This window comes from Epargyreus clarus, unplaced genomic scaffold (assembly GCF_041222505.1).
Source record: "Epargyreus clarus isolate Ecla_fem2 unplaced genomic scaffold, WU_Ecla_fem_2.2 ptg000023l, whole genome shotgun sequence".
Lineage (NCBI taxonomy): Eukaryota > Metazoa > Arthropoda > Insecta > Lepidoptera > Hesperiidae > Epargyreus > Epargyreus clarus.
The window spans coordinates 172,358-460,715 of NW_027332230.1; the positions used below are offsets into that span (position 1 = coordinate 172,358).

A 288,358-nucleotide genomic window follows, 5' to 3' on the forward strand; every position below is an offset into this window, starting at 1 on the left:
TAGCCCAAACTATAACTTCCTTATGGGAATCTTAACTTAAAACTTTTGGTGAAATAAAAAAATAAAAGTTAAAAGTATGTCGCTGACGTGAACGCATGGGTCCTTTGCTTTGTTAATTAAATTTTGAAATTCATGTAATAGTATGTATTATTATAACTGAATATAAATTCAATTTAATGTAATGAAATTTCTTTCTGACTTTCAAAAGTGGGTTATGTGGCCAATGTGGCCCTACTTTGAAAGAAATAATTTGAATTTGTGATTAATAACGTAAAAATTTGGGTTCATACAACTTATTACGTGTTATATTGTGTGAAATTCATGGTTTATTTACCATTATTTAGTCTTTAACTTTGATATAATTCATTTCAAATATAAACGATATATTATTATTTTGATACTGCTTCATCAGTTGATAAAAGACATACGTTGGAAAGGCAACTATAAAATAACATTGTAATAATTAAAAGAAGTACTAAGTAGTAATAACATAATGTTATATGTAATAGTATTTTGAGTCGCACAGATTCATTTAGTGGCCAACTATAGATCTATCTATCTATCAGTATAACAGTTATTGAACAGGTTGTTGAGCATTCCGAAATGGACTAATAAGATAAACGTCGTTATTCTGATGCGTAACTTTATCGAATCAATAGTTTTTGGAGATGTAACAATTGGACTTAGAATCCAGGCTTAAGTAAAGTGGGCAGCTAGATGTTGTCATTACTATAGGTTTAGGAAACTTTGTGGTTTGATTTTTATTTATCTGGAGTTAAGATGGATTAGTGCAGATGCCTCGAGCAGTGTGATGTTCACGGGTGTCTCTTGGTGATGCATATTGTTGGGTTGACCCAAGGCATCGAGTACCTTGAAGACATTAAGTGAATATTGCATTTTTGGAGTAAATTTGAGTTGAGCACTGGCCGAATGTTATCGTAAACAAGGTACGAAAACTGCGGTGATACATGACTAGAGTGATCCTATATGAACATCACCTAGTTATAACCGTGTTTTTTATTATTTAACAATGGTCTAATGCATTCGCTTCAATACCTGTCGCGCATATGACATTTATGTAAAGAGTCCTTATGAACTATGCCTGCAACAGAAATCCGTGGTGAACACTGTTGGGGCAGATTTATAACCTAGGTAATACACAACTAGTGTGATTCTATATGAACATCACCTAGTTTAAGCCTTTGTTCGGATCAACAGTTCGGGCCTTTTACATGCGAGTCGGTATTGCAAGAAAATGCGTATAGTTTAAGCCATGTTTTTGATAAACAGTTCGGGCCTCTTACGTGCGAGTCGGTATTACAAGAAAATGTGTAACTCTTCTGGACTTAGGCATTAAACAACTGGTTTTCTTCTGCAGCTCTTGCATCAGACCATACACGATCGAGGACGAACGTGTGAGCAGGACGGCCGAATGTTATCGTCGTTAATAAGAAGCTTGGATATTAACGATATCACATTTTTATAACGTTACATTAAAGTAATAAGTGACGCATTTGATACTACAGTTTGAAAACAGATGCGGGTATGTGAAGTGGGGACGACACCTTAGCGGCGCTCGAATTAACAGAGAGCGACATTCTGGTCGGAGACTTCAGCAAGAGCAGTCGAATAACGGAGATACTTGTGTAGTTATAATACTTCTAATCACTAGTGTGAACTTAATTACGTATAATTGTTATATCGTTACTCTGTACCGTTTATGTGACTATATTATTACATGACTTCAAAACCTTCAAGGTGACTTTGATTTCAATAATAAATTTACTTTGACACTGCCCTGTCAGTTGATAAAAGACGAAAGTTGGAAATAAAAACACGAAATTATCTTTGTAAGAAAGTATTTTTGAGTGGCACAGACATTCAGTGACCAGTTATACAACTCTCTATCGGTTTCATAGTTATTAAACAGGTTGTTGAGCATTCAGAAACGCACTAATTAGATAAACGTCGTTTATCTAATGCATAGCTTTATCGAATCAATAGCTGTTGGAGATGTAGCTGTTGGACTCAGAAACCAGGCATAAGTAAAGTGGACAGCTGGATGTTGTCATTACTGTGTGTTCAATCTTTTGTCAACTGTAGGCGGGTAGAAGCAAATATCCACCAGAGTTGTCTCACCAATGTCGCTTCGTGCGACCAGTCGTCGTCTTGCGCTCGGCGGGAGCCTACAGACGTTCTGTATGTGCCCTCTCGCTGCTCCTTTCCACGTGGATTACCCTTGTGCCGCGTGTGCATTGTGAAGTGCAGAGACTACTCCTCGGGGATATCAGGCCGTGCTTGCTTCCTCGAGCGCCGTGACAGCGCCGTGCGCGTCCCCCCTGACACGATTCGAGTCCGCAGACAGACTTGGAAGGCAAGGTTGGTGGTTTTTCTACTCATCTGCTGGGACGAGGATTGGGTCATACCTCTCACACTATACAGTCCACTTATATCATCCCGTGGGATTGCGTGGCCGTGCCCGCATACCTACACACCTCGCGGTCTGGCCTTCGAGCTGGTCCGCACAATACTTTTGGCCTTCGAGCCGGAAGTATAACCCTACAAATCCGTGCGGTCTGGCCTTCGAGCTGGATCGTACACTGTGGGTGTAGGGAACCACAGATGGTTTGATTTTTATTTATCTGGAATTAAAATGGTTTAGAGCAGGTGCCTCGGGCAGTGAGATGTTCGCGGGTGTCTCTTGGTGATTCATTTGGGAGGGTTGGCCAAAGGCATCGCGTACCTTGAAACATTAAGTGAATATCGCACTGTTGGAGTAAGCTTGATTTGAGCACTAGCCGAATGTTATCATAAACAAGGTATAATATAATGTTTAAAAACTGCGGTGATACACGACTACAGTGATCCTATATGAACATCACCTAGTTAAAGCCGAGTTTTTGTTATTTAACAATGGTCTAATGCATTCGCTTCAATACCTGTCGCGCATATAATATTTATGTAAAGAGTGCTTATGAACTATGTCTGCAACAGAAATCCGTGGTGAACACTGTTTTAAAACCAGGGTAATACACAACTAGTGTGATCCTATATGAACATCACCTAGTTTAAAAGCTTTGGTTCGCATTAACAGTTCGGGCCTCTTACGTGCGAGTCGGTATTGCAAGAAAATGCGTAAAGTTTAAATCATGTTTTTGATAAGCAGCTCGGGTCTCTTACGATCGAGTCTTTATTACAAGAAAATGTGTAACTCTTGTGGATTTAGGCATTAAACAATGCGCTTTCTTTTGCAGCTCTTGCATCAGACCATACACGATCGAGGACGAACGTGTGAGCAGGACGGCCGAATGTTATCATCGTTAATACGAAGCTTGAATATTAACGATATCGCATTTTTATATTAGTACTTTAAAATAATAAGTCACTCAATTGATTACTACAGTTCAAACATAGATGCAGTGGGGATGTCAAGTGGGGATGATATCATGGCGACGCTCGAGTTAACAGAGAGCGACATTCTGGTCGGAGACTTCAGCAAGAACAGTTTAATAACGGGAATAGTTATAATACCTCTAATCACTAATGTGTACCTACTTACGTGTAATTGTAATATCGTTACTCTGTACCGTATATGTGACAATATTTATACATGACTACCTTCAAGAAGGCTTCGATCACAGGTATCTATCGGCAGAATATTTATTTATAGTTAGTTAGTTTTAGGATATAGGTTATTAAATAAAATTCAGAGTTTTGTACATGCAGAATACATTTATTTCAACTGTACATAAGTGTAACAAAATGATATTCAAAATACAACATACAATGTGAAAAATACATAAATTGTAGTCTTATACAGACATAGGTGAACAGTTATACGTTTAAAGCATACTTGGCGCGAACTATTCGCAGAAGTACACCAACGGGGCTAACCAAGTTACAAATTTTCTATACTATTCGTTGGCTATTGTCATTTTACATACACGATAAGATAACATAATGACATAACATGTTATAACAACTATTGTAGGGGAGCCCAAGAGGCGATTTCAGAAGTGACTCGAGCGCAGTGTAGGTGTAGTGTCCTATAACTATATGAGCCATCTATAACTATATGAGCTTTTCATATCGATGGGTCTATGTATTTGGGCCAAATTAACAATTTGGCTATTTTGACTTTTATGGTAAACGCATCTTATCGATATATTGAATCATGTGAGTTATAAAAAAAAGATTTCTGTATAGAAACACATTTTGTTAATACAGTATAAGGTGATATGTAACAAGAATTTTAACGTACAAGGTCCTGAGAGTAGTTATGAGACATATAAGCGGGGAGTTCCCGCGCGGTTTTTTTTTTGTAGTTTGGACTAACTTTGACACTTATACATTGAACAGCGCAACGGCCGCACTGTGATGAAAATAGACGTAATTCTTGCATTTATGGTTTCTAATTTAGTTAGTTTAATAATTAAAATATGGCATCCAATTATCACTCTAAGTTGTGTAGAAGGCGGAATTTAATGCATTTGGCGTTGAAAAATGACTAAATGGGAAATAAATAAATAACTAAAAAAATATCAACTACTTCAATAATAATTGTTAATTGATTTTATGACTAAAATATATATATATACTTTATAGTAATTAGTATACGTATACTTAATACACGTATGATGGCCAATATGACACATTGGCCCTTTTAGGATGTTTTTAAAGTAAAATAATTTTAACAAAAACTAACGTAGAGGGGCCAATGATTCGTAAATAAAAAACTGATAAATGGATATATAAAAAAATCTATAGTATAAATGAAGAGGATAGTTGTCTTAGCAAAAAAGCAAAGATTCGTAAATATCGGTTGTATCAATCTGAAGTTATAGTAAATTTAAACTTTGGAAGCTTCTCCTGTAAAGTTGTAAGTGTGCAGTTTGGCCCATATACGATAGGACCTATCGGTATAGGGGGTTTGCTCAGGGGAGCCCGTTAGATTAGTAAGAAAAATCGATCACTGGTAATGCTCGAATGCGTCAGATTAAGGGTAAGTTAATGAATTGCTGAAAATAATAAATTTATTATAATTTCACAATTTGAGCGTGGCAATTAAGGAGAAATAGGTTAGAAAGAAAAACAGTAATTAAAAAAAAAGAAACCACGTTATGAAGGTGGTAGAACCCTTTGTGGTTCGACTCCGGCAGCACCACCGCCACACCTTTTTCTGCCTCATAACAGCAGTGTTAAAACCTGCTGTGTTCTGGTTTGTTGGGTGTGGTCAGGGAGACATACTTTTCCGAGGCGTTCCAGCTTAGTCCTCAGGGGTAGCGGCGCATCTGTCGCCGACAATAGGTAGGAATATCCAATCCTATCTGGGGTTGATTATATGTCCATGGGCGGCAGTAGCCACTTACCATCAGGGAACTGCATTCTCATCTGTTAACTCCTATATTATTAAAAAAAAAGAACGAAACGTATTATTTAGTTAAGTGATAGTGTCATTTATAAGCATGAATCCCTAGGAAGTAATGATGTATGACAAAGTACAGGAAAAGGCATTACTTTTTACGAAAATACGTTATTCTTCATACATTCCTATACATTTTCTTTTCAAATCGTCAGAATAAGAAAACTCCTCCATTAAATCGTCAGATTAAGGATATGAATAAAACATCAAGCTCTAATTGCCTGAATAATAATCTGACGCGCTCGAGTATGTCAAGATACCTTTTTTTGCATTTTTGAAGAGTTACTGTGAGCTTTCCTCTCATCGGTATCGTCAATCTTTCCGATGGGAGCTTCGTCCGAGGTCACTTAATATCAATGCCCCTCTCAATGTTTAATGTGCTGGAGTGTTTTTTTTCTTCTATTTATAAATCTGCCAGCTTGCGTGTCGTAACGCAAACTGGTAGATTAACATATTTCAGGCATCAGAAACATGTCACTAATCTGCCGAGCTCGAGTATATTCATCCGACTCATTTTTTTATCTGACACCCTCTAGAAGCTCCGCTCGAGTTACTACACATTTAGCACCATGGGCTCACCAACTACTATGTAAAAACTTCCATAGAAACTTATTTAGTCTATGGTTAGCGATCACTTTTAATATCAATTAGTCATCAAATACAATATCGTCTGGTTTCTACACCAGCCAAAATACCTACACGGTAAAGACAAATTTAATAATAATAAAGCAAAAGCAATGACATGGGCATTGTAGAATCGATAGCGTTCTATTCTAACGTTTATACTTGGCTACGACTCTTGTATTTCGTTATTTTGACCACGTGATGATTTTTAATTTCATACATTTTAGCGTTTCTATAGCGCAAGCGATTGTAGAATTTGGACTTGGCTAGCCCCCCAGTTAATTCAGAATGGTGAACATACAGAATATATTTATTTTAACTTAATTGTTTCACTTAATGGTGCATCCATTAACTGAATAATTAATATTTTAAACATCCAATGTGGCATTAAACCTAGAATAAGTTTTTAAAAGACAACAATTGTTTATATATTATTATAAATAGGTAAACAGTTATACATTTAAAGAAGAAGTCATCAGTTACGTAATTGATATTGTTAAAGCTTTATTAACAGATAGTTCGTTATGTAGGAAATAATCGACTCGAAAATGGCTAGTTGTGCACATTGTTTGTTTGCATCCTATTTATTTTAAATAAAAGTAAGTAAAATATTTTTTGTTATTACTACATTTCATAATTTAGATGTTAACGTATTACGTCAGAACATGTTACACAAGTTCGCCATGTTCGATTCAATTTTTAATCAGACAACAGCAACTTATTCTGTACAAAATATCTATAATTCTATAATATGCACTGGATTTATATTTGTCACTTAATCAGATTAATATTTGCGCCAAAAATGGTTCTTACATTTCCAGTGGTTTACAGAAAAACATTTAGTGCGGAGTCCAGAATATTATCTATTTATACGTGTGACACACGTAAGTGTTAAAATTATGATCTTAGACTAATATTATTTCGATATTGATACATTTGCTTTTATTTCGATAGGTAAAATTATTTACAATGAAGCTAGTTTAATATTATTTTGTTTTTTTTTTTTGAGATAGGTTATATTATATACGATGAAGCTAGTTATTTTTTTTTTGTATTTATTGCGATAGGTTAAATTATTTACAATGAAGCTAGTTTAATTTAAGTTTTTTTTGAGATAGGTTACATTATATACGATGAAGCTAGTTTAATTTTTTTTGTTGTTTTTTGAGATAGGTTACATTATATACGATGAAGCTAGTTTAATATTTTTTTGTTTTTTTTTGAGATAAGTAACATTATATACGATGAAGCTAATTTAATATTTTTTTGTTGTTTTTTGAGATAGGTTAAATTATTTACAATGAAGCTAGTTTAATATTTTTTGTTTTTTTTTGAGATAGGTTACATTATATACGATGAAGCTAGTTTAATATTTTTTTGTTTTTTTTTGAGATAAGTAACATTATATACGATGAAGCTAATTTAATATTTTTTTGTTGTTTTTTGAGATAGGTTAAATTATTTACAATGAAGCTAGTTTAATTTATTTTGTGTTTTTTTGAGATAGGTTACATGATATACAATGAAGCTAGTTTAATATTTTTTTGTTTTTTTTTTGAGATAAGTAACATTATATACGATGAAGCTAGTTTAATATTTTTTGTTTTTTTTTTGTTGATAGGTTACATTATATACGATGAAGCTAGTTTAATATTTTTTTGTTTTTTTTTTGAGATAAGTAACATTATATACAATGAAGCTAGTTTAATATTTTTTGTTTTTTTTTTTTTGATAGGTTATATTATATACGATGAAGCTAGTTTAATATTTTTTTGTTTTTTTTTGAGATAAGTAACATTATATACGATGAAGCTAATTTAATATTTTTTTGTTGTTTTTTGAGATAGGTTAAATTATTTACAATGAAGCTAGTTTAATATTTTTTGTTTTTTTTTGAGATAGGTTACATTATATACGATGAAGCTAGTTTAATATTTTTTTGTTTTTTTTTGAGATAAGTAACATTATATACGATGAAGCTAATTTAATATTTTTTGTTGTTTTTTGAGATAGGTTAAATTATTTACAATGAAGCTAGTTTAATTTATTTTGTGTTTTTTTGAGATAGTTTACATGCTATACAATGAAGCTAGTTTAATATTTTTTTGTTTTTTTTTTGAGATAAGTAATATACAATGAAGCTAGTTTAATATTTTTTTGTTTTTTTTGAGATAAGTAACATTATATACGATGAAGCTAATTTAATATTTTTTTGTTGTTTTTTGAGATAGGTTAAATTATATACGATGAAGCTAGTTTAATATTTTTTGTTTTTTTTTGAGATAGGTTACATTATATACGATGAAGCTAGTTTAATATTTTTTTGTTGTTTTTTGAGATAGGTTAAATTATTTACAATGAAGCTAGTTTAATATTTTTTGTTTTTTTTTGAGATAGGTTACATTATATACGATGAAGCTAATTTAATATTTTTTTGTTTTTTTTTTGAGATAAGTAACATTATATACGATGAAGCTAATTTAATATTTTTTTGTTGTTTTTTGAGATAGGTTAAATTATTTACAATGAAGCTAGTTTAATATTTTTTGTTTTTTTTTGAGATAGGTTACATTATATACGATGAAGCTAGTTTAATATTTTTTGTTTTTTTTGATAGGTTACATTATATACGATGAAGCTAGTTAAATATTTTTTGTTTTTTTTTTTTGAGATAGGTTACATTATATACGATGAAGCTAGTTTAATATTTTTTGTTTTTTTTGATAGGTTACATTATATACGATGAAGCTAGTTTAATATTTTTTGTTTTTTTTTGAGATAGGTTACATGATATACAATGAAGCTAGTTTAATATTTTTTGTTTTTTTTTGAGATAGGTTACATTATATACGATGAAGCTAAATTAATATTTTTTGTTTTTTTTTTTTGAGATAGGTTACATTATATACGATGAAGCTAGTTTAATATTTTTTGTTTTTATTGCGATAGGTTAAATTATTTACAATGAAGGTAGTCTTGGAAAAATGAAGAGGGTATTCCGAACGTGACGTCACATCATCCCACCTTTACGGCTTTATAAGCCGAAGAAGAGCAAGTGCCGGGTCTTTCGTTCGTCAGACGTTGAGCTGAACACCGAAACTCTGCCCGATTTTATACCGATTTATTGTTTTCGTTAAATTGTTAATATTTGAAGTAATTATTTTTATTAACGTTTAGAATGAAATATGTGGAAGTTTTTAATAAGCATTTTGTTTAGTTTTGTGATTATTTGTGATGAATTAAATCTTTTTTTATGCTTCTAATCTTTCATTTCTAAGACTAGTTCCATTTATTTTGTGTTTTTTTTTTGAGATAGGTTACATTATACACGATGAAGCTAGTGTATTTTATTTTGTTTTTATTGCGATAGGATAAATTATTTACAATGAAGCTAGTTTAATTTATTTTGTGTTTTTCTGAGATGTAACCTATTATATATAACCTATCATTTTTGTTTCTTGAACATACAAATTACATAACCTTAAAGTCTCCGTGAACACTAACTAATAAAACTAAGATTGTATCTAACTAACAGTAGCGAAAGATTAAATATAATCCATATCCCATTGTTATTTAGCAGTAAGATTAGCCATTTGTTTTCCCAATTGCCACTTAATTTATATTATTTTATTATTAAATAAGTTTGATATTTTTAAGAAATTATATAATTATAAGACGCTCGGCAGACTACCACACCGATCAAGTCAAGAACTGCCAAGGAGTGGAATGCGCTGACGGTGTCTGTGTTTCCCGATAAGTATAATCTAGGAGTTTAAAAAAAATCCTTCGTCGTTTCACGCCATATACGGGAACAGGATACGATGCTATTGGAGGCCAACACCACAGAGCAATCTTAACAATTTGGCAGCTGTTGCTAAGTGGCGGTATTTATGGTGACCGAATGGAACCTGAAATCAAAAAATATGTTAATTATTGTTATCGTCGTTAATAAGAAGCTTGGATATTAACGATATCACATTTTTATAACGTTACATTAAAGTAATAAGTGACGCATTTGATACTACAGTTTAAAAACAGATGCGGGTAGGTGAAGTGGGGACGACACCTTAGCGGCGCTCGAATTAACAGAGAGCGACATTCTGGTCGGAGACTTCAGCAAGAACAGTCGAATAACGGAGATACTTGTGTAGTTATAATACTTTTAATCACTAGTGTGAATTTAATTACGTATAATTGTTATATCGTTACTCTGTACCGTTTATGTGACTATATTATTACATGACTTCAAGACCTTCAAGATGACTTTGATTTCATCAGAAGTGTACAAGAACCAGCTCACAATCATGGACGGCGATTCGTAAGTACGAACATACTTGACACAGGAATAAAAACCGTGAGTTAAAACATTATTTTGTCATATGTGAATTCATCTTGGTAGAATAAGTAAAAATGGGGGTAGATAAATGTCGTTGATGTAAGGGCAAACTCATTTGAATTAAGAAAATGGATAGATTGAGACTAGTAATTCAATGAAATGTTAATACCCTCTGAAAATGATATACTTAAATTTTGTGAACAAACTTTACTCTTATCAAATTACTTGTTAACATTGTAAACTGAGGTGTTTACTTCAAAATAAGTGCATTTTCTGAGAAGAAGTGTCTAAAAGTAATTTTGCAAGGCAGTTCTTGTAGTAAATCTGTCCATTTGGTTAAAGTCTGTGGTGTAAAAAGTAAATCCCAATTGTTCTAAAGTTACACCTACTTTGAAATATATAGAAATACACGTACTTATGAAAATATTTTAAGGATCTTTAATCTTAAATGTCAGGCTTTATAGATATGGGAACCTAATGGTTGTTAATATAGGCTAATGTACGCCAGAAATTGCATACATGTTAGATTTGAATTTATTTTTGATAACTTTTAATGTTTCAAACTGGGTTTACGTATATGCGTTTGTTATTATTGTATGGAAGGGACTATGCGGTAGCAACAAACGCAGTTACAGAGTACAGTATACCTACTTGATATAAGTGACACGTTTATTAAGTTGCAAAATTTTGATTATTCATAATTGTACAGAAATGTATAATATCTACGTGGTACATATTTAACTGACTGCAAATAAGTATCACGACCAGCGTATTGAGTGGCTGAGTGTACCTACGAGGGAAATGGTAAATGAGTTTAAGGTTTATTGTTTTTTTTTGGATATCAATGACTATATTTAAAAATAAACTTGCATTCACATCTACATTGTTTACATTTTCATTTTATAAATCAATGAAAGTTTCCTTTTGATTTCATATACTTGATACGTAATTGTTATGAAAGAAGCATACGTACGTTGCTAAATTTAGCTTTCCATCAATTCTAGGCGAACTCACGCAGTACTGTGTACTACTGTGTTTTGACTCCCATAAAGTATAAATGCACATTAGTTAATGATCTATAAGAAAACTGAGAAACTTATGCGCAGCGGTCTTTGGAATATTATATATAAAAAAAATCTCACATTTTACTTCTGACTGACTCACTTATACAGAATATTAAATGTCTGTTTTAAATTTAGTATGCAACGTTTCGTTTTGTATTAATATTTATTTACATCTCGGAATTTTAAACCTTTAAATTTGAATTTGAATTTGACACATTACACGTCCTTTTGGTTTGAAAATTGGGCACTATCAAATACTGGTAAATGAAGTTTGTACCTTAAACGTTGAGACGCTTAGACTATCGATATTATCAATTATGTGAGCCATTTACGAAATGATAAACGGGATCCACTTTGTATGGGATTCAGAATAAATAATTTTAAGTAAAATAATAATAATAATAATAAATTGATGCTTTTATAACTTGAGCTTAGTTCTATTTACAAGTTACAGCAATTAAGTTATTATACGTATTAAGTGAGAAACGGTCACTGAAGCCTACATAAATTTAGATCTTCTGCCTTAGAGTCTTGCCTGCGACTTTGTTCATGTGGATTCAGAATATAATTTGAATTGCATTTTTAAAACGAGTCTTGCCTGCTACTTTGTTCATGTAGATTCAAAATATAATTTGAATTATACAATGCCCTCTGTCAAAATCACGGAGTACGTTGGTAATTTGGAATTCTGCATTACCTGGTCATGTAATGTTTAAAAAAAATGTATACTTTTGACATCAACTTCGTAGTTTTGGTTTTAATGCATTTTCAAACATACAAACCGACAGATAAAAATTTTTCTTTTTCAAATATATTCGATGTAAACACGTGAAGATTTCATTCTTATTATATGTATATCATAGCCAAATGAATAATAATGTTGTTTAATAATATAATCAAATAAAAGCATAGGTACATTTCGATGGGATTTTCTTATACAATAATTTACTTTTCATATAAATTCCATACGGTTCACAATTGCGTCATGTCTAGGTTTTCTCTATAGAAACATCGAGCGTCTCCTTGAGAGTGTTGGTTGTAAATGATACATATTATATTAATATAATATATACAGATATTACGCACTAATATAATTTTTATTACAAACTATATAAAAGTCAGGTGAAGCCGAGGCGTTTGAAATATATATAATAAATATGAATTGTTCGGTAATAAGGTGTATCATAAGATAGTTTGACTAACTGTTTGTTTGGCTGGCTGGTATAAAATCATGATAAACTTTAAAAGACCTTTTACAGGTCATAGAAATTCTAAGTTGTGATTGATAAGGACCCACATGTTATGTAAAACAGTTATAGTTTTAAATCTGACGATCCTGATGAGACAAAATTAGAATTGGACAAGATTATTAAAATCATGTCATGTCATAAGTATTTCAAAATTTTTAAATAAATCTGACCGTTCAAAGTAGGTAAAAATCGAATTCAAATATTCTGTTACATACATACAGGTCAAGTTAATAAAAGCGTGGCAAAAATAAAAGCGTGTTTAAAAAAAAGTCTTTTATCAGTTGTAGACACAAATAAGTATAGTTAAATAATGGCCGGTTTCTGAAGTCATTTTTCTTGGTAGGTAGTTTACGAGTATGTATTCAATAACACTATCCGTTTGATAACTACGGAAAAAAAATCCGCTTCCGAGGAACTCAATGTAAGACAAGGTCTGTTTAAACTCCGTTTAGATTAACGGACCATTTTAATGTGTTTATTCTTTCCATAACATTAAATAATTTTTTTTTAAACGACGTTTTACGTAAAGTCTAGCAAATCTTCCTTAGTATGCATAACTTTTACAATAAAATAGCCCAAACTATAACTTCCTTATGGGAATCTTAATTTAAAACTTTTGGTGAAATAAAAAAAAAAAGTTAAGTAGTTAAGCTTATTAAACAATTGACAAGTATGTCGCTGACGTGAACGCATGGGTCCTTTGCTTTGTTAATTAAATTTTGAAATTCATGTAATAGTATGTATTATTATAACTGAATATAAATTAAATTTAATGTAATGAAATTTCTTTCTGACTTTCAAAAGTGGGTTATGTGGCCCTACTTTGAAAGAAATAATTTGAATTAATGAACTATTACCATCGAGTGGGTGTAATGATTTTAATGAATGAACATTTTATTGAAGAATCATTCAGATTAATAATGTACATGATACAGGATATAGAGATGACAATTTATATCCTTTTGTAATACTCTAGAAGAACCTAAATTTGTATTAACCATTCATAAGAATTTGGTATCTAGGTAGATCAGCATATTAAAGAGTAATTTACTAAAGGAACTATCTATCTATCTAGATGGTGATAGATAGACTAAAGGAAAAAATAGTTTAAAGGAAGAACACTAGCCTCTAGGATACTGTGGGACGGATAACACATGATTAGACTTTAAAAGTTGCACAAGTCGCAGTTACTATTGTAGCTGTAAAGAGTCAAAAGCCATGCCACATCAGGCGAATGCTTACTGCTCTCGAGCATTTGACATGATTGTTTCTTAATAATTTTAAATTATTTGCCTTTATAAAGATAATTTGCTATCAATTATCTTATTACTGGTGCTGGTCATTTATTATGTATAATAAATAATAAGAAGAAATTTCATAGTACAAGTACTGGAACAAATGATCGGCAAAATGGTTTAAGAAACAATGATTGTTCAATGTGCTTGATATAGTACAATATTTTATAATAACAAATATAACGAAGATATTTACACTTCATCCTATGATAAACTTCATTCAAAAGTTTGAGATACTCATACCAAATAGGGTCATTATCTGACTTACAACAGGCCTCATGCACAAATACCTGTGTCACAGAAAGGCTTGATCGAAGTTTCCTTTGGAATAAATCTTCAATCACAACAGATTTTTAGGTGAGTGGTTAATAATGTGGTCGATTATAATTATAATTTTAAAGACCAGTTGTAACAAACAACAATTGACCCAAGCTTTGCAAGTGGTTAGCTTTAAGAGTCTATTTGTATAAACACTTAAACTCATTATTCTCAAGGAGTGAAGATTTTTTCAAAATATACTCGGTATGTGTGTAGAAAGACTTCTCACATCAGTGGTAACATATTGTTTACTCTTAACCAATTTTTTACAATATTTTTACTTTACCAACACCTGATGATGGTGATGTTGGTTTATATTGAATATCTTGGTCTTAATCTTGAGCTTTAAATAAAGCCTGGCATTCCACTCGCTACTTACTATTGTTTTCAAGAATGCATATTTTGATACTAATTCATGATTACCTTAAACAGTGTTTACATGTCTATGGTTAAATGGAAATTCTATGCATTTTAAGTTCCTTCCTTTGGTTTGAGCAGAACACTATATTTATGTTTTTTACTAACCTTTTAAAAGATACAAGACCATACATAACTGATTAATCTAGGGACATTGTGTCAGTTATATATTTATATAACATAGTTCCTATTTGAAATGTCATAATAATGTACAAGGAACAATAACGACACTTAGTAATTTAGGATCATAGACATAATAAGCTATATCATTCTTTAGGATTTATTGGTTACTTAAAAGATAGTTTGATAATTGGAAATAAATAATACAACTGTTAAGGTTGTTCATTGTATTATACAAGCAATAAATAAATAAAAAATCAAATTGCTTTACCATTAGATAAAAGATTAAAAATCAACACAAGGGTGAAATAAAAAGAAAAAGAAAAAAAATAAAAAATATATATATAATAATAATATTAAAAAATAAAAATTATAATAAATGCAAAGATATGTATATATATATATATATATATATATATATATATATAACAAGTTTAATAATGTTTATCAAAATACTATCCCTCTTACAGATAGATATAATTACAGGTGGTAGTTGTCATATTATTTTTATTATCGGGACACAATCAGTTATGTTACATATGGTCATTATTCTCGGTATTTTTGTGATTTGATTTAAATAACAAATCCGATCAACTAGTTAAATGCAGCGTTACTTGTGCTTAAAGATATTTTTTCAATAATCATCCACGGTGAAACCCTAATACGTGTAGGCAACTCCACAGTTATTTCATATAGAAACAGCATGGTGTTTAATACCCACATTTAACCGTAATATCAAGGCACATATTGGATTTATTGAGTACCCAAAAATGTTTTTATTTCTCTAATACATTCAATAATTTCAGAATGAATTTGCTATCACTAAATCAAGATTATACATTTGGAATTAACACTTTAAAGGTTTTTAAATAGATTTATTTACTAGGAAACCTACAAGAAGTATGACTTACATGTCATGACTAAGGTTATACTATTTAAATGGAAATATTCATTTTATTTCTAATAAAATAATTGTTGTTAAAAATTATCTCTGAACGGTTGGGGAGTTTGTCGTAGTACCAGACTGGTCCAGACAGTCCTAAAAAATAGTATTAAAAATAGTATTAAAAAACCTTTCATTTTGGAAGGGTTGCATTTTGGGTCTCATATGAGTTTAAAAAAAAAAAAAAAAAAACAGATCTAAATCCATTTGTTTTTCGTCAACGTTTTACCCTGTATGTTACTCGCTTCCTCGAGGAGCGTTTCGTTTCTATACACGAATCTCAAGATTTTGTTGCTCTACAAGCAATGTTAGACGCAATAATGAAAACGTGATGCTGGTGCTTATAATATTTTGGCCTAAACAGTGTAAATAACTAGATCTATCTGTAGACTGGTTACAATATTCTTTTCATTTTGATATATATCTAGAATTTTTTTTTTGTTCTTAAAATGCATATTTAGGTTTCTATCCTCCATATCACAAGTATGCTATTACGAGTACTTGGGATAGTTACATCTGATGTATAAATATTTTTAGCGAGTTAAGTGTAAAATATTATATATTATTTAGTGGAGATGAAGAAAAAATACTATTTACTTTTTTTGGTTATTGTAATTACTCATATAGTAAAAAAAAAAAAAAAAAAATTATAATAATATATAAGTAATATATATATATATATATATATATATATATATATATATATATATATATATATATATATATATATATATATATATAATATATAAAAACAATAGATATCGTATATATTATGACGTTCACTTGGTGTAAGCCCGTGAATGCCATTATTACTACCGATTCGCCTACATCTGAGTCGAGACTTCTAAAAAGTATACATAAACATAATAATAACATTATTGTATATTAACCAAATTGCTTGGCGGAAGATATTGTATATTAAATTGCCACATGAATTTAAACCTTACTATAACCAGTGTTCAAACAATCTAGTATTACCATTATTTCATAGTAATTATAGTATTTGTCCAGCACACTCCAGCACATCCTTAATAAAATTACCTAGATAGGCCTAGTAACACTTGAGAGTTACAAGAATAAGTTTATTTCTTTTATGTAATCTTATAATACAGTGACCTCTCAGACGACAGTTTCTAGATTTTATCAACCACGGAGGATGATGGCATTGATATATCATTTTTTACAATACATACCATTAGACAAGCACGCATTACCATGCTGCTACGCTGACGTCTAAACATATGAGTGTCAGTTAAGACCCTCTTAGAAGGATAGCTGAATGGATCAGATCTAAGTTCAATTTTGTAGTAGAGACGTTACATCAAACGTATACTTGATAACTGTAATTAATATTTAAATAGATATATTAAATTAGGAATTTTAAAAATAATAGGATTTAAATGTTTTTGTATTTTGTTTAATAGGCTCGTTATTTTACAAATCTCTAAACATCTACATGTCAACATTATCATTGAAGAGACTATGCAGTGAAGTACAATTAAAAATTAAACGAACTTACCTAAGTGAAGTTCCAATTTCAATTGTACGAACTGCATAGTCTCGAAATGATATTATAACCCACCCACCCATACTTATATACGATAAGTATTACCCATAATATCATCTATGTTGTAAAATAATCGAGCTAATGAACTTACATCTTGACCCCAGGATCTCTAAACTTAATGACATTTACCGGTAGGGGGCGCTATAAGTAGGTTGGATATTGTTTTAAATTATTTGAATTCGAGGTTTTTAGCTCTGAATATACGTGACACAAGGCTGACGACTGGCGGTGTACTACATGTCAACATTATCATTTCGAGACTATGCAGTTCGTACAATTGAAATTGGAACTTCACTTAGGTAAGTTCGTTTAATTTTTTTTCTAATGTTTTTCGCGCGTATCTTGTATGTTTGTCTTTCTTTATTTGATCCGATCTAACAAACGGCTGGATGAATTTCAACAATTAAGGTGTCATTATATTTGTCTCTATGACCCGAGTGTCCTTAGATAGGTTAGTAAAAAAAAGTCAAAATGGCGGATTTTTGGCGCGAAATAGTAACACATTTAAAAAAAAAAGTTAACCGAACCTATCGAGAAGGGTATCAAATGAAAGGAAATTAAACGGAGATTATAAAAACATATTTGTATATATATAAAACAGCAAGGTGACTGACTGACTGACTAACTAAATGACTTTTTTATTTTTCATAAATCAACGTAAAGCCTAAACCAAGGACCTTACAGTTCTGAAATTTTGCTCATAGGTTCTCTATATAGCGTGAATAAGTACTAAGAAAGGCCTTTTGGAAATTCTACCCTTAAGAGGGTAAAATAGGGGAAAACAGTTTTTTTGAAATCCCTTAATTTTGAAGCAACTACTATAAAATTTTGTATTTGGCTTTCTGGATAGGAACAAGGACGCACTTATTTATCCCCCTCCGAAAAATCAACCCCGTAGAGGGTAAAATAAGGGTTAAAAGTTCATTTGAACAATCGTCAATTTTGAAGCAAACAATATGAAATTTTGTATCAGGCTTGTTGGATAAAAATAATGAAATTCTACCCATTACGAGGTAAAATAATGACCAAAAGTTTGATTTACTAAAGTTATATATTTTATAGACCGAAAATGGTGGATTTTTTCGCGAAATAGTAACACGTTTTAAAAAAAGTTAACCAAACTTATCGAGTAGGGTGTTAAAATAAAGGAATTAAATAAATTAAATCTTTGAAATCTTTGAAAAATATATCTTATTAGTTAGTTAGTTACCGTATTCCTCCGAAACGGCTTCACCGATTTTCACCTGAGTCTGGGGTCTGAGAATCAGTCACTATCTATGTTTTACCCCTAAGTGATAAGGGTTGTTCACCCTTAACATTTTTTTATTTATATGGCAACACAACGTTTGCCGGGTTAGCTAGTACATATACACTCGTATATACACATCGAGATGACTGTCTGACTAAATGAGTGAGTTGCTGTGCCAGAGATCAACGCAAAGGGAAACCGCTGAACTTAAGCGTGCTGGAATTTTACACATAGGTTCTTTATATAGCATAAATGAGCACTACGAGGATAAAATAGGATAATATTGTTTGAACATCTTTTGTTTTTGAAGCAGACACCTACTATAAAACTTTGTATTTGACTCTCTGGATAAAAATAATTAAATGCCTATTTCACTGCTTTTGGAAATTCTACTTCAGCCTTTTTGGTGCAGTCGGGTTTTTGATTTTTAAATTAATTACTTGTTAACTTACATACAACTTAGGTCATAGGAGCGGAGCGGAGTGAGGGTGGGGGGCGTGGTAGCATAAGTGGTCATGGTACACACAAAAACTCCTGTTTTAGTTAGGATGAAGTTGGCGTTGCATAATGTAATATTTGACTTTGGCTACGTGTGATTAGGATGCTGATATTACAAGTAACACTTCAGTCAAAACTATGATCAGCATCAGAATCTCCAACAAAGTTTGATCATCCTCAGTCCCCATAATATCATTCCGTTAGTTCTCGTTTATTAAGTCTAACATATAATCAAAACATACAGACATAACAGGTTATAACTACCGAACACGATTGTCTGCGGCAAATTAATTATTAAATTAGGCAAATTGATTATATACTTGTTGTAAGATGATATGGTTTATAGGAATAACTTGAAAATAAATACTCAATTCAACAACTCAAAGTTAGGTAGGCAATCTTCTGGTTACAATTTTTCAACCAACCCCTTCTCAGTCGATCCCAAAAAAATATGTTTCTTTTTAATAAAAAATAATAGTAATACTTATGCATGTAAATAGTGATAGTGACACTTTTTTTTTGAATAATGTCTAATCATTCATCATCATCATTCATCATCAACCCATTACTGTCCCACTGCTGGGCACGGGTCTCCTCTCAGAGTGAGAAGGATTAGGCCATAGTCCACCGCGCTGGCCAAGTGCGTGTTGGTAGACTTCACATACCTTTGAGATTTTTTTTTTTATAAATCTCTCAGGTATGCAAGGTTTCCTCACGATGTTTTCCGTCACCGTTTAAGCAAGTGATAATTAATTTCTAATACGCACATAAATTTGAAAATCAGAGGTGCGTGCCTGGGATTTGAACGTCGGACCCCTTGATCGAGAGGCCTCGTTTCTTAACCACTAGGCTATTTAGCCTTCAACTCTTCAACCCTGATAATGCAGAAATGCCTTCTGCCTCAACCATACAAGTTAGGCATTTGGAGCTTACGAATATATGATAAGGTCTTTGACTAGAGACATATGATGGAAGATATGACCTTCAATTCTTCAATCCTGATGATGCAGAGGTGCCTCCTATGTTAAGTATATAGATTAGACATTTGTTGTAATGAAGTTGCTCATATTGGATACGCTATTTACGCCCATATCAAAGGAAATATATTGAGCGCCAACTTCAGAAATATTGTACTAAACCAACATTTATTTCAATTACTCAATACTCAATACTTTATTGCAATCATGGTTTTACAATTGTTTTATAAAAATCATTTACAATTTTAGAAACACATGAACCCACAGTGGGTGTAGCAATGAATATGAGAGCGGCCGATTTATATTTACAAATAAACATTGATGTCAGATTTACAATATTATTTAATTTAATTAGTATTTATTTCTTTGTTAATAATAATAATAATAATTATTTTATTTGTTTCGTATTTTAGTTTTCTAAATATTCGCTTAATTTGTAATATGCATTTTTTATTAATAATTCCTTTAAGTTGGCGTAGAACTCCTTGTCGTTTTTGTTTGATCTTATATTTTCTGGCAATTTATTATAAATTTTTACGCACATGAAATTGGGACCAGTGCTATAAATTTTAAGTTTGGCAGTTGGTAATAATAATTTGTTTTTCTGTCGACTCCGATATCGTTGGAGGCACTCCTCTCGTTTTTGAAAGAACTGCGGGTACTGCTTTACAAATTTGCATGCTTCCATAATGTATACTGCTGTTAGTGTGAGTATTCGATTTTTAATAAAATAAGGTTTACAGCTGACGGGTTCCTTAATGTTTTCCAGGATACGTACGCATTTTTTTTGTAGGGTGAAAACATGGTGGGCATCCACACTATTTCCCCAAAGTAGAATGCCATATTTGAGCCATGCATATGCGTACGCATAGTATGCAGACAAGGCGGTTTTTAAGTTTGTTGTTTTTCTTAATTCTCTGAGTGCATATATAAAATTTGATAGTTTAGATCGAATTAATTTTACATGCTGTTTCCAATTAATATTTGAATCTATTTGTAATCCTAATAGGGTAAACGCGTCAGTAGATTGTATTTTTGAATTATTAAATGTAAAATTTATGTCAAGAGGAGATTTTTGATATGGTCTAAATTGCATTATTTTAGTCTTTTGGAAGTTTATGTCGAGATTATGGTCATTCATCCAGTCAATTATATTATTTAGAATTATTTTTTACTTTGTAGTGACATAAAAGTCGGTTATATTTTTTTGTTATTTTTTTTTTGATGTTAAGTATTTTGACGTTTGAGCATTATATCGCGAGTGTGAGTTGTGTTTTGACAGTTTTTGTAAACAACTTAACTTTTTGTGTTAATATTTCATTCACTTGCATTTATATAGACGTATTTTAAGTTAAATTTGTTTTTTGTTGATTTGTTTAAAATGAGTTTTTTGGTGTCCGATTCGTTATTAAGGGGTAGAACAACCCGTAGTTTTTTAGCCTGGAGTATAATATCGGTTGCTCAAGCGCAAGATCAACGAAATTATATGCGTATGTAAAGAGCGTTTTTGCGAGCGTCTATTAACATCCTAGAAGATCTTAGTATGAAATTCTTTAGGATTGGTTAGGTTAGGTTGGAACATAAAAGAAAATATAAAACTAAGCGAGCAGGGCGCGGCAGCGCCCTGCGAGCGGGTGGGTCCAAATCATGTATAGTCAACAATGTACTAAAAATATTTATAAGCGATCAGAGGTAATAGTTATCGCCCCGCCCGCGCCGTTTGCTCTCCATTCCACAGCTTATGTCAACATTTACCACGGTCGCGCGGGAGTTTTATATAATTACCGGTAAATGTGGATAATTCACTACATTTACCATGTGAGTTGGTTATTATCTATAATTACCGGTAATTATAGATAATTACCGATTGCTTACATTTACCGTAACATATACACCAAGACGGGTTGTTATTGAGAAGTAAGTAGAAGTAGATATTTCCTACAAAAAAATCTTCATAATTTCTCCTATTTTTGTTTTTAGGTTGATTATATTATTTGTTTCAGATTCTATGCCAAATTTGGTTTACCTGGCATTATTTGTTGTATTGATGGCAGTCACTTTAGAATATTTTCACCACCAACAGAAGAAGAGCAACTTTATTATTGCAGAAAACATTATCATTCGATCAATGTACAAATGGTAGGTATATGTATTTCTGTTAAAAAAATATATATTAAACTTATTATCCCACAGGGTAAGTGAATCATATAAAACTCATTTACTTTCCAGATTTGTGATAGTGATTGCCGTATTACAAATGTTAACGCTAAGTTTGGAGGTGCCAACCAAGACTTATTTGTATGGGAAAATAGTGGTTTAAATAAATACATGCAATTGCTGTATCAAAGTGGTGAAATATGTTGGCTTTTAGGTAATTATTTTCATTGTTATTGTTGTAAATAAGTAAATATTATAATCTTCATTTAAGTAGAAAATGGTAGTAATCTATATTAATCCGTGCCATATAGTTCACCAACATTTCGAATTGAGTCGCACTTGTTTTCATTATTATTCGACGCCGCTTTGTTTATATGTATTTTATTCCTGTTTCTTTTACTCGTAGGGTTAAAAGTGAAACAGTTTTATTCTGACGTCGAACATAAAACATGCAATTTTAAGTGACGCTTATCTTCCTCGTAGAACATGTGTTAAGATTGAATTTTTGCTTTGGTTACTTATTCCGAAAATAATACGAACAAATGAAGAAATACATAAATTACATACTTTTCAAACGTAACGGAAGAACGACTTAATTTGTTTGGGTTACTGTCGGCGAAAAAACTGGCGCTTCGCCGACACTCAAGTTTGACAACATAACAAAAAGATGCGTACCTACTAATTTCGACGTGAGCATACTAAATTTTTTTCGACAACATTTTAATAACTCGCACTCGCTATCAACATGCTTACTGTCAACAATAAGTTGACTCATTAACGTGATGGTGAAGTTAATTGATTTTACTTGTCAAACTCACACTCGGCCTACAGTATAAAAAAAAAAAACATTTACCAAATATTGAATAAAATGCAGGACGTAATGTTTACACTTAAATAAATACTTATTAGATCGCTCAAATATTATGAAGCTTCTCATTTCGTATTTTAAGTAACTCACATTAATATTTGTAAATTGCTGTTCTGTTCATTTCTAGTCGTTGCAGTCAGTCGTTAACTTAAAAATCATCATCAACCCATTATCGGCCCACTGCTGGGCACGGGTCTCCTCTCATAATGAGAAGGATTAGGACTCATATTGGACACGCTGTTTACGCCGTTATCCAACGAAATATATTGAGCGCCGACTACAGAACTATGTACTACGTATAAACCAAAATTTATTTGAATTATTTTTTACTTTGTAGTGACATAGAGGTCGGATTTTTTTTCACCCTTTTAAATGAAGTTTTAAATGAAGTGTTTCGAATACAAAAACCATTTTGAATAAACGTGATCATGAATAAAGGAAACGATGCCGCGCCCTGCTCGCTTAGTTTTTTATTGTCTTATATGTTCCGACCTAACCTTACCACCCTCTCTGTATTTCCAGTCGCTGACTTAGTCATATACTTGCACGGATATAATTTTAATATCTGAGATGGGTTAATTTTGTAAGTTCCCCACTTTTGTAAGTTCGTTCTGGATTTTATTATTAATCAATATTTGTCGTTAGTTTACTTAATTTTTCGCTTATTCAAATTCATACCGCTCAAGTTATTAAAACAGTATATCATCGTTAGTCGCTAAGTTTTTTTTATTCAATCGTATTATAATTCCCCCTTATTTCATACTATGAAGATTATTGGTATTGGTTGTTGGAGTTCAACTGTCGTTCTATTTTTTTCGTTACTTTAATTTGATTCATACTCAACTTAAACAATCATTCTACGATTTATACTTCGTCTTCATCAAAATTACATGAATCTTATTAAATGGAACATTTGAGCAAGACGGCCCTTGGCAATTGGTAGGTACGCGCTGAAGAACATTGTAAACCAACTTTTCTAAAGCCACATTTGCAAAAAAATAGTGTTAAGAAGTTTTTCTGGCGCAGCTACCAATAAAGTTTGAATCGGTTCCGAAGTTTTATTTATTGCCTTGCCATGTCTGACCTTGATAGTATACTCGATACAAGTGTTGATTAGCAGATTCCGATGTTAGAGGAAGACAAGATAGTTGTACTTGCTTTGCGACATACTTGCTGGCAAATATACGAACGGTTAAAAAAATCATCCGGATTGCTATAATACAGGGGGGCTACTACCATCTCTTAAAACAATATTATATTAATCATTCATTGAAATTTTGTACCACGACCTCGTTAAAGTAAGATTGTTTTTATAACATTACAATAAGCAGTTTTGTATTATGTCGGTTGAAATTATTCATTCTTTTTTGGAGGAAATTTAACTTTTTAAGCAAAATATGTCAATTTCAGTTGATTTTATAAAATGGATAAGCGAAAAATGAAAAAGGGTTTAAGTTTGTTCAACTGCGTATGACAGAATATGTTACTGTTGTAAGGATGTCGTGGTACGATGCAAAATAATGTTGATGCATTATTGAAATAAAGTTTCCTGAACTATCATGGTTTTTAAAAGATGGTGGTAGGCTCCCTGGTGGGCAATTTTTTTTTTGACATTTTCAAAAATTCGCTTCAGCTATATACTACGCGCAACTTATTCGTCATAAAATTATAAAATCTATGTACTTTTCCAATATCAGACGTATTGCTATGATACCGACTACCTTTGTTTTGGACACAGCAGTAATAGCCTCCCATGCAATTGCTACACTTTTGACCGTTACTCTACACCTAGTCAGGTTCAGAATCATATAATCTAACGATTTTATACAGTTTCGGCCGTATTGCTATGATACAAGCTTTTAGTCGTGGACTCTAGTACTATAAAGTCGGCCCGAAATAATATCGTCCTCGGTGACGTTCCGGTGCCGGCGGCGGTGGACAAACGCCCTTAAGGTGTCATTACATTCGTCTCAAATACCATAGTGTTTTTAGGTAGTTGTTAGAAAAACAATATCAAAATGAAAGGAAAATAAAAGAAGATTACAAATATATATATATATATATATATATATATATATATATATATATATATATATATATATATATATATATATAGTCAGACAGTAGCCTTGCTTTTTATATACAGATATGCTACTGTCTGACTGACGAAGTGACTCAATTACCATTTCAATGTGACAGAAATCAACGCACAGCCGAAACTTCTGAACTTAGAGCACGCTGAAATATTACACATAGGTTATTTATATAGCATAAATTGTAATTTAGTTCTAATGCTGCTGAGAAAAGAAATTAGTACAGAATCCCTTAAAGCTAAATACAGTTCAGCGCTACTAAGGAGACAAATTGCTGCAGAAAACTTGAAACATGCGCATTGGAAGTCTTTACACCTAAGGGAGTTTTTTACTTAAGCGTGAGTAATCCTACAGTATGCAATATCTGTACACACATACATACGCACAAGTTCATCAACACTACCACACACCCACATCCACACCCACGCGCACAAACACACACACAGGGGCAAAATATCGTTTTTGTATTATTTTACGTGTACAAGAATATCCTAAAGGAAGACCTTGAAATTAAATTATGGCCCCCGGAGGCACCTTTCAAAGTCTTAGTCTTGACATTTTTTTGTTTATTGTATTGTTAGATTTATTTTAACGCGGGTGAAACCGGGGGACAGCTTATTTAAAAATTGCTCATGAAATTAAATTTTGTAATTCAATTATCTTTTACAATTCGTTAAAATGCCACTATTTTCACTTTACGTGTTTCGAAAAAAAATATTCTTGTATAGGTATTTTTCGTTTAAAACCAAAAATATTTTAAACTCGATTTTCTCAATATGAACTAAATGTTATTGTGCCCTTTTACATTACGATTGCAGTATATAGCAGACGGTAATATAGTCCTTGGCCAGGACCAAGAATTCTGAAGACAAATATTTCAGTGATGAAATACGTATTTCTCTTCAGAATTCCGCTCATTCCCTTTCAAATCAATACCATCTTCCATTACGTTACATACATATTTGTACGAGATTGATAGTGTCCTGTCCTCTTTCCTTGTACGAAAGACCACAAATCTCGTATTTCTACGAGAATTTTCGTCCAGTTGGCAACGCTGAACGATGTACTTATAACCAAAGGCGTATCGTACCGTGGGCGGGGTAAGGGTTGGCCACGACCCGATCCGGGCGGAGCTCTTTGGAGGCGGTATAATAGCACCAAAGAACATTTTAATTGAGATTGAAAGTCCAAGTTAATAATAGTTATGAGGGTTGTTTGGTTATGGTTAAAAATATGATTATGTATACAAAATAAAGCAGTGATAGCCTAGTGGTTAAGAAACGCGGCCTCTCGATCGAGAGGTTCGAGGTTCAAATCCCAGGCACGCACCACTGATTTTCAAATTCATGTGCGTACTAGAAATTAATTATCACTTGCTCAAACGGTGAAATAAAAAATCGTGAGGAAACCTGCATACCTGAGAGGTTTATAAAAAAACATCTCAAAGGTATGTGAAGTCTACCAATACGCACTTGGCCAGCGCGGTAGATTATGACCTAATCTTTCTCATTCTGAGGGGAGACCCGTGCTCAGCAGTGGACAGTAATGAGGTAATGATGATACAAAATAAAATTAATGTTTCCTGCAATACATTCATTCGAGAAGTACATATAAAACGAAATATAAATGTTTGGTCAAATGTAAATAATAATTTAATGTAGTATAATGAAACATTGTGATAGAAACATGGTTAAAAATACAAACCGCTCAGCTAATAGAAGTTCGCAGCATACTCGCTATACGCAGGCATACACGCTGGCACAAACAGGGCTTACAGGCTTACCTTTGGCGAAAACATAAATTTTAAGGCGTTTCAATATTTAGTGAAGCGTCGTGAGAGTTCAAATAAGAACAAATCGGCATTAAGCGCTGTTGCTTCATCACACGTTGTGATGGAGATCTACTAAAATAATATAAGAGTACTGCACCTTTAGGAACCGATGGTTCGGGTACTTACTAGTGTAGTGCTTGCATGGCGGCTCTTGGAACAAATGAGGTACGAGGTGGGTTGGCTCTCGTTGGATAATTTGGAGAATGTAGAATATGTCCATATTGTCCATAGTGAGCCCAAAACCCTTCACTTGATAGAAATTGCCGTTGATAATCAGAGCCTCCTGGAGTGTAAAGTTCATGTAGCTGCTGCACTCAATTGGAAGAATGGAATGTGGAGTCAACCTGAAATTTACATTAGTAAGAGGGCTGCCGTAAAGATGGGCAAAATTTATGTAATATTATCTCTATAACTACTACATAAAAATCTATGTACAGTAGCACTACCATGAGTTGGCATAGAAACGCCACTATAGAAATTGTAAATAGAAAACTATTGTCATTTCCTAGTGAATAACATAACTACTATCGTTACGGTATTTCTTGACAACGTCTGTCAAATTAATGACTCATGGACCGAATTTGTATGGCAATAGATCATAATGACATTCGCTAGCGATTTGATTTCGATAGGTTTTTTACCTATCGAGGCTCACACTATGGATTTTAGTTCTACGAGTAACCGCCAGAGGCGCTGTACAATTTTTCATACATTTATTTTACGCAGTCGCTAGCGAGTAATACTTTTGTAAACTCATGGTAGTGCTACTGTACAGTAAAACAAATGTTTTGTTTTACTGCTATGTTATTCACATGTAAGTTTTTTTGTTTTTATTAATTGCTTGGATTATTTTTGTAATGTTAATTTATGTTTATTTCTAATGCTTAGGTGCTACATTATTAGTTCTCGGGTTTTGAGTAAAGCGTACAATTAAATAGACTAAACAAATAGATTTTGCAGTAATTTCCGAGTTGTATTTCCATAACATTTTGATGTGAACTATTTTGTTTAAGACGAACCAGTTAAGAAATAAACTAAGTAAGAAGATGTTTCTGTACCTGTTTGTAAGAATGATCGTAATATTCTCTGAGTTCACAACTGTTAACCCGAGCTCAGCACGGACAAAGGTTTTGACCTCATCGAAGACCAAGGTACAATCGATCTGGTCGTCTGGACCGGTCGTCGTAGATGTTCTCATATTCTATTATCTTTTTATTTAAATCTTTGATTAGTTCTTTTGCCATCTTTATCTTCTGTAGCAAGATGCAGACGACCATAAATATGGCGTAGTATCTCAGTTTGTCACCATGTACTCGCTACATCTGCCCTGCATGCTCTTGTATTGTAGCTAGGGGCGCGGAAGGCGCAGTAGAAGGCGAAGGCTTCAGTCAGGTATGCCGTGTCGCTGGTTCTCAGGCTAAAAACATAAATAACTTGTTCTTAAATTCACTTGGCATTCCAATTATTCTTGAAATCAAGATAACAATAAACATTCGAAGTTTGTTCGGGGTGAATGAATTAAAGATTTTAAAAATTATGAAGGTGGTAGGACCCTTTGCAGTTCGACTCCGGTGGCACCACCAACACATCTATTTCTGCCTCATAACAGCAGTGTTAAACGCTGCCGGGTTCTGGTTTGAAGAGTGTGGTAAGGGAGACATACTTTTCCGAGGCGTTCCAGCTTAGTCCTCAGGGGTACTGTATGTAATCCTATCTGGGGTTGATTACAGATGTCTATGAGCGGCAGTAGCCACTTACTGTCTGGTGGACTACATGCTTGTCTGCATCTGTGTTATAAAAAATTAAACCAGATTAGGAATGGATACTCCTAATTGTATAAAAATGTAACTGGAGGATTTCAGCCTAAATAGGCAAACATACTCGTATAAAAAGAATTTTACTAACAATGGTAATAGAACTTGCCCATTGTCGAAGCGATCTCATTTCGAATTTTTATTATGGACTTCTTTCTTTCCTACATTTTCACAGTAACAATGTTAATATAAAATGATGATGAATGGTCATAGTGTTGCGTGTGGTTTTGAATCATATTTGATTTATGATCTTATTAATATAAGAATTCATTTATTGTACAACTATTTCAATATGGTTAATTAAATGTCAAATACTAAAGTAATATGGAAATGCTACTGATTAATGCTATAGTCTGGCCGCTGAGAGAATGCATTCCTGAAGGCTGTCAGAGAGTGTCAGTTAGACATGACTAGAGATGGGTATAGTAAAATTTGCTTGTTTCGATTCTGACTGTACCCTTACCAGGAGATTTTACGTTTTGATAAATATGACTGTTTTGGTATTTGTTTACGTATTTCTTTATATATAATTATATCTATTTTTCATTATTATCAAAAAATAAGATCCTTTTTACCTTCCTTAGAATCTATTTAATATGCTTGAGATCCAAGGAATTACCTCACCTATCTTTCATAGTTACATGCTGACAATGTTCGTAAATATAAAATGGTGTAAAGGTATAAACTCTACTTATCACATTGTACCTCCAGTACCTGTACTTTCAGGTACAAGCAATCCTCTCAATCAATAAGTTCTCACGTGAAACGGTCGTTATATGTCAACTGGAAACAATGTGTGCCAATCGCCCATTTTCTCCAAATTTGCTCGCAAGTGTTGTACCACATCGAATTACATTTTTTAATTGGGGAGCCAAATATTTGTCCCGATTCTGTCGATGTCGTTAGTTCTGTTCTCATCCTGTCAATACGCGTCCACTAAAAAAGGACAACTAGACAGCCGACGTACAATACTGAATCGTACGCCTCGTCAATAAACCTGAATTTCGATTCTACCTACAATATACCCAAATTCGTTAGTATTTCGAATGCAATTGGCATGTTCTAATCAATTGAATGTGAGCTTCATAATGCTGTCTAATTGCTGCAACACCATTAAATAGTTATGTTTAAAACTGACGTCTTTGATTTCAAAGCGAATTGTTCTATCTGTATCATTTCAATATCAATCATAGAGAAGATGGGTATGAAGTAACTGAAGGCTTTGTGAGTCTCAGATTAATGGAAGTTGGTTTACGTGAACTTTGTATATTACATGTCAGGATAATATCCGGTATATTATAAATCAATATTAATTAGCAACGTTTTGATTAGGAGATCGAGGCTTTGAGTACTAATTACTACTACTACTACTAGCACTAATTTTAAATGTTCCAATTATTCTATTGGCAATTATCTATGAGGGAATGAACTGCAGTAAAATGCTCTTTTTCGACTTTCAGACATTGTTAATGTAAAATAACATAAAATTACATAAATTAACATAAATAAACCATAAAAATAGTTATTGTGGAGTACACGACAGTGATAGACATATGCCATCGCGGACTCTAATTTAGATCTTTTTAACAGGAATATTTGGAATTGGTGAAAACTGCACGAGAATTGGTTTAGTAGTTTTTGAGTTCATTTCGTTCAGACAGATAGACAGAGACGGCGGGGACATAAATAAGAAGATTGGAAACAATGACTTTTGCGCGCCGCGTGACTTGACGTTGACGTCTTTTATAAGACAAAAGTGCTCGTATACTATCATTTTATCGAGCACAATTACTAAATAAACCATTTATGTAATATTTACTAGTACGTAGTCGTTTTACTTAATTTTATATAGAATTTATTGAATTTAATACCCACATGGCATCAACTGTCGTGTATTCTGATCTCTTGCGCATTAAAACTATTCTTGCGGTATAAGAGAATGTTGTAATGAAACCTGTACATTGTAGTTATGATGGCTGGTGTTCAGAAGTGGAGCATCTATCGAATTATTATAAATTGTAGGGTTGTAAACGTAATGAAGGAGTTGAAGAAACAGAAAAAAATCAGCTTAGGTTAGGTTACTTATTTTCTCAAACACACGATTAGGATATTCACAAGTACACAAGACATGAAAGATTAAGAGTAGGAGAAGACAAAGAAAGTACGCGGAACAATGCAGGAAAATAAAGCTAGCGATAGGCAAACAAAATAAAACGATTGCGTAACAGTTATAAAGCTTAAAGCGGCGTATCGACAACAGCGAGTTCTCGACTGGCGTGGCGGCCGAGGCGGCGCAGTAATGCCACAGTATAAGATAAGGATATATATCCTTATACTGTGGTAATGCGCTCGCGCGTATATATCTAGTTATACAGCACCGTGCAGCTGATTCTATTAACTACGGTGTCGCCCGGCAATGCTTGTCTATTTTAATACAATATTAATTTATAATTGTGTGTTATGTGTTGTGAATGTATGGTTTGTCTGTGAGTGTTTAATACCTGTCTGTGTCAATATATCAGTATGTTTTAGTTGTGTGTTTTATATGTATTAGTGTGTGTTATGTATATAAGTACTAAAAATGAAAATATGTAAAGTGTCATCTACACAAATTAAATAATTCGATAGACGTCCCCGTGGCGGTGCGATCAGCATACCACTGATGCGCAATGGGTTTCCGGTTCAATTCCCGGCATCACACAGACAGAGACAGACATGTGATGATGAATGAATGATGATGAATGATGAATTTAGATATCTGTTCTGTTTCTGGGTATTTGTGTATTGTCATGGCACCCACAGGGAATCCTAGTGGGCTGTGAGTGAAGAAGCGTTTTTTAAAAAATAATCTATTTATTATTATTATTCATTTTGAAAAACTCACCTTAGGCCGACAAATAGCTTCTTGGACTTTTTCAACAGATGACAGAACTAAATAATTATCTTTCAGTTCCTGTCGTCTCGTCGTCGTCTCTGCTCTTTGATATTTTTATTAGCATAGGAGGAATATATATATACAATATTCATTTTACATTTTTAAACTATCTTATATCTTATACATTATATAAATTATGTCATATATCATATTATATTATGTACATATATTGTTTTACAGAAAACATTTAGATATACGAAGTGCGTAATGTATTAGTCTATTATTATTCCGACTGGAGTATTCGGAATTTCGCTTTCATTCATAGTGTCGCCACTGGCGACGAGTCTTGCATTTAGCAGTAATTTTATCATTTCTGGGTGAATATAACCGAGCTGTATTTTACTCGTAGTGTTTACTCCGCTTCGTTCAATCTTGGTTCTTGGTTCTTCATTCACGTCAGCTCTTATGTATTGTAACATTCCTGACTCAATATCTTCTTCATCTGATGAACTAATGTGAGGCGTGAGAATTTCATTATTTTCATATATCGTGGTATGCGAAGAGCATGTTGGCTCATCGGTTGGATGAGGCGTATTTCGTGTCGGCTCTTGAACTTCGGGTATTACGTCAAACTCTTGCCTTCTGGGTCTGAATGAAAACTCGTATTGAACTCGTTTTAAACTCGGCGGGGTTTCAATTGTTTGGCTTTCAGGTCCAGTTATCTCTGGTTTCGGAGCGCTCCTCTCATTGCACCTACTACTTTCTAACACCTCCATTTGTTGTCGCCCTTCTTGTTCGAATTCGTCAGTAAGTTTTTTATAAAACTGATAAGCTTGCTGCCTTGATTCTTGTCGTATGCGCTTATCAATTTCCTGTTTTTCTCTAGCACGTTCGCTTCTGGTCTTGCAGCAGCGTATCAAACATAAGAATAGCTGGTCTATGATATTCTCGATGTATGTGTTTTCATTAATATAGTCTGAAAAGAAATATTTTTTATGTAAATTTTGTCGATGTATTTATGTTATCCTAGGTATAGGAGCCCGCGGGCTCGCCTGCGTTTGTATTGAAAATTTGCACCTTCAACATTTTTAACGATGAAATAGGATTGATATATAATTAATAAAAAGTTTTTTTACCAAATTTCTTTTTTTGTTATTTTGTACCTAAATTGGTTATAACTAAGCATTCTTGAAGAACATACGCTAAAATGATTTATTTGTGAACTATAGACACTATAAGACTCCTTTTAAATATACTGCTCGTGTAGGATACATTTATTGTACTATTCCATAGAAACCGAGCATTTTTCAAGGTTAAAGGCTATCGATGTTATTTTCTGACCCCTAATGTAACTACTACGCAAAAACCGTAACGATGTCTTTGTGTGCCAAAGCAAAATACAATCGCACCTATGGAAACCATAGGTACCCGGTATTGTAGGCGCGGCACCGGTTTATGTGGGATTATTAACGCACTAAAACCCCTCTGATACCTTTTGGTGTTTACAAAGGTATGTGGTTACGTTATATCACAGTATAAGGATATACAGTATTTTATCTTCATACAAACGCACGAAAGCAAGCCACGCCTACTCGCCTCGAGGTAAGTAATCACTTGGTATACGCACTGTCGTGAATGTGCCACGGTGACGAGCGGGTGATGTGACGGTTTTTTAAGAAGTATATTTTTTTTGTTTCAAAAATAATATGGCGAAGAAAAGTTATAGACTATATTGTGCTGTTTTTGGTTGCTTCAATTCATCAATAACACATCCAGATATAACCTTTTTTTAAACTGCCTGGAAACTCCGAAAGGTAAGACAATTACAATGATTTTTATGTTAATACTAGATACTTAATCTACTAGGTATTATTACTACTAAATTAGATTAGTTTTTAATTAATATAAATTGATATTTTAAAAAAATACGTATGATTGTTGTAATTTTGGTTCAGTAGACAGGTGTTAGTTTGTTATTTGAGATTATCCCTCTTCTGAATTAATAGAATAAAACTATTTCTTCGACCAATTTACAACTTTTATTATTCCCGCGCAAAATAAAACTCGAAACTGTTGATAAACGAAGGGCTTGCTTGCACAACGCACGCGTCGTATTTATTCGGCGTCGCGCGGTGCAACAAAGGCTTAGGGCGTGGCTTAGCAGCCTTTCGGCATCCGTTTGTACGCGCGATATGCCGCCGAGGGACTATTCTGAATGAGGTAATATAAATATTAGAAAATGAGAATTGATCTTAATTTATTTAGATCAATATTTTATTATCGTTGTATTATTTTAAGATCGTCAAAAATAAGAAACTACCATTTGAAAGGTATTTTCTTGATAGGTCAACACCTTTGTTTACATTTTGAACACCCAATTATGAATCGGAGTATAGATTATTAGAGATGCGCGGAATATTCGTTTGGTATTCGGTTTTCGGCGTATTCGACATCTTTTTTGCTATTTGTATTCGGCCGAATTATTCGGATTTGGTGCCGAATATATTCGGTTCGAGTAGGTATGTCTATTTTTGTGTATACACGACACGGTACATTACTAAAACACAAAACTTCTTGTGTAAGATTTATGTTATAGATGTTATATGTAATGTTATGTTATAGATGTAAGATTTATGTTATGTTTAAGTCAAAGAAATCCTATGACAAATTTAATAACATAAAGCAATTAAACTTCAAATCAACATTTATTTTGAAACCTAACATTTAACCTGTCTTAACCTGTCTATAACATCAGCTAATTGCCAGTGAAAGTCCCATCAAAATCAGTACAGCCATTTTAAAGATTATCCGGAACAAACCAAAATTGAAATAATATTTTTTTCGTTATAAGTACCGTATATAGCGTATATTTTATATTTTCCTTTTATGTTATATGCTCTTACAAACAGACACTTAAATTTTAATTATTTGTATAGATTCTACAGTTAGTATAGTCAACATTTATTTTAAACCTCAAATCAGTATTTCTTTTTACAACTTAAATCAAAGTTTTAATGAACACAGGTAACTGGCAAATTGACAATAATGGACACTATAAAAGAAATATTAGAACCTGTTTACGCGGCAAAACAATGAATTGGTAAACCGAATAATTCGGCCGAATATCCGGTTCGGTAAAAGTTAAACCGAATAATATTCGGTATTCGGTTATTCGCTGAAACCACTATTCGGCGCATCTCTAAGTAATATTATTATTAAATATTGTATTAAAAATTAAACTAAATATTGCATAATTTATGTTAATTTATAAGCTATCATGTCGAACATATTTCATATTTTATTGTTGTAACTGTCAAGTACCCAATTATAAGAATAGTTTTTATTACGTAATATATACATTTTAAAAAACTTAACATGCATTTTCATTCAACACTTTCTATATAATTAACTATAACATTCATTTGTTTAAATAAAAAAATACAACATTTACAAACAAAAAATTAAAAAGAAAGTCAAGTATGCAGATGTAATTAAAAAACTGTAGGCAGGCAGCCCTAACGCGTAACCTTGCCCAGCGCAACCGTAGGTATCTAATTCAAGGTCAGGGCCGAGTTAAAATACTGTATATCCTTATACTGTGGTTATATACAGTGGTCCTTGCCGGGGTCGCTGGCTGAGCGGTTAGAATACTGTAATCATGTTCTGTTCTCAAACTTTTAATAAAATTTTGACATACATTGAAACAAGCACCTCGGAACAAACAGCTGCAGATCGAATTTATAAAACAAAGAAGTGTTACCTTTTCTAAAATGCAATCAGCGAAGAACAAATTTTACCTGTTATCGGTCCTGCCAGTGGTGTCCAAAACATTTGAAAAAATGGGAAATGCAAAACCCAGCGTTTCCCAGCCTTTTTCAGTCCACGGACCCTTAGGAAATCAAGCATTTTTCATGGACCCCCTTAATAAAATAAAGAGCGAAAGAAACGCAATCCCAAATATTATTATTTTACAGGAGAGCCAAAACAAAATTTGAAAATCCAATATAAGTATGTATTTTTTTTTATAGATTAATAATAGTGTTATACATCATTGGATGCATCTTTTTAACCGACTTCAAAAAAGGAGGAGGTTTCTCAATTCGACCGTATATATATATATTTTTTTTTTTTTTTTTATGTTTGTTCGGCGATTTTTTCACGATGCCGCGACTGATCGATATGATTCATACACCATTGTATGTGGCTAGTTTCACAGGGGGTCCCATTTCGAGGAAATTTGAAAATTTCCGCCAGTTTTCTCGGAAAATTGGAAAATCCCGATTTCATATAAACTTGAATAAGTCGAGTATTTCTTAACCAATTTTAATTTTCTTTTTTTCATATGAAAGAGAGTTTCGTTGCGGTACTTTCCTACCTTAACATTAGTATGCTCTGATGATTAGAATTTAAGTTATGGGGTGGAACTCATCATCACTACCCCTGCTTTTTACATATTTTATGACAACTTACCTTCTGCCCACTCAATTCTCATGAAACTTAAAATGAACATTGAGTATCTAGGTTAACATGATATGATGGAAAATTTGACCTTCAACTCTTCAACCCTAGTAATGCAGAAGTGCCTCCTGCCTCAACCATACAAGTTAGGCATTTGGAACTTATGGATATTTAATAAAATCGATAAGTTGAGATATATGATGGAAAATTTGACCTTCTACTCTTCAACTCTGATAATGCAGAGGTGCCTCCTGCCTCAACCATACAAGTTAGCCATTTGATGCTTATGAATATTCAATAAGGTTGATAGGTAGAGATATATGATGGAAAATTTGACCTTCTACTCTTCAACTCTGATAATGCAGAAGTGCCTCCTGCCTCAATCATACAAGTTAGGCATTTGGAGCTTACGAATATATGATGAGGTCTTTAAGTAGAGACATATGATGGAAGATATGACCTTCAATTCTTCAATCCTGATGATGCAGATGTGCCTCCCATGTAAAGTATATAGAATATACATTTGTTGTAATGAAGTTGCTAGACAGAGGCATATGATGAAAAATTTGACCTTCAACTCCTTTTTCTTTTCTTAACTATTGAATTAATGTAAATTGGACCGGTTCACTCGCAGAGTTTTACCACCTAGTTTGATTTATTTACTTATCTGTTCCTACCTAACCTAGCCAATAATTAGTATCTCATAAAGCCTCGCCTATAGTGTTTCGTATTGAATTGGTTAGGTTAGGTTGGAACATATAAGACAATGTAAAACTAAGCGAGAAGGGCGCGGCAGCGCCCTGCGAGCGGGTGGGTCCAATCCGTATGAATTCAGACCTTACCTTTATTCATGATCACCTTTATACAATTTTACATAATATTAATACAAACGTTAGCATATCATCACTAAAAAGGGTGAAAAAAAAAATTTTAATAAAAAAATAAAACCGACTTCTATGTCACTACAAAGTAAAAAATAATTGAAATACATGTTGGTTTAGTACATATTTCTGAAGTCGGCGCTCATATTGGACACGCTGTTTACGCCGTTATCAAACGAAATATATACGTCGACTTCAGAATTATGTACTAAACCAACATGTATTTCAATTATTTTTTACTTTGTAGTGACATAGAAGTCGGTTTTATTTTTTTGTTAAAATTTTTTTTTAATGCTTAAAATACCGTGTGCTTAGATCACTTTTAATAAAACTGGTTTGCTGATTTTTCGTTTACGGCCTTTTTGCATTTAATGAGCGATTTATGTATGGACACCGCGGACGCCCATACATATACTCGCGGACCCCCAGGAGTCCGCGGGCCACAGGCTGGGAAACCCGGGCATAACCAATTGCACAACTTACAAAAACGTATTAATTTCTTATATGTAAAACAGTATGGTTTACGACCTAAGTGTACCTAATACTCTATCTACAGTTGTCGATCTTATCAGACCATTACTCTGAATATTAATAAGAAATAAATAGTATTATATTATTGATACACTTATTGATATTTTCACCATCAGGCCGTATCGTGGCGTACCCTTCTTCGCTTTTAATAATCACTAACGCAGTTGCTAGTAATGCAACTCGATACTCGCTAATGTGGTGTGACGCTATCATTGTATTTACGTTCACTTCTACATTGGATTCAGTGGACACTGACGGCTGATTAGGTTCTTTATGCTCCGACGTGGTCACTCGTCTTGATAAGTGCAGAAGAGAATGATGGTGCCTGTTACATACACGACACGATTGTACTACTCGACATTTCATGGCACTATGCGTCGGTGTTAGATAATTAAAGCACACATTATTGTTTTGTAACATGAATTAAATTAAACAAAATTTTGCGTTTCACAGTGAAATAAAAGCAGCTATTTAGTTGTAGCAGTTGCATTGTTGCCAAGAATTCGGGACGAAAGTATTGATTATTATATAAATTGTAGTAAAAGTGTATTATATAGTTGTAGTTGTGTAAAACACATACCACCAGGTTACGGGTTAGGTAAAGGGTTCTCGTGGGAGATATCTGAAATCGTTTGATATCTGAAATATTTGGAAATAAATTAATCATTAATCCGACTAAATGCTACGATTTAGGAACAACATTGAGAAACTATGGCTAAATACGCCAATTTGGTACCTACAGCAACTACAGCTACAATATATTATCATTAATTAGAACCGATATAATTTTGTTCAACTATTTAAGAAAAAGCTAACGTGAAAATGCATATTACTATATGCATTTTCACGTACTGAGTATATTACTGCACCTCCATTGGTCCACAAATATCTGTGTGCACTAAGTTTAGCAATTCATTACTTCTTAAACCCGTATGACTGAACGGTAAACGGCATTGCTTACCTTCACAACAGACAGTGCAAGACGACTTGGTTACGTCAACCTTCTCACTGAGACTCATACCACTCACAGCTGATGGCATTTTATTTAAATAATCTTTGTTTATGTGCCCCAATTCAGTATCAATTCTAAACTTAGCTTATATTTTTGATTTTCCTGTTCTACTATATTTGTGACCTATGTGATGTTCTACTATATTGACTCAATTCTAACTGTATCTGTTTTCAATATTTACATATTTTATATCATATAAATCTACATATTTCGTATTCTATATACTCATATCTAATCTCATATATTTTGCTTCGTTTGTCAAATTGTCCTTCAGTTTGATTTTTTCTTCGTTAACATTCTTCTGTGTTTATATCTTAAATATCTTCTTCTTTTCACGATCATCCTCTAAAAATACCATAATCTCTTAAGTGCTCTTAAGGATTTTAACAAATTCTTCAAAAAATAATCAGTAGAAAAAGACTGAGCTTTTTGTGTGACTTCTATGAGAAACGACAAACTTTTCGCTTAAGGTTGATAATTGAAGTATAGTAACGTAGACATGAATTGTTAAATTTGCTTCAACAGCTTTTTTATAGACAGAGCAATCTTGATTTAAATCTCATTATTATTTGATGTTAAATTAAATTATAATAATGAATAGTCAGTCTTCCCTCTTCTTTCATTATGACGTACATACGTTGGGACTTAACACTTTGCACATAATGAAACGCTTGCTGTTGTTTCTGAAAAACATCAGCAGTGCTGATCATAACAAGCTCTCGGACTATGTCTGGAAAAACTTCGGCCGCGGTGCTGATCATAACAAGCTCTCGGACTATGTCTGGAAAAACTTCGGCCGCGATGCTGATCATAACAAGCTCTCGGACTATGTCTGGAAAAACTTCGGCCGCGGTGCTGATCATAACTAGCTCTCGGACTATGTCTGGAAAAACTTCGGCCGCGGTGCTGATCATAACAAGCTCTCGGACTATGTCTGGAAAAACTTCGGCCGCGATGCTGATCATAACAAGCTCTCGGACTATGTCTGGAAAAACTTCGGCCGCGGTGCTGATCATAACAAGCTCTCGGACTATGTCTGAATATAATTCGGCTGCGGTGCTGATCATAACAAGCTCTCGGACTATGTCTGGAAATACTTCGGCTGCAGTGCTGATAATAACCAGCTCTCGGACTATGTCTGAAAAATCTTCGGCTGCGGTGCTGATCATAACAAGCTCTCGGACTATGTCTGGAAAAACTTCGGCTGCGGTGCTGATCATAACAAGCTCTCGGACTATGTCTGAAAAAACTTCGGCTGCGGTGCTGATCATAACAAGCTCTCGGACTATGTCTGAAAAAACTTCGGCTGCGGTGCTGATCATAACAAGCTCTCGGACTATGTCTGAAAAAACTTCGGCTGCGGTGCTGATCATAACAAGCTCTCGGACTATGTCTGAAAAAACTTCGGCTGCGGTGCTGATCATAACAAGCTCTCGGACTATGTCTGAAAAAATTTCGGCTGCGGTGCTGATCATAACAAGCTCTCGGACTATGTCTGAAAAAACTTCGGCTGCGGTGCTGATCATAACAAGCTCTCGGACTATGTCTGAAAAAACTTCGGCTGCGGTGCTGATCATAACAAGCTCTCGGACTATGTCTGAAAAAACTTCGGCTGCGGTGCTGATCATAACAAGCTCTCGGACTATGTCTGAAAAAACTTTGGCTGCGGTGCTGATCATAACAAGCTCTCGGACTATGTCTGAAAAAACTTCGGCTGCGGTGCTGATCATAACAAGCTCTCGGACTATGTCTGAAAAAACTTCGGCTGCGGTGCTGATCATAACAAGCTCTCGGACTATGTCTGAAAAAACTTCGGCTGCGGTGCTGATCATAACAAGCTCTCGGACTATGTCTGAAAAAACTTCGGCTGCGGTGCTGATCATAACAAGCACTCGGACTATGTCTGAAAAAACTTCGGCTGCGGTGCTGATCATAATTCTTACCAATTGGTAATAAATTAAGGATGATATTTTTTTATTTCGCCATGACTACTATGTCTAGTTGAATGTCTTTGAAAGTTTGAATGTTTATCTTTATATAAAATTCTCGTGTCACAATGTTAGTTACCGTACTCCTCCGAAACGGCTTTATCGATTTTCACCAAATTTTAGGTATATGCATATTCAGTAGGTCTGAGAATCGGCTACTATCTATTTTTCATACCCCTAAGTGATAAGGGTTGTTAACGCTTAACATTTTTTTATTATATGGCAACACAACGTTTGCCGGGTCAGCTAGTTTACATATAAAATGTCAAAGGAGAATGAACACGGTGGGCCAACATGTAACAAGTTGAGATATAGTCTAAAAAATTGGTCATATTTAACAAAACTCAGCTTATTTCTCAATCTGGAAGTGGAGAAATATAAAAAAATGTCTTTCATGACATAATCGATTGCATTTAAAGAAAAGAAAACCGTATATTAAATCTTAATATTATAGTCTGATTGTAATATTATAGTCTATGGAAATTATAATAACAACTCACACACGAAACTTTTGACAGTCACCATTTGCTCAATTTCAAATATCGTGTATTCTACAATATTTATTCGTTTACACAAAAGGCAAAAATAGCATGACCTTTGAGCATCCACCATCCGTGGGCGTTACAGAAAAATATATTTTTGCAGTTATCGCACTTCTGAGCTATGAAAACGCTCAGAAGGAGTTCCAGAAATACAATTTAATAAGATATTGCAAAAATCAGTTGACAATTCATAACTCAAAGCAAGAATGAATATTCTAAAAATATAAAATAGAAAAGTGGTAGTATTATTCTACTAATCCTACTATCCTACTAATATTGTAACGCCGAGAGTTTGTGAGGATGGATGGATATTTGAGTGTTCTTGTAACAAAACGGCTGATTGGATTAGAATGAAGCTTTCCAATAATATAGTTTATACATCAGAATAACATTTAAATGAAAATTTCTAAGGATATTGTTCGCGACAGCAGATATTTATCTTTTACCTGGTAGTCATTATAGCCAAAAATGTCAGTTATAAATTACTATTCTCCTTAATAATTACCATGCTTATTTTATAGTATTAAATTAACTCTTATCAAAATAAATACTTTTATCACTTTTGAAATTAAAAGTAAATAACCTTTGTTTTTTACAAATAATTTGGACGGATAGTTTAAAAGTTTTGAAGGTGGTAGACCCTTTATGGTTCGACTCCGGCAGCACCACCGCAACACCTATATCTGCCTTACAATAGCAGTGTTAAGCGCTGCTGTGTTCTGGTTTGGATGGTGTGATAAGGGAGACATACTTTTCCGAGGCGTGGTACGAGGCGGGTAGCGGCGCATCTGTGGCCGACCTCCGGTACGATTATCTAATCCGTACCTACATATATTTTGGAAATATTTACTAAGCATATAAGTATTGTATCTTTTATATGTCTTTTAGGTGTGAAGTTAGAAATGTGAAATTTTAGATAGTGTCTATTCACAACTTTATTTCATATGAAAATGCGTAATTTTAGTCACATGGACCGCATTCTGCTATCCAAATTACTAGTGTGGACTATACGGACCATATTCTAACGATTTCGGAGACATTACTGGCCGACCTTCATCGCTGCCGTGTGGCATGGTGGTGGTGAGACGTGAATCGGTAGGTATGGTGGCGTGGTAAACATTTCGACTAAATGGGGTTTCTAGGGTTGCGAAATCTAAGAATGGGTGTTCTAACCGTCCAGCTAGCGATCCCGAGAAGGGCAACTGTATGTCAAGCCCCATACGTGTGGAAACACCAAAAGATGTGAAAAGGGCTTTCAGTGCTATTATATTACATAGTGGTTACTTTAGTTCTGAGAATGACATAGACTGCGTTTATCTCGAAAATATGCATGGTTCATATGGAATAGTATAATAATTATATCATATACTTCATATTTAAAAGGAGTCTCATTATAGTTCTCTAAATACAGTTTTAGCATATTAAGTTCCTCAAGAAAGTATTACTAACAATCAGTAAACAGATAATTACTCGCAGATTTAATGCAAATAATTAATTTATAACCTTATTATCGCACAATTGTCGTCAGTTGTTTACATTTAATATCAAGTTGTGGAAGAGAGGTTTGGATACCATTACAAAAGGCATGCATTAGGTCTACAGCGTCACTTTACGATTAACCGTCGTAGAGTCAACTTACCCTGATGATGCTCCGTTTTGGAGCGAAACACGTGTTGGTGGTGGTATGTATAGTGGTGTATATTTTTTATTTTTTTTGTATATGCACGCATCCTTTGTGTGTTACATACTGCATGGTTTAAAAACTATACCATCATACATACTCTCGTATTAGTAGTAGTTGTGAAGTAGTTTTAATCATAACTTATTACCAATTTAGGTACACAGTAACAAAAAAAGTATGTAAATCCTTTTATTAATTAAATAATAATCCTATATATAGTTGAAATTGTTTAAGGTACACATTTTCAGTTATATTTATGTCATATATTTTTTGCGGGCGAAGCCGCTGGATATTTTAACCACTTCCTAAAGAAGAGAGGTTATCTATTTGTCGCGTATATACAGGGTGAATTTTTCAAATGGGTCTTGAGCGCCAAATCCGAAACTATAAGGATTAGCGACAAATTCAACCTGTATATACATATGTCAGCTCAGCTCATTTGAGTGTTTCAAATTACTGAACGTAGTTGTGTTGACAACACATTGGTGATAAATGGCGCCAGGCGTAATGGAGCCTTGGAGGAGAAGATAGACGGCCTTGTCATGACAGCACTGATCGGATATCTCCGACGGATCGTTGTAACTTAATATCGGGATGCATCTTAAGGGTGGGTTGCATCATATAACTTAAACATTTACCATTAACCAACCGTCAAATACATGGTTAAAAAATAATTAGTTGCACCATTTTAGTTGAGGTTGAAATTACGTCATAACTAATACTTAACTATAACCGCTAGAATTCGATTGGTTAAAGTTACTGTATTTGTCAACTTCCCTATCTGTCAATGTCGACTAAAAATTGCGGTGACAGCGACACAAATGACGTTAATGACAAATCAATTGATGCAACACAGAATTTTTACATTCCATCACTATCGTCAAAGTTACTGTTACATTTAACTTTAACGCAAACTTTAACCGGACTTTTGATGCAACCCCCCCTTAGAATTATTATGTTATAGATTTCATTTATTGAAGTCCTTTGTGAATTTGTGTTTGTGTAATAAAAGTGTAAAGTTCACTAAACAGTGACGTTTATCATTTGAATTGCTGATCTCTTACATTGCCCTATATATGTTTTTATTATATAAAGCAAGCAAAAAAGATATATTTAGGATACAGAAGTCGACAATAAAACAATAGAGTTTGATCATTTTTGAAGATGCTCGCCCTGTTTCACATGGGATTCCCTTGAATGATTTGTGTAATGTAAAATGTATTATTTATTTAGATTTTACTAAAAATGATGTTATTTGAAGTAATACAAAGCAACTTGGATGTAACCGTTATCTCATCTCTCTAAGTGCAAAGATAACGAAGTTATGATGTTTCGTGTAGTGTCGTATATAGACACATTGCGTGCGTCCCTGGAATTGCATATGTTCCCCGAATTTGGTAGACGCACTAGTGTGTGTCTAATTTTTTTAATTTTAACTCTTTCGCTCTGATGATGCTGGAGTACTTTCAAACTAAACCATAGGAGTTAGCCATTTTGTGATTTCATGTATGTATTAACCTTAGGAAGCAGATACATATTATGACAATTTTACCTTGAAGGTCATATCCGTCAGTTATCTCATACGGACTCTTAGACTCCTATGTCGCTAAAAAGTAAAAAATAATTTAATAGTAATTTGCAATCACGGCAATAGGGACTACTCGTAAAATGAAAATATCGATCGAAATGTTGTTAGCTTAAAAATAAATATTTTATAAGCCAATTAAGTCAACAAATATTTGAAAATCTTGTTATCTTTTTAATAATATTTGTAATCTTTTTAAAAAATCAATAGTAGAATAATAAAATTTCCATGTTCGCCCACATGATTGAAAATACACGGGATCGGCTGAAGCTAATGTGCCGTCACTTGTCTGTATACAGTAAACGTCATTTGACCTTTGATTTGATGCCTGTGTTTATTTTCAGAGTAAATAAACAACTAAATAATTTTTAACCTCTGACATTATCATAGTTTCGTAGTCAATTCTGCGAAATATTGCGTGACGTCATGTACCGACATAGGACGCTTATCGATGGACCGGCTGTTTCCCGACGACGAAAGACCGACTGTTTGAAAAATAAAATAAAAAAATATGTTTGACTTTTTAGTAATATAAGTACAACTGTTACTAACACACTAATGACATATGGATGTACCAACGTCTGAAATAAACGTATTATTATTATTATTATTATTATTATTAGTATTTAGTTCCTATAGACTTACTTTATTACAATAGTGTCTAATTTCTACACTTTAGAAATTAGAAGGAGGCACCTCTGCATCAACAGGGTTGAAGAATGGAAGGTCAAGTTTCGCATCATATATTTCTACCTATGAACCTTATGAATTATTCGCAAGGCCCAAATGCCTAACTTTTATGGATGACGCAAGAGGCACTTCTGAGTCCGACATATCCCTTTCTAGACGCAAAAAAAATAAAAAAAAAAGAAAAAAATTAAAAGAAAAAAATTAAAAGAAAAAAATTAAAAGAAAAAAAAAATGAAAAAAAAAACATTAAAATGGAAAAAAAAAATAAAAGAAAGAAAGCAAAATTAAAAAAGAAAAAATTTAAAAGAAAACAAAGAAAAAAAAATGAAAAAATAAAACATTAAAAAGGAAAAAAAAAGAAAAAAAATAAATTAAATAAGAGACACTTCGCATCATCAGGAGGTCGAGTTTTCGATCATATTACTCAAAGTTTTAATCATCAGACCGTACTCATGTCAAGGTAGGAAAGTACCGCAATGAAAATAAGGAAATTGAATTTGGCGAAAATTTCCAAATTTCCACGAAATGGGACCCCCTGTGAATCTAGCCGCATACAATGGTGTTTGAATCATGTCGATCGGTCGCGACATCGCCAAAAAAATCGCTGGACATACTTAAAAAGCGTCGAATAGATAACCTCTCTTATTTGGGAAGTCGGTTAAATATCGCGGTGTAAAAGACAAATGAACGTATCTACATTTTGTCAATTTTACAGGAGAACATTCGCCACTTCAAACTTTACCAGCTAATTAGTAGAGAAAATATACAGTTGGTGAAATAAAAATATATATTTGTTACAGTCAAAGTAATTAAATACCTATTATACACAATGAATGGTTATTATGTTTAATTACTAATTTGTCCAGACAATGTAATAAATTAATCACTTTATCCGACTGTTATATTATATAATAGCAGGTTAAAGTTAGTCAAAGTAATAAATATGTTATTGTAAAATCCCGAAGTACGGTAAATCTTAACTGAAATTGGTGAAACTTATGAAAGATGAATTTTGTTGTATTAATATGTATTAGTTATACCAACAAAGTAAACACTATAATATTGTATTGGAGGCAGCTATACAGTAATAATCTTGCTTAGTGTTACCTCAGCTATAGGTACAAACTACATGCAAAACACATTAAGAAACATTATCGAATAACAATACAAGAATGATGATTAAAGTGTTATGAATTGGTAAATCGCATTATTATATTAAAAATAACATAATCATAATGAACAAAAAAAACATTGAATAATAGTAATAATGATAATGAAAAATATTAAAAGGATTGTAAATCGGCTAATGTATATATATATATATACATATAAAGGCAGTGATAGCGTAGTGGTTAAGAAACTCGGCCTCTCGATCGAGGGGTCCGAGGTTCAAATCCCAGGCACCACGTACCTCTGATTTTTCAAAGTTATGTGCGTAGTAAAAGTTAATTATCACTTGCTAAACGGTGAAGGAAAACATCGTGAGGAAACCTGCATACCTGAGAGATTTATAAATAAAATCTCAAAGGTATGTGTAGTCTACCAATACGCTGTTGGCCAACGCGATGGACTATGGCCTAAACCTTCTCATTATGAGAGGAGACCCGTGCCCAGCAGTGGGACGTTAATGAGTTGATGATGAAATCGTCTTTTTAAACAAAATTTATATGAATAATATTTGAATAATAACATAATAATATCAACGTCATCTTGGTTGTTGTTTTACAGTAACTATGAATCATATAGTTTAAGTCCGAATTATCGTGAATCGGACTCACCCGCTCGCAGGGCGCTGCCGCGCCCTTCTCGCTTAGTTTTCTATTTTCTTTTATGTTCGAATCAAATGTAACCAACACCAAGCCTGTATAACAAATGTAATGTATATAAATGTAAACATTTCACGTATTAACATTTTTTGGCCCAATGTTTCAAAACATTCAGCATTTTTCGCTAATCCTTATAGTTTCGGATTTGGCCCTGAAGGCTATTTGAAAAATTCATTCTGTATAATGACTGGTTAATGTGATTAATTCAGCGTTATTTATCACTTTGACCAAATTGAATAGATATTATACATATTGGATAGATATTATGGCTAGATATATAATATTCAAATTTATTATATTATGGCCCTGAAGGCTATTTGAAAAATTCATTCTGTATAATGACTGGTTAATGTGATTAATTCAGCGTTATTTATCACTTTGACCAAATTGAATAGATATTATACATATTGGCTGGATATATAATATTCAAATTTATTATTTTGGCTGTAACATATTGATATATTGTCCTACTATTAGAGTTTTGAATAATATACACAATTATTTATTTATAAATGCTTATAACGATACAATATATAAAAAATATATTTTTTTAATTCGGTTGACATATGTGTGCCACTTTATGCTTTTTAAGGTTTCTTGTTATCTTATATATAAAATTTTCGTGTCACAATTTTAGTAACCGTATTCCTCCGAAACGGTCTTACCGATTTTCACCAAATTTTATATGCATATTCCGTAGGTCTGAGAATCGGCTACTATCTATTTTTCATACCCCTAAGTTATAAGGGTTGTTCATTCTTAACATTTTTTTATTTATATGACAACACAACGTTTGCCGGGTCAGCTAGTAAACTATATAAACGTTGTTAGCGTTAAAACAACGTATTAGCTTTAACGTTGAAATGTTTCATAATTATGATACTGTGAACAAACTATATTCTATGATAAAAACGTATTTTTTGCAAATACGTTCTTATAGGTCTAACAGATAATATGATAATTAAAACTTATAATTAACATCTTCAGTATGTAGATTATTATTCATATGTGTGTGTTTATCTTTAAAATTAATTATATATTTATAGTATTTATACCTGTATTTATATATATTAATACCTATTTATAAAACTTACTTATTCGTGCTGTTATGTTTAAAAAATTGTAAATCCGTAATTGGCTGTAAGAAATACTATATAAGAAATGTAATTGTATGATTTTAAGAGCTGTGGATTTTGTAATAATTAAATAAATAAACTAATTTAAATTGAGTAGTTAACTACTCATTATTCTGGTTCAATCGAAAGTGGTTCTTATGTATTTTCATTTTTTTGGAACTTGTGAAATGTTGAATATAGCGTTATATCGTTTTGGCATTTCATATAGGACTATAGTGTGAACCGTTTTGTAAAAAAAATGATTTTTGATTTTTATGTAGATACGCTCATCCGGTTCTTATCGTCATCAACCCATTACTGTCCCACTGCTGGGCACGGGTCTCCTCTCAGAGTGAGAAGGATCAGGCCATAGTCCACCGCGCTGGCCAAGTGCGTAATGGTAGACTTCACATACCTTCGAGATTTCTTTTTTTTTTTAAATCTCTCTGGTATGCAGGTTTCCTCACGATGTTTTTCCTTCACCGTTTACCAAGTGATAATTAATTTCTAATACGCACATAACTTTGAAAAATCAGGGGTGCGTACCTGGGATTTGAACCTCGGACCCCTCGATCGAAAGGCCGAGTTTCTTAACCACTAGGCTATCATTGCCTTATACTACTATCCGGTTCTTATACCACGATATTATGTTGCTCCTTATGCAAACGGAGATTTGGAATAAAAAGTGTTACTTAACACTGGTATAACATTTTGAAAACTCTATTTTAAAAAAATCTAATGATGTTTTATTCGTATAAGTGTTCGGATGACAGAATATAGTTTTCTTCAAATTTTTAAGTATGTATTTAATAGTAAAAACAAATTATTTCATGCGGTATACTGTTTTCATGGCGCTTGGACAACTATGTTCGGCGTTAAATTTAAGTTATAAATAGTGGTGGTAGAATTCTGGATATTAAATGTTTTGTTTTTTTTGTATATCTTCTCTTCTTTCCAAATCTCCTTTTTAAATTACTTAACTCGTAATAGTTTTTGATATCACTTAATTTAATTTATTTTTATTACATGTTACTTTGTATAAATAAGTATATATAAGACTTATTTTAAATAGGTACTTACCTTTTATATATTTATACACATTAACGAAGTAAAAACACATATTGAATTAATGACGAATCACTTTTAAAAATTATAACTGCGAATTATTATTGATATGTTTTTATCAATTTCGAAAGCAATCGTTTAACGACGCTTAGTTCATCGAATGCAGCTTATGCGCGACGTCATCCTCGAGCGGTTATCAGAGGACTGACTGACAGAGAGGCATGCGCCTGCGAAAACTACGCGGATAGAGCCAGCCCCTCGCTAACTATTGGCCTTCATCAAGGTCGCATATAAACGTATCAATGTCGATGTATACCTACTCGCAATTGAAATGGACTATTGTAGCGTATTTAAACTGGGAAATACTAAATAAAATCATTATTTTTCAATAGGTATGTAAAGGTAAACGCATCAGTAATTGATAATGGCCCAAAAGTTGACATTTTTGTCTTTTACTCGCTAAAATAATGCTACCCCTGTTAGTAAGGACTCCGCTATTGTGTACTCCAAATGCCAGCAATTACATCTCTCAATAAAGACAAGGAACATTTTATAAAGTTTAAGTACATCTCGGTACAGGGCCGCTGTTACACGTTTTTAGGGTTCCGTACCCAAAGGGTAAAAATGGAACCCTATTACTAAGACTTCGCTGTCTGTCCGTCTGTCCGTGTGTCATAGGGCTCTGGAACCGTAATAGATAGACACATGCAATCTTTACAGGGCATGCATAACTGTGGCCGCTATAATAACAAATACTAAAAATAAAATAAAGTTGAATATTAAAGAGGGTCTCCATACAAAAAAACGGTATATTTCGGCATTTTTCGATCAACTGTTAAACCGTACTAGGAAGACTGTTGAAATTTTTACAATCCGTTTACTTCTATAACTGGTATTACTTATAATTAAACATATTTTAACATAGTTATTTTTATTGTATTATACGATGTTAACGTAACATTCATCATCACCCCAACGCCATCTATTGTTGTTTCATAAACTAAGTATCGTTGAAAATAATAAAATGAATACAAATAAGTAAAAAATAATGAATGGTGGTACGGAAGCCTCCATGTGCGAGTTCGACTCGTACTTGGCGAATTTTTTTTTTGTTAACGAAATTGCTAAGGACTATGGCTTGTTCCGATCAGTGTTACAGTGGATAGATCACCTTATAATGGCAATTTCCAATATCTATCTAATTATTTAATATGTACTCTAAGGTTAAGGTCGATGAAGAGAATATTTAATAATTAATTACTTAAATTTGATATCAACGACTAGGAAATACCACATGAAACTATATTAAGAAACTATACTGAACATGGTATTTCTGGCAAATATAAAATAAAAAGTGATGATAAATTGAAAATATTACACCAGAATATTCATAGTTTTGGTTGCAAAGTTGTTTAGTTGCAAATAAAGAATTATCAGAACTGGATTTTTTTTGGAGAAATATAAATATGACATAATGTGTATTATGTCATATTTATATTTGTGTGTATAATTGGACAAGCGGGAGTCAAAAATGCGAGGGGGCACATGGAGAGGGTTCCGTACCACCAATATATCGTTTTATTTTATTTTTATAATTTGTTATCATAGCAGCCAATTTGAGAGCAGAAAATTTGAACAGTCTTACGATTCAATAGAGCAAAAAATATATAAAATATTATTACATGCTTTTATTTAGTTTCACCTGTCCTTGTGTTTGTAATGAAATCTTGCAAGCTAAATGTCGCCCACCTCCCAGTATCCGATTACGCTGAAATCCGGCATGTATCTTAATTACGCGTGACAATGCAATCATATAAATTTAGTTTTGTTGTCAATCCAATATGGCCGTGTAACAAAATGGCGGCGTACATATTTCAAGACAACTCACCCAATATGGGCATCAAATGAAAGGGCTTAACTTGTAGAATACAACGCATTACAAAAAAAAAACTCAAATACACGATGGCCGCCAGTGCAAAATGACGGATCAGGTAACATATTCTTGTTCAACCAACCCAATATAGGTATCAAATGAAAGGGAAACGGATTTTATTTTACAACCCACCTGGCAAGGGTTCCGGGTTCTAGGGGTTCCGGATATCTGTTCTGGGTCTAGGCGTTTGTGTACGTTTTGGGTTTCGTCGTTGTGTGTGCGCTAAATCAAACCCGGATGTAATCAGTACAAAACAACAAGTTAAAGTATTCATATATTTAATATATTATAAAGACGTCTACGATAAGAATAGAGTTAGTTAGAATAGTATTAGTACAGAATAGAAGAAATGAATTATAAGACATCTACGAGAATTCTCTATTTTAAGGCCTCATTCTGTAATTAATGAGAAACAATTAAACTATTTCGATGACTGAGATATTGTTACCTGTGCACGGAAAAACTTACAGAACTGTATAAATAAAAATACATGATTTGCTAATGTTAGTCTTTTATTAACGGACTTCTATGGGTATATTATTGAGTACACACTGTAGAACTTTTGTATATATTTATTATTATATGTTACACTTACAATAATTACTACAGATATCTCAAAACATTTTGAAGTTGTTATTGTCTTGTATATTGAAGCTCTTGCTAAGCTGAGTTTTTGTGCTGGTTGAGTGTGTGCTTTCTTCATTTCTAAAATTATTTTCTGTAACAACGGGATATATATTTTTAACCGACTTCAAAAGGGAGGTGGTATATCAATTCGGCCGGTATCTTTTTTTTATGTATGTACACGAATTACTCCGCCGTTAGTGGACCGATTTTAATAATTCTTTTTTTACTGTGTAGAGACGAGCTGGAAGTTGGTCCTATTTAAATATGATGAGGATCAGAGTGGGTTCTGGAAACAAAATATGTAACTCCTCAACCGATGGGAATAATTGAGCTGTGTTTGGAGATATTTGGTGTAGGTTCTAATGAAACTGCGAAGCCAGTTCATCATTGACTATTTAAGCGTCTGATAATGTGGCTTGGAGACAAAATATGTAACTCCTCCACCAATGGGAATAATTGAGTTGTGTTTGAAGATATTTGGTGTAGGTTCTAACGAAATTGCAAAGCCAGTTCATCATTGACTATTTAGTTAGGTTAGGTTGGAACATATAAGACAATATAAAAGCAAGCGAGCAGGGCGCGGTAGCGCCCTGCGAGCGCGCGGTTCCAATCAATTTAATTCAGACCTTACCTTAATTCATGATCACGTTTATACAATTTTATATTGTATTACTATAAATGTTATTATGTCATCACTAAAAAGGGTGAAAAAATTTTTTAACAAAAAATACAACCGACTTCTATTTATTTATTTATTTATTTATTGTTAATTAGAACGATACATTGATCACTTACACTAATTAACATGTCAAATTCAATGTCATAATACAGGAAACTTCATTATTAAATAGAATAAACATTTATATAATAGCTGAAAGTTAAATAGTAACATTTAAGAATTAATAAGAAAAACAATAATTAAATAAACTATGTCAGTACGAAATTTAATATTACATTACATTTACAGAAAAGCAACTGAGAATGTAGGAGGTTAGAATTTATCCGTTAACTTAAGGCACACACTTAAAACTTCCTGCCATCCGTCAGCAAATAGATCGAAGTCAGGATATGCGTTTAGAAGACTTGTCAACTTCTATGTCACTACAAAGTAAAAAATAATTCAAATAAATGTTGGTTTAGTACATATATCTGATGTCGGCGCTCATAGTAGACATCCGTTTACATCGTTATCCAAAGAAATATATTGAGCGCCGACTTCAGAAATGTGTAATAAACCAACATTTATTTGAATTATTTTTTACTTTGTAGTGACATAGAAGTCGGTTGTATTTTTTGTTATTTTTTCTTTATTGGATCCAACTTAAAAGGAAGACGGACCATGAATCTACCAGAAGAATCTCTCAAGTATGTATCCTTAAAATGGTTTTCACAGTGTATGTCTTCTGAACTATTTAATGTGGTGCTACCTGGAGGTTCCTCTGATTCCCAAAATTTTTGTAAAGTGTCAGAAATATTATGACCACATTCGCAAGAGACTTGAAAACTAGAGATTGGAGCAGATTCTTCTCCGTCAGAAATAGTTTTCCCAATCAGTGCCCACCCAAATATAGTTTTTATTGCACCAGGAAATGGTAAAGACGACTTGACTACTGCATCATTTAATAAAATTGAATCATAAAGGTCACTTCCAATAAGAATATCAATTTATCCCTTTATGTGGAATGTGAGGTCTGCCAATTGATAGTTTGCAAAATGTTTAACTACATCCTTTGACACAGAGCGTGATGGTAATTTTTTTGTAAGTTATTGTAATATTAAAGCCTTTGTTGTAACTATAGAAGAGTATTCATGACGAGACTTTAATACACAATCCACCTTTCCTTGCGCTTGATTAGAGGACCTTCCTCCTAGCCCTGTTACGAATGTATTATCATGACTTATACTCAAATTAAGACGGCGAACACAAGATTCAGAAATAAAAGTAGCCTCTGAACCTAGATCAATGAATGCTCGACCTTCTATCCAGTTTCCATGTCGATCCTGGATAGATGTTGCCAACAACACAACATCTTCTTTTATCTTTGATATGTTTATCATGAAATGTGGAGCTCTGAAACTCTTTAACCTCTGGCAACTCCTCATTATCACCTTCACAAGACTGTACGACAGCAGCACTCTTGGTATTATATGCATTCCTCAAACTATTATCGTGCAATAAGGTATGATGAAGTCCGCGACATTCCTTGCATGAAGACTTAGATTTGCAAAAACGACTTAAATGTGGTCGGAGGCAGTTATAACATAGCCTGTTCAATCTAACAAATTCTCTGCGTTCAACGATAGACATATTCAAAAATTTACAAATTATGCAACTGTTCTGTACAACACTTGCATTGACTAGGTTCCAAACTTGTAGCAAATACTTGCCATGACCTTTGAGTTGAAGTTTGGTGATTATTAGAAGTGTTAAATTTTAACTGTAATTTGGTAGCTTCTAGAGCCTTACAACGTGATTTGAGAAAATTCAATAAGTCTGAAAAGTCAAGTATACCACAATTACCGTGTTGGAGTTCGAAAGAATTTCTTAACTCAATATCCATTTTTTTAAGATGATATGGAGAATAATAAAACTCCATTCAGAAACTGGCATGCCAAGTGCTTCTAATGCTCTAATATTTTCCTTGAGATTATCAACAAATGAACGCAAATTTGAGTTTGATCTACTTGCAATATTCGGAAGACTCATGATATTATCAAGATGTATGTCAGCAATAAGACGTTTGTTATCATAACGACATACCTAATAAAAGATCATAGGCAATTTGATAATTTTCCTCAGTGGTAGGTAAATGTTTAATAAGAACCACTGCATCACTAGTCAAGCAATTAATCAAATGGTGCATTTTTTGAATGGAATTTAATCTATTATAACAATGAACTAAACTGTTAAATACAGATAGAAAACTGAAACTTTGTAACTTGACCGTCAAAGTTACGCAACTTTAATTTTGGCAATGAAAACTCATTATGACCACACATATCGAATTTAGGACTAGGGACGTGTCCGTATATCTCCGAATAAATTACCTTTATATTATAGTAGGTCTTCATACAGTCATCATATATCTCTTTATGGATCTCTGGGTCAAAATCCTTTAGCTTCTTATCCTCTATTTTAACGTGTGATTTCAAGAAATTTCGTTTATTATTTTCAATATCACGATACCGAATCGAAAACTGTCTGGTTTTACTAAGCACGGGGTCATTAGCAACGTCATTAATGTCCCGTAAAGAACTGATTGCATGTCTATGTTCTATTTGAAAAAAGCGTATTAAAATGGTTACTCATTTTCCCGAAATATTGTTAAGCACCACTTATTATTACGATATTTATCACAAATAGCACTAAGACTTTGTATTGCATGCACCTTTAACTTTGATTCGAGTCGATTCAACGTGCAAAATTTTGCACGACTCATGATGCGAAGCATCAGAGAGTGCTTTACGATCGAAAAATTTGCAAACTTTTCCAGAATTCAACGTTTGCACTAGTTATGTCTTTATCTCCGGTTTCACCGGAAATAAAATAACTAATTGAATGAATGAACTTGACCTATAAACAACTTTTGTAATAGATAATGAATGATTTCAATAAACTTGACCTGAACCTGATACTCTCTGTGGCTACAACCCTAACCGGATGCGGAATTTGGAACTCAATGTTACAAACGGAAATGAATGAATCGAAAGTTTCGAGAACAATGAAAATTCCGTAATACCATATTATATGGCCCACACTAAATGTTATAATTATTATTTTGATATCATATGCAATAATTCAATCAATGTTATGCAGATATCATGGCTTGCTTTTGTTTCAAAAAATAACCCCAAAATAAATAGGAATCCTAGGCTGAAGGACCAAATGTTTATGGAAGGAAAGGAACCCGCACTCACCTGTTATCTTGTCTTCGTTATTCCAAGGGTCGACCCTTTCTTCATTCCATGAAGGTATTGATGTTGATTGTTGAGGTCCAAAACTTTCTCTTGCGTTTAAAATGTGTGGGTTGACAGACAGAGATTTGACACAAGGAAAAAGTATTGATTGAAATTGTAAATATAAAAATGACATAATGGAGTACTTGGCGATAGAAACAAAGTAACAAACTATGCTTGCCACCCTCTCGAACAGCTATGCGGTCTAAAAACGCATATCATATGTGTGTTACTATATATAACAAAATATCAAATAAATTTAAAAAAATAACTGTAAGTAAAATTAAATAACTGGCCAAGTGCGAGTCGAACTCGCACACGGAGGGTTCCGTACCACGTATTTATTTTTATTTTTAGTATTTTTTATCGTAGTAGGAAGTAGCTTCATTAGTAGGTATATGAATTTTTAAAATATAAAGTGGTGAATATTAACTACATTTCGCCAATATTAGATCCATATTGCTGCTCTCTAAGTATACAATAATTACATCATCATCATCATCAACCCATAATTAGCCCACAGCTGGGCACAGGTCTTCTCTCAGAGTGAGAAGGATTAGGCTGTAGTCTATACCGCGCTGGCCAAGTGCACGAACAGTCGTGAATGTGCCACAGTGACGAGCGGGTGATGTGACAGTTTTCGACAATAACACATCCAGATATATTTTTTTAAATTTTATATGTTAATACTATACTATATACATACTTAGATACTCAATCTACTAGGTACTACTACTACTACTAGGTAGGTAAATTTCAACTAAAACAAAATGTCAGTCAACCTGTCGCCTACTAGGGACCCACATATTATATCATGTTTTTTTTAATCGTTTTAAGTGAAATAATCTGTAAAAAGTTATTCATAAAAGTGTAAATAATTAGATTTAACTTATAACATGGTTGTGTACTGTACAGGTTGTATGAATAATACTAGATATATAGGTAACCTAGCTGACCCGGCAAACTTTGTACCACCTCAAAATCTATTTATCAAATATATTTCATACTAGCAGAACCCGCGGCTTCGCCCGCGTAAAAAATATGATATGGCAGACAAATACTCGTAACTGTAATCGTAAATTTGTACCTTTAACCATTAAAACGATAAAATAGCATTAATATTTAATTAATAAAAGCTTTTTTTTCGTCACTGTGTACCTAAATTGGTCAAGTTTTCTTCACAAACATGCACTAAAATTCTAATTAGTGGACTGTAATGAAACTTTCTTTAAAATATAAGTTTCATGTAGGATACAATAGGTAACTATTATTTACTCTATTCCATAGGAACCGTCCATGTTGTATGCGGCCTTACATGCAGTGGTTTTTTCCAGGGTAGCTGGCTGGGCGGTAAGAGCTCCCATTCTTGCGGCCCGCAACTCCAGAAGTCCCCCTTTAGTCTTGTACGAGGTATATGTCGGCGATATCCCACTACCGCACTTTATTAATAAACTGAACGAAACGAATTTAATATGAGAATCACTTTTATTTACAATTCGGCCAGAGTAACGGAATCACGCTCTACCAGCGCATGGACTTAAATACTACTCGAGTGACAAACAGCCTATGAACTACCCTCTCACATCACTTGTTTTGTTATAACAAGTGACGTGATTCACAATAAATGTAACTATTAATAAAATAAAATTATATTGAAAATATTGTTTTAAAAATACTAGAATAAATATTTTAATATTATTATAATTCATATAATTTATTTGGTATGACTGACAAAGTGTTTTGAAGTACTACCGGAAGTCGTCCATATTTTAATCTAAATATTAATTCCACATTGACAATCAAAATTAACATGATAAAAATTAATATTACATATTATAAAATGTCTCGCCGCCCATATATATGTGTCTACCACATAACCATGACTACTCCACGCATAACCACAATCATACCCGACGGCAGGACAAAATGTTGGCACGCAGTGTGTCCAAAGTAGTTGCGATGTACCTAATCCGAATATCCACATTATCATAATTATATGAAATTTGCACCCGTCCACGTTGTCTTGTATTTGTCCGAATAGACGTTGTCTAAAATTTTACGTTTCTAACTTCGAACATAAAAGATTCCCGTACATATACATATAACACTTCTTTTACCTGCTTAGTAGAATTTCAAAAACATTCCTATGTACATATGCATCAATAAATACTTTATCAGCAAATTTCTGAAAGCTAATATTCAACACCAGCGGTCGGCAACCCGACACCCATGGGTGGTGTATGGCCCGCGACTTTTCCTCGTGGCCCGCGGGTCTGCACGTTACTAATAATTGGCCAAGTGCAAGTCAAACCCGCTCCTTGAGGATTCCGTACAACCAACATTTTCATTTATTATTATTATTTTTTATTTTTTTTTTCTAGTATTTAATATTGTAGCAGCCATTAAAGTACACATATTGTGAAAATTTGAACTGTCTACCTCTAACGGTTTAAAAGTTAGTTGGAAAAATATCGAATAGCAGTTTGTTGTATGGGGACCGCTTTTGTTTGTTTTCAACTTTTTTTTATTTTTAGTATTTGTTGTTATAGCGGCCACCGTTATGCTTCCTATGTAAGAATTTCAAATGTCTATCTATTACGGTTCCAGAGATAGAGCCCTGTGACACACGGACAGACGGACAGACAGCGAAGTCTTAGTAATAGCGTTCCGTTTTTATCCTTTTTTCAAAATCTGCGGACGTCCAACAAACTTTCTACCCCTATTTTACCCTCTTAAGGGTAGATTTTCCATTAATAGTGTTAAAAAAGTTCTATTATTTCCAACAGAATAGCCAAATGCAAGTTTTTATAGTCCTTGCTCCCGAATTAACGGAGTTTGAAATAAAACTCCAACCCCCATTTAACGACTTTATGGGATGATTTTTCAAAAACAATGAAATAGGTGTTTAATTATTTTCTATCGAAAACCCAAATACCGATTTTCGTACAGTTTACATTAAAAATGGGGGACTTTCATACAAACTTACAACCCTTATTTAACCCAAATAAGGGTTGATTTGCCAAAAACAATGAAATAGGTATTTAATTATTTTCTACCAAAAAAGCTAAAGACAGATTTTCATAGAGATTAGATCAAAACTGGGGGATTTTTATACAAACTTACAACCCTTATTTAACCCACATAAGGGTGGATTTTCCAAAAATGGTGAAATAGGTATTTAATTATTATTAATTGAAAACTCAAATACCGATTTTCATAGAGTTTACATCAAAACTGGAGGAATTCCATACAAACTTACAACTCTTATTTAACCCACATAGGGGTTGATTTTCGAAAAACGGTAGAACTAAAGTTCTATTGTATCTAACCAGTAAAGCAATGGCTAACTTTCATAATGCTGGCTTTCAAAATGGCAAAATTTAAAATAAACTGTCAACCCCTATTTAACCACCTTTGGGGTTTATTTTGGAAAAACCCTTAGATTAGATTTTTATTACTTTAAATTAGAAAGCTAAATACCAATTTTCATCCAGGTTGCTATAAAACTGACGGACTTTCATACTAACTTTCAACCCCCATTTAACCCCCTTAACGGTGGAATATCAAAAAATCTGTTCTTAGTGCGCATCTACATTATAAAATGAAGCTATATTTCAAATTTCATGATTATAGCTTCAGTAGTTTAGTCAAAACCTTGATTAATACGTTTTGAACGTGAGTATCTTTTAGCTTTTATATATATAGATAAATAAATTGTAGTCTTAGCCTATGTTACTCGTGGATAATGTAGCTTTCGAATGGTGAAATAATTTATAAAATCGGTACTTTTTGAGCCTATTCATTACAATCAAACAAATTTTTCCTCTTTATAATATTATATATATGTAATGATTAGACATCGGATTATATGCAATTGCATATTTGCATATCATATTCAAAGTACCAATACATATGTCCTAGTCATACCATATTCGAAGTTACCATAAATACGACATCGTAATTAAAGAAATAATAATAAAAGTGTAGATAACAATTACCTTGATTTTTCAGAAATTCGGAGAAGTTATTTTTCTTTAATACCGATTTTCTAATGTTAGTCTTTTATATAGCTTTAATATAGTGTGGCTTCATTTCGGTTCACAACATAAATTCAAGCAACTCTAAAAGCAAAGGAATTCATTATTATTTGTCGGGTTTTGTAACGCCATCTAGGGACTTAGTGGTAAACTTTGTAGATCGATACATTATCACTTGGACAACTAGTTATGATTTAATCCGCAAAACATAGCGCGACCTATCTCAAATATCGCCTCTAATATCGTCTCAATGGAATATTTTTTTTTTAACAAAAAATACAACCGACTTCTATGTCACTACAAAGTAAAAAATAATTGAAATAAATGTGGGTTTAGTACATATTTCAGAAGTCGGCGCTCAATATATTTTATTGGATAATGATGTAAACAGCGTGTCTAATATGAGCACATTATCAGACCTTTAAATAGTCAATGATGAACTGGCTTTGTAATTTCATAAGAACCTACACCAAATATCTTCAAACAAAATCCAATTATACCTATCGGTTGAGGAGTTACATATTTTGTCTCCACAACCCACTCTGATCCTCATCATATTTAAATGGGACCAACTTGTAGCAATTGTACACACACGAAATTAAAGGCATTAAAATAGGTTCATAAACGGCGAAGTTATGGCTGTTATATTTACATGGGTGGAGGAGTTCCCCTCATTTTGTCCAGAACCCATCAATGGATCCTAACCATATTTAAATGGGACCAACTTCCAGTTCGTCTCTATACAATAAAAAAAAAATATTAAAATCGGTCCACTAACGGCGGAGTAATTCGTGTACATGCATAAAAAAAAGATACCGGCCGAATTGATAACCACCTCCTTTTTGAAGTCGGTTAAAAATTATTAAAATTATGTATTGTCATCGGTTTTTATAATTGTTCAAAGTTGGTAAAAATCGAGTTCAAAGATTCAAGTAAATACACACATACCTTGGTACATACAGTCAAACTAATAAAAGCGCAGTAAAAAGATCGAAAAGCAAGCAGGCAATTAGGGATGCCGATCCGAAAAAAAGTTTTATTTGATATCTAGTACTGGATCGATTCAGTGCATCGATATTTCATCTTAGTAAATCGAAACACGATTTTTCTGTTTCTATAATGATATTATTATTTCGTCACTTTATTCGAAGATATAGATGTAAATATTATATGTATACATATAAAAGTTAACAAGTAGTCCTTTTATTGTTCAGGCAATAATCCGCACGCTTTAGATAGTAAAGTATCGATATGTAAATTTTTAATCAAAAAAACACGTCACTTCACTATAGTCACTTCCCTACGTACCCCACTTTGGTCTCATTTTAGGTCATTCTTTTTCTGTGCGGGCAACAGAACGCGCACGCTTTCCTTTTTTACCCGACTGCCAAGGAAGGGTTATGTTTTTCGCGCGTATCTTGTATGTTTGTCTTTCTTTATTTGATCCGATCTTACAAACGGCTGGATAAATTTCGACAGTTAAGGTGTCCTTATATTCGTCTCAATGACCCGAGTGTCCTTAGATAGGTGTTAGAAAAAAAAAACAAAAAGGGCGAATTTTTGGCGCGAAATAGTAACACATTTCAAAAAAAAAGTTAACCGAACCTATTGAGTGGGGTATCAAATGAAAGTAAATTAAACGTAGATTATAAAAACATATTTGTATATATATAAAACAGCAAGATGACTGACTGACTGATTAATTAAATGACTTTTTCATTTTTCAGAAATCAACGTACATCCAAAACTGTTCAACTTAGGGTTCTGAAATTTTGCACATACGCTTACTATATAGCGTAAATAAGTACTAAGAAAGGCCTTTTGGAAATTCCACCCCTAAGAGGGTAAAATAGGGAAAAACTGTTTTCTTGAAATCCTTTAATTTTGAAGCAACTACTATAAAATTTAGTATTTGGCTTTCTGGATAGGAACAAAGACACACCTATCTATCCCCTTCCGAAAAATCAACCCCGTAGAGGGTAAAATAAGGCTTAAAAGTTAATTTGAACAACCGTCAATTTTGAAGCAAACACTATAAAATGTTGTATCAGGCATGTTCGATAAAAATAACGAAATTCTACCCCTAACGAGGTAATATAATCACCGGATAGATCTTTTATAGATCATAAATTGTGTTTTTTTTTTGCGAAATAACACGTTTTAAAAAAATACCAAACCTATCGAGTAGGGTATCAAAACAAAGGAAATACTCATATGTCATTTATATAGCGTAATTTCGCACTACGAGGATAAAATAGGATAATATTGTTTGAACATCTTTTGATTTTGAAGCAGATACCTACTATGAAACTTTGTATTTAAAAATAATGAAACGCCTATTTCACCGTTTTTGGAAATTCTACTTCAGCCTGTTTAGTGCAGTCGGGTTTTTGATTTTTTAATTAAATTACTTGTTTACGATGCTGAAACGAAGCGCGGAAGATAAAATCAGTTTTTATAAAAGGAAAATACAAAAATTACAAAATAAGAACGTGAAACGTCGGAATAGGATTATTGTTTACTCGGACTCGTCAGATGTTGAAGATATATCTGGTAAGAGAATTTTATTCCTTAAGTACCCACATAAATTTACAATTTTGTAATATGGTTGCAAGAAATTGTACACGTCTTATATCGTAGAATAAATATACGGAAATCGCTTTGGAGTTAACCGCGAGTTAACCAAAAAGCTTTCTTGGCCCCAGAGTTAACCGCGAGTTAACCAGTGGGTACAAATATGATGACAGAGTTAACTATGAGTTAACCAGTTAACATAATATATCCGTTTTTGGGCATAAAAATATTGCTTTTATACAATTAATCCAACAACCAAATGGCCTTCCTTTATTCACAAATACAATCGCTTGCTTTTAGATAACAACACCAATAACTCAGTCTTACAACAATGTGCAAAATCCAAATAATGCCTGTGGGGAAGCCCCACTATTGGTTCAAAATGGGATCCAGGATGAAGCTCAGGAGGTGTTGCCTTCTTTGGATCCTGAAGTATTAACAGCCTTGGGAGACCTCGAACCTGAACAGGTGATTTACGGGGCAGATATCCACCCTGACTTAGCCCTCAGGTGGCCCCCGATTCTTAAGAAGGGCCTCTCAGATAAAGACTTAAAAGAAAAAATCTTTTTAGATTATGCGACGCCCCAAAATTGCAAACTGTTCAGAGCGCCTCGATTAAATCCAGAAATAGCTGCAGCAGTGTCTGAATTTGCTCGCGCTCGAGATAAGAAGATTGAGTGCTCTCAACAACAATTAGGGGTAGGCCTTACAGCTATAAACAGAGCTATGTCTTTACTGTTAACGAGTGATAATAAAGTACAAGCAATCAAATTTCTGTCAGATGCTTGTAGGATCCTGTCAGACTTACACGCGTTGGAGACCCAAACTAGAACGAAGTCATTAACACAAGGTCTGGAAAAATCTTTTCTAAACCTAATCCAGGAGAGTGAAAGAGATGAGATGCTTTTCGGTAGTGATCTTCCCGAAAAAATCAAAGCTTCAAAAGCTATTGAGAAACAGGGCTCTCAAATTAAGAAACCCGAGTTAAAAAATAACCCGGGTCCATCTTCATCTCGCTCGACAAGGACGCAGGGAAACGTGAAAGGCTCTTCTCGCTCGGCGAACAGGGGGGGGGGGCGGGCGAGGAGGGCCCAGGAAGACCCAGAGGCCCCCGATGTCCCAGAGTAACTTCACTCCAACCAGAATTTGGAACAGACCTCCGCGTGCAGGTCCTCGGACATAGAGGTACATGCCGGGAGATTAAAATATTTTTATAACTGTTGGCGTAATATAACTAATAATAGGGTAGTTTAAAATTGGATTCGAGATGGTTATTGCATTCCTTTTAGTAAAAAAGTAAGAAAAAGTAACAGTAGTTGTCGTAAATGGTCATTAAAAGAAAAAAATACAAATGTGTAATACTATTAAAAAATTACTGGACCTAGAGGCTATATCCATTTGCGAATCATCTCGAGATCAGTATATATCTGATATATTTTTGACACCAAAACCTAACGGAGATTCTCGATTTATACTAAATTTAAAAAATCTCAATAAATTCGTTGAGAAGGAGCATTTTAAAATGGAAGATTATAGGACAGCCGTTATGCTTATATCGAAAGGGTCTTTCATGGCAACAATAGATTTAAAAGAATCGTATTTATTAGTACCAATTAAGTCAAATGATAAGAAATTCTTACGATTTCAATTCCAAAACGTAACATACGAATTTAAAGCTATGCCTTATGGCCTTTCTACGGCCCCTAGAACATTTACAAAAATTATGAAAATTGTTGTAGCTCATTTGAAAAGCCAGGGTTTTAAATCAGTTGTTTATTTAGATGACATTTTATGTTTGGGACTAGATTTTACAGAATGTCAAACGAATGTTACAGAAACGAGAAAACTATTAGAATGTTTGGGCTTTGTTATTAATTACGAAAAAAGTAATTTATATCCTAAAACTAAATGCAAATATCTGGGTTTTGTTTTTAACTCTTTAGAAATATCTATAGAATTGCCATTAGAAAAACAGAATAATATTTATTATCTTGTACACCAATATCTCAGTCTGCCTCGATGTACAATCCGAGAATTTTCACATTTGATTGGAGTGCTTACAGCAGCATGTCCTGCTGTGGGTTACAGCTGGATGTATACAAAATTATTAGAACGCGAAAAACATTTAGCTTAAGTTCAACATCATAACAATTACAACGCAAAATTCACACCTTCAAGTAATATTTTACCAGATTTACTTTGGTGGGCTAAAAATATTTATATATTACGAAATAAAATTGAAAAACCAGAATTTGTTTTAGAAATTTTCTCAGATGTGTCAAGGCAGGGTTGGGGTGCGTTTTGCAATAACTTACGCACTGGCGGGAAATGGAAACCAGAAGAGGTTGGATTCCATATAAATTATTTAGAACTCAAAGCAGCATACCTTAGTTTAAAGACGTTTGCTCGGAACAAATTTGATTGCGCAATTTTGTTAAGGTGTGACAACACCACTGCTATTAGTTATGTAAATCGTATGGGAGGAATTCAATTCCCCCATTTATATGAAATCACAAGAAACATTTGGCAATGGTGCGAGAAGAGAAGACTATGGTTATATGCAGCATATATAAATACCAAAGAAAACGTGGAAGCAGACCAGGAATCACGTAAGAAAAATATAGATACAGTACTAGAGATCTCAAAAACAGCCTTTCTTTATATTACACGTAATTTAGGAAAACCTGATATAGATCTATTCGCTTCTCGCGCCAATGCCAAGTGTGACAACCCCTATTTCTTTTATGCTTTCCCGCCTTTCTCGTTAATTTTAAAATGCCTTCATAAGATTAAAGCAGACGAAGCAGAAGGCTTATTAGTATTTCCGTACTGGCCTTCTCAGCCTTGGTACCCAGTATTAAGAGATATGTGCACTTCAAAAATTGTCTATTTGAACGCTAATCAACATCTTTTAAATTTCTCTTTCAGGAGAAGACAGCAATTCAAATTTATCCTGGGTGTCGCGAGGCTCTCCGGGAAGCTTTCCTGGGGAAAGGCACTCCCGAAGTAGCATTAGACATAATTTTGTCTTCAGTTGCACAAAGTACCATGCAACAGTATAACGGCACGTATAAATTATGGTGGAAATTTTGTAATGATTTGAACTTAGACCCTTATAATACACGTAAGGAGTCTATAATGGCGCACACGTAAAAACAACAATGGCGCATCACTGAATAATAGTTTAATGATTGGACCTACCTTACAACCCGACTTACAGCACTTGATCTTAAATTGGAGGACATACCCTATATGTTTGATAGCGGACATCGTGAAGATGTACCGTATGGTGAGAGTAGCAAGCGAAGATTGTGATTTTCAGCGTATAGTGTGGAGAGATAAACCCGAAGATCCTTCAAGCTCCATATTTGGCCGTAAAAACACTAAATCAAGTCGCCAATGGCTACAAGTTCAAATACCCTAAAGCCGCGGAAAGGGTGGAACGGGAGTTCTACATGGATGATTTTTTGACCGGTTGCTAAAATATAGAAGAAGGGATACAGTTAATTAAGGAAATTGATGCACTGCTAAAGGAAGGGGGATTTGTTCTGCAAAAGTGGTCCACTAATAGGGAAGAATTACTACAGGATTTGAATAGAAAGGAAAACGGGGAAAATAATAGGATAGAGGAGAAAGACACTAAGCAATTAGAGACAAAGTTAGATAATATAGTTAAAATACTAGGACTTACCTGGAACAGAACTCGCGATGAATTCCAGTACTCCGTGAAGCTGCCGCCGCCGTCTGCACCTGTAACAAAAAGAAAAATTATATCGGACGTAACGCGCCTATATGACCCATTAGGTTGGATAGCACCATGTGTAATAAAAGCAAAAAAATTCATACAGCGATTGTGGATAGCCGTAACAGGATGGGATGAAAAACCTACAGAGGATATTTTAAAAGACTGGTATACTTACCGCAATGATTTGGTACATCTTGCTGAATTTCATTTGGAACGGTGGTTAAACACTAATTTAAATGATGTGATCGAATTGCACGGATTCTCGGATGCATCTAACAGAGCATATGCAACAGTGGTATATTTACGCGTGATAAATGAGTCAGGAGCCATCCATGTTGGTTTAGTTACAACAAAAACGAGAGTAGCGCCTGTGAAACAAGTTAGCATACCGCGTTTAGAACTATGTGGCGCAATTTTATTAGCTAAATTGATAATGGAGATTGCTGAAGTATTGAAGGTACCAAGAAACCACGTGAGAGCTTGGACGGATTCGACAGTAGTACTTGCTTGGATTAACAAACATGCCAGCATCTGGAAGATATTCGTAGCCAACAGAGTTGCAGAGATTCACACAACTCTGGAATCTTCACACTGGGCACATGTTTCGACAAAAGATAATCCAGCAGCAAAAGATTGCGCATCCCGTGGCGTTTCACCGGCGGATTTTTCGCAACACCATTTGTGGAAATTTGGCCCAAAATTCTTATGGGAGAAAGATGTTCCATATGCCCGATTTACAAAAAATGAGACGCATGAAGAAGAACTGATAAGAACTCATGTAGGCACCGTAGGCGAAACAATTCTCGAAAAATATTCCTCGCTAAATAAATTGATTCGGGTGGTTGCTTATATTAGAAGGTTTAGCAAAAGGGGCGACGTTCCAAGAGTTAGGAGGACTTATTTAACTACAACAGAATTGGAAGAAGCCTTAAACACATATGTAAAATTGGCACAAGGTTTCGAATTTTCATCGGAGATTAATGAGTTAAGACTAAATAACCAAATCAGTCGAAGAAATCAAAAGTTGTGAGAGGGGGTTTAAGTACGTTAACAATTTCCCATACGGTTGCCACCATAAAGTTGCAATACGGCTCCCATGTATACGTTTGTGTTTAGTTTTTCACATACCAAGGGATCGTTATAATTTTTGCATAGCGGTGACTATGGGCGGTACTTTACGGTTCAGAGAATAACATGAACGGTTCCTATGGAATAGTGTAAATAATAATTATTGTATCCTACATGAAACTTATATTTTAAAAAAGTTTCATTCATCATCATCATCAACAACCCATTACTGTCCCACTGCTGGGCACGGGTCTCCTCTCATAATGAGAAGGATTAGGCCATAGTCCACCGCGCTGGCCAAGTGCGTATTGGTAGACTTCACATACCTTTGCGATTTTTTTTTACAAATCTCTCAGGTATGCAGGTTTCCTCACGATGTTTTCCTTCACCGTTTAAAGCAAGTGATAATTAATTTCTAATACGCACATAACTTTGAAAAATCATTGGTGCGTGTGCCTGGGATTTGAACCTCGGACCTCTCGATCGAGAGGCCGAGTTTCTTAACCACTAGGCTATCACTGCTCTTAAAAGTTTCATTACAGTCCACTAATTACAGTTTTAGTGTATGTTTCTGAAGAAAGCTTGACCAATTTACGTACATAGTGTCGAAAAAAATATGAAAAAAAGCTTTTATTCATTATATATTAATGTACCTATTATTGTCGTTAAAATTTTTAAAAGTACAAATTTAGAATTACAATTATTTGTATGTCATATCATATTTTTTACGCGGGCGAAACCGCGGCTTCTGCTAGTAAACTATAAATAAACAACGCTACACTGACGGCTACACATTATACGTAATCTTCAGAGGAAAATTAGGACACCGATTTAAGTTATCTTTAGGGAAAGTAGCTGCTTGAATTAGGGTTGATATTAAGAAACAATCTTTCTATGAAATTGAATTATGTTTCGTTTCTTATAAATCCATTGAAAATCATAATCAGCAACCCATTACTGTCCCACTGCTGGACACGGGTCTCCCCTCAGAATGAGAAGGGTTAGGTCATAGACCACCGCGCTGGCTAAGTGCGTATTGGTAGACTTCACATACCTTTGAGATTTTATTTTTTTTATAAATATCTCAGATATGCAGGTTTCCTCAGGATGTTTCCCTTCACCGTTTAAGCGAGTGATTATTAATTTCTAATACGCACATATTTTTGAAAATCAGAGGTGCGTGCCTGGGATTTGAACCTCGGACCCCTCGATCGAGAGGCCATGTTTCTTAACTATCTATCACTGAAAATCTTAATAAAATATACACGAAACCTTCCCCGAGAAACATGCCATCTATTGGTAAAACTGCATGAGAATTGGTTTAGTAGTTTTTGAGTTTATCGCTTTTATACAGGCAGAGTCGGCGGGGGAATTTACTTTAATATACTCGTAATAACTACCTATGGATAGATGAATGACACAGTCGTTCCAGTCCAAAAACTTCATATATTTACAAAAATATTTGTTCATTTCCACGTATTGAACAGCCATACGTATTTACGTTGTTTTTCTATGTTAAATAAATAGGAGAATAATATAATAGATAGATAAAACCGAATTCTATGTCACTACAAAGTAAAAAATAATTCAAATAAATGTTGGTTTAGTACATAGTTCTGAAATCGGCGCTCAATATATTTCGTTGGATAATGGCGTAAACAGCGTGTCCAGTATAAGCGCCGACTTTTTTTGACATTACATTACATTACATTTATCTGATTAGGAACTGTAAAATATGTGTGAAAGCATTTAATGGCTTATCCATGTGATTTAGGCTGGTGGTATCTCTGCATCATCAGATCTAAGGAGTTGAAGGTCAAATTTTTCATCATATGTCTCTGTCTAACAACATCATTACAACGAATATATTTTCTATATACTTTACATGGAAGGCACCTCTGCATCATCAGGGTTGAAGGTTCAAGGTCATATTTTCCATCATATGTATCTACTTAAGGATCTTATCACACATTCGTAAGATCCAAATGCCTTACTTGTGTGGTTGAGGCAGGAGGCACCTCTGCATTATCAGGGTTAGAGAGTTGAAGGTCGAATATTCCATCATATACCTCTGTCTATCAACCTTATTAAACATTCGTAAGCTCCAAATGCCTATCTTGTATCGTTAAGGCAGGAGGCACCTCTGCATTATCAGGGTTGAGGAGTTGACGGTCGAATATTCCATCATACATCTCTGTCTATCAACCTTATTAAATATTCGTGAGTTCCAAATACCTATCTTGTATCGTTGAGGCAGTAGGCACCTCTGCATTATCAGGGTTGAGGAGTTGACGGTCGAATATTTCATCATACATCTCTGTCTATCAACCTTATTAAATATTCGTGAGTTCCAAATACCTATCTTGTATCGTTGAGGCAGTAGGCACCTCTGCATTATCAGGGTTGAAGAGTTGAAGGTCGATTTTTCCATCATACTTCCTGCTTATCAACCTTATTAAATATTCGTAAGCTCCAAATGCCTAACTTGTATGGTTGAGGCAAGAGGCACCTCTGTATTATCAGGATTGAAGAGTTGAAGATCACATTTTCCATCATATCATGTTAATCTAGATATTCAATGTTCAATTTATTTTTCATGAGGATTAGATGGCCAGGAGGTAAGATATCATAAAATATGTAAAAAACAGGGGTAGTGATGATGAGTTGCACCCCATAGCTCAAAGTTTTAATCATCAGACTATACCCATGTCAAGTACTGCAATGAAATACCCTTTCATATGAAAAAAAGAAAATTGAAATTAGTTAAAAAATACTCGAGTTATTCAAGTTTAAAATAAATCAGGTTTTTCCAATTTTCCGGGAAAACTGGCAAACATTTTCAAATTTCCTCGAAATGGGACCCCCTGTGAAACTAGCCGCACACAATGGCGGTTGAATCATGTCGATCGGTCGCGGCATCGCGAAAATATCGCTGGACATACATAAAATATATATATATATACGCGACGAATAGATAACCTCTCTCCCTTTGGGAAGTCGGTTAAAAATACTGTTTCTGTTTAAATGTTTTATTGCACCATTATTAATGCACCTCAAAGTAGCGTTACTTATAACTAAACAATTTATTTAAACCTTAAAAGAAAAATATATTAAGAAAAGTATATTAATATCCGTATCCTTTTCTTCATTATTATCTCGGGTTTCCCTGCAATCTTCCTGTCTAGGCATAGAGGTTATGAGGTTTCCTAAGTAGCTCTCCTTTGATGAGCGTAAAAGTGCGGGTGGATTTCATAAGCTTACCAGCATACTCGTTGAAGTGCCTCTTTATTTGACGAGAATATGATTTTAGATTATTCCTGACTTCCTCTTTGAAGGAGTTATAGGATAATATAAACGAACTTGCAGGATTAATCACGATATATTACTTGGAATCTGTACACTACATTATACATACACTTGACAGACAGACTGATCAAATCAAAGAGTGACACATAGATATATTTAAAAGTAAATTAATTTACATACGGTTAAGACATTTATTTTCTCAAAAGATTTTACAAAAATCGCTTACTGAGAAACTTAAAATTATTACATAATAAAAAATTCGTGAGCCAATTAACATATTATGATATTGCTAGTTAGAGGGTGAGTGTAAAAAAGTAAATTATCAAGTGTGCAACTGATTCGTAGGTATGCGTAGCGTGAATGAATTGTTTGTTTATTAAGGCTAATACCATAGTGAATGGTAATTATGATTAGTTGAGTATTTATATAAACCTACGCTATCATACAGTTATTGTGTATTATTGTTATTATTATATACCGTTATTTTAAAGTGTTTCTATTGTATTATTGTTTTTTTTTTTTTTTTTTTAACATGTATTTTTAGAGATGATTCCATATGTAAATGTTGATTATGTGTGCATATATGCATGTGTGTGTGTGTGTGTGTGTGTGTGTGTGTGTGTGTGTGTGTGTGTGTGTGTGTGTGTGTGTTGGTGTGTGTGTGTGGGTGTGTGTATGTGTGTGCGCGCCCAGGTGTTTGTGTATGTATTATTAAGTGTGTGTCTATGTATATTTATGCATGTAGTGTTTTATTGTATGCTAAAAATCAAGTACGATGTGTAGGTTTTTATAATAATAACGTTCACCAGATTACAATATTTAGGTTAGGGAAAAATTCTTTAAAATGTGGCTTTTTAGTAGTTTTTTAAATGTAGGTAGTGTTTTAGCATATTTTATATCTTTAGGCAATTTATTATAGAGCTGGGCTCCGTCGAAAAAAATATTCTTTTTACCGTATTGTTTAGTCCTAGGATTTATTAAGCATATATTATTAGCTTGTCTGGTTATTCGTTTATGATGATCCATTCTTTTAGTAAAAGTAATTTGTGAATGTATGTCTTTATTTAGTATTTTTCTTATAAGAATACAGGTGTTGTATTTATATATTTGAAAAAGATTCATTAAATGCGTTTCTTGATAAATTTTGTTTGTCGATGTTAAAAAATTATATTGGAAGAGTGTTTTTATAAGTTTATTTTGTGACACTTGTAACTTTTGTAAATTGCTTTTTGCAGCTGATCCCCATATTTGTATTAAATAATCTAAATGAGGCTTGACAAGGCAATTGTAAATAGCATATCGAACATGTTTAGGGAGACATCTTGTTATGCCTCGAAGTGCACCTGTTAATGATATTAATTTGCTACGTATTTTTTCAATATGGGGTTTCCAATTGAGTTGATTGTCCAAAAGTAAGCCTAGATATTTTTCTTGCATGACTCTACAGAGTATTTCACCATTTATTGATAAAGGAGTGTAATTGCCTATTTTCTTGTTTTTAGCAGCAAAAATAATTGGTAAATAGTTTGTTTTCTGAGTATTAATTGTTAATAGGTTTGATTGTAGCCATGTATGTAGTATGTCTAAATCATGTTGTGCCTCATTTACAACTACATCTATGGAATGACCATGGTAGAACAGGCTTGTATCATCGGCATATAAGGTGATTTCTCCTTTTAAACCAATTTCACATATGTTATTAATATATATTAAGAAAAGTAATGGGCCTAATATTGAGCCTTGGGGTACTCCACAGGTTATCAATTTAGGCTCGCTTTGATAAGTGTCTATTTTAACAACTTGATATCTGTTGCTTAGGTATGATTTTATTATATCGTATGCTGATCCTGATATTCCAATTGATCGCAACTTCATCAAAAGTAACTCGTGACTGACCGTGTCAAACGCTTTTTTTAGGTCGATAAATATGCCAAGTGATATGTTTCGTTTGTCAATATTGAGTTTGATGTTTGTCACCAGATCAACAGTCGCGGAAATTGTGTTAGATTTGGGTCGGAAACCGTATTGTTTTTCGTAGAGAAAATTGATATTGGTTAAAAAGGTATTAAGCCGGGCATGTATTATTTTTTCAAGTATTTTAGAGATTATTGGGAGCACAGATATGGGTCGATAATTTGTAGGATCCATTTTATTTCCAGTTTTGTAAATAGGGGTAACCTTCGCTACTTTTAGAGATTCAGGAAAATATCCTATATTTAAACATTCGTTAAAACACGTAGCTAAGGGTTCTGCAACAAAATTTTTAATATATTTAATAACTTTTGATGATATCCCATCTATGCCGGAGCTTGTGTTTTGGTTCAAATTATTAATTATTTTAAGTACTTCCTGGGTAGTTGTAGGTTCCATTTTTATTAATTGTTTGTTAATTTTTTGGTGTGTCGTTTTATATATTTGATTATTACGAAATTTCTTAGGTATTTTATTAGCAAGTTCACTTCCTATGTTAGAGAAGAATAAGTTAAAGCATTCACAAATATCTTGAGTATCCATCAGTACTCCTGACGAGGATCATAATTTTATAGGATTATTTATTTTATCAGTCTTATTATTAGATAGCGTGTTGATAAGTTGCCACATTTTTAAAGTGTTTTTCCTACAGTTTTCGAAACGTTTGTAATCTGGAGGCACGGCAGTGCCTCCGCCAAGTCGAGCCAAAAGAAGCGGCACGGCCGTACCATACTTTTCCCGAAGCAATTCGGCCCATTTTTGACCCCCTGTAACTTCGTTGCATATGAAGCTAGAAGCCTGAATTTTCAGGAGCCAAGCAAGCATTGTATAGACACGGTGTATTACCAATTTCATTTAATTTGAACCAGTAGTTTAAGAATTACAAGTAGTCAAAGTTCGTAATTTTGTCACTCACTGACTGACCGATCATCAAAATGTTAAGGCACTTCTAGCAGACATAGAAGGTTAAGATTGAGAATACAATTAGTGTTTAGTATATAACTCATGGAAAAACTATAATATTTTGCAATTTCTTTCCGGTTATCTAGATACACCAACTACATAAAATAACTTTGTATCCTATATAAGTATATAGGATTACAAAGTTACATTTGCAGTTAATGAATCTGTGTTCCTGTTCGCGAAATGTACGAGTAGTAGGGGAGCCCATGATGGTTAATGGAAAGAAACTCGAGCGTCGTTTGGACCTATACGATTGTATGGATTACACTTTAGTGAGTGAAGAAAAGTTTGTATGATATTTTTCGATTCACGATGGGAATAGCTTCTAGAGGATTCGAAAGATGTAAAAAAAATGAGTCAGACGGACATACTCAAGGCGCAGCAGAAATATGTTTACCTGCTGGTTTGCAGCCATACGAGAGGTAAAAATGGAGAAAGAAATTACACCAGTGCATTAGATTTTCAAAAGGGGATATTAAGTTACCCCAGATGAGTCGCCCATTCGAGAGACTGACGATTCGATTCGACTCTTCGAAAATGCAAAAAAAAAATCGTTATCTTGACACACTCGAGGGCGTAAGATTATTATACAGGAAATTCCAGCTGATGTTTTACTTCTCATAACCCTTCATCTGACGATTTTTTTTTTTTTTTTTTTTTTTTTATAATATAAGAGTAGCAGACGAGCATGCAGTCCACCTGATGGTAAGTGGCTACTGCCGCCCATGGACATCTGTAATCAACCCCAGATAGGATTAGATATTCCTACCTGAGGTCGGCCACAGATGCGCCGCTACCCCTGAGGACTAAGCTGGAACGCCTCGGAAAAGTCTGTCTCCCTTACCACACCCTTCAAACCGGAACACAGCAGCGCTTAACACTGCTGTTATTAGGTAGAAATAGGTAGATTTAGTGGAGGGGTCTTTTTATACCGACGATTTGAAAAAAAAAATGTATTTTCAGTGACGCTATCAGATAGTGTATGTACATATTCTCTTTTTAAATGACTGTTTTTGCACTACATAAACGTGTGGTATGATTATGATGTTACCCGTTTTCTAGCATTATTTCCTTTATATTAAAAAAAAAATACCGCGCTCAAGTATGTCCAGGTACGATTTTTTTGCAACCCTATTACGCCACCCTCAAATCGTCAGATTGTTATAAATTTATTGTTTTGAGCATGTAATTAAGCTACTATAGATTTCACGATTTTTCCCCGTGCGAACCCTCCAAATGGATGGTTTAAGATACTCTATAGGATGTAAGGTATCTTCCATATCTTAATCTGCCGCGTTCGAGTCACTCTCGAAATCCCCTCTTGGGCTCCCCTACTATTATAGGCGACGTCAATTGTTTTTATTCTCGAGACAAAAGAAGTATTCAATTCCAACTTCAACTTAACTTCAATACAAATAATGGGTGAAGTGCGAATCGAACTCGTACACTGAGGGTTCCGTACCAAAAAAACATGTGTTTTTTATATTTACTAATTGATATTATAGCAGCCATAGAATGCATTGTGAAAATGTCAACTGTAACATCTATTACGGTTCAATAGATAAAAAAAACGATAAAGTGAAAAACGCCAAAAAATAGCAGGTCCTTATATGTTTGTCCCTGTAGTTCCTGGACTAAAATAGGGCTACGATATCCCCTGCCTGTCGTAAGAGGCGACTAAAAGGGGGCTTCCGGAGTTGGGCGTGGCAAGAGTGGGAGCTCGAACCGTCCTATAAGTGTCCCCGGGAAGGACGGCGGTATGTGTGGTCGCATACCGTCGTGAACACCGGATACTTTGGGAGGAGCGAAACCTGCTCCCCCAGGGCAGAGCTCGATCGGGGCATCGCGCTTGGAGGACTTCGGTTGCGTTCCGTCGGAGATCCCAGGGTTCTCCAACAAACATTGAGGACGGCCACCGGGGTGTTTTAGTGCGGTAAAAGTCCCACATAACCCCGAGTCACTTCCACGTCATCGGGTACCTTTTGAAGATTTCCTCCTCATAAAGAAAAAAAAAACTCTCCTTTATTTGAAAGTTTTTCTTTTTATTTTTAGTACTTGTTGTTAAAGTGGCCATCATTATACATATTCCGTAAAAAAAATAAGTTTATATCTATTAAGGTTCCAGAAATAGAGCTCTATGTCAGACAGAAAAACGGACAGCTTAGTAATAGGTTCCGTTTTTACCCTTTAGGTACGGAATCCTAAAAAGTAATATAATATCAAAAACATTCCAAATTTCTGACAAATGTCATGAGAATAAAAATAATATGTTACGGCTAATGTGCCTAATCAGATAAAACGCAGATTAGCTTGCCCATTACCTAAAGTACAAAACGAAGATTGTATCAATTTTCACCCCTTGACGTCGTTTCGTGCATGCCATGATGCCTCGTCGTGTCATGAATTTACGACAAACATTGCATATTTTCAAGAAACAATATCGCTTTGCGGCATGATGTCGCTATGTGTCACGATACGTCGTTATGTCGTAAAAAGGCATATGTTTTAGCCCTAAGAACGAAAGTCGAAACGAACGAAAGAAAGTCTGAAAAGATGTTTCGAATTTTAATACATAGTTAATCTGCATATTATTATCTTCTAGCTAATCTTGAGACTAACTAGTTAATGTATATGCGAACGTATTCTGCAATCTAACGGTAACATACACAAAATACAATAACTGTCGCGAGGTAAAGCAACTGTCACCGTATTATAAAATAATAATAAGTTTGTTTCCAAGGAAACAAATGTTTAGGCAAATTTCGCTCTTGTTGCGCTTAAATATATGTCTGTATGAAAATAAGCATACATAATTATAAAATTTTACAAAGTTCACAATGTAAAATCCTTAATAACTTTTAAACGGATTACCCTAATTACACAATTCCTTTTGCCCTATCCGTTTTAGACCTAAACCTACCAAATGGCATTAAAGACAAACCAATATCTACACATACAAAAAATCATGTTTTCAACTTACGTAATATTTGAAAAAAATACACCCTCTATATTATTCCACTACCTCATAGTGTTGCTTATAAGGATAAAATTCTTGAAAGTAATGATAAATGACAAAGTAAAGGAAAAGCCTCATTTTTAAGAAAATTTATTTTTTTTCATAATAATTTGGCAGTTAGGTTACCGCCATTCATCAATTTAAACATTTCGCATATTAACAATTTTTTGGCCTTATGTTTTAAATCATTCGAAAGCGGACGTTTTGTTCTCCAAGAATTTATATTTTTATGTTCGACTTAGTTAAGGTTATTTTTAGGACCATTATAATAGATTTGTAAATTGCTATGCGTTTGTAACTTGCTATGCGTATGCGGAGTTTACATACAGATGTAAAGTTGACAATTTACGAGAATGACTTTTTCGAGTCAAATCCGAGTGATTACTTAACAAAGAGATATTGAAAATCATATTCAACGTTATTACGAAGTTGTAAACAACGAAAAATAAGAATTTACTAATTAATCAGTTATCTATTTTTATTAAAAAATAAATCCTCGGCGGTAACTTAGTTGCCAACCTATTACTTTCTCATACTAAGCCGTAAGTCATGGCCATAACATCGAAGAATTAGTTGATTAACCAGCAAAATTTTTCAATTTTATGACTTATCTATAGTCCTAAAGAATTAAACATAAGTCATATGTTATGTATAATCCTTAAGGATTAGTATGCCAAGGTATGAAAATATATGTATTTTCTTCAAAATTTTCCTTTTACTTTAATTTGTCATAACATACCATTACTTTCCAGAATTTTATCCTTATAAGCGACACTATCATATAGTGGAATAATATAGAGGGTGTATTTTTTTAAAACTGAACTCGTTCGATTCCCGGCTAAGGAAAAAGATATTTTAAAAACTAATGATGCAGTTATAGTTTTTATCAAAATCGGCCTCGTAACACCTTTCAGCACTTTTCGCTAATGCACTTTTCGATATTGTTCGGTGAAAAATATGGTCTAGCTGAAAATATTTATTATTAATATACTTTGCAAGTAATAATTTTAAAAATAACTACAGGTTGAATGCAGAAGACAAATACAGACTAATAATTTAAGTATGATTTCGTTATTGGTGAATAAACTTACTGAAAAAGGATTTACTGTTAATTTCCTGAAAAACGGTTGCACTATTAGTAACTCTATGGATAATATCATCGCAACTGGCCACAACGTACATGGTATACATAAATTTGAACAATTTGTCAAATCACCGATATGTGATTTGACAATGTCAAATAAATATTGGCATAGAAGACGTACGGGCTAGTACTAATCCGGAATATATGCGCATTTTAAAGAATATTGTGACTCGTCTTGATGATGTGAACATTACGACGGATATGTCGACTAGTAAGAAACCATTTCCAAAACTCTGAACGGGAGCGAACGATGTACTGTAGATCGTACATACAGGTTTATGTGGTCCCATGGAAGCTACTTCATTCAACGGTTCAAGGTACATGTTATTATTTATCGACGATTATACTCGAATGACATATGTTAATTTTCTCAAACATAAGAGTGAGACTTTACAAAATTTAAAAAATATAAAGTTCGCGTTAAAAAGGCAACTAGCAAGTCGAACAAGTGTATGAGATCAGGTGGTGGAACGAAGTTTTGTAATAGAGCTTACGATATTTTTTTGCCAACAAATAAAATTCTACATCAGAAGGCGATATATAGTATATACCACCAAACAGAATGGTATAGTTGAAAGAGCTAACAGAACTATTATCGATAAATAAATTGAAGCAAATTTGAGCAAGAGCGTTAAATATTGTGATTTATATCAAAAACCGGAGTCCGACTAAGGCAGTGAAAGACTACGTGCCACTAAAAAAATGGTCTGGGAAACGAGTAGATGTTACCCATTTATGCTTATTTGGATGTGCAGCGTATACTCTTATACCAAACAGAAAAGACGAAAATAGGATGCAAAGTCAAAACCAATGATATTTGTCGGATATTCATAAGAACATATCGATTATTTAATACGAAGACACGTAAAATCACAATCAGTCGAAGTGTTAAGTTTTTAGACGATGTTTTTCCTGAGGATAACGGGAGTAATTCCAGTTGTCAAAATATTAACTTTTTCGATTTAATTTATTGTCATGTTTGAATGAAAGTGATGATGAATGAAAAGAGTGCATGACTGATGCTGGTGTTACAGGTGATATAGGTGTACGTGTGCTTGCGGTTACAGATACAATTGATGTAAGTAATGTGACTAATGCTATGACGGATGTAAGCGAGTCTGAAGTAATGGAACGTGAATCTGTTGATATAAGTAATGATAGTAATAGGCGTTATCCTGTTAGAGAGAGGAAATAAACTAAATTTTACAACTTTTTAACATGTGATTTAATTTCAGAGAGTGGTCCTGTAACGGCCTGAGTGTAGGCCTAATCGTAATTTGTGCTAAAATAAAATCAAACTTGAGTTCTTGTTGGACCTGCGCGTGATAACATGCTTATAGATGACTGAGTGATTATTTGAGACCAAAAACAATGTATTTGAAAATTATTGCAAGCATTTGGTATGTCCGTTTGTAAGTCCGTGTCAACTTCAATGGAGGTTGATTTGAAATAAACAAAAGGTAACTCAGATAGTAACAGTAGTCTACCGTGTCAGAGTTTAGTGGAGATTCAACTATTTAGCCAGTTCCACGAAAGAGTTATGTTTGGTAGTATTTATGTAGAGTTTTGTTATAGGTGGGTAATATAGATAAAGGGGGCGTATTGTAAGAACCTTTTTAATATAAATTGTAATCTATATTACTGGTTGTGTATAAAATGATATTGTTCGGTGACTCAAGATTAAAATAGAAATGAATAAAAACGTGGTGTAGCGGAAAATATGTTTTATTAATATACTCTTCAAATAATAATTCTTACAATAACTACAAAAAGAACGCTCATTCTCGTAAGACAGTGAGAGGGCTTTAAAAAAATCTGTTGTTGACATTTAAGTAATAGAAGGTCCCGGAAAAGAAAAAAAGTAGGCATACCTACAAAAAGGAATGAGATGCCATCAAAAACACTGCTTGTAAAAAAATCCAAGCCTCGCCATTCAGCTCTTCCACCGTAAAAAGTCGTGAGATCCATGCAATCCAAGTCGATTGATGCAGTCTCTACTTAAGATACCTTCTGTCTTAAGGTATTATCTCACTATCTAACCTAACAACATCTATGGGACCATATCAATATTAAAAATATTTTATGTTTCAAATAAATAGATTGGACTTGGCAATCGTAGTAATGTTACTCATGTGCTGCGATATGATGCGATTAAAACACAATGTGAACTGTTTGTGGTATCACCGCTTCCAGCACCGGCACCACCGCTAGATCATTTTTTGCGTCTTAAGCGCTGCTATGTTCTAGTTTCAAGAGTGCGGTAAGGAAGATATACTTTTCCGAGGCGCTCCAGCTCAGTCTGTTTCCTCTATATTATAAAAAAAAACAATATATCTCACAAGTATATGTGTATTAAATTAAATTAGTTTGGTTAGTACGATTGCCAAATCCAATCTATTTATTTGAAACATAAAATATTTTTAATATTGATATGGTCCCATAGATGTTGTTAGGTTAGATAGTGAGATAATACCTTAAGACAGAAGGTATCTTAAGTAGAGACTGCATCAATCGACTTGGATTGCATGAATCTCACGACTTTTTACGGTGGAAGAGCTGAATGGCGAGGCTTGGATTTTTTTACAAGCAGTGTTTTTGATGGCATAGTATTTATTTTTAGCTGATTGTATTTTAGTGTAAACATTGCTTCTTTGTTGAATAAAGTCCTTTCTAAGTTGTTCGTTTGTAGGTGTCTGCTTAAGATTGTGCCACAGCTCGTTCCTTTTGTTTATTAAAGTAATGATGTCATTGTTTATCCAGCCTTTACTAGGTGGATTATATATCTTAGTTTTTCTTGATTTGTTTTTAATAATCAATTCCATTAGTTTGGTTTCTAATTCGTCATATTTATTCGTCTGTAAAGTTGCAAAGCTCTCTTCGATATTTTTGTACAGATTGGTGTAATTGATTGATTCATATTGTGTTCGTTTTGTTGGTTCCTTATAGGGTCTATTTATTTCTAGGTATATTTGTTTGTGGTCGGAGAGGGATGATTCAATAACAGTCATCTGGAATGTGTTTTCATGTAGGTTTGTGCATATATGGTCAATGATTGATTTCGAAGATGTCGTTTCACGTGTGCAATAATTCTTGTTAATCTTGTTCAAAATTTTAATTTTATTCTCTCTGAGTAATTCTTTATATTCAATTACAGATTTTTCAGCGCTAAGTAAATTCAAATTGAAGTCACCAAAAATTAGTGTACGTTTCTGTTTTAAAAGCTGTTCATTATACTTCTCAAGAAAATTGCTAATGTTTGATGAAGGTTGTTTATAAATAGCTCCAACGTTGAGAGAGAGTGTGTCCAGGTGAATCCATAAGAAGTGATTCCCATCTTCAGATTGTTCATCCAATAGGTTATGTTTTAAATTGTTATGGACGTAAATTGATACTCCTCCTCGTCGTGAGCTAGTTCTGTAATTGAAGTAATGGGTGTAGTTCGGGAGTGTCAATCTACGTGCTTCTTCTTCATTCTTTATCCATGTTTCGGTTAGCACTATGACATGGATAATAGTCTTGAAAGAATTTATTACACATTTTATCTCATCTAGTTTACCTGACTTAACAATACTCCGTATGTTTGCGTAGAAAAATTTTACAGTTTTATTATTAATCATTATTTCAGAATAGTTATTGCAGACTTTATGTGTTACAAAATCATTTTTATTTTTTAAGATAGTTTCTGATTCTTTTAGTTTTTTGATTGTTGTTGTATAATTTTAGGATTTCCTTTTACGTATTTTATTATTAAGCCGACTTCTCCATTTTCTGTGCGCTTTTTTAACTGTTCTCTGAGGTTTAATATATTCTGATACTGAATTGGTGTTTGATCGGAGTAAATTTTAATATTTTTATCTTTTATATCTGTCTTCCTTCTCAGAATCACTTTAGCTATTTCTGCAGATGGAAACAAAACTTTAATAGGACGGATCTTCTTATTATTTGTATCATATTTACCGATGCGTAGAATTTTCTCAGGTTCTGGGCATTGCGGATAAATCGTTCGTAATATGTTCTTAGCCTCAACTCTATCAAATTCTCTCTTCTTTTTCATATCAGTCATATGAGGTTCCGAGATGCCAGTAATAATTACATTTTTACTGCGTAGTAGTCGCTCTTGCACTTCGGCTGTTATGTCATCTCGGTCGTTAGATGATATTTGATAGCTTTCTGGTAAGGCAGAAGGCTGAAGTTGTTGTATAGCATCTTCTAGACTTTTTATTTTTTGTTGGTTATCGTCAATATTACTTGTAATATTTTCAATTTTTAGTTTCAAGTTAATATTTTCACTATTTAAACGATCTGTAGTGGTTCTTATGTCCATTAGTTGTTCTTTTATAAAAGAAATATCATGCCTTATATTATTTACACTATCGGATTGGGTTTTAGTAAAATCTTGCAGAATCTCCACTATTTCTTTTTTGAATTCGCTTAGTTGTCTTGAGAAGTCATCTTCAGGCGTTTTTCTTTTCCGTAGAGATATGTTTTTCAAGTCTGAGTCATGGATTCCAAGTTTTGATAACTCAGGTTGAGAAGCACTATTACCTCCAGTACCACTCATAATTTATGTTGAGTTTCACTTAGAAAGATTCTAGATAGATAAAATTAACGGTTTTAGGACGTACCCGCTCTGCTTATCGCTCCGCTCGTGAGTAGATGCGCTACCTTATTCGGTGCGTAGGTACGCAAGGCAAACACGCGCGTGCAGTGATGTTCCTCTATCTCGTTCGCTCGTACTTATTAACTCTTTGAACCGATAACGTGCAATATTCAAAATTGTACTTTGTTTCTTTCAATATAGGGTAATGAACTGTGTAACACTGTTTATTTAATATTTAATATTTGCTTTGTACACGTCCGTTCGCTACGCTGGTTGGCTCGTATCGTCCATTGAGTTTATATATGTATCTTCAACACTAGCCCTTAAACCAATATAAATTATACTATGTGTCGCTTTACACTTTAACAATCTTAATACAACATAACAATAGATCTTTAAAAACAACTAACTTAACATTTGAACAATTGACTTACAAAATTATTGTGAATTTCTTTTGACAATGGTTTGGTTAATAAATCGGCTAACATTTTCTTAGAGCATAAATATTTTACATCTATAAAACCATTACAAATGTGTTGCCTAATGGAATGGTGGCGAATGTCTATGTGCTTAGTTCTAGCATGAAAGACAGTATTCTTACATAGTTTTTGTGCAGATTGGTTATCATTAAAAATTGTAACTTTAGATGACATACCTAATATTTCCTGCAAAAGATTACGAAGAAAAATAGCCTCCTTGCAAGTGTCAGAGAGACACATGTACTCCGCCTCAGTACTTGACAACGCTACGGTTCTCCGCTTTCTGCTCTCCCAGGAAACTACAGATTTACCGACTCGAAAGATATACCCGGTGTAGGATTTTCTATCAACGTCATTTCTCCCCCAATCAGCATCTGCATAGCCTGTTATTATTGTTCCACTCTTCTCAAAGTTCAAACATAACTCTTTTGTTCCTTTTAGATAACGAAGTACTCTTTTGGCACATATCCAATGAGATTTGTTGTAGCAATTGTTAAACTGGCTCAGATAGCTGACCGCGTGTGCAATATCTGGACGCGATCCTACCGTAATATACATCAGCGATCCTATTAGACTCCTGTACTCAAACTTACCACTTTCATCATTAAGTGATTTTTCAAGTTTTATACCAGTCTCCATAGGCGTCACTGCGGGTTTACAATCTTCTATTTTAAACCTCTGTAAAACTTTCTCAATATAGTTAGTTTGATCTAGGGTTATCTTATCTTTCAACTTACAGATTCTCATTCCTAGGACGTGTCTTGCTGGCCCTAAATCTGTAATTTCGAACTCACTGTTGAGTTTCTTCTTAATTTCAATTACTTCCTGAAAATATTAGGTGTTGACATTACCAAAATGTCATCAACATAAAGTGCTATTATAATAAGCTTATCTTTGCTATGTTTATAATAAACACATGCTTCTAATGTTGACCTCGAAAATTTTAACTTGTCACACAAAACCATATTAATCTTCTCATTCCATGCTTTAGCTGCTTGCTTTAAGCCATAAATAGCTTTATTAAGCTTAAAAATCTTATTCTCACTTCCTTTAATTTTAAAGGATTCCGGCTGCTCCATATATACTAATTCTTGGAGATCACCATGAAGAAAAGCTGTCTTTACATCCAAGTGTTGAATATCCATATTATATTCAGCAGCTATTGCTAACAGTGTTCGAATACTTGAATAACGAACAACAGGAGAGAACGTCTAATTATAGTCTATCCCGTATTTTTGTGTGAAGCCTTTAGCTACTAATCTAGCTTTATATTTAAGAAGTTCACCATTGAGACCTAGTTTCTTTTTAAATATCCACTTACATTTTACCGGTGTGCGACCACTAATTCGATCAGTAAGTGTCCAACATTTGTTGACAAGAAATGAATTATACTCATCTTGCATTGCCTTTTTCCAGTTGTCTGCTTCTGGACCACTCAAGGCTTCCTTTACTGTCTGTGGTTCATCACCGTCAGTATTACGTGACATTTCATTGACCATATAGGACAACATAGAATCAGAGTTCATTTCTTCTTCCGCGTATGAACTAGAAGATGACTCCTCATCCTCTGGAACATAAGTTTTATCCGCAGTATCATTTGAATAAAAACTCTCCTCGCTGTCAGAATCATGTACTGATATCACGCTATATCTCGGTTCAAGCTGAATTAAAGATGTGTCATCAGAATTAACCGTAACTGAGATATTTTCCTCAGTAGATGATTCCTTAGGAGGTTCCTTGTCATTTAAATTGAAAGTCACTCGTTTAAATGATTCTTTATGATTATTATCATCATTTGACACATTCATAAATCTATCCTCTAAAAATGAAACATCCCTAGCTTTAGTACAGTCCCTAGGGTTGTCAGGGTCTAATAATCTATACCCCTTAGTATCTTCGCAATAGCCTACGAAAATATACTTCTTAGCTTTGGCTTGCAATTTGTTTCTTTTATTTATATGTATACTAGCTGACCCGGCAAATGTTGTGTTGTCATATAAATGAAAAAATGTTAAAAGTGAACAACCCTTATCACGTAGGGGTATGAAAAATACATAGTAGCCGATTTTCAGAACCCGCGACTTCGCCCGCGTAAAAATATGATATGAGATACAAATAACTGTAATTGTAAATTTGTACTTTTAACATTTTCAACGAAAATTTGGTCAAGCTTTCTTCAGAAACATACACTAAACTCTAATTAGTGGACTGTAATGAAACTTCTTTAAAATACCTATAAGTTTCATGTAAAATACAATGATTATTATTTACACTATTCAATAGGAACCGTCCATGTTATCCTTTTACCTATAAAATACCTAATCACTATTCAAAAATCATAACGGTCCCATGGTATGTGAAAAATAAAACACAAACGTATATGTGTACCAAATTATTAACGCACTAAAACCCCCTCTACTAACTACCACTAAAAAAAACTTTTGGTGTTTAGCTTAAGGTATGCGGCCTCACATACAGTGGTTCTTTCCAGTTAGAGCTCCCATTCTTCCCGCTCGCAACCCCAGAAGTCCCCCTTTAGTCTCTTACGTCAGGCAGGGGATACTGTAGCCCTGTTCTAGCCCAAAATTTTTATCCAAGGGATATGTGTCAACCACATGACCATCCACGCATAACCATCTGAAGGTGGTAGAACCCTTTGTGGTTCGCCTCCGGTGGCACCACCGCCACACCTATTTCTACCTAATAACAGCAGTGTTAGGCGCTGCTGTGTTCCGGTTTGAAGGGTGTGGTAAGGGAGACAAACTTTTGCGAGGCGTTTCAGCTTAGTCCTCAGGGGTAGCGACGCATCTGTAGCCGACCTCAGGTAGGAATATCTAATTCTATCTGGAGTTGATTACAGATGTCCATGAGCGGCAGTAGCCACTTACCATCAGGTGGACTGCATGCTCGTCTGCTACTCCAATATTATAAAAAAAAACACAGCTGTACCCCACGGCAAGGACAAAATGTCGGCAAGCAGTGCAACCAAGGTGGTTGCGATGTAGTGGATGTGGTCCATGTGAATAAAATTACGCATTATCGTATATCGTATATGAAACTTGCACCCGTCGACGTTGTAATGTAGTTGTGCTTACGTGTGAATAGCCGCTATCTGAAATTTGACATTTCTAACTTCGAACCTAAAAGATTCCCGTATAATACTTATAACACTTAATTTACCTTTTCAGTGGAATTTCAAAAACATCCCTTTTTACATATGTATCAATAAATATTTCATCAGAAATTTTCTAAAAGCTAATGTTCAATGCTAGCGGTCGGCAACCCATGATCCATGGGTGGCGTGTGACCCGCGGATCTGCGCGTTACTAAAAAACCGCTGTTCTGCACTTCAACACGCGCATTACATTCCCATGTTAAAAAACATGTTACGACGGCCCGTGGAATATCGCCCTACAATAATCCTTTCTGCACTCTGCTCTTGTACCAAACACGCCAAAAGAAGTATAACTTCTATAACGGTTTTTAAAAAAACTTTCTTTATAGTATCCTAATGGGGTTGATTGTTGAGTAGCTAAAATGCAGATGTCCCTGTAGTTCCGGCAGCAGAATAGGGCTACGGTATCCCCTGCCTGTCGTAAGAGGCGACTAAAAGTGTGTTTCTGGGGTTGCGGACGGCAAGAGTGGGAGCTCGAACCGCCCGGCCAGCGGCCCCGGGATGGACGGCGGTATGTGTGGTCGCATACCGTTGTGCACACGAAACGGTGTGGCGAGCGTCAAGCTCACCTGGGCGAAGCCCGACGGGGCACCGTGCTAAGAGGACTCCGGTTGCGTTCCGTTGGAGATCCCGGAGTCCTCTACGCAGCGCCGAGGACGGCCACCGGGGGGGTTTTAGTGCGGCAAGAATCCCACATAACCCTGTGTCTCTTTGACGGTACCGGGTACCTTTTGAAGGTTCTCCCTCGTTAACAAAAAAAAGCTAAAAATGCTGAAACTGGTGTCCAAACAGAAAGGCATACTGCATACCTTTTATAGCCGTCTGAAGGGTTGATCTAAAAAAAACAGTGACTCAGATGCTTCATTATATCTAATTAAAATGTTCATAGTGCTTCCTTCCAAATTAACGGATTATAAACAAAGTTCCTACCCTTATTTAACGTCCTTAAGGGTTAATTTTGCAAAAACGGGGAAATAAGTATAATATTGTTTACAACCAGAAAGTCAGACATTAATTTTCATAGACTTTGCTTCATAATCGGCTTCCTTCTAAACAAACTTTCAACCCCTATATTAACCACATAGAGATAGATTTTCCATAAATGGTGTAAAAGTAGCTCTACTATTTCGAACCAGAAAGCTAAATGTAAATTTTTACAGTCCTTGCTCCGAAATGAACGGATTTTAAAATAAAGTTCCATCCCCTATTAAACGACCTTAAGGGTTGATTTTCAAAAAACGGTGTAACATGTGTTCTATTATTTTCAATCAAAAAGCTAAATACTATATTTCATAGACTGCTTCAAAATTGGCGAACTTCCAAACAAACTTTCAATCCCTACTTTACCTTCTTAAGGGTAGATTTTCCATAAATGGTGATAAAAAAGTTCTATTATTTCGAACCAGAAAGCTAAATGCAAGTTTTTACAGCCATTGCTTCCATATTAACGGAGTTTGAAATAAAATTCCAATCCCCATTTAACGACCTTAAGGGATGATTTTCCAAAAACAATGAAATAGGTGTTTAATTATTTTCTACTCAAAAGCCAAATATCGATTTTCATAGAGATAACATCTAAACTGGGGGACTTTCGTATAAACTTACAACCCTTATTTTTCACGTTCAGTCAATACGAACAATATTGCGTAATACTGACCCCTACACGATGCAATATAAAAACTCATAATAATATATATACTCATTCGAACTTTTCTTGAATCCTTTCGCAATCTTTAATATTAACCTTACACGATCATTTATATTGTACAATACGTGATATTGCGCAATAAAATTGATCGTATATTAACCTTACACGATCACGACCTTACACGGTATAAAATTGATCGTCAACTGAACTGTTTGACAGGTAAGAACAGTTTGTATGGGAAAATCAAATTGTCGTTTTTAGTATTTTCTACCTTCCCAGGACTTTAGTAGTTTATACCTTCCCAGGACTTCCACGAATATTTCAAGACTATTACAAGACTATTAGACGAATATTTCACGAATATTTGTCAAATCGGTTCAGCCGTTCTCGAGTTTTAGCGAGACTAACGAACGGAAATTCATTTTTATTTATATAGATATGCAATACAGCCAAAAGTACGTAAATGTGATATAGATACCTTTTTATTCATCCACTTCTCCTCCGGAGTGCAGCCTCTAACTGCCAAAGTTGGAGATCTATTCTTGAGATAGACAGCTGTGTTTACGGCTTCAGCCCAAAAAGTCTGCCCAAGGTTGGCTTCTCGAAGCATGCAGCGTGTCTTCTCCATTATGCTCCTATTAGCACGTTCAGCAACTCCGTTTTGCTGAGGAGAGTATGGCACTGTTGTCTGGTGTACAATACCATTCTGCTTTAGAAATGTCTGAAATCTAAAATTACAATATTCAGTTCCATTATCAGTACGTATACGTTTTAATTTCTTATTCGTCTGATTTTCAACTAAAACCTTCCAAAATTTAAATGTTTCAAAAACTTCATCTTTCCTCTTCAAAAAATAAACAAAAGTCTTCCTAGAAAAATCGTCAATAAACGTTACGAAATATCTAGCTCCACCAATCGACGTAGAAGGCATTGGACCACACAAGTCAGTGTGAACCAACTCTAAGACTTCTGTCGCTCTATTAAAAGAACGCTTAGGAAATGATGCACGAGTTTAAATTGCTTTCCCTCGATACATGATACACATTTTTGGAAATTAGTTTTATCATATGAAATTCCTGTAACCATACCTTGTCTTAATAACTCCATACTACGAACATTAAGATGTGCAAGACGACGATGCCATACCTGCTGAGAAACACTATCTTTCTCAGTAACGGCAGGTATCGCCACAGCTGTACCTGTATCTTGCTTATTCACATCTAATTTCTTCTCAGTACAACCTGAATCTGAAATGCTATTAAGACTAATGTTACAGTTAAATTTAGACGAATCAACTGTGTCTAAGCAATAGACACCATTACATAAAGTGGCTGTAGCAATTACATTCTTATTATCAAAAATATTACACTTGCTATTGTTAAAGACCAATTTAAGCCCTTTTGCAGTCATAGCGCTAACAGATAACAAATTTGTTGTTAAATTGGGTACATAATATACGTTATTTATTGTTCTAACGTTACCTTTTCGCATATTGACCCTCACTGTACCTCTGCCAGCGGTATATAGCTTATCACCGTTCGCTATGGTTACATCTATTTTGTCTTCATTTACAAAATTCCTTATAATACTTTTGTCACCGCTCATGTGTTCTGTGGCACCGCTGTCCACATACCAAGAACCATGCATAATGTTCGCTGACAACGCAGATAGTAGGCCTTTCGATTTGTCAGTATTGGTCTTCTTTTTACAGCTCGACTTGTGACAATCTTTAATGACATGATCTAATTTCTTGCACCGGAAACATCTTGTTTGTTTTCGAACAAACAAGGCGGAAGCATCTTCACCCTTGTCATATCTTCGGATATTCTCCTGCAATAACTTTCCTTTAACAATTTCACTGGATAGTACCACATTCGAATTCTCTAAAGCCATTATAAGAGGATCGTAGTCAGATGTTAAACCGCTTAACATAATCACTGCTACAAAATCATCCTCTAAAGGTGCGCCTATCTCGCTCAACTGCTGTGACAATCCCGTAATTTTGTTAATGTAGCTTTCCATGTCCTCACTCTCATCGAGTTTTATTGCAAATAATTTTCTGAGGAGACCCAGCCTGCGACATAAACCTTTGTCCTCATATGCTTTCGACAAGTTGGTCCAGGCTTCATGTGCTGACTTCGCGATGCGTATGTGTGGAATCACTTATGATTCAACAGACAAAGCAATTCGGGCTAACGCTTTCTGTTGTTTCTTACTATCATCTTCCTTATTTTCTACGCATTCCCACAAATCTTCTTGTATTAAAATCATCTTCATCATGAATTTCCAGGAAATGTAATTTTCCATTCCTTTTAATTTTTCAAAGGAAATAAAATTCGAAGACATTTTGTGAAAATTCGCCGTATTTTGTTTTTGTAGGCGACTTTTATTTTTACAAGATATTATTCAATATTATCCAATATTAATATTCGCGCGATGTTCTTGTGATCTGGGAACCATAACCTGAAGGAGTTATAGGATAATATAAACGAACTTGCAGGATTAATCACGATATATTACTTGGAATCTGTACACTACATTAAACATACACTTGACAGACAGACTGATCAAATCAAAGAGTGACACATAGATATATTTAAAAGTAAATTAATTTACATTGAGTTTATATATGTATCTTCAACACTCTTTCACTATTGCCTCGTGTAATTGGGAGTTAGTGATATACCTTTTTTTTTGGGCGGTAGGCAGAAAAAAAGTAACATTGTGCTCTTGAGTCATAATTAACCGACTTCAAAAAGGAGGTGGTTATCAATTCGGCCGGTATCTTTTTTTTTTTATGTATGTACATCAATTACTCCGCCGTTAGTGGACCGATTTTAATAATTCTTTTTTTATTGTGTAGAGACGAGCTGGAAGTTGGTCCCATTTAAATATGGTTAGAATCCATCGATGGGTTCTGGAGAAAATGAGGGGAACTCCTCCACCCATGTAAATGTAACAGCCATAACTTCGCCGTTTATGAACCTATTCTAATGCCTTTAATTTCATGTGTGGACAATTGCTACAAGTTGGTCCTATTAAAATATGATGAGGATCAGAGTGGGTTCTGGAGACAAAATATGTAACACTTCAACCGATGGGTATAATTGAGTTTTGTTTGAAGATATTTGGTGTAGGTTCTAATGAAATTGTAAAACCAATTTATCATTGACTATTTAAGGGTCTGATAATGTGGCTCGGAGTCAAAATATGTAACTCCTCAACCGATAGGAATAATTGAGTTGTGTTTGAAGATATTTGGTGTAGGTTCTAATGAAATTACAAAGCCAGTTCATCATTGACTATTTAAGGGTCTGATAATATGGCTCGGAGACAAAATATGTAACTCCTCAACTGATGGGAATAATTGAGTTGTGTTTGAAGATATTTGGTGTAGGTTCTAATGAAATTGCGAAGCCAGTTCATCATTGACTATTTAAGGGTCTGATAATGTGTCTCGGAGACAAAATATGTAACTCCTCAACCGATGGGAATAATTGAGTTGTGTTTGAAGATATTTGGTGTAGGTTCTAATGAAATTGCGAAGCCAGTTCATCATTGACTATTTAAGGGTCTGATAATGTGTCTCGGAGACAAAATATGTAACTCCTCAACCGATGGGAATAATTGAGTTGTGTTTGAAGATATTTGGTGTAGGTTCTAATGAAATTACAAAGCCAGTTCATCATTGACTATTTAAGGGTCTGATAATATGGCTCGGAGACAAAATATGTAACTCCTCAACTGATGGGAATAATTGAGTTGTGTTTGAAGATATTTGGTGTAGGTTCTAATGAAATTGCGAAGCCAGTTCATCATTGACTATTTAAGGGTCTGATAATGTGTCTCGGAGACAAAATATGTAACTCCTCAACCGATGGGAATAATTGAGTTGTGTTTGAAGATATTTGGTGTAGGTTCTAACGAAATTGCAAAGCCAGTTCAACATTGACTATTTAAGGGTCTGGTAATGTGGCTCGGATACAAAATATGTAACTCCTCAACCGATGGGAATAATTGAGTTGTGTTTGAAGATATTTGGTATAGGTTCTAATGAAGTTGCAAAGCCAGTTCATCATTGACTATTTAGTTAGGTTAGGTTGGAACATATAAGACAATATAAAACACAAGCGAGCAGGGTGCGGCAGCGCCCTGCGAACGGGCGGTTCCAATCAATGTAAATTCAGACCTTACCTTAATTCATGATGACGTCTATACAATTTTATATTGTATTAATATAAATGTTATTATGTTGTAGGCCAATATATCTGAGTTGAAATTAGGAGTACTTAGTTGAATTTAAATTAAAAATGTTGAATTTTGATCACATTTATTTAGCCACCCAAGACACAGGTATTTGTTTCGGGGGCGGGGAGCAGACTAGTAACACAGCGTTCCCACGAACCAAGCGAATACGATCGCCATTGCTTGCCATGCACATTGCACTTGATTCGTAGAATCTTTTGTGTCCCTACATCACACCCCTACCCCAAAAAATAAATTGTATACAATACAATACAACATTATTTAAAGAAGAATAGGTTACTTATCTGAAATTACCTTATTTTTAATATACACTGGTCTCTCTAATGGGACCTCGCAACAACACAATACAAAAATTATAATGGCTTTATTACATGAACATTAAGACATAACCATAAGGTATTTAATACATTTCAATGTCTTTTTTAAAAATAACTTACACAATACCTTAAAAAACTGTTTGTTGTTGCTGGGGTACAGTCGGTGCTGTATTATTACGTACCTTAACCGACGTTGGTGCAGGGATTTTCTCTATGGTTTTCATTAACCATTTCCTGATGAAACTCCTGCACTTCGATCGAATTGCATAACACAATATTATTCCTAAAATGACAGCAACTACCAATATACTTATCCATACCATGTTAAGTTTGGTTTCCATTATATTTGATATATTTTGCACTTGCGTAAATTCTACTTTGTTACTTTCGTCGATAACGGGTTTACTTTGTCCCCAACCCATTTTATCGGTTAAAATATTTTTACGTTATATAAAATGAACTTAACCGTAACGGTTATTGATTGTTAATGAAAAGTAAAATAATTGAATAACTCTACATGTGCAAAAACAAAAATGTAATTTCTATAAATTTAAATATAAAATCTAGTTAATTAAGCATAATGTTCATAAACAAGTATCATTACAATAGGTAACAATACAATTGCAAGTATGCACTTTCGTAACTTCTTATTATTAACTAAAAACTGCATAGTACTGCATAAAATAAAAATTATGTATATTAAAAATTAATGTGTATATGTGTGTCTGTAAAAAAATAATGTATATAAAAAATAATAATTAAGTAAATCTAATTGGTGTTCTAATAATTCGTCCACTACGAGTTTTACGACTCGTTTGATTTTCCGGTTGAACATCCATAGGCATCTCTACATTTTCTGAAGGATTTGCTAGATTTACAATCTTATCTTCATTATCAGATGTTAATAATATGTAAGCTGGTTTCAATCTGTCAATGGAAATGCTAGCTTTCCTATTTGGCAATTGAATAACATATACTTTACTATATCTTTTTAATACTCGATACGGACCGTGATACGGAGGTTTTAAAGGTCTCCTCACCGTATCGTCACGTATAAAAACAAAATCACATTTTAATAAATCAGAATGAATAAAAATTTTACGATGATTTCTACTTGAATTATTAACAGGTTTAAAGTTTTTAATTGTTTTCTGAATAGTATTAATTAAAGTATAAGAATAATTAGGTTCTCGATGTGTATATGAATCATAAAAGTCTCCTGGTAATCTCATTGACTTACCAAATGTCATTTGAGCTGGGCTAACGCCGTTATCACTACGACATGCATTCCGTAACCCAAACATAACAGTAGGCAACTCTTCCACCCACGATTTATCTGTAAGTCGCGCAGAAATCGCTGATTTTAGACTACGATGGAACCTTTCCACGGATCCATTACTCATAGGATGGTAGCTTGTACTTCGTATTCTATGTATGCCTAAGACTTTTAAAAGTTCATTAAATAAATAACTTTCAAATTGACGACCTTGATCTGTAGTCAATCTGATAGGACAACCATATCGCGTAATCCATTCATTATATACTACTCTAGCAACTGTACTAGCTGAAATTTCTTGTACAGGAATGGCTTCCGGCCATCGACTTTGCCTGTCAATAATCGTAACTAAATATCGAAATCCTTGTGGAGAAGTCGGTAGAGGACCAACAATATCCACATGAATTTGTTCAAATCTATTCACTGTAGGAAATTCACCTAAATCAGAAGCTGTATGTCTACTTATCTTTGCACGTTGACATTGTAAACATGTTCGTGCCCAGGTATTAACATCACGATTCATTCCTGGCCAAAAATATTTTTCAGAAATCATTTTTCGTGTAACACGTATACCTGGATGACTCATATTATGAATACTATCAAAAGCAATCTTTCGAAATGCCGTAGTTAAATAAGGTCTAATTTGATCATTACCTACTAAACAGTAAATAGGCTTATTAGAAAAAGGTAAGTGTATCTTTTTAAATGTAATATTACTATCGTTATTGTTCGCCGTAGAATGCAAGTACTCGTCTGTCAACTGCGCGTCAGCAAGTTGTTCGAAGTTGATACTTGTGGGACACGTTATTGTTTCTATGCGCGATAGCGTGTCTGCTACGATATTATCCGGGCCACTAATATGCCGTATATCAGATGTAAACTCACTTATAAATATTAATTGTCTAGTACGACGAGGTATTTCCGAATTGTCTCTATTTAATTTACTAAAGGCATGTATTAAAGGTTTGTGGTCCGTAAAAATAATCAGCTGACGACCTTCAAACATTTTCCGAAAATATTTAATAGATAAATAAATTGCAAGCAATTCTCTATCATAAGTAAAATATTTTTGTTGGGCTGTTGTTAGCTTCTTAGAAAAATATCCTATAGGTTTCCATTCATTACCAACCTTTTGTTGTAACACTGAACCTATACACATATCCGACGCGTCCGTCATCAACGCAGTAGGAACATTGTCATCTATCAGTGGATGCGACAGAGTAGCGGCCTCTTGCAACGCTAACTTACACTGACTAAAAGCTTCGTTTGCTTCATCTGTCCAGTTAATTATAGTCTTGTCGCGCTTCTTAGAATTAACTAAGTATTTATTAAGTTCACACTGATATTCAGAAGAGTTAGGTAAATGTAAACGATAAAAATTTACCATGCCTAGAAAACGTCGCAATTGCTCGACCGTTTTCGGCTTCGGAAAATCTATAATAGCGTTTACTTTTTCTGCCAGGGGTTTTAAACCTTCTGTTGAAACCTCGTGTCCTAGAAAATTAATATTACTCTGTCCGAAAATACATTTAGCTAAATTTATGGTTATACCGAATTTACTAAACCTTTTAAAAATAATTTCAAGATGTTTAGAATGCTGTTGTTCATCATTACTTGCAATTATGACATCATCCAAATAACAAAAAAGAAAATCTAAACCTTCTAACACTGTGTTATTCATAAACCTTTGAAAAGTTTGAGCGCTGTTACGCAAACCAAAACTCATACGAAGAAATTCAAAAAGTCCAAATGGTGTTATAATTGCAGTTTTTTCTATATCCTCTGGAGCAATAGGTATACAATTATAAGCTCTGTTTATATCTAATTTAGAAAATATTTTCTTTTTGGCCAATATAAATGTAAAATCATGAAGTCTAGGTATGGGATACCTATCAGGTTTAGTTATAGCATTTAATTGTCTATAATCACCACACGGTCTCAGTTCACCATTATTTTTGGGAACAATGTGCAAAGGGCTTGCCCATGGGCTTTTAGAAGGACGACAAATTCCTAGTTCCTGCATAACCTTAAATTCTTCCTTTACTTTTTGGTACCGATCCGGCGGTAAAGTACGTGCTCTAGCAAATACAGGTGGACCCGTTGTCTCAATATAATGCAAAATATTATGTTGAGATTTAACATCATTATATGAGACTGGTCTAGTAATATCCTGATATTTACTTAATAATTCATGATAAGGGTGACTTTCACGAATTGTATTAACAGCAGGTTGACTAACGTTACTGACACATGCTAAAGCATTAATATTTGTTACCTTATCAATCAGCCGTCGGGCACTCACATCCACTAATAACTTGTGAAACGTAAGGAAGTCTATACCTAATATTGGTTGCTTAATGTCCGCTATAACAAAATCCCACCGATAAGGACGTCGTAACTTTAAATCTAACACTAATGATTTAGTTCCGTAAGTTTTTATTTCAGTTCCGTTTGCCGCATAAAGTTTATACCGCGTATTTTCTACCGCTCTGTATTTTTTTATCACTGGTAAAACGAAAACGTTCGCACCTGTGTCCACTAAAAATGTATAACCACTATTATTGTCCGTAACACGAAGACGAGAACAAGGCCGTATTTCACAGATGTCTCCGAGATCCTGTGTGCCTGCCGTTAGTTTTCCGACGATCCTGGCGTAGAAGTAGATGGTCCCTTCCAGGCACAGGGCTTAATGCATTTATGTGCCTTATCATGGTACTTGTAATGATAGAAGCAAAGCCAATTTTTGTTGTTACGCTTGCTTGAAGAACTACGTTGTCTGGTCTGCGAGTGACTTCGTCGTACATTACGATTTCCTGGTCTTCCACGCTGCATCTGGTCGAATTTAGTATTTAGTTTCGCGATTTCAGCTTTGATTATGGCAATATCTTCATTATCTCTTCTAGACTGGCGCTGAGTAACCGTAGCTAATTGTAAAGGTTTGGTAGCCTCCAGGACGTCATTAGCTATATATGCCAAATCTTCTAAATCCGTAGACTTGCTAACCGCCAATACAGCTCGTACTTGTGACGGTAAGTGCTCCTCCCACAGTATTCTCACTGTATCATCGGGAAAATTCTTTTTAGCCAGATCCTTCATCTTACGCAAAAGCTGGGAAGGCTTTTGATCACCCAAGTCCAAGTCTCTTAATAATTTCTTTATTTTCAGGTTCGCCGTGTCTTCATATATTACCAGTAGTCTATTTTTCAATGCTGCACATTTCTGGCTTTCAGGAGGATCCAATATTATATCAGTTATCTCGCCGATAATTTCCTTGTTTAATTTTGACAAAATCAGATCAAAATTAACTGAATCTCCTAATTTCTGTGGTGCTAAAATGGCCTCTGTCCTAGCAAACCACACGCGAGGATAGTCTGTCCAAAATTCTGGTATCATCGAAATAAGTGAGACTGCTCCCACGTCGCCACTGGTGTTAATATCTTTATTCTCAGCAACCGACGCCTTACTTGTAGATTCCATCTTTTTACACTATTCACCAATTTAGTTCACAAAAAAGTTAATGTTCACTTGTCAAGGGTAATGTTCACTTGTCAAGGAGTAACGTGCACTTGTCGAGGGGTCACCAATTGTAGGCCAATATATCTGAGTTGAAATTAGGAGTACTTAGTTGAATTTAAATTAAAGATGTTGAATTTTGATCACATTTATTTAGCCACCCAAGACACAGGTATTTGTTTCGGGGGCGGGGAGCAGACTAGTAACACAGCGTTCCCACGAACCAAGCGAATACGATCGCCATTGCTTGCCATGCACATTGCACTTGATTCGTAGAATCTTTTGTCCCTACAATGTCATCACTAAAAAGGGTGAAAAAATTTTTTTAACAAAAAATACAACCGACTTCTATGTCACTACAAAGTAAAAAATAATTCAAATAAATGTTGATTTGAGTTGATTTGATTGACAAATGGTATTTCGTTAAACGATGAGTTACTTGTCGGTCCGCAATTGCAAGAAGACCTTCGAAATATAATCATGAGGTGGAGGACGCGCGCCATATGTTTTGCCTCGGACATAACAAAGATGTACAGGATGGTATTGGTGGCAAGGGAGCATGTATATTACCAACGTATATTATGGAGAAAAGTACTGATGAAGAAATAAAAGAATATAGATTACTTACAGTTACGTTTGGAACAGCACCAGCACCTTACCTAGCAGTGAAGACTTTGAGACAGTTAGCCGAAAATGAGGGAACCGAATTTCCAGTTGCTTCTAAAATAATTAAAGAGGATTTTTATGTGGATGATGTACTTTCGGGCTGTGATACAGTAGAAGAAGCTATTAATGCAAGTAAAGAATTAATAGAAATTCTAAAAAGAGGTGGATTTGAACTACAAAAATGGTCATCTAATAGTGCAGAATTTATGAGATCAATAGAACCTGAGAAGAGATCTACAAAAGTTCAACTAAATTTAAACATTAACGGTACAATTAAAGCATTAGGAATACTATGGAATTTGTCAACCGATGTATTTAATTACAATTTAAATTTACCTTATCTTTCTAAAACAATAACAAAACGAAGTATTTTATCCGATGTTCAAAAACTGTTTGATCCACTTGGTTGGATAGCTCCATGTATAGTAACAGCGAAGATTCTCATACAAAAATTATGGCTAGCAAGAGTAGACTGGGATGAAGAAATTGATATTAATTTAGCAGAAGAATGGATCAACATAAGAAAAGATTTTGAAAATGTAACAGATATTTCGATAGATAGATGGATAGGATCTTCAAAGAAAAATAGTACAGCCATAGAACTACATGGATTTTGTGATGCGTCCGAAAAGGCATACGCCGCAGTCATATATGGCCGAATATTAAATTCAGATGGCAATATAAAAACCAAGCTACTTGCAGCTCGGACAAGACAAGAGCCCAGTTAAATCAGTGTCCCTACCAAGGCTTGAGTTATGTGGCGCAGTATTACTCTCGAAACTCTTAAAACAAGTGGCACAAGCTATGAGGATACCTGCATCACATGTATTCGCTTGGACTGATTCAACAATAGTTTTGTCCTGGCTGTGTGGAGAACCATGGCGATGGAAGCAATTCGTTGCTAACAGGGTTGTGGAAATCCTGGATAACAGCTGCAATGATCAATGGCATCATGTCTCATCCGAACAGAATCCTGCTGATATTGCTTCACGCGGCGCCCTCATATCAAACCTAAAAATCTCAAATTTATGGTGGGAAGGACCTGAATGGTTAAAAGATACTAAAATTAATTTCACAAAACCAAATTTTATAGAAACAGATTTAGAGAAAAGAAACATTCAAGCAAATTTAAAGGTAAAGGAAGACAAGATAATAAAGTTTGAAGAATTTTGTAATATAAATGAACTTTTGACAGTGATAGTATTTAGTTTGAGATTTATACATAGCAAAACACATCCAAATGAAACTGATAAACCTATAAGAACTGATGAATTAGAAAATGCTTTAATAAAATGTATTAAGATAGCGCAAGGAGATTTTTATGAAGACATAGAGATGTTAAAAAGCAATAAAAACTTAAAAATGCATAGCAAAGTAAAGTCATTAAATCCTTACCTGGATGGAGATGGAGTCCTCAGGGTGGGCGGTCGGTTACGTCACTCGGAGCTACCGGAACACAGCAAACATCCTATAATCCTGGAAGGAAAAAATGAATTAACTTACCTGCTTATTGCTGATGCACATAAGTATATAATAAGACTCTTCACGGAGGAACGCAGTTAGTCTTGACGTACCTCAGATCGAAGTACTGGATACTGCAAGTTAAAAATACAGTCAAGGCTTACATACACAAATGCATCATATGTGCTAGACAAAAGGCAGTGGTAAAAACGCAGTTGATGGGTGACTTACCTCATGCTCGCACGACGCCTGCACGTCCATTCTTGCACAGTGGAATTGATTTCGCTGGTCCATTGTATGTTCTGATGTCCAAGGGTCGCGGTGCAAAACAAAGCAAGGCATATATAGCTATATTTGTGTGTATGGCTACAAAAGCCATACATCTGGAGTTAGTTGGTGATCTTACCTCTCAATCTTTCGTTGGTGCATTTCGTCGATTTGTCACGCGTAGAGGTCGATGCACTCACCTATATAGTGATCAAGGAAGAAATTTTGTTGGTGCAAATAAAGATTTAGCAGAAGCGTTTCAAGATGCAAATCTGGAACTTCCAGGTCACTTAAGTCAAATTTTATCTTCTGAAGGAACTCAGTGGCATTTTATTCCACCTTACAGCCCTAACTTTGGTGGTCTATGGGAGGCTGGTGTTAAATCCATCAAATATCATTTGCGACGAATACTTACAGGCAGTCTCACATTTGAAGAAATGACAACCACGCTGTGTGAGATTGAGGCATGTTTGAACTCACGGCCTTTGACTCCAATCGACACTTCTGACCCAGATTCACCAGAGCCTCTTACACCTGGTCATTTTTTAATCGGTGAAGCTCCTGTCAATATTCCTACTCCTGATCTAAGATCTGTCAATATTAATCGTTTAGATCGTTGGCAAATGACTCAAAAATTGGTTAGAGATTTTTGGCACCGGTGGCAGACTGAATACTTATCGCGTTTACAAACTAGACCTAAATGGGTAAAACAACAAGCAGAATTTAACGTAGGGGACATAGTGTTAATAAAAGATGTACAATTGCCTCCGGGAAAATGGTCATTGGGTAGGATAGTTGCGAAACACCCCGGTGAAGACGGCTTCACAAGAGTTTATAGTGTTAAGTACCGCAATGATATAGTCAAACGATGTTTGAGTAAATTGTGTGAGTTACCTGTGAATGATGTTAATACTTAATATCTAAGGATAATTATATATGAATATTGTTTTGTGTAATATTTAAGTTTCATTCCTACAAATTGTTATATTTACCTAAATCTTTCAAATTTTTCTATGCATTGAGGTGATGTACTTTTAAAATTATGTAATCCATGTGACGCATGTATGTTTGCATATAAATTATTATTGTTTGCACAATCGGTAGAAACTTAAAACATATGCTGTATATTTTCTGTAGTATTGCAAGAGATATTGTTGATGTATTGTAATAATTTGGTTGATTTTGTAAAGTCCTATCGTACTTTGGTGGGCGGCATGTTATGTCAACGGTCATTCCCGCGCCCGCCAGTCCACAATAAGAATCGCACGCATTTTTCTATTACCACTCCAAAGCTGCATACGATAGTCGAACTTAGTGCTATACAATTAAGAACAGTACCCATGACTGTATCCATGAAATTATTTTTTAGCTTTTAGTACATTTATCTGCAATATAAAACCGTTTAACTTAAAATATTTTTTTTACTTTTTTATTGACAACAAATTCGTATTGATTTATATTTAAAAATGTCAGCAATGTCAATTGTAATCTACGAGTTTTTACTTTAAAATATAGCTAAGCCTAACTATATTCAAATAAACATAAAACCCTTTTATTACATTTACAATTTCCTTTGTGGGTATAATTAGTAATTCGATACGGTAGTGATCATAGATATAGGATGTCAAAGGTATACAATGTCAAAGTAAATGCATTCCCAATATTGATATGTTTATGTGTGCGTAATAGTGTTGTTACCTTTATACTTTTTATCGATTGCCATTCAGTATTAAGTTAACGAGCAACGTTGCTTTCGTATTCAAATTATTACACTAATTAATAAAATACTATATTTTATAGATGATTTTTTTAATACTTTTAAAACAAGTATTACGAAATATAAATAAGAAAAAAATAAAGTAAGTATTGTTTCTTTCTTTTATAAACTACGACAACTTCTTTGTATAAAACATTTTTCCTCAAAATATTTGCTACATAGGTACACATTACCGATTATTTAATAGGATTCCATTCTGGCTGATTTAATTAATATTCTTATCCACTTTTCACGTACTTACTTCACTTGATCATCTTAGTATCCTTAAAAAGATACAATTATTATTCGAATTATAGTAACAGGGTATTTGACATAGAAATTCAGAATATGTAATTTCCGTTACAATCCAACCAGGTCAACCAAGTTTATTTCCTATATAACCATAGGAAACAAAAACCATCGCGTTTATATTATTTATTATTACATTGTCGATATAATATGACGTCGCCATTTTGTCAAGCCCTAACGTAAATAAATAATTTAATTTTGGATTTAAATCTGGAATGTTGGATTTACAATATCTAAAATAATATTTATGCGTATAAAGTTAAAAATAGCCGTAAAACAAAGTCGGTAGCTACAGATTTCATATATTTCATAATTTTTAAAACTCTAGGGCAGTGATATTTTTTTTTTTCTTAAATATTGAATTAAGGTAAATTGGACCGACTCACTCGCAGAGTTTTACCACATTATTATTATTATTATGTTTATTATCTTCAAAGAGCTCGGGTTTATAAACCCGGTGGTTTTTAACGTTCACGGGCCAAAACCAAGTAAATGTTAAAGGGGGCGTCGTTAATTAAATGTCACTACTATTATTATTCTAATTGCAAAAATTTTCTTACTATTCTACATGTATTCAAAATTATAGCTTTTTGTAAATTACTGCTGATATATAATGGCAAATCAAGTGTTTGAAGAGATAATTTTAAGTTTACTGCCACTACACCAGTTGTAGAAACTACAATTGGAACAACTACAGCTTTTCTCAGTTGCCATGTTCTGGTTATTTCATCTTTTAGCTCTGTATATTTGGAAAGTTTTTTGCTATAGTGCTCTGTAAATTGTGCGAATTAGGAACTGCAATATCAATTAAATAACCTTTCTATTACCTGATCTTGGATTGCTATTATAAACCCTTCTGTCTCTGGAAAGAGCTGACCACGTCTGAGCCATTCGTTCGATGCAACTTTATCGACGTTAGGTAGACAGAGGTCTTGGCGGTGCCTTCCATGCAACGATTTACGGGTCCATTCCAAAATCTTGCTTTGTCTATCAACCTGCACTTCATTTTTCTGCGATTCTATATTATATAAATTTAGAGGTGTTAATTTTTTATCGTTTTGTGTTATAGCTTTATGTAAAATTGATGTAGTGGCGTGTGTGTGGAAGAATGTTCGAAGATTTTGTATTTGTTTATTGTGCAAATTAACTATGTCTACGAATCCCCTACCGCCCTCAATTCGAGGTAGTGTCATTCTCTGTACACAAGATCTAGGATGGTGTTTCCGATACTTAGTTAATGATGTGTTTATGCGCTGAAGATTTTTTAGCTCTGTTTGGGTCCAACTGATTATTCCAAAAGAGTATGTGAGTATGGGTATAGCATTTAATTCGGATTTAAGAATCGAAGTAACACGGTGTTTAAATTGTTTGGTTAGTGTAGTCTTTATTTCTTTGTTATGTAGGTATTTAGATTGATAATATCCTAGGTATTTATAAGCATTTTCTTCATCTATTGAGTCTATTTGTTCACCTGTCTGCATTTGATAAGAGTGTTTATGCAATTTTCCTGCCACAATAGAGTTAACTTTGCACTTATCGACACCGAATTGCATGCAAATGTCTTGTGAGAACATTTCAGTTAAATAAGCTAAGTTGTTTTATTCATCCTGTGTATTCGCGTAGAGTTTTATGTCGTCCATGTAAAGTAAGTGATTGAGTACTTTTACTTTCTCTTGTGGGACGCTTACTACATTATCTTCATTGTCGCAATAATGTAAAATATATCCTGTATCTGTGGAGTTTAAAATGTTGGATAGTGGGTTCAACGCTAAACAGAACCACAAGGGGCTAAGAGCGTCACCTTGGAATATTCCTCGTCGGATTCTTATGCAATCTGTGTCGATCGTGTTATTAGATGATGTTAAACGTAATCGTGTGAACCAGTTAGACATTATAGATTTTAAAAAGTTGGTAATTAGTGGATGTACTTTGTATAAGTTAAGGACTTGAATTAACCACGAATGAGGGACCGAATCGAACGCCTTTTGGTAATCGATGTACATTGTATAAAGATCTTTCTTTTTATGATGAACCTGTTTCATTATTACTGAGTCAATTGTTAACTGTTCTTTACAGCCCTGGCTTCATTTTCTACGTCCTTTCTGTTCCTCTGCTAAAATTTGGTTTCTATCTATATGTTCATAAATATATTGAGCCAGGCAAGAAGTAATTATCTTATAAATTGTTTGGAGGCAAGTGATTGGCCTATAATTTGCTGGGTTTTGGTGATCATTGTCCTTCGGTAACATGTAAGTAAGACAAGGTATGTGTCGGTATGTTAGTTTTATTAGCCTGAGTAGTACTAGTATTTTTAAGAGATCTATAAAATTGCTTTTCATTTGAGATAATTTTTTTATTTTGTGTTTTTCGTAAGGTGCATGCTTTGTAACGCTTTAATCGACTACTAATTACTACCAATTTTTGTTTCAAAGTATCAAGAAAATGAGATATCTGGGAGTTAGGCTCTTCATGAATTGTGTGTATTTTGTATTGCTCTATGATTTTAATTACTTGCTTTTGTAATTTATTACTCCTATTTCCTAATGTAAATTGTGTTAATCTACTGATTTATATCTTAGATCTGTCACTCTTCTCTCTAATCTAGTCATCCATTTTGGTTAATGTTTCGATGAGTTTAAGTATGAATTTTCTCTGGGTGGTATATATATCCTACCTCCATTTATTTTTGCTGCTATTCATGCAGCACAATATATAATAGTTTGTAGAGTTTTAAAATCAATGTCTACTTTTAAATGTTTTGGTAATAAAATAGTGTTAATGTAATGTACAATTTTGCTCAGTCTCCTTGAAGGTTTTTGTTTAGGAATATAGTTTCTTTCAGTTGGATTAGTATTAGTATAGTACTTCAGAGTTTCTTGGAAAGTATTTTCTATCTCAATATCTGTTTTAATATTATTTGATACGTTATTATCATTTGTTTGAATAAAAATGTTAGTGGCTTCGTTGTCATGTGAGTGTATTCTGGTATCTATTTCAAAGTTGTCGTTTTCAAATTGAACACTAATATTCTCGTAATGTCCTACAGTATCATTGGGTGTAAATTCGATTTCAGCAGCAATTTCTCGTTTTATTTCAGAGATTCGTTCTTCAGATATTAATCTATTGTTTATAATAACTCTACGTTGGTCAGCTATTCTTTGTATTGATATATGTGGAAATGTGGAGATGAAATCTTGATGTAAAGTCGTTCTGTACATTGTCATGTTTGTTTCTAATTTTGTTACTTTAAAATAAGAACGTATTATAGCTTCATTTAGCGCATTATCCCATTTCATATGTTTTCCTGATGTAACTAATGGACAAACAACTGATGTACTTGTTTGTGATTTTCCTAATTGTAAAGTTTCTTCAACCTCTCTATGTATTCTATCTATATCCTGCTGTGAAATTAATTTATTTCGTAAGATTGCCCGTCTTTGATCTCCAATTCTCTGACGGCTGACCTGCATCTGTGGAAATTTGGCTAAAAAATTCTCATGAAGTATAGGGAGGTAAGGTGTTTTAAGAGTCTCTAATTTGGTAAGCTCAAGGTAAGTACGCAAAATGTATTCGTTCATGTCTATACTCCATTTATTGCGCTTAACCGTTTTACTAGGGATTGGTGCAGTTTCAGTAACCAAGCCGGTCTCCTGCACAACATCTTCTAGCAGCATACTACTATTTGAAAGTAATGAAGATTGAGAGGAAGAAACTGGAGAGATATTTATCGACCACGATTTTCTGGAAGATAATGTCGGTGATAATGATCCTATGTCTTCCATATTTCCAGGCTCATGTTCATCAATATGTGTCTCTATCTTTCGCTGAGTATTAGTATAAGATAACGATCGCAAATTATATTTATGGTTTATTTTTAGAATAGTTTCTTTGAACAGGGGATTCCATTTAAGATAAAATAAGACGAAATGTTGATTGTTGTTCTTAAAAATTAAAATGGCGGTATTTTATACTCGGAATTCATTATTTTAGGTTTGTAGGATTATCTTAGGTTTTTTTACCTACTACCTTTAAAAGTAAATGGAATATGTTAATCGAACTACATTATAGGTACCTACTATCAGTTAAAACCGACCATCAATCTATCGTCGGATATTTTCGATTTTGAGGTTATGTAACATTTCGGTAAATAACTTCAGAACCCGGGTGCTGATCTAAAAAAAAATTATTGGTGGTAGTATTTGGTTAATTATACATCGTCCACAACAAGTTTCAATTTGATGCAACTCTGGACGGCGGTCCATACATGGGCATTGTCCTTTCTATTTTTTTTTAAACATATTATTTCAAATAAAATTATTTTATACGGTAGGTGCAATGTGTGCTAAGAGCAGACATAAGACTTGTATGTTTAATTAATATACTTAATGAAACATACAAATAGAAAAGATAAAAATATTAAACTATATTAAATATTAAGTTTAACTTAAAATATTTTTTTTACTTTTTTATTGACAACAAATTCGTATTGATTTATATTTAAAAATGTCAGCAATGTCAATTGTAATCTACGAGTTTTTACTTTAAAATATAGCTAAGCCTAACTATATTCAAATAAACATAAAACCCTTTTATTACATTTACAATTTCCTTTGTGGGTATAATTAGTAATTCGATACGGTAGTGATCATAGATATAGGATGTCAAAGGTATACAATGTCAAAGTAAATGCATTCCCAATATTGATATGTTTATGTGTGCGTAATAGTGTTGTTACCTTTATACTTTTTATCGATTGCCATTCAGTATTAAGTTAACGAGCAACGTTGCTTTCGTATTCAAATTATTACACTAATTAATAAAATACTATATTTTATAGATGATTTTTTTAATACTTTTAAAACAAGTATTACGAAATATAAATAAGAAAAAAATAAAGTAAGTATTGTTTCTTTCTTTTATAAACTACGACAACTTCTTTGTATAAAACATTTTTCCTCAAAATATTTGCTACATAGGTACACATTACCGATTATTTAATAGGATTCCATTCTGGCTGATTTAATTAATATTCTTATCCACTTTTCACGTACTTACTTCACTTGATCATCTTAGTATCCTTAAAAAGATACAATTATTATTCGAATTATAGTAACAGGGTATTTGACATAGAAATTCAGAATATGTAATTTCCGTTACAATCCAACCAGGTCAACCAAGTTTATTTCCTATATAACCATAGGAAACAAAAACCATCGCGTTTATATTATTTATTATTACATTGTCGATATAATATGACGTCGCCATTTTGTCAAGCCCTAACGTAAATAAATAATTTAATTTTGGATTTAAATCTGGAATGTTGGATTTACAATATCTAAAATAATATTTATGCGTATAAAGTTAAAAATAGCCGTAAAACAAAGTCGGTAGCTACAGATTTCATATATTTCATAATTTTTAAAACTCTAGGGCAGTGATATTTTTTTTTTTCTTAAATATTGAATTAAGGTAAATTGGACCGACTCACTCGCAGAGTTTTACCACATTATTATTATTATTATGTTTATTATCTTCAAAGAGCTCGGGTTTATAAACCCGGTGGTTTTTAACGTTCACGGGCCAAAACCAAGTAAATGTTAAAGGGGGCGTCGTTAATTAAATGTCACTACTATTATTATTCTAATTGCAAAAATTTTCTTACTATTCTACATGTATTCAAAATTATAGCTTTTTGTAAATTACTGCTGATATATAATGGCAAATCAAGTGTTTGAAGAGATAATTTTAAGTTTACTGCCACTACACCAGTTGTAGAAACTACAATTGGAACAACTACAGCTTTTCTCAGTTGCCATGTTCTGGTTATTTCATCTTTTAGCTCTGTATATTTGGAAAGTTTTTTGCTATAGTGCTCTGTAAATTGTGCGAATTAGGAACTGCAATATCAATTAAATAACCTTTCTATTACCTGATCTTGGATTGCTATTATAAACCCTTCTGTCTCTGGAAAGAGCTGACCACGTCTGAGCCATTCGTTCGATGCAACTTTATCGACGTTAGGTAGACAGAGGTCTTGGCGGTGCCTTCCATGCAACGATTTACGGGTCCATTCCAAAATCTTGCTTTGTCTATCAACCTGCACTTCATTTTTCTGCGATTCTATATTATATAAATTTAGAGGTGTTAATTTTTTATCGTTTTGTGTTATAGCTTTATGTAAAATTGATGTAGTGGCGTGTGTGTGGAAGAATGTTCGAAGATTTTGTATTTGTTTATTGTGCAAATTAACTATGTCTACGAATCCCCTACCGCCCTCAATTCGAGGTAGTGTCATTCTCTGTACACAAGATCTAGGATGGTGTTTCCGATACTTAGTTAATGATGTGTTTATGCGCTGAAGATTTTTTAGCTCTGTTTGGGTCCAACTGATTATTCCAAAAGAGTATGTGAGTATGGGTATAGCATTTAATTCGGATTTAAGAATCGAAGTAACACGGTGTTTAAATTGTTTGGTTAGTGTAGTCTTTATTTCTTTGTTATGTAGGTATTTAGATTGATAATATCCTAGGTATTTATAAGCATTTTCTTCATCTATTGAGTCTATTTGTTCACCTGTCTGCATTTGATAAGAGTGTTTATGCAATTTTCCTGCCACAATAGAGTTAACTTTGCACTTATCGACACCGAATTGCATGCAAATGTCTTGTGAGAACATTTCAGTTAAATAAGCTAAGTTGTTTTATTCATCCTGTGTATTCGCGTAGAGTTTTATGTCGTCCATGTAAAGTAAGTGATTGAGTACTTTTACTTTCTCTTGTGGGACGCTTACTACATTATCTTCATTGTCGCAATAATGTAAAATATATCCTGTATCTGTGGAGTTTAAAATGTTGGATAGTGGGTTCAACGCTAAACAGAACCACAAGGGGCTAAGAGCGTCACCTTGGAATATTCCTCGTCGGATTCTTATGCAATCTGTGTCGATCGTGTTATTAGATGATGTTAAACGTAATCGTGTGAACCAGTTAGACATTATAGATTTTAAAAAGTTGGTAATTAGTGGATGTACTTTGTATAAGTTAAGGACTTGAATTAACCACGAATGAGGGACCGAATCGAACGCCTTTTGGTAATCGATGTACATTGTATAAAGATCTTTCTTTTTATGATGAACCTGTTTCATTATTACTGAGTCAATTGTTAACTGTTCTTTACAGCCCTGGCTTCATTTTCTACGTCCTTTCTGTTCCTCTGCTAAAATTTGGTTTCTATCTATATGTTCATAAATATATTGAGCCAGGCAAGAAGTAATTATCTTATAAATTGTTTGGAGGCAAGTGATTGGCCTATAATTTGCTGGGTTTTGGTGATCATTGTCCTTCGGTAACATGTAAGTAAGACAAGGTATGTGTCGGTATGTTAGTTTTATTAGCCTGAGTAGTACTAGTATTTTTAAGAGATCTATAAAATTGCTTTTCATTTGAGATAATTTTTTTATTTTGTGTTTTTCGTAAGGTGCATGCTTTGTAACGCTTTAATCGACTACTAATTACTACCAATTTTTGTTTCAAAGTATCAAGAAAATGAGATATCTGGGAGTTAGGCTCTTCATGAATTGTGTGTATTTTGTATTGCTCTATGATTTTAATTACTTGCTTTTGTAATTTATTACTCCTATTTCCTAATGTAAATTGTGTTAATCTACTGATTTATATCTTAGATCTGTCACTCTTCTCTCTAATCTAGTCATCCATTTTGGTTAATGTTTCGATGAGTTTAAGTATGAATTTTCTCTGGGTGGTATATATATCCTACCTCCATTTATTTTTGCTGCTATTCATGCAGCACAATATATAATAGTTTGTAGAGTTTTAAAATCAATGTCTACTTTTAAATGTTTTGGTAATAAAATAGTGTTAATGTAATGTACAATTTTGCTCAGTCTCCTTGAAGGTTTTTGTTTAGGAATATAGTTTCTTTCAGTTGGATTAGTATTAGTATAGTACTTCAGAGTTTCTTGGAAAGTATTTTCTATCTCAATATCTGTTTTAATATTATTTGATACGTTATTATCATTTGTTTGAATAAAAATGTTAGTGGCTTCGTTGTCATGTGAGTGTATTCTGGTATCTATTTCAAAGTTGTCGTTTTCAAATTGAACACTAATATTCTCGTAATGTCCTACAGTATCATTGGGTGTAAATTCGATTTCAGCAGCAATTTCTCGTTTTATTTCAGAGATTCGTTCTTCAGATATTAATCTATTGTTTATAATAACTCTACGTTGGTCAGCTATTCTTTGTATTGATATATGTGGAAATGTGGAGATGAAATCTTGATGTAAAGTCGTTCTGTACATTGTCATGTTTGTTTCTAATTTTGTTACTTTAAAATAAGAACGTATTATAGCTTCATTTAGCGCATTATCCCATTTCATATGTTTTCCTGATGTAACTAATGGACAAACAACTGATGTACTTGTTTGTGATTTTCCTAATTGTAAAGTTTCTTCAACCTCTCTATGTATTCTATCTATATCCTGCTGTGAAATTAATTTATTTCGTAAGATTGCCCGTCTTTGATCTCCAATTCTCTGACGGCTGACCTGCATCTGTGGAAATTTGGCTAAAAAATTCTCATGAAGTATAGGGAGGTAAGGTGTTTTAAGAGTCTCTAATTTGGTAAGCTCAAGGTAAGTACGCAAAATGTATTCGTTCATGTCTATACTCCATTTATTGCGCTTAACCGTTTTACTAGGGATTGGTGCAGTTTCAGTAACCAAGCCGGTCTCCTGCACAACATCTTCTAGCAGCATACTACTATTTGAAAGTAATGAAGATTGAGAGGAAGAAACTGGAGAGATATTTATCGACCACGATTTTCTGGAAGATAATGTCGGTGATAATGATCCTATGTCTTCCATATTTCCAGGCTCATGTTCATCAATATGTGTCTCTATCTTTCGCTGAGTATTAGTATAAGATAACGATCGCAAATTATATTTATGGTTTATTTTTAGAATAGTTTCTTTGAACAGGGGATTCCATTTAAGATAAAATAAGACGAAATGTTGATTGTTGTTCTTAAAAATTAAAATGGCGGTATTTTATACTCGGAATTCATTATTTTAGGTTTGTAGGATTATCTTAGGTTTTTTTACCTACTACCTTTAAAAGTAAATGGAATATGTTAATCGAACTACATTATAGGTACCTACTATCAGTTAAAACCGACCATCAATCTATCGTCGGATATTTTCGATTTTGAGGTTATGTAACATTTCGGTAAATAACTTCAGAACCCGGGTGCTGATCTAAAAAAAAATTATTGGTGGTAGTATTTGGTTAATTATACATCGTCCACAACAAGTTTCAATTTGATGCAACTCTGGACGGCGGTCCATACATGGGCATTGTCCTTTCTATTTTTTTTTAAACATATTATTTCAAATAAAATTATTTTATACGGTAGGTGCAATGTGTGCTAAGAGCAGACATAAGACTTGTATGTTTAATTAATATACTTAATGAAACATACAAATAGAAAAGATAAAAATATTAAACTATATTAAATATTAAGTTTAACTTAAAATATTTTTTTTACTTTTTTATTGACAACAAATTCGTATTGATTTATATTTAAAAATGTCAGCAATGTCAATTGTAATCTACGAGTTTTTACTTTAAAATATAGCTAAGCCTAACTATATTCAAATAAACATAAAACCCTTTTATTACATTTACAATTTCCTTTGTGGGTATAATTAGTAATTCGATACGGTAGTGATCATAGATATAGGATGTCAAAGGTATACAATGTCAAAGTAAATGCATTCCCAATATTGATATGTTTATGTGTGCGTAATAGTGTTGTTACCTTTATACTTTTTATCGATTGCCATTCAGTATTAAGTTAACGAGCAACGTTGCTTTCGTATTCAAATTATTACACTAATTAATAAAATACTATATTTTATAGATGATTTTTTTAATACTTTTAAAACAAGTATTACGAAATATAAATAAGAAAAAAATAAAGTAAGTATTGTTTCTTTCTTTTATAAACTACGACAACTTCTTTGTATAAAACATTTTTCCTCAAAATATTTGCTACATAGGTACACATTACCGATTATTTAATAGGATTCCATTCTGGCTGATTTAATTAATATTCTTATCCACTTTTCACGTACTTACTTCACTTGATCATCTTAGTATCCTTAAAAAGATACAATTATTATTCGAATTATAGTAACAGGGTATTTGACATAGAAATTCAGAATATGTAATTTCCGTTACAATCCAACCAGGTCAACCAAGTTTATTTCCTATATAACCATAGGAAACAAAAACCATCGCGTTTATATTATTTATTATTACATTGTCGATATAATATGACGTCGCCATTTTGTCAAGCCCTAACGTAAATAAATAATTTAATTTTGGATTTAAATCTGGAATGTTGGATTTACAATATCTAAAATAATATTTATGCGTATAAAGTTAAAAATAGCCGTAAAACAAAGTCGGTAGCTACAGATTTCATATATTTCATAATTTTTAAAACTCTAGGGCAGTGATATTTTTTTTTTTCTTAAATATTGAATTAAGGTAAATTGGACCGACTCACTCGCAGAGTTTTACCACATTATTATTATTATTATGTTTATTATCTTCAAAGAGCTCGGGTTTATAAACCCGGTGGTTTTTAACGTTCACGGGCCAAAACCAAGTAAATGTTAAAGGGGGCGTCGTTAATTAAATGTCACTACTATTATTATTCTAATTGCAAAAATTTTCTTACTATTCTACATGTATTCAAAATTATAGCTTTTTGTAAATTACTGCTGATATATAATGGCAAATCAAGTGTTTGAAGAGATAATTTTAAGTTTACTGCCACTACACCAGTTGTAGAAACTACAATTGGAACAACTACAGCTTTTCTCAGTTGCCATGTTCTGGTTATTTCATCTTTTAGCTCTGTATATTTGGAAAGTTTTTTGCTATAGTGCTCTGTAAATTGTGCGAATTAGGAACTGCAATATCAATTAAATAACCTTTCTATTACCTGATCTTGGATTGCTATTATAAACCCTTCTGTCTCTGGAAAGAGCTGACCACGTCTGAGCCATTCGTTCGATGCAACTTTATCGACGTTAGGTAGACAGAGGTCTTGGCGGTGCCTTCCATGCAACGATTTACGGGTCCATTCCAAAATCTTGCTTTGTCTATCAACCTGCACTTCATTTTTCTGCGATTCTATATTATATAAATTTAGAGGTGTTAATTTTTTATCGTTTTGTGTTATAGCTTTATGTAAAATTGATGTAGTGGCGTGTGTGTGGAAGAATGTTCGAAGATTTTGTATTTGTTTATTGTGCAAATTAACTATGTCTACGAATCCCCTACCGCCCTCAATTCGAGGTAGTGTCATTCTCTGTACACAAGATCTAGGATGGTGTTTCCGATACTTAGTTAATGATGTGTTTATGCGCTGAAGATTTTTTAGCTCTGTTTGGGTCCAACTGATTATTCCAAAAGAGTATGTGAGTATGGGTATAGCATTTAATTCGGATTTAAGAATCGAAGTAACACGGTGTTTAAATTGTTTGGTTAGTGTAGTCTTTATTTCTTTGTTATGTAGGTATTTAGATTGATAATATCCTAGGTATTTATAAGCATTTTCTTCATCTATTGAGTCTATTTGTTCACCTGTCTGCATTTGATAAGAGTGTTTATGCAATTTTCCTGCCACAATAGAGTTAACTTTGCACTTATCGACACCGAATTGCATGCAAATGTCTTGTGAGAACATTTCAGTTAAATAAGCTAAGTTGTTTTATTCATCCTGTGTATTCGCGTAGAGTTTTATGTCGTCCATGTAAAGTAAGTGATTGAGTACTTTTACTTTCTCTTGTGGGACGCTTACTACATTATCTTCATTGTCGCAATAATGTAAAATATATCCTGTATCTGTGGAGTTTAAAATGTTGGATAGTGGGTTCAACGCTAAACAGAACCACAAGGGGCTAAGAGCGTCACCTTGGAATATTCCTCGTCGGATTCTTATGCAATCTGTGTCGATCGTGTTATTAGATGATGTTAAACGTAATCGTGTGAACCAGTTAGACATTATAGATTTTAAAAAGTTGGTAATTAGTGGATGTACTTTGTATAAGTTAAGGACTTGAATTAACCACGAATGAGGGACCGAATCGAACGCCTTTTGGTAATCGATGTACATTGTATAAAGATCTTTCTTTTTATGATGAACCTGTTTCATTATTACTGAGTCAATTGTTAACTGTTCTTTACAGCCCTGGCTTCATTTTCTACGTCCTTTCTGTTCCTCTGCTAAAATTTGGTTTCTATCTATATGTTCATAAATATATTGAGCCAGGCAAGAAGTAATTATCTTATAAATTGTTTGGAGGCAAGTGATTGGCCTATAATTTGCTGGGTTTTGGTGATCATTGTCCTTCGGTAACATGTAAGTAAGACAAGGTATGTGTCGGTATGTTAGTTTTATTAGCCTGAGTAGTACTAGTATTTTTAAGAGATCTATAAAATTGCTTTTCATTTGAGATAATTTTTTTATTTTGTGTTTTTCGTAAGGTGCATGCTTTGTAACGCTTTAATCGACTACTAATTACTACCAATTTTTGTTTCAAAGTATCAAGAAAATGAGATATCTGGGAGTTAGGCTCTTCATGAATTGTGTGTATTTTGTATTGCTCTATGATTTTAATTACTTGCTTTTGTAATTTATTACTCCTATTTCCTAATGTAAATTGTGTTAATCTACTGATTTATATCTTAGATCTGTCACTCTTCTCTCTAATCTAGTCATCCATTTTGGTTAATGTTTCGATGAGTTTAAGTATGAATTTTCTCTGGGTGGTATATATATCCTACCTCCATTTATTTTTGCTGCTATTCATGCAGCACAATATATAATAGTTTGTAGAGTTTTAAAATCAATGTCTACTTTTAAATGTTTTGGTAATAAAATAGTGTTAATGTAATGTACAATTTTGCTCAGTCTCCTTGAAGGTTTTTGTTTAGGAATATAGTTTCTTTCAGTTGGATTAGTATTAGTATAGTACTTCAGAGTTTCTTGGAAAGTATTTTCTATCTCAATATCTGTTTTAATATTATTTGATACGTTATTATCATTTGTTTGAATAAAAATGTTAGTGGCTTCGTTGTCATGTGAGTGTATTCTGGTATCTATTTCAAAGTTGTCGTTTTCAAATTGAACACTAATATTCTCGTAATGTCCTACAGTATCATTGGGTGTAAATTCGATTTCAGCAGCAATTTCTCGTTTTATTTCAGAGATTCGTTCTTCAGATATTAATCTATTGTTTATAATAACTCTACGTTGGTCAGCTATTCTTTGTATTGATATATGTGGAAATGTGGAGATGAAATCTTGATGTAAAGTCGTTCTGTACATTGTCATGTTTGTTTCTAATTTTGTTACTTTAAAATAAGAACGTATTATAGCTTCATTTAGCGCATTATCCCATTTCATATGTTTTCCTGATGTAACTAATGGACAAACAACTGATGTACTTGTTTGTGATTTTCCTAATTGTAAAGTTTCTTCAACCTCTCTATGTATTCTATCTATATCCTGCTGTGAAATTAATTTATTTCGTAAGATTGCCCGTCTTTGATCTCCAATTCTCTGACGGCTGACCTGCATCTGTGGAAATTTGGCTAAAAAATTCTCATGAAGTATAGGGAGGTAAGGTGTTTTAAGAGTCTCTAATTTGGTAAGCTCAAGGTAAGTACGCAAAATGTATTCGTTCATGTCTATACTCCATTTATTGCGCTTAACCGTTTTACTAGGGATTGGTGCAGTTTCAGTAACCAAGCCGGTCTCCTGCACAACATCTTCTAGCAGCATACTACTATTTGAAAGTAATGAAGATTGAGAGGAAGAAACTGGAGAGATATTTATCGACCACGATTTTCTGGAAGATAATGTCGGTGATAATGATCCTATGTCTTCCATATTTCCAGGCTCATGTTCATCAATATGTGTCTCTATCTTTCGCTGAGTATTAGTATAAGATAACGATCGCAAATTATATTTATGGTTTATTTTTAGAATAGTTTCTTTGAACAGGGGATTCCATTTAAGATAAAATAAGACGAAATGTTGATTGTTGTTCTTAAAAATTAAAATGGCGGTATTTTATACTCGGAATTCATTATTTTAGGTTTGTAGGATTATCTTAGGTTTTTTTACCTACTACCTTTAAAAGTAAATGGAATATGTTAATCGAACTACATTATAGGTACCTACTATCAGTTAAAACCGACCATCAATCTATCGTCGGATATTTTCGATTTTGAGGTTATGTAACATTTCGGTAAATAACTTCAGAACCCGGGTGCTGATCTAAAAAAAAATTATTGGTGGTAGTATTTGGTTAATTATACATCGTCCACAACAAGTTTCAATTTGATGCAACTCTGGACGGCGGTCCATACATGGGCATTGTCCTTTCTATTTTTTTTTAAACATATTATTTCAAATAAAATTATTTTATACGGTAGGTGCAATGTGTGCTAAGAGCAGACATAAGACTTGTATGTTTAATTAATATACTTAATGAAACATACAAATAGAAAAGATAAAAATATTAAACTATATTAAATATTAAGTTTAACTTAAAATATTTTTTTTACTTTTTTATTGACAACAAATTCGTATTGATTTATATTTAAAAATGTCAGCAATGTCAATTGTAATCTACGAGTTTTTACTTTAAAATATAGCTAAGCCTAACTATATTCAAATAAACATAAAACCCTTTTATTACATTTACAATTTCCTTTGTGGGTATAATTAGTAATTCGATACGGTAGTGATCATAGATATAGGATGTCAAAGGTATACAATGTCAAAGTAAATGCATTCCCAATATTGATATGTTTATGTGTGCGTAATAGTGTTGTTACCTTTATACTTTTTATCGATTGCCATTCAGTATTAAGTTAACGAGCAACGTTGCTTTCGTATTCAAATTATTACACTAATTAATAAAATACTATATTTTATAGATGATTTTTTTAATACTTTTAAAACAAGTATTACGAAATATAAATAAGAAAAAAATAAAGTAAGTATTGTTTCTTTCTTTTATAAACTACGACAACTTCTTTGTATAAAACATTTTTCCTCAAAATATTTGCTACATAGGTACACATTACCGATTATTTAATAGGATTCCATTCTGGCTGATTTAATTAATATTCTTATCCACTTTTCACGTACTTACTTCACTTGATCATCTTAGTATCCTTAAAAAGATACAATTATTATTCGAATTATAGTAACAGGGTATTTGACATAGAAATTCAGAATATGTAATTTCCGTTACAATCCAACCAGGTCAACCAAGTTTATTTCCTATATAACCATAGGAAACAAAAACCATCGCGTTTATATTATTTATTATTACATTGTCGATATAATATGACGTCGCCATTTTGTCAAGCCCTAACGTAAATAAATAATTTAATTTTGGATTTAAATCTGGAATGTTGGATTTACAATATCTAAAATAATATTTATGCGTATAAAGTTAAAAATAGCCGTAAAACAAAGTCGGTAGCTACAGATTTCATATATTTCATAATTTTTAAAACTCTAGGGCAGTGATATTTTTTTTTTTCTTAAATATTGAATTAAGGTAAATTGGACCGACTCACTCGCAGAGTTTTACCACATTATTATTATTATTATGTTTATTATCTTCAAAGAGCTCGGGTTTATAAACCCGGTGGTTTTTAACGTTCACGGGCCAAAACCAAGTAAATGTTAAAGGGGGCGTCGTTAATTAAATGTCACTACTATTATTATTCTAATTGCAAAAATTTTCTTACTATTCTACATGTATTCAAAATTATAGCTTTTTGTAAATTACTGCTGATATATAATGGCAAATCAAGTGTTTGAAGAGATAATTTTAAGTTTACTGCCACTACACCAGTTGTAGAAACTACAATTGGAACAACTACAGCTTTTCTCAGTTGCCATGTTCTGGTTATTTCATCTTTTAGCTCTGTATATTTGGAAAGTTTTTTGCTATAGTGCTCTGTAAATTGTGCGAATTAGGAACTGCAATATCAATTAAATAACCTTTCTATTACCTGATCTTGGATTGCTATTATAAACCCTTCTGTCTCTGGAAAGAGCTGACCACGTCTGAGCCATTCGTTCGATGCAACTTTATCGACGTTAGGTAGACAGAGGTCTTGGCGGTGCCTTCCATGCAACGATTTACGGGTCCATTCCAAAATCTTGCTTTGTCTATCAACCTGCACTTCATTTTTCTGCGATTCTATATTATATAAATTTAGAGGTGTTAATTTTTTATCGTTTTGTGTTATAGCTTTATGTAAAATTGATGTAGTGGCGTGTGTGTGGAAGAATGTTCGAAGATTTTGTATTTGTTTATTGTGCAAATTAACTATGTCTACGAATCCCCTACCGCCCTCAATTCGAGGTAGTGTCATTCTCTGTACACAAGATCTAGGATGGTGTTTCCGATACTTAGTTAATGATGTGTTTATGCGCTGAAGATTTTTTAGCTCTGTTTGGGTCCAACTGATTATTCCAAAAGAGTATGTGAGTATGGGTATAGCATTTAATTCGGATTTAAGAATCGAAGTAACACGGTGTTTAAATTGTTTGGTTAGTGTAGTCTTTATTTCTTTGTTATGTAGGTATTTAGATTGATAATATCCTAGGTATTTATAAGCATTTTCTTCATCTATTGAGTCTATTTGTTCACCTGTCTGCATTTGATAAGAGTGTTTATGCAATTTTCCTGCCACAATAGAGTTAACTTTGCACTTATCGACACCGAATTGCATGCAAATGTCTTGTGAGAACATTTCAGTTAAATAAGCTAAGTTGTTTTATTCATCCTGTGTATTCGCGTAGAGTTTTATGTCGTCCATGTAAAGTAAGTGATTGAGTACTTTTACTTTCTCTTGTGGGACGCTTACTACATTATCTTCATTGTCGCAATAATGTAAAATATATCCTGTATCTGTGGAGTTTAAAATGTTGGATAGTGGGTTCAACGCTAAACAGAACCACAAGGGGCTAAGAGCGTCACCTTGGAATATTCCTCGTCGGATTCTTATGCAATCTGTGTCGATCGTGTTATTAGATGATGTTAAACGTAATCGTGTGAACCAGTTAGACATTATAGATTTTAAAAAGTTGGTAATTAGTGGATGTACTTTGTATAAGTTAAGGACTTGAATTAACCACGAATGAGGGACCGAATCGAACGCCTTTTGGTAATCGATGTACATTGTATAAAGATCTTTCTTTTTATGATGAACCTGTTTCATTATTACTGAGTCAATTGTTAACTGTTCTTTACAGCCCTGGCTTCATTTTCTACGTCCTTTCTGTTCCTCTGCTAAAATTTGGTTTCTATCTATATGTTCATAAATATATTGAGCCAGGCAAGAAGTAATTATCTTATAAATTGTTTGGAGGCAAGTGATTGGCCTATAATTTGCTGGGTTTTGGTGATCATTGTCCTTCGGTAACATGTAAGTAAGACAAGGTATGTGTCGGTATGTTAGTTTTATTAGCCTGAGTAGTACTAGTATTTTTAAGAGATCTATAAAATTGCTTTTCATTTGAGATAATTTTTTTATTTTGTGTTTTTCGTAAGGTGCATGCTTTGTAACGCTTTAATCGACTACTAATTACTACCAATTTTTGTTTCAAAGTATCAAGAAAATGAGATATCTGGGAGTTAGGCTCTTCATGAATTGTGTGTATTTTGTATTGCTCTATGATTTTAATTACTTGCTTTTGTAATTTATTACTCCTATTTCCTAATGTAAATTGTGTTAATCTACTGATTTATATCTTAGATCTGTCACTCTTCTCTCTAATCTAGTCATCCATTTTGGTTAATGTTTCGATGAGTTTAAGTATGAATTTTCTCTGGGTGGTATATATATCCTACCTCCATTTATTTTTGCTGCTATTCATGCAGCACAATATATAATAGTTTGTAGAGTTTTAAAATCAATGTCTACTTTTAAATGTTTTGGTAATAAAATAGTGTTAATGTAATGTACAATTTTGCTCAGTCTCCTTGAAGGTTTTTGTTTAGGAATATAGTTTCTTTCAGTTGGATTAGTATTAGTATAGTACTTCAGAGTTTCTTGGAAAGTATTTTCTATCTCAATATCTGTTTTAATATTATTTGATACGTTATTATCATTTGTTTGAATAAAAATGTTAGTGGCTTCGTTGTCATGTGAGTGTATTCTGGTATCTATTTCAAAGTTGTCGTTTTCAAATTGAACACTAATATTCTCGTAATGTCCTACAGTATCATTGGGTGTAAATTCGATTTCAGCAGCAATTTCTCGTTTTATTTCAGAGATTCGTTCTTCAGATATTAATCTATTGTTTATAATAACTCTACGTTGGTCAGCTATTCTTTGTATTGATATATGTGGAAATGTGGAGATGAAATCTTGATGTAAAGTCGTTCTGTACATTGTCATGTTTGTTTCTAATTTTGTTACTTTAAAATAAGAACGTATTATAGCTTCATTTAGCGCATTATCCCATTTCATATGTTTTCCTGATGTAACTAATGGACAAACAACTGATGTACTTGTTTGTGATTTTCCTAATTGTAAAGTTTCTTCAACCTCTCTATGTATTCTATCTATATCCTGCTGTGAAATTAATTTATTTCGTAAGATTGCCCGTCTTTGATCTCCAATTCTCTGACGGCTGACCTGCATCTGTGGAAATTTGGCTAAAAAATTCTCATGAAGTATAGGGAGGTAAGGTGTTTTAAGAGTCTCTAATTTGGTAAGCTCAAGGTAAGTACGCAAAATGTATTCGTTCATGTCTATACTCCATTTATTGCGCTTAACCGTTTTACTAGGGATTGGTGCAGTTTCAGTAACCAAGCCGGTCTCCTGCACAACATCTTCTAGCAGCATACTACTATTTGAAAGTAATGAAGATTGAGAGGAAGAAACTGGAGAGATATTTATCGACCACGATTTTCTGGAAGATAATGTCGGTGATAATGATCCTATGTCTTCCATATTTCCAGGCTCATGTTCATCAATATGTGTCTCTATCTTTCGCTGAGTATTAGTATAAGATAACGATCGCAAATTATATTTATGGTTTATTTTTAGAATAGTTTCTTTGAACAGGGGATTCCATTTAAGATAAAATAAGACGAAATGTTGATTGTTGTTCTTAAAAATTAAAATGGCGGTATTTTATACTCGGAATTCATTATTTTAGGTTTGTAGGATTATCTTAGGTTTTTTTACCTACTACCTTTAAAAGTAAATGGAATATGTTAATCGAACTACATTATAGGTACCTACTATCAGTTAAAACCGACCATCAATCTATCGTCGGATATTTTCGATTTTGAGGTTATGTAACATTTCGGTAAATAACTTCAGAACCCGGGTGCTGATCTAAAAAAAAATTATTGGTGGTAGTATTTGGTTAATTATACATCGTCCACAACAAGTTTCAATTTGATGCAACTCTGGACGGCGGTCCATACATGGGCATTGTCCTTTCTATTTTTTTTTAAACATATTATTTCAAATAAAATTATTTTATACGGTAGGTGCAATGTGTGCTAAGAGCAGACATAAGACTTGTATGTTTAATTAATATACTTAATGAAACATACAAATAGAAAAGATAAAAATATTAAAATTATTTAAAACTACAAATTATTTTTATAATATTTCAATTTTACCTTAATGTACTATTATATATAGACTAGGTATCGCGTGGGTGCGCGAGCTGCAAGCAGCTCGCGGGGAAATGTCTTGTTTAGTTTTGCGTGCAAGATTTTTTACAATTTTTGTTTCTCTATATTTATTGAAAATTTGTTAATTTTAGGGGTCGTTTGTAAAGGATATGAGTAATATTTGCAAAATACCAAGAATTTGGGACCAGATTTTTTTGTCTATAAGCCATACATTTTAAAAACATAATAAGGAGACAATAGCTTGAAATATTACATACAAAAATACCTATTTATAAAACTTGTTATTTTGTGTAGTCTATTAGTACATACAAACGCGTCATACATTATAAGGCGTTCAAAAATATACAGCAACTTGAAAAATTACATAAAATAGTTCATATCGACCCAGGAATGCGTTATTGCTGTTACTCCAAAAAATCTGGAAATACGTTAAATACATATTTGGAATCAGATTTTTTTTCTGTGTTGAATGATCTAACACTCGTAGCTCTAAGAGCATTTTAAATTCATTTACAGCGTAGAAAATTTCAATGAAATGTTTTTTTTTCGACCTTAAAATGCAGTAACCCTGTAAAAATCCTTCGTTTTATTGTACTGCGCCTATTACACTAATTTCATTATCAGAACATTTAAACACAGCACGGGTTACAGCGTTGTCGCGGTCCGAGAATTTTAGTCCCTGCTCAGTTACAGTAGTAGTATTTTAGGTATAAATTGAATATTATAATTACAGTATTTGTTTAGAATATAAATAAATTGTAAAAAAATACGCGATTAAAGGGAAAAAGCGCTAGGTATACTTAAAATTATTGTTTCTACCCATTTTTATAACGCGGGGAAATCCAGAAGAGCATCCATGAGGATTGCATATCAGATCAGAAGATCGGAGGAACAGAGGGGGTACGTCAGACTCTTACCAACTAAAACTCCGCGGCGTTCCTCAGGACGTTCAGAGGCGGGTCACGAGAAAACGTTAGCCGGGCCGTCTATTCGAGGCAATTGTCACAGTGATGACACCTGGCCATCGACACCCGCCCGATCCGGCACAGATAATTCCAGAAACAACCATATACCTAAAGTACGTGTGTCCGACGGAAAAACAGGACGCCCTCGCGCTTACCTAAGCACTACTTCAATAACGGACGAATTGCCTCAATAGTCCTCAGGACGGCGCTAGGACGCACCAACCTTGAGTTCCACGTCTCGGTAACCCATTGGCGCAGCTCAGCTCTGTGTCTCTTCAGTTCCTGTCGCACTGGCGGGCGGCCAGTATCGGTGTGCTTCCTCGCGCTACTAACGTAGCGACGCAAAGGTCTTCGCTCCCAAATCCCAGGGCAAACTTCCCGCCAACTCGTAGGCTGCCTCACATGAAAATCTACCCAAGGTCGCCGCCGACCTTAGGCGCTGAGGGGTCCATCCAAAGCGGGGTCCGACATTTCACCGGCTATCCAGGATGAATCTCAGATAAGTCCGCAACGGCCTCACGGCGGTACGAACTCCGGAGACGACGATATGAGCATCCTGAGGCGGCGCCTTTCGAGGGCCATGCCATGAAGCATCGCCATGATCGCCATGAAGCACAGCCTCGGATTTTTCAAGATTTTTAAACACAACCGCCGTATGCGGCCCACTATGAATACCGTACTGGCGGTGACGCGCAGGAAAGCATCCCCAAGGTTTCCGCTACAGGCAATCATTAGGGAAGGGGAGCTCTTTGCAGCACTCAGTTTTAGCCGATATTCCACAAGAGAGGACCCAGCATCAAACCCTGTGGAACTCCGCACGACATTTCCCGCCGACACCACCGGTCTTGGCCAGGGTATTCGACCATACGCCTAAATAAGTAGTCCCCAACAATCTTCTCCAACAAGGACATACCCATTTATCCCCTCCCTAAAAATAAACCCCGTAGAGGGTAAAATAGGGGTTGAAAATTCATTTGAACAACCGTCAATTTTGAAGCGAACACTATGAAATTTTGTATCTGGCTTGCTGGATAAAAATAATGAAATTCTACCCCTAAAGAGGTAAAATAATGTCTGGAACTTTGAATTACTGAAGTTATATATTTTATAGAGCATAAATGGTGATTCTTTTTCGCGAACACGTGTTAAAAAAAGTTAACCAAACCTATCGAATAGTGTATCAAAATAAAGGAAATCAAAAGGAGATTACACTTACATTATGACAGTACAGTCTGACTAAATGAGTAGTGTTACTGTGCCAGAGTTCTACGCAAAGGAAACCGCTGAACTTTAGAGTGCTGGAATTTTACTCATAGGTTCTTTATATAGCGTACTAAATGAGCACTACGAGGATAAAATAGCCTTTTTAGTGATTTTTTAATTTAATTACTTGTTTTTTATTTTCTTTTATGTTCTAACCTAACCTAACCTAACAAATTCTACATACCTACTATATTTTTCTGTACTAATGTTACAAAAGTAAAAGATTTTTTTTTTTATCATGATTCAAATATATATATAGTGATTGAAGGTGGTAGAATATTTTGTAGTAAGACTCCGGCGGCACCACCGCCACACCTATTTCTGCATCATAACAGCAGTGTTAAGCGCTGCTGTGTTCTGGTTTGAGGGGTGTAGGCAAGGGAGACATACGTTTCCGAGACGTTCCAGCTTAGTCCTCAGGGGTAGCGGCGCACGTGTGGCCGACTCTAGGTAGGAATATATAATCCTATCTGAGGTTGATTACAGACGTCCATAGGCGGCAGTAGCCACTTACCATCAGGTGGACTGCATGCTCGTCCGTTACTCCCATATTGTGAAGTGTAAAAAAGTGAGCATTAAATGGCCGAATAGATAGGTGGTATCCCTGTATCATCAGGATTAAGGAATTTGATATTGAATTGCAAGCTCAAATAACTTACTTTTATTAAGTTGAAAATAATTGTATATTAACAGGGTTGAGTAGGTTAAATTTGTGGTCAGTACATGGATGGGTGATTGCCACGTAATGTTACTTGTCTCCTCAAACGTTTTCGTTTTTTTGAATTTACGTTCAGCTGTTGGTTCCAGATGCTAATATATAAGTCTGGTGAAAACCTCAAAAATTATTGTTTAAAAATTAAAAGGTTTAAGTTATTGGATATCCACAACCACTGTTTTTCTTATATGAACTAAAGGATTTACTTTACCTATTCGACTTTCGTTATTATATCGGACCATCGAATCTATATAACCTGTAAAAATCTAGACTGTATTTTGAACTTCACGTCAAATTCAATTCTGATAATTCTGGAATATCAAATTCTGGGAAGTAATGATAAATGACAAACTAAAGGAAAAGCGTAAATTTTAAGAATGTACGTATTTTTTTATATTAATTTGGTAGTTATGTTCCCGCCATTCATTAATTTAGACATCTCGCGTATTAACAATGTTTTTGGTCTAATATTTCAAATCATTCGGAAGCGGACGTTTTGTTCTTCTAGAATTTATATTTTTATGTTTGACTTAGTTAAGGTTATCTTTAGGACCATTATAGTAGATTTTCAACTTGCTCTGCGCGGAGTGTCGTTTAATACAAATGTAAAATTGACAATTTGCGAGTATGACTTTTTAAGTAAAGTCCTAGTCATTACTTAACAATGGCATATGGAAAATCATATGTAACGTTGAAACGAAGTTGTAAACAATAAAAAATAATAAATTACATATTAATAAATTATCTATTTTTATTTAAAATATAAATCCTAAAAACGGCGGGAACTTAGTTGCCAACCTATTAGTTATACTAAGCCGTATGTCACGTCATAACATCGAAGAATTAGTTGATTAACCAACAAATTCTTCAATGTTATGACTTATGTATACTCCTAAGAATTAAATATAAGTCATACGTTATGTATAATCTATAAGGATCAGTATGCCAATATATGAAAAAAAAAAAATATTTTCAGAATTTGATCCTTATAAGAGACACTATCAGGTAGTGAAATAATATAGAGCATGTATTATTTTTCAAAATTATCTCATTCGATTCTCGGCTAAGGAAGAAAATATTCTAAAAAACTAATGATGCAGTTTTAGTTTTTATCAAAATCGGCCTCGGAACTCCTTTCAGCATTTTTCGCTACTCCTTATAGTTTCGGATTTGGCCCTGAAGGCCTATTTGAAAAATTTACCCTGTATAGGTGTATCTGGAGGTTGCTAGCATGATCGGCTATTGGGACCACATAAGCCAACGGTTGGCCAATGCTATCGTACTGAACTTTCGGCTTGGCTCTTCGCGAAAGGTCATGCAACATACCGGTGACCCAGATACTCACCGGAAATGGCCGTTTCGGTGAATATCTAAACAGGATAGAGGGAGATGAGGGCCCAGTGCCATCATTGAGGACACTACGAGGATTCCGCATAGCACACGCTGCAGTACTGCCCAGCGAGGGAGTCTCAGCGGCGGATCCTCGTGTCAAAAGTGGGACCGGACCTGTTTCCAGCGCCATTGTTGGATAGCTCCAAGATATAGCAAGATTACCTGCGACATTGTCATGTAAACGAAGGAAGACGCCGAGCGAGCCAGGGAGCGCACAGCTCGGAGGAGGATTCATCCGGACCAGAATAGGGTTACGGTATCCTCTGCCTGTCTTAAGAGGCGACTAAAAGGGGCTTTCGGGGTTGCGGGTGGCAACAGTGAGAGCTCGAACCGCCCGGGTTACGACCCCGGGAAGAAGGGCAGTATGTGTGGTCGCATACCGTCGTACACCAAACGAACTGGTGAGCGTCATGCTCACCTAGGCGGAGCCCGACGGGGCAATGCACTAAGAGGACTCCGGTTATGTTCCTTTGGAAATCCCGAAGTCCTCTACGCAGCGCCAAGGACAACTACCGAGGGATTTTAGTGCGGTAAGAATCCCACATAACCCCGTGTCGTTCCCACGGCATAGGGTACCTTTTGAAGGTTTCCCCTCTTCTCAACAAAAAAGGTTTATCTTGAGGGAAGTATAATAGGTACCTTTTTATGTAATATATAGCAGACGAACATGCAGTCCAGACAGTAGCCACATACCATCAGGAGGACTGATAAAGCCTTGCACTAAAATAAAAATATTGTTTAGAAGAAACAGACGACGAAGATGTTGATGTATAAGAAGAGTGATAACGTAAGAGACAAATTAAACAATGATGAGATGAAAGGTTTTATGAGTTGAGTTGAGGCGTTAAAAAATCAGAAAAGTTTAATTATAACGTTTAAGTGAAAATTATTTAAAATTACGATCTCAGTTTTTTAAGATCCCGTTATAATGTACGATTTTTTTCTTAAGTTATTTCAATCATATTTAAAACGTTAAAGAATTACATTTTCATTACCTGCAATAAAAAATAAAGTAAGATTTTAAAGTGTTTTAGTTTTAGACCAGATCCCTAAATACGTCTTTTTATTTTAATATTAATTTTGTTTATGCCACAACTTACAGCATTTTTTTCGCGTAAAAAAAATAAACTCATCGGATTATAGCTTTTTAAAGTAACAATGACTTAAAAATATGATGTTTACAGCATATACGCTTCCCAAAAAAAGAGATTACATACGCATAGTGCATATTTTTTTCGTATGGCAACACTCAACATTGGATATTGTATTTTTTACGTAACGATCATTTTAAGTAAAAAGTTTATCCTCTGTCAACGGTTGTCCCTCAACTATTCAAAAAGTGAAAATCATGAAAAAAAATCTGTATGCCAGTATTGTCAGTTGATTAATACGGAAATGGTCAAATGTCATTACGGCATCATGAAAATGTCCAAATATACATCATAGATTATGGCCCTTCTTTAGTAAATCTTATATTTTAACCCTCTTTAATAACTCACAAAAATGTAGAAGATTATTACATTTTATATCCTTTACTTGAGTACATACAACATCCACAAAATCTGTTTCTCTGTGTCTGTTAATAAATAATTATAAATTATTGCGTAAGAAGAGAATCTAACATCTTACGTCCCTTCCCACTATGTGCATGGTAGGGCTACACTCCAAAAAGAATAATCACGAGTAAAATTCATATAGGTAACGTAAGCCACAAACAATTTAACTCAAATAAATAGAATACTCAAAAACTCAAGTCATAAATAATTTCAAACCAGTTATTGCTTTCTTAACATACCAATAAGTTAGCTAATTAAGATTGAATCATATATGTACCTTTTTAAACGACTCATAAATAAATTTCGAAATATACTTATACTTATAAACCCTGTAATCGATAACCATTACTTCTCTCCAAATAATTTAAACAATTTGACTTACTTTTCTTCTTTCATATCTTATGACTCTTCTATGAACTCTGACTATGAATTCTTCTCCTCCGAAATGGTAACAAGTGATTTAAATACTTTAGTGTTGAATGCCCAGTCCATTATTATTACATTCCAAAGACCACAAGTATTCTCTATTGTTTGATCCAATATAAACATGAAAACAAAAATAAAACTTGCAGTTAATTTTATTTAAAAATGTAACTAAGTAAGTACAAGCTGTAACCATACTTTTCCAATTAGTAACGTAATGGACACTTAGGAATAACGCAAATAGAACAAAATTTCAATAACCTAATCCCTTTATTATTATTATACGGATAATATAATGTTAAACAATATAACATCGACAACTTTAAAAATCAATAATTACTTTCGAATATTATCAGCACAATAAGCCCTAGTACTAATATAGGACTGTTATAATTATTCGTAATATACGTATAAATATTTAACACATACTCCGAAACGTTAAGTGTTAAATGTATGACAAGACAAAATATTAATAATTTGAAGCTTGCAAAAGTTGCCTTATAATATTAAAGTTCTTTTAAACAAATATAACATTTGCTCATAACAACGGTACTGCCATTTTATATCTCGACTGTGTAAGTAAGAACTTCTAATATAGTGTTCTTATGATTTATATCAAAAAAGGTAAAATGAAAACATAAATATTTGACCCAATCAAATTTCTGAAAATGGCCTGCTAGGCTACTACATACCTATTTAATAAACTCAGATAGCAAACTTAAGACAATCTGTACCAACCAACATTTGTATCGATTCTTAATTTGTTGTATTTAAATATATCCAATAAATTAACTTACGCAGTTTTACGCAGGCGATCCCACTGGCTAAATTGTTGGGGGTGTCTCCAATGAAAGTCTTGAATCAAGCTAGTTATTTTTATTTAATTCCAAGACCTCCACAAACATCGCTCTTGACATCTGCCGTTTCCCGCCATAATACCCTTTTGTTTTTTTTTTTTTAATTCCGAATACTGCGTTACATCCAATTAAATATGTGGCCAGCATTATTTTTCGAGTGAAAGGTTTTAAACTAATTTTAATTTAATTTATTTTTATAATGTTTAACTAACGCAGTAAGGTATAATAATAAATGTGACCTTACAATAAATACTAAGAAAAAATGTAAAATGGTGCCGGTCATCGTGGTGGTGGTCATTAAAGTGAGAGAAAAGCCTGAAACATTGCATACAAAAGTGCACATGTATTTTTTTTTTGTATGGCAACAATGAAATATTTTTCCACAAATTTGTACAGTATATATGTACCATTAAACGCCTCATACAGAAAAAATACATTAAATGGTGCCGGTCCTTAAAGGGAAATATTGCATATAAAAATACATACATATGAAAATTATTATTTTTTGTATGGCAACACTTAAATATTTTGTTACCTAAAGGTAAAGTCTATAAGTACCCACAATCGCGTCATACATTATAAGGTTGGCAAAAATATTGTAAAGCTTCAAATATTACATACAAAAATGCATATGTATAAAAAATATTATTTTTTGTATGGGAACACTGAAATATTCTTTTACCCAAATGTTAAAACTGCTAGTATCGACAAACGTCTCATACATTGGAATGACATCAAAAGGAAACAACAGCTTGAAATGTGACATACAAAAATGAACATGTATGAAAATTATTATTTTTATATGGTAACACTGAAATATTTTTTCACAAATTTGTACAGTCTATAAGTACCATTAAACGCCTCATACAGAAAACTGACGTTTAGTGATGCTGGGTATGGTGGTGGTGGTCTTTAAAAGGAGACAACAGCCCGCAACACCACATACAAAAATACAAATGTATGAAAATTATTATTTTTTGTATGGCAGCACTAAAATATTTTTTTACCAAAATGTGCAGATTATTAGTATCTACCAATGCCTCATACATTTTAGTGGCATCAATACAAGACAACAGCTTCAAATATTACATACAAAAATACATATGTATAAAGATTATTATTTTTTGTATGGCAACACTTAAATATTTTGTTACCTAAATGTGAAGTCTATTAGTACCTACAATCGCGTCATACATTATAACGTTGTCAAAAATACACAAAAGCTTGAAATATTACATACAAAAATGCATATGTATGAAAATTTTTATTTTTTGTATGGGAACACTGAAATATTTTTTTACCCAAATGTCTTAACTGTTAATATCAACAAACGCTTCATACATTGGAATGACCTCAGAAGGAAACAACAGCTTGAAATATGGCATACAAAAATGCACTTGTATGAAAATTATTATTTTTTATATGGCAACACTGAAATATTTTCTCACCAATTTATACAGTTTATAAGTACCATTAAACCCCTCATACAGAAAACTGACATTTAATGATGCTGGGCATGGTGGTGGTGGTCTTTAAAGGGAGACAACAGCCCGAAACACCACATACAAAAATACATGTGTATAAAAATTATAATTTTTTGTATGGCATCCCTAAAATATTTTTTTATCAAAATATGTAGAATATTAGTACCTACAAACGCCTCATACATTGAAATGACATCAAAAGGAAACAACAGCTTGAAATATGAGACACAAAAATGCACTTGTATGAAAATTATTATTTTTTATATGGCAACACTGATATATTTTTCCACCAATTTATACAGTCTACAAGTACAATTAAACGCCTCATACAGAAAACTGATATTTAGTGATGCTGGGTATGATGGTGATGGTCTTTAAAGGGAGACAACAGCCCGAAACACCACATACAAAAATACAAATGTATGAAAATTATTATTTTTTGTGTGGCAACACTGAGATATTTTTTAATCAAAATGTGCACAATATTAGTACCTACAAACGCCTCATACATTCTAATATTACCAATACAAGACAACAGCTTGAAATATTACATACAAAAATACATCTGTATGAAAATTAATATTTTTTGTATGGCAACACTAAAATATTTTTTTACCAAAATGTGCAGTCTATTAATACATACAAACGCGTCATACATTATAACGTTATCAAAAATTTACAACAGCATGAAATGTAACATACAAAAATGCACATGTATGAAAATTATTATTTTTTGTATGGCAACACTGAAAGATTTTTTTACACATTGGTACAGTCTATAAGTGCCATTAAGCGCCTCATACAAAAAAATGACCTCAAATGGTGGCAACAGCCTGAAATCTTCGATAATCCTGTAGAAAATACATTTGTATGAAAACATTTTTTTTGTATATGGCAACATTGGATTTTCGATTTTTTACATAGGGTCCATTTGAAATAAAAAATATCTCCCATACATTACTTATATGCTCTGTATACGGATTCCGCCCAAGTACTCAAAAAGTGAAAATCGCGAAAAAAAAATCTGTATCCCAGTGTTGCCAGTTAATTAAGATGAAAATGGTCAAATGTCATTACGGCGCCCAAAAAAAATTGTCCTGTGAAGAAATTTCATTAAAAATATTTCTCCTTCTACTTTTTACATTTTTGAATGAAAAGTTCCAAAAAATGTATGAACAATGAAAAAAAAAACTTTACCTGGCAACACTTCGAGCCGAGCTCCATGACCGCCCGATACAAAGCGACTCGCTCAAATGTTGCCAACCTCAAAATATTTCACTTCGAAAAATGCATTTTTTCGTACATTTTACAAAATGGCTGACACAAGGTGCGCCATCTGATTTAAAAAAAATAATATTGCCATATGATAAAATTGAGGATACAATCCGGCCAATAAATCAAAAATATCGAAAAAATATTAATAAAACCACCGCGCTACGACCCCACAAACACACCTCGAAAAATGAAAGATTTCAAACTCAAATATCTCGGCGGCCATCTTGTTTTTCCATTTTTTTCTAATTTTATCGTAACAGTCGTCCCACAATTAGCCGAAAATGACACCAATCTCAGGTAGGTGCGCAGAATAAAAAAAAAGTTGAAAATCGCAGGAGGGCCGCCATCTTGAATTTTGTATGTTTCCCATTTTTCCTATAACCACCATAATATACCGAAAAAATATTTCACACATTATTACTACCCCCCACCAATAGTTTAGGCTGGGCTACTCGAAATGTCAAAAAAGTGAAAAAAAAAATCTAGCTCCCAGTGTTGCCAGTTAATTTGGATGAAAATGGTCAAATGTCATTACGACCCCCCTGACAAATACCCATGTAAAATATTTTCATTAAAAATGTTTCTCCTTCTACTTTTTACATTTTTGAATGGAAAGTTCCAAAAAAAGTATGAACGAAGAAAAAAAATCCTAAACCTGGCAACATTTCAAGTCACGCTCCACAACCGCCCCATACAAGGCGATTCGCTAAAATGTTGCCAACCTCAAAATATTTCACTTCAAAAAATGCGATTTTTCATACATTTTACAAATTGCCTGACGAACGATCCGCCATCTGGTTAAAAAAATAAATAAATCCGATTTGGTAAAATTGAGCATACATCCGAGAAAAAAAACGAAAAAAATCAAAAAAATATTTAAAAAAACACATCAGTGCCACCCCGCGAACACACCTCGAAAAATGAAAAATTTCAAACTCAAGTATCTCGGCGGCCATCTTGTTTTTTCAACTTTTTCTAATTTCATCGTATCAGTCGCCCTCAAGTTAGCCGGAAACGATACCGATCTTGGATAGGTGCAAAATAAAAAAAAAAGTTGCCCAATCCAGCTCGGCCGCCATCTTGAATTTTGAAAGTTTCAGATTTTTCCCATAGACACGGAGGCAAATAAAAAATTCCACTCATACATCAAACCCACCCCCCACCACTCCTTCAGGTCGAGGAAGTCGATTTTTCGTAAAACTGAAAAAAAAATCCTGCGGCCAGTGTTGCCAGTCGACATCGACGAAAATGGTCAAATGTCATTACGACAGCCAAAAAAAATATTCCAGTGAAAAATTTTCATAAAAAATATTTCTCCTTCTACTTTTCATATTTTTGAATGAAAAGTTTGAAAAATTGTAAGAGTGGGGAGAAAAAAACTCAAACCTGGCAACACCTCGGACCGAGCCCCACGACCGCCCCGAACAAACCAAATCGCTCAAACGTTGCCAACCTCCGAATATTTCACTTCAAAAAATCTGTTTTTTCATACATTTTACAAATCGCCTAACAGACGACCCGCCATCTTGTTGAAAAAAAAAATTAATCCGATTTGGCAAAATTGAGGACATATCCGAGAAAATTTTAAAAAATGGCAACAAAATATTAAAAATCCCAAGAGATACGACCTCCCAAAAACACCTCGAAAATTGAAAAATTTCAAACTCAAATATCTCGGCGGCCATCTTGATTTTTCATTTTTTTTCAATTTCATCGTAACCCCCACCCGAATATTATTCGAAAAAGAAACAAACATCAGCATAAAGTCAATAAATGAAAAAGTTAAAAATTTTAAATCGGCCGCCATCTTGAATCTATGGCATCTCATATTTTTCCCTTTGCCTCGGGGGGGAGAGGAGAAAACCCGCCATAGACAACAAAGTCACTCCTAGACGGCATCATGGAGAACGCATGCCATTCCTTACAGGATTATATATATATAATATTATTATTATATATCTTAATATAAACATACGTATGCTTCTTATATTGTCACATCCAGTAGTGTCTTAAAAGTACATAAATATATTTCCTTGAACAAACCATGTGGCCTATAGTGTATTCAAGAGAAAATGTTAGTCATAATCATGAATTGGTAAAGTCATTGTACACAATTATACTTTTACTTATATATTTTCTTAAAATCACTTATTTTATTTCCATCCTATGTAAGCTTACATTTATTTCCATCAGCTCTACTTATTTACGTATCATTTTTAACCCTTTTATTTCCATTTTTTATAACGGAAATATTATTCATCATTCATATAACTTAGGGTTTACTATGCCATTTCTTTCACAAAGACGTCTCGCGTGCATGATCAAGATAACGGTCATTCTTTCCTTCAAAATAATTACTTTTTCTATACCATTCAAATATATACTCTTTCGATTCATTTCTTTCAAGTATACGACTCGCGTAACTACATGATCAACATAATGGTCCCATATTCCTTTCTTTAATACTTAACAATCTTTCATCTCTACTCCTTTCGTTATAATTAATATTCTTAGTGTTACTCTTGTAAACTGATGACTGCAGATCATACAGCATTATCAAGACATATTTTATTCAAATTCAGATTACAACCATAATACTTTCAATGTTCTTATCTAATAGTAGCATACAAACACCATACAAAATATTTCGTTGGTACGTTAGATATTTTCTTAACTCTCGGGGGATCAATCCCGATCATTACTAAAAATATTAACTTACAGAGAAAAATCCATACAAATTTTCCATACAACATTCCTTTCCTTTATAACATTCACATTGCTATCGACTTTCAAACTACTTGTTTCCATGTTTTCATAAATATAAGTTTCCCATATAATCATTAAATAATAAATTCCCAGACATCATCATTCTTTCAATCATAAAAATTTAACATAAGCCACAATACAAATTAGGTTTAGGGAAGAATCTTATACAATGTAATTAGAAGCGGCGTCAGTATTGCATCATCTATACAATCCGAATCGAAGAACATTTCCGATATACGAACGATTCCCGTAAAGGAATCCAGTCCAGTCCAGTCCAGTCCGTCCAGAATACTACAACAGTGGAAGACAGATCGTCTGGTCCTCCTGGAAAGCAGGGCGTCCAGCGCAACCCCATCTGCGTACCGTTCCGTCGTGTTGCTTGACGAGGACGGGCACCTCGAGGATGTCGGTCTGGATCTGTCTGACAACTAGTTGAGATTTCGCAGAGGGAAATCCACCGCAGACGTGGTACAGTAGGCGAAGTCCCTGGCGAAGAATACAGTTACCCGGGGTGAGGTAATGTTGGCTGTATCACTTGATATGGCCAACGTGTTTGACACCCGCCCCTGGAATTGCAAGACGGTAGCGTCCCATTACCACGGAGTTTCTCCCGGAGAAGATTGTCGGGGACTACTTATCTAGGCGTATGGTGGAATACCCTGGCCAAGACCGGTGGTGTCGGCGGGAAATATGGTGCGGAGTTCCACAAGGTTTGATGCTGGGTCCTCTCTTGTGGAATATCGACTAAAACTGAGTGCTGCGAGGAGCTCCCCTTCCGGGTGTCAGCATAGTTCGTTATGTAAACGACACCCTGATGACTGTCTGTAGCGGAAACCATAGGGATGCTTTCCTGCGCGTCACCGCTTACACGGTATTCATAGTGGGCCGCGTACGGCGGTTGTGTTTAAAAATCTTGAAAAATCCGAAACTGTGCATGGCAATCATGGCGATGCTTCATGGCCTATTGGTATGGTAGATTTTCTGCCTTATCTCATGTGAGGCAGTCTACGTCTTGGCGGGAAGTTTGCTCTGGGATTTAGAAGCGATGACCTTTTCGTCGCTACGTTATTGGCGCGAGGAAACACACCAATCCTGGAGCCGCCCGACCGTGCGACAGGAACTGGAGAGACACAGAGCTGAGCTGCGCCAATGGGTTACCGAGACGTGGAACTCAAGGTCGGTGCATCCTAAAGCCGTCCTGAGGACTATTGAGGCAATTCGTGCATGATTGAGAAGTGGTTATGTAAGCGCAAGGGCGTCCTGTCTTTCCATCGGACACACGTACTATAGGTATATGGTTGTTTCTGGAATTATTTGTGCTGGATCGGGCGGGTGTCGACGGCCAGATGCCATCACTGTGACGATTACCTCGAAGAGATGGCCCAGCACACGCTAGAGGTAGTGCTGGTGGTTCGCGCTATGGATGGAAGTGTCTGATTGCCGGGTCGTGAACGTAATGCTAATGCTTTCTCGTGAACCGTCTCTGAACGTCCAGAGGAACGCCGCGGAGTTTTAGGTGGTAAGAGTCTGACATACCACTGTTCCCCCGATCTTCTGATCTGATATGCATGAATCCTCATGGATGCTCTTCTAGATTTCTCCGCGTTAAAAAATGGGTAGAAGCAATAATTTTAAATATACCTACCTAGCACTTTTTGCCATTAATAGCTTAAATTTTTACAATTTTTTACTTAACAAAGACTGTAATTATAATATTCAAATTATACCTAAAATGCTTCTTATTTTTAATAATTAAATGAACTTTAATGAACACCTTACACGTCCTGCCACTTCGCCTACCGCTCGGCAAATGGAACATTTTCGTCGCCTCCGTCAAAAGGGCGCGAGCACACGTAGTAACAATTAAAAATATCGTAAATATTGTGAAACTTAAATATTGGATGCCTTTAAAATGTTGTAAGATATGTTTTTGTGTCCATTACAAGTGATTAGGTTTAGTTTTTATGTCCATATTTATATGTGTGTGTCCATTACAAGATTCGTACGTATGTTCCATTACGTATTTCCAGACTTTTTGGCGTAACAGCAATAACGCATTCCTGGGTCGATATGCACTATTTTATGTAATATTTCAAGTTGCTGTATATTTTTGAACGCCTTATAATGTATGACGCGTATGTACTTATAGACTACACATTTTGGTAAAAAATATTTTAGTGTTGCCATACAAAAAATAACAATTTTTATAAATTTTTGTATGTAATATTTCAAGCTGTTGTCTCCTTATTATGTTTTTAACATGTATGGCTTATAGACAAAACATTCACGACCCACATTCTTGGTATTCTGCAAATACGAGTATTAATTCATATCTTTTCCAAACGGCCCCAAAAATTAACAAACTTTCAATAAATATATAGAAACAAAAAAATGTAAAAAATCTTGCACGCAAAACTAAACAAGACATTTCCGCGCGAGCTGCTTTAGCAGCTCGCGCACCCACTCGATACCTAGTATATATATTATATTTATATATATATATATAAAAGCGAAAAGATACTCACGTTCAAAACGTATTAATCAAGGTTTTGACTAAACTGCTGAAGCTAGAATTATGAAAATTTAAATATAGCTTCATTTTATAATGTAGATGCGCACTAAGAACGGATTTTTTGATATTCCACCGTTAAGGGGGTTAAATGGGGGTTGAAAGTTAGTATGAAAGTCCGTCAGTTTTAAAGCAATCTGGATAAAAATTGGTATTTAGCTTTCTGATTTAAAGTAATCTAATCTAAGGGTTTTTTCAAAATCAACCCTAAAGGTGGTTAAATAGGGGTTGATAGCTTATTTTAAATTTTGCCATTTTGGAAGCCAGCACTATGAAAGTTAGCCATTGCTTTACTGGTTAGATATAATAGAACTTTAGTTCTAGCGTTTTTGGAAAATCAACCCTTATGTGGGTTAAATAAGGGTTATAAGTTTGTATGGAATTCCCCCAGTTTTGATGTAAAGTCTATGAAAATCGGTGTTTGGGTTTTCGATTAAAAATACTTAAATACCTATTTCACCATTTTTGGAATATCAACCCTTAAGTTGGTAAAATAAGGGTTGACAGCTTATTTTAAAATTTGCCAATTTGAAAGCCAGCACTATGAAAGTTAGCCATTGTAATACTGGTTAGATATAATGGAACTTTAATTCTACTGTTTATGGAAAATCAACCCTTATGTGGGTTAAATAAGGGTTGTAAGTTTATTTATTTATTTGGTTTACCAACAATTGTTACATTCTTACAATAACTTCTTACAACATAACCTATAATATAGCTAAATGCACAATCACTTATAGGTAAACACTGCATGCAATGAACATAATATCTAAGTAACAGAGGCGCTTGACTTAAAACAATGTTTTACTAATTTAATAACTATATTAATGTAGGGTAATTCTGATTTTAATAGTAATGGTGGAATTTAATTTGGGATTTTCTTGAGCAAATGATGTCGAAACTGGTGAAGCTTGAGTGAGAATAAATCAATTTGTCCATCAATGGACCAATCATTAAAGGTTTTACTTAAACGAGGTATTGGAGAATTGCTACCTAAGACTGTTAATCTTAGCGGCGGAACAAAAAGTGAAGTTGGATGGCGCGGGGCGGTTCAGGGTATTCTAAATTTAAAGTTGCTAAGTAGTTGGGGACAATCTATAACGTTATTATGAATTTGAAAGTTTGTATGAAAATCCCCCAGTTTTGATCTAATCCCTATGAAAATCTGTATTTAGCTTTTTAGTAGAAAATTATTAAACACCTATTTCATTGATTTTGGAAAATCAACCCTTAAGTTGGTAAAATAGGGGTTGACAGCTTATTTTAAAATTTGCCAATTGGAAAGCCAGTACTACGAAAGTTAGTCATTGCCTTACTGATTAGATATAGTGAAGCTTAATATTCTACCGTTTTTTAAAAATCAACCCTTATATGGGTTAAACAAGGGTTGCAAGTTTGTATGAAAGTCCCTCAGTTCCAATGTAAACTGTATGAAAATCGGTATTTGGTTTTTCGATAGAAAATAATTAAACACCTATTTCACCATTTTTGGAAAATCAACCCTTAATTTGGTAATATAAGGGTTGACAGCTTATTTTAAAATTTTCCAATTTGCAACCCAGCACTATGAAAGTTAGCCATTGTCTCACTGGTTAAATATAATGGAACTTTAATTCTACCGTTTTTGGAAAATCAACCCTAAATTGGATTAAATAAGGGTTGTTATTTTATATTAGAGCCCCCCAGTTTAGCTGTAAACTGTATAAAAATCTATATTTGGGTTTCGATAGAAAATAATTAATCATCTATTTCATTGTTTTTGGAAAATCATCCCTTAAGGTTGTTAAATGGGGGTCGGATTTTTATTTCAAAGTCCGTTAATTCGGAAGCAAGGACTATAAAAACTTGCATTTGGCTTTCCTGTTAGAAATAATATAACTTTTTTAACACCATTTATGGAAAATCTACCCTTAAGAGGGTCAAATAGGAGTTGTAAGTTTCTTGGGAAGTCCGCAGATTTTGAAACAAAGTCTATGAAAATTGGTATTCAGCTTTTTGATTAAAAGTAAAAGAACACTTATTTTACCGTTTTTGGAAAATTAGCCCTTAAGGACGTTTAATAGGGGATTAAACTTTATTTCAAAAACCGTTAATTTGGAAACAAGGACTGTAAAAATTGGCAATTGGCTTTCTGGTTGGGAATGATAGAACTTTTTAACACCATTTATGGAAAATCTACCCCTAAGTTGGTACTATAGGAGTTGAAAGTTTGTTTAGAAGTAAGCTGATTATGAAGCAAAGTCTATGAAAATTGGTATTTTGCTTTCTGGTTGTAAATAATATATCACTTATTTTTCCATTTTTTGAAAATCAACCCTTAAGGTCGTTAAATAGGGTTGGAACTTTATTTTATAACCCGTTAATTTGGAAGCAACCACTATGAAAAAGTCACGTTTTTTTTTTAGATCAACCCTTAAGACTGCTATAAAAGGGTGTATGCATTATGCCTTTCTGTTTACCCATCTGTTCAGCATTTTTAGCAACTCAACAATCAACCCCATTAGGGTACCTCCTATAAGTAAAGAAAGTTTTTTTCAAAACCGTTATTGAAGTTACTTCCTTTGGCGTGTCTGGAAAAAGAACAGAGTGCAGAGAGGTTTTTTTTTATAATATAAGAGTAGCAGACGAGCATGCAGTCCACCTGATGGTAAGTGGATACTGCCGCCCATGGACATCTGTAATCAACCCCATAGGAGAGATAGGATTAGATATTCCTACCTGAGGTCGGCCGCAGATGCGCCGCTACCCCTGAGGACTAAGCTGGAAAGCCTCGGAAAAGTCTGTCTCCCTTACCACACCCTTCAAACCGGAACACAGCAGTGATTAACACTGCTGTTATTAGGTAGAAATAGGTGTGGCGGTGGTGCCGCCGGAGTCGAACCACAAAGGGTTCTACTACCTTCAAAAGTTTGGTGTAGGGTGAAATTCCACGGGCCATCGTAACATATATTTTTAACATGAATGTATTGCGCGTACTGAAGTGCAGATCGACGGTTTTTTAGGGTTCCGTACATAAAGGATAAAAACGGAACCCTATTACTAAGACTTCGCTGTCTGTCCGTCTGTCCGTGTGTCACAGGGCTCTATCTCTGGAACCGTAATAGAAAAACATTTATAATTTTACAGATGATGCATAACGGTGGCCGCTATAACAACAAAGTACTAAAAATAAAAAAATGTTGAAAACAAAAAGGGGTCCCCATACAACAAACTGCAATTTGATATTTTTCCAACTAACTTTTAAACCATTAGAGGTAGATAGTTCAAATTTTCACAATATGTGTACTTTAATGGCTGCTGCAATATTAGTTACTAGAAATTTAAAAAAATTAAAATTTGGGTTGTACGGAATCCTCAAGGTGCGGGTTTGACTTGCACTTAGTCAATTATTAGTAACGCACAGACCCGCGGGCCACAAGGAAAAGTCGCGGGCCACACACCACCCCTGGGTGTCGGATTGTAATAAAATGTATTACATTATTATCGTCAACAATAAGAAACCACCTTGTTTTTTCTGTTCCATGGAAACTACCATTTCGACGGGTCCTACGTATACTGGTGCAAGTAGCAAAATGTCAAAAACGTTTTTATTGCATCATTCGTACTAAAATAACCCATTCTTTAATATCCTGAAAAAATATTTTCCAAAAATCAATAAGTTGCGGAGATAAAAACGTGTAAACTGGTGCAAATAATACTATTTTGCGCTAAAGGACTGTGAACACTGGTATAAGTCCCTTATACTAGTATACGTGGTCCATAACTGCGCGACGCTCGAGTGCAAGTGAACGTTACACCAGTAAGCGTGTTGTGACGCTACCGGCGCGCACGCGTCACACTGCTGTAAGTGGAAAAAGTTTTGCGTTATTTTTATTCTATTTTCAAAGAAATATATATGTATATTTAATAATGTTTTTGTTTCTAGTTTTTAGGCCATAACCACGTTAACACGATGAAGCATAAAATATTTCAAGTAATGATTTATTATTTTAAAGTCATGATTTTAAATAAATCATGCAATAGTGTAAACTGGTGTAAGTGCCACTTATACCAGCATACGCAAGTACAGCTATTTTTCAAAGTTTCAGAATTAATTAAAAATTATAAATGCAGTTTTTTTTTCAAAAGGATTCAATTATACCGTTTTAAAATTTTAACTATGTACGTTGAATAATGTTAAAGTTACACGCGTCAGAACATTCAAATCGCTCTACTGTAAAGTTGTGAAAACGCACTTGCACCAGTTTACGTAGGACCCGTCGATTTGAAACGTGTGTTTTTGATCGGGCAACACCGTAGTATCTATACTTATCTATGTTTGGACTTTGGACATTTAATTATGAATGAGACTCACGGCGGTCGTAGAATAGGGATGGCGATTCTTTCCGAAAAAGATTGATTCTTAAATCGATTGGCATCAACGTCTGATAAATTGATTCATAAAAATATCGAGCCCTAAAGAAACGATTTTCCATAAATTGTTTTTTTTTCGATTTGGTTATTGACTTCGTATTTTCAATACAATTAAAAACCAAATGATAGATAGAAAACAAAAATGCCACTATAATAAAGGATCTATTATAGTTTTTAACAAATTTATATCGTTTTATAATACCAGTAAAGGAACTTTTTAATATATATTTTTTTAATTTTATTCTTTTATCTATACCAAATTCAGGAGCGGCGATAGAAATATGGCAAAAATTTATCCAGAAAAATTTTGAGCAATTAAGTCAAAAACTATCACTTCTCTAAATGAGTTTGAAAAGTACATTCAAGTAATTAACATTAAATAATATAATTATAGAAACAGAAAAATCGTGTTTCGATTTACTAAGTTGCAATATCGATTCACTGAATCGATCCAGTACTAGATATCAATTCAAACTTTTTTTCGGATCGGCATCCCTAATTGCTGGCTTGCTTTTAGATCTTTTTAACCGACTTCAAAAAGGAGGTGGTTATTACTACGCTTTTATTAGTTTGACTGTATGTACCAAGGTATGTGTGTGTATAATTGAATCTTTGAACTCGATTTTTACCAACTTTGAACGGTCAGTTTAATTCAAAACTTTGAACAATTATAAAAACCGATGACAATACACGATTTTAATAATTTTATTCTATTGAGACGATATTAGAGGCGAAATTTGAGGTAGGTGGCGCCGCGGCTATATGGTGCGGATTAAATCGTAACTAGTTGTCCAAGTGATAATGTATCGATCTACAAAGCTTACCACTAAATCGCTAGATGGCGTTAACTACTAGCAATAGTTCATGGTAAAGTTAGTATAATAAACGTTTACATGTTATATGACCTACATAAACTGAAACATGTTTAAATATACATTTTACTAATATTTTTATATTCTGGATCGATTTGAAATTTATTACTTAATTAAACAATTACATACATAATATATTTCTGTTGTTAAGTTCTTTTTATTTTTAAATTAACCAATTAGAATTAATTTCCATTAAATTATCTTTAATATCGCATACAAATGATCTAGATTCCGGAAGCTATAATAATATAGATGCAATAAGGAAAATATTTGCTATATCTTATATATAAAATTCTCGTGTCACGATGATAGTTACCGTACTCCTCCGAAACGGCTTCACCGCCTACGCTCTAATCATATTCGAGTCGTGCGTGCATATTATAAGATGACGTTATGATCATAACTATTAAATAATAGTCATCTTGAAGGTCTTGAAGGCGTGTAATCTTATAGTCACATAAAAGGTACAGAGTAACGATATAATAACTATACGTAAGTAAGTTCACACTAGTGATTAGAAGTATTATAACTACACAAGTATCTCCGTTATTCGACTGTTCTTGCTGAAGTCTCCGACCAGAATGTCGCTCTCTGTTAATTCGAGCGCCTTTAAGATGTCGTCCCCATTTCACCTACCCGCATCTGTTTTTAAACTGTAGTATCAAATGCGTCACTTATTACTTTAATGTAACGTTATAAAAATGTGATATCGTTAATATCCAAGCTTCTTATTAACGACGATAACATAACTATTTTCCACTGAATTACCTATATTACTTTATTGATTTTCCTTGTTGAATGATATTTAATTTAATTTGTTTTGTTGGATACGATTAAAATTGCAACTTTAAATTAAATATTATTATTACAAACTTTAATTTAAATTTCAAATTTCATAAATATTGGGATTGTTCTGTGTTTAATAATAACATTGCAATGACTGTTATAAGTTATTATTTTATTATAGTTAATAGTTAACTATGTAATTGATAACAAAAGTAGTGATAGCCTAGTAGTTAGAAGCTCGGCCTTTCGACCGAGAAGTCCGAGGTTCAAATCCCAGACCTCTGATTTTCTTAATTTATGTGCGTATTAGAAATTAATTGCTTGCTTGAACTTGCTTTAATGGCGAAGGAAAACCTGCACACCTGGGAAATATATAAAAAATCTCAAAGGTATGTGAATTGTGAAGTCTACCAATACGCACTTGGCCAACGCGGTATAGACTACAGCCTAATCCTTCTCACTCTGAGAGGAGACCTGTGCCCAGCTGTGTGCTAATTATGGGTTGATGATGATGATGATGATGTAATTGTAATATATTTAGAGAGAGTGGGCAAATGAATCTAATATTGGTAAAATGTAGTTAATATTAACCACTTTATATTTAAAAAATGCATATACCTACTAATGAAGCTACTTCCTACTATGATAAAAAAATACTACAAATAAAAATAAATACGTGGTACGGAACCCTCCGTGTGCGAATTCGACTCGCACTTGGCCAATTATTTATTACTTTGTAGTGACATAGAAGTCGGTTTTATTTTTTTGTTAATTTTTTTTTCACATTTACAACACTATCGTGCTATGCCATCGCCAGTAAGCATTATTATAATGTTGTAAAAATGTTCAATTGCCACAAGCAAATAACTACTATTCCATCATCGGTAAGCAGTATTTACCTTTCTAACAACATGGTTTTCACTTGTAATAGTATTTCCACAATCATTCATTCATCTTCATATGTTCGAAGCATAAGCACCAGACACAGTAAATCAGAATATTAGTAGATAATGCCATATACTGTTAAGCTGACCTGACAACATCCGGACATCTATGTAATACCTTTAAACGAGCAATTCTTGTATATATTTATATATATATATATATATATATATATATATATATAGGGTGAATTTTTCAAACGGGCCTTCAGGGCCAAATCCGAAACTATAAGGATTAGCGAAAAATGCTGAAAGGAGTTACGAGGCCGATTTTGATGAAAACTAAAACTGCATCACTACTTTTTTAAAATAACTTTTTCCCTAAACGGGAATCGAACCAGTGCATTTGAAAAAAAATACACCCTCTATATTATTCCACTATCTGATAGTGTTGCTTATAAGAATCAAGATTTTGATTTTGTATAGTGCACTGAATTCTACTTGACAAGCCCTTTCATTTGATACCCATATTGATGGGATTGAAAAAAAACAAGTTGTCCGCCATCTTGTAGCGGCGGCCATCTTGGATTCACAATAATATTGAATCGGTTAATGGGAAGAGGGTTAAATTTCAATTACTAAATTTGACCCAAACAAACAAACGGGGTGAGCTAAATAAAACCGTTTAAAAAAAGGAATAAAGCATGACCTACCCATTCACGTTAAGCTTCAAAAAACACGGAAAATGTCGCGTTAAGCTCGCGTGGAGTGGGTTCCATACAAATTTAGCACAGCAAATGGAAAACATGTTCACGCATACGTTATCTGCAGAAAACTTGTTTACTGAAACTGAAACTAAAAATCTATAGCCATTCATCCGAATTGATCACGATCTTGCCCCATCCGTTAAATGGATGAAATCTATTTTAATACGCTTTTATTAGCTTCAGACGTATGTATGTTGGTATGTTAGTATGTAACGGAATCTTTGAACATGATTTTAACCCCCTTCAAAACGTCGGATTAACTTGAAATTTGGCATACTTATTAAGGACCGATGACAATTCAATATTTTAAACATTCTGACCCGTTATCCTTACTAGGATAATCAGGATCAGCGATTTTTGTTTTCCTGAGACCCGGTCTGCGTTAAGACCAATAAAGGAATCTACCAGGCGCGCCGATCACGCGACCTGACCTGACCTGACCTGACTTGACCTGACCTGACCTGACCTGACCTGACCTGACCTGACCTGACTTGACCTGACCTGACCTGACCTGACCTGACCTGACCTGACCTGACCTCAACTTCGACGCGTCCGTTGTTAATAGCATCATGAAGCGGTGTCTCATCATCCTTATTCATTCAGCACTTCAACATCTGCACCTTCCTTTAACAAGATTTCCACTATTTCATTGTTCCCATTTCTTGCTGCCAAATGTAAAGGCATATATGATTTCAGCTCATCGTCATAGTCACAACTTATATTATTAACTCGAGCTGTAAAATTAATTAAACTACTAACAGTTTTAAAATCTCTGCAGGCAGCAGGAACACAAAGAGAAGAAATTCTAGAATTATTTTTGATATTAACATCATCATGCTGTAATATTAAATCGATGATTGGACGACGTCCTTTTGAAATGGCTAGATGTAAAGCAGTTGACCGTTTTTCTCTTGAGTATTGCCATCAGCGCCTGTTTTTAAAAGATGCTCTATCATCCTTTTTCCGTGATTACTTTTATCCAAGATAGAGGACCTGGGATATGGTATAAATTATGAAAGAAAGCAGTTAGCATTGGCAATTCGAATGTCATTCAACAACTCCTCTGGGATTTTCACGTTAACAATAAAAATAAACACCAATGTAAAACACCACTTCATACAGCTGTTTTAACAATGACCCAATATTAATTTTTGCACTGCTAAGTAGATAAAGGTGCTGATGCTGATTCGAAAGATAAACTTGATAATACTCTACGTAATAATCGTTAAAATGATCGCTAAAATAATCACTAAAAAATGAAAAATAAATAATAGTTAAAAAAAACTAAAAAATACGCTTTTATAAAAAATTCGACCAAAAAATTAAAAATAAATAATAGTTTAAAAAAACTAAAAAAATACACTTTTTATAGAAAATCCAACTAAAAACTAGAAAATATTTTTTTTTAAATTTGAATTAAGAATAGTGTAAATAAGATAAAAATATTTTTTATTGTAAAAAATTGATCACGATCTTGCCCCATCCGTTAAATGGATGAAATCTATTTTATATCAAAGTTAGTGACAGCCTAGCAGTTAAGAAACTCGGCCTTTTTTCAAACTTATGTGCATATTAGACATTAATTATCACTTGCTTAAACGGCGAAGGAAAACATTATGAGGAAACCTGCATACCTTATTTTAATAAAAAAGTTTTCTACCAATACGCACTTGGCAAGCGCGTTGGATTATGGCCTATGGCCCACCAGTGGGACATTAATGTGTTAATGATGATGATGTTAAATAGGTTACATCTTTTAATACGGGGACCAGAAGACTAACTTAATGAATGAATAGTTTAATGAATAGTTTAATGAACGCGTGATGTATAACTGAGTAATAGTACATTACGATACGCGTGGCCAAAGTAGCCTATTTTTGCACGGCGTGAAGTTAGCGCCCGAGCGCAGCGAGGGTGCTAAACGCCGTGCAGATAATAGGCTACTTTTGTCACAAGTATCGTATACTATTTTATAGCTCGTATGACATAAACCCGCTTATACTTGTGAAGAAATATGAAAAAATATCATAATTATTTTGAAACTTATAAATGATTGAAACTAAAAATTATGAACTAAAAAAGCAATAAAAATGTGACACAACCAAAACCATTGAAATTTAATGTGAAGAAGTCTTGATTTAGAAAATTTAGTAATTATTCTGCTCTTGTGATAAAGACAAATCTAACACCACACGTACGTCGAAATCTATCAAGCCATTTAGGCTACATACAGGCGTCTAGACCAATGACTTATAATGGGAACTCCACCTAAACGTATTAAAGAAACATATGATAAGCAATCACATAATGTACTAATACATAACTAATACTAGTGATACAGTAGAAAATCGATTATCCGGACCTCAGTTAAAAATATTCACGATTATTCGGATTGTGAAACATGAACAAGTAACTTTGTAATAACCCTTACAGATCAGCCATATTTTGTGTGACATGTGCATTTAAATTCCGGAAAGTCGCCAAATCGCAACAAAATAGTTACTATAAAAAACAAAAACCCGATTGCTAAAAATATAACCTATGTTATCGCCACAATTAAGACGAATCCAACGACACATCATGTATCAAAATTAATGAAGTCGTTTGAGTTTGCCAAAGAATGAAAAATACATACGTAACAAACATATAGTCGAAAAACATCACCTTCCTAAATCGGCTTAAATAGCTTTTCTTCATAAACTCAATTATCCAAGTTTCCGATAATCCGAATGCCACAAATACGACATCAAATAGGTCGCTTAGTCGAGATTCTACTGGAGTAGTATTATGGCTAATTTTGATATTGATTCCTAATTTAAATATCTCCTACTATGGTGTGTAGCGAAAATACACAGTCAAAACAAACAATAAAATTCGATAAATCCCAATAGTTAGTCTTATAGTGAAGTGCTTAGTATGTACACAATTGCAAAAACATTTATAAATACGTCCAAAATAAAATATTAAAATAATTATAGCTTTAAACAAAATACTCATTACTCACTTTTAATTTTTAAATGGCATTTAAAAGTATGAAACGTTCATAGCTATGTTTATTTTTTGCAACTGTGAGGGTAGTGTATTAATATTCGTATGGTGTAAAAATCGGCTACTTTGGACACAGAAATGCGTAGCTAAAATGCGGGTTTAGGTCACAGAGTGCTATAAATATATTTTATATCACGGCGTGCGTAAATTGACGTTTTACGCACGCTTCGCGTGCGCAAAACCCCCATTTCCGACCCCGTAATATAAAATTTTATACAACACGCGGACGAAAAATGTTTTTCTGACTCGTGTGATTGCAGTCCTCGCCTGCGGCTCGGCCTGCAAACTCACACTTGTCAGAAAAAAATTTTTCGTCCTCGTATTGTAATGTACTATTATGTATTTTATTTTTATACTAGCAACCCACCCGCGTTTCGCACGGGCAGAATAGAATAAGTGTATATTTTTTTGTAGAGAACTATCAGCTTTTCGAAGGTCGTATTGTAGTGTGCGTGAGACTCATACTTATAAGTTAGGTTAAGTTCCATATCAAACAGTAATATTAAAGACATCATCTAAGCAAGACGCCTCTTTTACTCACACGAGCTTGCGACATCACTACAGAAAAGTGTAAAGTAATAACTAAAAGAAGACTATCTACATCATCAATGGACGCCGGGACAGAAATTAAACTGCGAACGGAAACCAGCCCTTCGGAGAACCCTTGGCGTAAGAAAACGGCACAAGAATCATAGTGACACGAAAAAGAAGTTAAAGGTTGCAGTCATCATAGCCACATACAGCAGGTATAATTTGAATAGTATAAACCCGCGTTTCCCAACCTGTGGTCCGCGGACCCCTGGGGTCCGCGAGTATATGTATGGTGGTCCGCGGTGTCATCTCCGGACCATATCGGTACATAAATTGCTCATTAAATGCAAAAGGGCAGCAAAACGAAAAATCAGCAAAACAGTTTTATTAGAAAAACATAATCTAAGCACACGGTATTTTAAAAAAATTAAAAAGATTCATCCAATGATGTATACCACTATTATTAATCTATATAAAGAAAAACAAAAACAAAATACATAAATCGGTCTTTCAAATTATGTTTTGGCTGGGAATGTTTTTTTTTTTTTGCTCTTCATTTTATTAAGGGGGTCCGGAAAAATGTGCTTGATTTCTTAGGGTCCGTGGACGGAGAAAGGTTGGGAAACGCTGGTATAAACTAAATTTAAGTAATAAGTTCTCCAAGTATTTAAATAAAAAGTAAATTAATTTTCTCTTATAAAGCATTGATTGATGTTTTAAATACATATAACACTATTCATGTTATTTATTCAAAGTTAGATCGCGTGTTATTTTATTATTGAATCATTTTGGTACATTTGTTTTAGCAATTAAGATAATGTTGTAATATAACGAGCAAACCAGGTAGCAACACTAGTCTTTTCATTCTTTGTTCTAATATCGCTGACTACCAAAAACGTGTAACGATTCATGTTACCCATCCTTTACGGGAATGGAATGTTATTGGGTTCGGATTGCAATAATGATGCAATACCGACGCCGTTTCTAATTGCATTACATTCTTAGACATTTGATTCTAGCTTAAACTCATACAGTTACTATATTATTGATTGTTATTTTGTATAAAATATGTAATGGGTACTTTAGATGAATAGTTAAGATGATTATGATGATGTATATTAAACATGATTTGAAATCAAAAACAAAATGTTATGTACGGAACCAAATCAATGTATGTAAGTTTGTAAGTGTATGGATCGTTTGAATGGATATTTTTAATGGATTTCTTCCGTAAATTAGTATTTTTGGTAATGATCGAGATTGATCCCTCGAGAATTAAGAATATACCTAATATATAGATGAAATATTTCGGTTGTTAATTAATGCTTATTGTGCGTGCAAGTAGTAGATGGAAAGAGACTGTAAGATGAGTATTAGGACTAAAATGAGAATTGAAAAAAAAGCGAGCCGTATGCGTGGAGAAATGGATCGAAAGGATACTTGAATGTTAGAGATGTGACATGTTAAAGAGAGAGTTTTAATTATTATAAAGAAACCGTTATCTTGATCATGATGTACGCAAGACGTCTTCGTGAAAGAAATTAAATTATGGAAGGTTTATTATTAACTCAATGAAATTATATAACGTATAAGAATGAAATAAAGGATAATACCTATAAAAAGAAATATAAGTAAAAATAATAAGAAAAGGTAAAATGTGTGCCTAATTTAAAAAAAAATGTGTGATGTAGTACAAGGATTTTACCACCCTACAAATATGACAAATGCTTTGATTTGACTATAGGCCACATGGTTAACTCAAACAAATGCATATAGTAGGTATTAACAATATTATGTGATTATGTTTTTTATTCTTATATGAATGTTATCTATTATATAAAAATAAGTCGGGTTTTCCTTCCTGACGCTATAACTCCAGAACGCACGAACCATTTTCCACGGTTTTGCATTCGTTGGAAAGGTCTTAGGCTCCGTGAGGTTTATAGCAAAAATATTCATGCAAAATTTCAAGAGAAAAGCAGGAAAACTGGGAAAATCATTTTTCACATACAGCGCCATCTCTGATACATAGCATGTTCTACAACGGCGCCATTACGTGGTGTGTGAGTATCCCTCACGAAAATAAGTACGTTTCATTTTAAGTAAATTCACCAGTCTGTCCATAGTCCAAAATGCCGAGAGGACGACGTTCGAACATCGGCTGCCGCACAAGACATGCAAGCCAGCAACAAGTGTATTCACAGAACTTAAGCGAAGAAAGGCAAAACATAATAAGAGAAAATGCCCAATTGAAGCAACGCGTGAGCACCCGTAGATCATTGGCATCATACAATCGCTTGGCATTCCAATATGATCCCACTGCGAATTACAATGGTGATGACAATGTAGATGTTGGACCAATGACGACTGTATGCCGATATTGCAGTGCGTTCAAGTTCATAGTAGAAACGGCTGGATTGTGCTGCGCAAGTGGAAAAGTCAAACTGGATCCATAACTTACACCACCACAGCCACTGAAACCATTTTTCGATGGAACTGATCCCGATTCCAACCATACGCCGATTCAACGCATCCTTTAATACAATAACTGTTTTCGCATGACTTCCTTTGGAGCTAATGTCATTCGAGAAGTCGGCTTCATGCCGACTTGCAAGGTAAAAGATACAACACACGCAACCAATCACTCACACCAATTAACCACACCAACACAATCAATTGCAACACATAACAACTACATACACATACATACACCACACACTACACCATCACATGATCAGAAGTCACACCGTATTCTTCAAATTAAATAAATTAATTATTCTATCTTAATTGTTTGCCATCACAGATACAAGGACAAATATATCATTTGCATGGTTCGATGGTGCCAACACCAGATGAACCGTATCAATTTCTGCAAATATATTTCATTTTGTCCATGGTGGATCAGCTGGATGTGCGGTGCAATATACAGGGCACACAAAAGTTAAAGAGACGAATTATTGAACAGTTGCAAGCATTTTTCACGCTAATAACGCTGTGGTTAATATATTCAAAACAGCATTGAAACGAATGACATCGGATACGCACAATTTGTCATAAGAGCGGATCGTACCCCAACAGGTGAACATGTGCGAAGATTCAATGCACCCATCGTTGATGATGTTGCTGCAATTATTGTTGCCGATCCAACTATATCACGAGACATTATCGTTCAGCGAAGAAGCAATATCATGCATCGTGTAAACGAGACACATCGTTTGTACGATGTGCTACAATACCCAATCATTTATTGCCAAGGACAAATAAAGTTCCACTAAATTACACTTCATTTTTGTAATCGAAATGAATTCATTACTGTTGTGAAATGAAATATTTTTTTTCTTTTTCAAATATAAAACAAACAAAATAATTTTTCTTCATCTTTTAATCCCCAAACGAAATTTTACAAAAAACGAAGCCATCTGGTGGCGAAACGGAGTTCGGCGGGTTTGCTAGTGTTCTTATAATTATGAATATGAATAATACTGGATTGGACAAGTGTACACTTTGACTTAAACTTTAATAATAAAATTTTATCTTAAATAAAACTGAACGGATATGACTTTAAACCGGATAAGACAATTGTAACGAGTTTAGAATAAGTTATTTTTAATTGATCTATAGTCTTAAAATATGTTAATAATTAAGGAAAAAATGTATTAGTTAGGTAAGAATAATAATAGACGTTTTCAGTGTATTTTTTCAAAGAGGCTTGGCGTGCATTACACCTACCTTTTTAGTAAAAATAAAATATTTATAAAAACATAATAATAAATAAAAATAGTTTATTGCTTTCAAATGGTGTCTACAAAAACAAGTGGCAAGGGCCCCTGTACTGGGTTGAAAAACCTGTGTTACTGGGTACCCCGCTCTTCCAAACAAGGCGATATTAACAATTTGAAATTTAATCTTAGTCGAGAAAAAAATTCAATATATTGCGTTGGATAACAATGTAAACAGCGTGTCTAATATGAGCGCCGACTTCAGAAATATGTACTAAACCAACATTTATTTCAATTATTTTTTACTTTGTAGTGACATAGAAGTCGGTTGTATTTTTTTGTTGAAATTTTTTATTTCACCCTTTTTAGTGATGACATACTAACATTACTAACATAACAAATAATAAAAATAAAAAAAGTTGAAAACAAAACGTGTTGTATGGGGACCCCCATACAACACAAACTGCTATTCGATATTTTTCCAACTAACTTTTGAACCGTTAGAGGTAGACAGTTCAAATTTTCATAATGTTTGTACTTTAATGGCTGCTGCAATATTAAATACTAGAAATTAAAAAAATATAAAATTTTGGTTGTACGGAACCCTCCAGGTGCAGGTTTGACTTGCATTTGGCCAATTATTAGGAACGCGCAGACCCGCGGGCCACAAGGGAAAGTCGCGGGCCACACACCACCCGTGGGTGTCGGGTTGCCGACCGCTGGTGTTGAATATTAGCTGTCAGAAATTTGCTGATAAAGTATTTATTTATGCATATGTACATAGGAATGTTTTTGAAATTCTACTAAGGAGGTAAAAGAAGTGTTATGTGTATGTATACGGGAATCTTTTAGGTTCGAAGTTAGAAACGTGAAATTTCAGATAACGTCTATTCAGACAAATACACGACAACGTGGACGGGTGCAAATTTCATATATGATAATGCATCGCAACTACTTTGGACACACTGCGTGCCAACATTTTGTCCTGCCGTGGGGTATGGTTGTGGTTATGCGTGGATTAGTGATGGTGATGTGGTAGACACATAGACCTTGGATTAAAATTTTGGGCTAGAACAGGGATACAGTATCTTCTGCCTGTCGTACGAGACTAAAGGGGGCTTCTGGAGTTGCGGGCGGCAAGAAGGGGAGCTCTAACCGCCCAGCCAGAGAACCTGGAAAGAACCACTGTATGTAAGGCCCCATATAACATGGACGGTTCCTATGGAATAGTGTAAATAATAATTATTGTATCCTACATGAAACTTATATTTTAAATAAAGTTTCATTACAGTTGACTAATTAGAGTTTTAATGTATGTTTTTGAAGAAAGCTTGACCAATTTAGGTACACAGTGACGAAAAAGAAAGATTTTATTAATTAAATATTAAGGCTACTTTATCGTTAATATTGTTAAAGGTACAAATTTACGATTACAGTTATTTGTATGTCATATCATATTTTTTACGCGGGCGAAGCCGCGGCTTCTGCTAGTACAATATAAAATTGTATAGACGTGATCATGAATTAAGGTAAGGTCTGAATTTACATTGATTGGAACCGCCCGTTGTATTGTCTTATATGTTCCAACCTAAACTAACTTAATAGTCAATGATGAACTGGCTTTGCAATTTCATTAGAACCAACACCAAATATCTTCAAACACAACTCATTTATTCCCATCGGTTGAGGAGTTACATATCTTGTCTCCGAGCCACATTATCAGACCCTTAAATAGTCAATTATGAACTGGCTTTGCAATTTCGTTAGAACCTACACCAAATATCTTCAAACACAACTCAAATATTCCCATCGGTTGAGGAGTTACAAATTTTGTCTCCGAGCTACATTATCAGACCCTTAAATAGTCAATGATGAACTGGCTTTGCAATTTCATTAGAACCTACACCAAATATCTTCAAACACAACTCAATTATTCCCATCGGTTGAGGAGTTACATATTTTGTCTCCGAGCCACATTATCACACCCTTAAAATAGTCAATGATGAACTGGCTTTGCAATTTCATTAGAACCTACACCAAATATCTTCAAACACAACTCAATTATTCCCATCGGTTGAGGAGTTACATATTTTGTCTCCGAGCCACATTATCAGACCCTTAAAATAGTCAATGATGAACTGGCTTCGCAATTTCATTAGAACCTACACCAAATATCTTCAAACACAACTCAATTATTCCCATCGATTGAGGAGTTACATATTTTGTCTCCGAGCCACATTATCAGACCCTTAAATAGTCAATGATGAACTGGCTTTGTAATTTCATTACAACCTATACCAATTATCTTCAAACAGAACTCAATTATACCCATCGGTTGAGGAGTTACATATTTTGACTCCGAGCCACATTATCAGGCCCTTAAATAGTCAATGATAAACTGGTTTTGCAATTTCATTGGAACCTACACCAAATATCTTCAAACAAAACTCAATTATATCCATCGGTTGAGGAGTTATATATTTTGTCTCCACAACCCACTCTGATCCTCATCATATTTAAATGGAGCCAACTTGTAGCAATTGTCCACACACAAAATTAAAGGCATTAAAATAGGTTCATAAACGGCGAAGTTATGGCTGTTATATTTACATGGGCGGAGGAGTTCCTCTCATTTTCTCCAGAACCCATCGATGGATCCTAACCATATTTAAATGGGACCAACTTCCAGCTCGTCTCTACATATTAAAATAAGAATCATTAAAATCGGTCCACTAACGGTGGAGTAATTTGTGTACATACATAGAAAAAAAGATACCGGCCGCATTGATAACCAGTTAACTCCTTTTTGAAGTCGGTTAAAGATTGTTTTCCAACCATGCAGTCACTCTAGAAAGACCGTTTTCAGCCAGTTCATAGTATAAAGTCATTAGTAACGTCAGGTTTTGTATTATCCATATTTTAATTTAACGGTAACCGGTTGCAAATTGTATGTAATTGTGTTATATAATTGTGCATATTTATTTGTATGGGATTTTTTATTTTTTAGAAATATGGTTTTGTAGTGTAGGTTTACATAATTATTATAATCAAAATATTTATATTGTGAATTGTAAGTTAATTTGTATTTTATAACATAGTATGTAGGAATGGGTATTGTATGATAACGGTGTGCGTGTATGTAGTGTGGTGCTTGTTTTAGTGTATTATGGGAGGTAGGCAGTATTAGTGTAATCATTATGTGTACATTTTTTGTATGCTTGTGCGTGTTGATGTTATGAGTGTGAAAAGCAGGCAAAATACAATTCTTTTTCTTAGTGCTTAAAACAAAAATAACAACAATAAAAAGATAAATAAAGCACGAAAATCTGCTAATGCTATACGAAAGCCAAACAAATAATCATTTTTTCTTGAGATTGTCTAGGTCGCTATCCCTGTTTAATCACTGTTTATTCTTATATCGTGTCCTCCATCCGTTCTCCGTAGGTAAATAATTCCTCTGGGTGTCCAACAGTACTTGAAGTTACTTTCTTTGGCAAATTCTCTGGCCAAGAAGAACAATTTTTTGCCTGCATGGTAAGGCTTTCTGATATGAATATCGGCTTGGAAGATCCTTCTAACTTTAGATTTGTGGTACTAAACTTGGTAGTCGTATACTTTTTGTTATACGCTTTAACGGAACTGATAACTTTGTCCCTTAGTATCACGGACGAGACTTGGGCAACTATGGGCTTGTTCTCATTCTTGGTATTAATACGATAAACCTCGCGGACTTCGGTTGGCTGAATTGGGACGTTTAAGGCATCAGCTATTGTCTGTACAATGTTGAGGAGATCCTCTTTTGATTCCCAGTCTTTTTCGGGACATTACGCACGCTGGTGCAATGTATGCGATGTTCCATAAGCTCAAGTCCATAAGATTATGTTTTCTAAAGATTGTATATACTTCTCGTCCGAAGCCGATTTTTGCTCTAATACATTAATTCTATATATCAGTTCTTCATACTTCTGCGCCAAGAAATCAATTGAGTTAGAAATGTTAGTATTCTGTTCTGTATGGACATTTATGCCACTCTGTACCTTGTTCATAAAGGCTGAGAATTTTTCATCTTGTTCTTTTTTTAGGACAGAGAACATGTCTAATACCTCCTCCCTTGTAAAGTCGTCATCTCTTTTACGCTTTCGATGCGTGACGTTTGGTTCGCTTATGGCAAACTCCCGTGATACAGCTGGCTCGTCAAGCAAAGTCGAAGGCGGGCTGCTTAAGTTTGAATCGGACTTACAATGAGTTATCGATGCTGGCGGTGTAGCGAACCCATGAGGTGGGGTACGGCGGAGAGGCATTATCGGATAAGTGAAGTGCGGGCGCGCAGGTAAATGATGTTATGCAGTGGCGCGGCAGCGATCGTAATCTACTTAGGCGATGTGTACGCGCAGGCAACAGGTTGTCGTAGTCGTAGCCGTTTGTTGGTACCAGGCAAGCAGAACTCGGCCAGCGACGCACACGCACAAGCAACAGGTGGTCGTAATAGTAGTGTGTTGTTACCAGGCAAGCAGAGCTCCGCAAACGATGTGCACGCGCAGTCAACAGGTGGTCGTAGCAGCGATGCGTATGTGTGCTGTACTTGAGTTATCGTACATTGGTCGTACTTTGAATGACGTAAACTTCTCACACACCAATAACACACAGTGGCAAAGCGCGAGTCTCCGAGTCCGATCACTTCCTAAGAGCTATGCGCTCTTATTTTTTTGTAATATTTTATGAGGGATTTCATTTTATTATAATTTTGTTTTACAGCGAATTGGGTACTTGACAGTTATAACAATAAAATATGAAATACGTCGGATATGATAGCTTATAAGTAAACATAAATTATGCAGTATTTAGTTTAATTTTTAATACGTTCTAAGTATTTTAATTTTTAAAAAGAAAATTTAGATTTTTTTATCTGTGGATTTTAAATCCCAAAACGGCGACAGTGCTGCTTCAAATGTCATGTGACGTCACCACACGTAAACCAAACAAGACAAATAATAATTAAATCGTTTGCTGTTGACTGAATTTATGTTGTGAACCGAAATGAAGCCATACTTTATTAAAGCTGATAGCGTCAATCTGCTTAAAGAAGATCCATATATGCAGTGCAATAAATCAAAATGGATACAAAAACTTCCGTGAGATATGGAAATAACAAATAAACGACGTAAGTAAAACATTATTTATATTTACATTTAATCATATCGGATAGTTAAAACATTTCTTAACTGACTTCAGACAGAAGAAAGGTTGTCTTTAAGTGATTATTAAGATTTTTTAAAATATACTTATATAATATGTTGGATGATACGGGAGCAAAAACGCACAATTTGATTTATCTAAAAATAGAAACATTTAATGTTATTTTAAACTTACAACATACAAATGAATTGTAATTTTAGACTAAATGGTTACATACGCAATATACTACATTCCTTTCTTTCCAGCCATGCCCTTTTAAATCCCATGCAATCCGGACACAAAATAACACATTCTCAACTAACGAAAAACAGTTTTATCGCGGACTAAGTACAAATAATTCACACAGCCTCCAAAACAACGCTCAAATTAACATCTCACCACCACCTTCTGATGAACTCCGTACTTTCTGGGCAACTATTTGGGAAAATTCGGTTCAACACAATAAAATGGCTAATTGGATATTACACGAACAGAATACATACTCAGAATCCGAACCTATGATATTCGATTGCATACCATTTGAAGTGTTTGACAATGTTATTAAAAAACTACATAATTGGAAGGCCCCAGGTTCAGATAATATTCACAATTTTTGGTATAAGAAATTCACTTTCATTCACCCTTTCATTTACAACTACATAAATAAATTCATAAAAAGCCCACACACTTTACCAGAATACATAACTGAAGGAATCACTTATATGTTACCAAAAGACCTAAATGATATTTCAAATCCTGCCCAGTACAGACCTATAACTTGCCTCCAGACAATTTACAAAATAATGACATCTTGTTTGACACAAATAATTTATAACTACGTAGACAATAACAACATATTAACCGAGCAGCAGAAAGGTTGCCGAAAGTATAGCCAAGGTTGTAAAGAACAACTCACAATAGATTCAGTAGTGCTCAAGCAAACTCAGAAGCGGAAGTCAGATTTATATTCTATGTATATAGATTATAAAAAAGCCTTCGATTCCGTACCCCATACCTGGTTACTTCAAGTTTTAGAAATTTATCACATTCACCCCCAAATAATATACTTTCTACAAAACACAATGAAAAAATGGATCACAAAACTAAAACTAACTAATGGTACAAACACAGTTATCACTGAACCTATCAAAATACGGAGAGGTATATTTCAAGGCGACGCTTTAAGCCCCCTCTGGTTTTGTTTAGCGTTAAACCCCCTATCTAACATGTTAAACTCTTCAAATACTGGATACGACTTAAAATTCATAGAAAATAACCCTAACCGACTTGTAGATTTTTCCATTTATAAATTAAATCATCTTTTGTATATGGATGATATAAAACTTTATGGTTCCACTGAGGAGGAATTGCAAAAATTAGCTCAAATAACTGAGAACTTTTCGACGGATATTTGTATGGAGTTCGGGATCGATAAATGCAAAATTAATTCTATAAAAGCAGGTCAAACTTATCAACACCAATATCAGATGTAAACAGGAGAACTCGTAAAAACATTACATGAAAATGAAGTATATAAGTATCTAGGTTATAATCAAGCTCAGCAAATACTACACAAAGATATTAAAGACTCCTTAACAATACAGTTTAGACGCAGATTAAATGCTATACTCCGAAGCCACCTATACTCTAAAAATACATTCAAAGCCATCAACACATACGCTATCCCCATTCTTACATATTCTTTTGGAGTAATTAACTGGAACAAGACGCAGCTAAAAACACTTCAAAGAATTATTAACACGACTATGACCCAACATAGAAAACATCACCCGCGGTCATGCGTTCAAAGGATTACTTTACCCAGACAGGAAGGTGGCAGAGGACTAATAGATATATTAAATCTACACAACAAACAAATAACTAACCTAAGAACTTATTTTCATAGTAGAGCCCAAACTTCCGATTTACATAACGCAATAGTTGAAAATGATACACACCTGACACCATTAAATTTATATGATAAAACATTACAAAGGAACGAAATACAGACTGACAGACAGACAAAGCTAAACGAATGGACCCGAAAGGCACTGCATGGACGACATCTCCACGATCTGAACCAGCCTAACGTCGACAAACTAGCGTCGAACGAATGGCTCAGGCGTGGAGAATTATTCCCAGAAACAGAAGGATTCATGATCGCTATTCAAGACCAAATAATAGAAACGAAGAACTACAAAAAACACATTATGAAAGTACCGAATGCATCTGATGATTCCTGCAGAAAATGCAAGGGGTCCCCAGAAACTATCCAGCATATAACCGGTGCCTGTAGAGCAATAGCCCAAACTGATTACAAACATCGACATGACCAGATAGCAGCTATCGTACATCAGTGCCTTGCCTTCAAGTACAAACTTATACCCGAAAAAATAACATACTACAAATACACTCCACAGACCGTACTCGACACGACAGACTATAAACTTTACTGGGACAGAACAATACTTACCGACAAAACTATACACTATAACCGACCAGACATAACATTGCATGATAAGAAAAATAAAATAGTTTATTTGATAGACATAGCGATCCCTAACACACATAATCTTTCATCTACACACAGTGAAAAAATTACCAAATATTTAGCTATAGAATTAAAATCTCAGTGGAAAGTAGAAAAAGTCAAAACCGTACCTATAGTTATTTCAACTACCGGAGTCATACCAGATACATTCCATTCTAGTCTCAAGCTTCTGAACATTCATCCTCAAACATATATCACCTTACAAAAAGCTAGCATTCTTAACACATGCAGAATAGTCAGAAAATTTTTGTCAATGGACCCTACTTCACCAGCTCTTATGCTTGGCTAAGGCCCGCATAAAAGTGTAGTATTTACCCCATTTTGGGAGAAAAGTCAATGTAAAACAAATTACCAAAAAAACCGAATTGGCAAATAAGACTAGAACGACGACTAGATAAATTAAGAGCACAAATAGGCCAATTAACACAATTCATTAAAGGAAATAGAAGTAGTAAGATAGAAAAAGAAGTAAGATTTATAAAAACAAAATATAAAATTCACGCGACCCATGAAAACCCCAATACATGTCTGACCGAGTTTTTAGACACTTTGAAACAAAAACTTTGTACCATCAGCAATCGTTTAAAAAGATATAAAACCTGTACACTACGTAAAACACAAAATAACACATTCACAACTAATGAAAAACAGTTTTACCGGGGATTAAAACCAACTAGTTCACATAACCCACAAAATCACAATCAGATTAATAACTCACCACCATCAGCTCACGAACTGCGTGCATTCTGGGCCACGATTTGGGAAAGCCCAGTCCAACACTATAAGATGGCTAATTGGATATCACAAGAAGAGCATAGGTACACAAAAGTGGAACCTATGATATTCCAGTGTATTCCCGCTCAAGTTTTCGATAATGTTATTAAAAAACTGCATAACTGGAAAGCACCAGGCTCAGATAACATCCACAATTTCTGGTATAAGAAATTCACTTATATACACCCATTTATTCTCAAATATATAAATAAATTTATAGAAATGCCGCACACTTTACCATCCTTTATAACCGAAGGAATCACATATATGTTGCAAAAAGACCAAAATGATATCTGTAATCCTGCAAAATACAGACCCATAACTTGTCTTCAGACTCTTTACAAAATAATGACATCCTGTTTGACACACATAATTTATAACCATGTAGATGAAAATAAAATTCTAGCAGAACAACAGAAAGGTTGCCGAAAATACAGTCAAGGATGTAAAGAACAGCTTACTATAGATTCAATAGTTCTCAAACAGAGTCAGAAGCAAAAAACAGACTTATATTCTATGTACATAGATTATAAAAAAGCCTTCGACTCTGTACCCCATTCCTGGTTACTTCAAATCTTAGAAATCTATCATATACACCCTAAAATAATTTCTTTTTTACAAAATACAATGACACAATGGATCACAAGACTTAAACTGACCACTGGTGGAAATACAGTAATCACAGAACCTATTAAAATACAAAGAGGCATATTCCAAGGCGATGCTTTAAGTCCCCTTTGGTTTTGTTTGGCTTTAAATCCACTTTCTAATATGTTGAATTCATCAAGTACAGGATACAATTTAGGAACTGCAGAAAACAACATTGACTCACGAAGTGACCTTTCCGTTTATAAATTAAACCACCTTTTATACATGGACGACATAAAACTCTATGGTTCCACAGAAGAAGAACTCCATATACTGGCTCAAACAACTGAAAGGTTTTCAGAGGATATTTGTATGGAGTTTGGAATTGACAAATGTAAAATTAATTCTGTTAGGGCAGGCCAAACCTACCAACATCAATATCAGATGCAAACTGGAGAAGTAGTAGAAGCATTAAATGAAGGTGAAGTATATAAATACCTAGGTTACAATCAGGTTCAACAAATACATCATAAAGGTATTAAAGATTCACTTACCAAGCAGTTCAAACGCAGATTAAATACCATACTCCGAAGTCACCTATACTCAAAAAATATCTTCAAAGCTATTAATACCTACGCAATCCCTATACTTACGTATTCTTTTGGAATAATTAACTGGAATAAAACAGAACTAAAATCACTTCAAAGAACCATCAACACCACAATGACTCAACACAGAAAACACCATCCACGATCTTGTGTCCAAAGAATGACGCTACCGCGACATGAGGGTGGTAGAGGGCTTATAGATATATTAAACTTACATAATAAACAGATAACTAATCTAAGAATTTATTTTCATAATAAAGCCCAAATTTCCTCTTTACATAAAGCAATAGTAAAAAATGACAAAAACTTAACGCCACTAAATTTATTGGACAAAACACTACAGAAGAATGAAACACAAACTGACAGACAGACAAAGTTAAATGAGTGGATCCGAAAAGCATTGCACGGGCGACATCTCCATGATTTGAACCTACCTAACGTCGACAAAATAGCGTCGAACGAGTGGCTCAAACGGGGAGAATTGTTCCCGGAGACTGAAGGATTCATGATTGCAATTCAAGACCAGATAATAGAAACTAAAAATTACAGAAAACATATTATGAAACTACCGAATGCATCTGATGATTCTTGTAGAAAGTGCAAGGGAGCTCCAGAAACAGTCCAACATATAACAGGGGCCTGTAGAGCAATAGCCCAAACCGACTACAAGCATCGTCATGATCAAATAGCTGCTATCATACACCAGAATCTTGCTTTCAAGTACAAGCTTATTTCAGAACAAACGGCATATTACAAATACACCCCACAGACAGTACTGGATACAATAGATTATAAGCTTTATTGGGACAGAACTATACTCACAGACAAGACCGTACACTATAACCGACCAGATATAACCCTACACGATAAGAAGAATAAAATAGTTTACTTAATAGACATAGCAATACCTAATACCCATAACCTAACATCCACACACAATGAAAAAATAACCAAATATACCGACCTGGCCATAGAGTTAAAGACTCAATGGAAGATAGAAAAAGTAAAAACTGTACCCATCGTTCTGTCAACTACAGGAGTCATACCCAACACACTACATTCCAGTCTAAAGCTATTGAATATTCACCCCTTAACATACATCACCTTGCAAAAAGCTAGCATTCTCAACACGTGCAGGATAGTTAGAAAATTTTTATCAATGGACACTACGTCATCAGCTCTTATGCTTGGCTAAGGCCCGCATAATAGTGTAGAATATACCCCTTTTGGGAGAAAAAGCAATGAAAATAAATAATAATAATAATAATAATAAATCTTTATTGAGCCAATTTAGACCTGTATCGTTTGACATATTTGTAATAATAATATACAGTGTTTGGTACATGCAAGTGAACTCTGTCTTCTATACTAAGCATAGCCTGTATCATAGAAGGTAGGGCTCTTCACAGAAATGTTTCAGTTTATAGACATTAATGTTATAAACATGGTTAACAGTCATATGCTCAGCTATAAAAATAGTTTATTTACAAAAATCGAAAGAAATAAACAGAAAGTGTTTTTACATGTGTGGTGTGTTATAGATTGTCTATGTTAGTGTAAGTGTGTGTGTGTGTGTGTGTGTGTGTGTGTGTGTGTGTGTGTGTGTACGTGTGTATGTGTGTGTGTGTGTGCGTGTGTGCGTGTGTGCGTGTGTGAAATGTGAATGTGCTTGTGAATAAGTGTGTAAATATATAAGTGTAGGTACGTATAATAAACTAATGAATGTGTACTTTAATATTTAGGAAATTACAGTTAATAATTCTTCAGTTTCTTGGTAGTTTAATTTAAGTAACCAGTTTGTTAACTTTATTTTACAATTGTATTTATTTAGTGTATATATGTTGATGCACTTATTTATTCTATTGTACAGAAGAGAGCTTAAGACGAAGTAATGTTTTTTAGCATGTGCTGTTTTATACGACTCCAACTTACATGATTTGTCGTGTCTTCGCTTGTCCATTGCGGTGGGTTGGAAGGGAGTATTAACATGTTTCTTTAGAATAACACGTAGGATGTAAAGTAGTCTGACAGTGAGATTCTGATTTTCAGTATATAGTATTGCAGTCGGATAACGGAAAGGTTTGAAGTTTATGACCTTCAGAACAGCTCGCTGTGCTCTTTCTAAAATTTATAAAATTTGTCTTGTTTGCCGCTCCCCACACGGGGATACAATATTCTAGAAAAGATTTACATAACGAACAATAAACTATTTGCAAAGTTTGTTTGTCAGCCGAATGTCTGAGGGTCTTAAAAATATATATGAGTTTTCTAATTCGTCCTGTTAATCGAGTAATATGTGAATTCCAATTAAGTGTACTATCCAAGACAACACCTAGATATTTTATGGAGTCTGTCCTTTTTATTTCTGAGCATGTGCATGTACTTTTAATCTGACTTCCACATGTGTGAGCTTTGATAGTGAACATTGGTGAAGGTTGTGTAGATATGTTTAAAGATAATGTGATGAATTTGGTTTTGAGGACGTTAAGTGTTAATAAACTCGCATGTAGCTGTTGACTTACTATTTGAAGGGCAGATTCTGCATTAAGTTGTGTATCCTCCCATGTGCTTCCATTAACAACTAATGCTGTATCATCTGCATAAGTAATAATTTTGCAGTTTGATATGGATAGTTGACACAATTGATTCAAATATATTTGAAATAAGGTCGGACCCAGAATACTGCCCTGCGGTATGCCATAACTTGACTTATTATAATTATTATACTTGTAGTCAATTTTAACGCATTGGGAACGGTTAGTTAGGTAATCCTTAAAGATAGCCAGTGTTAAACCTCTCACACCTAGTCCCTCCATTTTCGCGATTAGAGTGGGGATTGAGACCGTATCAAAGGCCTTAGAAAGGTCAAGGAAAATAGCAATACATTTTAACTTCTCATCCATGGTTCTTACCACACTTTCGGTTAAAGACATGACCGCATCCTCTGTTGATTTCCCGATGCGGAAACCATATTGATTTTTAGCAATTAAATTATTTCTACTTAAATATTTTACCAGACGGGTGTTCAGAATTTTTTCTAATATCTTGGACATAGCAGGCAAGACAGATATTGGCCTATAATTGCTTATAGTTTTTACGTCTCCTCCCTTATAAATTGGATGTACCACAGCTTTCTTAAACATGTCTGGAAATCTGCCGGTCTGCATCGACAGGTTGCAGATGTGAGTGATAAGAGGCGATAAGATATTCTTACAAGCTTTAATAAGCTTAGTAGTTATGCCATCGGAGCCAGTTGCACAATCGGAGCGGAGTCCATGGATTATTTCTTCAACTTCAGTACAATCCGAGTCAAATAAGACCAAAGAATTACAAGTAGTGGGAGAAGTTTCTGGGACGTGCGATGCAAGTGAAGGAGAAGCCTGAGATATAATTTTATTCGCTAAATGTGTACCGACGTTAACGAAGTAATCATTAACCAATTTTAAGGAGTCGTTATCGGTTGTAGATACATTTAATAATTCCTTAGCGTGGTATGACCGGCGATAAAGATTACACATTTTCTTAATTGTATCCCAGATACCTCTAGGATTGTATTTGTTTTTTAGAAGTTCACTCTTTTCATAGCTGCGTTTTTTTTTTTTTTAAAAGCCTATTGCAAAAATTGCTGTATCTAGTGTAAGTTGTTTTAAGTATTAAATTTTCTGTATTTTTTTTACTACGTAAATGCATTTTATCACGGTTTTTTATACATCTTAAAAGGCCCTCTGTTATCCAGGGTTTAATAATTCTTTTCTGTCTAGGCATTTTATTAATGATGTGGTGAGTTTTTATTATGGATGAAATTTTATCAATTAATGTACATGTGGCTATATTGGCGTCGTTACATTGAAATATACCACTGAAATCGGTTTTGTCAATTTCAGCAATTATAGCTGAGGTATTTAACGTAGCTCGAGTTATAGAATTCGTATTCTGTATTACCACGTAACTAAGATTTAGGAGTACCGGAATGTGGTCTGTTATATGAGACTCTAATACTAAAACGGTTGCTCTTAACTTTGTTTTTAGAAGCACGTGGTCAAGGCATGTTTTTGAGTGAGTTGGAAAATTATGAGCTGGTAGAAGCCCAAGAGAAGCAGTTAAATTTAGATACTCATTGCTGCTGTAGGGATTTAAAATATCTATATTTATATCACCAATAACTGTCACGGTTTTATAGTCTGAAAGTCCTGTTAAAATATTATGAAGGTCATCTAGAAAAATCGATGTATCAGTAAAGTGATAAGGACGGTATATATATACTATTGCAATTTCATTATTTATAATACATACAAGGCAATTAGTATCTTGAAACGTTGGCTCATATATGGTATATTGAATTCCACACTTTATGTATACAACCACTCCATCGTTTTGATTGTAAGTGATGGTTGTTTTATGTGCCTGGTAACCTGTCAAAGAAGGTTACACGCTTTACTAAGCCAACATTCTGATAAAATTATTACGTCGCATAAGAAGTTAAGTTGCTTAATTAAAACATAATAATAATATAATATAATCCATCCATATTCCGATTGATGCTACGGATATTTAAATGTAGTATGTTAATGGATTTGTGACTTATGTCTATGTGGTTGGTTGATTGGTCAGGAAAACAGATACGAGCTTTAGAAATTGAATATTCTTCAATTTCTGTAGATTTTTCCAATGTTCTATCCATTGTCAACAATTATAGGTTAAGTGATTTGTGAGTGATAGTTACGTGCTTTACTGTGCTTGTTTACGTGTAGTTTTATAATACGAGTACGAGTATTTTCTAATGATTTGAATTTCCTTTTTTATATATTAAACCGTGATAATTAATACTAGTTTGATGCTATAAAGTATTAAGGTTGTTACACGTTAATAATACTATTATACAGTAGCATAGAATAGTTGTATTTCTTGTCTCCTATTGGGCTGATATGTTTTCTTGATCTTGGGTTGGCGTTTTTCTAAAGTTGGATGTTAAAATTCCCGTCATGGGACAATCCAAACTTCTTTATTGTATCCAGTCCCAAAAGCAATTCATGAGTGAAATTTTTATCATTGCAAATAAATGCATTTATTTCCTCGTCAATACCCAGTATTTTTCCATTTAATTTTACTAAACCTGTTGTTTTCCCCCACCACCAATTGTGTTGAATTTATTTTCAAAGTAATTTATCTTTGAATGTTTACTTTCATTAATTTGGAATTTATTAAAGTTATATTACACTTATACAGCAGACAGTATACAAAGCTTACACTTATATTCTTATGTGAACTGCTTTAAGGTTATTAATTGGTTATATTTACAGATCTTCCCGACAGTCATATAGTGACGACGTTATAGAGTATGTGCAGTTTAAGATAAAGGCGAGTTTGTGTTTCATGAAAAGTAAAAGTTGTCCTGAACACAAGGTACATCAATGAAAATTAAAGTATTATTAAATGTGATGACTGTCCTGCCTAGAAGAAGTGAGGAGCCAAAAGTTTGGAAAGTGAGCAGCAGTCTGAAGTACATAAAGTAAAGGACACGGGAAATAGTACTTGCGTAACCTACCCAACAAGATAAAGGAAGGAAAATGACCATAACGTTTCTATTATTGCATTACAGATTTAATTCTGAAAATGACAGTGATAAAAATATATATCCATTTGTTACAGAAAATAATTTTAGTATTGAAGAAAAACAGACACGCAAGCAGCACAAACATTTAGCTTAGGTGATTTGTATTAATTATTGTAACTGTAACATATGATAAATATATACAAAAGTTCTACTGTTTGTACTCACTAATAGAACCATATAAACCAAATAAACAAAGAAGTCGGTTAATAAAAGACTAATATTAGCAAATGATGTATTTTTAATTATACAGTCCTGTAAGTTAATCAGTGCACAAGCAATAATAACAAAGTCATCGAAATAGTTTGCGTCTTATAAATTACAATGAGGCCTTGAAATAGAGAATTCTCGTAGACGTCTTATAATTCATTTCCTCTATTAACTCTATTCTTATCGTAGACGTCTATATAATATATTTAATATAAGAATACTTCAACTTGTTGTTTAGTTCTGATTGTATCCGGTTTTGATGATTTAGAGTAGACGAATCTCTTTTTCGAACGACGAATTCCTTTTTCTCATGAATACTTCTCTTATATGCTTAAATCCTTCGTCTGCAAGTTCTTTTAACGTTTAGGACATTTCGATTTAGAAACGTGTATATGCATTTTTGATAGGATATTTAGCGTACTTGTACACATTGTCACTGCACACTTCTCATAATTTGTCATTTGTTCCAATTTTAGTTATAAAAGCTAAATAACTCCCAATTTACTTCTGAAGATTATGTATTGGGTGTAGCCGTCAGTGTAGCGTTGTTTGTTTATAGCGTAGTGACGTTTTGCCTCGAAATGACACTTGACGGCCTGTTTTAGTGCAACGTTCCATTTATCGTAAAGAAATTTCGTTTTTTCTTAATAAATAGCCCTTTTTTCGAAAAAATGATCAATGAAAGGCATATATAATAATAATATAATAATACGTATATGAATTCATTAAAACACTTTCCCAAAAAGTGTCAAGTAGCCAATTAGGACACTAGTTAATACACGTCTGCTTAACGCAGGGGTCCGGGGGAGAATTGAGAAAGTTACATTTGCAGTCAATCAATCATATGACAACGCCCACACAACCCATAAATTGTATCAATGATGTCGATGAGAGCCGTCCTTCTCCGACATCAGTGAGATAAGTTATAAGTTAACCTAAGCTATAGCCAATACACAAACGTTAACCATCACCTAAGTATTGATATAAACCTCAACATAAACCGAAATTTAACTGAAACCTAGACTTAGGCGTAAATATCTACCCCTCCTACAAAGCCACAATGACATAAGCGCTAATGAAACATTTTCATAATATAGCATTTGCTCAATATAAAAGTCAGTACTTAAAAACGAATATGTGTACGGAATACATTTCCGTCAAATTACTGTGGTTTAGGCCAGCAGTGTCCCTGCGTCATTAGTATTGAAGACTTGAAGATCAAATTCTATATCACTATGTAATTACAAAGCCTAGTTATAATACTGTTTATAAATATCCGAAAGCATCAAATGTATAACTCTTACGGTTTAGGCGAAAAGCAACCCTGCATTATCAGGGTCAAGACCTTGAAGGTAAAATTTTTCATCATGAGTGTCTACTTAGTAACGTTAATACATGTATGAAAGCATAAAATGGCTAACTCCTATGGTTTGAGTTGGAAGCACTTCAGCATCATCAAAGTGAAAGAGTTGAAGATCAAATATTTCATCATATATCTCTGTCTAGTAACTTTATTACAACAAATGTCTAACTTCTATACTTTAGGTAGGAGGCACCTCTGCATCATTAGAGTTGAAGGTCAAATTTTCCATCATATGTATTTACTGAACGACCTTATCACATATTCGTAAGCTCCAAATGCCTTACTTATGTGGTTGGCAGGAGACACCTCTGCATTATCAGGGTTGAGGAGTTGAAGGTCCATTTTTCCATTGTGTATCTCTACTTATCAGCCTTATTAAGTATTCGTAAGCTCCAAATGCCTAACTTGTATGTTTGAGGCAGGAGGCACCTCTGCATTATCAGGGTTGAAGAGTTGTTGATCTAGATACTCAATGTTTATTTTAAGTTTCATGAGAATTGGCGGGGCAAAAGGTAAGTTGTCACAAAATATGTAAAAAACCGGGGTAGTGATGATGAGATCTACCCCATAACTCAAAGTTCTAATCATCAGATCATCATTATTGTAGTATCAATGAAACTAGAAAGATCGGATGACAACTGCTTTATTCCTATAAAGAGGGTTACTGCAATATATCAAATACACATGTACCCACAACACCTTCCCCTTAAATAGGATACACAAACTATACAATATAAAACGTTACTCATACAATCCCTTCCCCCAACAAAAAAAATAAAATTCAAACAAAACCCTATTAATAATTATAAGTAACATATAATATACCCGCCTAAAATGACAAGTTTGAATTGAAAAATTCTTTTGCTCTTTTACGAGTGACGGGAGGATTATAGGCCGTCGGTGACGCGTCCGCGCATCGCGTCGCCAGCCGGCTTTCCTCACTAGGCACATACTCCGCGTCCTCGTAAACAGGCGAACTTTCCCTACTTTTTATTAACATTTTTCCCTTTTGCTCCTCTTCCTGATTTGACAAAGTAGTATTATTTTTCTCATCTACCATACACTTAATTAAATGTCTGCGATTACGCCGGTATGTAGCACCTAGCTTATTTTTAATAATATACGATCTTGGAGTATGATACTTCGCATGAATTCGTCCGCGTACTTTTTTGTTATTATTGAGCATAATAACGTGATCGCCGACATTCAATTCTGGCAGTTCCTTCGTATGTCTATCATAATATAACTTACTTTTACGCTGTTTATCTAATAATACCTGATACTGTTGACGATTACTTTTTTTAGGTACAAGTAAATCAGGATGAACGGGTAATCTACAATTTAATCTACGACCCATAAGTAGTTGTGCAGGAGAGTCTAAATGATCGCGTGGAGTATTTCTATAACTCAACAAATTAAGTTGAAAATCTGTCCCACTATTTAAAGACTTAATAAGCATTTTTTTAACGGTTTGCACAGCGCGTTCACTTTTACCGTTCGATTGTGCGTAGTTCGGGGATGACGTTATGTGTTCAAACCCCCATAAAGATGCAAATTTTTTAAAATCGCGGCTACTAAATTGTGTGCCATTGTCACTAATAACAATTTCAGGAATTCCGTACCTTCCAAAATTTTCTTTCATAGCATCAATTACAGTATTCGACGATATATTATTCAATGATTTTACTTCAACAAATCCCGAAAAATAATCTACCAAAATCAAATAATATTTCTTTTTATATTCGAATATATCCGTACCGACCTTATTCCATGGCAAACTAGGAATGGCAACTGGTATCATAGGTTCTTTGGCGGGTGCATTCAAGCTCTCCTGACAGACTTTACATTTTTTAACATACCACTCAATATCCCGGGTAATGCCCGGCCAAAACAATACCTCTCGCGCGCGCCGCTTACACCGGTCCACACCTTGGTGACCGTCGTGTATAATGCTTAACATTTCATTCCTTAACAATTTAGGAATAAGTACAAGTTTATTTTTAAAAATAATATTATCAATAGAAAACAACTCATCCCTAATAGACCAGTAATATTGTAAATTATTAGGAACATTATACCGTCGTTCAGGCCAGCCGTTATTTATAAAAATTAAAAGTTGACTCAATTCTGAGTCTTTAACTGTTTCCTTTTTTATAAGCTGCAACTTAGCTTGTGAGATTGGCAAACTACTCATTAAAGAATTAACTTGGTATTGTATACCTTTACTTATGCTGTCATCATATAAAATCGGAAGAGGCGCACGCGATAGGGTATCCGGTAAATACATATATTTTCCTGGTTTATATATAACCCTTAAATCATAACCTTGCAACCTAAGTAACATTCGTTGTAAGCGAACTGGGACCGACTCCAATGACTTCCTAAATACACTTTCAAGAGGTTTATGATCCGTTTCAACGAGTACATCATTTTTTCCAAAAATGTATTGGTGAAATTTTTCACACGCAAATACAATGGCGAGCAATTCCTTTTCTATCTGTGCATATCGTGTCTGTGCAGCTGTGAGCGTGCGCGACGCGTACTCGACGGGGCGGCCCCCCTGCAGCAGCACAGCGCCCAGCGCAGTGCTGCTCGCGTCCACCGACAACACCACCGGCCGCGACACGTCAAACAGGGCTAATATAGGGGCATTACACACTAAATCTTTTAATGTTGTAAAACATTTTTGGTGACCTAATTCCCAACTCCATACGGTATCCTTCTTTAAGAGTTGTATTAAAGGATTTATAGTTTCTGAATAATTTGGTATAAATTTTGATAAATAGTTAATTGCACCCAAAAACCTTTCTAACGACTTTTTATCGGTTGGGGCAGGCATATTTTTTATTGCAATTACTTTAGTTGGATCTGGTTTCATCCCGTTTTTATTAAAAACATGTCCCAAATAAACGACCTCTTTTACACATATTTTACATTTATCTTTGTTGAATTTAAAATTTATACCACGTGCTTTTTTTAATAATTCATACAAACGCTGATCATGCTCTGCCTTTGTGCGACCCCAACAAATGATATCATCTATAAACGAATCTACCCCAACTAAACCTTCGACAAGTAATTGCTTAATTTTAGCATGAAATACCTCTGGAGCGCAATTCAATCCGTAAGGTAATCTCATGTACTGATACCGGCCGAAGGGTGTCGCAAACGTACATAAGTCTGCGCTTTCGGCATCCAGCTGTACACACCAAAAGCCTGAATTAGCATCTAAAACAGAAAAATACTGTGCTCCGTGCAACTTACTCGCTATCTCATTAAGAGTAGGTAATTGAAAATGAGCCCGCTGTATAGCCCGGTTTAACGGCCGAGGATCGAGACATATTCGTAAATCCCCGTTCTTTTTAGCCGCAACAACCATTGAATTTACCCAACTTGTAGGATGTTCCACCTTTCTAATTATGCCAAGGTCTATCATTCTATTTAACTCCGCTTGTAACCGATCCCTAATGTTAAGTGGAACTTTACGCGAAGCGCTCACTACCGGCTGCACTGATTTATCTATTACAATATGATATTTTCCCGGTAAGCAACCTATTCCGTTAAACAAATCATTAAATTTCGATATATCAATACTATTAACGCGTCTTATCAACCCTAAATCAATACAAGCCTGTCGGCCCAGAACGCTTTGACAATCAATATTCGCTATGGCAAACTTTAACACGTACATTTCATTTTTATACCACCACTTAATATCACAAATGCCTTTTACCGGTATGATATCACCGCTATATGATTGCAACTTTATATTTGATTTAACATTGAGCAACATCGGAGCATATCCTAACGATAGAAATCTTTTAAATGATAACACATTAATGTCAGCACCGGTATCTAATTTAAAATTTTCTGTTCCAAACTCACCCGTTAACGTCTCGTGCCACTCATCTTTATGGTCCAGCGGCGAGCCTACCACAGAAATATTTCGCAACATAGAAACATAGAATGACTCACTAACATCGTCCTCTGATGTACTATTATTATCTAGCGATATATTATGCATTCTTTTCAGTCCGCCTGATTGACACATCCTAGCGTAATGTCCATAGTTCCTACATACATAGCACTTGACGCTTTTAGCCGGGCACGCACCCGGCCCGCACCGTAAGCCGCATCCGGGGCATTGCGAGGTGCCCGCGCGCTGGCGCTGCCGCTGCGCCGCGCCGCGCGACGCCCCGCCGCCGCCGCGTACACGCTCCGAACCGCCACCGCCGCGTCTCCCACGAGTCAACACTGCATCGATGGCGGCCAGGCTTGACGTGCCTGCCATGCCACTCATCTCACGACACTCTAGCCGCCTGCTGCTATCACATGACAACTCATCCGCTTGGCATATCTTCACAGCTTTATTGAGTGTCAGGTCTTCAGCTCGGATAAGACGATCTCTTACCACCGAGCTCCTAATGCCGCACACGATACGATCACGAATTAAATCTTCTTCTAACGTGGAAAATTCACAGAATTTACTTAGTAGCTTTAATGCCGTGACATATTGACAAATAGACTCGCCTTGATCTTGATTACGGGTGAAAAAATTGTATCTTGCTAGGGTTACATTAGGTTTTACACCAAAATAATCATCAAATTTTTTCAGTAATACGGTGACGTCATCTCGTTCTTTGTCTTCGAGTGTGAACGTTTGATAAATATCAAACCCGTCCGAACCGATAAGATTGACGAGTAGGCTTGACTGAACGGCTGGTTCTTCTTTATATACACCGGAGGCTTTTAAGAACAAATTAAACTGCGTCTTCCAACGCCTCCACGCGTCAGCCCGGCTGACGGGGCTGCCATCCACACATAATTCCACTGGCGGTCTTGCGTGTTCCATACTTCTAACGTACACACACGTAACACAAGTACTAATTGTTTTTCTTGCCGAGATCTTGCTAATTACTCGCGTAAAACAATTAATTTACCGCTGTCACCATGTAGTATCAATGAAACTAGAAAGATCGGATGACAACTGCTTTATTCCTATAAAGAGGGTTACTGCAATATATCAAATACACATGTACCCACAACAATTATGTTCAGGTATGAAAGTACCGCAATGAAACACCCTTTCAGAGCAAAAAATATTTTTACAATTGGTTAAGAAATACTCAAGTTATTCAAGGTTATAAGAAATCAGGTTTTTCCGATTTTCCGGGAAAACTAGCGAACATTTTCAAATTTCCACGAAATGAAACCCCCTGTGAAACTAACCGCATACAAAGGTGTTTGAATCATGAAGATCGATCGCAGCATCGCGGAAAGATCGCTGGACACAATTAAAAAAAAAATACACGTCGAATAGATAACCTCTCTTCTTTGGGAAGTCGGATAAAAAAAACAAACATTTATTCTATTCTACCCGTGCGAAGCGCGGACGGGTTCGTCTATAAATAAATCAACAAGTTGAAATAGAATGCGAGCGCCACTTAGAATTGACTTCTGATGCATTACTAACACTAGGTACTAAGCTGCATTATATATGTAACTAGCAGAACCCGCGGCTTCGCTCGCGTAAGAAATATGATATGACATAAAATTACTGTAATTGTAAATTTGTACCTTTAACAATTTTAACGAAAAAGTAACAATTTAAAAAAAAAAATTAAATATTAATACATTTTTTGTCGTCACTGTACCTAAATTGGTCAAGCTTTCATCAGAATTATACACTAAACCCCTAATAAGTGGACTGTAATGAAACATCTTTAAAATATAAGTTTCATGTAGGATACAATAATTATTATTTACAATATTCCATAGGAACCGTCCATGTTATTTTCTGACCTATAAAGTACCAAACCACTACGCAAAAATCATAACGATTCATAAAATATACATGGGAACCGTATGGTAACTGTTTGGTGCAAACCGTATGGCAAATTATTAACGCACTAAAACCCCCTCTCACAACTTTTGGAGTTTAGCTTAAGGTATGCGGCCTCACAATACAGTGGTTCTTTCCCTGGCTGGGCGATTAGAGCTCTCATTCTTGCCGCCCGCAACCCCAGAAGTCCCCCTTTAGTCTCTTACGTTAGGAAAGGGATACTGTAGCTCTGTTCTAGCTTAAAATTCTTATCCAAGGTCAATGTGTCTACCACATTACCATCAATTATTCACGTATAACCACAACCATACCCCACGGCAGGGACAAAATATCAGCAAGCAGTGTATCCAAAGTGGTTGCAATATAGTCAAAATACCAAAATATGGTCCACGTGAATAAAACTACGCATTATCATATATGAAATTTTCACCCGTCCATGTTGTCGTGTAGTTGTGCTTACGTATAAATAGGACGCTATCTGAAATTTCATGTTTCTAACTTCGAACCTAAAAGATTCCCATATAAGGAAATTAGTACGTCTGATTTTGACTTAACTTATTTCTAATGTTGTGCAAACCTGTAATTTAAGTGCATAGTTTAAAACTTTTTCTGATTGTCATATTAATATTAGATTCATTTTATGTACTTAGTTGGTATGCCTATTGCCTAATTAAATAAATAATACTTAAATTATAACACTTTTTTGCCTTCTTAGTGGAATTTCAAAAATATTCGTATGTACATAATATGTATCAATAAATATTTCATCAGAAAAATTCTGAAAGCTAATGTTCAACACCAGCGGTCGTCAACCCGTAATCCATGTGTGGCGTGTCCGCGGGTCTGCGCGTTACTAAAAATCCGCTGTTTAGGTAACCACGCGCATTACATTATATATCGCCCTATACGATGCTTCCTGCAGTCTGTATTTTTTCCAAACACGGCAAAATAAGTAGAACTTCTATAACGGTTATAAGGAAACTTCCTTTACTTAAGACTTAAAGTACCCTAATGGGTTTAATTGTTGAGTAGCTAGAAATGCTGAAAGAGGTTTTTAAACAGAGAGGCATACTGCATACACCCTTTTATAGCCGTCTTAAGGGTTGATTAAAAAAAAAACAGTGACTCAGATGCTTCATTGTGTCTAATTATAATTTTCATAGTGCTTCCTTCCAATTAAACGGAGTATAAACAAAGTTCCAACCTCTATTTAACGACCTTAATTTTCCGAGGTTAATTTTCAAAAAACGTTCCAAAATAATTATTATATTGTTAAAATCAGAAAGCCAAATATAATTTTTTGCAGTCCTTGCTTCCAAATAAACAGTTTTTTAAATAAAGTTTCATCCCTTATTAAACGACCTAGAGGGTTGATTTTCTTAAAACGGTGAAATAGGTGTCCTATTATTTTCAATCAGAAAGCCGAATACCAAATTACATAGACTTTGCTTCAAAATCAGCGGATTTCTGAACGAAGTTTCTACCCCTATTTTACCCTCTTAAGGGTAGATAAATGGTGTTAAAAACGTTCTATTATTTCCATTCAAAGAGCCAAATGCAAGTTTTTACAGCCCCTGCTTCCAAATTAACGGAGTTTGAAATAAAATTCCAACCCCCATTTAACGACCCTAAGGGATGATTTTCCAAAAAAGATGAAATAGGTATTTAATTATTTTCTATCGAAAAGCCAAATACCGATTTTCATAGAGATTACATCAAAACGGGGGGACTTTCATACAAACTTATAACCCCTTTTTTTTCGTGGGGAAACCCTTCATGGGTTCCTCTCGGCCGCGGGGGTAGCGGCGAGGATATGCCGGACTCCTACCGGCTAAAACCCCACGGTGTTCCTCTGGACGCCCTTTATCGGGACCACGGATACGCTAGTAGCACTCGTCCGCAGTCCCGACGGCGTTTGCCCCCATCAGGGCCCATCTCGGTAGGGATGGAGCTGGAGTAACTCCATCCGCACATCTTTGAGGAAATGAGCGTGGGGAGCCCTTCTCCTACGCCCGGTTTTCCGGCTGCGGATTGAAAGGTCCGAGGATTTCTCCCTCTCCCTCTCCGCAGCCTCCTTCTTCAAGATCACATCCTCGCAGAAGGATTTCACCTTTTTCCATGACCTCTCGCTCTCGACCATGGATTTTACAACGGCCGGCAGCGAGAGGTCAGACTCCACTGCAGCGACGAGAACACGGCGCTGGCTGTCCCAGACGGGACACTCCTCCAGTGTATGCTGCGCCGTGTCCTCGTCGCAGCTACAAGAGAGCACCTGCACCATCCGGAAGGTTAATGACCCATGCCGCCTGTCTGTCCAGTCCTCTAGTATCGTACGGACAGCCTCGACAGTCCTGAGACCAGCCGTAGGTTCGGCCAGCCTCTCTTTCCACTTTCTAGTCATGGACTGCAGAGCGTGGAACTTCCGCTCTTCTATTTCTTTGGGCGATACCCAAGGATGACCCCGACGGCTATCACCCTCTGTGGTCTTTTAAGGAGGGTGACATTCTGCTTTGTCAGGGCCTCCACCCATACGGGTGACCCATATAGAGCCATGGACCACACCACCCCCATGTATAGGCGGCGATATTTGGCCCCCCGGTATTGGACAGCAGCCGCTTTAATGCAGCTGCCGTACCCATTAACCGGGGAGCCAATCGCTTAAAGTGTTCGCGGAAGTTCCAGCGGCTGTCGAGAGTGAGTCCCAGGTATCTCATAGACGACTCAACCTCGACACGGGTTCCACTAATGAGTATGTGGGACCCCCGCGGCGGCGCCCTCCTCGGCCCGTGAAAACACAGGGCCTCGGTTTTTGCGCTAGCCAGCTGGAGCCCCAACATCTCTATCCTGCCAACCACCAGTGCCACCGCTTCAGTGCCAAGATGGGCAGCCTCCTCGTAGTTATCCCCCCTGGCCGTGACCAGCGTGTTATCCGCGTAACAGGTTACGGTAGTCCCTGGAGGTAGATCACCCCGCAGCACCCAGTCGTATCCGATGTTCCATAGAAGTGGGCCAAGAACTGACCCCTGTGGAACACCGCACTTTTTCCGCAAATTTTACTTAATGTTGATAGTATAGAAATTGGCTGGATCACAATTACTTCCCGATTTAAACAATCACTCTACTTTGTTTCATAAGGTCAGGAAAACGCCATAAGTAACACAAGCATTGAACACAGAAGCTAAGTGCGGTGCAATAAGATTGGTAATGGATGAAACGGCTTTAACGGAGAACCCCCATAGATCTGCCGTATTCTTTGAATTAAGACTATTGAAGGCATTAATAATATTATTCGCATTAACAACTGAAAATTCAAATCCTGTGCTACATTCATTTACACTTTGTTTGAGTATGTTTTCAGCGGAAATAGGAGATGATTTCAGAGTTTTAGTTGTTAAAATTGTGCCCTTTACTACCAGCTGAAGAACAAAGTTGTTGAAAGCAACCTTTCAACGGGCCGGAGGATGTTTGTGACTTTTTTGTGGCAACACTTTTCTTTTTGTGTCTGTGTTATTATAAATCGAAATCACCAACTGTAATGTCATATCGTAATAAAATTTTGTACCGTTGAAAAATCTTCGTTTAAATTTAGCCACCGAATGTTCCGCTAAAGACAGGTGGGCTATCAAAAAATCTGTTCTTAGTGCGCATCTACATTTTAAAATGAAGCTCTTGACGTTGTCAAACACAAGGAACACACGTTAAATGTTATAATGTCAGTTCTGACTTCTAGTTGCTAACATGAGTAACATGCAATTATATTCCTTATGTTATACACAACGGATTCATGAATTTAAATGTGTAAACAAGCCGAGTAAAGTGATAAATATTATTTTAGCATACCGATAAATAAACTCATAAATTCGTATAGTATTACGCGACCAATTCTGAAACTTTTACGGGATAGTTCAGTTAGTGTTTACCTATTAATTTGTTGTAGACAACTAGGATATTGAAAAGTTATCGGCGTCGGGTTTTCCGGGCAGCAGTAGGGGAGACAGAGGAGAGTTGAAACAAAGATGACTTCTCCCTACCTACAGTAGTTAGCGAGCTGGCAACTACACTTCTTTGTCGCTTTAGATACGCGCTACTCGACTTAGTACTCGCCGACAGTGTAAAAGAAACAGTTGCGAAGTTATGATGTGTAGGTGCAAAAAAACGCGAAAAGTATTTTTTTCCTTCAAATTTCGATTTCATATTGATCATGTGCTATTACATGTGTATTGCTGTGTTATTTTTTGTTAAGTTGAATGGTTACTCATGTTTTAAAGCGTGGTATTGAAAGTTTGTGTTGGCATTTGGTTTTTAAACAAAAAAATATTATTCCGATCAAGTCGCTATTTTGAGTACCTAGGCGAGTTGTGACAGCCTGTCACAACTCTCCTAGATGCATAAGATGCTGATTTCCTGCCAATTCAAGTCATTAATCGTCCAAACCCAGACCGAGAGCAATCAGTTTCATAAATTGTGGACAATACAGCAAATTCCCAATACCTGCACAGATGATGGTGACGAAGTTCAGCTGGTGACCTTCTGGTGTATCTCACACACCAATGGGCGCAAGCCATTGAGAGCAATGGTGTGGCATTGGCGGTTAGCCTAGATATCGCAAAGGCCTTTGACCGGGTCTGGCATAGAGCCCTTCTCACGAAGCTTCCATCTTACGGTCTTCCTGAGAGGTTATGCGCATGGGCAACCAGCTTTCTGTCGGAGCGGCACATCAAAGTCGTCGTCGACGGATGCTGCTCTGACACGAAACCTGTAAACGCTGGCGTGCCCCAGGGCTCAGTCCTATCTCCCACACTATTCATTCTGCATATCAATGATATGTTGCAACAAGTAGGCAACATACATTGCTATGCAGATGATAGTACGGGAGACGTTACATATACAGGCCGCGCAAATACCTCTCGGACTCTCGTGGAAGAAAGCAGAATCCGACTTGTGTCTGAAATCGAGGACTTTCTGGAGCAGGTCTCGACATGGGGTCGACCTAACCTTGTTGAGTTTAACCCTACGAAGACACAAGTCTGCGCGTTTACCGCTAAAAAAACCCCATTCGTCATAGCGCTCACCATTGGTAAAAGTGTGGCGATCCTGGGAGTTGACATATCGTGTGACGTGCAATACCGTGGTCATTTGGACGTTAAGGTCAAGTTGGCATCAAGAAAACTGGGTGTCTTGAACAGATCGAAGCGGTACTTCAGCGCGGGGCACCTCCTTCTGCTTTATAAGGCGCAAGTGAGACCCCACATGGAGTACTGCTCGCATCTCTGGGCAGGGGCGCCCCAATACCAACTTAACCCACTTGACTCCGTGCAGAAACGCGCGGTCCGAATCCTCAACGACCCAGTGATCTCCGATCGGTTAGAACCTTTGAGTTTGCGGAGGGACATAGGTTCCCTCTGTGTGTTCTACCGCCTTTACAATGGTGGGTGTTCCGAGGAACTATTTGACCTGGTGCCTACGTCACCATTCTTCCATCGCACCACTCGCCGAAGGATGAAGTTCCATCCACATCAACTGGACTCGTGGCGGTCCTCCACGGTTCGGTTTGCTCGGACGTTCTTGCCGCGGACGTGTAAGATGTGGAATGAGCTTCCTCCCGAGGTATTCCCGGAGCGCTATGACATGGGGCTCTTCAAAAAAGGGTGCAAAAAGAGCTCTCATACAAAGCCGGCGATGCATTGGCGACTCCTCTGGTGTTGCAAATGTCCATAGGCGGCGTTGACTACTTTCCATCAGGTAGCACGTCTGCCTAATCGTTAGGTTAAACTATAAAATTTAAACAATTTTAACGGTAAGAAGCATTAATATTTAATTAATAAAATCTTTTTTTTTCGTCACTGTGTACCTAAATTGGTCAAGCTTTCTTCAGAAACATACACAAAAACCTCTAATTAGTGGACTGTAATGAAACTTTCTTAAAAATATAAGTTTCATGTTGGATACAATAATTATTATTTACACTATTCCATAGAAACCGTCCATGTTATATGGGGTCTTACATACAGCGGTTCTTTCCAGGGTCTCTAGCTGAGCGGTTAGAGCTCCCATCCTTGCCGCCCGCAACTCCAGAAGTCGCCCTTTAGTCTCGTACGACAGGCAGGGGATACTGTAGCCCTGTTCTAGAATTTTAATCCAAGGTCTATGTATCTACCACGCATACCCACCACAATCATACTCCAGGGCAGGACAAAATGTTGGCACGCAGTGTGTCCAAAGTAGTTGCGATGTACCTAATCAGTATACCAAAATGTAGGCTAAATTGAATAAACTTACGCATTATCATATATAAAATTTGCACCCGTTCAACGTTGTCGTGTATTTGTCTGAATAGACGTTATCTGAAATTTCACGTTTCTAACTTCGAACCTAAAAGATTCCCGTATACATACACATAACACTTCTTTTACCTCCTTAGTAGAATTTCAAAAACATTCCTATGTACATATGCATCAATAAATACTTTATCAGCAAATTTCTGAAAGATAATTTTCAACACCAACAGTCGGCAACCCGACACCCACGGGTGGTGTGTGGCCCGCGACTTTCCCTTGTGGCCTGCAGGTCTGCGCGTTACTAATAATTGGCCAAGTGCAAGTCAAACCCGCATCTGGAGGGTTCCGTACAACCAACATTTTCATTTTTTTTAATCTCTAGTATTTAATATTGCAGCAACCATTAAAGTGCATACATTGTGAAAATTTGAACTGTCTACCTTTATCGGTTCAAAAGTTAGTTGGAAAAATATCGAATAGCAGTTTGTGTTGTATGGGGACCCCTTTTTGTTTTCAACTTTTTTTATTTTTATTATTTGTTGTTATAGCGGCCACAGTTATGCATCCTCTGTAAGAATGTTTATCTATTACAGTTCCAGAGATAGAGCCCTGTGACACACGGACAGACGGACAGACTGCGAAGTCATAGTAACAGGGTTCCATTTTTATCCTTTAGGTACGGAACCTTAAAAAACCGCTGTTCTGCACTTCAGCACGCGCAAAACATTGAATTGCGCAATTCATGTTAAAAATATATGTTACGTCGGCCCGTGGAATTTCGCCCTACACTAAACTTCTCTGCTTTTTTCTTCTATGTTCTTTTTTCAGACACGCCAAAGGAAGTAACTTCAATAACGGTTTTTAAAGAAACTTTCTTTACTAATAGTACCCTAATGGGGTTGATTGTTGAGTTGCTAAAAATGCTGAATGTGGAAACAGAAAGGCATAATGCATACACCCTTTTATAGCCGTCTTAAGGGTTGATCTAAAAAAAACAGTGACTCAGATGCTTTATTGAGTCTAATGATAATTTTTCGTAGTGGTTGCTTCCAAATTAACGGATTATAAAATAAAGTTCCAACCCCTATTTAACAACCTTAAGGGTTGATTTTCAAAAAATGGAAAAATAAGTGATATATTATTTACAACCAGAAAGCAAAATACCATTTTCATAGACCTTGCTTAAAAATCTGCGGACTTCTAAACGAAGTTTCTACCCCTATTATACCCTCTTAAGGGTAGATTTTCCATAAATGGTGTTAAAAAAGTTCTATCATTCCCAACCAGAAAGCCAATTACCATTTTTTTACAGTCCTTGCTTCCAAATTAACGGTTTTTAAAATAAAGTTCCATCCCCTATTAAACGTCCTTAAGGGTTAATTTTTCAAAAACGATGAAATAAGTGTTCTATTATTTTCAATCAGAAAGCAGAATACTAAATTACATAGAAATTTCTCTAAAATCTGCGAAATCCTAAACGGAGTTTCTACCCCTATTTTGTCTTCTTAAGGGTAGATTTTCCATAAACATTGTTAAAGAAGATCTATTATTCCGTACCAGAAAGCTAAATCCTATTTTTACAGTACTTGTTTCCAAATAAACGGATTTTAAAATAAAATTCCATCACCTATTAAACAACCTTAAGGGTTGATTTTCCAAAAACTGTGAAATAGGTGTCCTAGTATTTTGAATCAGAAAGCCAAATAACAATTTTCATAGACTTTGCTTAAAAAGCCGCGGACTTCTAAACGAAGTTTCCACCCCTATTTTACCTTCTTAAGAGTAGATTTTTCGAAGACGGTAAAATTAAAGTTCCACTATATCTAACCAGTAAGGCAATCACTAACTTTCGTAGTGCTGGCTTTTCATTTTGGCAAATTTTAAAATAAGCTGTCAACCCTTACTTTACCAACTTAAGGGTTGATTTTCTAAAAATGATGAAATATGTGTTTAATTATTTTCTATCTGTAGTGGACGTACAATATTCAATTGTCCATTTAAAATTAAAATGTAAAGAAAATTAAATAATATTTTGAAAATTGTAAAAATATAAATAAATTGTAAAATTAAAAATATAAAATCAAATTTAAAATACTGTATAAAATAATAAGTAAATTAAGAAAAATCTATATATATTAAAGCGAAAAGATACTCACGTTCATAACGTATTAATCAAAGTTTTGACTAAACTGCTGAAGCTACAATCATGAAATTTGAAATATAGCTTCATTTTATAATGTAGATGCGCACTAAGAACGGATTTTTTGGTATTCCACCGTTAAGGGGGTTAAATGGGGGTTGAAAGTTAGTATGAAAGTCCGTCCGTTTAGTGGAATAATATAGAGGGTGTATTTTTTTTCTCAAATGAACTCGTTCGATTCTCGGCTAGGGTAAAAGATATTAAAAAGTAATAGTGCAGTTTTAGTTTTTATCAAAATCGGCCTCATAACTCCTTTCAGTATTTGTCACTAAACTTTATAGTACGGATTTGTTCCTGAAGGCCTATTAGAAAAATTCACCCTGTATAATTGGTTAGGTTATTTTATGTTAAGACACAAATAGTCGCAATAATTATTGCAGGTTTTGTAAAAAATACCCTAAGTTATTTCAAAGGCCTCAAATTATATCCACATATTTTTAGAAGCGACGAGATTTCATGTCAATACCGACATTTGAAGTCAGGACTTGATACGGGAAATACAGATCGTAGAGCAAATCAGACATTCATTGTACTGGAAAAATATCACTCGTATAGCACCGAAGGTGCGAAAATTGTATGCATATTGCATATTGTATGAAACAGGAAATAGTATTATTGAAATTCAATACCTTGCCCTTGCTGAAAACTTTTTATTATCTATTTATTTTCCATGTATTTTTCTATCTAGATATATTTAGTACTAGATGACCCGGTGAACTTCGGACAACCCAAAACAGAAATTGAATGTAACTGTTCATAAGCGATAATTAATTCCAATAAACCTTTGGACTGCAATTAATTGACAACAATAATTTTGGCGGAGACGTGTGCGAAACAAATTGAAAACTGAAACGGACTGTGCACTAAGAAATAATTATTTTACTGGCCGATAGTTGCCAATCAATTCTACTGTTAAACGACTTTTGTGGCGTGCGAACTTTTAGGCACGCGACACTTACGACAATTTTCTACAAATTTACAATTATCTGCACATCTTTAATACGGTAGCCTTCTAAGAAGTGTATGAAAACTTACACTGTAGGTACCTAGAACCCCTTGTCCCTGTAGTTTCGGGACCAGAATAGGGCTACGGTATCCCGTGCCTGTCGTAAGAGGCGACTAAAAGGGGGCTTCCGGGGTTGCGGGCGGCAAGAGTGGGTAGCTCGAACCGCCCGGTAAGCGACCCCGGGAAGGGCGGCGGTATGTGTGGTCGCATACCGTCGTACGCACCAGACGGTGTGGCGAGCGTCAAGCTCACCTGGGCAGAGCCCGACGGGGCAACGCGCTAAGAGGACTCCGGTTGCGTTCCTTTGGAGATCCCGGAGCCCTCTACGCAGCGCCGAGGACGGCCACCGGGGGGGTTTTAATGCGGTAAAAATCCCACATAACCCTGCGTCGCTCCCACGGCGCCGGGTACCTTTTGAAGGTTACCCCCGTAAACAAAAAAAAAAAAAAAATAAAAAAAAAAGGTACCTAGAACCCCTGGTGAAATTCGCACCACTGAAAATTGATTTGATTGTTACTCTTCATCTGTTGTCAAACTTAGGTAGGCCAATCTAATTTTATTTGGGTTTCATTACGTTACTCTGGAGAGCAGTAACCACTTATCATTAGATGAACTTTATACTCGGCGCTACTCCAACGTTATAAAAATGGGGTGTGACTACGAGTATGTCAGAAGTATGGGAGATTCGGTAAATGAAAATACGTCTTTGCCCAGAGGCTGTCAGTACAGCGGGGCTAGCCATGTTACAAACTTTGCATTCTATTCGTTGTCTATTCTATTCGTTAGCTAATGTCATTCTACATATTATATGATAAGTCTATGGTTAGCTATCACATTTACATCAATTAGGCGTCAAATACAATATCGTCTGGTTTCTACACCAGACGAAATAGCTACATGGTAATGATTAATTATTTAATAGTAATATTACAATATATCATCATAATATAAATAAAAAAATATACCATATTTTAAAGCACATGTATTTTATTATTTAAAATTATTTGCAAAAACTAAACTTAATAATGTGTTTATGGACGGTAACTATGGTGATTATTGATTGTTTACAAAGAGTATACAAATTGTTCATAGCGATATTACTAATGACAGTAACAGCGATTGCATGTATTTTGTATAAAATTACCATATACGTATAACCAAAAGAAAATATCTGGACGTCCAACTTGTTAAGATTTACTGGCTCATGGCACGAAAGTCTCTCAGCAACAAACTTGTCCACTACAAATCCATACTAAAACCGATATGGTCATATGGATCCGAACTTTGGGGAACCGCATCCAACTCAAACTTGGACATCATACAGCGCTTGCAATCGAAAATGCTTCGCATGATAGCTGCCACAGAGACAACAGTGAGAGAGAGGGACAAATAAACTAAAATCATATACTCGTACATATAGTGTGTGTTAGTAAACTTATGAAATCCACCCGCACTTTAAAGCTCATCAAAAGGTGAGCTACTCAGGATCTTCTTCCATCGTAGGAGCGGATTCCAAGGACGCAATTATTATAAATGAAAATGCCACTGGGTGTATACCATACATGCCATGCCAACAAATGAAACCTCATTACCACCAGAATTATGCCTAGACAGGGAGATTGCTGGGAAACAGGAGATAATAATGAAAAAAAGGATACAGATATTAATATTATATTTTCTTTTAAGGTGTAAATAAATGGTTTAGTTACAAGTAAAGCTAATATGATAAACATTAATAATGATGCAATAAAACAGTTAAACTGATACAATATTTTTATTTAAACACTGGAATAACTCTAAGTTCTATCGTATCTATCTATTATATTTATTATATGCTCCTATTAATTTAAAATAGAAAAACGACTGTGTAATTAATTTCTATAATATTTTAGGGTACCCTAGTTATAGAGAGCCATATTCAAATTTCAACACATTTAAAGTGTACATTTTCAAAAGATCAAAAGTAATTAAAGTCTATAATGCAGTGATAGCGCGTAGTGAAGTGACAAACAGTTGATACAGAATCCGCCATTTTATTAGCGATTACGTTTTCTACAGGGTCGGCGCGATCGCTCACTATGACATTTATCTTAGAATACGCTTCGCTACCAAATTTGACAAAAAATTCAAGAGGTTGTCAAAAGGTTGTCAAAGGTTGTCATTTGTATGGAAAAAAGCAATGACATGAGCATTGTATAATCGCTAGCGTTCTATTCTATCGTGTAACTTGGCTACGACTTTTCTACTTCGCTATTTTGATCACATGATCATTGATAATTTCATACCTTTTAGCGTTTCTATAGCGCAAGCGACTGTAGGATGTCAACTTGGCTAGCCCCCCAGAACTCCTTTATTCAACAAATCTTACTACTCAGACCTTAATCCATATGTAGCTCTATAGCTATGTTCCCTATATCAATACATACATTTGTTTATAAAGTCGCCTGGCTCGCCGTTAGGCTAACACGGCCCTCCTGCCCATGCTTCGCTTTCGAAGCATTCTTTTTATATACCAGGGGGGCTAGCCAAGTTGACATCCTACAGTCGCTTGCGCTATAGAAACGCTAAAAGGTATGAAATTATCAATGATCATGTGATCAAAATAGCGAAGTAGAAAAGTCGTAGCCAAGTTACACGATAGAATAGAACGCTAGCGATTATACAATGCTCATGTCATTGCTTTTTTCCATACAAATGACAACCTTTGACAACCTTTTGACAACCTCTTGAATTTTTTGTCAAATTTGGTAGCGAAGCGTATTCTAAGATAAATGTCATAGTGAGCGATCGCGCCGACCCTGTAGAAAACGTAATCGCTAATAAAATGGCGGATTCTGTATCAACTGTTTGTCACTTCACTACGCGCTATCACTGCATTATAGACTTTAATTACTTTTGATCTTTTGAAAATGTACACTTTAAATGTGTTGAAATTTGAATATGGCTCTCTATAACTAGGGTACCCTAAAATATTATAGAAATTAATTACACAGTCGTTTTTCTATTTTAAATTAATAGGAGCATATAATAAATATAATAGATATATACGATAGAACTTAGAGTTATTCCAGTGTTTAAATAAAAATATTGTATCAGTTTAACTGTTTTATTGCATCATTATTAATGTTTATCATATTAGCTTTACTTGTAACTAAACCATTTATTTACACCTTAAAAGAAAATATAATATTAATATCTGTATCCTTTTTTTCATTATTATCTCCTGTTTCCCAGCAATCTCCCTGTCTAGGCATAATTCTGGTGGTAATGAGGTTTCATTTGTTGGCATGGCATGTATGGTATACACCCAGTGGCATTTTCATTTATAATAATTGCGTCCTTGGAATCCGCTCCTACGATGGAAGAAGATCCTGAGTAGCTCACCTTTTGATGAGCTTTAAAGTGCGGGTGGATTTCATAAGTTTACTAACACACACTATATGTACGAGTATATGATTTTAGTTTATTTGTCCCTTTCTCTCTCACTGTTGTCTCTGTGGCAGCTATCATGCGAAGCATTTTCGATTGCAAGCGCTGTATGATGTCCAAGTTTGAGTTGGATGCGGTTCCCCAAAGTTCGGATCCATATGACCATATCGGTTTTAGTATGGATTTGTAGTGGACAAGTTTGTTGCTGAGAGACTTTCGTGCCATGAGCCAGTAAATCTTAACAAGTTGGACGTCCAGATATTTTCTTTTGGTTATACGTATATGGTAATTTTATACAAAATACATGCAATCGCTGTTACTGTCATTAGTAATATCGCTATGAACAATTTGTATACTCTTTGTAAACAATCAATAATCACCATAGTTACCGTCCATAAACACATTATTAAGTTTAGTTTTTGCAAATAATTTTAAATAATTAAATACATGTGCTTTAAAATATGGTATATTTTTTTATTTATATTATGATGATATATTGTAATATTACTATTAAATAATTAATCATTACCATGTAGCTATTTCGTCTGGTGTAGAAACCAGACGATATTGTATTTGACGCCTAATTGATGTAAATGTGATAGCTAACCATAGACTTATCATATAATATGTAGAATGACATTAGCTAACGAATAGAATAGACAACGAATAGAATGCAAAGTTTGTAACATGGCTAGCCCCCCTGAAATTAAACTCATATTAGCAAGCTTTCAATATCTTCAAATATTCATGCTCTGACATTTTATTGATTGGCATGATTTTATTTTTATTTCCCATTGAAGTTTTCATTTAATTTACTTTTAATTCTTAAAAATTCAGTGTCCGCTTGTTTATTTGATTAGGTTCTCGTGGCATCTCTGATCCACAAGCTTTTTAATTCATTTTATAACTGCGGTTCACATCCAGTTGTTTAAATTCATCAACTTAACATTTCCATTTTTTTTGTAGTCTTTGGGCAGTTATATTTCCGTTTGTTGTTTTTGGTAACTTACTCATACCTTAAACTTCTTTTTTTTTGTTTCTTTAATACTTTTACCTGTGCGGTCTTAGCACACCCACATTAAGGTAGGCTGCTTGTGCCAAATTTTATTTCGTCATTTTACATGACTTGCGGTCCTAGCACACCCACCGTTTAGGTAGGCTGCTCGCGCTATGCGGTCCTAGCACACCCACCGTTTAGGTAGGCTGCTCGCGCTATGCGGTCCTAGCACACCCACCGTTTAGGTAGGCTGCTCGCGCTATGCGGTCCTAGCACACCCACCGTTTAGGTAGGCTACTCGCGCCAGTTGCGGTCCTGGCATACCCCCGTTTATTTTATATCTGTTGACCTGAGATCGGCGCCAGGGCCGGACGGTATACGTCAGGAGGACTGGCGTACAGTTCCAGCAAAGACTCAGGTGGAAATTTTCAACTCCTGGATGAGTGGAGGCGAGATCCCTCTGCCACTGCGGCAATGCCGAACGGTCTTTGCGCAGAACAGGGATGAGCCGGCTGGGCCGGGTGACTACCGTCCGATTTCCATCGCGTCGGTACCACTTCGGCATATGCATGCTCTCCTGGCGCGACGGAAGGAGGTTTGTTGCCCCCCGGATGCACGACAGCGCGGATTCGTTCGCGTCGACGGCACACTCGAGAATTCGGCTGAGCCGGACGCTGTGCTGGGGGACTACAGGAAGAAATTGCGGGAGTGTCACATCGCAGTGCTCGACTTCGCGAAGGGGTTCGACACAGTGTCGCATGTGCGCTGGTCAACGTCCTGAGGAAGAAGGGCCTGCCTGGGGCCTTCTGCGATTATATCGCGCGTTTGTACGACACGGCACAGACCACCTTAGCCGTGGGTAATGACCGCAGCGAGCCTGTAGTGGTAGGCAGGGGGGTTCGTCAAGGAGATCCGTTGTCGCCCTTACTATTCAATATGGCGCTCGACGTCGTCCTGGCATCACTGCCAAAGGAAGTTGGTTATAGGCTGGAAGGGGAGCGAGTCTCGGCTCTGGTCTATGCTAACGACCTAGTCCTGCTTGCAAGTTCGAAAGTGGTAATGCAGGCGGCGATCGACGCTGTGGCGAGGACGGGGGAGATGATGGGACTCCAGCTCAACCGGGAGAAGACCTCCGTGCTCTCGATGGTGCCGGATGGGAAACGCAAGAAGCCGCACTACGTCACGACGAGGAGCTTCAAGCTCGGCCGTCGTTGGCTTAGGCAGGTGGAAAGCGAGGAACACTGGCGCTATCTGGGAGTAGAGATGACATCTGCTGGATCCGTCACAATCGAGCAGGACTTAAAAAAGGCCCTCGAAAACATCAAGAAGGCCCCCCTAAAGTCGCAACAGCGATTAGAGGTTCAGTGTTGGCGAGACACACTACATCAATCAGTCGACGGATTTGAGCTCAAAGAGTCGACGAAAGTCCCAGCATCCAATTAATGGATCTCAAAACGAATGGGGGACCTAAACGGCCGCGACTACATCCAGTGCGTTCAGACCCACATAAACTCACTACCCTCTAGGTTTCGAAATACAAGGGGTCGTAGGACGGGACGTGAGTCGGAGTTGAACTGCCGTGCTGGCTGCATGGTTAGGGAGACGACGGCGCACACCATCCAACAATGCCATAGAACGCACGGCGGCCGTATATTACGCCATGACTGTGTCGCTAAGTATCTCAGCGAAGAATTGGGAAGGGCAGGATGGTCCGTTGAGCAGAAGCCTCGGATCGAAACCGCTGTCGGCCTCCGGAAGCCTTACATAATCGCCTCTCAGAGTGGCGAGGCGGGGGTCATTATCGACGTTATATATCGCTCTATAGCAGAACCCGCGGCTTCGCCCGCGTAAAAAAAATTGATATGACATACAAATAACTGTTATCGTAAATTTGTACCTTTAACAATTTTAACGATAAAGTAGTATTAATATTTCATTAATAAAAGCTTTTTTTTCGTCACTGTGTACCTAAATTGGTCAAGGTTTCTTCAGAAACATACACTAAAACTCTAATTAGTGGACTGTAATGAAACTTTCTTTAAAATATAAGTTTCATGTAGGATACAATAATTATTATTTACACTATTCCATAGTGACCGTCTGTGTTATATGGGGTTCTTTCCAGGGTTCAATAATGTTGGCACGCAGTGTGTCCAAAGTAGTTGTGATGAAAGTACCAAAATGTAGGCCAATTTGAATAAAATTACGCATTATCATATATGAAATTTGCACCCGTCCACGTTGTCGTGTTTTTGTCTAAATAGACGTTATCTGAAATTTCACGTTTCTAACTTCGAACCTAAAAGATTCCCGTATACATACTTCTTTTACCTCCTTAGTAGAATTTCAAAAACATTCCTACGTAAATACTTTATCAACAAATTTCTGAAAGGTAATATGCAACACCAGCGGTCGGCAACCCGACACCCACGGGTGGTGTGTGGCCCGCGACTTTTCCTTATGGCCCACGAATCTGCGCGTTACTAATAATTGGCCAAGTGCAAGTCAAACCCGCACATCGCGGGTTCCGTACAACTAACATTTTCATTTTTAACCGACTTCAAAAAAGGAGGAGGTTTCTCAATTCGACCGTATATATTTTTTTTTTTTTTTTTTTTTATGTTTGTTCGGCGATTTTTTCACGATGCCGCGACCGATCGACATGATTTATACACCATTGTATGTGGCTAGTTTCACAGGGGGTCCCATTTCGAGGAAATTTGAAAATTTCCGCCAGTTTTCCCGGAAAAGTGGAAAAACCCGATTTCATATAAACTTGAATAAGTCGAATATTTCTTAACCAATTTTAATTTTCTTTTTTTCATATGAAAGGGAGTTTCGTTGCGGTACTTTCCTACCTTAACATTAGTATGCTCTGATGATTAGAATTTAAGTTATGGGGTGGAACTCATCATCACTACCCCTGCTTTTTACATATTTTATGACAACTTACCTTCTGCCCACTCAATTCTCATGAAACTTAAAATGAACATTGAGTATCTAGGTTAACATGATATGATGGAAAATTTGACCTTCAACTCTTCAACCCTGGTAATGCAGAAGTGCCTCCTGCCTCAACCATACAAGTTAGGCATTTGGAACTTATGGATATTTAATAAAATCGATAAGTTGAGATATATGATGGAAAATTTGACCTTCTACTCTTCAACTCTGATAATGCAGAGGTGCCTCCTGCCTCAACCATACAAGTTAGCCATTTGATGCTTATGAATATTCAATAAGGTTGATAGGTAGAGATATATGATGGAAAATTTGACCTTCTACTCTTCAACTCTGATAATGCAGAAGTGCCTCCTGCCTCAATCATACAAGTTAGGCATTTGGAGCTTACGAATATATGATGAGGTCATGAGTAGAGACATATGATGGAAGATATGACCTTCAATTCTTCAATCCTGATGATGCAGATGTGCCTCCCATGTTAAGTATATAGAATATACATTTGTTGTAATGAAGTTGCTAGACAGAGACATATGATGAAAAATTTGACCTTCAACTCCTTTTTCTTTTCTTAACTATTGAATTAAGGTAAATTGGACCGGTTCACTCGCAGAGTTTTACCACCTAGTTTGATTTATTTACTTATCTGTTCCTACCTAACCTAGCCAATAATTAGTATCTCATAAAGCCTCGCCTATAGTGTTTCGTATTGAATTGGTTAGGTTAGGTTGGAACATATAAGACAATATAAAACTAAGCGAGAAGGGCGCGGCAGCGCCCTGCGAGCGGGTGGGTCCAATCCGTATGAATTCAGACCTTACCTTTATTCATGATCACCTTCATACAATTTTACATAATATTAATACATACGTTAGCATATCATCTCTAAAAAGGCTAAAAAAAAAATTTAACAAAAAAAAAAACCGACTTCTATGTCACTACAAAGTAAAAAATAATTGAAATAAATGTTGGTTTAGTACATATTTCTGAAGTCGGCGCTCATATTGGACACGCTGTTTACGCTGTTATCAAACGAAATATATAGAGCGCCGACATATATATGTATTTAATATTGCAGCAGCCATTAAAGCATTGTGAAAGTTTGGACTGTCTACCTGTAACGGTTCAAAAGTTGGTTGGAGAAATATCGAATAGCAGTTTGTTGTATGGGGACCCCTTTTTGTTTTCAACTTTTTTTTATTTTTAGTATTTGTTGTTATAGCGGCCACAGTTATGCATTCTCTGTAAGAATGTAAAATGTCTATCTATTACGGTTCCAGCGATAGAGCCCTGTGACACACGGACAGACGGACAGACAGCGAAGTCTACTAAGATTTCTGTAGGGTTCCGTTTTCATCCTTTAGGTACTGATCCCTAAAAAGCTGCTGTATATGTATGATTCAATTTTACTTAGTCGACTTATAGAAGCTAAACAGGTATTTTACTTTAAAACACCGATTTTTTAATTAAATCGGTGAGTTTATATTTTATACTATTCGGCCAGAAAGTTTCACTATTTGGTCTCTATAGTCGTCACAATTTAATAGGCCCAGTTTGACACATGCCATCGCTACGACACTAAGCATGTGCCAAACAAATCGATAACCAAAGAAACCGATTTTTACTACAAATCGATTATAACTCCATATCATACTGTATAGATTACTTAATATTTTTTAAACAGAATATTTGTTTAGTATTTATCTAAATCATCTTAAGATTTAATAAAAAAGAGAAATGAAAATAAATTATTTCGTCATTTAAAAATTTAATCATTTTCATAAGATTAAATCGTAACCCGTATTTATTTTTTTCATTTTAACATTCACTAAGGAACAAAGTCTCGATTATTTTATTATTGTTATGATGAAAAAGCGATAAAAAATAATTATTGGTAATTTTAGGGTTGGATTATTTGAAAGTTAATCGATTATGGTTTCTTCCGAATGGTTTGAAGCCGCAAGCTGTAGCCGTAAATAATGTCGTAAACTGCTAAATTACCCGACTGATATAACATTGCAACGATGCCCTATGATACTTTTTGATTTAGGATAAATTGGTTTCTGGGCACATTTTAATTGAAGTAAAATGTGTAATACAATTTATAGATTTTACTAATTATTCTTGTTAATAAATTATTTCGTAATTGTATGTTTAGAAGTATTTGACTTTCCAATTACGTGTTATACGTTCATACAAAGTTAGTTCAAAAATTTTATGACATTAGGATGGCATGTGTCAAACTGGGCCTATTAAATTGTGACCTCTATAGATTTATAACTCTCTTATATGACACTTTTAACATTTTTTTTAATCAATCGTTATAATATTTTATAGCCAATCCTTTTTTAGCGTTACTTATTAACAAGTACCATTAAGACTGGGACGATTAACTAATTGTCGTATGACAAATGTCATATATTTCAATACATTTTAAATCTTAAGTATGTATGTGTGTATATAAAAAATTGTAAGTTATGTAACTTGATATGATTTTTAAAATTATTTATTTATTTATTGTAACACTAACAGTAAGTTAAGCTACAAAAGGGCAAACAATGCCTGATGGCAGTCAGTTCTTCCAGTCAACCCTGGGTGAATGCAGAAGTTATATACCTCTTCAAAACAAAAAGATATAACATGAAGATATACTAGTTAATTAAATTTCTTGAATCTTTGTCCAAAGGTATTGTTCTATTGTAATTTTTCTCAATCATTTCTCATTAAAAATATCAAAGTACAGTCATCCGTCACCGTTACTTTCGTTACCGTTTTTTGCTTCTTCACCTTAATTATTTTTATCCCTTTAGTATATTGTATGTTTTTTCAAATAAACGATTTTACTTCTAATTGATCCATAGTAGAATAGACTTCTATTAATTACAATTACCTTTTTTAAATAATCTCACACACTTTTATAACATACCTTAACTCCATTGTTCCATTCCATTCATATATTTTTTCTCGACTACAATTTTCACAAAACAAAGATTTCGAATTGTTAATATCGCCTTGTTTGGAAGAGCGGGGTACCCAGTAACACAGGTTTTTCAACCCAGTACAGGGGCCCTTGCCACTTGTTTTGTAGACTCCATTTGAAAGCAATAAACTATCTTTTTTTTATTTTTATTTGTTATTTTCTATAATCTGTTTGTTATATTATTTATAGCAGAACAGATTTTTATTAAATATTTAATAACCCTCTTAAAATCCAATGAGATTCTTATATTCTCTTTAGTGTTTTAAAGAATTCTTAATAATTAATCAATCAAATATCGCAAATCAAATTTGCACAACATAATATTACTAGTCTCTTTTGTTTAATACTAGTAAAATTGTATTTTAAGATTGCTTGATACTTTATGTGATAAAAATTGTTGACATATTCTACTTTAAATACTCTAAAAAGCCTTATAATTTATTTTTTTCATATTATTTCATTGAAATGAGATCATTTACATAGGTATATTTTTATCGAAATAATATTACTTTAAATACTCTAAGAAGTTTTAAAAGTTTCATTTACGTAGGTAATTTTTTACCGAAAAAATACTATTCGTCAGATAATTGTCACTATCATTATAAACATAACATACGAGTATCATGAACCAAACTGAAAACAAAATATATTGGTATTAATCCTAAATGACTTTTATCACTATCACATATAGACATAATTTTAGACAGAAGTTCCCTTAGTAGGGACTGAATAAATTAACTGACTTGCAAATACATGGATCTCACAACTTTTTACGGTAGAAATACTAAGTTGTGAGACTTGCTAGTTTTTTTAACGATATATGTTTTTGATGGCATCTCATTTATTTTTGTAGTCATACAAAATATGCGAAAACTATTAAATGGTGTAGTATGTAATTATATTGTAAGTAACTTAGTTTTAAAGCACTGTATGTTTTCCGAATAAAATAAAATAAAAAATAAAATAAAAATACTTTTTCCGTTCCGGTAATTCTACTACTTGAATACCAGCAACGGATGTTCTTAAAGCCCGCTCTCTCCCTTTCCTATTTTTGTAGTTCTTATGGTTTTCCTCTTTTTTTTCGGTACTACTTTTTATGTTATCTCTCATCTACTATAAATATTGTCAGTGTACTCAAGCTTAACAGAGAATTAACTGAAACTAATGTGCGGCATTTACTGCTGCACTCGAAAGTTTTTTGGAAATTTACATAACATTTTTATCAATTGTAAAACTCACTTGGAACTATACTCGCAGGACGCTTTCGTGGCCTGTTCGATTCGTTTCGTATTTTCTTTTACGTTCCAACCTAATCAAACCAATCCTATATAATACCGAAACATTCTTCCCGAAAAAACAATGTGTTAGTCGCTAAATTGTAAAATTTTTATAACAAGTTCGAGCTATTTAGTCTACTTAATACTTTACAGGATTTAGTTACCCTTCAGCATATCTAGGTACAGAGGTGACATAAGGTCGTCGGAGGCCCGGGGCGGAAGTTGAACGGGGCCTCCACTGAAAAAGTTGATTTTATTTTTACAAAATTACAAATGTCTCGTTGATTATTCGCCGACAAATACGATTTCGGTGACCATATTTTTAGCTAATGACATCTTGTTTTGGGGGCCCCCGGGACCGGGGGCCTGGAGCGGACCGCCCCTTACGCTCCCTCCTCCCCCCTTAGTCCGCCAGAGTCTAGGTACCTATGTATTTACACCTATTGGTACATTATATTATACATATACGGGTACATTGATTCATTAACTGCATATGTAACTTTGCAATCCTATATATTTATATGGGATACAAAGTTATTTACGTAGTTGGTCTAACTAGCAAACTGGATTGAAAAAGCAAAATATTTTAGTTTTTACTTGGTTAATATGTTAAACACTTATTATATTCTAAATTTGAAGTTTCCATGTCTGCTAGAAGTAATACTTTTGATGATCGGTCAGTCAGTCAGTGAGTGACTGACAAAATTACGAATTTTGAAATTCTTAAACTACTGGTTCAATTTGAATGAAATTTGAAATATACTGTCTTTGTGCAATGTTTGCTTAGTTCCTAAAAATTTAGGCTTCTAGCTTTACCTAGAACAAAGTTGGCGGGGATCGAAAATGTCCTGAATTGCTTCGAGAAAAGAATACTACGACCGTGCCGCTTTTTAATTTTTTTTTTGTTCGACTTGCGGAGGCACTGCCGTGCCTCCGGATACTTTACATTAACCTTAAGTATATGTCGCACTTCACGCATTGCGTATTTGCGAGTATGTTAAGTAATTTTTGTAAAGATATAGATATAGAAGAAATATGCATTGTGTAAACAGAAAAAAAAAATAAAAAAACACGTTATTTATAAAGTCACTAACTAATAGAAGAAATAAAATTAATTAAAATGTGGACCGGTCCGCGTATACATATTCTAGGAAAAATTTTTTAACAAAAAATACAACCGACTTCTATCATATATCATATTCAATATATTTAGTTGGATAACGATGTAAACAGCGTGTCTAATGTGAGCGCCGACTTCAGAAATATGTAGTAAACCAACATTTATTTTAATTATTTTTTACTTTGTAGTGACATAGAAGTCGGTTGTATTTTTTGTTAAAAATTTTTTTTCACCCTTTTCAGTGATGACATACTAACATTTTTATTAATACAATATAAAATTGTAAAAACGTGATCATGAAAAAGGTAAGGTCTGAATTTACATTGATTGGAATCGCCCGCTCGCAGGGCGCTGCCGCGCCCTGCTCGCTTAGTTTTATATTATCTAATATGTTCCAACCTAACCTAGCTAAATAGTCAATGATGAATTGGCTTTGCAATTCCATTAGAACCTACACCAAATATCTTCAAACACAACTCTATTATTCCCATCGGTTGAGGAGTTACATATTTTGTCTCCGAGCCACATTATCAGACCCTTAAATAGTCAATGATGAACTGGCTTTGTAATTTCATTAGAACCTACACCAAATATCTTTAAACACAACTCAATTATTCCCATCGGTTGAGGAGTTACATATTTTGTCTCCAGAACCCACTCTGATCCTCATCATATTTAAATGGGACCAACTGTAGCAATTGTACACACACGAAATTAAAGGCATTAAAATAGGTTCATAAACGGCGAAGTTATGGCTGTTATATTTCCACGGGTGGAGGAGTTCCCCTCATTTTCTCCAGAACCCATCGATGGATCCTAACCATATTTAAATGGGACCAATTTCCAGCTCGTCCCTACATAATAAAAAAAGAATTATTAAAATCGGTCCACTAACGGCGGAGTAATTCGTGTACATACATAAAAAAAAAAGATACCGGCCGAATTGATAACCACCTCCTTTTTGAAGTCGGTTAAAAAATAAGGAGAGTGACTGATCGAGGCGAAAAACTTATAATAATTAATGATTTTCATTTATTACCATCTAGCGGACACGCGGGTGTACGAAGAATGATAAATAACATTAAATCTAAATACTACTGGCCAGGGGGGCTAGCCAAGTTGACATTCTACAGTCGCATGCGCTGTAGAAACGCTAAAATATGTGAAATTATCAATGATCACGTGATCAAAATAGCGAAGTAGAAAAGTCGTAGCCAAGTTACACGATAGAATAGAACGCTAGCGATTCTACAATGCCCATGTCATTGCTTTTTTTTCCATACAAATGACAACCTTTGACAACCTTTTTATCTTTTTTAATCGAAGGCAGCAATTAGTAGCAACTAATAGCAACTAGTAGCAACTAGGTATCAACTTTTAGTAATTATTTTGATGTAAAATATGGGTAGTGACTGGCCATTCTGACGGTCACTAGACACCGACGTAGAAGGTAATAAATCTATTCTCGCACTACAGTGTGAACTCACCAAATACCAATTGAAGCTTATCCACTACAACGCAAGGATGCAGTTAGGGTAGCACGAGCATTCGTAACTAATTTCATTCTAAGGTATGGGACAAGGGGAATGATAACGACGGATCCCGGCACAGAGTTCATGTCTGCAACTATGGATGAGGTATGTAAGTTACTAAGAATAGATAAGTCACACTCAACCGCATACCATCATGAATCATAAAATCTCCAAATTGACATTTAATTTTGATACATTTTTTAAGTTGTAATTATATCAATTTAATACAATTCACGAATTCCTTACTGATAATTAATGTTAGTATTAATAATAATAATAAGCCTTTTATTTATCTTTAACCTAACCTAGATACATATAATAAAAGTTTAGTAATAAAAACGAGAAATAAAATTATTAAGTTATGTAGTGTGTGTAGGACTCACAGTTATATAAGTTAGGTTAAGCTTAGTATTAAGGGAGTCACAATAAAGACATCAACCTACACACACTACAGTTAAAGCCCCTTTGCTATAGGCCTCCTCCAGACGTCCCCATTTTCCTCTATCTTTCCATTTCTCTATCCAGTCTGTGCCCACTATTTTCCTTATCTCATCTGTCCAGCGTTCTGCAGGGCGTCCCCTTCCTCTTCTTTTGACCGGACCTTTCCAAATTGTAACCCAATTATAGCATTAATATTTGATAATAATTGAATCAAGGTTGAAATGAAAATGGTGCTTCGGAAGGTGTTTCGCTATGGAGAAGAAGCGGCGCAAGAAACTCCATACGTGTGCATATTTGTATCTGTTAAAGGGTTAATAATATACAATTTTACATAGTGGTACATATAATTAATTATTGATGTTGGGGCTGGAGTTGTCAACATCATCAGTAACTCTTACACTATCACTACGCAACCGAGATCCAGCATACCATTATTTTCTTATTATAAACATTGTTATGCTGAATGAGATTACAAAACTTTAAAAACAAAGAAAACTTATTTTTTATACTTTGGATACAAGAGTTTAGATTGAAATCACCTACTACCGGAATTTTTTTCGATGATAATTTAGTTATTATATTTTCTAAAATTGTAAAAATATTAATGTACTGTTCATCCTTATCGTTAGGTGGTATATAGGTACTCAACTTTACATGTGAATTTAATATTTGTAAAACTAATAACAGCGCACAATGACTCTTTGTCCTGCATTAAGCCATCAATATCATAAACTCGTCTAATAATATGATATAACTCGCGCACCGCCAATACTCGTAGTACCCCTCCCCCACCAACATCGTTACATCTATCCTGACGTAGCACTGTGTACCCGGGCGGGAAGAGCTCACCATCACTTATAGAGCTCAACAAAAACTTTTCAGTCAGAGCTATAATATTTGAGCGTTATATATATTTAGTATAGCATTCTTGAAATCAGCAGTTTTACTACGTAGGCCACGAACATTTTGGTATGTTATATATAAATTACGCCATTTGTTTTAACATGCAACTGTACTATAGTTTGACGGTTGATCTTTGCTCGCTTCTTTAAAACCATTAATTGAATTCAGTATTTCGTGGCCAGCTGGTAGCATTCATGAAAAATTCGAACTCTCTGCACTGCTATAACAAATTAGACATATTTTTTGTGTTTTAAATCTAGTTTTTGCACATCATATACTCCTTCAGAAGGTTTACCCTTCATCATTTTCTGGCGTGTTGTCTACACTCAGGGACCACACATATATATGTCGGAGGAAGAGTCGAATAGAACATAGAAGTTATTTAATATAGCTAGACTTACTGTTACTTTAGTATTTTAGTAATGTTATTGATACTTGATCAATCGAAGGGAATATTGTTTTAAATTATAATTAACAGTCATTGTATTGTATTACTAACAGTATTGTATTGTATTAGATGTCGAATCAGAGTATAGCCTTTTAAGAGGTCTCTAGCGGAGTCGAGGTATGTGGCCGCGCGGTGGGGAAACATGGATAAGAACTGATGTGAGTAATCGAGGTGGATCATTATTTTGTTGTGTTTTGGAGCGTGTAGTCACTACCTTGAACCCGCTGCTCAAATCCTTTGTTTGTAACGTAATAGTAATAGTATAGTTACTTTGTAAATCCGAAGTTATAAATGTTAAGAACAATAAATATTGTGATTACTGTGTTTGTGCCTGCATCTACCCTACGACAACGCCCACACAACCCATACATTCTATCAATGATGTCGATGAGAGCCGTCCTTCTCCGACATATACGTCTCATTCGATCAACAGAAGCAAGATTATCTTAAAACTCACCCGTGCCACAGTATCAGTACGGGCACAGTATAAGTATCTCTAGATATCTATCTATAGGTACTTACCCTGTGCCCGTGCCGCGAATGGCTGCACGTCTGTACTTACGACGACGTTGTAGCACTATCCATTGGCCGTTTTGTTCGTCATACGTAACTGCATCGTTTATAACACTCGGCAATGATGACTCCGGCTTAGAACTTGATACAACAGCGGTTCACTGGTTCGGCCTCTATAATTGGTTGTACAATTTCTGTCGCTGTTGTAAGTGACTTCTCGTTCGATCCTGTGGGTCGCTTGCTTGCCGCAGATCTACCTCCGTACTCAATTGTTCTTTAAAGTAATCGAATTGTTGAAGTTTGTCGACTTTAGTTTCAAGTAGACAAACCATGTCTATTAATGACGAATAAGTTTTAGTCACAGACCTATATTGGGTACAAAACAAATACAGATCTGTGGTTTTAGTACTTCACTGGACGCTAATTTCTCCATAATTATAAACTTAGGAATGTATTACTTGGGAAGTTATGTGAACACGTCTTAGCGGAATGACGGCGAGCGCGGGAAGAGGGGAGGGGCTTTGGTTTTTTATGGTTAAAGAAAAAATATAAGCATAAATATGGGTCGTTTTAATTATAATGCAGAGGATACCGTAGCCCTATTTTGGTGCGTATACGGGCCTACGATTCCACGAGTGTTAACACGTCTCCTAACGCAAGGAATGAAAAACCTTATACTACTGTGCGTCAGGGACCTAATCAATCTCTAATTATTTTTTATGTCCTTAAATTCAGTTTTAAGTAAGAAGCAAATATGTATATTTGCCTTACTCATACACACAGAACTTTACAAGTTAGAGCAAGGAGTGGAAAATCACATTTTTTGTCGACGCAAGATACGGAAGTCCCGCAAGAGTTCTCATAGATCTCGTAATGCAACGAACGTGCTAAACGGAAAGCGAGCAATTTGACATTTGAAATATGTATATATAAAAAGGAAGGCTAACGAATGGTGAACCGCAAAGTACTATTTTGGGTTCTTTATTATTATTATTTTTAATAGACTTATTTACAAAAATGGAAATCATGATATGGCTCTGTTTGATGATGATGGCACTCAGTACAGTTCTCACACTCGAGGACGACGGAAGCAGAAGTAGTTGTTATGTGCATTTGCATATTAATTATTATAATTACGCTTAAATTAAAGATAAAAAACAAATTATGAATTGTGTTTGATCGGTTATTTATGGGTTATTTTTATAATCTTTTAAATTTGTATTGCACAAAATCAGTTCTGCTTGAAAATATTCTAAAGCCAGCTACAGACTCACGCGAGAAGTCTCGCCGAGAAATCTCGCCAAAAAATTGTGCGATAACCGAGAAGGCATCTACACTCTCTACCTATACTGACCCGTTCTCTTTTCTGGCCCGAGAAACCCTTTGAAGTGGGCAAATTGCCGACACCGATCGTAGAACAGGCGAGCGAGAGAACGAGAAGGCAAGAAAGTGATCAAAATCACGCTTCTCGGGAAAGAAGAATACAAGAATCGACTCCACATTCACGTTTCTCGTACCTTTCTCGCGTCCTCGCGAGATACTCGCGAGAATGTGGAGCGGGCTTTAGAGCCAAAAATATGCAAGCAATATATATTGCAATTTATTAATTTGAATTAAAGAGATTTTAGTAAACCACATTTAAAAACAAAAATAGTATCATTTCCTTCACTTTTCACAACACATATAATACTGTATTCTTGAAAATAAAATCTAAAAGATTATCGTAAAGATAGATCCACGTTAATGCCTACTTGTACACCTTTTCAGTTTAAGTTCTTACGGAAGAGCAACAATTACCAATTATAATAATATATAATAACATACCATATTATTCAATCTTGCATGGACTTTATAAAATAAACTTAAAAACGTATTTAATAAATAAATAAGTGCTGCTATAATTCAAAATAATTTTGAACGAAATTTAAGTTCAGGGTAATTTTAAGTTGTAAATTGACTTATTTATATAAACTTATATTTACGTGACTTTTTTTTAATTATATTCAAATTTAGTTATGTTTGATTTTAATATTAATTTAATTAGATGTTAGAAAGCGAATGGATCTAATATGTATTGAATATCCATATTGGCGCAATGTAGTTAATATTCACCACTTCATATTTTCTAATTGCATTTATGATAACAAATACTAAAAATAAATATGTGGTACGGAACCCTCCTTGTGCAAGTTCGACTCGCACTTGAACAATTATTATTACACTTTGAGTACCGATCGAAATTTGTTCAATACTTACTGTTGTTACTGGTTTTACTTCAACTGCAAGCGCGAAATCGACAGCACAGCAAAGTTTAATTTTTGGTACTTCCATGAATTCCAGTGCCAATGCCTTCCATGACACAGATGCGAATCTTCAATAGATAATTATTTCTATTATCAGTTGTTCAGTACGCTTTCCGATTAACTCTCTTGTTACTTTTGTATGATGTTAGCTTGATTGACTTAAACTGCACAAAAACTCACACTTCACTTCAGAAGTTACGTTAAAAATGACTGTTAGCAAAAATACTTTTTTCTGGCTTGGGTAAATCTTTAACTATTCGTCAGTTTAAGCAACATTTTCTAACAGTGCTAGTTTCAATCATCATGTATTTACGGGATACTTCTTCATTACTTTCAAGTAATTGTTCAAGGGTTAATTATACTAATTCAATTCAATCTCCACTCTCAAGTACAACTCTGGCGATCACAGTTAAGAAAGTTACAAGCTCGATGTTTTTAAGTTCGAATACTTGGGCTCATTAAATATTTTTATAAAACAAACACGATATGAATTTAAATTTACAATGTTAAATACTCAAAAATAACGAATTACACTTGTTATAGACATCATCATTATAGAAAATAACTTGTACACGGACTACAAATAGAAAACTAAACACGCTCCGCGCTAACTATTTTTTACCCGCACGAATAGTACCGCACTATTTATTCCGCGCGCCATAACTTTACTTTACTCTTTTGAATTTAACTTTTCGCGGGCTATGCGGAGCTCCAGCAGCCCGGATCCTCCGAGCTCACCGACACATCCGGTAGGACTGGTCGGCTGCCACCCAAGCGCAGCCTTTCTAGGGCTCAATGAACCCTATATAGGGCGTGCGTCACTATATTTCATATCGAATCTCACGGATCAATTTTGTAATTGTTCCCTACAAATACCCTATTTTATAAGAAAAAAAGATAACTTATTTTATATAATCAGTTAAATCAATGAAATTCTTCAATCCCTGGAAATCCAAATTTTTGAAAATATTTTTTTTTTAATTGCGGGCATTTCAAATGTTGCATACAGAATTAAAACATAATTTTAAATTGTTTAAATTATCACTTTAACCACACGAGATTTAAATTTATCACTTTAAATCTCGTGTGGTTGCTACGGGCGCCGCTAGTTCAACGACCTCAATCTCGCTGGGCAAAGCGCAGCCACAGTACAAATATGGAACAGTATGGAAACTCAGCCTAGTTGATAAAATAATTACCTAAACTCCGTTGAATAATAAGGTTGTCATTATTTTAAATAATAGTCTTATTTATTTCTATTTTAGCTTTTACTGTGCTATTATGATCAACTGATACAACTTGTGACATTACTTTGATTTTTGTAGATCGTTATTTTTTTATTAATTACGGCGTAACTTTTTACGAGTTTTGGCGGAAGCGTACAAATGAATAAAAATGAAAGCAATAAATGAAATGAATAAGCATAAAAATGATTTAAAAAAATGGTAACTCCGGTTTTGATGCAGCCGAATTCAAACAGCCGTATACCACGCAATACGCGATGACATTTTTAAAAAGATCGCGGAAATAAACAGCAAACAAATAGCAATGTGTCCACTCGTTTTGATGCGACACTCGCAACTGAAGCACTGCGAAAACCGCTTAGGGGCCTCGTCGGTGCGCTGTGAGTGTGCCGTATCGAACGCTTTGTAGGGAGTTTCCATACTGTTCCATATTTCTACTGTGGCGCAGCGCACCCACCTGTCGGCGCCATGAACGCGCTCTGTGAGCCTTTGTAGATACAGCAAACGGTAAATATAATAATCCAATATAAATATTTAAAAAATACTTAGTGATTATATGTCCGGGTACTGGATGAGATAACAATTATTCGTCCAGGTAAACAAAAATTCATACAAAACGCCAACCACAACTTACTGATTGAATTTCAGACCTAACGACTTAAAAAATAAACCGGACAAATGCGAGTTAAACTTGCGAGGGGTGGGTTCCGTACAAATTTACAATTCCGTACAAGTTCTCCCATACGTAATGTATGAGAATATATGTTTACCAACTTAAAATGCCATCCATCCAAATTAGGGAAACTTTACCTATCTGCTTTATAGATACAATCTATTTCATACATTATAAAGTTAGTACGTTAAAAAATAGGCTAAAAATATTATTATCTATACATATGAATAAAATTTTGAGTGTCTGTTTTTAATATTGAAATAACCGTTTTTTAGGGTTCCGTACCCAAAGGGTAAAAACGGAACCCTATTACAAAGACTCCGCTATCTGTCCGTCTGTCCGTCTGTCACAGGGTTCTACCGCTTATACCGTAATAGATAGACACTTGAATTTTTTATAATGTATATATATCGTGGGCAACTATAACAACAAAACCTAAAAATAAAAAAGTTGAATGTTAAAGGGGGTCCAAATACAAGAAATCAACGCCCCTACGTTACCTGTAACGCCATCTTGTTCAGTTTGGTTTCAACTATATCACGCTGTCAACGCACACACTGTACACGTATTGTCTGAATCATTATATGAATTAATAATACAAACTAAAACTTTAAGACCTACACACATTTTAACAAACGCCCTAAGTTACGTGTAAGGGACAGCCCTACACGTTAAGAATGCATCGCGCCAGCCCTACACCGTTCTCACGCTGCATCGTGCTTGCGCTGCATCGTGTCTTCGCGGAACGGTCAACGGTGACGAGGCGCGTCCCACGTGCAGGTGGCCGTCCGCCTTGGGAACAGTTCACCTCCATCGCGAAAAGTGTCTCTACCTATCATATATAAAACCACCCTTAAGAGAGTATAATAGGGGTAGAAACTTCCTTTAGAAGTCCGCAGATTTTGAAATAAAGTCGATGTAATTTGGTATTCGGCTTTCTGATTAAAAATAATAGGACACTTATTTCGCCGTTTTTGGAAAATGAACCCATAAGGTCGTTTAATAGGGGATGAAAAATTATTTATAAAACCGTTAATTTGGAAACACAAACTGCAAAAATTAATAGTTGGCTTTCTGGTTGTAACAATATAATAATTATTTCTCCATTTTTGGAAAATAACCCTTAAGGTCGTTAAATAGTGGTTGGAACTTTATTTATAATCCGTTAATTTGGAAGGAAGTACCATGAACATTATCATTAGACACAATGAAGCATCTATGTATCTGAGTCACTGTTTTTTTTAGATCAACCCTTAAGACGGTTATAAAAGGGTGTATGCAATATGCCTTTCTGTTAAGACACCTGTTTCAGCATTTTTAGCTACTCAACAATCAACCCCATTAGGGTACTCTAAGTAAAGGAAGTTACCTTAAAACACATATTGAAATTATACTTCTTTTGGCGTGTTTGGAAAAAACTACATAGTGCAGAAAGGATTCGTGTAGGGCGATATTCCACGGGCCGTCGTAACATATCGACGGTCCCTACGTATAAAGCGACATGTAAAAAATTGCAATTTTTTTATTGCATATTCGGGTTTAGATTATCCATACGCTTATGCCTATATACGATGTTTCTTTAAATATGATGTATTTTACTTTAAATTAAATATGATGGATTTACCATTCGTATAAGAGAAGAAGTATAACAATTACAGGAAATAGGCGTCGTACATGCGAATATCTATAGGGGAGACCTAGGACAGTTGTGACAATTTTTACTTTAAGTGGCATATCTCGCTGAAAAAACATTTTTCAGTTATGACTTATGTGAGTTAATGTAGTATCATTCCTTCCCTTTTTAATATAATTATCAAAATTAATTAAAATATTACGGTTTCTGGGAAATTTAACGAAAACAAAGACAACTCCATCTGTCACAATTCTCCTATCACCGAGGTAAGTTGTGACAGGTGCCGAGGTAAATTGTGACGGCATTGTATTTACACTGTTTGTTTATTAACAAACATTAAATATATGAAACATACCATGTTTTATTCCCAAAAAGTATTTTATAATCTTTAAGCACATTCATCACCAACAAAAGCAACATTTAACATTTCTATAACAAGTAATTATATCTTATAAGTAATTATGGCATTGTTTTGAGATAAATTATACAATAATCACTCAAAAATCTTATCTTATCTGATGGAAAATTATGGTAAACATATCGCAGCTCACCTCCAGTAAAATATACATGCGACCAGTCTTTGCATTCAAAGTATTGGACCTATTGCTCCTTCAATCTGCTGTTTTCGTAGACTTCAAGACAAACCACAATGTATCTCGACTATGGGCAGTGGTTTTACAGGTGCTAGACTCCTATGTGGTTCGACTCTGGCGGCACCACCGCCACACCTATTTTTACCTCATAACAGCAGTGTCAAGCGCTGTGTTCTGGTCTGAAGGGTGTGGTTAAGAAGACACACTTTTCCGAGATGTTCTAGCTTAGTCCTCAGGGGTAGCGGCGCATCTGTGATCGACCTCAGGTAGGAATATCTAATCCTACCTGGGGTTCATCATAGATGTCCATGGGCGGCAGTAGCCATTTACCATCAGATGGACTGCATGCTCGTCTGCTACTCCTATATTATAAAAAAAGACGCGTTGACGCAACAGATTCAATGGCATTATTATTTAGAACTGGGGCAAAAGCTGTAGACCTGGAGGCAACTGATTCATTGTTCATAACGGATATATTTATTGTTTGACAGTTTAAAATTAACAAGCAACAAACGAACATTCAATTGCATCCCTCATGGTATGTTGACAGTTTAAAATTAACAAGCAACAAACGAACATTCAATTGCATCCCTCATGGTATGTACCTACCGCTCATCATCATCAACATGTGTAAAATCAACTCCAATATAGAACGGACTTTTAGCTATAATCGATCACAGACGCTCTGCCATTCCTGAAAATGTAAACAGTCGCTTGTATAAGATAATCAGCGTACGTACCTTCCGCTTCTGAAATGTAAGCTCATTATTCCTTCTTCTTCTTCTACAGGCCTTCTTCCCATTTTTAATTGGGGTCGGCTCTCCTAATCATTTTTCTCCAGAGCTGGCGGTTCTGGATCGTCTCTGGGTCAATATTATAATTCTTAAGGTCGTTTTCTATGATTTTTATCCATGTGAGTCGGGGTCTCCCACGTTTTTTCGGCGCAGACTCAAGCTCGAGAATTTTCCTGGTCCGCTGGTCTCCTCATGACATGGCCATACCATCGCAGACGTGCTTTCTGCTAGCTTATCTTCAATAGGTCTAACTTTACAAGTTCCTCTTATATAACGGTAACCTTGTCTAGGAGATTAACACCGGCGGACCATCTGAGCATTCTCATTTCTGTGACGTGAAGTTTGTCGGCTTGTTTATTTTTAAGAGGCCAGCATTCCGAGCCATATGTCATTGCCGGTCTTACGGCAGTTTTATAGACTTTTCCCTTGGTTCGTATGGGCATCGCATACGACTCCGGTGAGCTCTCTCCATTTTTGCCAACCTACGTTTCGGCGGTGTTCAATATCCGCATCTATGTTGCCATCGCTGGATAAAACACTGCCTAAATACTTGAAGCTTGAGACAGTGTTAAGGGCAGTAGATTGTAGGTAAATAGTGCGGTGACAGCCGGAGTCGGCGAACTTGCATGTATTCCGTTTTATCTCTGCTTATTTTGAGTCCTGCCGTTTCCAGTGCCACTCGCCAAATTTCTAATGTGGTTTGGAGAGCCTCAGGGTCAGAGTCGATCAGTACAACGTTATCAGCATACAGCATGTTCCAGGGTGAAGGTTGCTGAGCTTTCGATGTCAGGTAGTCCATTACAAGGTTAAATAATAGTGGGCTGAGTGCCGATCCTTGATGAACCCCTACCTCTACTTGAAACTCGTCGCTTACTCCTGCTGGGCATCGTACTCTAGTTGTAACATCGCTGTACATATCGATTATTACTCGGACGTAACATTCGGGAACATTCTGAGATCTCAAAGCTTGCCAGATCAGTGGTCTAGGTATACGGTCGAAGGCCTTTTCCAAATCAATAAACACCATAGGAAGATCTTTTTTTCTGTCTCTATAAGATTCCATTAGGATACGGACGGTATGAATTTCGTCTGTCGTTGATTTGCCTGCGACAAACCCGCACTGGTTCTCCGTCACTGTTGTTAATCGACGTAGTCTTTCGTTGATCACTCTTTCCCAAATTTTAAAAGGATGCGATATAAGTTTAATAGCCCGGTAATTCCCACATAGCCTTACGTCTCCTTTGTTCTTATATAACGGTATAAGGTAACTTTTCCTCCACGACAGTGGGATACCTTCTGTGGCAATTTTATTAAATAGGTTGGTTAGAAAGTTAACTCCTGTGTTGCCCAGCTTTTTCCAAACCTCCGCTGGCAGGTCATCGGGGCCAGTGGATTTGTTATTGGCCATGTTGCGTACCGCTAGTTTGACGTCATCATTTATCGTCATCGTTATGACAGGCCATGGACCTTCTGCTGACGGCAGTACAACAATCGGTTCACAGGGGTAGATCTCGTTGAGCAAACCTGAGTAGTACTCCCTCCACCTTTCGTTTATATCCCTGTCTGATGTTAAAAGTGTGCCTTGGGAATCCTTTAAGTGCTTAGCCGGCTTCATGTCTTGGGAATCTCGGTGTTTCTGCTTGGCGACTTTAAAGAGCTCTCTATCATTAGTAGCGTTTTCTAATGTAGTATAGGAATTCTCTCTATTTACGGCTCTTGTCTGTGCTACTATACGCTTGGCATTCTTCTTTGCGTTTTGATATGCCTTTTGGTCTTCGTCACTTTTAGAGTTTTGCCAGATCTTAAACAACTACTTTTTTGTGCTGATCTTCTCTTGAACATTTGGGTTCCAGAAAGTAGGATCTTTGTTTTCTCTTGTGGTTCCATTTGTAACACCAAAGTACGAAGTGGCTTTCTCGATGGCTACAGAATGAAAGTCGTTCCACATTGCATTAGCTTCCTTTTTTTATATTATAGGAGTAGCAGACGAGCATGCAGTCCACATGATGGTAAGTGGCTACTGCCGCCCATGGACATTTGTAATCAACCCCAGATAGGATTAAATATTCCTACCTGAGGTCGGCCACAGATGCGCCGCTACCCCTGAGGACTAAGCTGGAACGCCTCCAAAAAGTCTGTCTCCCTTACCACACCCTTCAAACCGGAACACAGTAGCGCCTAACACTGCTGTTATTAGGTCGAAATAGGTGTGGCGGTGGTGCCGCCGGAGTCGAACCGCAAAGGGTTCTACCACCTTTAAATCCACCTTTCCTTATCTAGCTCATTATTTTCTATGTAATCATTGAGTTCGGCGCACAGTTTTAGGCCTTCTTCTTGAAATAACTTATACCATCGAATCTTTGCAACTCTAACTTTCTTGGACTTTGCTGACCTTGGTATTATAAAGTCAGCTACAATTAATCGGTGTTGAGATGTTAGAGGTCCGCCAGGTATTACTTTACAGTCTTTACAGGTTCTTAGTAGTTTCCTGCCCGCTAAGATATAGTCCACCTGTGTGTGCTTTCCCCCACTCTTATATGTGATCAGATGTTCGTCACGTTTTGAAAAGTAGGTGTTGATAATTGCCATGTTAAATGTGGCCGCGAAGTGCAGAATGTCGTTGCCCTCGGGGTTTGCGTTGCCATAGCCATAGTTCCCATGGATGTCTCTATATGATGTTGTTGTTCTACCTACATGTCCGTTAAAATCTGCTCCAATGTACTTCGACTCGGTGCTCGGTATAGACTGCATGACTTCAAAAAGATCATCCCAGTAAGCCTGTTTTTCGGTGTGTGACAGCCCTGTTTGGGGTGCATACGCTGAAATTACGTTCATGCATGTCTGGTTGTCAAGAGCGAATTTGATCGAAATTATTCGATCACTTACTCTCTTCACGTCGACTATACGAGCTTGGAAATTTTCGTCAACTACGATGCCTACACCATTCCGATTTGACTGCTTTCCGGTGTATATGAACTTGTAGCCGTTTCCGATATTGCGTGCTTTGGACCCCTTCCACTTCGTCTCTTGTATGCAGCAGATGCTGATCCGTCTTCTGAGCATCACATTGCTTAGCTCCGAGCTGCGTCCCGTCATGGAACCCACGTTCCAGCTGGCTATGCGAACTTTTGGGACGTCGGTTCCACTTTTCTTCTTCTCGTCTTCGGGGGTACGCCCTAACATTTGCTGCATCGTTATCGCCATTGACGTCGCTTCCGGGGGACGCCCTAGTATTTGAATTGGACCCTTTCTTATTTCGTTTATTCATGGTTAGGAGGAAATAGAAGGCTGTCTCATCATGGATTTCTGGCGAACAGCACGTGTTGTGACGTTAGTTTCATCACTCGCCCATCGAGACTGAATAAGAAACCAATGATATTTAAAACTATAGATATGTTACCTGCCCACTAAACAACACAAATAAGTGAGCGAACCGCGAGCGCATTGAGACACAAATGCACATTTTTCATTTTGGTAATTAATATTTTATAAGTGATAGAGCTATTGGAACAATGTGATAAAAAAAGACAACTAGTGTGTAGTATTGCGTTTCAAGATTCATTCATACGTAAATATCTACGTAAATTTTGCTTCTCAATTACTACTTGTGGAAGGAATGCGTTATCTCTTTTTGTCAGTTACGTAATTATGGCAGACCAAAAATTAAAAATAATCAAGATATAATGATTTCTCCTCATTTACTTGTGATATGTGATTCCATGAAGCATATGTATTTTATTGCATAATTGGTACATTTAAGCATTGCACAAGAAGGCATTTTGAGGCTTAGAAGACTAAAAAAATGACGTTTAACGTGTACAGTGACAAACATACATGTCAGTTACTACGCCGCGCGAGAGCGATTGGAGTCAATTCACTTCAATGGGTGTATTTTGTATATTCCATGTTTTACCCGCTAGTAACATATCTTTAGTTTATACCAATACGCCACCATACACTTACTATGGGAAAAAATCGTGCTTTAAACAAGCCGCGGTCAAAATGTAACAATAAATCGGTCGCCTGAAAAAGTCATTAGTGCGTGCACTTGTATAGAAAGCAATATGTTTTATTTTTTTGCGGTTAAACGTGTTTAATCGCAGTGCGTTCTCAGCCTAAAGGCCGAGAACGCACTGTGGTTAAACGCAGACTGAATAAATATAGCTGAAAACGCCAAAAAGCATACGAACACTCTCAGCCAAAGAGCAGTAATAAATGTAACGACGATCCATACGATTGATTCATTATCGCTCCACACGCTGTGAAAAAACAAATCGAACGTAGTGTCCTAAAAATTGGACGGGGGGAAGTAATGGGTTAATCCGTTTCCATTTCCACTTACACTTACATTCGATGCATAGTCACGCAAAGCTTTCGTTCGTTGCATGTGCGGATCATATCCAAATGAATAACCAATCTGTTTAATATGCAGAGTAACATCATAGGCACATTTCGACGGGTTTTTCTGATACATTAATTTACTTCCTACTAATATTTTAGAGCCAAAAGTTAGATGTTCGTTAATTCTTGTGGCAAAAACGGCTTATTGGATTTTGATGAAAATTTCCAATGATATAGTTTTTTATACATCAGAATTAAGCATTTTTAAGCATATTGTTTGCTTTGGCTTTAATTTAACAATAAGTCTCAAGTGAGTAAATAACGTAACCTAAACCATTAAAGTAAAAAAGTGTCAAAAACTGTCAAAGAGATAAGACGTATTTGTAATAGCTCGGTAAAATAATTCGCGAAAAGTGGTTTATAGGAAGTTATTCTTACGAAAATAGTGACGATCAGTGGTTTTAAAGTGTTAGCTACTTAAAACAATTGTTTTCTGTGTGTTTTTTGTGGTTTTCAATACGGAAATCAACAATAATAACATTGGGTTTTTGCAGTAGCTCAAATAGCTACCCTCACAATTGTAACATTTTCCTGACCTACATCAATATACCATACAGAGGATAACCAAAGCGCCTGTGTAAAACTATTAGCATTTTTACATTAAAGAATTATTGCTTTGGTAACAAAATCACCTGAACAAAACAAATAGCATTATTACAAAACAGAATTACTGCTCTTTATTAACAACAGTGATTTATTGTGCCCTGGGAGTACCAGTAGTTTAAAGATGTCGACATCTAACTCCAACTTGAAATGTAAAGCTTGCAACAAAGTCTCTAAAGGAAGTAATGACGTCAAAGTATGTTCCCTATGTAACGGGAACTATCACTATCAATGTCTTGGAATTACCTCTGAGAACTTCAACAAAGAATCAAAGCATGCAAAAATGAACTGGAAATGCCCGGCCTGTAATAACATCGAGAAACGGGGCGATAATACAAACACGCCCGTAAGACAACAGAGTCAGTATACTTCGCCTCCTACGTTTTGTGTTTCTGAAATGGATGATCTTAAATCTTATTTTGACAATAGGCTTAAGGAAGGGCTAAAGGAGGCCACATCAACAATACTGGCACAAGTTAAAGAGCAAATTAGATTGGAAAATAAAACTATCCACAAAGTCATAGAAGAGGTCAAGTCCAGTATAAACTCGATACATGCACAATATGAGGAGTTAAACAAAACAATAAGTGAAAAATCCCTATTAATAGAAGATCTGATAAGTGAAAATATAAACCTTCTGTCGCAAATGAATACATTAAATAACCAGATTAACATAATGGAACAACAGTCTAGGGCATGTAATATACAATAGAAATGAGAACTTATTGACGACAATCAAACAATTAGGAGCGGTTGTTTCAAAATCTCTGAATGATAATGAAATCATGAATTTCCATAGGGTCCCCAAGATTAACAAGGATTCCGACAGACCACGTGCTATTGTGGCTAAATTTGTAAGCCCTCGGGTGCGGGATGAATTCCTAGCCGCGGTAAAACGGTACAACCGGTCACATGAGAGTGATAAATTGCACACTGGGCATCTTGGGATAGCTGGCACGAAACAACCCATCTACGTATCTGAGCACCTATCGCCAGCTAACAAGAAGTTACACGCAGCAGTAACAGCTGCGGTCAAAGAGAAGCATTATCAGTTCATCTGGATTCGTAACGGTAAAATTTTTGTCCGGAAGAACGTCACATCAAGATCTATGGTAGTTAGTAATGAAGAAGCAATTAAGAGACTTTAATATTTAGTGTAAGATATAAAAGTAGTGTCCTTAAACGATAAAATATCTATCTACTATCAAAATGTAAGAGGGCTGAGAACGAAATGTGAAGATTTTTATATAAGCGTGTTGGAGCATGATTATGACATATTAATTTTAGTAGAGACATGGCTTAACACTACCGTTTTTGATCATGAATTTGTAGATGAAAGATATAATATATTTAGGCGAGATCGCAGTTCTACTTCATCCTTTTTACATAAAAAGGAAGGAGGTGGCGTATGTGTAGCAGTAAAAAAATCTTTAGAAGTGGTCAGAAAGCCAATTTGGGAATCTGAGTGTGAGGACCTTTGGGTGAATATGAAGGTGCATATGGGCACCCAGGAGCTCAGTATAAATATTTGTGCCGTTTACGTACCACCACCAATAAATCAGAACTATCTTAACATATTTCTTACAAACTTGACAAACATTATCAAAATTATACCGAGATCAGCTATGACCATTCTTGTTGGAGATTTTAACCTATCAAATATAATGTGGCAATATGATAGCAACCAATTTGTTGTTGTTCCTCAGGTCAGTAATAATACGATTGATAACATGTTTATTGACGAGATGCTGTTTAATAACTAAGACACTGGACCTGGAATCTCACAGTTGGGAATTCATGGCTCATTGTTTCGGTGGTGTAAGTCATATCTACAAAATAGATCTCAGTTAGTAATGATTAGCGGTTATATGTCCAGAAGCAAAATAATACCTACTGGTGTGCCTCAGGGTTCGCACATGGGACCTCTGTTCTTTATAATTTATATAAATGATTTGGCAAAAAAACTGTTATGTCCTTTTAAAATGTATGCAGATGATTTGAATTTGTATAAACGAATTAAGACCGAAGAAGATGTTAAAATATTGCAAGATGAAATAGATAAAGTACAACTATGGAGCTCTAATAATAAAATGAAATTAAATGTTGAGAAATGTTATTATATAAAATTTACTAAAAAAAGGCAACCTCTCAAAACTATTTATTTCTTACAGAATATTCCTCTAACTGAAGTTAATGAGATTAGAGATTTGGGAGTTATGTTAGAAAGTTTTTTAGATTTCAGAGCTCACATAGACAGCGTAATTAAAAAAGCTTCACAGTTGTCTGGATTTGTAATAAGACAAACCAAAATTTTTAAAGATTCACAAGTCATAATATCTTTATACAATGGTCTGATTAGAAGCATCCTTGAATATAATAGCTCAATCTGGTCGCCAGGATACGTAGTACATTGTAATAGATTAGAACGAATTCAAAAGAGATTCCTGTATCAATTATCTTATACTGATAATAACTGCAAACAATTACACTCATACGAAAGTAGATTAAACTTTTATAATATGAAATCATTATGTGCCTGTCGTAAAATTTCAGATATTTTATTACTTTACAAAATCATTCATGGTATGGTGTTTTGTGAGGGTTTCTTAAAAAATATCGATATTCAAATACCACGTCCACGTCGTTTGAATAATTAATAGAAAAACTTTTCATGTACCACATTGTCGAACAAAAGCAGGAGAACATTCTCCACTGTACAGAATGTTTATTTATTTATTTATTTATTTATTTATTTATTTATTGTTAATTAGAACGATACATTAATCAATTACACTAATTAACATGTCAAATTCAATGTCATAATACAGGAGACTTCATTATTAAATAGAATAAACATTTATATAATAGCTGAAAGTAAATTAAATAAAATAGTAACATTTAAGAATTAATAAGAAAAACAATAACTAATTATTAATTAAAATTAAATAAACTATGTCAGTACGAAATTTAATATTACATTACATTTACAGAAAAGCAACTGAGAATGTAGGAGGTTAGAATTTATCCGTAAACTTAAGGCACACACTTAAAACTTCCTGCCATCCGTCAGCAAATAGATCGAAGTCAGGATATGCGTTTAGGAGACTTGTCAAACCAGCGAGGGCACGAGGTATAGGCGAATTGGCATGTGCGACTGTGTGGCTAGAAGGTACGGCAAGTAGTTTATGTTTCCGGCTTCGATAGTAATTATCCGGCGTGAAAAATTTGGCTAGCTCGTTATGCAGGTCTGGCGCATCGATTAAGCCTCGAAAAATTTTGCACGCAGTCATTAACTGTATGTTTGCTCTCCTAGTCTTAAGGGAATTAAAGTTGAGACATCCTAGAAGGTATGCTGTAGGATACATGAGCGGATAATATCCAAAGTTGCGCTTGTACAGACTTCTGAGAAACGCTTTTTGTACTTTCTCTAGTATCAATTCATAAGTAGGCTCATGAGGATTCCAAACACATGAGCTGGCCTCCAGTTTGGTTCGGACTAGTGTGTTATATAGAAGTCTCACAACACGTTCCGTCTTGAAACTGCGGGAGTTCCTGAGGACGAATCCCAACTGTCGGAAGGATTCCTTGGCTATGGCCTTAATGTGTTCATGAAAAGTGAGCTTTTGGTCGAATGTGACACCCAGATCCTTCATTATTATGGTCCTGGGCATGGTGGTATTGCCGATTTTGTAGTCAAAGATGACCGGATGCCGCGCTCGACCAAAACTCATGACATAGCATTTAGATAAATTAAACTCCATTTTGTTTATGATACTCCACTCATATACCGCACGAATATCCTCCTGGAGTTTTAGGCAGTCCGTTTCTGACTGTATCTGAGCATATAGTTATCGTCATACAATGCCATATGTTCATCCTTTGACATATTCCATGGATCGTTAACCTCAGCCAAAACACAATTAAAGATGTTATTCTAAAGTAACTGGTTAGATTATTATTATATATATTTTTTGTGTTCTTATGTAAGCTGTGTTCACTATTCTAGAATGAACACTGCATTGTTTTGTTTTTGTAAGATTTGTTTTATGTAAATAAGTGTTACATTCAAGGAAAGTCATAAATTACTATTCTTTTTTACTATGCTTATTTTATAGTATTAAATTAACTCTTACCAATAAAATAAATCATTTATCACTTTTGAAATTTAAAGTAGATAAACTTTATCTATTACACTAAATAATTTGGACGGATAGTTTAAAACTTATCACCATAAAAGTGACTTGACCGAGCGATATTTTAGCACGTGAACATAGGAAGTTTTTGGAGAGGTAAGTCGGTATTTGCTGTTGAACCGAGCCACTAGGATTATATTTGTGGGAGAATGCTTAATTTTAATAAATATTCCGTTTTTAAAATCACATGATGCTAATTTCGAATATACCTGTAGGAATTCGAATATACCTTTCGAATAGGGTTTACTTGAATCATGGTATATAAGTGGCCAAGTGCGAGTCGAACTCGAATACGGAGGTTTCCGTACCACGTATTTATTTTTATTTATTTATCCTATCTTATACAATCTCACTTACTCATTAATGCGTTAAAGTTTTATTTTTAATATTTTTTATCATAAGGTAAAGTCACCTATTTCCGCGGTATTTTCACCAAAACTAGAAAGAGCGTCAGATATTAAGCATTTATTACGGCTTTATAAGGAATTAGATAATTTTATCAGAAGCTTTATTATCTGTATTGTTGAAATAGACTCGACATTATACGATTAAATATTGATTTAATCGTAAAATTCTTTGGATTTGGATTCTGTCTTATTTATATACTTATACATATTGTCTTATTTTTTTAGTAACTAGTTTTATAACCGTGCTTTTTTTAATTATTTTGTCTATTTGCAATTGTACTGTGTGTTGCAATATGCTTGAATAAAGTATTTTCTTTCTTTCTATTTAAATGTTTATTTAAAATAAATAGGAACCAAGTAAGAAAGCCCTTATTCCGATGTATTTGGTTCCTAATTCCGAGTATACAAAATAAGGGATTGAAAGAGATAGAACGATTGCTACATGGTGTATAAAAATAAATGTTATTTATTTAATTTAGTTTCAATTTAGTGCCGTGTGGCTCCGGCGGCGAATAGACCACCCCATGCCTGCCCGTGGGTGTCGTAGAAGCCGACTAAGGACATCTACCGGGTAGATGGGCAGCAGCGTCTACTCGGGCATTTATAATAATAATAATAATAATTTTTATTTCAGACTACACATGATCCATAAAATAGTGTTAGTACAGAGTAACTTATCCTATGTTAGTACAAAAAACATACAAACAAAACAAAACAAAAGAAAGAAAATACAAAAAAAATAGACTAGACTTTGGTATTTCTTTTTGAGTTTTTTTTTTTGGAGAGTCTGGAATAGTGCACACGTAGGCTGAGGCGTCTATTCCAGACTCTCTAAAGCGGGGTGTCTAGCTTGCACGTCAATGCGCCGAGAAGCGTGTTGGTGTTGTTTACTAATCGGTGCATCATGGACGCTGAACGTTTGCGCACAATCGCGTAGAAATCATCCACACGTGCGTCCGCAAACATTGCTGAAGCGCTGTAGTGTCGTGGCTTCCTCAACACCGCCCTCAACACATTGTAGTACTGAACACGTAGGGCTCTGTAGGCCTGCTGCGTGTAGTTAGTCCACAGACTGCACGTGTAAAAGGTCTGACAATAAGCTCTAAATAGTGTTAACTTTACCTGTGTCGTACAGCGTGCAAATCTGCGGGCCAACATGTTGCCCCGAACCGACATCGCCCTACGCTCCCGTTCAATGTCGCTATCGTCATCGAGGCGTCCCGTTACCACGTGGCCGAGGTACTTAAACTCAGCTACCTGCTTCAAAGGAGATCCACACAGTTGTATATCTGGTTTAAAGTTGGTAGATTTATTTTTTCCCCGGAATATGAGGAACTCGCTTTTACTAGCATTGTAGTTGAGTCCATTCTCAACGGCGTACTCCTCACAAATTTTAATGAGTTTCTGAAGGCCATCGACAGAGGGGCTCAGGAGAACCATGTCATCCGCGTAACTAATGTTATTTATAGTTACCCCATCGATTGAGCAACCGACTCCGGTTTCACTGAGCCTCTCTATCAGCTGGTTTACATATATGTTGAACAGCTTCGGTGACGTCAGCCGCCCCTGTCTCACTCCACAATCCAGTTTATAAGAAGTCCTTGTTGTCTGACCCCATCTAACCACATTTAATTGATTTCCATACCAGTATTGCAACAATGAGATCAATTCCGGTCTCAGTCTGGTTTCTTTTTTAAGCTTGTGCCATAGAACCTCATAAGATACCAGGTCAAATGCTTTAGACAGGTCCAGGAAACATGCATACACCTGTGTTTTTCTGTCTGTGTAATACCGTACGGTCTGCTTGAGGCACAATATCGCGCTTTCCGTGGATAGTTCCGGTTTAAAACCGAACTGAGCGTCATATATAGTAACGGATCTACTTACTCGTAGATACAACATTTACAATCAAAAAATTAAAAAGAAAGTCAAGTATGCAGATGTAATTAAAAAACTGTAGGCAGGCAGCCCTAACGCGTAACCTTGCCCAGCGCAACCGTAGGTATCTAATTCAAGGTCAGGGCCGAGTTAAAATACTGTATATCCTTATACTGTGGTAAAAGTCTCGTCTCCTCTGGCTCGCAAGCCCGGTCCGTTCCCACCCCGGCGCATTCCAACACTAACTTTATCGAGTGCCACTAGATGGCGCTAGCGCTCCGGAAGCGTATTAGTACCGCCATTTCCGACACGACCATCCTGCTAGCACACGCCCTCGTGTGTTGTGTGTATGTTAACTTTGTTTAGCTCATGAACTTTTCAATAACCTGAATCTTAATAGTCTTTAATCCAAAATCATAGCAAATCACAATACACAAATACCGCAGCCACGTACCATCGTCATCATCAAAACCAATAATGTTACAACCAAGTTTCCACAAACCCTCGAGTAAAGACCTCTAACACCACGGCTCTCCAGCCGAACAGCAATGCCATTGCTCTCTCACACGTCTCAGTACGCACATCCACCTAGTGGATCGCCCGTGTACACCACCCCTGCGGTTACACGACCTGAGTACGCATATCCACCTAGTGGATCACCCGTGTACACCACCCCTGCGGTTACACCATACGGTCTCCATAGACCACGACCTCCGCCAGAGTTAAACGCACACCGCGCACCCACGGACTACTTGAGTTGCCCCAAGAGATACCGATTTCTACCGGGCTACGACTACGAAATAACTACTGGTACGGTCGAACACAATACGGCCGATAGAGTAATTTACCCGAGTCTCTTTTAACCAATTAACTTTGAACAAGATCATCTTTACTTCAATTTCGACTGGTACATGGCCTTTTGGCATTTTTTTTAACCTATCGTGAGCAAATTTGTTTACAATTCAAATCTTTCAGCGTGTAATAATGACCCTTGTTACAGGCACATCGCATTGATCCATTTATATTGCTGGTTGTTAATACTTTACGTCACTTATTAAATACTTTTCTATTTTATATTTTAGAATGTTCAGTCTTGCTTTGAGTCATGAAATGTCAGCTGATATTTGCAATGTCTTTTATAATGGAGATATGATAAAATAATAGTGGATAAAGATGTATTAATATAAATTTTGATGATTATGGAAGAATATATTGTATTTCTGGAATTCCTTCTGAGCGTTTTCATAGCTCAGAAGTGGGATTACTGCAAAAATATACTGTTTTTGCAACGCCCACGGATGATGGATGCTCAAAGGTCATGTTATTTTTGCTATTTTTTGTAAACGATTTAAAGAAGTAATGTAGAATACACGATAATTGAAATTATAGTCGAATGAATTTATGAAATAAATTAATACTGAAAGAATGTTGAAATATGTGAATACGTTAAGATGGTGAATATTCTGTTTTAAAATATTCGATGCAAGTTTAATCGTTTTTTTCGCTTCAACTGATTTTTATTTTGTGATTTGATTTTTGATTACTAATTTTTGTTTTACGTGATGTATTTTTGCATTTTTATAAAAATCGAGGCCTTATAATTTCGCAAATTTGACATTTCACATGTAAATAAACATTTAAAGAATTGAACTATCTATACCCCAGCGAAATTGGACGAAGAATGTTTACCAACAATCGTTGCTTAGCAACTGATAAGGGGCATATAACAAAAACCTTTTTATTTTTTCGTCGGTGCAATTTATTTAGAAATAATAATTATGTAAAATTTAATTTGTTTTATATCAATATTGCTCCTTCTATTCGGCACATTATGTCTGTTTTGAATTCAATATTGTGAATAGATATTTGAACTTGACTTTACTTTTAGTTTTCGAGATTAATCTTGCAAATTTAAATTTTTAATTCGTATTCAAACGTATATTAAGTAAATTTATACGTCTTGTACTTAAAATGCTGTGTGAAATTATATTTTGATGATATAAATGCATACCAGTCTCATATTACAATGAATTGTAAATTGAAGATACTCACATCGTTATATAAACCAGCTGGTGCGGTGTGGATTATTGAATAGTTTCATAAATTAATTGAAATTGTATTTAAACATCATAACAAAATCGGACCAAATGTTCTAACAACCTAGTATTTCTATGGCATGGCTTGTTCTTAGGGTTATCACTACTAAACTTATTTGGATATTTTTTGTCTTTATCTAAGCGCAATAATATCAATGTTGTAAACGTGCATCGCACGTAATGAGGTATAGAAATAGTGGTCAAGATGAAATAAAATATCATCCTTGACTTATTACCAATTCGGAATGTTGTCAGTATGAACCAGGATGATTGTTTTTATGAAAAAAACTGATAATGCCCTATCTACAGCCTTATATATTTAACTTCTTTGAAATAAATCACATAAACGATAAATAATGTAAAATTAATTAAATGAACAATTACATAGGATTCATGTGTAAGTTTCAGATAAAGGAAGACAAACAAAGTGAAGTTATCCATCCATAAATGCACAATAGATGGCACACGTTGGATGAGCAACGAAGCCGAAGTATTTCCAGATGTAGTCTAAGAGCTTGTTATGACCAGCACCGCAGCCAAAGTATTTCCAGATATGGTCCGAGAGCTTGTTATGATCAGTACCGCAGCCGAAATATTTCCACACATAGTCTGAGAACTTAACCAACTGAGTTGTTTCAAAATCAGTGTCGTGTGATACTACTTTTGGTATTAAATGGTCATTTAGATGCTGCAGTGCATTACTTAACTTTTTTGTTAATCGTTGGTTAGGTATTGGCGGTCTTGACATAGGATCTGTGTGTTTAAACTGTTTAAGTGCCTCTGTAAAATATTCTTCTAATTGACTACTTTCATTTTCTGTTATAAATAATAATTCGTCTGTTACTGTGTCCTCTGGTTGATTGATTGATTGATTATCTGTGTTATTAATGTAGTTAAATGAATTTCTCTGAGACTATAGTCCGATTCATAATTAGGTGTCCAAAATGTAAACAAAGGTGTTGACCTATCAAGAAAATATGTGTCAAATGGCAGTTTCTTATTTTTGACAATATTAAATTAAGACATCGATAATAAAATAATAATCTAAATAAATTAAAATCAATTCACATTTTCCAATATTTATATTAACTCAATTTCATTTCATACAGTAATAATAATAAAAAACAAGATTTATGAGAAAAAATTAAATTGTGATAATGGTCACACAATCGGCATCCAAAACATTTTTGTGCCGCCATTTTTAAGTTTCGTAGTTGTCATAGTTGTCATATTATTCATTTTCGTGATCGTGATCGAACTCGATTTTTTTCTAGTTTTCATAGCGCGTTTTTTTTAAATTGTGTGCAGTTATTAAGTTTTTGTTTTATGTTGAATTTTGTGAAAGTTTTCGTTTCTTGTTAATTTGTTAAGGTTTGCAATACCTGTCATCGAATTTTGACAATGACATTTCTTTGTTTACATTTTGGACACCTAATTATGAATCAGACTATAGTTAGGTGTTGGGTTACCTGGAATGATATCTTCAGACAACTTCGTTGCAACTTCTTGTTTTAATTGTGTTATTCTATTTTCTGACAGCATCTTGTTGTTTATAATAACCCGTCTCTGATCTGCAATCCTTTGTTCTGTTAGGTTTGATAAGTGTGGAAAGTATTCTAAGAATTTATCGTGAAGTCTTTTTCGGTATGTTGTTAAGTTTGATTCTAGTTCTGTTACTTCGTAATATATTTTTATTATTGCTTCATTTATCTCCGTGGTCCATACCATTCTATGTTTTTCTGTTGTATGTGTGTAAATGTTTCTCGTATTAGTGTGAATGTGTGCTAATGTTTCACTGTTCTGTAGGTATGTCCTAACTTGCTCTTTTATCTTGTCTAACAATTGTTGTGAAAGTAGTTTATTTCTAAGTATTGCTCGTCTTTGATCACCTACTCTTTGTTTAGATACATCCTGTGAGGAAATTTTGAGTGAAATTGAAGGTGAAGTTCGTCTAGATAACCTCTGGTGCATGATTCTATTTTGGTGATAGTTAAGTATGTGCGCCAAATGAAAATATTCATTTCTTTACTCCATGATTTTCTGGCGCGTTAAGTGTCAGCAATGGGAGAAGGGTTTTTGGCAGAAGCCTCCTTCTCAACATTATCTGACAAAGAAACTGAGGAAGAAGATGGGGGTGAATTGTTGATGGTGATATTGGATGATGGCACTATTGTTGAAATGAGGTAAGTTTTATCCGTACTATCACTTATTAGTGGTGTAGTAGTACAAGAACTGGATGAAGATTGTTGGGTCTGGAATGAGTATGGTGATGAAATGGGGGGTGGAAAAAGGCTATGCGTAGATGATATGGGTGATGATGAATGTGAGGTAATGTGTGATTCATCTGCTACTACGTCATTATGGGACACATGCGACGCGGTGCCCTCCCCCCCCCCCCCCCCCCAGAATACGTGGGGCAGCCCGAGCTTGAAGGCCCGGGGCGGGATTCTCCTTCGCAGGTACCCGCCTGGGGTATTTGCCTATTTCTTAAGCACATCGCATATTTTTTGAATACTACGGCTCCGTTGGTCATTGGCCTTTTGCAGCTAAGCTAAGAGCTGCCAATGTCCGCCCCTCACGTGGCTACAGGTGTTCGTGCCGGACGTGGAGTTAGGTTTATGAGGGGCTTATTAAATAATTTTAGTTGTATTGTCATATTTGTTTTTTATTATTATTACTTTTTGTTTCTTATTTTTAATTATAATAAATTTTACTAACATAGGTTTTTAAGTACAATGTAAATACTAACAAAATATGGACTATGTCTGAATTAAATGGAAATAAATAAATAAATAAATTATTATTATTATTATTTTATTTACGATACGTGTATCTATATATATAAAAGCGAAAAGATTCTCACGTTCAAAACGTATCAATATATCAAATATATATCAAATCGTAATCAAGGTTTTGACTAAACTACTGAAGCTACAATCATGAAATTTGAAATATAGCTTTATTGTAGATTATGGGTTTTCAAATAAAACTCCAACTTGAATCTTCAGTTCTTTTCTTCTTGTTTTTATTCCGAAGCGTACACATAATTCCATACAAAACGGCGAGTTTAAGTACTTATTGTGGGTACCGCAACAGGCGCAGGCTAAGTCAGCAACCGCGTCCTATTGCCGTCCCTTTCTAACATCGCCTGTCCTACTCTTACAATGCTATGCTTACATTCTATTGCTATCCTACTCTTACATATCTATTCTTATTATTTAAGTAGGACTTATATTTATTACAATAATATGTCTTATTTACATACGAGTTACATTAATCAATATTCTTTCTATTAACATTATACATTAAACTATGTTTATGGGCCGTTGTCGTCCGTAATATTCTCCCCCCGGCGTAGATTCTTCGAAGCCTCCTCCATCTGAAGGACGGCAAGCTTCGTCGCTGGCCTCTGGAACACACTTCCCTTTGTGCGGACGTCTGCAGATCGGACGATGCCATCAGGTCCCGGGTGAACTCGCTCGACGACTCCTCTCGGCCAGGTATTGCGGGGTAAGGCGTTGTCGACCACTATTACGAGATCGCCTTCCCGCAGTTGTGAAGCCTGTGCGTTGGACGGCCCCCGTGGAATGAGCGTAGGCAGATACTCTCGCAGCCATCGCTGCCAGAACTGGTCCGCGAGCGCCTGCGCCCTTCTCCACGTGCTGCGGTCCGCCTCGGTGCATGGCCCCGTCCGCGGTAGCCCCGTCGATGAGCCGATGAGGAAGTGATTCGGCGTTAGTGCTTCCTCGTCCTCGGGTTCCACGGAGACGTGCGTGAGCGGTCGCGCGTTCACGCTGTACTCGGCCTCGGTGATTAACGTCTGCAGTACCTCTTCTTTGGGCGACTTTTCTTTGAGCGTAGTGCTTAGTGCGGTTTTTACTGAACGCACTAAGCGCTCCCAGGCTCCCCCCATGTGCGGCGCCCCCGGCGGTATGAAACGCCAGTCGGTGTTGTACTGCAGACCGTAGTCCCGTAGTGCCGCAATCCATGTTCCGTAAGTATTTCTCAGTTCGACATCGGCCCCTCTAAAGTTAGTGGCGTTGTCGGAGTATATGACGCGCGGCCAACCCCTTCTGGCGGCCATCCTTCGCAGCGCCATAACAGCTGAGTCCGTAGAGAGCGACTGGACGATCTCTAAATGCCCTTATATTGCCCTTGTGGTGAGACAGGTGAATAATGCACACCACCTCTTTTCGTGTCTTCGTCCGATGGTCACCGTTAGGGGTCCGAAATAGTCCACGCCACAATAGGTGAAGGCGCGGTGCCCCGAGTCCAACCTCACTTTAGGTAGGTCTCCTTTCGGTGGTGTCATCGGAGTCGCCTTGTACACGCGACAGTATTGACACGCTCGTGCTACCTTCTTGACCGTAGGCCTCAAGCGCAGTATGATGAATCGTTGACGGAGCTCGTTGACGACTCGTTCGTTGTTCGCGTGTCCCGCCCGGCGATGATAATGCTCGACAAGCAGGTGAGTGAAGGGGTGCCGCCCGTCGAGTATTACCGGCTCATTAGAGTGCGTTATAGAGTTGAGCGCACCTATACGGCCTCTTGCGGTTATTAGTCCGTCGCTCAATACTGCGTCGAGCCTTTTCAATTTGCTATGTCGTTGTAGCGGCTGGTTGTGACTTAGCCGCGCTAAGTCTTCGCTGAAGGAGTCCCGCTGCGCGCGTTGAAACCACCGTCGTTCGGCCGCTTCTAAGTGTGCCACTTCTAGCGCCTTGTCTCTAGATCGAAGCTTCTCCACGAAGAGCTGGGTAAGTGCTGTAGCTTTTATAAGCTTTAGGTAGCTGGAGAACCTTTTAATGTCGGGTAGTGAGTCGTTGCGGTCCGAGTTCTCTTCTGAAACGGCGTAGCACGTCGTCTCCCCGGCCTCTTCACCTTCCCCGTTCTCCGTAGGCCAGTGCTCTTCTGTTGCTCGTAGGAATTGAGGTCCCGTGAACCACCTGTCACGGCTGTCGATCCCGTCGGTTTGAAGCCTGGTCGCGTCATCGGCTACGTTGAGTGTTGTGGGCACCCATCGCCAATCCTCTGTATGTGTTAGCTCGGCGATCTCAGCTAGGCGATGTGAGACAAACGGTATTATGTATTTTTTCGTCTCGTTTCTTATCCACTGAAGGACGGTGCGGGAGTCACTCCAGTATACAACTCGTTTGGGTTTCCGACAGCTGTGCTCCCTGATTATAGTGTTAGCCATTCGTGCCCCGATCAACGCAGCTTGGAGCTCCAGTCTCAGAATGGTAAGTATCTTCAGTGGAGCCACCTTAGCCTTGGCCATTACTTGTATTGTTTCTATGTGATCGCCGTGTGCGATCCTCCAGTAGGCCACCGTAGCGTAGGCTTGCTCGCTTGCGTCGACGAACACGTGTAACTCGATGTGAGTTTCCGGCGTTACGTTGTAGCTATAGCACCGCGGTATTGCTAGTGCCGAGACATCTGGGAGTCGCCTTATCCACTCGTCGAATAGGTTAGCGTCTTCAGAGGGCAATTCCTGGTCCCAATCGACCTTCTTGAGCCACAAGCGCTGTAGTATCATCTTGCCGACGATCGTATACTGACTGATAAGCCCCAGTGGGTCGTACACCGACATAACCGCGCTTGGGTTTCGCGTTTAGTCGGTGCTCTCAACCGCAGTCTGACCTCATCGGGAACTCTCTTGATGTCAGTGTTGAAGGTGAGGGTGTCGGAGCTCGGGTCCCAGCGCAGTCCCAATGTCTTTTCCTTCTGGTGTGCTGCTAACTTTACGTTCGCGCTTTCAGACTTCTTATCTTCGGGTATGCTAGCTAGAACTCTCTTGCTATTTGAGTTCCATCTTCTTAGGTTGAAGTCTGCTTGCTGATGGATGTAGGTTACTTCGTTCACCATTTTGATAGCCTCCTCTTCAGATGGGAAACTGTCTCGGTAATCATCCATGTAGTGTCGCTCCTTGACCGCCGTGGCCGCCTCTGGGTATTCACTTTCATAGTCGACGGCGTTGCGGTTTCTTACGCTGTGAGCGAGGTATGGCGAACTGCTGGCTCCGAATATCATGGAGACCATTTTAAATCTTCTCGGAGGGTCCGTGGGCTTGTCCCTCCATAAGAACATCTGTGCCGGTTGGTCCTCGGGTCTGATTTTAACCCTAAGGAACATTTCTTCGATGTCCGCTGTGACGGCGATTCTCTTCTCTCTGAACCCGAACAATATTCTTGTGAGTGAAGCTAGTAGGTCGGGTCCTTCTAGTAGGAAGTCATTGAGACAGACTCCCTTCACCTTAGCCGCCGCGTCGAAGACCATTCTTACTTTTCCCGGCTTGTTGTGATTGGTGACGGCGAAGTGCGGCAGGAACCATTTTATCTTGCTATCCCTTTCGCTGCCGTCGCATTGCACCGCGTAACCCTTTTGTATAAGGTTAGCGATCTGAGCCGCGTATTCTTCTTTAAACGCCGGCTCCTTAGTCATCCTCTTCTCGAGCGTGTATAGTCTCTTAAAGGCAGACTCGTAGCTATCGGGGAACGTGGGGTTATCTACCTTCCAGGGCAGACCTACTTCGAAGCGGCCGTCCTTTCTTGTGGCGGTCGCTTCGAAAATGTCGTTGGCTCTCTTCTCATGCTTATTAATTTTTTCTTTTCTCGATACGCCAAGCGAGTCCACGTCGAAATGAGACTCGACGAGCTTCTGTAGTTGGACGTCGCTCGCGCAGATGTGAAGTACAGCCGCCTGGTCTTGATAGATTGATTTCCTGGGTACCGACCCATGCAGTACCCATCCCAACTTCGTTCTTGACGCGGCGGGTTCATTTCTCTTGCCGGCGCGCAGCTGTCGCGATATTATTATGCCAGTTGTCGGCACCTATCAATATGCGAGGTCGAGCTTCTCCCTTGCTGATGCTATCTTGCACAACTCGAAGGTGCTTGTACCGTTCTAAGTTGTGCGGTACGCGTTGGTGATGTAGCTGTAGTCCTTTTACTGTGCGGGCTGTCACTAAGTAGGCTTCTTGTTCGTGTACCCCTTTGACACGAACCTTGACCGCTTCGCTGTCGATCCTTCTCTGATCGTTAATATCCCTTATGTTCAGAGGTTGATTCGGTCCGCCGTTAGTGAGTTGCTTCGCTAATTCTTCGTCTATTAGCGTCACAGTAGACCCTTCGTCCTGGAGGGCGTACGTGTTTACCTCCCCCCGTGGACCGCTGAGTTTCACCTCGCAGGTTTTGAGCAGTACTGATGTAATAGGCGACTTCCTTCGTGACGCTCATTACTAGCGCGGCTGCTTCCTCTTCCCTGCAGTCGTCCGGAGTGCTCACTGTAGTCGTAGACTCCGTTATTTTTTCTTTATGTAGTAGCGCGTGATGTCGGTAGGTACATCCGTGGACTCCGCAGGCCTTGGCTTTGCATGTGAACCTGCTGTGCTTCCTTGTCATGCATTTGAAGCACATCTTGTTGTCCTTTGCCCACTTCCATCGCTCGTTGACGTCGAGTGCTTTAAGTTTATCGCACTCGTTAGTGTAGTGTCCCCCAGTTGGACACATGAAGCATTTTCTTTCTTCCGGTTGACTTTCCCCCGCAGTGTATACGCCCTTGGTAGCAACCCGCTTTGGTGCTACTTCTCTTCTGACGGGTACCGGAACGCTTCGCTTCGTTGTGTGAGTGTACCTTATCATGAGGTCCGCTTCGGACATTAAAAACTCGGAGAGTACTATCATTTCATTATCTTCCATGCCTGCCTGCTTCGTTGTTGGCTGCGTACTCCGCCCATTTGCTTACGAGATGAGGACTCAGTTTGTCCATTACGTCTCGAACGAGTAGCGGGTTTCGTAGGTAGCCTCTTCTATCTATACTTTTTATTGTATAGACAATATTTTGAATCTTCACCGCGAACTCGTACAGATCGGTGCTCGCGCTCCCTAATTTCGGGATTTTTCTGAGCTCTTCCATGGCCCGATCTATTATGAATTCCGGTCTTCCATATTTCATCTCTAATGTGCGCATGATGATATCTGGGTTAGATGCGGTGAATAGCTGTGACTGCACGGTTTCTCTCGCTTCCCCTCTCGCAGGCTGTTTCGTAGTCGAAGGAGATTTTCAGTTGGAGAGAACTTAAAGAGTCTTGTAGAATCTTCCATGGCGGCCTTATACGGTAGCCAGTCGGCGACGGCTTCCGTGAATATAGGTAGTTCCGCTGTTTGGCGAGGCAACGGTCTTGAGGCGACTAGTTTTTCTAATGTGTCGGCTAGCCGTTGAATGCCTTGGAATTTCGCGTTCTCCCCCCGTTGCTTAATAACGGGAGGGCGAACCTCTTCCGGTTCTTCCCTGTATTTCAGAGAATCTTCATAAATTCGATGTAGCGACGGCCCTGGCGCACCCTTAGCGCCCGGGGCTACTTCTGGCTCGCTGTACCCCGATTCGGAGCGAACACGACCCCTTGTGTTCATTGCGATCGGCGTATTCATCTTGAATCTTCTGTAAATCCGGCTCGAAGGACCAATATAGATTATGGGTTTTCAAATAAAACTCCAACTTGAATCTTCAGTTCTTTTCTTCTTGTTTTTATTCCGAAGCGTACACACAATTCCATACAAAACGGCGAGTTTAAGTACTTATTGTGGGTACCGCAACAGGCGCAGGCTAAGTCAGCAACCGTGTCCTATTGCCCTCCCTTTCTAACATCGCCTGTCCTGCTCTTACAATGCTATGCTTACATTCTATTGCTATCCTACTCTTGCATATCTATTCTTATTATTTAAGTAGGACTTATATTTATTACAATAAAATGTCTTATTTACATACGAGTTACATTAATCAATATTCTTTCTATTAACATTATACATTAAACTATGTTTATGGGCCGTTGTCGTCCGTAATATTTATTTTATAATATAGATGCGCACTAAGAACATATTTTTTATATTCCATCGTTAAGTTCGTCGTTCATCGTTATCGTTCATCGTTAAATGGGGGTTGAAAGTTAGTATGAAAGTCCGTCAGTTTTAAACCAAACTGGATGAAAATTGGTATTTAGCTTTCTGATTTAAAGTAATAAAAATTTAATTTAAGGGTTTTTCCAAAATCAACCCTAAAGATGGTTAAAAAGGGGTTGACAGCTTATTATAAATTTTGCTATTTTGAAAGCCAGCACTATGAAAGTTACCCATTGCTTTACTGGTTAGATATAATAAAACTTTTGTTCTACCGTTTTTGGAAAATCAACCCCTATGTGGGTTAAATAAGGGTTGCAAGTTTGTATGGAATTCCCCCAGTTTTGATGTAAACTCTATGAAATTTGGTATTTGGGATTTCGATAAAAAATTATTAAATACCTATTTCACTATTTTTGGAAAATCAACCCTTAAGTTGGTAAAATAGGGGTTGACAGCTATTTTAAAATTTGCCAATTTGAAAGCCAGCACTGCGAAAGTTAGCCATTGCCTTACTGATTAGATATAGTGGAACTTTAATTCTACCGTTTTTGGAAAATTAACCCTTAAGTTCGATTATGAGGGAATAGAACTTTATTTTAAAATCCGTTAATTTGGAAACTAGGATTGTAAAAATAGCATTTAGCTTTCTGGTTCGAAATAATAGAGCTTCTTTAACACCGTTTATGGAAAATCTACCCTTAAGAAGGGTAAAATAGGGGTGGAAACTTCGTTTAGAAGTCCGCAGCTTTTTAAGCAAAGTCTATAAAAATTGTTATTTGACTTTCTGATTGAAAATAATAGGACACCTATTTCACAGTTTTTGGAAAATCAACCCTTAAGGTTGTTTAATAGGGATGGAATTTTATTTTAAAAACAGTTAATTTGAAAGCAAGGACTGTAAAAAATGTAATTGGCTTTCTGGTTGGGTTGATAAAACTTTTTTAACACCATTTATGGGAAATCTACCCTTAAGAGGGTATAATAGGGGTTCTACCCCTTCGTTTAGAAGTCCGCAGATTTTGAAGCAAAGTCTATGAAAATTGATATTTTGCTTTCTGGTTGTAAATAATATATCACTAATTTTTCCATTTTTGGAACCCTTAAGGTCGTTAAATAGGGATTGGAACTTTATTTTATAATCCGTTAATTTGGAAGCAACCACTATGAAAAATTATCATTGGACTTAATGAAGCATCTGAGTCACTGTTTTTTTAGATCAACTCTTAAGACGGCTATAAAAGGGTGTATGCATTATGCATTTCTGTTTACACATCTGTTTCAGCATTTTTAGCAACTCAACAATCAACCCCATTAGAGTACTATAAGTAAAGAAAGTTTTTTTTAAAACCGTTATTGAAGTTACTTCCTATGGCGTGTCTGGAAAAACAACAGTGTGCAGAGAAGTTTAGTGTAGGGCGAAATTCCACGGGCCGTCGTAACATATATTTTTAACATGGGAATGTATTGCGCGTGCTGAAGTGCAGAACAGTGTTTTTTTAGGGTTCCGTACCTAAAGGATAAAAACGGAACCCTATTACGCTTAGACTTCGCTGTCTGTCCGTCTGTTCGTGTGTCACAGGGCTCTATCTCTGGAACCGTAATAGATAGACATTTGAAAGTCTTACAGAGGATGCATAACGGTGGCCGCTATGACAACAAATACTCAAAATAAATAACAGTTGAAAACAAAAAGGGGTGCCCATACAACAAACTGCTATTCGATATTTTTCCAACTAACTTTTTAACCATTAGAGGTAGACAGTTCAAATTTTCACAATGTGTGTAGTTTAATGGCTGCTGCAATATTAAATATTAGAAATTAAAAAAAAATGAAAATTTTGGTTGTACGGAACCCTCCAGGTGCGGGATTGACTTGCACTTGGCCAATTATTAGTAACGCGCGTATTTGGTATACTGATTAGGTACGTCGCAACTACTCTGGGCATACTACGTGCCAACATTTTGACCTGCCGTGGGGTATGGTTGTGGTTATGCGTTGATAGAGGTACAACATACTCAACATCGATAGAGGCTTTTGTGACGTCAAGTAGACATTCTATATCTATTATAATAAAAATGAAGCAAACATACGATTAAGTAAAGGTTGATAATGAAACTGCAGAATGATGAACACAAATAGAATTGTTCAATTTTAGTCGATTTTTGAAGGAGGTGGTTCTATGTTTTTTGGCTATATATTTTTGGAGTTCATGCTGTACCGGCAAAATCTCAGAGCATGTCAACTGTATATTTTAACGAGTCAGAGACGCCAATAAGTTAACACGCAGTAGATACTTCGTGTAACTGTGTATTCCAGACGGCGTTATAAAGCCGACTGACGTAGGGAACGGGGAGGAACCATTCTTTGGATATGAACTAAACTGGGAGATTTTATTTTATTCAGGACCTATCAGAGTATGAGTTAGGTGTAATAATTACATAATATGCCATGAAGGACCGTTCTGAACAACACTAATTATGGTTTCACGCACTCTAGAGAATAATAATGTATGAATAAATTGACAAAGAAGCTTTAACCTTTGGATTAAAGTAATCAGTATTAAGCAAGGATATTAATAGTAATGCCGATTTTCTCAAATAGATGGACAATTCTTGCAAAATCGATGGTTACCTTAGATAGTGTTTAGAGGACATTACAAGAACGAACAGCCGAAAACAATTCGCTGGAAAATAGATTTATTAAAAAATATCGATGGAAATAGTAAAGATGAAAAATTAATAGCTGAATACTTCTATATTACGGAAAGTCATGTAGGTCAAAGTCATTAAGATAGAGCAAATTGTAAGTGATTGTAAGCTGCGTCAAGTGATGAGAAACAATCATCCGAAAAATTTAGAAAACATGAATCGTACTGGACAGACTTTGAAATATATTGATTTTGCGAAATTTTATATGAAGAACCATTTTTTGTACTGGTTGATACCTACAACAAAAATAATCTCAGAGGGAATCACCTATTTGTGATGTTGTACCACACATATTTTTTAAAATATTTGCCTTGGTCTTTCAATAAGTTTTAGTTTCAGAGAATGAACTAATTCTAACCCCAATGTTACTTTCCGAAAGATGACAAAGGTAGGCAATGTAGGGAACAGCGTTCCTGTACTAAAATGCATATAGGCAGGGCATCTTAAGCCGTCTACCGAGCCACAGAAAAGTGGACACACAACCATGCAGATGGACGGACGACATCATACGATTGGCTTGAAGAGATTGGATGAGAACAGTGCGAGATCGGGACTTGTGTAAGACCAATGGAAAAGCTGACATCCAGCAGTGGATGGCGACGGGTTGAAGACAAAATATACGAGCATTTGTTTTGTAAGAATCTATTAAACAGGAATAATAATATTTCACAATCTTACGAGTACTGAGTCAAGCGGAGATTACCATTAATATTCTTCTACAAATTAAAAAAAAAACCGGTTGAGATGCTGAATGATCGAAAGTATTGTACTGCGATCTCAGATAGGTATACTTCGAGATGCACAATCAAATAACGCTGACCAGCAGTCAGAAGTTTGATGTATTGAATAACGAGGGGACTCGTTACTTTGTCGGATGGCCGAATGTTACAAGCACATCGCATTGATCCATTTATATTGCTGGTTGTTAATACTTTACGTCACTTTTTAAATACTTTTCTCTTTTATATTTTAGAATGTTCAGTCTTGCTTTGAGTCATGAAATGTCAGCTGATATTTGCAATGTCTTATATAATGGAGATATGATAAAATAATAGTGGATAAAGATGTATTAATATAAATGTTGATGATTATGGAAGAATATATTGTATTTATGGAATTCCTTCTGAGCGTTTTCATACCCTCCAAAACCTCAACTACCTTAAACCTATCAATTTCGGATCTAATTTTGTCAGATTTCTTTCTCATGTTTAATCAAAACTAGTTCGCTAATGTTAAATTTCGCTATTTTAGTTTTACTTTTATCAAACCTAGATTTTTCATAACTAGCAAGTATTTCAAATTCAAATCTCATTTGTTTAAAATTGATTCTCATACTTAGAACGCTTATTGAAACTCAACAAACTACCACCGCTTCGGAAGGGGTTTCGCTATGGAGAAGAAACGGCGCAAGAAACTCCATACGTGTGCAATTTTGCATCTTTTTTAAAAAGAAAATAATTTGTTGGAAAAATTAGAAAAAAGGTACGGCGGTCCAATTGTGGCGTTGTGGCACATACGGACTACGTGCTTCCTCGACCACTTTTAGTAGGTATCTGTAAACACACTTCATTAAAATGTTATAACACGGTCAATAATTGTTCAGTATTCACTATAACATATTATTATACAATTTGGAGAAACGCAAAAGTTCACTGTTGGTGACTACTGAAGTCGTCCATTCGTCAGTTATACAGTTTCAGAGCAGAATAAGGAAAAAGCTAAAACCCGACAAGTTTTTTCTTATTTTCGAAATGTGTTATTACTGGTCACCCCAGCTAGTGCCATCTCCTATGTCTTGTGGGTAAGCGTACTCAAACCAACTCTCTATTGGCCATCTCCACCACGGCCATCGTAACAAGTCACACGTCATCGTGTGATGTTCCTATAAGGCAGAAAAACAAACTGCAAATATTAAAATTTCCGCTCAGCCAATCCTGATTAACTCGTATTAAGATTATTCGCTAGGCTAAAAACTAGAAGAATAATGATGAATAGTCAATTCAAATCACATGAATCTCTTAACGCACAACTGTACTCAACTTCGATGACATTACCTCTTTTGCATTACTACCACTTTTATTATTAAACAAAATTTTACACAAAATCAATCGGTCACATTGTCGTCATAGGATTTCACATTTTCTAAAATACCATTTAAACAAAAGAATTACTCCCTTAACATTAAACTCAAACGCGTAAAATAAATTCCAACGAATTATTATTATTATTTTTGTTAAACTCTAGAGCTTAGATTACCAAAGAGCTTGTCAATAATATTAAAACCCAATTTTTAAATGTTCTAACCTAAATCACTACCTTGCTCAATACAACACACCGTTAAGTCCCAATGCGATCGCCACCGAACACTACAGTATAGTATTTCCACTGAACACATCACAAACACATTTATTAAGCAGTTACACATACCATTGAGCAAAGTGTAGACTATCAATACTGTTTTTAATACGATAATAACTTTCAGAAAAACATAACAAGAAATAACGAGTGTACCCGCAAGTTCATTCAAACACTAAATAATTCTTATCAAACAGTGATCATATTTTAGTGGCTAAATTCCGAACTGTACACCGTAAAAATCCGTGAAGTACCTCAAGTACGTTAATCTTTTAAAAACACAAAGTCACTTACCGAAACAGCGATTACTAACTCACCGCCTTAGTTTTACCACAGTCCAAAAGTATCCTGTCTTAAGGCCCCCGTTATGTCAGTAACATTGTCCACCTTCCAGTCTGTTCGAGGTTAACACAAGTCCAATAAGCAGCTATAGTAGTTTCTTATCAGATGACGCGGCTCCCCAAGGCCTCGTCCAAAACAATCCCAGGAAAAGCACAAAACGCACGTGCGCGCCATAGTCCAATGTCCAGTGTACGGGAACAAATAAACGTCGCTATTTTTCTCCGCCAAGACCATGTGGGTACATAGGTCGCATCCCACTTCTGATTTCGGAATAGGTGGTTCTTTATCGCTCATCGTAATCGTCTGTGGGCTTCAGTGGTCATTATTACAACACAGGAATTACTTCGATTAGAATTAACTTAGGTAGGCAGGTATAAGTAGCTCGAGGAACGCGTGATAATTTTAGTGTCCGCACCGGCCGACCGCCAACAGTAAAAGTCTCGTCTCCTCTGGCTCGCAAGCCCGGTCCGTTCCCACCCCGGCGCATTCCAACACTAACTTTATCGAGTGCCACTAGATGGCGCTAGCGCTCCGGAAGCGCCTCAGTACCGCCATTTCCGACATATATATTCTTACCGAACCCAAGTACCCCTCTATCGGTACCTAGTATGCACCTATAAAAGCAAGACCGAACTGAGTCACGTTTTCCACTTCCCCGAGCAGGTATTGACCGTTCTGGTCATTATCTTCAATGCCTGCCTCGATCTCAGCTTCTTTCCAACAGCCTGGAAGACAGCGACAGTCATCGGTATTCCCAAACCTGGGAAACCGAGCCATATTCCCTCCAACCACCGCCCCATTAGCTTCCTCAATGCAATGGGCAAGGTTTTCGAACGGGTGATCCTCGTCCATATAAGAGGGCACCTCTTTCCAACAGATGCTCCCCCACTTATCATTCCTCACCAATTCGGCTTTCGCCACCAGTACTCGTGCCCCCAACAAGTCCACCGCATTGTCGAGTACATCACAAGCGGGTTTTATCCAAGACGTAATAAAACATTAGCAGTCTTCTTCGACGTCGCCAAGGCTTTTGACAAAATCTGGCATGGAGGACTGGTATACAAACTATACCAATCTGGTCTTCCTGATCCCCTAGTCCGCATCGTGGCTTCCTACCTTCAGGACAGAACCTTCCGCTTCAGGCATGAAGGTGTCCTTTCATCACCACGCCCCATAACAGCAGGAGTCCCTCAAGGCTCAGTGCTCGCTCCTACTTTATTCATATCGTACTCCAACGATATTCCCATCCCCAAAAATGGTGTGCAGTTTTCACTCTTCGCCAATGACACCGCTCTTTACATCCAAGGGCAAAAGGAGTCATCTATCCTCGCCAAACTCCAACGCTCGGTCAACGAGTTAGGAGATTGGTTTAGGAAATGGCGCATCGAAGTCAATGCGGAGAAAAGCTCTGCAATGCGCTTCGATCACAAACGCAGGCGCATACTCGACCTGCCCTCCGTCATTTTACTAGGGGCCCCCATTCCATGGAGGCCCACAGTAAAATACCTAGGAGTTACCCTAGACCCGTGCCTCACCTTTAGACCCCACGTCACTAAGGTCACCCATACCGCCCGCTCTTACATGTGCCGCCTCAACTCCATGATTGGTAGACACAGCAAGTTGTCAGCCAGGAATAAGCGAACGCTGTATAAGGTTTGCATTCGACCAGTGTTAACCTACGCCTTTCAAGTCTTCGCTCACGCGAATCCTACCATCCTAGACAAACTCCAGGTAGGCAGTAGCTTACGTGGGGATTCAAAGTCATGGCTCAATGAGTGGATAACCAACGACCGTTCATGGAGCAACTTCAAAATTGAATTTAGATCGTTATGTCCGCGTAATATTGATATGGCTTCCATTTGTTTGACGTTATGAATACGAACTCTGACAAATTTGCAACATATGCGGAATATGCCCGTAAATCACTTTTACGCTTGAATATTGTTGCGGGATTGTCAGAAGAACTAAAAGTGGCAATAATCGCACGTGGCATTACCGATCCCCATATCATGGCTGTAACTACCAATACCAAACCAACATCAAAACAATTGGTCGAATTTCTCTCTGCTTTTGTTAAACCTAAGACCTACACCCACTCTAGCAATGTTGTTCGTCCCGTTGAAAACATCCGCGTGTCCCAGCCGCACAAACGTGAATTTTACAAGAAAAACATGAGTCATATTAAGTGTCGTATTTGTGGCAGTGCTGGTCACTTTAAGCATCAATGCAATTCCAAAACAACTGAGAAACCAGCACAGCCATCAGGCATACCATCAACTTCTGCCACACCTAAGTTGGTGCCCTCTACCTCGGGTGGTAACAGATCGACCATGTATTGTTCTTTCTTTTCACTTTACTTGATCACAGGGGAAGTTATGAAGAACCTTCCGAGGAAAGCTGTAGTAAAATTAACTACCATAATTAATGCTGCATTTAGAATCCAATATGTTCCAGACTTATGGAAAGTTGCTGAAGTAATCATGATACCAAAACTGGGGAAACCGCCACATGACGTTGCATCATACAGACCTATCTCCCTATTACCTATAATGTCGAAGGTCTTTGAAAAGCTATTGTTAAAGCGACTCAAGCCCATATTGGAACATAAAAAAATAATACCAGACCATCAGTTTGGTTTTCGGGAAAAACACTCCACAATTGATCAAATTCATAGGATTACCAATACAATAGAAAAATCATTAGAAGAGAAGAAAGTCTGCTCTGCAGTATTCTTAGATGTAGCGCAAGCCTTCGATAAAGTCTGGCATGAAGGTTTGATATTAAAGTTAAGAGAAATGTTACCAAAACAATTCTCAGAAATATTAATATCCTATATTTCAAATAGAGCTTTCCGAGTGAGACAAGGAGAAGCATACTCTGATCTCAAGCAAATAAAAGCTGGAGTACCACAAGGTAGTGTATTGGGGCCAGTCCTGTACCTCTTATACACCTGTGACATTCCAGAAACAGAAAACAACATCTTTGCAACTTTTGCGGGTGATACTGCAATCATAGCTATTGGGAATGATCACGCTGAGGCAGCGGAGAAATGCCAATTAGCTATCAACAGAGTAGTTACCTGGACGAAGAAGTGGCGAATTAAGCTCAATGAAAGCAAATCAGTGCACGTCGACTTTACAAATAGGCATAATAACTATCAACCTATATACATAAATAATACACCCATACCATACGCAAATACAGCCAAATATCTTGGCATGACTCTTGATGCGAAGCTGCGCTGGAAAGCTCACGTCAAGAAAAAACGGGATGAGCTAGAGCTCAAATATAGAGCTATGCATTGGCTGCTTGGGAAACATTCCTTGATGTCTACATTCAATAAGTTATTATTATACAAACAAGTCCTAATGCCAGTATGGACATATGGTATTCAACTCTGGGGCTGTACCAAAAAAAGTAATGCAGAAATTATTCAAAGATTTCAAAATAAAGTACTTAGGGGTATCGCAAATGCACCTTGGTATGTAAGAAATGAAGATCTACATCGGGACCTTAAAGTAGACCTTGTCAAAAAAGTAATCAGTACATATGCAGAAGGTCATCAAAAAATACTTCATCATCACGTCAATATCGAGGCGATCCAGCTCCTCGATACAACGGACCTAGTGAGAAGACTCAAACGGACTAAACCCTTTGAGCTTGTACCATGACAAAGTGTAGTGTTAGTGAAATAGTGATAAGTGAACATTATAGAACACAAGAACAATGTGTCTACTCCCTTATGTGTTAAAACAAAGAAGTGCAGTGTCAGAGGACGCCACCTTCATTATATGATTATTTAGCAGTTTAAGTTAGCGTAGAATTACTCATTAGTCATAACACTTGGTACTTTATACAAACAAAAAAATGTATTGTTCTTTCTGCAAGCGTACGGGGCATGTTGTTGACATGTGTTTCCAGAAACAGCGTTCGGACGCTTGCAATAGGGACAATGTTACCGAGGTGAATTTTTGCTCAGGCTCGGACCCGAACGTGCAAACGTGATACCGGCTGTATAGTGTGTATAGATAGTGGTTCAGACATCTCTCTAATTTCTGAATCAGTTCTAAAACATTTTGACCTTAATAAAAAACCGTGTTATCGACTTATGCGAGGTATAGGTAGCCAAGAAGTTATATCTACCTCTTTTGTTACGACCGTGATTGTGTTGCCTGAGATCTCATTGGCAGTTGTTTTATATGTGGTTCCGGCTAATGTATTAGTGTGCCTATTTTAATCGGTATTGATGTATTAAATCGCAAAGGACTAATTTACATTAGGACTGGTGAGGAGCAACGTTTGATGAGATCAAATGTGGAACACGTTTGTACTGTGGAAGTTGACCATGTTAAAACACCTTTGGTGGGCGAAGAGAAAAAACAACTTTTAGATCTCATAGCTGAATTTTCCGATTCTTTTATTAGCGGGACAGCAGCAACCATAGTGAATATGGGTTACATGGAAATTAAGTTAAAATCCGATGCACCTATAAATCAACGACCATATAGGCTTTCCATTGACGAAAAGAATAGGGTTCGTGTTATTATTAATGATTTGCTTGCGAAGGGTATCATAATCATAATCATTTATTCATTTGTCAGTAAGGATTACAGTATTAGATGTTTGCACTTTGAGAACAACGCTTACTGTACCAATTATTGGCCTACAAATGATAACAAAATATCTAATCTAATTAAAATTACAATCATTATTACAAGTTTATGTCAAATTATTACAAACAAACACCACAATTACAAACACTTACAAATATTGATAACAATGAAAATTAATTTAAATTTAAACATTTTGCGCTATTTAGTAAATCAGATATATGTGTTCCGTGCATTACTAGTCATTAAGATATTCATTAACTGTGTAGAAACATTTCTCTACAAGGTACGTTCGAAACTTTTGTTTAAATACGAAAGTATCTGACAATGTTCGTATTTCTAACGGAATTTTATTGAATACATTCGCGACCATTCCGAAAAAACTTTTTCTGAGTAAGCGATGCTAACAGCATCTATACTAGTAAGTTTATGTGCATGGCGTGCTCGAGTTTTAAATGTAAACATTTGACTGTTTGCCTTAACAAATATTGCACATTCTAGTATATACAGGGCTGGTAAGATTAATATATTTAATCTCTTGAAATGTGTCCTACAAGAGTCAGTTTGTCTAATATTACACATTGCTTGTGTACATCTTTTTTGGGCTCGGAATGCGAGTTCTCTGTCAGTGGAGTTTCCCCAAAATATTACTCCGTACCGTAACGTTGCAGCAACATAGCTGTCATATGCCGTCAATACAGCTGTTTGATCTACTATATTTCGCAGTATTCTTAAAAGATATGAGTATTTATTCAATGCTTTACAAACATGTTCAATATGATGTTTCCAGTTTAGTTTCTTGTCAATATTTCTTCGTTTCTTCAATTTTATTATCTAAATAATTTATATCTACGCTTTTACTATCATTATTATTTTTATGATTAAAATTAATTATTTTAGTTTTTGACAAATTGATATTTAAATTATTAAATTCAAACCAATATATTATTTCTGTCAGTGTGTTATTAATGTCATTCTTTAATTTATTTAAGTCATCATTTGTAAATAGAGCTGTGCTATCATCAGCAAACAAAGTCATATGATGGTTTATTGTCTCTGGTAGGTCATTTATATAAACCAAAAATAATAAAGGCCCTAAGATACTGCCTTGTGGCACGCCAAAAAATGTTTTTCTACGATCCGATTCATATACGGTTTCGCTGGCTGTTTTCATACATATTTTTGTTATTTGTGTGACCTGTTCTCTTTCTGTTAAGTAGGATTTTATGAGATTATAGGCATTTCCTCTTATTCCACATTTGTATATTTTATTTAAGAGAATATCATGGTTTACATGGTCAAAAGCTTTACTGATGTCCATAAACAGGGCCGTTACAGGACGTTTTTTATCTATATTATGCGTAATTGTCGATAAGAAATTGAATATTGCTTAATTAATATTTTTATTTCGTCTAAAACCAAATTGACATGAGCTTAGAATGCAATTTGATTCGATGAAATTGTAAATGCAATTATAGATATATTTCTCAAATATCTTCGAGAAAACAGGTAAGAGTGCTATTGGTCTGTAGTTATTTACATTTGCCGAACCGTCTTTTTTAAATAAAGGTTTGATTACTGCTTGTTTTAATTTATTAGGAAAGACGCCATTTTCAATACACATGTTCAATATATGACTTAACACCGGTGCTATTTGGTTTGTAACTTCTTTAATAATTTTTGTTATTATACCGTCATACCCTGAGCTGTTGGTGTTCCGTAATGTTTTTATTAATGTATGAATATCTGCTGGTAGTGAAGGTGGAATAAAAATCGAATTTACGATGTTGTAGTTTAAATCAGATGCCTTATTTATGTTGCTGTTTTGGTCTCTGATTATGTCAATAAAGTGATTGTTAAAAATTGTTGCTATGTCCTTAGGGTTAGTTATGGTCGTCCCGTCAATAAGTAATTGAATTATTTCCGTTTTTGGGCGGTTGATTTTGGTTTTATTGATTATATTCCATGTTGCTTTTGATTTGTTATTAGCATTTTTAATGTAAAAATTATTTTGAGAGTTTTTAGTCAGCCTTATTATTAATTTGTATCGTTTGGCATATAATTTGTATTTGATTTTATTTGCATCACTGCGACAGTGTCTGTATTGCCAAAGTAGTTCTCTTTTCCATTTGCTTCCTCGTTTAATTCCCCGTGTACGAGCTACTGCACGTACACGTGATGCCAATAATGCGTATTGGCAATTTTTCGTATGTAAGTGCACACATATAGACATTTCATGCACACTCCCATAATTTCACAGTCATCATTTTTACATATTCTACTTAAATAAATTAGTGTAAAACCGACACTCATCGGGATTGGTTTTATTACGCTACCTTTCCCCCAAAACTGTTATCTTAGTTCCTACTACGTAGTGAACGGTACAGTTTTTTGGTCCTTCGAGCCTTTTTTGGTGACAGGTCACAAACGGTGACAGGTTTTTTTACCTTTTCACAAACGGTGAACGTGGACTAAAGTGATTTGGACTACATACCAACTTCTATAAAGACTATCGTGTTTAACGGAACATGTGGCAAACGGTCACGAACTCTAATCTTTAATTGTTTGAACTTTAATCTTTTTCACAAACGGTGAAAGTGAGTGTTGTGCTTTCAACCACTTGGACTGTTCCTGCACTGTGAGGCGCTCTCGTGGTAGCACTGCGGCTTTCCAGCTACATAGCAGCAACAAAGGATTAAGTATCCTTAACTCAAGTAAGGTTTTCATAATACTTTAACCAGTCATCATGGATAAGCTAATTCAACACCAAGCTGACATCCTCGACTCGATGCAGCAAATGGAACTTAACTTTAATAAGGATCCTACTAGTCGCAAGACTAGGGATTACATCGAGCAACGGCTCAATAAATTAGATCAACTGTGGGCGGAATTCAAAAAATGCGACGATAAGTTAGGTGCTTACCACGAACAACATCCGTACTTTGAGGGTAATCAATTTGAGCAGGCGAGAGACTACTACAACGCCGTTCGACAAAAAATATCATCATGCTCTGTCACCCAAGCTTTGGAAGTTACAGCGGAAGAAAAACCAGGTTCCTCTCGGCTAACTCCAACGCGTTCCAGCACTGAAATACCAACATCGCAGGTCTCGCAACGACATACAGACACAATCGCTGAGCTTTTAACGTTACAGCGTACCAACTTTAGAGCCTTCAATCGGCTCACGAAATCTATTAATGTGGGTCAAATAAGCGATAAGTGAGAGCTGGAGGACGAATTGAACAACGTTCAATGTCGATGGAAGGCTATAGACGCTTTGCATCTACAGATAGACAACATCCTTCAAGGGTCCGATAGAAACTATGATGAGGAGTTTGAATTCTATGAAACATCATTTAAGTCAATTAAACGAACACTTCATCTTAAGTTAGCCTCTACTGCGCACTTACATCATTCCACACCACAGTTGGATATACCTGTGTTCACTGGTAGGTACACACAATGGCCTACATTCCATGATCTTTTTTGTGAAAGCATACACAACAACAACCTTCTGACTAAAAGCCAGAAAATGCAACATTTGAAAGGAAAGTTAAAGGGCGAAGCCGAACGCCTTGTACAGCACCTTCACATATCCGCAGATAACTATGACGCCGCATGGGATGTGCTGGTGCACCGATACAGCAACCCACAGGTCTTATTTACTAAAAATATTGAGATCTTTCTAGCACAACCCATTATACATAAGCAAACTGCTAATGAAATTAAACGTTTGTATGATGTTTCTATGGAATCCATACACGCTATCCAAAATCTGGGAGTCGATACGACAACCTGGGACCCCCTGTTAGTTCATATAATAACTAAAAAATTAGATCAAAGTACATACACGGACTACAAGGAGTCACGTAAATCTCCACGTGACTTGCCTTCGCTTACAGAACTTATGCAGTTTTTAGAGAGTAAGTTTACCGCTCTCGAGCCTATACACAGGGGATAAAAAACCTCTCCTCCTGTATCTAACAAGCTTTATTATAATCAGCGTAAAATGCTTAATTCTAAGCCCAATCGTACACCATATTTTAATTCAAGTAATAATTACAAACGGGAATATGTCAGCTCAACTACTTGTAACACGTGGTCATGTCCATTTTGTAATCAAAGTCATGTTTTATATAAGTGTTTTAAATTTAATAAATTAAAGCCTGACGCAAAATTAAAAATAGTTAGGAAATTACAAGTTTGCGAATGTTGCTTATTTAGACATTACGACACACAATGCAATTCAACTAAAACGTGTAAATACTGTCAACGCGAACATCATACGATGTTACATGATGCCTTTATTCAGGGTTCCGCAATGCAAACTCGTATTTCGAACGCCAATAAATCGCAATCTGTTCATCCATCTCATGATATTGTCGCAAATTCAGCAGGGACCAGTCAACCAACGGTCAACCATGTAGCTACAGATGATGAGGAGATTTTGCTTACAACCCTGTCGCTGCGTGTGAAGGCCGCAGATGGCACGTTTGTTACGTTACGAGCTCTTCTCGACCAAGGTTCACAAATATCTTTAATTTCAGAACGCGCGGTTCAATTGTTAGGCCTTCCGAGACAACGATACTACGGAACCGTATCGGGAGTAGGTAACGGCACGCGACAAAGCAAGGGGATCGTAACGCTCGAGTGTAATTCTATTCACGATGACTACGAGTTTACTACACAAGCTTTAGTTATTTCGTACGTAATAAATAATAATTTACCTAACTGTACTTTTGTTAAGAGGGCTTGGTCACATCTACAACACATTAACTTAGCAGATCCGGAATACAACGTGTCCCGGCCGATTGATCTTCTGTTGGATGCTAGTGTTTATTCGGATATTATTATGAGTGGTCTGATTAAGGGCCCTAACACGGCACCAATAGCTCAACAAACGAAGTTAGGGTGGATTTTGTCGGGTAACGTTAAGACTTTTAACTGTCACGTAATAATAAATAACGTACCAGATTTGTCTCAATACTGGGAACTAGAGGAGGTTAAAGATACTACTCCTAATTTATCGTCTGAAGATCAATATTGTGAGGATTTATATAAGTCTACAACTAGGCGTTTATCAAATGGTAGATATGAGGTTGCTCTTCCCATGAAGCCAGACTTTCAACTGAAGTTAGGTCTTTCTAAATCGAAAGCCATAGCTCAATTTCGTAACATAGAGCAAAAAATGTTAAAAAATTCGGAGTTTAGTCAAAGTTACGTAAACTTTATGTCCGATTATGAGACAATGGGTCATATGAAACAGGTGATAAATAGTAATATGACCTCATGTTATCTTCCGCACCACGGAGTAATCAAATCTGATTCCTCCACAACTAAACTACGAACGGTCTTTAACGCATCATGTAAGACATCATCAGGTAACAGCCTTAATGATTTAATGGAACGCGGCCCTAATCTGCAAAAGGACTTAACGAGTCTCATCATCAACTGGCGCCGGCATAAATATGTTGTGACGGCAGATATAGAGAAGATGTTCCGGCAGATACTTGTAAGAGAAGAGGATCAACATTTACAGCGCATTATCTGGAGGTATTCCCCTTCAGATACAATGACGGATTATCAGCTGGCAACAGTCACATACGGAACAAAGGCCGCTCCATACCTTGCCATGCGGACATTACATCAGCTAGCCATTGACGACGCTAGTAAGTTTCCTTTAGCTGCGGAAGCGTTAAAGAATTCCTTCTATATGGATGATCTTCTAGAAGGTAGTGATACTATTGATGGCGCGAAGATTTTACAATCACAGATCATCAACATATTAAAAGGGGCGGGAATGAACATTCGGAAGTGGTCCAGCAACGCTCCCGAACTCGTTAACGACCTGCCGTCCGATCAAATTGACACACCGTTAGATTTTAAATGTTCGGAAACACGAAAAACGCTAGGTATTCGTTGGAACGCGCATTCCGATACATTTACATTTCAAAATAAATTTGACGATCTATGCGATGAAGAAAAGTTAACTAAAAGGGCATTACTGTCTCATATTGCAAAAATATTTGATCCGCTAGGATGGTTATCGCCGCTCACTATTAGAGCGAAATTATTTTTTCAAAAAACATGGTCGGATGAGAACATTTCGTGGGATGATATAGTTTCGGACGCTGTTAAAAATGAGTGGATACAAATAAAATGCGATTTTCAAAACTTAAATAACATTGAAATTCCTCGATATATAGGTAGTAACAATTATTATGAAATACACGGGTTTTGTGACGCTTCGGAAAAAGCTTACGCGTGCTGTGTGTACATTGTTACTAGAGACAATAAGGGCGCTTGTACATCAAAGTTGCTAACGGCAAAAACTAAAGTAGCTCCTATAAAAAGTAAAAAATCTTTACCACGACTTGAACTATGTGGTGCTCTTCTTTTATCGCAGTTATTCGAGCAGATAACTAGAATTTATACTGCATCTAACATTGATATTTACGCGTGGACAGATTCGATGGTGGTCCTCGGATGGATTCACGGTGATGTTAACCGGTGGAAACACTTCGTTGCAAATAGAGTGCAAAAAATTATAAACATTGTTCCTGCATCACGTTGGCATCACGTCAAATCGGAGCATAACGCCGCTGACTGCGCGACAAGGGGCCTGACCATGAAACAGTTAACGAATCATTCTGCGTGGTGGGAAGGCCCAGAATGGCTGGTAGATTTTGACTCGAACCTACTTTGCAATAAAAAATATCAATCTCCTACTATTGAAACTAAGAAAGCCAGTGTGAACGTTGCTTTATATGACAGAAATTCATTTATTATAAAATTATTAAACGATTGCAGTTCAATAACCCGCGCGGTGACAACAATAGGCTGGCTCTCACGTTACATCCGGTGAATTCGCGACAGACAAAATACGTCATGACGTAATTATTTATCAGTAAGCGAAATGAACAATTCTTATAATTTAATTATTAGAACGGTTCAGTATATGGAATTTCAGGATGATATTTATAGATTGAGCAGAGGGGAACATCTACGAAAGAGTAGTAAACTATTATGCCTCAACCCTTACATTGACCAATCGGACGGGCTTTTAAGAGTTGGAGGGCGTCTGAATAATTCAAGATTACAACAATCATCTAAGCACCCGATAATTCTCCCAAGCCACAATCGTTTAACCGAACTCCTAATTATTCAGGCACATTTAATTACATTACACGGAGGACCCAGCTTGACATTGTCGTATATTCGGGAAAAATTTTGGATAATTAGTGGTCTTCGCACTGTTAAAAGGGAACTCCGAAAATGCGTCAGATGTCGTCGTTTTAATACCAGTGAAAAGAATTCACAGATCATGGCGGACCTACCGGAGCCCCGTGTTACAGTTTCACGTCCTTTTACTCACACGGGCGTGGACTTTACTGGTCACTTCGAGATTAAGGCCAACAAGGGACGTGGAGTGAAGACTCTAAAGGGGTATGTCGCCGTCTTCGTGTGTCTAGCAACCAAGGCCGTTCACTTAGAACTAGTGTCGGACCTAAGTACTCCAGGTTTTTTGGCTGCATTCCGCCGGTTCTGCGCTCGGCGTGGAACACCAAGTCACGTGTACAGTGACAATGGTACGAATTTCGTGGGAGCAAATCGGCTACTCAAAAGGGAGTATCACGAAATTCTACAAACTATAGATACTCGGTTCTTCAATGAGATCAGGGACTACAACGTACATTGGATTTTTAACGCGCCAGCTTACCCTTCGGCAGGTGGACTTTGGGAGGCGGCCGTGAAACGCATGAAATATCATTTACGTCGTGTAGTAGGTGAAAAAAAACTCACCTACGAAGAATTTATCACTCTATTACAACAGATCGAGGCTTGTCTTAACTCACGACCGCTCATCAGGTTAACTGAAGGTCCTGATGACCAATACCTAACACCGGGTCATTTTCTTATTGGGGACGCGCTCATTTCACGACCACAAACGGATCCACATCACATCAACTTAACAACGCGATGGCAAATGGTACAAGCTATGCACAAACGGATATGGAAATGCTGGTCAACAGATTACTTGCAACAGCTGCAAATAAGATCTAAATGGAACTATCCCCACAAGAACATAAAGATTGATGACATTGTACTCATCAAGGAAGACAATCTTCCCCCCGGGAAATGGGCATTAGGTAGAGTAACGGCCGTGCATCCCGGTAAAGATGGTCATGTTCGCGTGGTTTCCTTAAGAACTAAGAACGGAGAGATTAAAAGACCTATCCTGAAGCTGGTTCTCTTACCAGTGAAGGAGGATGAACAGTCATTCGTGATTGATGACGTACAGCAAGCTACGTCCGATGAGAAGGTCGCCCCGAACAGTCGTGATTCTAAACAGAAGTGTTCTAAGACTTCTAGACGTTCTAATCGACTTGTTAACTTTATGACATTTTTACTAATTTTCTTTATTTTATCTCCCGTGCAGTCTAAGAGTATGTTTAACGTGACATACTTGAACGGTAATCAAAGTATTTATTTTGATCGTATTTGTGACATCAATGTAATACAGGATGAATGGAAACTTATTGTCTATTATAATATGACTACATTTTGGACGGGATTAAACAATATACGTAATTACGTCACTCGTTTGGACACGCAAGCTAACCCTTTACACCCGAGATGATATGAGCGTGAGTTTCACTTTAAAAAAATTCCCACGTGATAGCTTCTTATTTTTCGAAACGCAACCGATGCCGATCGATCGTGAGGAGAGTATCGCACGTGCTACCGGCTAAGTGAGCGGGGTGCAGGCGGTCAGTTGTGCTAGGGACTCGTCCAAAGATGGCAGATTTTTTCGACCCGCGCACTGTCACAGGTATATAATTATTTTTGGTATTAAATGTTTAGTATCTATTATTAATTATAGCTAATTTGAAAGCTAAAAGAACACTAAATACGTGGAATTTAGTAGTTTATTCGATTAACTTGCAATTTAGATACAATTAGGTTGCAAATTTCAACTGTTACGATCGTGTGCCTTCGGTTGTTGGTACAGAATAACGTTTGATGAAAATGCTTTTATTGCTATTACCAGTTATGTGTAAGTTTCGTCAATTTCAATTTTGTTTGTTTCAATTTTAGGGGTACATTTAAATGACGATCAGATTTTGCCAGTGCGGGGTGAGGAGAAATGTATCGGACATTGAAGATCTTCATGAAAGTGAAGAGCTTCAACCAAATAGATTAGAAGAGTTTCAATTTGAAGAATTGTGCCCTGAAACAAATCCAGAAGCACATGCAGACCCTCAAATAGAAACTGACCTAGAATTGGATCTGGAACTTGAGCCTGAACCTCAACCATCTACTTTAAAATCATCCCTAGAAATTTCTCGCCGCCGAGCATCTTCACGTCCAACACATCGAAAAATAGCTTGGAAAAGAATACGTTTTCCGTCTTGAAAAGGTCTACACATCCCTACCAACATCTCCAGTAAAGTTTCCAAAGAAATATTTTTCTTAATATTTTAATTATGAGGCTCTTGATATGTAACCAGATGCACAAATTTATATTATCTAAGAAGAACCGGTCGAAAACTTAATTTAATTGCAATAGATATGGCTAAAGTTTTCTCCATCTGCATTATCATTGGATGTATTCTCTAGCCAAGAATACCTACGCCTTGGAGACCTGGATTTAAGACGGAGGCAAGAACGGAAGAAAGAAGAATGTTGATTTTCATAGAATTACGTAGTTTAGGTTTCATTGCCAAGACAGATTTTTTATAAAGACTAATGAAAATAAAGACAGTGATGTTAAATATCTCCAAATTGTTTTAATTTTCTAATGATTTTTGATAAAAAACTAATTTTTTTTTGCAATTTTCACGATCGTGAGTGTGACAGTTCCCACCGGAGACTCACGATCGTGCGGGTCGATTTCTGGATTACGTATAAACTCTAGATTTTTTTTCGTATTTTTTGTGGATCCCTTAAGCTATATAAAAAGCCGTAATAAACGTTTTGAATCGAAAATTGCGAAAAAAAATCTTCGGGTGTAAAGGGCTAATGGTTCCATGTTACCGTCTCAATATAAAAGCATTTTATATCAGTTGCAACACGACCTAACGGAAATCGAGCATTACAACAGCTTACTTAGGAGTCAGATTGGCAAGAGAAAGAAAAGAGGCCTAATAAATGGCATTGGGTATTTGGCTAACACGTTGTTTGGCGTCCTCGATGAACGTTTTGCGAGGCAGTATGAATTAGATATTAAAAGAATTTCACTTAATGAAAATCATTTATAAGCACTTCTTAGAAATCAAACCTCAGTCCTTGAGGGGCAATATAACGTACTTCGTAGGAACGAAAACATAATGAATAAACAGTTTGGAATTTTAGATAACCATCTACGTGCTGTTTCTCTTTCTTTGAGTGAAGTAGAAACAGAACTCAATATAGTTTCTTCAAGTTTAAGTGCGAGTATTGTAATTTCTGGTTTAAAACGTATACAAGATAATTTAATAAATATGATGACGGATATTTCTCAGGGGCATATAGACATACATTTGCTACCGCCTGAGCAACTGTTGGAACAAATAAATGTAATATACAGTCATATGCAGGGGGACTTAGTGTTGCCTGTCGATAAACAGAGTATTAGGGAACTTTACAAGCTGATGAAGGTTAGTGCTAGGGTTGGTGCTCAATATTTAATAATGGAAGTAAAAATACCTCTAGTTAAGAGGGATCCCTTACAATTGGATAAACTTTTGAGTTTACCTCACAAATATTATTATACTATAACTAATTTTCCTTACATGGCATTTAATCTTCAAAAGAATTTACTTATTTTTCTAACAGAAACTGACATACAGACTTGTACACATTATTTAATTGACTCTCTACTATGTGTCCTTAACAGACCTATTTATGAATTACCAATTACGAAGTCTATCTGTAACATAACGATTAATAATAAAACAATGTGTAGTACAAAGGTGTCGGCTTGCGAGGAGCGCTGGGTCAAGTTGCATGCTAGTAACAGATGGTTGTTCTCGTGTTGTGAGAAATGCTTAGTGCGCATATTCTGCCCAAATGGAATGCAACAGAGTTCATTGACAGGGAATGGTGTTCTGGACATCGGTTCAGGCTGTGTCCTAAAGAGTAATGATTTATCTATTTATGGTCACAATGAAAACTTGCTCAGTCATGTCTACGTGCAAAATGATATTCCAAGTATTCCAGAGATTTCTGTCCTTAATAAAATTTTCAACTCCTCGTTTGGTGAGCATTACGTTCCTGAGAATCATACAGATCAGTGGAACAAACTAAGAACTCAAATAGATAGTCTTCAAAAGGAATCGAGCACAACCTTGAGCGTTCATGATATTCACCAGTATACAGTACTGTATTTAACTTTAGTAGTTGTCCTACTAGCAGGAGGAACGTACTCAGTTGTAAGGTGTAAAGCTCGACGACGAATACTTCAGCTATCCAACGTTACCCGTAACACGGTAAAACGGGCAGCGACGGAGGTCGTTCAGAGTCACTCGGACTCGCCAGGAACAAGTGGTGTGCAAATGGTTACACTTAATATCCCTCGTATTGATAGTGAGTTATAGGTGATTATAGTGCCGTCATAATAGTGCGCGTTGAATAAATTGAACTGAACATTAACATAACCTAACTTTAGATTAATTATAAGAAAATAATGGAATCACCTTGTTAACGCACGTAAAATGATTTTATAACATTTTGATTAACTCATTATAATTTGTATTCGTTCATTATTTTGCAGAAACGTACTTACATACGAACTTAACGAGTTCATGCTTCTTAATTTTAGTTTTTTTTTTTATAATTATCGGTTCTCTTTACTCATTTTGAGTCGGCAGGATGTACGAGCTACTGCACGTACACGTGATGCCAATAATGCGTATTGGCAATTTTTCGTATGTAAGTGCACACATATAGACATTTCATGCACACTCCCATAATTTCACAGTCATCATTTTTACATATTCTACTTAAATAAATTAGTGTAAAACCGACACTCATCGGGATTGGTTTTATTACGCTACCTTTCCCCCAAAACTGTTATCTTAGTTCCTACTACGTAGTGAACGGTACACCCCGTGTTAGCCATTTCGGCTTAATTTTTGTGGATACTTTATATTTTTTTTGAAGGAAAACAGAGATCATAAATCAATTTAAATAGATAATGAAATGAATTAAACGCCTCATTGGGGTCTTTTATTTTATATATAGTATTAAAAGAGAGTTGTGTAATATATTTTTTAAATGTAGATTTATTTATTAGTAATCACGTTTGTTCACATACCAATACTTAAGTATACATTTTTTTCTGTCGGGAATCTTATTATTTGTGCAGTATGGTCTGATAGTGCATAATCTTTTAATTCATTTTTACAGCCCTTAATATTATGTATGATATTATCAATACACGAACTACTGACAATGCGAGTTGGTTGCTTAAATTCGAATTTTAAATGATGACTCAATTTAATGTTCTGAAATTCACAGGAATACTTGTCATTTTTTAATAAATCTATATTAAAATCTCCACACACTATTAAGTATCTCTTTTTAGAGGCTAATTTTGACAGAATATCATTTAACCTATTGAAAAAAGTGTCAAACGATGATGAATTATTTTTCGGTGCCCTGTATATGCATACGATATAGACAGCATGATCCAGAAGTTCTATAGCAGAAAATTCAACCACTCCCAATACTGACGAACATACAATCTCCCTTATTTCCTTAAATTTAATCGTATTTTTAGTAATTATGCAGCAACCGCCATGTCTAGTATCTCGCATACAATGTGATGCTAGAATGTAATTAGGTAATGTTAAATGATACTCATCACCACAAATCATATTATGTTCACTTATGCACAATATATCAATGTCAATTCCTTTGTTCAATAAGTCATTAAGATGCACGGTTAATAAATTTGATTTACTAATAAGACCGTTAATATTTTGATGCATTATATCCAATTACAGGCGAAAAAAATCATTATTATTATTACACGGTATAGTACAAGAATTTACATTACTTTGTTTTACAGAGTTGTCGGGACAATGTATATTTATATTACATTTTTTGCAAATTAAGTCATTGGTCATTTCATAAGTAGTTTGAGTGCTAACATTCTTATGCAATGTTTCTTGTCTTTTTAACTTACAGGATAAAATATATTTTTTCATGTTATAGTGATAAGAAATGCATAAAATTTCTCGCAATAAATGTCTGGCTAAGTGTAACGCAAATATATTATAGTGGGGTATGACTCTACTATAATTAAGGTCTATATAACAGCATTTACATATTTACTACAAATAAATTTTAATTCATAATTTAATTTAGATTCATGTAGGTAGTCATTTCTTGGAACTTCACCCGTTATAATATTTGTATTTGTAACAGTAGACAGCCATATATCAAGTTTGGAAGAAAAGGTACACGGGTTTTTATCGTTACTACCAGCCAACAATATAACATAATCATTCATAGTTAATGATTTTATTTATTTTTGCATAGATGACACGACTTCTCCTAAGGCTGCATTCGGTTTAATGAAGCTAGTCACTTCGTAGTTTGATCCCAATAGGTTTTGAAGATTTTGACGTACATTGCGGCCTTGATTATCTGCTAGTATTATTACACGATGTTTGAGAGTTCTTTTTTCCGGTTTTAAACAAGACTTCTGTGATATTTGAGTATAAGTTATGCTATTTGTACATGTATTCACGTTATTCTCGGTCATTTGGTCTGACGTAGATGTATGTAGCAAGTTTGTGTCATTCGAATTATCGCTAATATTGGTATTCGCGCATGATACTTGAATTGGAGATTTATATAGGTTTGCACAAGCACTTTTTGCCAATTGTAGTGGAGACAGACATCCTTGGGGTTATTATTTTCATGTTAATCAGTCGATGTCGTTGTCGCTAGGTGACGCGAGTTTTAGAGTTATTCCCTTTAGAAGGTGGTTCGCGAGTCAATTGCTTTAATAATTCGATTTGTTTAGTCTGTTCCTGTATAATGTGTTTTAGTTGAACATTTTCGCTATTTAAATTATCTACTTCCATGTCTGCCACTTACTAATTTTTGTCGCATATTTTCTAGTTCATTCATTAAGCCCTTAATTGAATTATTATTGCTACTGTTAAGCAGGGAGAAGTTAACTTCTGAGTGTGACCGTCAAATCTTTTACGAATGGTAAGTGTGGAGATATCATCCATCTTGAATTACAAATATTCTTAGAATATTTTGTTGAATTTTTTTTTTTTTGTTTGGTGTCGATGGGATTTGATCTTACGACCTGTCGCGTTGTAAGTAATGAAAGTCTCCTAGTTGCACCACTGCACCAAGTAGCTTACAATGGTATCGTTGAAATTGTCGTATATAAGAGTCCAAAATATTTTTTACAAAGTGCTGACTCAATATATTTTATTTGAATTATGTAGGTAGACCGAGCACATTTTTTTCGATTCCGTTTCTCACTAAGTTATATTATTCACTATTTGAGTATTATCACTAATATTAGTCACAATAACACTTTTTCGTTTCCAATTATCGTAGCGTAAACGCCAGATACGATTTAAACGTCTATATATGCGATTCAGGGTTACGGTTTGTACGGTTGTTTTGTGCACTTATTTCGGTTGTGTTTATAGTTCAATAAAAATTGTTTTACTATATTTTAAACGAAGAGAACACTATCACATATTTGTTACTACACTACTAATAGGTATACACTGTGTTTTCACAATAATATTTCTTAAATTGTTTTTAAACGGAATTTAAATACGGAGCGTTAGTTCACTGTGACGTTACCGCCATACCCTCCATAACCATATCATACGCGAATCGCAATCAGAATACGCGAGTCCTATTATTTTAGTTAAAAAAAAGGATGGAAGTGATAGAATGTGTGTCGATTACCGCGCACTCAATGCTTTAACTATAAAAGAAAGATTTCCTTAACCGCGAATTGACGACCACATAGACAAACTCAGCAAGTATACATTATTCACTAGCCCTAACATGGCAACGGGATTCCATCAATTACCTTTAAAAGATGATGACTCCATTGCAAAGACAGCTTTTGTTACACCAGACGGCCATTTTGAGTACCTTAAAATGCCCTATGGTTTGGCAAACGCGCCAATTGTTTACCAAAGGGTAATATCGAGAACACTGAAATCCCTTATAGATGCAGGCAAAGTAATGACGTACATCGATGACGTCCTGATCCCGTCCAATACGGTGAGCGAAGGACTTGCCACGTTACGTGAAGTTTTACAGGTACTTACCTCCTCTGGTTTTTCAGTCAATTTGAAAAAGTGCACCTTTTTGGCTGTTGAAGTCGAGTACCTAGGCAGACTGATTGGACATGGTCAGGTGAGACCGAGCCCGGGTAAGATCGAGGCTCTTGTTAAATCTCCAAAACCAACGAACGTGAGAGAAGTTCGCCAGTTTTTGGGTTTGGCGGGATATTTTCGGCGATATATAGCCGGGTATTCCTCCAAAACTGCATGTATTGCTAATCTCCTTCGAAAAGGTGTACCGTTTGAATGGGGTACTGAACAAGATGCTTCTCGTGAATATATCTTGCATTGTCTAACTACTGAACCAGTTTTAGCGATTTTTGACCCAGAACTACCTACCGAGCTGCATACTGATGCCAGCGCTGTGGGACTTGATGCGATTCTGCTGCAGGACCACGCTGGTAGGAAAAAGCGGGTGGTTGGTTACTTTAGTGAATCCACTCAGGGCGCTGAGTCGAGGTACCACAGCTACGAATTGGAAACATTGGCGGTAGTTCGAGCACTACAACATTTTCGTCATTATTTAATTGGTATTAACTTCAAAATTGTTACTGACTGTAATTCGTTAAAGCTTACAGAAAGAAAGAAGGATTTGGTGCCTCGAGTTGCGCGATGGTGGGTTTACTTACAGGACTTTCAGTTTACACTTCAGTATAGGAAAGGTATTCTTATGCAACACGCAGATTTCTTGAGCCGCCATCCTCCTGCTGTGGTGTCGCATATCCGTAACCCTAATAACTGGGCAAAGATCGCTCAAACTGCTGATGAGGAGACTCAGGATTTAATGAGTAAGTTAAGAGACAGTTTGTTGGATCCTTGTAGATACGAAGTCAAGAATGATTTGTTATACTACAGGTATTCACCAACCGGCGCCGACTCGCGGCTATTATGTTTTGTACCTAAAGGTCATAGATTCAGTTTATTAAGATTGTTTCATGACGAACATATTCATATAGGTGTTGACAGCACCACTGATTTAATTTTGCGAAATTTCTGGTTTCCGGGCTTACGTCAATTTTTCCGAAAATATATCGGCCATTGTCTTGTTTGTCTGTCACATAAGAAGGTACCTTCTGGTCCTCCACAGCCGATTGAATCTTGGAGTAAGCCTGAAAATCCATTTTCAGTTATTCATACTGATGTGCTTGGACCTTTGCCTAAGGCTAATGGTTACAAGTATATTCAAATTATTGTGGATGCCTTTTCCAAATATCAACTTAATACTGTATCCGCTTTATAGACAAGACTCTGGTGAATTAAAACGAGTGTTTTTAAATGTGGTGTCTCTCTTCGGTACTCCATCCACTATTGTTTGTGATCGTGGTAGAATGTTCGAAAGTACCGCATTTAAAAATTGTGTCAGTGAACTAAGTTCAACCATACACTATGTAACACCGGGAATGCATCACGAAAACGGTCAAGTTGAACGCTACTGCAGAAGCGTTCTTAACCTTTTGCGCGTTGAGGTCGGTAGCAAAGGCTCTCAATGGTCTGAGGTGCTATGGAAGGTACAACTTACTCTAAACATCACCAAGCAAGCAACGACACAGACATCACCGCTTCACCTACTTGTGGGCATAGAGGCTGCCACCCCAGTAATCAGAGCTCTGGTGCGCGATGTCGCACTAAATGATGCTAATCGTAATCGTGAGGCTCTGTTGACCCTCAACCGACAGAATGCGTCAGAGTTACTTGCAGCTAATCAACGATGACGAGACGAGCGTGTCAACGAACATCGGCGTCAGCCTGCAACTTTTGCTGTGGGTAACTTCGCGTTTGTCAACAAGGCGGCGCAGTCGACCGGCAAACTTGACTCCGGGATGCGTGGCCCCTACAAGGTCTTGCGCGCGCTTCCACATCACCGCTACGAGCTAGAACTTCTCGCCGGCTCGTACGGCAAGAGGACTCAAGCGGCGGCCCAACACATGGTGTTGTGGCGCGGCGAGTGGACCCCGGACACGTGTAGCGCCTTCTTTGAGACGGGTACGTGTCGGTAGAGGTGGGCACTTTTGTGCTTTACTTCCCATTTCCACGGTAGAGGTGGGCACTTCTGTGCTTTACTTCCCATTTGCATGGTAGAGGTGGGCACTTCGTGCTTTACTTCCCATTTCAAAGGTTGAGGTGGGCACTTTGTGCTTTACTTCCTATTTCAATGGTAGAGGTGGGCATCTTTATGCTTTACTTCCCATTATTTGCGGTAAGGCTGAGGCTGATTCGGCCGGATTTTGCTTCTCTTACCGCATAGGCATTGTGTTATTAATGGTCATTGTATCGGTGAGCATTGGGAACACAGCGTGCTACTATGTTAGAACGTTCTCTGAACGGGCTAGCCAATATAAAAGTGTCTTACTTGTGCCTTGAATTGCGCATTTTGAGGCATATGTGCGACATTCATTTTTTGGAGTTTACTCCTTAAGAAACGATTTGAGTTATAAGGCCCGGTACGGAAATTTTATGAGGAGTAAAATCAAGTGTAACACGAAAAGTTGAGGCGTAACGGTAACCAAAATATGAATCAAGAGTGCTTTTATTAATTTAAAATACAGTAAGTTCAAATCCCATATGAAAGTAATTATTACAATAAAAATAATTAGCAATATATAAAACATTAAAACGTCATTAACTAATTTGTTTACATTTTTGCATAAATTAAGTTATAGGTTTGATCATTTATAAACACTGTGAAAAATATGAACATTGGCGCCATAATATGATTAACAATCTTTTATGAACGTTTTTAAAGAAGAGTAACATATAAAATCAGTAAGCAATTAAATAAGATATAATATTAGCAAAATAAGTTTTTAACATAAAGAGGCTTTTGTAAGTTACTGATATATTAATTTAACTTATAAAAATGGATGCATTATTGATCAGCACCATCTATCAACGATAAACGGGCAAAATCAAAACAGTATTATTTAATATTTATTACAGAATTATTGCTAATGAATTATGTTCAAAATAAGTTATATAAAATTAGCAATACGTTTTAAATGAATTCTAGAATTATAAAACATTCAGAAACAATCCAAATTTTTTTTTTTTTTTTTTTTTTTATAATATCAGAGTAGCAGACGAGCTTGCAGTCCACGTGATGGTAAGTGGCTACTGCCGCCCATGGACATTTGTAATCAATCCCAGATAGGATTTGATATTCCTACCTGAGGTCGGCCACAGATGCGCCGCTACCCCTGAGGACTAAGATGGAACGCCTCGGAAAAGTCTGTCTCCCTTACCACACCCTTCAAACCGGAACACAGCAGCGCCTAACACTGCTGTTATTAGGTAGAAATAGGTGTGGCGGTGGTGCCGCCGGAGTCGAACCACAAAGGGTTCTACCACCTTCAAATTACATATAATAACATGTTTATTGAGTCTCATATAAATTTCATCCGTAAATTGCAACAAGGATATTTTATAGATGGCAAAGAAATTATAGTTATTAAGTTTTAAGTTATAAAACGTTTAACATTGTTTTAAATATAAATAATTATATTATATTAAAATTTACTTTAATATAAACAATTATATTAAGTTACCATTATAATATTTGGAACCAAAATACATAGATTGATAAACTTGCCACTAGATGGCGCTATTTTATATTATTTTGTAACATACTTTATGTAATACGCATTATTGAAGTAATATAAATAATCCGAATAATTACAGATATATGTTTGTTTCTCTTATCATTTTAGCAGATGCGTTCATTTACCTACCCTTTTTTCTATTCGATATATATCATAATTATCATTCGTAAGGAGTAAACTCCAATCGTGCGTCGTAGCTGACACACACACACTTTTTTTTTGTTGTTTCTCTGTTATTGTCCTGATCTTTGTTTTACCACTTTTTCCAAATTTCATATTGAAGTATTCATTGCGGATGCTTGACTGCACGCTGGCATCGGTAATGAAGGTTCTCACTTGTGGTTTTAATTAAAAGGATCCGAGGACATTACACATATAATTAAGTATGAAACCTTAAATATGTTTGCTCAATTACAGAAGCTGAACAATCTGAACCCAGCTCTGATACAGCTGGTCGAGATATGCCGCTGTTGGGTGATGATGTGGTCGGGGACGCCTCGCCATCAGGAACGGCCGTCTTACCGAACCCAAATACCCCTCCATCGGTACCAAGTATGCACCTATAAAAGCAAGACCGAAATGAGTCTCGTTTTTCCCCATAACAGCCGGAGTCCCTCAAGGCTCAGTGCTCTCTCCTACTTTATTCATATCGTACTCCAACGATATTCCCATCCCCAAAAATGGTGTGCAACTTTCACTCTTCGCCGATGACACTGCTCTTTACATCCAAGGGCAAAAGGAGTCATCTATCCTCGCCAAACTCCAACGCTCGGTCAACGAGTTAGGAGATTGGTTTAGGAAATGGCGCATCGAAGTCAATGCGGAGAAAAGCTCTGCAATGCGCTTCGATCACAAACGCAGGCGCATACTCGACCTGCCCTTCGTCAAATTACTAGGGGCCCCCATTCCATGGAGGCCCACAGTAAAATACCTAGGAGTTACCATAGACCCGTGACTCACCTTTAGACCCCACGTCACTAAGGTCACCCATACCGCCCGCTCTTACATGAGCCGCGAACGCTGTATAAGGTTTGCATTCGACCGGTGTTAACTTACGCCTCTCCAGTCTTCGCTCACGCGAATCCCACCATCCTAGACAAACTCCAGGTTATACAAAATCTCTTTTGTCATCGGGCTCTTAATGCCCCCTGGTACGTCAGGAACGCCGACCTTCACCGCGACCTGGAGCTCGCTCCAATGCAACAAGTCCTTAAACAATTCTCTGAAGCGTTCTTCACCCGCTCAGAAAATCATCCTAACCCCCTTATCAAGGGTGCAGCAGACTACGCTGCCCCTCTTCCTACACGTCATAATTGCCGTCGGCCAAGAAATATCTTGACCTACGCTCCTAACAAACTCTCCACGGATGTGGAGAATCTTCTGGCCGCCCACAGGGGCGAACAACTTTCCATTGATAATCGTCTTCCCGACGATTCTAGTCGTATTCATGATACGCTGACACCTTCTGTGTCAGCTATCCAGCGGTCGCTCTCTAGGGAGCGCCGCTAGCACCTCTCGTTCCTCAACGAGAGGTCGCTATCCGATGTCGGCTGTACGGTCCCCTAGGACGAAGCCTTTAAAGGAGACTTTTTATTTATTTATTTATTTATTTATTCATTCATTTATTTCAGACAACAAGGTCCATATTACATATACCTTACAGACTAACATACATACTAATATATACTTATAACTAAATCACGTATTTGCGGCGACGTGAGACGCGAGTCTGGTGACTTCCGGGGGTCCCCTCCGTCCACGGAACTTCCGGAACACAACTCCCTTCGGCCACAGCTCCTCCTTCAGGAAGGTCGACAATTGCTCAGTTGGGACGCGTACAACAAATGAACTAAAGTTCACCGCGTTACGCGCCTCCAACTTTTCGACCACCAATCGGAACTTGGTTTTTACCGCCAAATACTCCACTATGTCAGACGGCTTCGTGCTGTAGTGGAGCCGTGAGACATACACGTGCGACACAGGAACGGCAGGACGCAGGATATGGTTAGATCCCGTCGGTGCTGTGCCACATTGGTTACGACAATGAGGCTTTTTCTTCTTACGCACCACCTTAATAAAGCCATCCTTGTCCGCCGCATGGTTGGACACCGCACTGCGAGGGGGTTCATTGCGGGGGTTCCCACTTTCCCTCTCTGGCCTCGTTGTCTTCCGCTTCCCGGGTAGCTGGCGGGAGGCAGCTGCAGCATGTCGTGTCAAGTTTCGCCGACTCGAAACTTGCTGACGAGGTGTTACATGCCCCACGACGCGTGTTGACGTTATTAACCTCTGGCGACCTACTTACTGCTAGCGTATTGCGTAATGTAGCAACTTCAGCCCGTAGGTCGCTGATGGTGTCTTGCGAGGCTTCTAACTTCAGCACTACTTCTGCCAGGCTTGTCTTTAATGTTGTTATGTCCTTCAACAGCCTGGTTACATCCACATGGTCGAACGTGACGGGCGGCAGCTTGTGGATGTTCTTCACCACGAATGCTGGTATGTCATCAGGATCAGTCACCTTAAGAAGATTGATGATGTCCTGGATTCCTTTCTCTCCCTTCTCGTCTTTCCTGCGGGAAGGCATACGGTCGCTCATCCCGAGCGACTCAAACAGCAGGATCTTGGCACTGCCGATCTCCTCACGTGTGAAGTTGGTCTTGCACATCTGGATAATGCTGACCTCATCCATGGTGTCGATGGCGTGCTGTAGAAACGCCAACACCTCATTGGCTATGAGTTGTTCAGATCTCATAGCCATTTTATACATTTTATAGCGGCGATCGCCGCGCAATCCGCGAATATAAAATAGAGTATATTCGTAAGCGCTGTGTTTGCGTCCGTCACCGAGCGCATACGACACCCGAATACAGATTTTTAGTGGGTATGGTCCTCCCTTCAGGAGGTCCTTTCACAAGCCCCACTCGACGCAGGCACTGGCCGTCGCGGCCTGTATGTGCTTGGACGCATTTTTACTCCTCCCTCTCCGTTGAGGGTCAGCCCTATTTTCTACCTATCATCTGGGCACCAAAAAAAAAAAATAGAGTCTCGTTTTCATTCTGTGCGTGGCGTTCGAGTGTGACGGTTATCTTAGGGACAGTTATTTCATTTAAGTGTTATATTTAATGATTAGTGCAGGTTGATTGTAATCACTCCAAATTCATTAGTTGTGTTTTATAAATATAAGTCGGGTAGATTGTTTGTGAATTATTTTTTTTTAATAAAATCCTCTTTTGATCTATAAGAATATATATATATATATATATATATATATATATATATATATATATATATATATATATATATATATATATATATACTTTTTTTATAACTATGTATTCTTTACAGAACGTCTTTTTTAAATTATTTTAATGTTTGCACTATTTTGTTTACATGATTCATATAGGTTTTTGTGCACTTTTCATTTCCTATTAATTCGGAGATATTATATGGATTGCATTTGTTTTCCATTTCACATGTAAAAATGTGTTCATTCCTTGTTAAATAATACTTTGGACATTCTTCCAGAAGATGCTGAATAGTCTGCGGCGTTTCTGAGTCACATGGACATAAATCGGAAGATTTTATTTTAAACTTGTGAAAGTATGCTAAATGATATCCGTGGCCTGTTAGTATCTGAGTCAATTCGAATGATGGAGTTACTGTTTCAAATAATTTATGTTTCGTTTCCAGGTTTTGACAGATTTTGCGCGTGTGTTCACCTTGAGCGCCTGGATTGAATATTTCGTTAGATTTTGTTAACCGACTTCAAAAAGGAGGAGGGTATCAATTCGGCCGGTATCTTTTTTTTATGTATGTACACGAATTACTCCGCCGTTAGTGGACCGATTTTAATAATTCTTTTTTTATTGTGTAGAGACTAGCTGGAAGTTGGTCCCATTTAAATATGGTTAGGATCCATCGATGGGTTCTGGAGAAAATGAGGGGAACTCCTCCACCCATGTAAATATAACAGCCATAACTTCGCCGTTTATGAACCTATTTTAATGCCTTTCATTTCGTGTGTGGACAATTGCTACAAGTTGGTCCCATTTAAATATGATGAGGATCAGAGTGGGTTCTGGAGACAAAATATGTATCTCCTCAACCGATGGGTATAATTGAGTTTTGTTTGAAGATATTTGGTGTAGGTTCTAATGAAATTGCAAAACCAGTATATCATTGACTATTTAAGGGTCTGATAATGTGGCTCGGAGTCAAAATATGTAACTCCTCAACCGATGGGAATAATTGAGTTGTGTTAGAAGATATTTGGTGTAGGTTCTAATGAAATTGCAAAGCCCGTTCATAATTGACTATTTAAGGGTCTGATAATGTGGCTCGGAGACAAAATATGCAACTCCTCAACCGATGCGAATAATTGAGTTGTGTTTGAAGATATTTGGTGTAGGTTCTAATGAAATTGCAAAGCCAGTTCATCATTGACTGTTTAGTTAGGTTAGGTTGGAACATATAAGACAATATAAAACTAAGCGAGCAGGGCGCGGCAGCGCCCTGCGAGCGGGCGGTTCCAATCAATGTAAATGCAGACCTTACCTGAATACATGATCACGTCTATATAATTTTATATTGTATTAATATAAATGTTATTATGTTATCAGGGACCGTTCAAGTATTACGTAACGCAATTTTAGATGATTTTTGACCCCCCCTCCCCCCCCTGTAACGCACCGTAACGTTTTTCTATACCCCCCCCCCCCCTCTCTAAACGTTACGTAACACTCAAGTGTCAATTTTTACCCGAAACTCGCAAAATATTATGTTATAGTTTTTATCCTTGGGATACTTTTACTTATATATTTACTTTATAATACTAAGAAATAAAACAACAGATTTTTAATCCGCAACACCGGGCTATTTTATTTATTTTTTATAAAGTTTTGGCTATAATCACAATTTTTTTGGTCCGTTATTCCTATTTTGGCTTTTTTTTAATAATAAACTCTGAAAATAAAATAACTTTTGTATCTTAATCTTTGGCAATTCAATTACGAACAGAAACCCAACTGAAATTAAACATTTTACTGGAAATAAAATCGTATTCTTAACAAAATTAAAAAATAATCAACTATTAACCAAGTATTTAAGTAGGCCTATAAAACAATTCGTTACTGGTTCTCTCAAATTACTGCTTCTCTGTCCACGGGTTTGCTAGCCACTCAGATTCCTTCATCACTGGCACCTGGAGTGCAGACGCAGACGGTTCTGGAATTGTCAAACCCCTTATATCAACTTCGTTTTCGTCGAACCAGTCAGCATCCTCAGACGATGTTTCAAAGCGGCGCACAACGCAGAGAAATTCATTCGCCCTTCTGGCAGCAAGGCGCTGTGGCCGTACTCTAGTACAGTCTGGGACAGTCTTGCCATGCACGTAACGACAGTGCATTTGTACACTCTTGTGCGAAGTGAAATAGATCCCACAGGTTGGACATACTTTTTTCTTTAGGTCGGATTGTACAGATGGACAAAAGAAATCGTAAGGCATCTCCTTAAACTCTTCTAGAGGAGGTGACAAGTCGACGGACAACCTCACAAGAAGTGGCGAAAACTTGGAGGTTCCTTTGTCTAGCAAACTGGGTACTACGAGCTTGCTTGGGGTTTGGAGTATTGGGCAAGGTGGCGGCATGAAAGTATCCGCAAACTCAGATTTCAATGCACTTCTCGCTGGTGAACAGCAGGATTCATCCGCGCATTTTATAACCTGTAAGAAATATTGCGATTCACGGACGTGAACGCTATACCACGCCAGATTTGGTTCTGCTGGATCCTGCATGCTATCTTCGGGCTGTCTATACTCCGCTGAAACGTCGTAATTATCAATTTTCATTTCTCTCCACAGTTCTGCAAGTGTTTCCCCAGCGTGCTGAAAATTGCGTTTTTCCAAATCAGCATCCGTAGTCATTCCTTTGTCGTCGAGATGAGAACCAAAATGTTCATGAGGCAGAATGACGCCTGCTAGTCGTTTGCTGAGGGGAGCCATCCGACGCTCAACTCGGTTATATGCGCTCCGCCCAGGTGCATTAGTCGCTATAAACAGAGCGAGGTTGTATTTTTTAAAGTGTTGAATCGCAAAGTTCTTGACTTTGCGATAACGCGGGTTTTCGTCCGGCCCACCATCTACAAAGATGATGATCACTGGCTTCACGGTATTCGATTCTGTCATCATTAAGGGTATGAATGACGGTATTGATAAAAGTGATTCGAAATCATAAGCATGGGTGTTCGCTGTGGAGGATGTGTGTTTCCCGCTCCTTATGGATATGTGTGTCGGCCCGCTGTATCCAACAGCTTCTTCCTTACCGAAACTGTTAGGTTCCACGTTGATGCCAGCGTATACAGAAGGAATAAGTTTGTGCCGCTCTGCCACGACCCAGTCATGATCAGGTAAAAGTATTCTGTACTCCATATGCATTAAAAGCGGGCTCTGACTTTTCACTGCTGGTAAACCTATTGGCACACGTGCCTTATCGTCTTGTGAAAGAACGAATACTTGCTGCGGTCCCAAAAGCGACGCGAGAGATTCCAGTGACCCGATTGTAGCAGTGCAAAATTCTCCGTCTTCGTGCTTTTTGTGCATCTGGGTCTGTGGTCTTGCTAACTTCACGGGTACGGTACGTACGTGCCTTCTTCCCTCTTGAGTGTTAGAAACGCGTGGGAGTAAATTAAGATATGTGCCGCTTCGAGAAATTTGGAATCCCATTAACAACAGCCTCTCATGCAGGTCGGACAAAGTGAGACAACTCCTAATCATCTCTGTTCGGCGGCGTTCATCAGCAGCGCTGCCATGAATGGCGATATTAATTATGGTCTCTAGGAGAGCAGGTTGCGAGTCAACTAAAGGGGGCTGTCCAAGGCCAGTTCGAGGTTGTGTTGCAACAGGATTGTTTGTCTGACGTTCAGTTTTCTCCAGTTTTTCTTTGGCTCGAAATTTTTTTGCACGGTTAGCAGAGTCTCTTTTTCTCTTTAAACATTTCTCTTCTTCTTTCAACTCTTTGCGTAGCTTTTTTATTTCGTCATGAACATCATCTTTGGCGATACCAGTGTCTCTTGCTTCAGTAAGAGCATTTATTCTTTGTTGCAGTAGACCGATTTTCTTCATAAGAGTTTCTTGAACCGGTTTGCTTGGAACATGTCTTGTGATGCCTGAATCAATAAAAGTCGTGAGTGGTTCCGTAGACGGTGTCTCCACAGTTTCCTCATCAGTATTCTGACTTTGCTCATCGTGGATATCGCTCATCTTTCGTTTGACGGCAATGCTTTCTTGCCCAGCGACTGCGACAATAGATTCCATAAGAGATGAACACGTGGATGAAGCTACAACATTCGAATCCTATAGACCAAGAGAAAATAAATTAAGAATAAGTATTATTGACAGTTACCACGCCGTAACCCTGCACCCGGCATGACGACAGCTGCATTCCGCTGAATCGCGTAATCGAACGATGCATAGTGGTGTTTCACATAAAATCAGTCTTGTTACAGAATTCTTTAAGTAAATACATATTTTGTTCTTATAATTATTATTGTAATAAATAAAGTACTTTTTAAAAACATTATTCGAATTCGAGGGTAGGTGTCAAAAAGTGAACACAATTTCTATTTGGCTTGTAACGTTTTTATTAAATTTAATTAGTATACTTACAATTTTATGTCCCTAATGAGTTTGTGATATCCCTCCTACCAACCAGCATTGATTCCACAGTAAATTCACCTTTTACCTTAAACACTACTTTTAAAAACTTCAACACATATACTTATAGACACTGCACTATGGACTCCCTACAAGGTTCATTGTCAGCTATGTCTGAACTTTTCACTAGCAAGATGGAGGAGTTCCAGAAACAACTGCAACAAAGTTCTACGTCCCCATCCACTTCAGCACTGGAAGCAGATTTTGCTGCTTTCCGTCTGTTTGTGCTATCTGCATTGGACACCATACAGAAGCAGATAGAATTTGTTGCACGTCAAATGGAGCGTCTAGATTTAAGGAGCAGACGTAAGATGGTGCTCTTCCATGGTGTACCAGAGCAAAAAGGGGAAAATGCAGCTGCCACCATTACAAGCCTTGTATCGAGCAAGTTGAAACTTTCCGAGATTACATCCAACTGCATTAGCCGCTGTCATCGCTTGGGTCGTCCCACAGAAACCAGACCCAGACCCCTGCTTGTTAAGTTCAGGGAGGTTGCAGTGAGGGACAAAGTCTGGTTTGCCAAAACCAAATTAAAAGGTTCAGGTATAACACAGTCGGAGTTCCTGACGAAGAGCCGCCACAATATATTTATGCGGGCTAGGCAACTCTTTGGTGTCACCAAGTGCTGGACCCGAGATGGTGTCATCCACGTGCTCGCTTTAGATGGCTCGCACCATCATGTAGAATGTTTGGCGGAGCTCGAAGCCATCCCAAATGCTGAACCATCCTCTTCTGCGAAGCCTGCGCCAAGTTCTAATAAACCTCAGGACGGCAGGGAAGTCACTCGCACCAAGCGACCTCATAAAAACAAGTGAATCTGGACACTGTAAGTCTCCTTTGTGTACGTAAACTTGGTTTTTCTCTTTTAATACTTTTATTCTTCCGGCTTCGCTGCATATTTAATTAATCACTGTTGTAGACTGTCTGTTGCTTCGTACTGTTTACTTTCCAGTGTTGTTTGGTGTTGTTTTTTAGTTATACTTTGTTTATCTCTTACGTATTCGCGGTAGTTTGTTATTTATTATTAATTTTTCACCTTGTTTTTATACTGTTTCCCAGTAAATCTTTCAATGTCAGCGTCAGTTGACACCTCACGTCAAATTATTTTAACCAAGTAATGACAACGACATACAGTCAAACGTCTAATTGCTTAGCGTAGACACTTTTGTCGCATCAGACTGATATAGAGTGAATAAACAAGTCAGATGTGTTGTATAATGTATGTACTTCCAATGTTGCCTGTTTATCGTATTTATTGACTGTTTATTTTAGTGTATGGTTTTATTTTCTTAGCTTGTAATATAAAAATCTTGTATTGTTTTTGTGTTTTCCTAGGTATTGGTAATTTAATTGAATGTCTTGTAGTTTTCTGTTCGCTTTTATTTTGTGTTGTTTTTGTTTTTAGTATGCTTTCTGATTGTTCTTTTGTATGCTTTATGATTTTGTCATCTTGTGTAATTATTTAATAATAATTTGATTTCTTTCCAAATTGCTGGCGGGTAGGAGCTATAGTGGATTATTTATTCATTTATATTTCTAAAATTATTTGTATGTTTATTTAGAAAATATATATATACATTTACTTATTGTATTTTTGTAAATAGATTTGTTTCTTTTTTTTTCTATATTTTATTTATTTATTTTTATTTTATTATTATTGATTTTGTTATGTCACTTGATAATAGCAATGAGCACTCAACCTCCTACTCTTCTGCCTCAGACGGATTAAGTAGTAACGTCAGCTTCGAAAGTATTCCTCCTCTAAATGTAACACTAGATTCTCATTTCTCAGACGTACTGAAAAATTTCAATGTTGTCCATATAAATGCACAGAGCATTCCAGCACATTACCCTGACTTGTTGTCTACTTTTGATAGCACACATATTCATGCTATTCTCATTTCGGAATCATGGCTTAAACCATGTCTCCCATCTACGGCATATTCTCTTCCAGGTTTTCATTTAATCCGCAACGATCGCACTATGCGAGTCGGCGGAGGAGTTGCAATTTACCTTCGTTCCCATATTCCTTTTTCAGTCATAAGTATGTCACCGCAGGGCGTTTCTGGGAATGAAGCTGAGTATCTCTTCCTGGAAGTCCACCTTTCAAATGCCAAATTACTTCTTGGTGCTTTTTACAGCCCTTCTCTCAGCGTCGATTACTTTACCTGCTTGGACAAACTGCTTGAAGATCATTGTCCTCTGTACGACCATACAATTATTATGGGTGATTTTAATACTTGTTTACTCAAGCAGGATGTCAGATCTCTTAGATTACAGTCCTTAGTCGATGCTGCTAATTTACATTTATTACCTCTCAGTGCTACACACTTTTTCCCCAACTGTGACCCATCTTTGCTGGATTTAATGATGGTTTCGTCATTAGATCACGTTGCAAAGCATGGCCAATGCGCTGCAGAGGGTTTCTCATATCATGATCTTTTATACTTGTCTTATAAAATCCGACCTCCTAAAGCAAAGTCAAAAACTCTCCTTCAGCGTAATTTCAGTGGAATGGACATTGTACAACTCCGGCATGACGCCGCCGAAATCGATTGGAGTATCATAGAGAGCGCGAGCACTGTTGACGAGCAGGTGGCACTCTTTAATTCCTTACTAGTGCAATTATACGATTTGCACGCCCCTGTTCGTCCAGTTCGAATTCGGCATCCACCAGCTCCATGGCTCACTGACGACGTTAGAGTGCTAATAAATAAGAAAAATTCTGCTAAATCGAAATATAAGTCAGATGCCAGCGACGATAATCTCGAACGATATAAATCTGCAAGAAATCGCTGTAATATGATGTGTAGAGATTTACAACGACGCCATATCCATAAATCGGTTCAGGATGAAGACCCTAGCAAGGTCTGGAAATTTCTTAAAACATTAGGAATTGGGAAATCAACAAAAAAATCTCTTCCGCACAATCTTGATTTAAACAATTTAAATTGTCATTTTTCCGTCACTTCTTGCATAGATGGCAAAACAAAAGAAAATACTCTTAATCACCTTTCTCATATTCCCAATCCAAATTATTCACTATTTTCTTTTAGTCAATTTTCGGATCGTGATGTCGAGAGAGCGCTACTTTCAATACCATCTAATGCGGTTGGTAGCGACTGCATTAGCCGTAAAATGATCATCCCTCTTCTTGACATACTCCTACCTTCTTTGACGTTCATCCTAAACAGCTCCATCAGTAAAAATTCCTTCCCTTCCTCCTGGAAAGACGCCCATGTGATCCCTTTGCCTAAAAAATCCAATCCATCCGACTTTGCTGATTTTAGACCTATATCCATACTCCCTTTCCTTTCCTAAAGTCCTGGAACGCCTCATCCACCAACAGCTTAGCTCCTTTCTTTCTGCTCATGCTCTGCTAAATCCATTGCAATCCGGTTTCCGTCCTGGTCATAGTGCGGCTACTGCGTTGCTAAAAATCACAGACGACATTCGCATGGGGATGGACAATCAGCAGCTGACGGTGCTGACGCTGCTGGACTTCAGCAATGCGTTTAACACTGTTGACTTTGATGTCCTCCTTGGAGTTTTGCGTTCACTCTACATATCTCCGACGGCAATTGATTGGTTTCATAGTTACTTGTGTGGGCGTCGGCAACGTATTCAAATTGATGACAAATTCTCCAACTGGTCCAGTACCACTGCCGGCGTTCCACAAGGTGGCGTGTTGTCTCCACTCCTCTTTACTATTTTCATAAATTCTATTACTCCACACCTCACCTCTCTCTACCATCTTTATGCAGACGATTTGCAAATTTACAACCAAACTAGCCTGAATGATTTAGCCAATGCTATAAATATAACCAACACGGATCTGACTTCTATTTCGATTTGGAGCAAAAATTTTGGCCTCAAACTGAATGCTGCTAAGTCCCAGGCGATAGTCATAGGAAGTTCGCGGCTGATGTCTAAAATTGATTGGCAAAAGTTACCTCCTATTAAACTAGACAATGTTACTATTCATTACAGTAACAAGGTTAAAAATCTCGGTGTCTGCATAGACCAACATTTATCATGGATACCGCAGATTACTGAAGTCAGCAAGAAGCTGTTTGCTGCCGTGAGCTTCCTTCGAAGGTTGAAAAATGTTTTACCTATTCCCACTAAAATAACGCTTGCGCAGTCTCTTCTTCTCCCAATACTTGACTATGCTGATGTGTGTTATCCTGACATTACCGAGGAGCAATTAAATAAGCTTGAGCGTCTCCAAAATTTGTGTATACGATTCATATTTGGACTACGCAAATATGACCATGTTTCTGAATATCGCGCGAAACTCAAGTGGCTCCCAATTCGCCTTCGCCGGAATGCCCACATTCTATCTCTTCTTTATGGCGTTTTATTTAATCCGAATACCCCTCCTTACCTCAAGCAGCGCTTTCAATTTCTTCACTCATCCCATGATCGATCCCTTCGCTCTTCTGAAAACCTTGCTCTCTGTACTCCTTCCCACTCTACTTCCTTCTACAAGAAATCCTTCACGGTAGTGGCCATCCGTCTTTGGAACTCCCTTCCTGTTTCCATACGTACTGCTAAATCCTTATGCTCATTTAAAAATCTGGTTAAGTCTCATTACTTACAACTATAACTCTGGTTTTAATAATTACTTCTTCTTAATTTTGTTTATTTTTATTTTTTAATATTATTTTTATTATTTTCCTTTGCTATTTTATTTTTCAATCATCTCTCCCATTCTATTTTAGTCTCCTTCTTTTACTGGTGCTTAGTGTATGCTATATTTTATTTATTCCAACATGTTTATGCTATCTTAGTCCTATAATTATATTTATTATTATTATTTGAACCCTACCTATTTTTCTATTCATCCCTACTATAACTCCTCACCTAAAGGTTGTCTGGAAGAGATCGCTGGTTAGCGATAAGACCGCCTTTTGTATTGTCTTTTAAATTAGTTGTTTATTTTTATATGTATCTTCTTTTATTGGGTACAATAAAGAGTATTGAATGAATGAATGAATGAATTCGCGTTCGCCCGAATTTAACTGGCGCAGTCGGTAGGATCGCGGTACTTTCGGGAGAATCGAACTTTTCTACCGGAAGAAGACGGTTCTAATCGTCGTAAAATCGCGATCCTCATATCAAGAACCTCAAGGGCGACTACCGCGGGAGTCCTGGAGAATTGGGAAACCCGTATCTGTACAAGACCCCGACCGGAGATGCAGTGGACGCATTGGTGAGTGCTCAGTAACCTCCAAGTTCCTTGCTCTATTTCCTGTCGTATTTTTTTTTATATATAAATATTTACATATATAATATAATTGTGTGAATATTATTAACATATTTTGATAAATACATAAATTAATTACTTAACTTTACTTAACTTTTGTTACGTGAAATTAATTAAAAACCGTAAAAATGTCTCTAAAAGATTGTGATGCTATTTTCAAGGTTATGTCCGATTTAATGCCTAAGTATGATGGTAATCCTAAAACATTGAATTACTATTTACGAGAAGTAGATAACTTGTTAAGCTTAGTAGATGACCAGTCTAGAGTACATCCCGCTTTATTGTGTCTTATTAAAAATAGACTTAGTGGAAAAGCGGTAGACGCAATCGCATACGAGGACTCACTTAACTCGTGGGAAGCCATTAAAAGCGCGCTAATAAGACGCTTGGGCGAGCCCAGGAATGAAATTCAAGTCATGCAAGAGTTAACTCGCATGCGTCGCTTTAAATCTGAGGACGCCGAATCTTTTGGAAAGCGGCTTAGGGAAGTGCTTGATATATTATATTCAATTGGCAAGCACTCCGATAAAAGTTATTACGAAAATATGGTAATTGAACAATATGTAAATCAATTAGAGTTTCAATAGGGGTTCGAATAGCGAAACCAAGTTCATTAGAATCTGCGATAGTGGCGGCTCGACAAGAAGAAGCTCGCCTATCGTTTAACCGTGGTATTAATTATAATTATAACAATATGCCATACACGCCACAAGCAAAACTCAGGGAACCAAATTTTTCGCAATTTTGTTTCCGAAGAACTTTTCTATAGTCCCGACGACCAGTGCGCCGTGGAGTGCAACCAGCCGGACTATGTGGACTATACGTCGTATGAGGAACAACAGGCTTATTACGACATGCCTGCCCCCACTGATGTCGAACAGGAGGTAAGTCACGAACAAAATTTTACCTAGGACGAGTACGCCAACGAACCCAGGTTCGTTGGCGTACTCGTCCTGGATCAATAAAATTAAATAATCACGATAAAGATCATTTACCTTACATTGAGCTTCCGGAATTTAATGGCAAATTTTTAATCGATACTGGTGCTTCAAGGTCAATGATATCCCCGGACGTTATTTTCGGTACTATTTTTGAATACGGTATTGAATACGAACCATTCGAAGTCAGAACAGCCCACGCTACTACTAAACACGAGCACGTTGTCTATTTACCCTTACCACCAGCCTTTAATTCGGATATTTTCCATAAATTTTTACTTTTCGACTTTGACCCTAAATATAAAGGTTTAATAGGCTTAGATCTTCTTAAAACCTTGGGTAGTAACATTGATTTAAAAAACAAGGTGCTTCACACATCATCAGCCGACATTCCTATTTACTTTGATTTTCCTGCAAAGAAAATTAGGATTGAACCAAGATGTAATAAAATAATAACAGTTAAAACTAACTTCACAGACAGCCAATATATGCACGATGATTTTATTTGGTCGATTGGCTTAAAATCACCAGCAGCAATGGTTACAGTGAAAAATGGTTTATTCAAAACTTCGATTATTAATTACAATGAACAAAAAAAGATAATAAATAATGACGTCCCTATTAAATTACAGCCTTATTCTAATAACACATTTATCTCTGAATCTAAAAACTATAAATTAAACAACATAAAAATAAAAACTAACATAGATAAAATACTTGTGGAAAACCTAAATAAAATAATAACTACGCATATGAACGAAGAAGAAAAACGCGAAATTAATAAATTATGCTATCAGTATAGAGAACTATTCTACTCAGAAGATATCCCTCTTACTTTTACTCATGCAGTTAAACACGAACTCAGACTGACGGACGAGAACCCAATTTACGTTAAAAACTATAGGCAACCACCCCAACAACGAGCTGAAATTGCTAATCAGGTTAATAAATTATTAAAACAGGGTATTATTAGAGAGAGTATATCACCATGGTCATGCCCCGTTCATATTGTTCCAAAAAAACCGGACGCATCCGGAAATGTAAAATGGAGACTTGTCATTGACTACAGGCGACTAAACGATAAAATTATTGAGGACAAGTATCCTTTGCCTAACATAAATGATATCCTCGACCGTTTGGGACGCGCTCAATATTTCACTACGTTAGATCTGGCTAGTGGTTACCACCAAGTAGAGATGCATCCTAAAGACGTAGAGAAAACAGCTTTTACTACAGAGCGAGGTCACTATGAGTTTCTGAGAATGCCCTTCGGACTGAAAAACGCCCCAAGTACATTCCAGAGATTAATGGACCATATATTGCGAGGTATAAGTAATGTCTTTACGTATCTCGATGACGTTATAATAGCGTCCACATCCCTTCAGGAACACATAGGCAAAATTAAAGAAGTTTTTGATAGTTTTAAAACTCATAACCTAAAAATTCAACTAGACAAGTCTGAATTTCTTCAAAAACATGTTAACTTTTTAGGGCATGAATTAACCGATTCGGGTGTTAAACCAAACAAGGAAAAGATACAAGCAGTTCTTAATTTCCCGCTTCCCCAAACACAAAAAGACATTAAAGCATTTTTGGGACTTGTCGGATATTATAGGAAATTCATTAAAAATTTTGCAGCTTTAACTAAACCTATGACAGTTCGTTTAAAAAAAAATCAAAAAGTCGTTCATTCACCAGAATTTTTAAAAGCTTTTAATAAATGTAAAGAAATTTTGACTACTGATCCAATTTTAAAATATCCCGATTTTAACGAACCGTTTATCTTAACAACGGACGCTTCTGATTTTGCACTAGGCGCCGTGTTATCGCAAGGTAAAGTAGGATACGATAAACCGGTAGCGTACGCGTCAAGGACCCTTTCAGATACTGAAACGCGGTACTCAACCATAGAGAAGGAGCTTTTGGCCATAGTCTGGTCCGTAAAATACTTTAGACCTTATTTATACGGACGTAAGTTTACGATCTATACTGACCACAGGCCCCTTACTTGGTTAATGTCCATAAAAGACCCTAACTCAAAGTTAACCCGCTGGCGTCTCAAATTAGCAGAGTATGATTTTAACGTCGTATATAAAAAGGGATTACAAAATACAAACGCAGATGCATTATCGCGAGCTAAATTATTTCACAATAGTTCGGAATCCTTAGCAGTAAATATAGACTATAATGAAGAAAATATAATTGAGAGAATTTTTGAAGAGGTTAGGAATGACAGTCAGAATGAAAATGTAGTAGAAAATGAACAGTTAGGCGATGATAGTAATAAAGTTAACATTACGGAGAGTGCACCGTTATCCCAGTTACAGCCTGAGCATGATAGTATGAGCGTAGTAACAGTCGAGCATCCGCCAATAGAGACTAACGAGACTAACGAGAACGAAGTAGAAGGTGATAGTCAAGGTATACCTATCTTGGCAGACGCGATAGATTGACAGTTGAAGCAGTTCCATATAAGATCAACACCTGGTTCTGTTTATAGAGTAGATAATAGGTCGACAAGTACACGATATACTATTAAAGACGTCTTTATCCCAGTCAATAATACCGAACAAGAAGTAATTAAATTTTTAAAGGAACATACGATTGCAGATAGAGTATTTCATTGTTTTTTTTATAACGAAGAATTATATCCTATTTTTTCAAAAGTGTATTCTACAGTTTTTAATAATAGAGGCCCCAAGCTATTTAAATGTGTTTCGCGTGTAACGTTAGTAGAGAATAAAACCGAGCAACAAGATTTAATTAAAAAATACCACGAAGGCAAGACGACGCATCGTGGCATACAAGAAACTTATAAGCAACTACATAAAAATTACCATTGGCCTAGCATGCTGTTAACTATTCAAAAATATGTAAATCAATGTGATACTTGTCTAAAAGCTAAATATGAACGTAATCCGTTAAGACCCCCTTTAGCACTAACGGAAACCCCCACGAAACCTATGGAACATCTATTTATGGACCTTTATTCCACAGGAGGAGCCACATTCCTTACTATTATTGACAATTTTTCAAAGCATGCGCAAGCGTTTCCATTAAGCGTAGCTAACAGCGTTAATATAGCAGAAGCGCTACTACAATACTTTTCAGTAGTTGGACTACCCCTTAAAATCACCACAGACTCTGACACTAAATTTGAGAATGATGTTATAAAAGAAATATGTGCTTTACATGGAATTTACATACATTTTACTACCCCATATAACCCAAATTCTAACTCACCAATTGAACGCTTTCACTCTACCATAGCAGAAATAATTCGTATACAAAGGATGACCAATAAGGACGATCCAATACAGAGCATTATGAGGTATTCAATTTTAGCCTATAATAATACTGTTCATTCTGCCACCGAGTACACCCCACATGAATTGTTATTTGGACATACAGCTTCTCGGAACCCGTTAGAATTATATTATAGTAAAGAATTTTATCAGGACTATGTTATTAAGCACCGCATGAACGCTGAGGCAGTCCAAGAATGTGTTGCAGCCCATATGTCGAAAAACAAGGAGCAGGTAATTGCAAGGCGTTACCAGAATGCACAAGAGCTAGCCTTTAAGGTAGGTGAAACAGTGTACAAGCAGGTAGCTAAAACAGCACGTAATGATAAAACCAAACCAATTTTTAAAGGTCCGTATAAGATTATTCATTTGCACCCCAACAATGTGGCGGAGATCATCGGTAATCACCCTAACTCGAAATCTATAAGGGTACACTTCAAATTGTTACGTAGACCCAACCTTGTTTCAGGACGATCGTCGCCGGTGGCGTCATGCTCTACGCATGCTTCACAGCAGCAAATGTAGTCATAGATCCCGTAGATAGCACAAATGGTATACTTTTGTTGAGAGAAGGAAAAGCTCTCAAACAAATAGATTCCTTTAGTCTTGCTTGTGTTTACAACATTACTGATTTACGTGTCACTACTAGTAAATTAATGGCACTATTTTCTAGCATAAAATTGGCAGAATCTCATGCATCTACTAATGAATTACACAAAACTTATAAAGATCAAATAGATCAAACGTTAAATCTTATAGATAAAAAGATTTCGTTTATCACGCCTCACGCGAGAGCAAAACGTGGTCTGATTAACGGCTTAGGATCCATCGTTAAGACTATCACTGGCAATTTGGATAATGATGATGCTATTAAGTACGAAACTGAGATATCTAACCTTAAAAATCAGATACATAAGACTCAAAATTTACAGAAAAAATCGTTAGTTTTAGCAGAAACAGCAGTTAATGAGTTTAATAATCAGATTCATAAAATTAATGAAAATCAAAATAATTTAGTTAAGATTATTCAAAATACGAGTACTATAAGTAACGCACTTATAAGTCATATTAATTTTCTAGATATGTACGTTCAAATAGATTTTAGTTTGCAATTAATATTAGATAAGTTAATGGTACTAGAAGATGCGATGTCATTTTCGCAATTAGGAGTAGTTCATCCTAGTATAATAGGACCCCATAACTTAGTTTTAGAGATTTTAAAGTTAGAAAAGTTATTTTCATTTAAGCCTGTAGTTGAAATAAGTGTTAGTAATATTCACGTTATAGAAAGAGCAATTAATGTAAAAGCATATAGTACACAATATTCTCTCACCTTTATATTAGAAATCCCTTCCATAGATAATAATGTGTATGATTTTATCCACCTATTTTCCATCCCTAATAAAAATAACCTTGCTATTGTCCCTATATCCAAATACCTTATACTTGGAAGTGAAGAGTACACCTATATGCGAGAAGAATGCCGTCCCATAAGAGAAGATATTCATCTATGCAAATCGTTGGAGATGAGATCGACAGCATCAACTGAAGATTGCATCCCATTACTTATACAACATAAAAACGCAAACTGCACCTATGCGAGAATCAACTTGAAAGCTGCCAAAATACAGAAGATCGGAGACAACAGTTGGATTATCGTCAGCAATGAAGGAGTTATATTGAAAATTCAATGCGGGTCCAGGACAGAATATAGAAGAATACAAGGAGTCAATATAATAAAGATAACTAGCGATTGTCAAGTTCGTCTCAACAACATAACTCTACAAAGTCACTTAAATACTATATATTTACATGAAGTCATACCTGTACCTAACGAGCAATCAATACCGCAAGAAAATATTCGATATGAAGTAAAACTAGAAGATTCCTCTCTGGACAACTTGCATCATCTCATTAACGAAGCACAAAGTCTAAGAAATGAAGATGACAGCTGGCCTATAATAACGGCAACTCCAAGTTGGACTTCTATAATATTCTACGTGATCGTAACTTCCATTTTGGTCTGGAGAGCTTATAAATGGTTCCAAGGAAGAAAAGCTAAGACGACGATAAGTAGCGAGGACGCTACTGGAAGCTGCAAGATGCGCTTCCGTCTTAAGGAGGGAGGAGTTACCACGCCGTAACCCTGCACCCGGCATGACGACAGCTGCATTCCGCTGAATCGCGTAATCGAACGATGCATAGTGGTGTTTCACATAAAATCAGTCTTGTTACAGAATTCTTTAAGTAAATACATATTTTGTTCTTATAATTATTATTGTAATAAATAAAGTACTTTTTAAAAACATTATTCGCGTTCGCCCGAATTTAACTTGACACATGCGATAAAAATAACATAATATAAAACATATACAAGCAGATGCACCTGTTTTTGTTGAAGAGCAAGCGAAGTCGAGGGAACATTGGGCCTTAGTGTTGCTGGCGTGCTTGATGTTTTCATAGGTAGCTAGAAATATATAATACTTATGACCAGTTTTTTTTAATAGAAATCAAAGTTTGGATTACATAGATATATTGTTCTACTGACGTAGGGTAGATTGGCAATATCAAACGTTAAGCGGGACTAAAAACTACTTATTTATGTGTGTGTGAAATGCCATGCCCCAAAGTGTGCATCGCTAGTGTTACTGCTAATAATGTATCGATATCGATTAAATAAACATATCAATAACAAATTTATTCCTAAGGTTGTTCACTTGTATCCTGTTTAAGTGACTACTTAAACAGGTCACATGTGGGACACCCGATTAGAACGAAGTTCCTTTCATTTTGAAATAAGTATTGTAGGAGGTATGATTAAATAAATTTACAATGTTTAGGAGTTAAATGATAAAAGAAATAAGTAAAGGAATGCTAATAAAATTGTTATCCATATTTTTTTAAAGTTACGAACATAAACATTTTGTTTTATTTTTAATTTTTCACAATCCACTGTTTATTTTTAAAAATGTTAAAAATAACTAAAACTACATACACACGAACACGACAAAACAATGTACACATACACAGCAGACGCGCGCGTCGCGTGTCACTGTTAAGGGAGAGAGAGGGAACGAATAAGTCAAATCCTATACTTGGCCTGCCCCCTCTCCGAGCGCGTACGCACTATAGCAAAAGTGTCGTGACGTGAGGATTTTTCGTGACACTCGCCTAGCCCCCTTACCCAGCGTACCGCGCAATAAGGAACTTCGTTTCAAAAATATTACATGATATGTAGTGTGGTTTGAATACGGTAAACCTACACGACAACTTATGGATGGTTTTTATAAAGATTGGGTTTGTTGGCCTATGATATACCTTAAATAAAAAGAAATGTCTGAGGTGTCACATGTGGGACACCCGATTGGATACGAAGTTCCTTTTGTTTTGAAATTGATTTGATATATATATATCGATCGAGATATATATCGATAATTTTTTATCGATATTGTCAATACCCAACACAAAAAAATTGATAAGGAATAGCAACTATTCTCGTAATTATTTACATTTTTATTTGTATTAGTGTGCATTCTTAGTGTTTATGTGATAAAACTCGAAATTTGTTCCCATCTTTTGGTATATAATACTTTTGTAATAAGTCTAAAATATTGCATATAAACAGCTAAACAATTAATGCAGTACTTATATGTGAAATGAATATTTCTGTGGGTTTTCTTTCTTGAATGAAATACAAGCAGGTACAGCACACGAAACCAGGATCAATCACTTCTACTAAACACTGTTTTAACATTTTTAATCAGAGATCTTTAAAAATAATCGAGATTTTTTTTTACCACAACTACTATACTATGCTATCGAATTGCCAATCTACGTACGTGGTACCCCCGGCCATTGATCTATAACTAAAGATCCGCCACAAGCGGGCAAAACTTGAAACATACAAAATACGGCAAGTGGTGTAAAACGACTCCAGCCAAGTCCAGTCGCTCTCGCGCGGCGTAGTAATACACACGAATGTCACTGAACACGTTAAACGTCATTATTTTGAATTTAAAGCCTCAAAATGCCTTCTTGTGCAATGCGTAAATGCAAAAATTATGCTCGAAAAAGAAACAAACTTCATGGAATCACCTATCACACGTAAATGAAGAGAAATTATTAAATTTTGTTTATTTTTCGTGTTCGATCCGCCATGATTACGTGAGTAACCAGAAAGAGACAAAGTATGTTTTTGTCAATGAAAGTGATAAAGACGCAAAATGCATGGTCATAGATCAACAGAACTAAAGTGACATTTTATTGAATCTGACGATGTTCATATGTCGTATGACGTATTAAATCTACTATAAAATTAACTTTATGTAAAAAAGCTTATTATAATGTAAATCAGTACTTAAATGATAAATCCGTATGGTATGACAACTCCAGCTCCAACATCAAAAATTAATTATATGTACCACTATGTAAAATTGTATATTATTTACTCTTTAAAAGATGCAAATATGCACACGTATGGAGTTTCTTGCGCCGCTTCTTCTCCATAGCGAAATACCTTCCGAAGCGGTGGTAGTTTGTTGACTTTCAAAAAGTATTCTATATGAATCAATTTTGAATAAATGAGATTTGAATTTTGAATTTTTGAATTATGTTATAGTTTAAGATCCCACTGCTTAATTTTTATATTAGTGTGTTTTTAGTCAAAATATAACATTTTATGGTTTATTTTAATAAAATAAAATCGATATATGGGAAATTCTGTATCCTAATCTTTAAATTTCCTTCGATGCCTGTGGTAAATAATAAAAAATATTACCATAAAATTTATATAGGATAGTATACGGTATTTTAAAATTTCTTTAATTGAATAAATATTTCAATCATTAAGGTCGTATTTCTTCCTTAACCTAAACATAATTTAATAAACAATCTTTGTATAGCCAGAAATAAATCCTCAAAAAAACCACGGTAAAATTAAAATCTTATATATAAAATTCTCATGTCACAATGTTAGTTACTCTGTACCTACTCCTGCGAAACGGCTTTACTGATTTTCACCAAAATTTATACGCATATTCAGTAAGTCTGAGAATTGGCTACTATCTATTTTTCATATCTCTTAAGTGATAAGGGTTGTTCACCCTTAACATTTTTTTATTTATATGGCAACACAATGCTTGCTGGGTCAGCTAGTACATTTATAAAATTTACACAACTTTGCAATTAATGGTCGTGTGTAAAATAAAACTGATAATAATAAACATAGATTAGTAAAGATACTTCGCCGTCTTGAAATTGAAATAAGCCACAAACGGCTTAATAGTAAGTTCTTTTTTGAATTCTTGACAAATAAAGACATTTTTAGAGAAAATTTACGAATAAATAACTAATACTGCGTAATTTACATAATAAATAAATAATTATTTCAAATATTTTAGAGACATTTTAGCACGGAGACGTGGCAAAACTTTTTTACGCAACTATTTCAATTCTCAAAACTGGGTACATTTTCTTGTTAGGAGTGAGTAATATTTACTAATCTATGATAATAAATATAAACAATTTTTAAATCGTATATTTTAAACCAGTCGATACATCTGTATAGATACATTCTTTCAAATTATATTTTTATATAATAATAATTTATTTAGTTAAACTGTACTATAACATTTCTAAGTAAACGATGTACTAAAACTATTATCGACAGTTTTGGACATTTTTTACCTTCTGTTCCATTATTTCTTTGTCTTTGACAAGCATGCGGATCAATGGGAAAGCCACCATACGTCCCGTTTTTACGGGACAGTCCCTTTTTTCGATGCTTCGTGTCGTTGTCTCCGAAATGAACCGTTGCCATTGTCAATTAAGTAACAGTAAATAGTATAATTGTGAAAAAAAACATGGGGTGCTCCATTTATCAGTTTTCATAAAGCGCCCCACATTTTTTGCACAATTATACTATTTACTGTTCCTTAAATGATACCTATATTGAAAATTATTTTCTACTTTTTAGTTAATTTTATCATAAAAGCGTGTTTTTTATTATTTTTAACTATATTTTTTCAAGTAAAAAGTATTTGACATAAAAAAATCGATGTCCCGTTTTAAGTAAGTAATCATTGGTCACTATATTCCATGGTCAATATTTACGTTTGCGTACACTTGAAACGCAAGGTCAAACACTAGTTGTCTTTTTTGATCACATTGTTCTAATAGCTCTGTCCCTTATAGAACATGTGTCTATGTAGTTAAAGGTAAGTAAATTAAAAAACGTGCATGTGTGCTATCAAAGCAGTTTCGCCACAGTATAAGGATATACAGTATTTTATCTTCATACAAACGCACGAAACGCAAGCCACGCCTACTCGCCTCGGGCCGGTACTAACTCGGTACACGAACATTCGTGAATGTGCCACGGTGACGAGCGGGTGATGTGACGGTTTTGTAAGATATTTTGTTGTTTCAAGAATAATATGGCGAAGAAAAGTTATAGATTATATTGTGTTGTTTTTGGTTGCTTCAATTCGTCAATAACACATCCAAATATAACATTTTTTAAACTGCCTGGAAATTCCGAAAGGTAAGACAATTACAATGATTTTTATGTTAATACTAGATACTTAATCTACTAGGTACTACTACTACTAAATTAGATTAGTTTTTAATTAATACAATTTGATATTTTAAAAAAATACGTATGATTGTTGTAATTTTGGTTCAGTAGACAGGTGTCAGAGCTTGTTATTTGAGGTTATCCCTCTTCTGAATTAATAGAATAAAACTATTTCTTCGACCAATTTACAACTTTTATTATTCCCGCGCAAAATAAAACTCGAAACTGTTGATAAACGAAGGGCTTGCTTGCACAACGCACGCGTCGTATTTATTCGTCGTCGCGCGGCGCAACAAAGGCTGAGGGCGTGGCTTAGCGGCCTTTCGGCACCCGTTTGTTCGCGCGATATGCCGCCGAGGGACTATTCTGAATGTGGTAATATAAATATTAGAAAATGAGAATTGATCTTAATTTATTTAGATCAATATTTTATTATTGTTGTATTATTTTAAGATCGTCAAAAATAAGAAACTACCATTTGAAAGGTATTTTCTTGATAGGTCAACACCTTTGTTTACATTTTGGACACCCAATTATGAATCGGAGTATAGATTATAATTAGAGATACGCCGAATATTCGTTTGGTATTCGGTTTTCGGCGTATTCGGCATCTTTTTTGGTATTTGTATTTGGCCGAATTATTCGGTTTTGGTGCCGAATATATTCGGTTCGAGTAGGTATGTCTACTTTCGTGTATACACGACACGGTACATAACTAAAACACAAAACTTCTTATGTAAGATTTATGTTATATTTTAAGTCAAAGAAATCCTATGATAATTTAATAACATAAAGCAATTAAACTTCAAATCAACATTTATTTTAAAACCTTAAAAGAACATATTTATTACTTACGAGCTGTGCCCCGCGGTTTCACCCGCGTTAAAAGTGTAAATACTCTGAAGTTTTCATGGGATTTAACTTTTTTGCGCTTATCCCTAATTCTTTTTCCAAAATTAATGTAGCCTATGTTACTGTCTATAACATCAGCTAATTGCCAGTGAAAGTCCCATCAAAATCAGTACAGCCATTTTAAAGATTAGCCGGAACAAACCAAATTTGAAATAATATTTTTTTCGTTATAAGTACCGTATGTACCGTATTTTTTTATTTTCCTATTATGTTATATGGTCTTAGTAAAATGTTGTTATTTTGACATTACAAACAGACACTTAAATTTTAATTATTTGTATAGATTCTAAAGTTAGTATAGTTAACATTTATTTTAAACCTCAAATCAGTATTTCTTTTTACAACTTAAATCAAAGTTTTAATGAACACAGGTAACTGGCAAATTGACAATAATGGACACTATAAAAGAAATATTAGAACATGTTTACGCGGCAAAACAATGAATTGGTAAACCGAATCATTCGGCCGAATATCCAGTTCGGTGAAAGTTAAACCGAATAATATTCGGCATTCGGTTATTCGGTGAAACCACTATTCGGCGCATCTCTAATTAAAATTATTATTAAATATTGTATTAAATATTTAAACTAAATTTTGCATAATTTATGTTAATTTATAAGCTATCATGTCGAACATATTTCATATTTTATTGTTGTAACTGTCAAGTACCCAATTATAAGAATAGTTTTTATTACGTAATATATACATATTAAAAAACATAACATGTATTTTCATTCAACACTTTCTATATAATTAACTATAGCGTTCATTTGTATAAATAAAAAAATACAACATTTACAATCAAAAAATTAAAAAGAAAGTCAAGTATGCAGATGTAATTAAAAAACTGTAGGCAGGCAACCCTAACGCGTTACCGTGCCCAGCGCAACCGTAGGTATCTAATTCAAGGACAGGGCCGAGTTAAATTACTGTATATCCTTATACTGTGGTTTCGCTCAAGTTTTATCTTAAGTTAGTGGGCGTATAACGTGTCTAGTATAAAATGTCATTGCCCCCGGCTAAACAGCGGGGTTGGTATAATTTTAATGTTGTCTCATTATATTATAATATTATTTAATAATATTATATTATTATGAAAGAATATTAAAAAATCCGGGGAGTATTCACTGCCTTGAGAATTTGCTGGGGCAAAGAGGGTACCCCCGAGACCCGAATAATCCGTTCCCACCCTCATATTGCAAACGCAAACGCGGCATATGAGAGACCGGTGGGTACGAAGTCCCGTCTTACTTACTCTTACTTCTACGTACGTTAGTATAATATATCTATGCATATTATAATACTTATGTCCTTAAACTTACCTGTGTAAAATAACTAAGCATTGTTGCTTTCTTCTTCGTGGCCTTGACCTTCAACTCTCGTATAACACCATTTATATGTTGAATATTTTTTTCTTTATTTTTTGTTTTTTCTTTAGCCGATCTCCAAATTGCATTTTTTTGACACAGTTGCGCTGACAAGTCAGAATGAGAGCCTTTATAGGCTAAGAACAACTGGTGATACAAGTCTCCTTCTTTTGAGGACATTACAGATCTCACTTTAATAACACCGACTTCAGCAATGTGCTTGTGCATAAACACTAACGAATACTGACAACGAAAACAACATTAAATGACGTATAATACAATCTAGGGATTCCCCGTGAAATATGAACGAAAAGGTTTGCCAACTTGCGAGAACAGATTAAAAATGACAACCAGACTATACAATGAGCGTGTTCCCGAACCCGAACAATTCCGAATCCCGTGAGCCTGCTCATTCAAGGGATTCCCCGTAAAACGTAAATGAAAAGGGTTGCCAATTTAGGAGTTTTAATTCCCTATTTTTTTATTTAAAAAAATGTTACGTAACGTGTATTAGGGAAGACCCCCTCCCGCCCCTGTAACGCATCGTAACGTTTTGCAAGACCCCCCCCCCCCGTACGTAATACTTGAACGGTCCCTCACTAAAAAGGGTGAAAAAAAATTTTTCACAAAAAATACAACCGACTTCTATGTCACTACAAAGTAAAAAATAATTCAAATAAATGTTGGTTTAGTACATATTTCTGAAGTCGGCGCTCATATTAGACACGCAGTTTACATCGTTATCCAACGAAATATATTGATTTCCAACGAAAATATTGATTTCCAACGATCCAACGAAAATTTTAATTCTGTTTCTTTAAATTTTATTTTAACTGTTTTTGTTCTCGGGGTGAATGCTATGAGTTGTGTTTTATTAGGTCCAAAATTTAGTTTAACTTGAGATCCCCATTCAATTATACTTTTTAAGGCTTTATTGGCTATTGATTGTAAATCAGCTGTACTTTTGCTTCTAATTATTAACAGAACATCGTCTGCAAAAGCCTGCAGATGACATCCTTTTGGTAATTTAACATTGAATAGGTCATTCAATATCAAATTCCAGAATAGGGTACCGCACACTGACCCTTGGATGCAACCTCTGCTCATGCTTTTGCTGACTGATACATCAGTCATATGTATCAGTCAGTCAGTCAATATGTTTCAGTCTGCCGAACAACGCCGGCCACCACGCGTTATCAAAGGCGGCTTGAATGTCTAGTGAAATAGCTAATACCTGTTTTTTGTCTCTTTTGCTTGCTTTAATCAGTAATCAGTAATCAGTATTTATTGCATAATACAGGTGTTTTACAAGGTTTTTGGACGGTTTTACATTTCTCTGTAGTTACCCAGTGGGCATGCAATTTTTAATTCAACTAAAACTAAATATATTTAAGACGGTGTAAATATAATTAAATTAAATTAATACAGGAGAAAAATATTACATTATACACTTAAGAAGTAACAGCTATCATTATTGAATGTCAACATAGATTGATAATATGAATAATTTAATAAACAATTTAATACAATGGAAATAATTATGTCAAGATATTCATTATACATTCAATAGTTTATCATTAAGGTACTCGTCAATTTCATAATAACATTTACTTATTAATAATAATTAGGGCGAGCGAAGCGAGTCCTCTATAATTCGAAAATCTTGCAAGCTTTCCATCCCTTTTTTGAAAAAACTACAGGGCTTATAAATTTGAAACTTAACATAGTTACTTAAGGTCATGTCTAGATTGGACCAACACGATTGAAATAAGGTATTGTACACAAAAAAAAACACTTTTATCAAATTTAAATTTAGTGTAACATTGATGGCTGTATGACTTGGATTATTTTTATTTAAATAATGGCAGAATAAAAAAAAACGTCATGATGAATGCAGACATTTATGACATAATTATGTCAATCAAAAATACGAAAATGCTAAAGGTGGCAGCGTTTCACCGAGGTTTCACCGGTGTATTTTAAAAGCGTTTTGTTTCAAGTTTTTCTTTGTTTTATAATATAGGAGTAGCCGACGAGCATACAGTCCATATGATGGTCAGTGGCGTAGCTACCTAGGGGCTAGGCGGGGCAGTGCCCCGGGGCCCTCAAACTCAGGGGGCCCTCGAACCCTTACCAGAAATCTCGATCGAACGGAACTTTTCCCATTTTCTCCCATTTTCAAAATAAATATGAAATGTTGCAACCCCACTTTAAACATGACAACTCAGTTGAAAGTAATTTAAAAGTTATGCCTAGGGAATTCCCCTAAATTCTTTCTAGTACTTAGTTTTACCTCAACTAACTCAAGCATGGACTGTTCACCAATCATGCAAGGAAATAATGAGCAAATATGGAGTGCTAGAATGCGACCTAACGGATGTATTCCGCCGTGGGGCCCCGGCGTTGTAAAATAGGGCCTCCCCCTCTCTTTCCGTGGGTGCCGTAAGAACCGGCTAAGGGCGTATCCCTTATTGCAGACCACCTATGCACAAATGTGAATAGTTTGCAGACATATGTTTTTTTGTATTTATTTGTTAGTATATTGCGGTTTGGTAGACATATACGAGTGTATATATAAATCAATAAATGTATTGATCGGCATGTTAATGCGCAATCGTATCAAATCGGGGTGCGCCGACACATGGACCCTTAATTTATTTAAGTAAGTAATGTTATGTGACAAATTAAAGGAAAAGGAAAATTTTGAAGTAAATACGTATTTTTTCATACATTTGCATACTAATCCTTAAGGATAATACATATGTCATAACATGGAAGAATTTGTTGGTTAATCAACTAATTCTTCGATGTTATGACATATATGTTTGTAACTTGCGAAAATATAACGGACACATTAGCGTCATAGGATCGTATCCAATCGTGGTCCTATGACGCTTTGATCTGCCTATTTTAAGAACAAATGTCCCCCTACAGTGATACATTTTTGATTTATGTGGAAACGTTATACTTTTAAACGTGCGGAAACTAAAGCTAGGAAAAATTGTAAATAAAATAGTTATTTAGTCAGTTAGGCCCGACCTTTATATGATAAATCCTTGACGATCCTATTTCGTTTTATTAGCCAAACCTACATCCAGTATTAATTGTAATTTATGTTGTTACTGTTTAATATTTTTATTACCTGCCCTGCACTGCACAAAAAAGGGCTTAAATAGCTTAGCATTTATAAAGTATTTGTATATTTCATATTTTTGTTTGATAAAACCTAATCAGTTTCCATAGCAGTGGGGCCCCATTTTTTTATTTGCCCCAGGGCCCTTGGTTACCTAGCTACGCCACTGATGATGGTAAGTGGCTACTGCTGCCCATGGACATCTGTAATTAACAGAGGTCGGCCACAGAAGCGCCGCTCCCCTGAGGACTAAACTGGAACGTCTCAGATAAGTTTTTTTTTAATAATATATGAGTAGCAGACGAGCATGCAGTCCACCTGTAGTAAGTAGCTACAGCCGTCCATGTATATCTGCAATCAAACCCAGATAGGATTACATATTCCTACCTGAGGTCGGCCACAGATGCGCCGTTACCCCTGGACTAAACTGGACTAAGCTGGAACGCCTCGAAAAACCATGTTTCCCTTAC

General features: G+C 35.7%; 2 protein-coding genes, 2 long non-coding RNA genes and 1 pseudogene across 7 annotated transcripts; 2 read left to right on the top strand and 3 right to left on the bottom strand.

Moving 5' to 3' along the window:
- Positions 1-8,278: 8,278 nt before the first annotated feature.
- LOC140751832 (protein SCAI-like) lies at positions 8,279-203,083 on the bottom strand. Of its 4 annotated transcripts, XM_073085898.1 has the most exons (6): positions 202,298-203,083; positions 65,912-65,970; positions 31,728-32,694; positions 28,088-28,446; positions 27,156-27,373; positions 8,279-9,954 (listed from the first exon to the last, which is right to left on the bottom strand). In XM_073085898.1, the coding sequence occupies exons 4-6, from the start codon at positions 28,225-28,227 to the stop codon at positions 9,935-9,937; spliced, it is 378 nt and encodes a 125-aa protein (XP_072941999.1). In that variant the 5' UTR covers positions 28,228-28,446; positions 31,728-32,694; positions 65,912-65,970; positions 202,298-203,083; the 3' UTR covers positions 8,279-9,934. The 4 variants fall into 4 exon arrangements, 3 of the variants coding, with proteins under 3 accessions (XP_072941999.1, XP_072942001.1, XP_072942000.1); XR_012103385.1 differs by lacking the exon at positions 65,912-65,970; XM_073085900.1 differs by lacking the exon at positions 31,728-32,694.
- Positions 144,090-144,689, bottom strand: LOC140751849 (uncharacterized). The gene is made up of 2 exons (XR_012103386.1): positions 144,438-144,689; positions 144,090-144,362 (listed from the first exon to the last, which is right to left on the bottom strand). It is a non-coding gene; the product is annotated as an uncharacterized LOC140751849 (long non-coding RNA).
- A 45,299-nt stretch (positions 203,084-248,382) lies between the features above and the next one.
- Positions 248,383-249,549, top strand: LOC140751881 (uncharacterized). The gene is made up of 2 exons (XR_012103393.1): positions 248,383-248,602; positions 248,869-249,549. It is a non-coding gene; the product is annotated as an uncharacterized LOC140751881 (long non-coding RNA).
- Positions 249,550-256,373: 6,824 nt separating this feature from the next.
- On the top strand, positions 256,374-260,194 carry LOC140751730 (uncharacterized; annotated as a pseudogene).
- A 3,227-nt stretch (positions 260,195-263,421) lies between these two features.
- Positions 263,422-285,255, bottom strand: LOC140751792 (uncharacterized). Its single transcript, XM_073085836.1, has 3 exons — positions 284,711-285,255; positions 278,289-278,369; positions 263,422-266,030 (listed from the first exon to the last, which is right to left on the bottom strand). Exons 1-3 carry the CDS (start codon positions 284,981-284,983, stop codon positions 263,826-263,828), a joined length of 2,559 nt encoding a protein of 852 aa, XP_072941937.1. The 5' UTR covers positions 284,984-285,255; the 3' UTR covers positions 263,422-263,825.
- Positions 285,256-288,358: the final 3,103 nt, after the last annotated feature.

Bases quoted from the DNA above. Each gene is read 5' to 3' on its own strand.
- LOC140751832 (XM_073085899.1), bottom strand. From the start codon at position 28,227: ATGAGAACATCTACGACGACCGGTCCAGACGACCAGATCGATTGTACC. The intron at 27,374-28,087 runs GTACAGAAACAT...TGTAAATTTCAG, and splicing joins ACGATCATTCTTACAAACAG to GTTGACTCCACATTCCATTC. The intron at 9,955-27,155 runs GTAAGTACCCGA...TTTTGATTTCAG, and splicing joins GCCATGCAAGCACTACACTA to GTTCCATTCGGTCACCATAA.
- LOC140751792 (XM_073085836.1), bottom strand. From the start codon at position 284,983: ATGCACAAGCACATTGCTGAAGTCGGTGTTATTAAAGTGAGATCTGTA. The intron at 278,370-284,710 runs GTAAGTTTAAGG...ATATATTTCTAG, and splicing joins TGCTTAGTTATTTTACACAG to CTACCTATGAAAACATCAAG. The intron at 266,031-278,288 runs GTGCATCTGCTT...CTTGGTCTATAG, and splicing joins TTGCTCTTCAACAAAAACAG to GATTCGAATGTTGTAGCTTC.